This window comes from Hippoglossus stenolepis, chromosome 21 (genome assembly GCF_022539355.2).
Source record: "Hippoglossus stenolepis isolate QCI-W04-F060 chromosome 21, HSTE1.2, whole genome shotgun sequence".
NCBI lineage: Eukaryota > Metazoa > Chordata > Actinopteri > Pleuronectiformes > Pleuronectidae > Hippoglossus > Hippoglossus stenolepis.
The window spans coordinates 11,176,803-11,420,595 of NC_061503.1; the positions used below are offsets into that span (position 1 = coordinate 11,176,803).

At 42.3% G+C, this 243,793-nt stretch overlaps 15 protein-coding genes across 44 annotated transcripts in view; 7 read left to right on the plus strand and 8 right to left on the minus strand.

Annotated features, from left to right (window-relative positions):
* The window catches only part of mta3 (metastasis associated 1 family, member 3), a 26,741-nt gene extending 19,878 nt beyond the window's left edge, over positions 1 to 6,863 (minus strand). For 2 of the 4 annotated variants that reach the window (XM_035146073.1, XM_035146074.2), the window contains exons 1-3: positions 6,540 to 6,863; positions 4,460 to 4,527; positions 2,686 to 2,779 (exon numbers count right to left, since the gene is read on the minus strand). In XM_035146073.1, coding sequence (XP_035001964.1) covers positions 2,686 to 2,779; positions 4,460 to 4,527; positions 6,540 to 6,567 — 190 coding nt within the window. In that variant the 5' untranslated portion in view covers positions 6,568 to 6,863. The remainder of the gene's footprint in view (positions 1 to 2,685; positions 2,780 to 4,459; positions 4,528 to 6,539) is intronic. The other 2 variants (XR_004694465.1, XM_035146075.1) reach the window with 2 other exon arrangements.
* Positions 6,864 to 8,035: 1,172 nt separating this feature from the next.
* Positions 8,036 to 12,567, plus strand: kcng3 (potassium voltage-gated channel, subfamily G, member 3). The gene is made up of 2 exons (XM_035146077.2): positions 8,036 to 8,949; positions 10,388 to 12,567. Exons 1-2 carry the CDS (start codon positions 8,324 to 8,326, stop codon positions 11,031 to 11,033), a joined length of 1,272 nt encoding a protein of 423 aa, XP_035001968.1. The 5' UTR covers positions 8,036 to 8,323; the 3' UTR covers positions 11,034 to 12,567.
* A 1,538-nt stretch (positions 12,568 to 14,105) lies between these two features.
* LOC118101004 (cytochrome c oxidase subunit 7A-related protein, mitochondrial) lies at positions 14,106 to 19,741 on the plus strand. Its single transcript, XM_035146592.1, has 3 exons — positions 14,106 to 14,267; positions 18,427 to 18,561; positions 19,365 to 19,741. The coding sequence occupies exons 1-3, from the start codon at positions 14,196 to 14,198 to the stop codon at positions 19,500 to 19,502; spliced, it is 345 nt and encodes a 114-aa protein (XP_035002483.1). The 5' UTR covers positions 14,106 to 14,195; the 3' UTR covers positions 19,503 to 19,741.
* Positions 19,742 to 24,917: 5,176 nt separating this feature from the next.
* Positions 24,918 to 27,715, minus strand: pigf (phosphatidylinositol glycan anchor biosynthesis, class F). The gene is made up of 5 exons (XM_035145884.2): positions 27,348 to 27,715; positions 26,802 to 26,893; positions 26,435 to 26,551; positions 26,204 to 26,312; positions 24,918 to 25,238 (listed from the first exon to the last, which is right to left on the minus strand). The coding sequence occupies exons 1-5, from the start codon at positions 27,573 to 27,575 to the stop codon at positions 25,125 to 25,127; spliced, it is 660 nt and encodes a 219-aa protein (XP_035001775.2). The 5' UTR covers positions 27,576 to 27,715; the 3' UTR covers positions 24,918 to 25,124.
* A 550-nt stretch (positions 27,716 to 28,265) lies between these two features.
* On the plus strand, positions 28,266 to 31,137 carry cript (cysteine-rich PDZ-binding protein). Its single transcript, XM_035146790.1, has 5 exons — positions 28,266 to 28,427; positions 28,669 to 28,734; positions 29,527 to 29,581; positions 29,709 to 29,812; positions 30,652 to 31,137. Exons 1-5 carry the CDS (start codon positions 28,412 to 28,414, stop codon positions 30,714 to 30,716), a joined length of 306 nt encoding a protein of 101 aa, XP_035002681.1. The 5' UTR covers positions 28,266 to 28,411; the 3' UTR covers positions 30,717 to 31,137.
* Positions 31,138 to 32,436: 1,299 nt separating this feature from the next.
* gch2 (GTP cyclohydrolase 2) lies at positions 32,437 to 35,948 on the minus strand. The gene is made up of 6 exons (XM_035146029.2): positions 35,576 to 35,948; positions 34,498 to 34,607; positions 34,147 to 34,202; positions 33,588 to 33,619; positions 33,389 to 33,473; positions 32,437 to 32,961 (listed from the first exon to the last, which is right to left on the minus strand). Exons 1-6 carry the CDS (start codon positions 35,826 to 35,828, stop codon positions 32,832 to 32,834), a joined length of 666 nt encoding a protein of 221 aa, XP_035001920.1. The 5' UTR covers positions 35,829 to 35,948; the 3' UTR covers positions 32,437 to 32,831.
* A 3,701-nt stretch (positions 35,949 to 39,649) lies between these two features.
* msh2 (mutS homolog 2 (E. coli)) lies at positions 39,650 to 50,182 on the plus strand. Its single transcript, XM_035145333.1, has 16 exons — positions 39,650 to 39,900; positions 40,469 to 40,617; positions 40,726 to 41,010; positions 41,552 to 41,698; positions 41,873 to 42,022; positions 42,994 to 43,127; positions 43,475 to 43,674; positions 44,464 to 44,573; positions 44,705 to 44,828; positions 46,332 to 46,482; positions 46,576 to 46,673; positions 46,963 to 47,208; positions 47,885 to 48,089; positions 48,164 to 48,411; positions 49,260 to 49,435; positions 49,922 to 50,182. Exons 1-16 carry the CDS (start codon positions 39,693 to 39,695, stop codon positions 50,087 to 50,089), a joined length of 2,799 nt encoding a protein of 932 aa, XP_035001224.1. The 5' UTR covers positions 39,650 to 39,692; the 3' UTR covers positions 50,090 to 50,182.
* A 1,048-nt stretch (positions 50,183 to 51,230) lies between these two features.
* Positions 51,231 to 62,162, minus strand: fbxo11b (F-box protein 11b). Of its 4 annotated transcripts, none has more exons than XM_035145337.2 (22): positions 61,818 to 62,162; positions 60,418 to 60,581; positions 60,140 to 60,200; positions 59,776 to 59,917; positions 59,555 to 59,684; positions 58,378 to 58,461; positions 58,112 to 58,244; positions 57,865 to 57,971; positions 57,375 to 57,486; positions 56,068 to 56,174; positions 55,824 to 55,961; positions 55,516 to 55,733; positions 55,117 to 55,297; positions 54,897 to 55,019; positions 54,471 to 54,556; positions 54,290 to 54,366; positions 54,067 to 54,210; positions 53,750 to 53,860; positions 53,541 to 53,648; positions 53,335 to 53,443; positions 52,866 to 52,964; positions 51,231 to 52,668 (listed from the first exon to the last, which is right to left on the minus strand). In XM_035145337.2, the coding sequence occupies exons 1-22, from the start codon at positions 61,903 to 61,905 to the stop codon at positions 52,539 to 52,541; spliced, it is 2,652 nt and encodes an 883-aa protein (XP_035001228.1). In that variant the 5' UTR covers positions 61,906 to 62,162; the 3' UTR covers positions 51,231 to 52,538. The 4 variants fall into 4 exon arrangements, with proteins under 4 accessions (XP_035001228.1, XP_035001226.1, XP_035001227.1 ...); XM_035145335.2 differs by having other exon boundaries at positions 60,119 to 60,200; XM_035145336.2 differs by having other exon boundaries at positions 59,776 to 59,920; positions 61,818 to 62,161.
* Positions 62,163 to 65,976: 3,814 nt separating this feature from the next.
* fshr (follicle stimulating hormone receptor) lies at positions 65,977 to 79,527 on the minus strand. The gene is made up of 14 exons (XM_035146763.2): positions 79,157 to 79,527; positions 76,913 to 76,984; positions 75,638 to 75,712; positions 75,344 to 75,418; positions 75,189 to 75,263; positions 74,236 to 74,310; positions 73,370 to 73,450; positions 72,095 to 72,163; positions 71,915 to 71,989; positions 70,675 to 70,860; positions 69,708 to 69,928; positions 69,211 to 69,392; positions 68,930 to 69,121; positions 65,977 to 68,059 (listed from the first exon to the last, which is right to left on the minus strand). The coding sequence occupies exons 1-14, from the start codon at positions 79,324 to 79,326 to the stop codon at positions 67,610 to 67,612; spliced, it is 1,998 nt and encodes a 665-aa protein (XP_035002654.1). The 5' UTR covers positions 79,327 to 79,527; the 3' UTR covers positions 65,977 to 67,609.
* A 4,585-nt stretch (positions 79,528 to 84,112) lies between these two features.
* Positions 84,113 to 142,500, minus strand: nrxn1a (neurexin 1a). 22 transcript variants are annotated; one of them, XM_035145529.2, is made up of 27 exons: positions 142,172 to 142,500; positions 139,709 to 141,097; positions 134,302 to 134,319; positions 133,468 to 133,497; positions 132,457 to 132,468; positions 121,594 to 121,895; positions 120,467 to 120,490; positions 118,112 to 118,273; positions 115,886 to 115,957; positions 115,385 to 115,609; positions 115,029 to 115,176; positions 113,977 to 114,107; positions 111,718 to 111,970; positions 106,512 to 106,715; positions 105,299 to 105,325; positions 102,215 to 102,337; positions 101,461 to 101,842; positions 100,915 to 101,105; positions 99,775 to 99,948; positions 99,441 to 99,467; positions 98,432 to 98,551; positions 97,442 to 97,623; positions 95,404 to 95,575; positions 94,413 to 94,502; positions 93,015 to 93,331; positions 87,473 to 87,551; positions 84,113 to 86,816 (listed from the first exon to the last, which is right to left on the minus strand). In XM_035145529.2, exons 2-27 carry the CDS (start codon positions 140,439 to 140,441, stop codon positions 86,515 to 86,517), a joined length of 4,500 nt encoding a protein of 1,499 aa, XP_035001420.1. In that variant the 5' UTR covers positions 140,442 to 141,097; positions 142,172 to 142,500; the 3' UTR covers positions 84,113 to 86,514. The 22 variants fall into 22 exon arrangements, with proteins under 22 accessions (XP_035001420.1, XP_035001413.1, XP_035001415.1 ...); XM_035145522.2 differs by having other exon boundaries at positions 115,029 to 115,206; XM_035145524.2 differs by lacking the exon at positions 134,302 to 134,319 and having other exon boundaries at positions 115,029 to 115,206.
* Positions 142,501 to 160,115: 17,615 nt separating this feature from the next.
* On the plus strand, positions 160,116 to 162,092 carry chac2 (ChaC, cation transport regulator homolog 2 (E. coli)). The gene is made up of 3 exons (XM_035144912.2): positions 160,116 to 160,558; positions 160,916 to 160,951; positions 161,311 to 162,092. Exons 1-3 carry the CDS (start codon positions 160,424 to 160,426, stop codon positions 161,680 to 161,682), a joined length of 543 nt encoding a protein of 180 aa, XP_035000803.1. The 5' UTR covers positions 160,116 to 160,423; the 3' UTR covers positions 161,683 to 162,092.
* A 2,755-nt stretch (positions 162,093 to 164,847) lies between these two features.
* On the minus strand, positions 164,848 to 200,658 carry psme4b (proteasome activator subunit 4b). Its single transcript, XM_035146805.2, has 47 exons — positions 200,287 to 200,658; positions 199,069 to 199,209; positions 195,444 to 195,560; positions 194,196 to 194,240; positions 193,859 to 194,008; positions 193,092 to 193,155; positions 192,372 to 192,446; positions 192,126 to 192,248; positions 191,161 to 191,253; positions 190,687 to 190,865; positions 189,430 to 189,516; positions 188,822 to 189,008; positions 188,345 to 188,434; positions 187,456 to 187,520; positions 187,155 to 187,305; positions 186,289 to 186,387; positions 186,069 to 186,138; positions 185,255 to 185,322; positions 184,544 to 184,747; positions 183,447 to 183,604; positions 182,757 to 182,852; positions 182,539 to 182,594; positions 182,375 to 182,431; positions 181,665 to 181,720; positions 181,451 to 181,549; positions 181,291 to 181,353; positions 181,060 to 181,155; positions 180,755 to 180,886; positions 179,241 to 179,450; positions 179,025 to 179,161; positions 178,815 to 178,868; positions 178,445 to 178,574; positions 177,518 to 177,599; positions 177,040 to 177,193; positions 176,538 to 176,604; positions 176,316 to 176,441; positions 175,892 to 176,044; positions 175,626 to 175,730; positions 174,508 to 174,599; positions 174,177 to 174,308; positions 173,771 to 173,973; positions 172,177 to 172,262; positions 171,755 to 171,883; positions 169,298 to 169,453; positions 168,218 to 168,356; positions 167,886 to 168,019; positions 164,848 to 165,750 (listed from the first exon to the last, which is right to left on the minus strand). The coding sequence occupies exons 1-47, from the start codon at positions 200,478 to 200,480 to the stop codon at positions 165,616 to 165,618; spliced, it is 5,439 nt and encodes a 1,812-aa protein (XP_035002696.1). The 5' UTR covers positions 200,481 to 200,658; the 3' UTR covers positions 164,848 to 165,615.
* Positions 200,659 to 202,560: 1,902 nt separating this feature from the next.
* LOC118100262 (thrombospondin-2) lies at positions 202,561 to 213,291 on the plus strand. Its single transcript, XM_035145157.2, has 22 exons — positions 202,561 to 202,642; positions 202,780 to 203,023; positions 203,151 to 203,201; positions 203,348 to 203,484; positions 203,986 to 204,219; positions 205,693 to 205,786; positions 205,885 to 206,049; positions 206,281 to 206,457; positions 206,553 to 206,726; positions 206,918 to 207,048; positions 207,605 to 207,739; positions 207,845 to 208,063; positions 208,161 to 208,268; positions 208,383 to 208,542; positions 209,077 to 209,195; positions 209,591 to 209,825; positions 210,066 to 210,293; positions 210,380 to 210,510; positions 210,642 to 210,782; positions 210,965 to 211,062; positions 212,539 to 212,678; positions 212,940 to 213,291. Exons 2-22 carry the CDS (start codon positions 202,963 to 202,965, stop codon positions 212,945 to 212,947), a joined length of 2,946 nt encoding a protein of 981 aa, XP_035001048.1. The 5' UTR covers positions 202,561 to 202,642; positions 202,780 to 202,962; the 3' UTR covers positions 212,948 to 213,291.
* Positions 213,292 to 214,037: 746 nt separating this feature from the next.
* LOC118100265 (potassium channel subfamily K member 1) lies at positions 214,038 to 220,886 on the plus strand. Its single transcript, XM_035145161.2, has 3 exons — positions 214,038 to 214,718; positions 217,088 to 217,492; positions 219,575 to 220,886. The coding sequence occupies exons 1-3, from the start codon at positions 214,367 to 214,369 to the stop codon at positions 219,871 to 219,873; spliced, it is 1,056 nt and encodes a 351-aa protein (XP_035001052.1). The 5' UTR covers positions 214,038 to 214,366; the 3' UTR covers positions 219,874 to 220,886.
* A 3-nt stretch (positions 220,887 to 220,889) lies between these two features.
* Positions 220,890 to 238,589, minus strand: entpd1 (ectonucleoside triphosphate diphosphohydrolase 1). Of its 3 annotated transcripts, none has more exons than XM_035145160.2 (10): positions 238,310 to 238,589; positions 228,113 to 228,240; positions 227,194 to 227,311; positions 226,192 to 226,342; positions 225,706 to 225,865; positions 225,399 to 225,602; positions 224,184 to 224,441; positions 223,654 to 223,767; positions 223,413 to 223,550; positions 220,890 to 221,515 (listed from the first exon to the last, which is right to left on the minus strand). In XM_035145160.2, the coding sequence occupies exons 1-10, from the start codon at positions 238,323 to 238,325 to the stop codon at positions 221,309 to 221,311; spliced, it is 1,494 nt and encodes a 497-aa protein (XP_035001051.1). In that variant the 5' UTR covers positions 238,326 to 238,589; the 3' UTR covers positions 220,890 to 221,308. The 3 variants fall into 3 exon arrangements, with proteins under 3 accessions (XP_035001051.1, XP_035001050.1, XP_035001049.2); XM_035145159.2 differs by lacking the exon at positions 238,310 to 238,589 and adding an exon at positions 238,198 to 238,302; XM_035145158.2 differs by lacking the exon at positions 238,310 to 238,589 and adding an exon at positions 229,346 to 233,095.
* Positions 238,590 to 243,793: the final 5,204 nt, after the last annotated feature.

Consider the following 243,793-nt stretch of genomic DNA (forward strand, 5'->3'; position numbering starts at 1 on the left):
CCACGTGTCACAGAAGACACAGTGAAGCTAACCCATGACAGATACATTACAGGCAGATGATTAAAGTCACAAATGGTTTCAGCCAAATCCGTTCATTTATCTTTCAGATTTCCTAAAGACAATTAATGATATATCGTGCGCGCAGACTTCAGAAACAAAACAATAGGCTGGTAAGAAGTCTAAAGAGGACACTCTCAATCACTAACTATTGCTGTCATCTATTAAAAGACAATGAAGTCATTATGCTCAGGACTATTACTAGATATCCAACTGTGAAAACAGTGTACACAAGTATTGGATTAGCTGGTTTGTTGCAGCCGAGTCACCACACAATGCAGGCAGCTAATAAACATAGAAACAGTGCAGACATATACTTATATATACATATAATTATAAAAGATCTGCTACATGTATTATTCCACCGGATGTTTTCATTAGCGAGAAGTGGGACTTGTACAGCTTTACATTCCTGTTACAAATTCCTACTGGAACTTCAGCCCTGAATTTTCATGCTTTACTGGTTGATTCCGTCAGAACAGCTTATCGCATGGGCGAGTAGCGTTGGAAACATAACACTGGAATTGGAAGGAGCGCGGGTGTATCGGACCATTTCTGTAATTTTCAGAATCCAACATTTACACCCACGCGGTTCTGTGATTGGCCAGCTGTGCAGAGGTGAGAAATAATCCTCTCTACTCTCTGCTTTACATATTTGACAAATCTATTTCTGAAACTTTCCACAAGAAAAACAGAGGGCAACACTATGATTGTCTTGCAGGAGACACTGTAAAAAAAAATGTGCACTGCTGCCCCCATATTAACCTTTCTTCTAGATCCGCTTCATAGTGTAGCTGTTTGGAAAAACTACCATTTAAACAACCTGAGACTGAGGTACACTTAAATCTGACTAGTATGTATGAAAAGGTAGAGAAACGATGTCGGTCATGATAGCGAAAGGCAAAAGACGTTGCACATTTTTGGATCTTCTTTGCCTGCAGGCATTCATGGAAATAACACAAGTGGGAGTTACAAAGACGTTCAAACACTATGCCCCTTTCTAAAATGGAATAATTCTGAGGGAAGTGGGTTTCGGACACTGGCTGTAGAACCCTCCATCAAGCACTTCAGCTGAAGCACGTTCAACAAATCAGTGTCATTTGTTTCATTCACCGTTTTCAATGTTTCTAAATGTCTGGAGTAAAACAGTTCTTTTTTCCGTATACATTATGTTGGTGTTCTTACTTCAATCCAACAGAAAGCAGCCTGCCTGCTCTACTTTGATACATCAGAGCTGTAATCGCATTGGAAAAAAACAAACAAAGCAAAACTCAGTTATTTTTTTCGCAGGTAAACCACTCGAGGTCAACTCTGTAAGTAACTCTGTAAGTCTCGCTCTTCTCACCAACGTTAGCGACTGGTTGCTAATTCATCTCATATAGCAAGCTAAGATGGAGAAAAGAGGAAGTCGCACAGAAATTTTGAAACACAAACAACTCGATTGTGCTTGAGAGGCAGCGGCTATCACTGCAACTGATGCCTTTGAATCTTGCAAAAATCAAATCAAAACTATCTGCATGCTTTGACACGAGTGAGCGTAGGTGTGAAGATGTGGTTTATTTTCGACATGGGTCCTGTTCACTCTCCTGTAGAGATCATATTTGACTCACAGCGTTTTTTTTGATCCGGAGGTGCAATAATTAATCAACACGAGAGACAAAACACATTTTCGCTAATATAACTCCACTGAGAGCACGGGTGCACTAATCTGAGCCATAGATTGTGTGAACTATTTTTTCAAAGTGTGTTAGGCAGTGTTAAATTTGATTGTTGCTTCGGTCTTTTCTACTGACCAGCTGGTATTTCTCTTCTGCTGGCTATTCTTACAGCCACACTCCGATTCTCTCCCTCTCAGTAGTAAGCAATTCAGATATAACTACCATATATCAATATGAACAGTGCCATATTTTTAAGTTTCAGTTGCACCACCTCCAAAAATGCTGTGGCTAAGTGGCTGCACTCTGAGGCCGTGCTCGACATGATGGGGGGGGGGGGAAACTGAACTTATTGATAGCGCAGGTTACATTGTGCAAAGAAAACGCTAAGTGGAAACACTGCAGGAAATGTCTGCTTGACTGACGTGCGGCAGAAAGCCCGTAATGACGTTTCCCTTCACAGTGGATGGCTAAAAATACAACCATGGCTGAAAACCATTCAGTTTCAGAGAGGTGCCGAGATGTACATTAACCACCTAACAACTGATCACCTTTTTGTATCGAATATGGACAAATTCTCACTTCTAAAAAAGGTAAGGATTTGCAACCTTTTAAATACAAAATATGTTTGAGTAGAGCTGCAATTAACAATAATTTCATGATGTATTAATCAACCGAGTGCTCAATGAATCCATGGTATCAATCGTAAGATGATTATCAGAAGATGCCAAATATTATTTTAATTCATCATTGAATTGTTTTCTCAATAAAATCGCAGAAGATTGTGGAAAAAAAAGAAACCACCATCACCTGTCAGTTCAAATACTGTTCAAACAAATGGTCCCAAACTCAAATATATTCATTTTATAAAGATGTGAAACATTTATCTTAAAGAAACAAGACTGAACCGCCTACATTGGGGGTGTTTTGCACGTGGGAGCCAAACAAAAAGGGTGTTTGACTGATGACTCACTTGCATGTTTGTCTGCAAGCTGGATGAGGCTGTGGGAGATGTCTCTCCTTCTGTAGAAACATACCACCTTGGCTTCCACATTCCCACTGGCCGTCTGAAACAGAGAGAGAGATGACAGAGATGAAGCTGGACTGGGGTGACAGCAGCTCCCTGCACACACTGCTAATTTCCCATGAGACTTGGTTTTTTTGTGTGCCTGTCAAGCTTCTTCGAGCTGCTATGACAGGCTGACCAGGGCATCAACAGCACTTATGATCAAATGATTGATAGATTGTCTCGCTGTATAATTAAGCTGACAGGCATAAAGACACTGGCCGGTATTAAATGTGTGACTGATGGAGAGTGAGGGGAAGTGAAGGTTTGAGAAAAGTGGCTCCAACTTCTACTCTTTTGTGGATTCAAGTACAGTAAGAGCATTTGTACTTTATGATGCTCCAACACTATTTTCCCTTTGTGATTCCTATTCCAATACCTGGACTTTGTACTTTGAAGATGCCAAGTACAGATTACAGGTATTTAAACAGCTGTATAAAACTAACCCTGTACGGAAGTGATGACTGATATCCCTCTTGTACGGCCTGTCTCAGGTTAAACCATTTAAAGAACACAAAACCGAAGTCTTGCATATGGTACGCATCGCTGTTTTACTGGTGGGACTTTCCAGCATGAAATATTGCCAAACTGCTGACATTTGAGCCAGTTCTGGCTAACGCTACACTTTGCCACTCTGCAACCAGTACTTACCAGTGGCGGTACAGCGCAACTGCTGTTTGGAGTGGCAAAGAAGAAGTGATACTAATACACTTTTATACACTTTATAGTCATGGTTTTCAAATCAGTATATAGATCTGGGTACTTTCAAATACCCAATCCAGCCACTTCGGCAGTATTTGAGACATTTCCGATACCAGTATCAGTATCAGACAATCTCCATTTATAACAAGTTTTCACATGAGGGATGTGGGTGGGAAAAAAAATCAAGCATAATGAAAATAATTACAATGCAGCCGCAACATAAGTTACAGCTGCAAAAACCTGCATCACAATTAATCAACCACTCTGTCAGTCTCAACACAAAGTGAGGATTATGAGCTCCATACAGGCAGCAACCGTCACACTGACTCTGCAGGGAGTTCCTGTTATTTCAGTCGCCACTTTTTGTGGTATGTATTCTATCTATACCTAATTATGTTTATCTTTAGTATGTTTTCTTTGATGCTGACACTGATGGGATCTGACATTTTCCCACCAACACAACCTGCTTATGGCATGTATATATCTGTCAACGGGGATTCGAGAAACAGCATTTCAGTCCCATCTATGATCTGTACACAGCAGAATGGACTTTGATCTGTGCAACATGGGAAAAGCTTTTCTGACAAGCCTGATAAGATATGACAGTGTGGTATTTAAACCATGTATGTTTTATTACTGAATGAAATATGGTACTCTACAACTTTTAAAGCAGGTATCACCAGTTACTCAGCCTGGCAATAAATGTTAGTCCAGACTTATATGAGCTAAAATAATCATTACAATAGTTTCTCCCACCTACACACAGCACTCCAAGATAGAAATGGCATTTAGAAGAATGGGGAACATCTGTCTCTCTTTTAATGATAATACAAGCACTTAGTCAAGAAATGACCACACATACCTACAACATTACAAAGCAGGGTGGGTGCGGGAACAGAGAGGAATCCTTGTTATTCACCCTCAGGCATAAAGAGACATAAACACACATACACAAAAACAGACAAGACCACTTCAGTACCTTGTTGAGTTCTTCTATTCGGCGGATCAGATACGGGTTACTGGAGGAGTTCTCAAAGAATACATAATCTGCAACAAAAACCACAACACACATATTACTTTACTGTATAAGAAAACTGTGATGCTGAATAATCCTGTGTGTTGAAATGCAAATAATATAAGGAAGGTCAAAACTAGAAACATGCACGTGTGTTAATGTGCAATTTGAACATGCTAGCACCACTGAGGTCAACACAAGCAACATGCGTGCTGCAAGGTTTCCACAGCCTGTGACATAGTTTCTGTTTCTGTTCTGCCATGACGTTTGTATGGTAAATCATTTGGGGATAAGGACACAGCAAAAGAGTTTCCTCTGCTCTACAACAAACTGAGTCAGCTTGATTTCACCTAACCTAAAGAGACTGAAATCCAGCCTGGTTCAATTGCACCTGGGCAGATTATAGGGTAACTTTGGAAAAGTTCAGTCCATAGAAAATGCTGCTTTTAAGCGATGCCTGAAATTTTATAATTACAATGCTCCGGAGACATAAACAACTCAGCCAAGAGGTTAATATATCACAGCTGTCAAAAGTGAGACCTTCAGTTGTATTCAGTGCACAGACATATCACTGTTGTCTGCCTCTGGATTCAGAATACGTTCGTCCTCATAGTTGTAAAATGATGAATTACAGCTCTGACAGACATATTCCTCTTTTTATTTTCCCAGTGTAGCAGCAGCATTAACTGAGCTCAGAAGACTGGTCACTTAGATTGACATGAAAATGTAAAAAGCTTTTGTTTCAGTCACGAAGGACCAGCAAAATGATGCCCAATGTGCGGACTTCCTGCTTTTGTTTGTCATACATTATTGCAAACAAAATATTTGGGGTATTTGGAGTTTTAGTTGAACATATTAAGCGATTTTAAAGAAGGCACTCGTGGTTCTGTAAAGTTGTGATGGGCAATTTTTGGACGTTCACATACTACACAATTTATCAATAAGGAAAACAATCATTAGCTGCAGCCGTGCATGGTATTACCTATGGAATGAGAAGCAACCTATTATTAAAAAATGATTTGTTGCATCGCACGTGTGTTATTAGTCGTGGCAGAAAACACAAATGGCCAACAGAAGCTAAAGTTGAAGTAGTTTCCAGAGAGCACCTGAAGGCAGCAGCTGTGCACTGGAGGTGAGCAAACCCGATGTAGTGAAACAAACCTGATCCTGCTGTGATTAAAGTGCTGCCAATAACATCACCTGAGCTGGGCTACTTATTGAGAGTGCGACATGTCAAGCACCGAGACCCTTTCAGCCCGATCATAACAATAATACACACGTGAGGTGAGTGGGACTGCGAGGGTTTAATCCTCCAGACGCAACGACGCCACGAACCCAGACAATAATTTGATGTTGAATTCCACCTCGGGTGCTAACGAGCTAGCTAACCACTGGAGCCAATTTGCTAATTACTGGCACTTGCGGTGGGTGTAGGTGAACAGTGGGGGGACACGAAGCGTGTAACGTGGCTGTTGTCGTGAGATGCGAGGCTGAAAACAGGGTAAAAACTAGTGCCCGGGCTGCGATCATGGTAATCAGTGGAGCCATAGCTGGTGCTAACGTTAGCTAAATTAGGTATCGTACTAATGGCTGCATGCCAGAGGAGGCAAATACAAAGGCAGCCTCAGACTCTCCGGGGTAACATTCAAACCGCTGTTTTAAAAACACATGCCCGGTGGAGAAGCCACGCTGCGGCTCGGTTTCCACTCTGCCCGCTGGAAATAGGCTGGAAAACCGAAACGCAGAGGAAGGTGCCGACCAGCGAAAAAATGTTTACATTGTGAGCTAGCCCATTTAGCAGGCTGGCGGCTAGCTGCTGTGGCCACGACAGACGCGAGGCCTGACCCATTTTGGATCCCAAATATTTTGAAATTATCGCCCTCCTGCTCCACGTTAACGCGCCCGTGTTGGCGAAACCACGTCCGCGCGTCGCCATTAAACCCAAACGAGCAGAAATGTCGCCCCAGCGAACCCCCCGCGGGGAGTTAAAACCCTGGGACGGGTCTCTGCCGGGAGGAAAAAAGGTCCACATTGACATACATACCTCCGACCCGGTACATGTTGGCCGCCATTTCTGCCCTCCCGGAGTGTAAACCATAAACCAACGAGGAAAAAACAAAAAAAGAATAAATTAACAGTAATAACAACAATAAAAAAAAAAAACTAAGGATAAAAAATAGACCTCTTAAAAAAAAAAAGGTAGAGGGTGCGATGAGACTCCGGATGTGCACCTCAATTGGGACTCAATTTTTTTTTTGGGCAATTCAGCCCCCCCCTCCCCTCCTGATACGATTCACAGCACCCTTTACACTACAGTGAAGTCAGAGCAGCAGATCAACCAGAAAAACCACTGGCTGCTGCTGATGACGTCAGATGTGTGGGGGAGACACAAACACACACCCCGCACACACACAACCACAATGTTAAGTGCACTCACAAACTCTGCACTGCATTTTTGCAAGTGGCCATGTTAACTCGAGGCAACACTCTACTTTTTGACCCACGCAATTTTAACCTCCCCCCAAAAAATGTAGAATCATCACAACTGTTACACAAGTTTTATGTTTCGGGCTCTTTCTATTTCTTCAGGTCAAACATAACCCCCGTATACATCCAAAATACAATTGCGCGACAATGGTAGAATATGTAATGTCACTTATTGACCCAACATTTATAAGAGAAATGGTTTAGAAGACTGTTGTGCAAGCTTCTATATGTTTGCTCTACCTCTGAACTGACCGTCCCCCTTCTTGCACTACTACTAGTATGGTTAGGTAGATTAGTGCCCTAAAGCAGAGATAAGATGTGTAAAGATAATAAAATTAAATCATCTTATAAAGAACAAAAACAAAGGTGTTTAAGATAATGATGCTTCTTACATGCCTGTGGTCAAATTGGCTGCAAATAACACCAACGCATGCAAAGTGCTTGCAGGACATATAATCATGCAAATCTTGTGTTCACCCAGCAGTTGTCCCCATTAAATTAGGAAAAGTCACCCAATACGAGTGTCTTTAGTTTTTTTATTCTCAGTTATTATGTGTTTGGAGACAGCGTCACTGGGGATTGTGGTTTGGTGAAACACATGTTTTGCATATCTCTGAAACTACTGATTAGTGTCCAATAAAACTCCAGGTGTGAACTGGAGAACTTTTTCATAATACATCACAGATTTACAGTTTGCAATGTTAAAACCAGTCGGTGTCCAATATAACCAACCAGTAGGTGTCCCCTATAACCATAACACTAGTTTACAGCTATATTTCTTTCAGTCAGGCTAAACTTTATTCCAAACTGTCACCAAAGAGTGACAAATGTAAACAAGGAGTCACAAACAATCATATAAAAGAGTGTTGCACATATAATGTAACAACTATTGTGAAAAACCTGTAAACTGTTATCAGTGTTCTGGAGTTGTGGTTCATATTTTTTGGTGAGAATTTGTATATAATTGCACTTTTCAACATCCATTTTGCTCCGGACTTTCCTCGAGTTACTTTATCCTGTGGCGTGCGCCGGTCCGTGCGCGCTCATGTGACATCACTGCTGGGATTGGCTCGCCCTGACTGACTGGGCTGGAGAGGGAGACTCCTCCACAGGCTACACACACAGGGAAGAGGAGACTGAGGGACGGACGGAGTAGTTTCCATCAGCCACGGAGCTGCGCGCATGCAGGGCCACCTCCACTCCGTGCCAACCACGCCCGCCCCGGGGGGAACATGGGAGACTGTGACCCCCTCTCCCCTCCTCCCCAATAGTCCAAACTCCTCTTTGGAAGGGGGGATGGACTGTGAAGAGCACTTTTAGTTAAGGTGACCCATTGACGAGATGAAGTTTGGGAAGAGCATCTGCGTGCTCAACGTAGGGGGAACCCGCTACGCCTTCACCCGTGAGGTGATCAAGGATTTCCCTCTCCGGCGCGTCAGTCGCCTGCATGCATGCGCATCAGAGAAAGAGGTGTTGGAGCTGTGCGACGACTACGACCGGGACCGGAATGAGTTCTTCTTCGACCGCCACGCTCAGGCTTTCGTGTTCATCATGCTGTACGTGCGCTCCGGTACACTCCGTTTCGTCCCCGGAGTGTGTGAGCTCTCCTTCTACACGGAGATGCTCTACTGGGGGCTGGAGAGCGCGCACCTGGACTTCTGCTGCCAGAAGCGCCTGGACGACAGGATGTCCGAGATCGGACTGGACACTCTGTCTGAGGAGGACATCGGAGTGTCCGTGGACGAGTCGCAGAGCCCGGGCGAGTCGGTGCAGGGGCCCGCGCTCACGGGTCGCGCTCTGTGGCTGGAGAGGATGCGCAAGACTTTCGAGGAGCCCAACTCGTCGCTTGTTGCGCAGCTGTTGGCCTCGGTGTCCGTGATCTTTGTATTGGTTTCTATGATCATGCTGTGTGCCAGCACCCTTCCGGACTGGGATACAGCCAAGAGAACCACTGTGGACGAGCACAGGTAGGCGTTAGTCAAGGCTCAGTTAAGTTTAGAGCAGGAGATGGGACCCAGAGCGAAGTGAGACTGGTGCGTAAAGCGGCTAAATCATGTCAAGGATGCGTGCCTATCATGATAAAAGACCTTATAAATAAACGAACACCCTCATAATCACTTGAGAATCTCATGCCAACGCCTGCATGCATTAAGGCAGCGGTCAAACTCGCTCTCTTCATTTATTTTAGAAGGTTGGCACATGCATGGAGGTGTTTGCTTTTTTAATCCGACTGCGATGTGATCGTTTTCATACACAACAAAACCATCAGCTACTTTCATGCAGTGTATTTAGTAAATATGCATTAGTTGGATGCAGAAAATGTGTCCTTGTGCTTTGGGAACGGATGCTTATCAAGTCAATACAGCCTGATGACAAGTGGGAGACTGTATCCTCACATGTCAGACAAGTTCCCAGGGAAGCAAATCAATAACCGATCCATATTATCTACAAAAAGTGCAGTGTTAATTATTAAACAGAAATAAACCCCTCTGCTCTGAACAATCACTTTCCTAATTGGCTTGGTTAGTTTACAATGCACAGTACACAAGGAGGACAAACATGTCAGATAAATGCCAGATTCATAATATTCAAGTGGATAATGAGGGCGATAGCTGAGGTGCAGGGAATATTAAAGTAAGCAAACAAATAAGGAATCAAGCCACTTACAGTAATCACCTTCTATCTGAGTGCAGCGTTTGGATAGTTATTTCTGCTTCATTTTCTTTATGCACCTCTGTTTCCACATGATTTTGGCCTGTTCTCAGCCGGTGTTCTGCCTGAGGCGGCCTCTCTCTATATAAGGCTGGGTTATGTTCACTCAGGGTGGACATAGTTTTGAGTTTTGGAACCATTACAGTGGTTAGGTAATCGACTAAAAGTGCAGTTTGTGCTAAGGGGTCAAAATGATTCCAATGTAGATTCGTGCCAGTAGATGATGCAATTCTCCCGGTCGCTGTATAATCTGGTTTTGTTCTAAATGCTCTGATGGAGTTATCCTCATCCATGGCTCTGTGGTGTTTGCTGGGCCTGGCTGCTTAAATACACACAGCATCTCACTCCAATTCACTCTGATTGCCTTAATCAATGGGGTAATCATGTGCTTGTTTGTGTCACACTCTCTGCAGGAGGGTTTATGATTTCTCCCTCTGTGCAGTCTCCGGGCAATTTTTTCTCCTCCTCCTTCCTTATTGTATGTTTGTCCTCTCTGCTTTTTTTACTTGTGTCGTCACTGAACTGCATCTGATTTCGTCCCTTGTTCCCATAATTAACGTGACCCCTGCCTTCTTCCTTCTTCTTCATATTTACTGTTTGACAAACAGTGTCTCATATCATCCATATATCTCTGTAGCGCCTCTGCCATTTCCTGTTTACACTCATTTTTCTCCTCTGCTCTCTCCCCTGTAGGATAGTGGAGGCCGTGTGCATTGGCTGGTTTACAGCAGAATGCATAGTGCGTTTTCTTGTAGCCAAGGACAAGTGGGAATTTCTCCGCCGGCCACTGAACATCATCGATGTGATTGCCATCACCCCCTACTATGTCACCATGGCAATGGCCCGGGCAGGGATGCCGGCTGCTGGGCTCGGGGTTGCTGGGGTGATACTGCGGGTGCTGAGGATGATGCGGGTGTTCTGGCTCATGAAGCTTGCCAGACACTTCCTGGGCCTGCAGACACTGGGGCTGACGCTCACGCGCTGCTACCGGGAGATGGTCATGCTGATGGTGTTTATCTTCGTCGCCATGGCGATATACAGTGCTCTGGCTCAGCTGCTGGAGCACGGCTTGAACTTGGGCACGCAGAACCCCGACTACGCCAGCATCCCAGCTGCTGCCTGGTGGGTTATCATCTCCATGACGACGGTGGGGTACGGGGACGTGTACCCCATAACAGTTGGAGGACGGGTGCTTGGGGGAATGTGCGTAGTCAGCGGGATCGTACTCCTGGCGCTGCCCATCACGTTCATCTACCACAGTTTTGTACAGTGCTACAGTGAACTCAAACTTCGATCTGCCAGATATGCACGCACCATGTCAATAGAAGTGCTGCGATAAATTTGTACCAAACATCCACAGCTCTGCCTTCATCAGAAAGAATCTCGACAAAGACAATCTGCTGATCCCATCATGAAATATTGATAAAATCTGTTCCCTGCTCCAGTCACATGGGATTTTATTTGGCTTGTCTAGCACCTGCTTGTTTAGTTGATGATCTCCAGTCATCGTCCTCAACCAGCAAGCTCTGCGCCTGTCTCATCAACAACACAGTTTGAACAGGAGAATAGGAATACACAAATAATTATTTATTAAACACACACAGGCAAGGTCAATCCACTTTTGACAGTGGCTGCTGTTTACACTGTATTCCCATGGTTACAGCATTGGCAAAGACGGCTGCTGCTTTGTGCTGCACCGAGGTCCCTGCGTATGCATGTAATGTGTGTGTGTGTTTGCCAGCCTTTCACTTTTGTTTTCGCTTAGAACCCAGATGGTACAAATTACACAGGATTGATATGTGACCTAGATGCATTCTGCTAAACCTGGGAAATATTGTGAAAGAGCGAACAGGTGAGAGCAAAGTGAGGATGGAGAAGGGGTATACAGAGGGCTTAGGGTGTAGGAGTAGCTTAAGCCATGGATAATTTAATATGGAGACAGGTCAGCAAGCACTACAAGGTGGCAGACAAAAACAGCAGCGACAGATATCACAGGGCAGATGGAGCGTGAAATGCACGATAAAGGATCATGGGACAAAAATGACAGAATGTTGAGCTAGACTGAGCACACGCTGAAGAGAACGGGCCGCAGTGTGTTGCTTCTGAATTATGAGCCATTGTAAGGCAGTTTGTATTTCTGTGTCTCCAAGGCAACCCCATCCTCCAGCATGTCAATCATAATGGTGAGTGATTTGTGTGCACACAGATAGGCCACATCCTGCCACCCCGCTGGCTGGCGTGCAGCATGTTTATCCTGCGATTATTGGGAATAACTCATATTTCTAAAAAAAAAAGAATAGAGAAAGAGAGGAGTGCAGTCTATGGTTTTGACGTTCGCGATTCAGACATGTTTGCAATGGCCTTGGTTTGCCAAAATGATTTGATTTGTTGAAGAGACACATGATCCAAACAAACAAGTCAACACCTCTCCCACACAACAGTCCCTCTCTGGAGCTCCTCTCCTCTTCCCCCTGATGCCATCAACCATCCTCCACACGGACATACACATGCATGCACGCACACATGTACACGCGCACACACACTAAGTCAGTCTGAGTCTATTCATTAAATTCAATGTCTGCATTTGTTATTTCCTCATAAACTTTGTATGAGTTTACAATGTATTTTGGACAGTACATATCTCAGTATCCCTGTCGTGTTGTCAATGTGTTTTTAAGTAGTATTGCAGTCACAAAAATGAAGGATGATCAATATTTTGTTACCCAGCTTGTGGCATAGTTTATAGCCCAGTGGATTTTGGCCAAGCTAGATTGAAACAAATGAATCAAAACTTTTTCATCGTTAGGTTATGTAACTTTAATTAACTTGATCAATGTATGAGGTTTTATAATAAAACGACTCTGTGAAATGTCTCTGAATGTGTAATCCCCTATTTCAAATCATATATTGCTATAAATATTGTCAAATGTACGCGCTATCAGACAGTGTTGTAATAATGCTTAAGGGGTTTCACATAATTTATTCCTAACCTAAAATAAACCAAATTAGTTACACAGTATGAGCCAAAGATGTGATGAAGACATTTTGGGCCGAGGATCTTTCACAGGTCCTGATGTGATGATGTACAGTTTACACCTCTGGGCCTCATGTGGGCAGTGGAACATAACATCCAGTGTGAGGAACACCTGAGCCCACTGGCAGTGAACTTGTCAGAATTTTACTGGGCAAGTGTTGTACCAAAATATTCTTCACAAAATACTATTTGAAGACTAAGTTCAATTGGATATTTTTAGAGATAATAACGATATTTCAGTATTATATACGTCTAAAATCAATAATGTGTCAAGACAGTGCAACTAAATCTCCAATTTGTTAATTTGGGTCAAATAATGGAGGCCTCTTCATGTCTTATATTTCTTCACTTGTTTATTTGGGGGCCTCCTTTAGTTTGTTTGGATCTATTATATATATAATATATATAACATTACAATTTAAGATAGCTTAAATTAGGTTTGAACTTGTCAGAGTGGTGTTGTAGGTTTCATAAAGATGAATTACGAATAGCCACATTTAAATTTTAGATATCTGAATCTGGAACTATCATCATAAGTAAGTTGAAGAAGTTGTTACTATAAATAGAAACTGAATTATAAAGGCTAAAAAATTAGCATTTGCATTTATTTCACCTTCATCACTATGACGACTCTCTTACTTGCACAGGAGACACGTCTCGTGATCCAATGAGTTAAACTGTCTTTAGACATGTTCGTCACATATCTAATTGACTATCACATCAGAGATCTATATAAAAGGCTCTGACGCGATCTGATCTCTCACTTATGGTATCAACTCAGCTCAGACCGTTAATATTGTGTATATCTATAGGGGTGAGGGTATATGGGGTGAGTGTATATCTATGGGGTAAGGGTTTATATATAGGGGTGAGGGTTTTTATCAATGGGGTGATTGTGTATTTATGGCGTGAGTGTATATTTATGGTGTGAGTGTTTATCAATGGGTGAGGGTATATATATATATAGGGTGAGGGTATATCTATGGGTGAGGGTTTATCTATTGGGGAGAGTATAACTATAAGGGTGAGGGTTTGTCTATGGGTGAGGGTATATTTATAGGGGTGAGGGTATATCTATGGGTGAGGGTTTATCTATTGGGGAGAGTATAACTATAAGGGTGAGTATAATCTATAAGGGTGAGGGTTTATCTATAAGGGTGAGGGTATATTTATGGGGTGAGGGTATATCTATAGGGGTGAGGGTATATTTATGGGTGAGTGTTTATCTATGGGGTGAGTGTTTATCTATGGGGGTGAGTGTATATCTATGGGTGAGTGTATATCTATGGAATGAGGGTTTATATATGATTCAACAGCCTGCCATTTGAATTTTGAATGGGCGGGTAGGAGGCCACCTCACGCCCTACGTCACTCTCAGTCGACGGCGGCAGCAGGAAGACCCTTTCACGGGAGCTTTAGTAGCATCGAACCCGCGGACGAAACATCCCCACGTCCTACGGCGCTAAAATGTACTACAAGTTCAGCGGCATCACCCAGAAACTGACGGGATCCCCTCCCACGGCCGCCTACAGCCCCCAGGTAAGACCGGGAAGACGAGACCCAACGAGCCGGTAGCCGCAAAGCGATGACCTTCATGTCACCATGTTGGGTTATGTTCCTTCGTGTTCCCACTCGGCTTTAAAACCAACTTAAAGACATTTCAAGGTCCTTCAAAAGTAGTTCAATTGATTATTTAGCGTCTTGATAGCCACACGTGATGAAAAAGTAATCGGTATTTACATTATTTACATTGTTCTGCATCATATTACATGGTACTGTGGGCTAACTTCCTCTCATCTTCATTTGTATTAATTCAGCCGTCTTGTTCCCTGAGTGTCGCATATAAAGTCACTTGTAGTTTCATATGAAGCAATATAGCGTCTTTATAACTTCCAGGAAAAACCCCACAAAGATGGAGGCTGTGGCCTTTGCTTGTCTCTTACTCTCTCCTTGTCAGATTCAATTCCCATTCTCCATCACTGCCTCAACACCAAACCTTTTGTTTAACCTTTATCCTGGAAGATTACCTCCTGCATGTGGACGTGGCCTTCCTGGGACTTAATAGCCAATTTTCTAAATTCAATGGCCTGTCAGAGCTTTGACCAGATGTGACCTTTATTATCTCTCTCCTGTCCTTTTAAGTGCTTGTTATTTTGTTGACAGTGGTTCAGGCGGCCTCCAAGCTCCTCTGTTTTGTATGAAGAAAAATTGAACCTCATCAAATTGGCAAATAAGTTTATCAGCCAGTCCAACCTTGAGGTGCCGTGTATTCATACGGCTGCAACCTACACCCTTTGCATTTATAAGTGTATTACATGTCAGATATTATTGGATATTCGTAAATAATATCAATCCCAGCTTCTCCAAGTCCAAGGTGGTGAAATATATATATATATAGATAAATTGTTGCAACTCGTGTTTTTTTACTTTTACTAGTGCTGGGTGATAAAACAACAATAACAATCATTACAGTGTAATTTTCATTTATAACAATGTGACATTTATCATGATAATTATCCATTTTTAATGATGTTTCATTCGGTTTTGTCTTGATAACCTTATTGGCCTCTTATCCTTTCTTTATACTTTCTGTATACTTACTGTGATGGAAAACTGTCTTTTACTCCCCTACATTTATTTAACACCTTGATTTACTTTTTCAGATGAAGGTTTTACACACAAACAAGAGCAAAGTTGCTTTGAGATGGAACTAAACTACAGTAAATCATTTAGCAGTTTAGTTCAAAATTTGATTTATTTATACTGAAAACTTTCACCAGATCAAGACAGTTAGGTTACACGGTCTTGGTTTGTTCTTTATTAACATGCTGCTTATTGCCAGTAAAGGCGTAATAATCCTCGTCCATACGAACACACCTGAAAACAAATATGCACTTTCTGCTCATCTCCTATAATATAGCCTTAAAGTTTTCATTCTAAAATGGAGTCAGCAGCATTTTCCAACTTCTCCATTTTAGGTGATTGAAAACCTGTATATGCATGGTTGTAACCTTGGATGTATGCCAGGCTAAGTATCTAATTTAATTATTCTTACTTTTACCACAGATCTGATCTCTTGTTAACAATTGGAATAAAACAGTAACTTGGCACATGCAGGTAGAAAACATAAAAATGTGTAATATTTACAAAATACACAGTGTGTGGCAACTCTATATAGAATTGTTGTTACATGCGTTATAGAGGTTACTGAAATTGGGAAAATTACTTTGTCACACTAGTTAAGTAATGCTAGATCAACACCATGCATTGGTTGGTGTTTGTATCACACTGTTAGTCTCACTTTAAGAACTGTTACACCCCTTTGATAACCAGGATTCTGCTGTTCAGAGCTGTAGTAATTTTCATAGTAAGACATCCTGTGATCAGGTGTCGTGATTGTTTACTGACCTCAACTAAAGATGTTAAATAGATTTCACAGCCCATAAAATAACATAAAATCAAAGCTAGGCTGATGCTCTTTAGATGCCAGTGATAAATATCCAAGCATTATGAAACTGAGTGGTGAGTGTGATAGCTGTCTTAAATCTAACTGCACTTTAGTTATGCCCTCCTTGACCAGCCACACATTTATATAGGTGCACTTTTAGTTCAGTCCTTTCTGAAATGGCATATCAAAATATTCTGCTTGCAGTGCCTCCTGTGTTTTCATATGTCAGATTTAATTCCCCTGCTCTCACAGGAGCTCCCTCCCCACACTCTAACAAGCACAATTGGTCTCCTAGCAATTTTCCAAATGATTGGTGGGTGAGAGGCTTCCTCCAAGAGAGAATATGAAGGAGGCACACTTGTACTTAAGTAAGACCACGGTGTACCCCCGGAAAATACTCTCAGTATTTACTGTCTGAAAAGTATTAAGAGCAGTATGTAATTTAATCATGATTTCACGACAGTCGTGCAGATGAATAGCTAATGAACATGTCTATGTCACAATGGCTGAAAAGTTATAAGTCCTGTATGGAATGATCAAAAGACAAAAAAAATTCTTAAACTTTCCTCCACTTTTCTCTCACTAACTCTATTCCACTGCCGGTTTTCTGCTACTCTAGATTGCGTGTAGGAACGCCGCCTTGTCATTAATTGAGGAAGAAAGGCGAAGATAACATGGCATTATGGAGTGCATTACTTCTATTTGGTAGAATTAAGGAACACTTGTTTAGATTTTGCATTTAGATGTGAATTGAGATAACGATTTTGATATGATTAATCATGCAGCCCCAAAAAAACAAACAAGTTGAAAGTCACAAGAAAGACCTTTTTTTCCTTTTCTTAGTGCAAAGTGTTTGTCTTAAAATCTACAAGTTTGAAATGTGTAAAAAGATCTGGCTACGTTCGACATGATGCTGTGTTGAAGTGCTACTTGAGTTCCTCTTTAATAATCTAAACAGGCACTTGAATAGTCTCACAGGGACATCATTTTAAAAACAAGCTCAACCGTGTGCTCGTGTAATTGCTTGTTCTTATGCAGCAGATTTGAGACGGCTCCTACTGAAACTAAATGGGCTTTAAGTTTTACTTAATGTACAGCAGATCAATATAAAGAACCTTTTAAAAAAGAATTTTGATTATAATGAAAACGTTAGCATCTACATTTACGATACCTTCCGTAGATTTATTTCCAAGCTCGACACTTCTACAGATGTGAGGTCTCTTGCATGCTCTGGACCTCCCCAATTATTTGGGTATTAAACAAAATTATTTGAAACACTGAAAAGTGCTCGGTATTCCCGATGGTAATTAACTTGATGTGACTTGTTATTCTGAAATGGAAGCATGGAGGCAGTAAACCCTATCAAACCCTATTAGACTTAAAATAAGTCTAAAGTCCCAATTCAGAGACCGCGTCCTCAAATGGAGTCGACTGCAGAGCCCGAAACAAAATGAGTTGGTCTGGTCAATGGAGGATTTCCGTGATTTGCGTCACCAGGTTTTTCCTGCCTTTGCCACTGTCGCCTAGCAACACAGCTGCAGTTGGACATGAAGAGAGTGTTTGAATTCCCATTGGTTTTTCAACATTTGTACTGTTAGCTGTTGGGTTGAGTAAATAAATCAAAATGCATTTTAAATGAACTATGTACAGTTTGTCATTAAACCACATTTCAAAGCTTTTTAAATCACAGACGAACTTCAATCTGTCAGTCCATCATCAGATGGGTCTAACATGGTTCAGATGCCTGAAATTTGCATTTGAAAGTCTAATAATTGGACGTTTTGGTGTTGTTGCTTGCCGGTGCCTTTATCTCTTTAGAAAAACCGCTGATAATAGAAGCACAATGAATCCCGGGAAGAAATGTTAGAGTCTCTGTTGCTTGGCGATAAAATGACGCAATTGAATTAGCCTCCGAAAATGGGACTGCCTAGTGACGCTGCTGTGATGCAATCAACCTTAAAAATGAAGCCTCCGGAGGATGCGGCCCCTTAATTAGGACGCAGCTTAAATAAAACTGAGACCATTAGTTGTGATAATTAATTCTGATCATTGTTTCTGTCATTTTTCCAGAAACGATAAACAATATTGATGTACTTTTTGTCCAGTGTTAACTTTTACTGCTTTTTATATTTTACACAGCTACTTTGGAAAAACAAGACATTTGAAGACCCTATTTAAGGCTTGTGGACATTTTTATTTTAATGCATAAATATCCATGAATTTGAAAAGAGCTCTGCATTTTTTGTGCAGGGGCTTAAACCAGGCGTGCCGGCGGAGGCCCCGACCATGATATTCGCCACACCCACCAAGGTGGTGTCAGAGACCGGGTCCACGGTGGAGTACCTCGGAGCAAACAAGGTTCATGAGTTCCAGAGGTTATTCCAGGTAATGAAATACACAGACCAGAAAAAACTTGTACAAGTCTCACAGTGAATCAGCTTTTGTTCATTTAAAAAAGTGCCCAGACGTGGTGTGGGGGTGTTTGGGGTTTCAAAATATGATTCAAAGCCATGAAAACTCATCACCATTAGGCAATGACTGGTATTCAATTCACCCTTCTCTTTAATGGCCCGTCTGCTCCCCTCTCCTCACTATTCATCACACAATAGGCAGCGAGAGAAATAAGAGATTCAGAAGTTGGGCAGAGCGATAACTCAGGCAAATTGAAACGACTGTATTGACTGCCGCAGTTTTATAACTTTTTAAAGTATTTATAAGTGAAGGAAAAACTCAGAGCTTCCACATTACACACCAGAGAAAACCTCGTCTTTTTTATAGAATTAATTCCATATTTCAGTTTTTCCAGACAACACTTGGGGACAGTTTTCATTCCAAAAACATTAAATTTGAGAAAAAAAACATGATCTCTGTAGTTGTCACATATAAATTGTTTGTTTGTGGTCCTGTGTTAAGATGTGATAATATTGTGTGTGCAGCAGGTATAAAACCATCAAGTCTTGGTCAGAAACTGAGTGTTTGTTGATAAAGCAGTTAAGCAGTTAAACTTAAGCAGTTGAAAAAATGACAGAAAAACCCAAATGATTTTGAGGCTTATCTGAAAACATGTAGTAGACTCTGTTCTGTACTCTGTCTCTCAACAACTTTATTCTATTCTAATTTATTCTTCTTTTTCTTTTCTCCCTCAACCCTTCCCTGCCTTGCCGCCTGCCCACCTGCTCGTCTCCCAGTCGCAAGAAGGGGTTCCCGTTCATCTGAAGCGCGGACTTCCTGACAGGCTGCTGTACCGCACCACCATGGCTCTCACCGTAGGAGGAGCTCTGTACTGTCTGGTGGCTCTTTACATGGCCGCCCAGCCCAGAAAATAAGTGACCAACGCAAACCCAGGATCTTTGTCCGACATCTCCCAACGCGCCTGTGCTATAATCCATCGACCCGACTTTCCATCTGACCTCGTCATGCCACCTCTTGGGACTTTAAGATGAGAATTTATCACTTTTAAAAAACCACACCAGTGATAACAATGTCTGTCTTCTTTGTAAAAACAAATAAAAAAAGTCTAAGTTAATACATTTTATGGGGAAATAAAAGAGAAAGATGTTCTCAAGCACGTCTTTTTTCCCTTTTTGTTTGTCTTTAACTCTATACCATCTGGATGAAGTACTGAAACAGCACTCACTGTAGGAGAGGTGTCATTATTTCCAATCAAGCGACACATGCACGGGTCATGTATAAGCACGTTTGAAACTAGTGGTTTGCAGCTGCTGCGTCTCCCTCCGCTCCTACGGATGCGAGAATAGAAGCAAACATGTAAAGATAGTTATTTTTTTTCAGTGCTCAGCTTTCGGTCTGAAGCAATAAGCATGATGGAGACTCCCGTCTGGAACATAGCTGCTGCTCACTTGGCGTAAGTATTGTCTCATACAGTGTGGGCCTCGGTGTGATGTCAGATGCTCCTCGCTGAGCTTCAGAGGGAGCGAGGCGGTTTCAGACGGACATGTTGGCAGTCTCGCATCAAGCTGCTGAAACACTCATCATCTCAGTCTGGTTTGGTGTTGTTTTTTTTCTGAGTGGCTTGAGATCATAGGCTCTATATAAAGATGGACCTTTCTTCACTTCATCCCATTGTACAAAAGTCAAGTTAAAATATCATGGATCGAATTTGGAGAAGTGCAATAGTGTTTTGAATCAGCCGCCACGCGCTCGACCAATGGGTCAGTCATCTGTCAATCATGACAACTCAACTAAATACCAAACCTATGGGAATCAAATACTTGGACATACATCAGTGTGGTATGAACTACCTAAAATGACAGAAAACATTATTTGACGTGTACTTTTGACTTTTAGATTTGAAAGGGGAACTCCCTTCGTGGCTTCAGTGGGAGCTTGCCGGTCACGTTGCATTGTGGGCATTGTTTTGACAGGGTTTGACGATAAAAAGGAGAGAATGATTTTAAATGAAAGAAATAGGGAGCGTGATGCTGAATCAGTGGAGAAATCTTTATCCGTCACATAACTTTTGTATCACTTGAGGCTCAGTGAGACTGTATTGAGTTATGGCTTCGAGTTAAATTCATTTAATAAATTGTTAATCTGCTATTTACATAAAAGCACTCAATATTACACAGACCATTAACTGCACTATGGATATAGAAGGGATCATAATTCACGCATGTTTATTTCAAAATACTTAAGAGATTTTAAAGTGAATTTATATTAATGGATATCCATAAAAAAGTATTTATTAAATATGACACCTTCATTTGTTGGTATGACTCACTGGACCTCCCTTTGTCACGGCATCAATACTTCAGACCCAGAGCAAATCCTCATGATGGATAATTAATGGTTGCACTGGAAAATAAATAATTTTGCCTTCTGAAGGAAATAACTAATGCTGTTAATAAAAAGAGAGAGAGAGAGAACGAGAACAGATTTATTTTATTTTTTGTCAATGTGATTGGCTGATTGAGATCATGGCCAAATCTAATTGGATTACCGTAAACACCCAGCAGTCAGAATTGTGAATGGGTGGGACATACAGATAAGAGTCTTCCTGATTGAAGTGAGGCTCATCTTGATCATCAAGCAATAATGTACCTATTATCCCAAACAGCCTCACTCCCATTTTTCCCTCTGATGGCATTGGTTGTTGCCATGGAAACACGGTTAAGGGATCAGGGTGACTTACTTTTACCTAATTATCCACTTTGTACAACTCAATAGCTAGAATTGTAAGTGTACAACTACGATTCTGTTGTTGAGTCTGACACGCATGGTTTACTCGTGGCCCTTGTCTCACAGGTCGTGTAAGTTTTATGAATTTAAAGACTTCAACAGAAGATTGATGTTCGAGTCGAGCCGGGAACCTTTTTGTTACATGTTCTCATTACTTCTGTCCCTCGTTTTCCCGCAGGTAAAAATGTGATCCATCTGTACCTGACAAAGAGCCAATCTAGGCTCCAGACATTCTCTTTCCAATTCAATAAAATGGACATTTAATTAAGTTTTTAAAGGTTTTTCTACAACGTTGCAGAAGATTCCAGACAAATGTTTCCAAATCTGACCAAAATAGGCAGAAATCAGCTAAATTGAATGCAAATTAATGCATGTTTCCACCATCTGAATATTAATTGGTTTGGCTCATTGAGATAAACAGCTGCTATCAACTGCTATCAGTACAGAAGGAGAGTATCAAGTGTCATTGAGAGCTTTTACCAGTGTTGTTATTCCTTTGGATGTTATAGTTCTTGGACTCATCACCTTGACATGAAACATCTAGATGTTTGTTTTTAGGACTCCAGAATGGGAACCAGTGGTTTAACATATCTGATAAACCATCTTCTATGAGCCCAAGTGATCTCCTTGCGAATAAGAGCATGAAACCTGTTTTTGAAGTGTTCACTTAATTCAGGAATGGATGGCCTGCTCAGTCTCAGTCTTTTTCAATTGCTTTTCTCAGTTATTCAGTCAGAGGCCTCCTGCTGTGGCTTTTCTTAGAAGAAAAAACGAATCATGTGCACACATTTAACTGTCGAGACTGGCACCCGATACCTTGTTTTGATAATAAACCCTGCACCAGCTTTTCATCCAGGAAATCCTTCAGCATCACCTTAATTTCACCTCTCTGTCTCGCCCCGTCCCCTCTCGCATCACGACGGCCCACTTGAGCAACAATGGATCCTTTTGTCGTCGCTCTTCTTCCCCCCCGACAGAGGAGACACGAGAACTCAGCAATAACATGTTCACCACTCAATGGCCACTGTTAATGAAGCCCACACCTGGGGGAGCGGGATCACAGGAAACCTGGTCTAGAGGAGACATAAAACACAGGAAGCGAGTCGGGTGTGAGGAGCAGGGGGAGGGTGAGAGTGTGAGATGGTTATTTATGGAGGAGGCGTGAGACTTATGGGAGGAAAAGTGAAAATTGAATCCCCTTTTTTGCAGCAAGGAATCCCTTCCTTGTGATGTCAGTCCTGTCAGTCCTGTCACACCAGTCTATGGTTTTTATTGTACTTCGTGTCCTGGATACAGATAGCGATGACAGTCACAGCATTTCTTTGATAAATGTGACAACAGAAGAACGAGGTGGAGGCACATTGGTGACATTGATTGGAGCTTTTCTTTTGTTCCGTTTCACATTTCACACAATTGCCTCGTTTCTTGTTTCTCTTTCTATTTGATTTCTCACAAAACCACAGATTCTGGCTGCTACAGGCAAAACTAAATCTAAAACTCACATTACTTTTCACTGTGGTTTGTTTTACATGAAGTCCAGAGAAGAAATACACGGCTCTTCATCTTGTTTTGTTTTATTTTCTTCTATTCTTGCTGGGCTTGTCATTCTGCTGCGTGTGCTGACATAGTAGTGTACAGTGTACCATGCTGCCGCTGGAAACATGAATCCTATATTCAATTTGCAGGCTGTCAAACAAAAATAACCTAAAAGAGGCTAGAAAGGCTGCACGCATCTGCAGAGTTTCGGTTTTAATTCACTGTTCTCCGCAGCTCGAGCAATCTTTTCACATGGTACAGATAATGGGTGACGCTATCGACCTATCGAGTGGGCCTCTTAATTCGGTGTACATCTACGTCTGTTTGTCCCTTCTCGTAGGAACAATGCAGAAACATAAGAGCTCTGCAAATAGCAAATACAAATGGCTCTTACAACGGCCTCGCAGGAAAGACTGAGGGGGGGAGAGGGGAGTGACAAATCACCTCGGCTTACAATGGCCCTGCCACAATAGCACAGCCTGAGAACAAATAATGAATAAATAAAGTTCTCTGAGATTGAATGAGGGGAGCAATTCTTGAGGCAGGAGCATTGGTGTGTGTGTGTGTGTGTGTGTGTGTGTGTGTGTGTGTGTGTGTGTGTGTGTGTGTGTGTGTGTGTGTGTGTGTGTAAGTGTGTGTGTGTACAAATGGCCCCTGTGCTCGTCGAGCATATTAAACGTCGACAAGTGGGACTGGGGGCACGAACAAAGCAGCTCCGGTCCACAAAGTGCATTGATTACACATTTAAAAAACCACATGGCGAGGACAAAGGGAGACACTCGAGAATCACCAGGCGTGGCACGTACGTGCACCATATGAATCATCACGCCTCGGATAAAAATACACACTCACATTTCACAAGAGGCCTCAAGTGAAATCAGGGTGTGATTTGAGCTGGGATCAGGGTGAAATCGACTCACAGCCCTTCGCTCTCTGAGGGCCGCTGGTCGCCATTTACTCCCCTCTTGACATGTAATGACCAATCAGAGGCCAGATAGGAAATAAAAAAACGGGCCATGGAGAGCCTAAGGTAATGGAAGAACCAGCAGGGGGTCAGGTTGTGGTGCACATGGTGGAGGAGATTGAGGCCTGAAAAGAGTGTGCTGATTGCTGTTATAAGTGCAGGCTACTTAAAGGGCTTCTCTTTCCCTATGTGTTTCCAAAGAAATGTTTTTTTTTCCTTCAGGCTATTTTTCTCTTTCTGTCTCCTCTCCCTGGCAACAACCTTACGCAAGAGTTCAAACACACACTCTGCCCTTTTGCCGTGTGATGAAACTGTCCAGCAAACCCCACCAATATCCAACTGAAAATTTCACACATTGCAGAAGGGACAATTTCATTTTCCCCTGGACAGAAGTATTTGGACAGGTATACAGTTGTCTTGTCTTACAAGTGTCCACTGCAAAACAACATCCCTCAAAGATGATTTGAAGAGGAAGATGTGGGCGGCGTGAGAGGAGGAAAACGCCCCCAAAATAAGAGTTAGTCAATATGGCTGCCTAAGGATGTGAACAAGGTGGAATGAGAATGAGAGCGGGAGAGGGAGGAGGGGGTTGGAATAGAGTTGGAGCAAGATTAATGGTTGTTTAAAATGGAACAGTATTCATCAGTAGTCAGCTTCAGGGGCAGAACGGTTTGTGTGTGTGTGTGTGATTACACTTTGCAGCAAGTTTAAACTTTGTTGAACTTCCATTCATGCCTAGTTGAATAAGTGGCCACATTACATTGATTACTTTGCAAATGAGAGCGAGGCTCAATTCGTGCAGTCAAATAACACACACACACACACACACACACACACACACACACACACACACACACACACACACACACACACACACACACACACACACACACACACACACACACACACACACACACACACACACACACACACACACACACACAGAGAGAGAGAACAACAGCACAACCTACAGGTTTAAGCACTTTTAGATTCAAATCCCTGCAACTGAGGGACATTTCAACTATGACGCTTCACACTGTGGCAGAGGTAACATTTTATTTCTTGTCAAAAATCTTCAGGAGCAGATTCAACCTTCACGGGTACAAATAATCATGTCACCATGTTGCTAGAGAAAACATCTTTCCCACAGGCTGCAAACAGAGTGAACGTTCCATATAAATAACAAGTAAAAAGTTCAAGGAGTTCAGCTGGAGCACATAAAACATCCTCGTAGTGTGTTTGTTCTATATCACTTGCACTTGTACGTGAGCTGTTTGCGGTGATAGTGGATCCACGCGGGAGCGGCGATGAGCCCGGTCAGGAAGCCGATCGTGGCGCCCAGGCTGCAGGAAACGGGCCAAACCTACAGGAAGCAGAGGGTGAAGTGAGTGTGAGCGTTCACAGCCGTTTATGGTGATCGAACACTGAATCGTCGCTCTAATAGATGAAGAGGAGCTTGAGTATCTTGCCCACCGGCACACGTCTCCGCTCGGGTAAGGTTCGGTTAGTTTAAACAGGAGCATCTGGAGGAGAAATACAGCTCTGTTGTCATTTAGACTTATGCTCCAATTATCTAACTCTAATTTGCAATTTCCTCCAGTCATTTTGCAAGGAACTCCCCTCGCAATTATAATTTCAATATTTTTCCTTTTTGTCATTTAAAAATGTGATTAATTTAATAAAAAGGATATAATTGTTACTGTAGTTAATCATAATTTCATCCTTATAGAGTTTGTATTTTATACAGTTCAATGATGAATGGAAACAACCTGTGGTGGAGCTGAACTGTACTGTGGCCAGAGGCGGATAAAACATAAAACTCTATATTACTGTGAAAGGCAGCGCACAACTTACAAAAACTAATTTTTTGAAAGTTTATAGGTGGAGTGTCAGATTGTTTCATTTGAATCAGCTCAGAGGCTTGAGGACATATAAGAGGGATTGTCCAATAAAAAAAACATGATTCAATACCCGACAACCAGTTTGAAAAGAGTTGAAAATTAAAATAGAGCTGCCTGTCCTTATGTATTTATTTAATGTTTCAATATATCAGTGCTGACACCAGTATATTTGTTATGTTTTTGTCTGATGATTCCTGACAGCACGACTTGAAGCTCTGCAGCATGAAGTAACTTTTTTTACTCTTTGGTAACATTTTCATGAATTTAATTTAAACAAATTCTGCTTATTATAAAACCTAACATACTCACAAGCCTTTTTCACCAAAAAGGCTTAGTATATATGAATATTAAATGTTCTTGCATGATGCCTAACACAAGGACAAAGATCCCACTGTGTCCATTTTGTTTATGAGAGACATGAGCTGACCTGCCACGGCCGGTCCCAGTCCAGAGGTATAGGGAACGCTCCCACCCAGGCTCCTACCACCGTGCAGACGACTGTAATCTGTAGACAGGTGTCCCACACTGACATCGCACTGGAGATGGAGACAGAGCGAAGCGAGGTCAGTTACATTCGATTCAGTTACACGAGATAAACACATGAAACATATGACAGGAGGGAACAGGGAGAAGCGGAAACAAGATTCGGGGAGCTTACCCATGCCGACTGAACACACGTATCCAGGCCTGCACATTGGGCCCGAGGACACAGAGACACCTCAATGTGGTTAGACAGGTCAGCAGCACAGCCAGGGAGAACGTCTCCAAGGCGGATCTGGAGAACATGAATTAGAGGTTCAGAGCACCAATCAAATCCCTCTCTAAACCCTCAGAGTTTTAAGTGTCAATACACCAAACAACAGACAACAGCAATGTTTAGATCATAATGATTGGAATGTATAAAACACAATAAACTCATTCAAATGTACAGACATTTTAAATGTGTGAATATGGAGCTTGCAAAAAGTAACCGAACCAAACATATACAGCTGTAGTGTGGAGCCCGAGCGGCACCATATACTCACTCGATCAGCGGAGCTCCGTAAAGAACCACCACCGTGTGAAAGAACAGGCACGACAGGAAGAAGTACACACAGGAACGAAACAGCCTGGACAGCTGCAGAGAGGAGGAGGAGAAGAAAGTTCAACAAAACAAAAGTTAGTCAAATGAAGAGCCTTTGAAAAATTAATTTCCTATGGAGTAACAGTCTCAGTTGGATAAATGTGTTACGTTCATATTTACAGCCATTGATTGCTACACAAACACAATAAGAATTAAAGACATTTGACGTGAGCTGTAATTCAAATGATGAACATTGATCAGGTTTGTGTAAAGAATCTGCACAGGAGTCAAATATTTTATTGACTTACTTAAGATTTCTAAATTAAACTGAAATCTGAAGAAATAAAATGTGATTTGTATTTGTAAACATCACAGAAGGTTGAAAGGAATCTGCTTTAATCGTGCACTGAACTGTCTCTATAACACACATCTACTTTATCACTGTATGTCAGTACTGATCCCTGCTACCACCTCCACACACCCAGCAGTCAGTCAGTCACCCAGTCACCTTGTAGCCCAGCGTGTGCCTCTTGGTGGGCGGCGAGATACCGAGCAGCCAGAAGACGGCGACATTGACCGCGGTCACCGCAGCGGACACCGAGTACATCCAGAGCAGGTGGGTCCCGTACACCGAGAAGCCCCGCACCAGCACCGCGGGCAGCACGGTGGCCATGAACACCGCGGAGGCGATGATGGCGTGAGCGGACGCCATGGATCTGATTTCATGGTCCCACATGTCGGCGACTTTACCAGTCAGCGACCCAACTACTGCAAATATCTATATACAATGTTTTAAAATGTTAGATTAGCAGCGGTCGTGAGGAGGAAGTTGAGTCCATGGATCAAAGGACGTAACTTCCGTAAACACGGAACTACAGTGACTTCCGCTTAGACTTCACAATAAGAGTCCAATGTTAGGTTGAAATACTCTTAAGAAAAGAATTTGAATTGTTTTAAAATTATTTGCATTATTCAGAGAGCTATTAACAATTTTTTTTTAATAGTGGAAAGTTTGTAACCGATTCTCTAAGGCCATGATGGTGTGATGTCATTAATGTTGTGATTTTTATGATGATGATTATTATTAAATATCTTTTTTAAAAATCAATAATAGTATTGACGACTCCTAAATATGACACACGTGGTTTGTTGTTTTTGTGTCTGTGCAGAAAAGATTTCAGATTTTCAGGTCTCTATTGGAAATATGGCATGAGGTCGATTTGATTTATTAAATAAATAAAACAGTTCAAGGATGAGACACGTACAAGAATATAATCACCATCAGGGAACTTGTATTTTGAAGAAATAAAAACGTAGTCTGCAGGAAACAGGAAGTAGTATTTTTATTTTTTTGTTTATTACAGGGACCCTTTGTGATGGACATCACAGCCAGCCAATGAAATTAGACATCGTCATAGCATTGACCAATGAATCTGCTGCGAATTCCGAGCAAGACGAAAAGCAGACCGGAAGTTTACAACTAGCCAGCAAACGAGCTAACAGTTAGCTAACACTTCACTTCAGTTCCTCGACCGTCGAGAAAACCTCCCTTATAACGACCAAAGGGAAAAGATGGTTTGTGAGAAATGTACGTATGAAAACATCGACATACTTTCTACCTTAAAGTTTAATCTATTTGTTGTGCTGTTTACGAAGACTGGGGGTTGTTCGGAAGCTAACGTTGTGTGACTTTACCTCCTCATAAACACCAACTTTATTCCTGTAATACGTTTGTTATTGTTGCTCATCTGTTTTTGTCGCACATCTGTTTGTGTTGCTCATCTGTTTGTGTTGCTCATCTGTTAGCTGTGTGCTCCCTGTTGTTCCAGGCGAGAAGAAGCTCGGTAAGGTCATCACCCCTGACACCTGGAAGGATGGAGCTCGGAACACAACAGGTGATCTTACATCCTTCATCCACGTGAAGCGACCTGAGACTAACTCTGACAAATGTGGTGCTAGAGAAGCTATGATATCGCTGAATTGTTGAGTAGAAGCAGACTGTTACACAAAGGGGGAAAAACCCCTAAAAGTACAAACACTTATCAACTGTATCTAACTGCAGTACTCGAGTAAATGTACTTAGTTACATGTCACCACTGGTTTAGGGAGCTATTGTGCATAAACCCGGGTTGATTTCTCAATTATAGCTACACAAGGATTAGGTTTGATAGTTATTATAACTATAACAATGGTGGAGCGACAAAGCCAACATTGTACAAGCTCCGGTAGAATATAATTTAGACTGTGGATGACAGAAAACCACATATTCAAGGCCATTTTGATGTGATCAGACTTTAGGCCTGAAGAGAGCTTGTTTTATCCTGGTGTTGTCGTGCATAAGAAAGAAATGTGCCCATATGTTTTTTGAACTACCTTTTCTAAAAAGATTGTGTCTGATATTTGTTGTTCATCTTAACTAAGGTCTTAAAATTGGACAACAGCTCACCTTGTGCTACATCTTTCTGGACTGACAATGACTTTATGTGCACATTCAATATTCAATAAAATCCTTGATCAACCTCCTTCAGAACTTCTACACGATAACAAACCCAAGCTTGACTCTCTCTTTTAAATTTGATACTTAGCTTCCCACTACTCGATATTTCTCTTTTTCTTTTAATTGTGAGCTCCTGTGATGTAATATTACTTAGTTGTTAAATGGGGTTCTTTCTGCTTCCTTCACTCAGAGAGTGGCGGGCGTAAGCTGAATGAAAACAAGATGCTGACTTCTAAGAAGGCCAGGTGAGGCTTGATAAAGACTGACTACAGTCACACAAAAGTAGGATGAGAGCTGTGCTGCTAACAGGCTGAAAAACATACAGCACCAGTACATCTCTAGTTATGGATCTGTGATTTATCTCCCTCTCAGGTTTGATCCTTACAGCAAGACAGGCTTCGCTACCTGCAGGATCTGCAAGAGCTCAGTTCACCAGTCTGGATCACACTACTGCCAGGGCTGTGCATACAAGAAAGGTATAAACTCGCTCACGCTGGACTCCTTACTGAGAAAACGTTTTGTGTTGCACTTGTGTATTTTCCCTTTGAGAGGTTTCTTTTTGTCCTCCTCTAACACAGAATGACTAAAAGACTGATGGAGCTGGAAAAAAACCCAAGATGCTATTGTTGGATATAGTTGTAGAGGCCAGTTTAATGAAGAAATTGGAGAGGAAACTTTTCTATTATGTTTGAGATTTTTACGAGCTGATTGACTGACACTTTAGAATCTGAAAATATTCCTATCGTCCCCTGAGGCAAACAGAGCAGAAAGAGTTGGTTCATTTAAAAATAACATGTCTTCTTAATTACCCTCTGTATGCAGAAATGCAAAAAGTTTGTATTGTTATTCATTTAATTTAATATCATTTATTTGAGTTTTCAATTTGAACTCGATGAACTCAATCATGTTTGTTGAAGTAAAATTTGACCATCATGCATTGCACTTGGACCCAAATACTAACCCTATGTAAATCTTGCCGTTCCTTTGTGTCTGTTAGATATGGAAACATGTTATTGTTCTCACAGCTTGTGTCCACTGCCCCCAAGTGACCAAAACAGATACTGCAGGTTAAACATAATGCTAAAAATGCCTTAATTCAAGCAAGTTTCAAGATCATAATGGTTTTTTATGCTGCGTGTAAAGAAAACACTAGAAAACCGTGGCTCTCTGTAAAGACGAACATCTCTTAATCTACATACATATAGTTTTTATTTCCATGTCATGATGTCAATGCATCTTTCTGGGTTTACAAAACATACATCATCTTCTGGTATTTAATTTACAAAACAATCTTTATTTGCTATTTTGTCTCCAGGAATCTGCGCAATGTGTGGAAAGAAAGTTTTGGACACGAAGAACTACAAACAGACGTCGGTGTGACAGCGTGTCGAGAAGAGAACTGTTTTACAAGTGCAGAACGGATGTGACGATGAGATGGAGGTGTTTTGTCATCTTGACACATTTTCTTTATTTTTCCATAAATCCTTGTTGTAAATTTTTATTGTTATTCTCCCCACCTCAGTGAAAGAGAAACATTTGGAGTTGGTTTTATCTCCTTATTGTAGAATATTATATCAAGCTACTGGAACTAATTCAGTGGCCATACACAGGGTAGCCCTGTCCTCTCCAGTCACACCACCAGTTATCACCTGTTTATTGAGCCACGGCTTCTTGTTTGTATTTTTGTGTATTTTAAATTAAATACCTAGACATTTGCTTTTTTTTAAATAATTGATTTCTTATGTAATTTGTTCTGTGTTGCACTTTTCTTGAGTGAATTAAAGCATTCAGTATGAGGACATCATCTGTCAGGGATATTTTGTACCTTTGCCTGAAGCAATCGAGGGTTTAATTTTAGCCTCTTACGCACAACATACCCATATTTGTCCTGTACGCCTGTAATAATTGGTTTATTCTGACATAATCACATTTAGAAACTGCATGCTGCACTTTCAGGTGTGACCCCCCTCCTCCTCTCCACATGTTGTCAGAGGTTATAGTTCACAGGCTGTCTGATGACAAGCCCCTCGTTTGACATTTAAAGGCCCTGCTCGCCCCCAGGCCTTCAACCACTTGTTTTTATCTTATAGTTATATTGATTCATGCTGTTGTTCCACAGCACAAAACAGCACCAGGCTTCAGCTGGTTTAGTAAATGTACAGTAAGTAATGTTTGGATGTCATAAATGCAATGCATTTAACAAAATAAGCTGCTGTGATCTAATATAAAAAAAAACCAGCTTTGTTCAAAATTGACTACAGCTATAACTGGTTGTTTACGGTAATTCTGGACTTTAGATTTCCTGATATATAACTGCAATTATGCTGCTACTCCGGGTTGGGACATGACCCAAGGAAGAACCCATTAAATCTTGATGCAGATCTGGATCAGGTGTTTTTTAACATTTTCGTTGATTTCTCAGATAATTATGCATGGTTCTTAATTATTGTTTATTAGTTAGCAGGATTCTGCAAAAACTGCAGCACAGCTTTGCATGAATTTGTGTGGAGGGGTGGGACATGACCCAAGGAAAATCCCATTAGATTGAATTTGGATAAATGGGGGGGATCCAGGATTTTTTTTTTTACTTTCTTTAATTTTGTGAGATTGTTTTAACATTTTCACTGATTTCCCAGGGAATAATTCATGGATCTTTGTTTTAAAATAATCAAACAAGTTCAATCGACTTATATTTATGAGTGTGTGGGATTTACTGCTGCTTGATTTAATTTCAGGGGACTGTTGGGCCTTGGGGGAGGTACGTGCTCTACTGAGTGCTATTCTTGTTAGCGATTGTTTATGCTAACATGCCACATAAGGTGGTGAACATGGTTTAACGTTAGCTTGTTAGCATTTAGCTCAAAACACTGCTGTGCCTATGTGCAGCCCCAAATGACCATTAGCTTGTAACTGTAGAGTCTTAATCTTGAAGTTCGCACACTTGATGCTCAAAATCTGTAGAAATTAGTACATAGTATGAAACTGAGACACTTCTTGTGTAATGTCAAACCATTATGCTTCATTTATAAAACAAGCACAACACACTGAAACTCTGACCTGGGCTGTTATCTCTTCAAAAGAAAGTTGACAACTTCCATGATGTTTTTATCATTTTATTTAGGCAAAGAATCCCTGTTACAGTCATCACCAATAACAGCAAAATTTACTCAGTGCATAATTTAATCACTCGTTGGATTACAGATGTCTAAAAAATTACAAATACTTCATAATTTTGTGCAGAATGGACACAGATTGTTAAATATTTAAATATTTGGTTAAATACAATAATAAAGTATGGGAATGTATCTCTTTGCAAAAGCACCAAAGAATTTCCCATCAGGAAATCAAACTATGAAGTATTGTCACATTACAACATTGCACTGATGAGTTATAAAAACAATTGCCATGTAAGACTGTGAAAGATCTAGCAAAGGCACCAAGACTGCGGAACTACATTTACTGTTCACAGTGAGAGTCAGTGGTGGGTGACATCGGTTAGGTCTTCTGCGAAAGAGTCAAGAACTCCTCCCGGGTTTTGTGGTCATCGAGGTAAACTCCCAGCATGGTGCTCGTCACTGTGCGGCTGTTCATCTTCTGGACGCCTCGCATCACCATACACATGTGCCTGTAGAAAACCCACACATACACACATGGCTCTGCTTAGTGGTAAGGGGTACTGGGTATGGGTCAGGGAAGAACTCATTAAATGTTGGTGCTGACCCAGACCAGGCAGCAGATCCAGGAATTGTTTTTCATTGTCTTTAACATTGCGGGATAGGGCGCTTTTTAATCTTTTTACTATTTTCCCAGGAAATTAATAATGGATCTTAATGAAGAATAATCAGGCATATCAATGATTGACATGAGTGTGTAGAATTTGGTGCCGCTTGATTGAATTTAAATGAACTGTTGGGCCTCAGTGAAAGTATGCGTCCACTTTCCACATTTGGCCTGTGAGGGTTAGGGCCGTGTGTGTGTGTGTGTGTGTGTGTGTGTGTGTGTGTGTGTGTGTGTGTGTGTGTGTGTGTGTGTGAGAGAGAGAGAGTACTTACGATGCTTCAATAACCACAGCTACGCCTTTTGGCTGCAGAGCCTCAGATATTCCCACGGCTATCTGCTTGGTCAGACGCTCTTGAACTGAAAGAAACCAAAATAAAAGGACTCATGTACACATGATGATACCAGATTACTAAGTGCTGTTGTCACGTGCTGAGACTATTGACGTATAGCACCATTTCTGTCATTGCTTACCCTGAAGCCTGCGACTGAAAATCTCGACAATCCTGCAGAAATCAAAGCAAAGAGAAGATTGATTGCAGATTAGGTGAAATAAATATGAATTATCTGTTGATTAACTCTGGCATCAGTCCCTGACCCCTAGTTTCAACTCTGACCATCCTGCTGTATAGCCCCTTCATCTATGAAAGATTCATCCGAATGAATTGTCTGAATCTGTCGAGCGAGATTCAACAGTTTATCCAAAACGAACAGTGGCTCTGTTACTGTTATTCTGGCTTTGTGTGTTCAGAGAGGTGCAATATTTTAGGGAAGACAGAGATGGAGACAGGCTGTGATAATAACGGGTGATTCCCACAGGTCCGCAGGGATTTTCTCATGGCTCGAGAGAGGAGAGTTTAGACTTGTGTCTGTGAGTGTGCTCGGTGAGGGGACTAGAATACGGCCAGTGGGCTTAGACCCTAAGCCTCCAGGTCAATGCACTGAGATAACAGAAGAACGCAGCCACTTGGCACTAACACCAGAATCAAATGTGTGTGTGCACGTTAGTGTGCGTGTGTGTGTGCTGCGTTACCTTGCCAGCTTGCTCAGTCCCACCACTTTTTTGTTGGGGATATACCCGATGTGAACCTGCAGGGAAACACAGCAAAAGTTACACACAGACTTACCCAGACACACACTACACAGCACAGATACACAGACAGACACCCACTGTACAAACTTGCAAAGACACACACTACACAGATGTACAGACAGTACACAGACTTACAAATACACTGCACAGATACACAGACCCACACACACTGCATAAATGTGCACATAGACACACACTGCACAGACTTACAGACACACACTGCACAGATGCATAGACACACACTCCACATTCTTACACACAGACACACACTGCACCGATGCACACACTTACCTTTCCAAAGAAGGGCACCAGGTGATGCTCGCACAGTGAAAACACGTCTATGTCCTTCACTATCACCATCTCATCATGGTCTTCATCGAATATGGCGTTATTCAAGATGTCTGGGGAAACAAACACACAAATATTTACTGTTGGAAATGAACACATATTTAAAAAAAAGAGATCTAAAATGAAGGTAACTTTTTGAATGTGCTATAAAGTTTGTAAAATCAATGAAAAGGTCCCTTTTCCTGATATCTGATGTATCTATAATAATTGCTGGCACTTGTCTATAACATCTTTATGAACTCACGTAGGGCTTCAGCTAATAATTACCATCACTTCCCATATTCTAAAGAGATGTCTTCAAACCAAAGGTCCAAAATCTCACAGATACTCAGTTTACAACCTCATAGTCACCAAATATTGTCATTTCCGATATTTAAAATGGATGCTGATTGGTTGCTCATCATTAGTGGCTGACAAACTAATGAATTAATCAACTAATTGTTTCGGCTCTAAACTCAGCAGCAGATTGAATAATCTAATTATAGACAGTAGCTCTGACAAACATGCTGCTTACCCAATAAACATTTACACCTCAGTAAAAAATTGGCCTGATTCTTCCATGTAGATGTTCATTTACAGTAAACTACACATTATGCTATTCAATGCGAGTCAATGCAGCATCATTACTTGAAACTACAGCCTTTGAAAGTTGACTCAATTCCTCTCTATATCAATTAAAACCCTAGCTCACCCATCCATTGCAGTTTTTAAAACCAGATTGAAACGTTTTTTTGATTCTATATTTATTTCTAATCATTTTACGCAGTACCATACATTTCATTTGTACAATTTAATAAACATGTTTATCCTTTTTATTTCTTTTACCTCTTTTATTCAACTCTTTTGAATCTCTTTTGTTTTGCTCTTGTTTAAAACTGCTCTTGACTTGAATTCTCTAGATTTTCTCTCACTGTGCTGTAATTCTAGCCGCGGTGCAACAGTGGGTTTTTATTTCGTCTAGCTATTAGTGATCATTTCACATATAAATGAAAACCTCCAGAGTAGATGGGAATGCTCTTACCGTCGATGGTCTCATGGTAGCCCTTGGTGAGGAACTGCATGGCCTTGGCGGCGCGCAGCGGCGTGCGCAGCAGCCCCTGTCGGTCCGTGTCCTCGCCGAGCTCCTGCAGGATGCTGGTGTAGGCGGCCTCCAGCGCCGGTAACCGGGACTTGTCCTCGGACTCCTTGCGGGACGTCTCGTGCTTGCAGAGCACCATGGAGGACTTCATGCGCTCCATGGTGTCGATGACGTTGCCGTTCAAGTGGCCGTTCATGATGGGAGCGCTTGGATGAGAAGTGGAGGATGGAGGAGTGAGATGAGTGCAGGTTCTCCTGAGGTTGAGTGCTCCTGTCCCCGGTGCTCCCCGCCTTATAAAGCCTCAAACCGGCTGCGACGTGCGCATCCGTTTCCCATTTGCCAGCGTGCCACCTACGTCAAGAGCCCGGGTTTCGTCAGCGGAGTTAAATGTCAACACGGAGCACCTCCAACCAAACCAGGCGCACCGTGCAACCGATTCTCTGCGCGTCCCTCTCAACGCTCATGTCTCATCCATTCGTTCTGACTCCTCCACTGGAAACCAGACAAACCGCTCTCTCTTCATCCCACCATCAGCAGACTCCACGTGGAGCACGAACTGTGTCCGTGCAGTCGGGCCCATTAGACCCATGATCTGTTGATTCACTGAACTATGTAGATTAGATATCATAGATTAGATTAGGTGGATAGATAGATCGATAAAAATGCACATTTGTGTATATATATGTATTTGCTGTTGTGTTTTCTTATTTGCTGTTTTGTTTACTTATTATCTGTTGTGTTTACTTATTTGCTTTTGTCTTTACTTATTTGCTGTTGTGTTTTCTTATTTGCTGTTGTTTTTTGTAAAGGTCAAATGTATCGCTGCGGTTTTCAGTGAACGACTTACTGGCCAGTCTAAAACCCTCCAGGTTCACCCCCTGATGAAGTCTTGTAGTGTGTATTCTCCGTGTGCTTCAGGCTCCATCACATTATCACCTCAATTGTTCTCTCCAGCAGATCCTTCCTTTTTCTGCTCTTTGACCTTTTCACTCTGCTGAAGGTTCATCCTGATGTCCTCAGCCCATAACACTCGCTGTCATCAGCCTATAGGCTACGGTTGGATTCTCTTCCTAACAACTAACTGACCTACAAAAAAATAAAACAGTTTTTTTCCCCCCACTTTACTTTGAAATTAAGTTCATGTCACAACTAGGGAAAAACCTCTCACCCCTTCAGGATTGAAGACACTTAACATTTGTTGAACTTCAAATCGCTGTTATAATAAATAAATTCTGCAATTTGTGCCAGGTTTTAGGTCGACTACAAAAAGACATACCTTAAAAGTAAATCAATATCAAATGAACAGAGCATACAAATGCTCCAAGATGACCTGAGGTCGTGATGTCAAACATACAGGTCGCTGAAACCCCCACACGCGAGGGGGTCTTTGGGGTCCTGTGAGCCAAGGGGGGGGGGTGTTGATACCTGTGTATTGTGTGAGTCACCAGGGTCACTGGAGTTTGGGTATGGTTGGGTAGAACTGAAGGTGGATAAAAACTCCTCTGTTAAGTGATGGTTAGACAAGATAGATGCATGGATGCATGGATAGATAGATACATAGACTCACCCACTGTGTGCCGTCAACGTAAACAAAGATTTGCCTGTAGCAAAGGAAATTAAAACTGCTTCGTACGTCATTCCGCTCGCCGAGCACTAATTGCCCTTTAAATTAAAATATCTAGGGGTGTAATGCATGTGATGTTATCTATGCGCAGCACGTTTATACTATTCACTCTCGAGGAGGAGCACCATTTTCTGGACGGGTCTCTCGACGAATGAGGGTTTGGATAAAAGACCTTGCCTTTTCGTTGCTTTCCGCTCTCCTGTTTGAAATTGGACCCGACGAATGGGGCCGTCGCTGTCTGGAATTGGTCGACCACTCGTGCTAGTAGCCACTGATTCCTTGGGAGGTTGCCACTACAGCTGCTGAGATCTCCAGCCTCGGGATGCTTGTCACCTTTGTTGGTGCGACTCTTGCCTTGGCCATTGCGAGGCTACAATGCACTCTACCTTGGTCATCCTTGTACCTGAGGTATGAGCAGGCCCCGTATACCTTGCTGCTGGCATCAGAGAAGTGATGTAACTCCGTTCTGATTAGGTTGCCAAAGTCTAGTGGGTGGTAACACCTTGAAATGGCTACATCCTTTAGCCTCAGAAGGCCGACCTTCCACTCCTCCCACCGTGATCTCAAGTCTTCAGGCAAGGGGTCATCCCATCCAATGCCTCTGCGAAGTCTTGCCATATACACTTTCCAATTAGGGCAAATGGGGCGATGAACCCAAGTGGATCATAAAGAGCAGCTACAACTGATAAAATACCTCGGCGAGTTGAGGGATGGTCTTTCAATCTGATATTGAAGCTAAAAGTGTATTTTTCTATTTCCCACTGAATACCAAGTGCGATGCTCCGTCAGATTAATGCCCATCTTCAACTCAAAAGGTTCAATGGGTGGTGCTCTTTCTGAGGGGCTCACACAGTCCAGGACCTCCTTTCGATTTGAGTTGAACTTGGGAAGGCATAGTCCTCCATTATTGCACAAGTCCTGCACCTCAACGACCAGTTTCTTAGCTTCCTGGACTGATGCAACACTGGCTAGCCCGTCGTCGACGTAAAAGTTTTATTTTATTAGCCTTTAACCTTTTCTTCAAACACTGAAGGCGAACAGTGGCTAGTTTCTTGTTTGGTAGCAAAGGTTGACTGATACTCTTGAAGGGGGGAGGGGGGGCATATCAAAGTGTCTGTCCTCCTTATGCTTGATGTGTTTGCTGAGGAACTGTATGCACTGAACATCCTCCTGAGATACATACTTGCCCTCATAGACCCTTTCATTGAAGTCTAACTCCGGGGCTTTCAAAACATCATTGACAGGTGGGGCAGGAATTTCTTTTACAACAACTCTGTGAACGAAGCTCTGACTTCGTTGCTGGTCCAGATGAGGGTTGGATGAACCTATGATGCTCCAGCCGAGCTCAGTTCTCTGTGCAAAGGGTTCATTTTCTTTGCCTATGACGGCTTCAAGTGGAGCTAGTGCTGATGGAGAATCATACCCAATTAGCAGTCCTACTTCACAATCTTGAAGTGGTGGCAACATGTCTGCTAGATGTCTGAGGTGAGGCCACGTTTGTGCCGTTTCTCTTGTTGGAATGTAAGACTTATTCACCGACAGACTTATTCACACGTCAACGTAAACAAAGATCGGCTGACGCCGTGACTAAGGAACTCCCATCCCGCGCCTATAGCGAAGGGAATTAACACTGCTTCGTACGTCATTCCGCTCGCCGAGGGGCATTTACGAGAGGTGAGTCGCTACATTAAAAGGACTACAAATTACTAATTTAAATAACAAGATATATACTTGAACATAAATAACAAAATAAAACCAACACAAATAGTAAATCAAACAATCTGCGTAACCTACCAAGTTTGCAGTCAGTTACAGATAGATGGATAGACAGATGGATAGATAGATGGAGAGATAGATAGATAGATAGACGGACGGACAGACGGACAGACAGACAGACAGACAGACAGACAGACAGACAGATAGATAGATAGATAGATAGACAGACAGACAGACAGACAGACAGACAGATAGATAGATAGATAGATAGATAGATAGATAGATAGATAGATAGATAGATAGATAGATAGATAGATAGATGGATAGATAGATGGATGGAGAGATAGATAGATAGATAGATGGATGGAGAGATAGATAGATAGATAGATAGATAGATAGATAGATAGATAGATAGATAGATAGATAGATAGATAGATGAGAGATAGATAGATGGATGAGAGATAGATAGATAGATAGATAGATAGATAGATAGATAGATAGATAGATAGATAGATAGATAGATAGATGGATGGAGAGAGAGATAGAAAGTACATCAGTCACATGTGTAGTTTTCGTGTTTGTGTCTTATTTTGAAAAAAGAAAGAAATGTGTTCCTTCACTACAGCTTGGTTGGGCTTCGTTTCCATGGAAACGCGCTACGGTGACGATGGCATGACGCAACTTCCTGCCTGTTCCCGGGCATTGGCGGGAGATTCCAGCATGGCGGTGCAGCCGAAGCACAACTTGTCCATGGACAGCGCGGCCGAACATGGCTTCCTCAGCTTCATCTTCTCCATGCCGGAGAAACCGGACACCACGTTCAGGATATTCGACCGCAACGACTACTACACCGTGCACGGGAAAGACGCCATATTCGCGGCGAAGGAGGTTTTCAAGACTAACGGGGTCATCAAGCTTCTGGGCTCAGGTACTCCTTAGCTTCAGGAGCTAGCGTGTAGCTAGCTGGAGTCTGCAAACTGAATGTGTTGTGATGCTTAAAGTCAAGCTAAGCTAACTGCTAATGCATCCACTGCACGAGCTGCAGCCCCGAGCTTAGCAGGAAACGTCATTCAGCACATATGAATACATATTATAATAATTGTAATAATGTCGCTCTCCATAAAGATCTTGGTTTAAGCTTTGAAAAATATAGTCTGCCAAAGTCAATTATGTTATTGTGCAAAGACCTTTTACCCTTTACCTGCAGCTTTGTGTATTTAGTCATTATTATTATTATGACTATTATTGTTCAATTCTGTCTCTTTTAGTGGACTAGTATATTCATGGCCTGAGGCGAGTGCATCACACTTCTTTAGAAATCTTCTCTTTAAATCCTTTTGACACTGCTGCCTGTGCACCCTGTATTTGAAATGTTCTGAAGAGAGAGAGATGCATGATCAATATTAATTTTGTTCACCGGTTCCCTCTTAAATAAATGTACAACATGACTCTCTGAAGTTTGTTTCTTCGTCTCACGTGGGTGTGTTGGTCGACAGGGAGCCGTAAGCTGGAGAGCGTTGTCCTGAGCAAGCTGAACTTCGAGGCCTTCGTGAAAGACCTGCTGCTGGTGCGGCAGTACAGAGTGGAGGTGTACAGGAACCACAGCAAGAGCAGCAAGGAGCACGACTGGAAGATTGAGTACAAGGTATTGTTTGTGATGCTTGTGGCTGTTAGATAAACAGAAGCAACCGCTGTTCTCACAACCATGGATTCTCTTTCTGTCCTCCATCTTGTCCTTTTCCTCCGCACTCAGGCCTCTCCGGGAAACCTGACTCAGTTCGAGGAGATTCTGTTCGGTGGTGGAACCGGAGCGGTGGGCTGCGCGGGAGTCGTAGCCGTGCGCATCTCCACAGGAGCTGATGGACAGCGCGTGGTCGGTGTCGGCTATGTGGACGCCGCGCAGAGGACCATGGGAGTGTGCGAGTTTGCAGACAACGAGATCTTCTCCAACCTGGAGTCCATGCTCGTCCAGCTCGGCCCCAAAGAGTGTCTCTTAGCCCAGGGGGACGGCAACGGTGACGGCAGCAAACTACGACAGGTATGGTGAAGTCAGTTGAGCTCAGCACAGCTTTATTTATTCCTGCGAGGGCAATGAAGGCATCATCTCTCTAACAAGTTGGAGGAGAAAGAAATAATCCACGTGTAATTACTTCACTATAGTCACAATAAAACAATATATTAATATAGCACTTTCAACAATGCTCAACAAGATAAATCACTTAGCCTCAGCGGTGTGAGTTGGAGGAAGATGTCACATGGCAGGCGTGTGTGCACAGCAAATACATGTACAAACACACACACACACACACACACACACACACACACACAGTGGACTGTGGTGGTCCAAAAACAATAACTATCGTAGGCAGAAAATACTATTCTATTCACATTATTCTTATTTGTCTTAAAACATGTCTAGAGCAGGTTATTAAACCTTAATAAACCATCATAGTGGGTCTCAAGTCTTTTTCATAATTGTTTGTATGTTTCTGTATGTTCTGTTCTTATTGTGACTTCTTTGTTATAGCACTCAGTTATTGTAATGACGAATTAAGTAAACGTAATTACTGTGTGTGTAGGTGGTGGAGCGTGGTGGCGTGCTGGTCTCTGACAGGAAGAGGGCAGAGTTCAGTAGTAAGGACATGGTCCAGGATCTCAACAGGCTGCTGCGAGCCAAGAGAGGAGAGACGACAGCCAGCAGCACGCTGCCCGAGCTGGAGAAGCAGGTGAACAAATCAAACAGCCTCCTGATGCACACAGTAACAACACAGAGGCAGTATTTCCTCACTGGGGGAGGTTCATAATGTTCAACAGATTGTGAAACCCCTCGAGGCAAATTTTTGATAATTGGCTAAGTATTTAAAAAAAGTGTCTGTGTGTGTGTGTGTTGTCATTCTCAGGTGGCGATGTCCTGCCTGGCTGCAGTAGTGCGTTTCCTCGAACTGCTCTCCGACGAGTCCAACTTCAACTCCTTCAGTCTGACCACTCTGGACCTGGGTCAGTACATGAGGCTGGACAATGCTGCAGTGAACGCTCTCAACCTCTTCCAGGTCAGTGCCAGGAACCAGGACAAAATGCCACAGAGGTAGTTAGTTTGGGGTTTTAAACACAGAGAGTTTAAAACTCTGTGAGAGTTGTGTAACCTGAGTAGCTTGTGATCACACAGCTTGAGGGCCGATTACACGTACAAACCTTCAACTCCCGTTCTCTTCCAATCTGTTCGCTTCCTTTGTCGAGGCAAATTACAGCGTGGATTTGAACTAGTGTGAACTCGGACCTGTGATACTCGCTTCACATTCGCCTACATGTGACCAGGCCATCAAGCTGCGCTCACACTACTGGAATGTCCAGCAGATTTAACCCCTGATTCGTGCCCTTGAGAATCGGAGGAGAAATCTGGTCTGGAGCCACGATCGGTACTGATGTTTGGCCCAGATTACCTGCTAGTGTGAGGGGTAACAGAGCCGTTCTCAATGGACAGCAGCCCTGATGATTATCAAACATGTTTGATATTTAGGATTTTAAACCTGAATGCTACCGTCACTGCCTTCCAAGCGACGAGACAGACAAGTTGAGGTTTTTGAAATGGCGGCCCTGAAACAAGCTACTGTACGACTGCGGCGGACAGCTGGGTTGGAGGATAGGCTTGTTGATTTATTTTGTCATGTTAAACTGACAATTTGAATCTCGCCTCCAGTTCTCGCTGAAGATAATCCGTCATTTTACATCACTGCAAAACATTAATACCAATAGAGCAAGTGATGTGAGGTGGCACCCCTCTGGAGGAATCATCTTCATAGTATGATGTGTCAAACTGTTTGATGTGTTTGAGATTAGAAAGAAGAATATCTGTGAAGTTTCTCCATTTTTTTTTTATCCCAATTTCAAAATTGGTCAGGATTTTAAAAGCGATTCCCTTGTTTTGTTGGTTCTCACCGTTTTTGCCTCTGTGATATAAAAACAAAAAACTTGATGTGGGTGAGTGATATAACACGACATGTAACTGATCTGTGTTATCCAGGCTTCACCTGACGACACCAGCAGAAGTCACTCGCTGGCCGGTCTGCTAAACAAGTGCCGGACACCGCAGGGCCAGCGTCTCGTCAACCAGTGGATCAAACAGCCTCTTATGGACCGAACCAAAATAGAGGAGAGGTAATGACACGTCCGCAGCCAATCAGGGCGCCTTTTAAAGGGGCGCTGGGGGCTAAAATAAAGCAGATTGAAATCAAAGTCTTTCAACTTAATAAATTCAGCTTCGGTTTTTGGATCACATGAAAAAAAAGTAATCACTGTGATCAGCTACCAAAAATGGACGAGCCCAGGGCCAGAAAAAGCTTGTTGGGGACATTTATTGTGTTCTTCTTTTAAATAACAGTGTGAAGTGTTAGGACTTGTGTTTCTGTCACTATTGCTTGTTGTTGTTGATAAATCTGAAGATTATTTTCTCGATGAATCGTTTATTTGTCCGGTCAGAAAAACCTCAGTGTGTGTGTACGCAGGTTGGACTTGGTGGAGAGTTTCGTGTGTGACTCTGAGCTCAGGCACACCTGCCAGGAGGACTTGCTGCGGCGCTTTCCCGATCTCCACCGTCTGGCCAAGAAGTTCCACCGTCACACTGCTACGCTGCAGGACTGTTACCGCGTCTACCAGGCTGTGACCCAGATCCCCGCCCTTGCCGCGGCCATCGAGAGATACTCAGGTACATCACGCAAACCTGCAGCAACTGAGTCAGTGAAAACACAATTTTTGTCTAATTGCTTTTATAAAAGCAGATGAAGGCATGGTGCCATTCATCCAGGGTTTCCACAGGGTCTTACAAAGTCTCAAAAAAGTGTAAAAGAATGAAGTCATCTGAATTTAAGGCCTCAAAAGTCTTAGATATGTTGTACCTACTAGATCTTAGACACATTTAGGTTGGTTTTAAGTATGTTAATGTTCATTTAACGCTACTTATGTTGTGCTTTAAAAATACATTTAAGAGCTTGGGGGCCATGCAAAGACCAACTATCTCTGCCTGTAGGTTGAGAGATAACTTGTTCAATGGGTTTTCACTTCTGGTCTACTTCAACCTCAATTATGGGAAAGTAGATCTTAAATGTAATTGATTATGGTCTCAGAGAGTCTTATAATTCACTTGCAGAAACCCTGTGATCATACCGGGTCCTTTGAAGAACTTGACATGACTCAGATTTGTTATGATCAGTGAAAACCTTTAGAATAATAATTCATCATTTTGTCAAAGATTTGCTGAAAGAGTCAGAGGTACAGATGAATTTTCTCTTCAGTCTGTCTGCTAACGTTGGAGCTGGAGCCCGGATGCCATTAGCTCTCATTGCATAACGACTGGAAACACATTTCCTCTGCGAAGCTCAGTTGAAGCTGCAAATGCTATCATACCTGATTACACCATATCATATCTTTACTCCAGTCCAACGTTCCGAGTCTATACAATATATCATCATTAATTTCCGATGTGCGTGTGTTGCAGGCAGCTACCAGGTTCTGTTGGAGGCCGTGTTCGTCTCCCCTCTCAGAGACCTGCACTCCGACTTTGTCAAATATCAGGAGATGATCGAAACCACTCTGGACATGAACCAGGTCCGATCTTTCACGCTTTCACACACGAGGAGAAAATGAAGGCTGATGTTCTGTGCTTTTGTGTGTGCGTGTCATCGATTGTGCATATTGTTTACACGGCTCCTCTCTCAAACGTTGTGTGCACCGTGCAGATCGACCACCACGAATTCCTGGTGAAGGCGTCGTTCGATCCGGTGTTGAGTGAGCTGAGAGAAAAGATGGACACGCTTGATAAGAGCATGCAGACAGTGCTGAACAGCGCGGCGAGAGAACTAGGTGATTACCCACACACGCACACAGAGACCAAGTTTATCCAGTAATCAAACAGAAATGTATTTGTTCCTTGCAACAAAGTTGGACACTGTATTTTAAGGGTGCGGCTTCACGCGCACATCTGCTGATAAGGTTTCCTTTTTTTTTTTAAGATGTGGTGTGATTACAAAAGCCAGATCAAGCCGATTTCGCCGTGCACTCATGTGATTAACAAATCTTTCTCTTTGTAATGAACTCTTCAGATCCCTCTGACCGATTAAAAATCTGACTGAATGAACGTAAAAAAAAAAGTTTCTCCAAAATCAAAACTAAAACCTTAGACATGAACGTTTCCTGTGCATTCCTCAGGGAGTCAAAGGTTGGCATCATAGGTCATAAAATCCCACCTCCTCCATGTTAGTGGATGGGATAATTAAAAAGTTTTAAAGTACACATCAACTACATAAATAAACAAAGATAGTTTCTGTCATTTTAGGTACTTCTTATCACGTTCAAGTGCTTATTCTTTTCTGATTCATTTTGTTTTAATTTGTTATTTGTTGTTTGATGCCCTAACATCCGCTGGAGTTTGATATCATGGCTCCATCCCCTGATTGCTACTGTGCGAACTCTAGCTCGTTTGCATCCGGGATGTTTTGGTGTCGTCTCTGGATAGTGGGAGGAAGTGGAGACGTGACGTCCATCTTAAAATACATTCTGTGATTGAGCCAGCTCAAGTTAGAGTTTTAGTTAATGAGTGAACTTGTCACCTTGGCTGTGATGTGTAGGGACATCTTTGAGAAGGTACATGTATGCTGCTAAATGGCAGCTGTGTGCATAGCCTTCTTTGCTACACAGAAAACAGTTAACAGAGTATATATCCCATTTCAATTATCATTATAACAATTTCCTCTTTGTTAACTAATGTGTCGTATTTGATTTACATGAAAACAAAGATGGTTACCTCCGCCATGTTTCTATGTTTGCAGGATTACTCAAAAACTACTTAACTGATTTCCATTAGATTTTTTGGAGGGGTGGGACATGACCCCAGGGAGAAGCCATTAAAATATGGTGTGGATTTGCAACATTTTCTTAGATGGTAATCCATGGGTCTTGATGAAATCAGTTATGTGTAGGGGACTGATATTTATGAGTGTGTGCAATTGGGTGCCGATCCAATTGTGGGATGTTTGTGCTCTGAGTGCTATTCTAGTTGGTTTTAGAACCAGGTGACATTTTTACATCAGAAACATCACTCATGGCCGTGGGTGAGTGTTGGAACTCAAACAACTTCTCGCTGCCAATCACAGGACGTCAGTTAAGGTTCACTTTCCAGGATAGACTCAGAGGGGGAGGGAAAATGTGTCCCCTCTGGAACTGGAGAATGTTGTTAAGGAAGGAAACCCAGATCACAAGCAGGAAACTGATGGCTATTTGGCATATCTGTGTGCAAATATACTGTTTTCATATGTGGAAGTGGTTCGACTTTCAGTTTGAGCTCATAACAGTAACCTTGTGTTTCAGGTCTAGACGCCGGTAAGACGGTGAAATTGGAGTCGAACGCGGTGCTGGGCTTTTACCTGAGAGTCACCTGCAAGGTGGAGAAGAATCTGAGGAACAACAAGAAATTCACCACACTGGACGTCCAGAAGAACGGAGTGCGTTTCACCAACAGGTCCGTGTCACACACTCACACACGTTAGCCACGGATAGAGGCGTTCTTGCCGTCAGCTGATGCTCTCGCATGCACACTTTCACATGTCCACAGCAAACTGAGCTCTCTGAATGAGGAGTACACCAAGAGCAGGGAGGAGTACGAGGAGGCGCAGAACGCCATCGTCAAAGAGATCATCAGCATCGCCTCAGGTGAGGGAGCTCGTCCCATGTTGCTCACGCCATCTTGTCAGCACGACATCGATTTGAAAAATGTAAACAAAATGACTTTGTCTGAACTTCGAGGACATTATGAATTACACAGAATTTGTCTTTATGTGAACCTTTCAGTAATTGATTTCATTCACAATCCTCTACAAATGCCAGAAAACAGTACAGCGCTAATGACGAGCCTGGGGTCAGACGTTATTCTTTAATCACATATCGATTGTCATGCTGCAGTTTCCTCTCTGACGATTCCTCGAATGCTTTCATACACCAGGTTACGTGGACCCCCTCCAGACGCTGAGCGACGTGATAGCGCAGCTGGACGCAGTGGCGAGCTTCGCGGTGGCGTCCGTCTCCGCTCCTGTGCCGTACGTGCGGCCTCGCCTCTTGGCTGACGGCTGCAGGCGCATGGAGCTGCTGCAGGCCAGACACCCCTGCATGGAGACAGACCCGGACACGGCCTTCATACCCAACGATATCACCTTCGTCCACGGAGAGAAGAACTTTTATATTATAACAGGTAAAGAAGAGCCAGTGGATGTCTCGTCTCCTATCATATGGTACAGCAGCAGTTATTAGCAGGAGCTTTAATCACAATCAATCTGAGAATAAACTCAACCTCAATATGTCTTGGTATGCAAGGAGGTATTTTTTGAATTTCTCAGTGCATCTTCTCAGTATGATCTCAGGCTTTATATAAAAATGGGGTGGATACCCAGTCTAGAAAGTGACATGCCTGAAACCTGTATTCTCTCGATTGTCCAGTAGGGGGCGAGTCCACTGGTGTCCAAAAGTCCTTTTCTATTGAAGTCTATGAGAAATTGACCTGACGTCTGATGATAAAGCTTGATTGACAGCTAGCAGCATCCAATGAGTGCAGGTTGCCGGTGTAGGTGGACATGCAGTGTCCTCGAGCTCTCCGTCAGTCTCCACCCCCTGCTCCTTCAAATACTCACCTATGGTTTCATATAATCAAGATGGCGCTGGACAAAATACTAAACTTAAGGTTTTAAAATGGCTCCTTCACTTTTAATAGGTTTTACAGGTTCATCCAAACTTTTTTTAGTGGTAACGGACACAGATACAATTTTTCTCCATATGTGAAAGGAAAACTCTGCCTGGACCTAATTTCATGGGTTCATGTTGGATACTCTTCCTCTTCTTCTCTGATCCTCCTCCTCTCTTCCTGTCTGCAGGACCGAACATGGGAGGCAAGTCGACGTTTATCCGTCAGGTGGGTGTGATCGCCCTCATGGCTCAGATCGGCTGCTTTGTGCCGTGCGAGAAGGCGGAGCTGAGCGTGGTCGACAGCGTCCTGGCCAGGGTGGGAGCGGGGGACTGCCAGGTGAAAGGCGTGTCCACCTTCATGTCCGAGATGTTGGAAATCGCCGCCATTCTCCGGTACGAACACTCATCTATAGCTTCATCACAAGTGGCTCTAGCCTGGTCTCACATGTCGGCTCTGTTCCCTCCAGCTCGGCCACTGAGAACTCTCTGATCATAATCGACGAGCTTGGCAGAGGCACGTCCACGTACGACGGCTTCGGGCTCGCCTGGGCCATCAGCGAACACATTGCCTCCAAAATCGGCGGCTTCTGCCTGTTTGCCACGCACTTCCACGAGCTGACGGCGCTCGCAGCACATGAGCCCACCGTTCACAACCTGCACGTCACGGCCCTGACCTCTCATGACACGCTCACCATGCTGTACAGAGTCAAACCAGGTCAGACAACATTTCACACATGCATTTGTGGTTTTATTCCTCATGGGACTTTTCAGCTTTTTCTAACCATGACAGATGGAAAAGTAAATTAAAGGAACAAATCATTTCAGCTACATAACTTGATTTAAGCTTTTTTCACACATGAAATTTGCCTCATCTATCTGTTTAAGTGATGCTTTTAGTTATTCTCACATGGCTTATTTTTGAATGAATCTTTTACAGAGTTATTCGGATGCGCATTTATGCAACAAGTCACAATGCTCTCAAAGTATTTGCCACTTGTTGCCAAATAATTTCATTATTTCACAACAGAAACGAGTTATATCACTTCAGAAAACTAAGATTAGATAAGTTTATTAATTTTTTTTTATTAATCAGGCTAAAATAAAATGCAAGACTTTCAGGGTTTTTGATTATTTCCAAATCGTTCAAACACTAAGCATGAAGGAAAGTTAATATGAGACAGACAACTGCCCTGACTGTGGTTACACACTGATTTTTATTTATTTACTATTTCTGTGACTGAACTCATGACTTTTATATAAAATTGACTGGTGCTTATTCAAGCATGAGATCATCATCTTAAAATGTCATCCTCATCTAATGAGTTATTTATCATTCCTTTGGGGAAATGTCTTATGTAGATTGATAGACGTAGATGTTTGACCTTTACTCCAAAAAAGTATTTGTTACTGAGAAGAAAAAAACGTTTTCTTGGTTGATCAGAAGAATTGTTTTATTCAATAATTATTTCAGTTGGCTGAAGATGCTTATAATCAATCATTTTCCATCGTAGTCGTATTTCTAAAACGTCTCAGAACTTGACGCGACCGTACCTGTGTGTCCAGGTGTGTGCGACCAGAGTTTCGGGATCCACGTCGCCGAGATGGCCTCTTTCCCGCCATCTGTGGTTGCCATGGCGAAGGAGAAGGCCGAGGAGCTGGAGGAGTTCCAGGAACCTGCGGGTGGGACGTCGACGCAGGAGGAAGAGCCCGAGGCCAAGAGACGACTGACGGACAAACAAGTACTGAGTTTGACTTTATCTAAGTGTCCTGCAGAAAAAGAAACTGAAAAACTTTTTATTTAGGATCTGTAAACCTGTATAAACATGTACAAATGGACTATAATATAGGTTTTAGCAGGTTCATTAATATATTTGTCAACTAAATGCTGTTGTTTATGTCAACAAGACTGTTCACTAAGATGTACGAGACATCTCTATCTCCTCCTGTTGTACAAAATTGAAGCCAAAACATCCTGGATATGAACGCTGCAATCTTGCTGCAATAGCGATTCCATTTTGCTAGCATCAAATAACTAATGAAGCCAAACTTCATAATGAACAAACATCAGAACTACTTTTCCTGCTGTAGGCGACAGAGAACCTGGGTGTATTGAATTTGCTTTGTAGTACAGGTCAGACGATGGATCACACGTTTCTCTAATTATCTCTGAAACCATTTGAATGTAAATTCTTTTGTGAAACTGATGCCCTTCCTCTTTCCGCCAGGTGGGGGAAAACCTGATCCTGAACTTCCTGGAGAAGGCGAAGTCACTTCCTGCCACCATGAGCGAGGCGGAGGTGAAGTCGGAGCTGAGGAGAATGAAGCAGGAGCTGGCAGCTAAGAACAACACGTACATCACAGACATCCTTTCCCGATGCGTTAAAACCGTTTGATGATCAACAAAGATTCATTTCATGTGCAAACGACACACAAACACATCGGCACACTAACATTGTATAGTTTTTCAATAAAGAAATATTCATGAATTTGCCGTGAGTTTGTTTTTCTGAGCCAGTTGCTGTGTAATGGTTGATTTTCGAGGACATCTGATCAGAAATGTCATGTTTCATGTAAACAGTTGTACTTGGAATTGTTTTCCTTTAAATGTGCGTCAGACAAATGTTTTATTTATCTTCTGTGGAAATGAAAGTAATTCCCCACACTGAAACTAACTCGGTTTGATGCCGAGCTGTAATATGTCCTCCCTCCATGTCAGCGTTGTCACTGAAACAACTTTAGAGGATGTGGTCAAAATAATAGGAACACTTATCTTATCTGCGTTTGTGTGTCAGCAGGATAACACAAAAACGACTCAGGCAATTTCAATGAAATTTTATGGAGGGATGGGGAATGACTCAAGGAAGAGCCCATTACACTTTGGTGCGGAGCCAGGATTTTTTTTTAACACTTGCAAGCACATTTAGGGGACGGATATTTATGAGTGGGCAATTTGATGCAGATCCAAATAAAATCTTGATCTAGTGAATTTTAAATGTGGTTTCATGAAGTGACTGGGCCCTTGGCGGAGCTACGCTCTCTACCATTTAGTTTTATTTGCATTTAATATCTTCTGTAAATTTCCCTTATTTGCAGCAACCTGACATAATAAATCACAGATCCAACAATCGAACCATAACAATGATGGTCCCCCTCAAAACAGGAATATGCTCTAGACTTTGAAGATGCACAGTTTGGGATCTTGCTCAATTGCTTCCTCTGAGGACGATTCATATTTTAATATCTCTCAGGTTTCACAAAGGTCATGTGAAAATGGATTCTGTGATAAAGGAGCAGCTGAGTAAGATGAAAAATGCAAAACTCTTTTTCTCAGGAACAACTGCAATGAAAAGATTGTTACTTAAGTCTGAGCATTCACATTAATATCAAGTTTCCAAACTCATGAGTGGCAGAAGTTATTCAACATGTGATCACTTTTGTTACCTAAGCAGCTTTAACAGCACCACAGCTTTGAGTGGTGATTCTGCAGAATCTGGATTTCCATCATAGCGAGTGAATTTACGAGACGGACACCTCTGATCTAATAAAGTTTTATTTTCTTAGAAATGGTCAGTTTCCTGTTTTCTTTTTTTGTCTTTCTAAGAAAGTATACCCCTTTTTGAATTCCAACTAGCATCTACATAATGGTTATTGAATACTTCACAATATATTAAGTCTAGATGTTATGGTACATGCATACGATTCAGGCTGCATGAGGAGCCACAGTCACCACGATACACGGGGGAGGGGGGGTGTGATGTAGGGGAATAGGGGTACTGCAGATTGACTCATCAGTTCCAGTTAATAGGAGCTCTGGCACCTCCTATTGGAACCCTCTCCACAAAACACTGACTGCATCAACTTATAAACATATACACACACGCACACACTTTCACTGTACACAACACACATTTACACACACACACGCATACACACCTTTATACAAGTGTGGAGTCCCTCCACCTGCCATTGAAGCTAATATACTGGAGAGGGTCATTAGTGTTAAACGAGATTCTCTTTCACAGAAAGAACTTCACCACTGGGACATCAGAGTTTCTGCAGTTTCTCTGGGTGTCGGGGAGAGGGGACGCTAACCAAAGAAAAATAATAATTATAATAATATATAATAAAATAAAAGACATTCAAATACAGTCAGCTTTTTGCTTGAAAATACAAAACTACATGAGAAAGCATTGAAATAAAATCCATTGATCAGAACCTTTTCTTCTTTTAAAAAAAAAGCCCAAGTGCTCCATCACACACACACACACACAATCTTTCTCTTTATCCACACACAACAGAGCAACATCCTCCCATCCGTTGCCTAGTTACAACTGCATGGGCAGCCAATGGGGATGGCAGCTGCGAGGAAGCAGGAAGTCTCTTTGACAGCAGTTCTTGTGAAGAAGAAGAAGAAGAAGTGGGCTGGGAATCGAGGATTTACATCAGGGGTGGGGGGGGATTTCGTGTGCTGCCAAAACAGCGCAGGCCGCCATCGGCAGCCCCTCTGCATAGCCCTTCTCCTCCCTGCCTACAGACTGCAATAAGAAATACTCGGGTGAGGAATCTCTTGTGGCCATTCTGTCAGTCTACCCTCAGCTCCACTGCTCCCTCTAGTGGAGTCTTGACTCTGCTGCAGCGAGTCGGTCTGCAGTGGGCAGGAAGCTGCTTCCTCTGCAGCCTTTCACCTTGATCCCGTCTGAGAGCGCCATAATCATAGAGTCTCTCTGGGTACTTATGGCTGCATGTGAATGTGTGTTTTAAGTGTGTATGTGTGTGCATGGCTGTGTGCAATGTAATGTGTTTGTATGCTTATGTGAGAGAGTGTAACTCGACCGGATGCTTTCAGTTATGTTGCAGAGTGTTGGACTCGATGGGTGGCGCTGAATCATACAGAGTGTCCGTGTCGTGTGTGGGCTCGCCGGCCAGCGTGCATGGGTTGGACAACGTTCCTGCGCCGCAGTCACAAAAAAACCTGAGAGGAAAAGAACCCATGGATTAACAACCTGAGTATTATTTAAATAAGTGAAAGAAGATGGCAAAACAAGTTCATAAAATAATGAAAATACATTTGCTTTTTCAGATAGAAAAATATTCTTTTTCACCCTTTTGCTCAGATTCTGTTCCCAAAATAATTAGTCAGAAATGCCAATAAGGAAGTAAAAGACTTACCGGTCGTGCCGTATAAACTCTACATCATGCCCTTGGTGGCATTTTTTGATGCAGTTAACACAGATGGCGTTCCTATCTGTTGTGTTACAGGTGTGACATCTGCAGAGAAAATAGATTATAGACATAAATAGATCACAAATCAGGAAAAATAAAACTGGTTACAAAAAGAAATTAAACCATTCCTTAAATCTAGAGCTGCAACCGATGATTATTTTTCAATTACTTAAATTAATACTTGGATTGAAAAATGATGACATCTTAAACTTCTTGTTTTGTCAGAAACTCAACACATTCAAAAATATTTTTTACTGTCATACGATGAGAAAAGGCTAAAAGTCGTCACATCTGAGTGAAAAAGTAATGTTTGGCATTTTTGTTAAAAATAACTATTGCAATAGCTGTAGATTAATCTAATCATTAGTTGCAGCAATAAACGGTTTTATTTAGAATGTTTTCTGTTGTCGTGTACCTGTAGAAGTCGTGCATGGGGTAACTGGTGTAGCTGGAGATCTTGTACAGACACTGTCCTCTGCTCACTGCCTTCTCAATTGCATCCTGGTTATTCAGAATCTTATTATCTGATATAAGAGGGGCAGAAATTAAAGGTTGTGAATAAATGGTTGCAATAAAACGGCAGCGTGAGCTTAACTTCAATTACGCAAAGCTGCATTTTACCTTTCATGGTGACGTTGACTCCAGAGGCTAGAAACAAGCCCCCGAAGCGGTTGTTGAAGATCTGGTTTCCCTCGAGCGTGGCTGTGGCGTGGTTGGTGATTTCAATACCTGCGTAAGGAAGAAGATAAAATCTGCCATCAGTACCAAAAATTTATATTAACAAGAATGTTATTTGTGGCCACATGGAGGTGATTTTGAAAAAAGCTAACCGGCAGCAAAGCCGTCAAAGATGCGGTTCTTGCGGAGGATTGGATGGCTGTTGGTGCTGATCAGCACGCCAGCCTGAGCGTTCCTGAAGATGTCGTTCTCTTCCAGCAGACCTACGGAGAAAAAGGTTACACACACCAAACTATAAATATACAGGAGTAAAATCTCAAGTAACAAAGACCAGGGTAACAGGAAAGAAGATGCCGAAGTTCTAATATGTCCTCGACACATCTTCCAAACAGAGAGAATACTTCAGAAGCTATGTGATGTTTTCTGATCGTTAACATTGACAAAGACTTTACAGATCACACTGCAGTACCTCTGCCTCCATTGAAAATGCAGATGCCTCCATCTCTGCCGTCATGTATCTTGTTTCTTCTCAGCGTGGGGTTGCTGTCTGTCTTGATCCACACTCCTGCCATGGCATTGTCAAAGATCTCATTGTCTTCGATGAAGCCCAGACCTGATACATTAAACAGCTGGATTAGACACAGAAAAACACACACACACACACACGAGGCAGAAGGTGGTAAAATACAGACCTGAGTTGTAGACTAAGATCCCCCCGTTCTGGCCCCCCCATATCTTGTTGCGCCGGATCTTTGGGTTGCTCCCCGTCCTGTCAAGATTCAACAAAACATTTTAAAATCACAAAATTCACAAAACTATGTGCTTAAGCTCCTATTTTGTATCCTCGCTGCTGAAGGGGGGGGTAATCATTACCTTATTTGTACACCAGAGTACATGTGATTGTAGATGTCATTGTCTTCCAACACACCGTGCCCATTGTCATAGAAATATACACCAACCTAAATGGAGGTAAATGGAAATAATCAAAACACAGAATGAAGATATAACATATCTTAAAAAGAAAAAAAGGCACAGCAATGACACTGTAGTTCAAATACATAACTTTATATTAGCAGTAATGTAAAATAAAAAAAGACTTGGTGAAGCCAAGACAAGAGAACACAATTTCTGAGGATTAGACCCCAGCTAAGAGCCCAGTGAGGGCTGCAATCCTATATCAATAATGACCCAATAAACAGAATAAAAGCCAAAACATCTGTCACTTAACTACAAGTCTATTACAAGCCCGAAAAATTTAATTACAACTATAAATGTATTATAATACTCAGAATATTTGACCTGTTTGCCGCTATGGATGCGGTTCTTGCGGAGGACCGGAGTGCTGCCTGTGGTCACCCACACTCCGGCCAGTGTGTTGCTGTAAACCTCATTCTCCTCAATCACCCCCTGGCCTTTCTCATGCTGAAACGCAAACATAGAAACAGCTGTAAAAAAAAAACAGGTCTGATGGGAGTTAAATATCTGACTGAAGTAATTTCACACTGATGAGTGTATTTACCACATAGATGCCTCCGTGCTGTCCATCGTGGATCTTGTTGTGCCTTACAATGGGGCAACTGTTGGTTCGAATCTGGATTCCCGCCAAGGCATTACCATAGATATCGTTGCTCTCTATCAAACCCCGTCCATCTCCAAATATGTACACCCCTCCTTGGTTACCGTTGAATATAGCATTTCCCCTGAATATACAGGAAATAAACAGTCACAATCTTGGAGAGGATATGCATATGAATACAAAATGAAAAGATGCAAACAAGGTGCAATATTTGTTGTTCTGCATTTACATCAATATCATATTTCGCTCTTTGCACTAAAGTTTAATCTTGTACCAAACCAATACCTAGATAGCAAGTGCCTGTCCAGGTTTAATCAAGATGCTGTTCCTGTGTGAACTCACCGTATCGTCGGGTCACTGTTGGACGTGATCCACACACCGGCAAAGTTATTAGCATAGATTTTGTTCTCTATAAACTGTCCCCGCCCCTTCTCGTGGACATAGATGCCTCCTGTTTGGCCATGATGGATCTCACAGCGCACCACTGTGGGGTTGGCGTAGGCCTTCACCTCAAAGCCGGCTATGCGGTTCCTATGGATGTTACAGTTCTCAAAGTAACCCTGAAACATGGAAAAGAAGGCATATATAATAAATGCACAGGTGGTCCTTCAAGTAAATTGTATGGCATGACATAGCTATTGAGTATTTACCATGCCGTGGTCGAAGGTGAACACTCCGACATCTCTCCCATGGTGGATGTGGTTACGTCTAATGATGGGATTACCGTGGTTTTTCACCCAAATTCCTGCTAGCGCATTGTTGCTGATCTCATTGTCTTCATAAATCCCCTGTGAGAAAAAACAAATCTTCAAGTGAGAATCAAAGCTCGTATGTGTGAGAGCATTCATGGCGAACCATGTGCGCTATTAAAAGGGGGGGAAACATTCTCTTTACCTGTGCATGGTCTGTGATGTACAGGCCTACGTTCTCACAGTCGCTGATGTTGCAGTGTTTGATGGTCGGACATGCCCCTTGGCCACTCACACATACAGCTGAACCCACTATACACAGGGGAAAACAGAGGGGTCACAAAAAAGTAGGGCAAAAATAATGATCACTTTCACTTTCAAATGATCCATCAGTTGATTAACAGTCAATAAAAATCCAAATAGGCATTCAATTCACAATGTTACAAACTAATGCTGCTGTGGTTGTCTCCCATCCTGTCCATTTCACTATTTTATATATGAAACCCGTTCGATTTGTTTCATGCATCAGCGGCAGCGGTCACATTCATCTCAGAAAAAGCTAATTTCTAAAATAGTCTACCATCCTTTGACAGAAGCTACAATTATAAACTTTAAGTGTCTGCTCCATGCAGCTGCAGAGCAGAGCAGGAAAGCAGGAAAGACCAACAAATTTACCAACAAAGCAGAGGTTTTGGTTTAAAAGTGATGGCGGTACAGGCAGGAGCACCTGTTTGTCAATAGTTCAAATTTAACCCGAATACCAAAAGGTAACAGCATCGGGAGCTAATCTACACACGCGTGACTCCAAGGTGACGCTTCCTGCAGCAAAAGCCTATTTTTGTGAAATGTCTTGAATAATCAGAAATGGCAATGAAAACATTTCCACACCATGACATCTCTCACAGTGACAATTAAAATTTTGGGAAATTTATAAAAAAAGAATGGTAAATCTGATCATGCACTGTCTCGGAGTATGTCAGACATGTGGACAACTATCAGGGAAAGACTTTTGTGGAATCCACGAATAAATAAAACAACAAATAGCAAAACAAATCGCTCTCAAGACATAAAATGTATTGTTGCCATGTGGTTAATGTTGGTGACATTTTATGTCCCAATGGTTTAATCACTTGATTAAATTAAATGGAGGTGACAAAAAGTAACCATCAATACAGTTACAGTGTGCTTTATTGGCACATATTCTCAATTCCCTTATTTGGCAGCTACTTAATAAAAGTAGGTGCTCCGAGGCTTTTTTATGACCCAAATAACTACTTTACTCTTTCATCTAAGGACCACACTGATCATTTAGTGAGACAACAAAACAAAGCAACATTGTGCTTTTCAAATCATAGAAACCATGGCTCCACACAGTTGAACAGCCAGAAGAAGATATCTGGTAAAAGGTATAAGCTAATGTTGCATCAACATACAAGGTGCCAAATCATATCTACAATCATTTTTGAGGCTGTACAAGTGTTTATGTAAATGTGATCACTGCACGTGTGTTACCTGTGCAGGTGGAACGGATGATGCAGTGGTCGATGTTCGGGCTGCAGTTGACTGTGATCTCCAGACAGTGGTGGGCGTTGTGGTGCTGCGCCGACTTATCATCGGGATTAAACTGCGGAGGGGAAAGCAGCAGAGGTCAGACAGAGGCTGAGTTTACTCACAACACGTCAAGTATCTGTCCACCCACCACATCCACACTGGACTTTGCCTACTGGAGACATCAGTTCGATATTGAAGCCGATTACAGAATATAGACAGAAAATATCTCGCAGCAGACAGAAAATAATATGATTCACAGTAATTGTGTTTTTCTATGCAACTGTAAAAACATCAGTAAAAAATCTTTATCTTTGAATGTGTTACTGGCGTCATATTACATCGAGTTCAACTCTAATTTAGTCTCACTACATCCACATGGTGAACTTCCTCCAGTGTAACCGTGTATAATATCGAGGTATTCTTCAAGTTTGATTGTAAACAGGTTGTTTACCTTTATGGTCATGTATCCCACATAGGCGTCCTCCGAACCCTCCATGAAGACAAACGTCGAGTCTCGCGTATTCTCTATCACCACCTTGTCAGCTACTTTACCGGGAGCTGAGAGGAAAGCAGAAAAACCCCTCAACACTCATACATTTGGACACAAACACCACTCAATGTGAGAGATATTGATTGCAGAAGGCACAAGCATCTAGGTTTATGCCTCGTGTAGTTTTCACTGAAGGCAAGATGCTCACCTGCACCGATCATGGTGATGGGAGACTCTATGTAAATCCACTCGTCTGTGTAGATGCCAGAATGAACAAAGATTAGGCCATCAAAGTGGGCCTCTTGGACCCCACCCAGTGCATCCTCAATGGTGTCATAGTACTGTGGGGGAAAGGCACAATCTCTTTCAGGCAGAATATACATATCATTTATCAGAGGGCAGTCTGGAACAGCAACCAAGTGTATACATTAGCTGTGGTAAAGATTTCTCTTCAACTCTGAGGTTTTAACTTACCAGCATGTTCTCTCTGCCTTTGTATCTGCCAGGGTTACTGTAGAAATGCTCAGCAAAGCCTGGTTTTACATGGGCACCTTTGTACTGCAACACAGAAAACACCAAGGTCGATATGAAGAGCTGCTGATCACTGCAAACACTAGCATGGGCCTCACAGAACCTGATAATTAAATTATCCCTTTGCAATGGCTAGTATAGGTTTGATTAAAAAAATGTAATTTCTTCTGGTGCTAAAGTGTTTTATTTAAATAGAAAACACCAAATAAAGAGATCTTCTTCCTCAAGAAAGTCTCATAAAGGATTTAATCAGAGTGATATTTCTGCATTGTATTTTAACAGACCGGAAGAGGTATTTATCGAATAGTTTACAGGAAAAAGTCTGGTGGGCGCATTTGTAAATATATGCAACCCACAAACCAACCAAAGTAGACGAGACAGCAAAACACTCAGCAGCAGTAACCGACAAGACAAGAGTAACATCTTAAGAATTGAGTGACAATGAAACACCACAATTTCTGTCATAGCCATCAATATTATGAATAATCCAAATAATTATGATACGTCTTTGTCTCACATTAGCCTGAGGATCTTAAAAGATGTGGATTGACACTATTAGATGATGAGATGAACTTAACATTCTTTTTTATATAACCTCAGAAGGACAATGTGAGCACATCAACATCTATTACAATGATTTGTCTGAGGATGAATGGAAATAATTCACTGTGTGAATTCTGGTAAATACTATAGATGTATTCAAAAAAATAAAAGTAGAAGAAACTACTTGTAAAAATTTGGCCAGAATTTCACTTAGACAAAAGAGCTTTGCTAAGGAAATGCTGTTGAGATATTGTGATATCATGGTGTGCAGGTGCTATGAGAAAACAATAAGGTATTAGACACGAAAGTAAAAGCTCTTAAAGATGAAATCAAGCATTTTAACTTTACAGACTCATTTCCCCCTGGTCAGACATTATTCCTCTGGCGTGCGGCATGGATTTTATTGCAAAGCCAAAAATGACTTTGCAGAACCTCACCCTGTATATTTTTAGTATACAGAGAGATAACATAAGGAGGGAATAAAGTAAACCAGGACTATGCAGAGACTGGAAGCTCCTCCGAGAGCTCTTTCTTCATGAAAAGACAACGCATCAAAAAACTTTAAGGACCAACTCACCAGCTGTTGGAAGCTTTCCTTCCAGGGGTTTGGGTGTTCATGCTCCTCAGGGCTGACCTGGTAGAATCTGCCCGGTTCAGGGTGCATCATGGGACGCGTGTACTCAAACACCTCCATATACAGACGCTTCCTGCAAGATTAAAACCACATACACAGAACTTCAGTTGTCTTCTCTTTTCATGACTGACATTTACAACAGGAACAGGATCGTTTCCACTGACCATAGGATGGGGTCATTGGCTAGCTGGCTGAACCTCTTGCAGACACAAGCGGCCTGACAGAGATCCTGTTCCAGTAAGTAGGAGAAGATCTTCAAAACGACCTCATCTGGAAGCTTCTGCTGCAGATATTGCTCTGCTGGGGCTGCTAAAAACACACACATAAACACACACACTCCCAACATAAGCTTTCGGAAAAATCTTTCATCCCATGCACATTAAACTATGGAGTCAGGTTATTTAATGGATTGCAAAATAACAAGATTTACCAGAACACAAAGGGGAAAAAAAATCAATAAAAAAGAAGCTAACTCTATCCTTGCCCAGCTGCAGAGATTTAACACACCTGGCAGGTCGTGGCTCTTACCGGACACTCGTGCCCGCTTGGCTCGATGGCCAAAGGCCTCTGTCGATGAAGTGGACGCTCCCTGTAAAAGAGGGCAAAGAGATATTAACTTCACGCCAAGATTCAAGGACTTAGTAATAAACTGGGAAATGTACTGCTGTGTCAGAAAATCATTGTTCCTCCAGAGAAGGACACGCTCAATCAGCAGGTCTGTTTCTTTCACACACACAAGCCTGGAGACATGCATAAGTGCAGCGAAAAACATGAACATGAAATCCACTCAAATGTTTCAGTCTTACGTCCATGGGGCTCTTGCTGGGGCAGGCGGAGGCGGTGGCAGAGGCAGCAGCGGTTCTCTTGGGGAGCAGGGTCTTGCGTCGAAGCTGGTAGGGACTGTTCTGAGCTCCTTGACCAGATTCCTCAATGGCCATTTCTGCTGCAGCAGCTGCAGGAGCCTCCTCATCTGGACACAAAAGGCAAACACAATTTTCCTATGCATCAACCACTTTGTCAAGTGGCACTTTAGAAATGCACAAAGCTTGCACGACATGTAATTAAAAAACGAATCTGTGTATTTCTTCATGAAGCCAGTTCACCTCTCATTTACTAAATCAAAACACCTAAAACGTCTTCATTTAACTGCAGGCAACGTCTACTGTTACTATTGATACTCTTATTCTCCTGAGCATTACTAAACAATGGTGTGCATTCAACTCACATGCTGTGTGCATACTGCGCAGGCTAACAGGCAGGGTAGTAGTTGGTATGGCAGACAAAGGTTACTGATTGATAATGGCAGATGCACCCCCTGCAGCCACATAACAAGGCTCTTATATGCGGGCATGCCCAGCTGAAATCGGCCAGTGTGCATTTGCCGTGTGGCTCTCACAGGAGCAGAACCGGGCTCGTCTTTAAAAAGGGGGGTGCTGTCAAAATTAAGGGCCGCAGAAGAAGTCGATCGGACGTGCGGCTAACTGCTACAAACTCAACTGCGTAGCTGGCAAATCCGCGGTGTAAACAAATCGAGCTCCGGCTAGCAGGCACCGAGAACAAGGAAGGGGATGTGGGTTCAAATCCGCGGGTTGCGCTAGCTTCTCGCCCCAAGCACACAAAATGGACACAGCGAAATCGTCCCCAAAAAAAGCCCCTCCACCGTATCATCTATCACAGCTGATCCGCCGTAGCCTCTTGTAGCCGGGGCAGCTAGCTAGCATTGCCCCCCGGTCGCCTGCTAATGTTTTTGTTAACGTTACACCCCAAAAATGGCAGTCCACAAGACGCCGCAGATTTACACCCTCGGAATCGTTAGTGACAGCTGGGAATGCAATGGCCGAGCTCACACGGGAGGCTGCGGTTAAAAGCTGTGGAGTCAACCCCTTCGCCTCCAGCTGAAGATGCCTGAATATGAGCCGTGAATGTTATCCGTGCGCCTGCATACGCATTACGTTTGGGCGAAGACAACCCCCAACCTCCACCTAACCGAAGCTAAGCTAGCGGTGTTCGCTAGCCCCAATCACTCAAGCCAAACAAAGCGCGGCCTGGCCTAAACCACAGAGCGAGAAGCCTCGGGTTTTCCTGCTGCAGCCGCCGCCGCAGAAGAGCAGCGACCGCGGCCTGTTGAGTACAGACGTGGGTAACACGCAGGACCGCCAACCCCCTGACACCGCTTCGTCTCGAAGCTCCCCGCGGCCTAGCTTACCTCTATCCCCGTTGTTCCGCTCGGGCTGCACCGGGCGCGGCCTCGACACTCGCCTGGGTCTCCTGTTGGTGGCTCTGACGGAGTTCATCTGGGGAGTTGGTTGTTGAAAAATGGGACAGCTTTCCTCGACCCGCCCGCTGCTGAATGTCGCACTCGGCCCGGTCTACCACCCGGACGGCCCTTTTCCCAGACGCACCCGAACGACTGCGACCGAAAACCCGCTGGTATTTGGGGTGTAATCGCCTGTTTTTTCCTCCGTGGTGCTGCAGCTCCCCCCGTATCGCCGCTCGGTGCCAGCTCCGTCTCAGTCTGTAGCAGGAGGAGCCATTAACCCACACGGGAAAGAATCGCGAGAAAAAAAGAGCAAGCGAGCGAGCTCGGCCAATCACGTGCGGCGGTTTATGAGCTCCTCCCGGAACAGCCAACCAGGAGGCTCCGCTCATAAGGAATTGACAAACCCTTCTGTTGGGGTTCGGAATCGGTCAAGCGGCGATTTGATCAACGATGAGACTCATCGATGAACCGATGATGATGATAATAAAGTGAACAGAAACCAAGATGTCAGCTGTGTTCATGGAGCCCAAACACTGTGTGTACTACTTCCTGTTTGTGTCATTTGTGACCAGGATCACACTTTCACATAAAAAGGTTAAAGTTCATTATTTCTAGATTATTGACAAGAAGCAAACGACTCTGCATTTGTTTAATTATTTCCCCGCATCAAATAAGCATGGGTGTATGAGTAGAAAAATGGGCCCCTGGGCACACAGAAGTCAAAGCCCCCCCCCTCACCCACCCCTCCTCACAGGGATTGTTCACCCAAAAAATGAAAATCCAGTCATTATCTACTCACCACTATGCAGATGGAGGGGTGGGTGAAGGGTTTGAGTCCACAAAATACTTTTGGAGTTTCAGGGGTAAACAGCGTTGCAGCCAAAACCAATACAGTTGAAGTAAATGGCGACCACTTCTTCAAACAAAAAAAACCAACAGAAAAGATACAGAAAATCACTCCACAGTGCTGCTGTGGTGTGATCCAAGTGTCCGTCAGCCCCGACATTCAAATTGGACTGGAAAAGGCATCATTCACACCGTGTTCTTAGCCTCAATGTCCTCTGTGATCCTCCTCCTAGTTACTGCTGCAGTTCTCGTGAGTATCGCAAGTTCTCGCTGGTCTCGCCGCTTCGAGTCAAATTTGAATGTCGGGGCTTACGGACACTTGGATGACACCACAGGAGCAGCATGGAGACATTTTCTGTTTTGTTTTTTTAACGTTAACGATAATTAGTGAATTTTCATTTTTCGGTGAACTATCCCTTTAATGAATAAGAGACTAAATGAGTAGTTTGTAGTTGTTTGTGTATCTTATCTTTGTTTGGTTTATTTTTGTTGATATTCTGTGTATCTTTGTAGTCATCTTGCGTCTATTTGTAGTCTTTTGGGGATTCTATGTCGTCATTTTGTAGCCCTTTGTGGTCATTTTGCATTTCTTTACAGTCGTCTTATGTGTCTTGGTAGTCCTTTTGTATTTCTGTATAGTCATCTTATGTATTTTGTAGACCTTTTGCATCTCTCTGTAGTCATTTTGTGTCTCTTAGCCATCATTTTGTGTCTATTTGTAGTCCCTTTGCATTTCTGTGCATTCATTTTATGTCTCTTTGTGGTCATTTATGTTTCCTTGTGTCTCATTGTGTCTTTGTGGTGGTTCCGACTGTGCTGGAAACTGTAACTGTGCTCTTTGACTTTCTAACCAGAAATATTAAAAATAATTCCATTCTTTGCTGGTTTGGCCAATTCAGTAAACCACCCATGCTAATAAGTGATCAATATTTATTATTTTCCAGTGGAGAAATATACTTGTTTTTATGGATGATCTGACACTTTAACATAGACTATAGACACACCCATCAATAAATAGGAGAACAGAGAGTGACATTTAACTGCATTTGAAAGTTAATGATGCAATTTTATTAGAAAAAAATCAATTTGTGTGTCAGCGTTTAAACTCATAAGGAAAGAGTTATTAACTTTTTTAAGTTTAAGTGGTTTAACCCACATTTTTTATCTTCTTTTAACTAATTAATGATTTGTATTTTTCATAAATGGAGCAGGAATTAGGCATATGATAGTCACACACATTACTAAATGGAATGACAAAACAATTTCTTTTAAAGTCTATTAAATTTAATTATGCAATTCCATTTGAAGAGTCAATTATGAATTTCTAGTTCAAACTTAATAAGAAAATAGAATAAAAAACTGGGAAGTTTTTCATTCACTGTATGAATGTGTGTGTGAATGGGTGAATGTAAAACTGTACTGTAAAGTGCTGTATAAATACAGACCATTTACCATTTACCATATCCAAGTGAAATGAATCAGATTATATCTGCATGCAAAAGGTCAATGAGTTCATTGATTGATGACAAATTAAAAAGACCTTCATTTATTCCAGTGTTACACTCATTCCATATTTGCATCCAAACATAAATTCAAGCTGACTACAGTCTCAATTCGTTGTGGAAAACCAAATCACAATAATTTTTTCCCACCTTTTAAACCCAGATATATGTGTGTGAGAGTGTGTGAGTCTCGATAATTTGAATTTGTGTAGAATTTCATTCGGTCAATTAGTATGATTTTAATCACTAGATGGCATTGTTTAGCTGCAAAAAAATCAAATGATAAGACTAGGATCTCACAGCGCTTGAGGACGCAGCAGAGGTGAACACACAGGATACGAGACTCTCTTCTCTGTGTTCTGTCTGATCTGCGAGCAGCATCTGCACCTTCCAAACCTTCTGATATTCATCAAAAGAAACAACCCGTCATTTGTTTTGTCATTCGTTTTAGAGTCATTACAGTACAGATTAATAGCACGGATCATTTTTAATGCTTGTAAAAATTTTGTTTTTCGGTATATGTTAAAACAAATTCAGTATATGCAGGAAATACTTTGCTTTGGCAATCATCCTAATTCTGAATTCTTCCCAAATGCCATGAAATATTTTTTCTGTGTGGATATTATTACCTTTTTATAGATTTTAAGTCTTTTAACATGTGATAGTTTTCATGTAGGCAGGAAACATGGTGAGGGAACGGAGCAAACTGTGGGTGTTGAGGTAATATTTTGCATGTCTTAAGCAAAAGGTCAACAGGAAGCCCTTAAAGGTATAAGTGAAAGTAGTTCCTGGATAAATATTCACTGAGAGGTAGTGACTATTTTGAAATATGTACATTATAGTTCTTTTTGCGGGACTTTTTGCATTATTAACAGCAGTCATGGAGAATTATAAGATAGTCAAAGGTGTGTGTGTTATATTCTGGGTGTTTTTTCCTTCTTTCTCAGAAAACCATGATTCCCTTGTGCACACACTGATGTAACCTTGTGTGCAACCATTGTCTGTGTTCAATCAGTTTTGTTTACATAATAGTTTTCCTTTTGATGCAACGTTTTGTCACAAAATCATCTTTTATAAAGACTTGCAAGGACAGAGCACCACCAGCTGTGAAGACAGAGAATAGTACATGTTATTGTCATCCCTCTGTTAACTCCACAGTGATGTTGTGCTTTTGTGTTTGTGCTGCTTTTGCATTTGTGCTGTTGACAATATCAGTTATTTGATGGTAACTGTGTGGAGCTTGTAAGATTGACTTATATTCGTATATTGTTACCCACAGTGGACAGAGCAGAGATCCCAGTGCACCCTGAACCAGTAGCATCACCTGGTGGTTAAAGACCACAAATGCACTCACACATTCAGTGTTGGCATGTAGGAGGCAGCGTATCCATATCAATGAGATTGACTCCTTCTCGCAGCTGTAGCCTTGAAACCCTGGCTTGTGTGTGTGTGTGTGTGTGTGTGTGTGTGTGTGTGTGTGTGTGTGTTATCGAGCTGCCATATCCCTGCTCCTGTAATAAGCAGAACGAGCAGCTGCGTAGTCTCCCCTCCCACAACCACCCACCCACCCTGGCACACAGAGCAGAGGTTGGTAGGGTCACTTTGTCCTTGAAAGCTTTGGATGCTCCGAAGGACAGAATTTAGATAAAGACGGCTCAATTCAGTGTGTGTTTGTGTGTGTGTGTGTGTGTGTGTACGTTTTATCTTTTGTTACTGCTCTTCATGCACCGACACCGCACAAAAGCGACTCATGCAGAGAATGTGCAATAGAAAACTTTATAAAATGATGTGCAAAAAAACACATATACATATATAAAAAGGCGAGGTCATTTACAAACAATGAACAAAATGACATCACAACAATGACACGTCTCTGTTTTAAATGTATAGAGGAACTGAAGGGTTGAAGGGGAAGTGTGTGGGCTGCAGGAGATGGAATGTATGAGGAGATTATGAATCAGTACAGGCCCCTGCGGTGCGCCTCCTAATGAATATCAATCAATTATAATGCTTGATGTTAAATGAACATCGATTTCTTGATGAGCCTACACTGACGTCCCGAGCGTCAACACCTTTGTTAAGTGCTCTCGCTTGTTGCATTATCTCAGGACACCAGATGGACGGCACTGGTTACATAAGACCCTGCACGAGAGCAAAGTCAGTTTACGTCTTTCTGCTTTTTACCTGTGATCTAAATTATTCTGATGCAACAGACTCCACCCGTCTGGCACGCCGGTGAAGTTAAAACAAACACAAGGAATTATCTAGGACAGTAACTTGACCTAGATTTTGGTCAAAGTATGCCGTTGTTTTTGTCTGTGCTCGGATTGCCATTGTGCTCAGGGTAGAGGTTACGCACTGATGGAGCCAATATTATGTTTGCGTGTGGAGAGTTGTGTAACTGTGTGTGTGTGTCCATAATCAGCTTTGTGAAGCCTCTGCAAATGTGTGCTGAGATTTGTGAGTGCATACAGGAATCTGTTAATGTGTAATGAGATTTACAAGTGTATTGAGAATTGTACGTGTAGACAAATCCGTAAATGCGTATATAGATATTAATGGACAAAAATGGGTTTTGCCCCTAGAGCTGGAAAATACAGACTAGTTATAAGTTATAACTCAAGCTTGCAATTGGCTGTCATATTAAACGTGATTTTACATTTCAGCCATGGAAGATCTGCAAATGCGAGTGGATACAGACAAAGTTCTACACACAGATTTGCAGGCATTTGCAGTTTTGTCTACATATGTACAAAGATCAATACACATTTACAGCTTTTACACTGGTTGCCAGTGTATCACAGGGCCAACATATATCACCAACATATAGAGACATAACAACTATTCTCACATCTACGGTCAATTTAGAGACTCCAATCAACCTAGTTCCCAATCTGAATGTCTTTGGATTGTGGCAGGAAGCCGGACTACCCGGGGAGAACATGCTCCACACTGAAAGACCCCAACCGAACCACGATTCAAGCCAATAACATTCTTGCTGTAAGGCAACAGTGTGAACTACTGCACCGCTGTGCTTCTGTGTGTATTGCTACAATACTGGCCCCATACCCATTGATCACATTGATTGTTGTGGTTCAGAGTCAATGACCGATTATCTGGCCAAAGATATTGGCAACATACTCCGGATACATAAACATTAAACAACTATAACATGATGTCCACCAAATAATACGAAAGATGAGTCGAGGTCTCATTTTCAGGATTTAGCAATGTGATTGTACAGAAAGAACAAGAGGACCTTTTTTAAACGACGAGATGTTCATGAATTATAATCTGTATCTCTATCATAGCTTAAAAGCATTAGCTTTTTGAAAGACAGTCAGCATCCAGCATTGGCCCAGGAGAGACCTCTGGAGAGGTTCATGGCCATTACTGACACGACGAACTCTCTGTCCGGTAAATCTGCGCCCGGGTCTTAAACAGGCCGAAGTGAGCCGCTAGGAGAAAGAAATCCCGCCTGAAGGTGCGGTTGAAGAAGGCGTACAGGAAGGGGTTGGAGCATGAGTTGATCGGGTAGAAGAGGACCAGCAGGAGCTTGGACTCTGAGACCGTGATGAGCGGGCGCTTCAGCGCGGCTGAGATGGCGAAAAAGGAGATGGGGGCCATGCAGATGAAGTCAGTGAAGATGAGCACGGCCATGCGTTTGGCCACGCGGGTGTCGGCGTGGGCTGGCATGGACGAGGGGTTGCGGACGGTCAGGTAGATGCTCATGTAACAGCCACACACGCAGAAGAAGGCTAGGATGTTGAGGAGGAGGAGGGACACGACGTAGACCTGAGCCTCCGGTGACTCCACGTCCATGGGAAGACAGATACTCACCTGCACCAGAAACACAAACAGTGTTCAGGGAAAAGCCTCACTGAAGGGTTATAAGATGTGTGTGTATGGGTTCATATTCAGATGGAGTAATAAACTAAGACATCAGCTGAATGAATGAATGTAGTATTATGGTGGATCATTTGCATTCATTTGGTGCTTTTCTAGTCTAGTCTGGTGCTTTACAGTACAGTTTTGTCATTCACCCATTCACACACACACACACTCATACAGTGATTCATACAGACCTATGTGCAAAAAACTAACTTTAAATATAAAAGTTGGATACTGGCATGTAGTATTAGACGCAGCAAACAACATACTATGTGCAATTTTGCTAAAAGCAATAGCTCAAGATTTAATTGTGCTAAAAAAGTGTAATTTAATTAAGCTAATTTTAGAAAAGCATTACATTGGGTGGGTTTTTTTTGCAGATTTTTATCATATGTGAGAATCTATTGCTTTTCCTTATCTTTTTCTTTTGATTATTGTTTGGTTTCAGGCTGTTGGTCGGAAAAAATAAGACATTTAACAATGTCACGTTGGGCTCTACAAAGTTGTGAGAGACATTTTCACTTTTTTCTGGTGTTTTATGGTTCATACATTTAATTGATCATTTGAGAAAAGAGTTATTGCTAATGCAGCTAACCAATAATTGCAGCACTACAATATATCTGTTGAACATAATCTCTCAAACACTAAATTTGGGGTTTTGCATTATTTTGTTTTTATGTAAAGCATATTCTAGCTCATTTTGTGGAGTATGAGTTTATGCACCATTTTGCATCCCTAAAAGGAACATAAAGTGAATTGGTGTTACAAACTGGACAGCACAGAGGAGTTGAATGGAGAATGTGGGGTCTGTACACCAACCTTGCTGTAGCTGCTGACCCTGACTGTGGGCAGCAAGGCGGCCAGAGAGGAGAAGATCCAACCTGCTGTCATGACGATGCATGCGTGTCTCAGGCGGATTTTGCGGTCCAGCCGCAGAGCATTTGTGATGGTGTGCCAGCGCTCCAGGGTGATCGCTGTTAACGTGAACACTGACAACTCACTGGCGAACACCTGCGGAGCACACGTGACCTGTTTTTATATTCAAACCTGTACATTGATGAGTGTTGAAGACGCAGAGGACTCCAGGTGAGTTTACTCACCGTGATGAAACCTGCGGCCCTGCAGCCCAGGCCCATCTGCCAGTCTATGGCGTGATTGTAATACTCGCCACGTGTGAGCATGTCGACAGTCGCTATGACAGCCAGGTAGACGCCCATGCAGAGGTCAGCGAAGGCCAAGTGGCACATTAGGAAACGAGGAACTGTCAGTTTGGAGATGCTGCCTGAAAACAGAGATGGAAACAGAAAGCTGAGAAAAGTGGCTTAATTAAGTAAACAGGTATTTAACAGGTTATTAAGGTACAAAGATGAAATAAAGGCGATATGAGGAAGTTCTTAAAAATGGAAATACTCGAGAAAAGTACAACTACCTTAAATTTGAAATGTATTTGTACTTTACACCTCTGGAAGTAGTACCTTAGCATCTGACATGAGCAGGCAGAGGAAGACATACAATCTCAACCGTCTAAAATATAACAAGCAAACTCTTCATGTCATAACATAGATTCTACATTAGAAATCATTTTCCTGTTAAATACCTAAAAGCACAAGGAGGACGACTCCGTTCCCCAGCAGTGCCAGGACAGAAATGATCCAGATGAGGACCCGCAGAGGGACGTAGGACATGATGTCCTCACAGGGGTTGAACTCGTCGGGCATTGGGCTGCAGGTGATGGATGTGGAGTTCAAGCAGTGGTCTCTGAAGAAATTAAAGTTGTCCTGAGCCTTGGGCTGTGAGCACAGCGGGTTCCACCTCGATCTATCGCACAACAACAACAACACACAAAGTGTACACATAAACAAAAGTATTGTCTTTCTTTGAGATTATATGACTTCTCTGACACATGTTCTATGAGTTTATGACAACAAAACCTTAAGATTATGACTCTGTGGTTGATAATACAGCAATATTTGATGGTAATTCAAGACATAATAACACAAAGTAGGGTGCATTCCTCCGCCAAGGCCCAAAAGCCCCTTTCTGAAACCACATTTGAATACACAAGATCTGGATATTTATTTGGATCTGGGACAAATTACAGACACAACGATATCAGTCCCCTTAATATGCCAGATTTATTTCATCAAGAACCATGAATTATTCACCGGGAAATGTTAAAGAAAGTGATAAAAACATTCCTTCCACCAAGTTTAAGTTTAATCAGTTTAGTAGTTTTGCATAATCCTGCAAACAGACCTTGATTTTGAACAAACAAAGTAGCAAACAGCATTGATGTAATGCATCAAATATATTTCTGTTAGCCATTATAGTTTAATCTTATTCTTTTGATTGCAAATAACCTGAATGGTGATATTAATTTTTAGTTTTTTATATGAAATAAAGGCAGAATTCTATTTCCTTTGGATCAAGCAGGGCTATTTCCCATTGTTTAGAGTCTTTAGGCTCAGCTGCTCATGTCTCACAGCTCAGAGAGAAGCAGCTTCACATGTTTCCTAAAATGTTCAGAAACGTGCGGACACGTGTTGTGGTCTGTGTTTGTGCACCTGTTCCTGTGTATGTTCTGGAAGGCGCAGCAGTGTGATGGGTACGTCAGTCTGGCCTGGTGCAGTTTGGTGAAAAGATGCAGAGAAGGAAGTTCCTTCAGTTGCTCGGTGGACTCCGCGATCAGCGTCCGGAGTCCTCCGAGGATGGAGTCTGGCAGGGAGCTGAGGTTAGTGTGACAGATGTCCCTGAAGGAACAAACTAAATATGAGTGTTTATTAGATAAGACAAGATAAGATAAGATACACTTGAGTAAAGTGCAGTGGCACAGGATACTTGACAAGGATGTATACTGGATTTGTGCATTATGTATCAGATATATACATAAACAAGTATATAGGCAGGTATGTTTACAATATGAATATGAGTATAAAAATGCTTTATATATATATAACTGGATTTAATTTCACCATACTATACTAAACAGCAGAATACTATATACAGTGTATCTGTATAAAATGGAATATACACACACACACACACGTATACATAGGTATGAGTTCACAATAGTATACAATAATGTATGAATATTCAAATTCTATGTAATATTTTTAGGATTTCACATATTTGAAATGTTGGTTGTTATGTTACTGTTTTTCACCTTCTTCAGTTTAAAGCTGACAAGAATGCTGATCAATATTTTAGATTATAAAAATAATAATAATTCAGTTTTTAAAAACTTTTATAGACAACAACACATTTGTTTGGGTTTCTCAGCCTGTCTCTACGTGATGTATAAATAAAGTTATGTTACTGCAAATAAAACATGTACTCGCTGAAGAATACACAGACTCCAGAGGCTTTAAGACGTGATGCATGAATATTTATGCCGGCAAAAATCCAGTTTTGCTAAGAATAAAACCACAAAACTCAAATATCCCGAACTTAAAAGTCACAGAGAGAGCTACGATTTGATTGCCAAGTGATTGCTGGGATGGGGGTGTGAAAAAAACACATCCCAGCAGTGACAGTAAATAGGAAATAGGAAATAGGAATTTTTTTTCTGAACACACTTCAATGATAAAAAAAAAAAAGGTGTCATTTTGTTCGGAGGATAAACAGGTCTCTCTCTGGAATTAAAATGAACCTGCTCTGAGTTTATTTTTGCCTTAAACCAGGCATGGTTCTAACCCACACACGTCACGTTGCTTCTCGTTCGTCTTCTACATCCTGACTTTAACAAGTTGATGATAAGTAGGGTGAATCATGCAGGCGTTAGTTACTGTTAGATGTCATGCTTACAGTACCACCAACTCACTGGAACCCACAAAGGCGTTGGGATTGATGTGAGTAAGCTGCTGGTTGCCTCTCAGGGACCTGAGACGCGAAGATCGAGAGAAATTAAACAAGTGCGATGACTATTTGTCTATTTTTTTTTCTCTAAATCCTCTATTTGTAATTGTGTCTCTGCCTGTGACTCACAATCTGTGCATCTTTGTGCCGTTGAAGGCGTCACTTGCCACCTCCTTGATGCCATTTCTGGTGAGCCGTCTGTCATCAGAGAGAGAAGCCAAATTACAGTCATGTGGCTCCAACACAGAACATTTCCAACTGTTAAACTGAACTATGAAAGCTAATTTTAGTGTGGGTGCTTCTTTTGTTCACTGTGACTAAAGCTGTTTGAGATTTCGTTATGTAAGATTTCTCTTTCCTGGTGCCACTCCCTTTCCTGTAGTATTCCATTACAAGTTGAAGTATTGGATCCAAAGTGTCACTTATTTGCTTTTGGGCAGAGAGCTTTGAAAACAAAGACGGGTCTGACTGTGTCTGTGGGAAACAAATCTATCATCACATTTAAAGCTCACTGATTAAAATGTTATATCTTGTTTGGCTAACTGAGAAAAAACAATTAAAAACAACAACTATGGAAGGTTATAGGAGGTTTCTGGTGCCAGCAACATGAAAGTTAAACTCACATAAACAGTAAAATGCACTGACACTAGTAAAGGTAACAGTTGCGACAACAACATTCTACATCAACAAAATGGTGGCAGAGCAGTTTGGCATAAGAAGATTACATAAGGTTATACAATTTATTATATTGCAAAGATCTAATTTAAATACAGAAAATATTACTTAAAATCACCGGTAGCTACAGCTGTCAGAAAAGTTTCATGGAGTAAAAAGTGGAATATTTCCATTTAGAATGTAGTAATGTAGAGTAAGAAAAGACACAGAAAGCACCTTTTAATGGAAATACTCAAGTAAAGCTGTCCGTGTGCAAACTTTCCTCCTTTCCTAACTCCTTACGGCTTCTCCTTCACATCTCTCCTTGACCCTGTGACGTATTCTATCTGGGTCAAGGAATAGTGGTTAGGAAAGGAGATTATTTGGACTTTCCGAATGCAGCCTTGGTGCAATGTCAGCAGCATTAGGGTTTTATTTGTACACAAATATTTCTCTCGGTTTTGTCTTGTTTACAATAGAAAATCAATCAAAGACAAAAGAGCAGGATTAGAATATAGATGGTTGATTTACTGAGCCTGGATCAATAGGCGATTTTCAGCAGCTTGAAATAGAGGATGTTAGAAATAAAGAGTTGATCTCTGCAGTGGTAGAAGAGGAGAGGAGAAGACAGAGCGCGGTAAAGAGGGCACAGAGCATTTCAGGCGACATTCATCACTGTGATGCCGCCTCGGAGCTGTGCGAGGGCGGTGCGTCTCTAAAAAGGAAAAGAAGTAAAGACGAATGCCTCACATCTCCATGATAGTTTGGGTGCAGAGGCCTCTGAAGGCATTGGAGGGGACTCTGGCTATGTGGTTGTTCTCCTGCAGGTCACTTAAGCAGCAAAGACATAAAAACACATGATAAAGAGCAAAACAGCAGATACAGATACAGTGTACTCTTAAGGTGCAAAGTAACAGGAACACTTGCGGCACTCTCCCTCAAAACCACCTCCTATTAGAAGCTGGTAAATGTCACATGGGAGAGAGTTGGAAGATGGATTTTTCTAATAGGAGGGAGAAGGAACAGGCTGTTTAAATCTCTCCCACGTAGCAAATTGTTTTGGCCCATATTTGGTCTGCACTGTCATCTGGCCCACGTACCGTGTGTAATTATGGCTCTTGGGCAGTCTGCTCCTGTTTGCCTGATCTGGGCCACAAGTGAGCCATAGCAAAAACCAAAGGTGCCAAAGGTGGCCCGGAATAGTTTCGTGCTATTTGGGCCAGAATCCCCATTCACCATTTTCTGGTTTACATCCGGCCTTAGAGCATCGTGTGTTTGCCATAAAACACCCACATTTGTTTTGGGATATTTGGGCCACATTTGCTATTTTACAAGTGGGCCACTTTAGGCCCACATTCATTTTGTGCAGGCCACAAGAAGGCTAGAGGTGCAGGTGAAGTCGTCCTCATCTGTATGCTGTCTGGGCTGATACTTAGTGTGTAGACAGGTTTTAACTACAGGCCCTCTGTGTGCATACAATAGCCTGTACTGTCAGGTGCATGTGGGACTCATGGTGTGTGTGTGTGTTCTTGTGTGTGTGTTCTTGTGGGTGTGTGTGGGTGTGTTTGAGCATGCATGCATCTTTTACTTCATTTCTAAATTGCGTTGAGACTTACAACAGAAAGTCGGGGGCGGCCGAGTGGATCTTGGTGAAGTCTGGAAAAAAGAGGAGCCCGGTGTTGGAGATGGTCCTGTGATGTGCAGATTAAAAATGTTACTACATTCGCACCGTGACCTCAGAACAACACAGCGACTGTGACAAAACCACAGGATGTAGCATTCATTGTAATAACTTAGATTAAAAAGAACAAAATTGAACTGGTGAAACAGTTTCCAGGATGATTCCGAGAGAAGTTTTTACAACATTTTTGTTGAGTTCTCAAAGAATAGTTCATGGATCCTGATAAAAAAAAGAATCAGACAAGTTTCATGGTTTGATATTTGTGCAATTTGGTTGGTTCATCATTATACACTCACATGTATGAGATCACATGTATTTTTCTTTGTCATTTTCATCCGGCCCTAAATTGCTTTCTTTCAATTGTTATATTGAAACTCTATGATGGATTCACTTTTAACGTCTTTTAAGCACATTTACAAAAAACAGGTTCAAATAAAGTTATTTGAAGATTTTGCCACATAAACATTTAAGAAGTAAATAAAAATGCTGTGCTTCTGTGCTGAGGTAATTTAAGAAATGCATTTTTTTCACTTTACTGCTCTATTTATGTGGCCCAGTTCTTACAAATCAGGACAAACACAAAAGTAATAGTTGTGCTCATGTCACTGAGAGAGTTTACCTTTGTACATGATAAGTCCCTCATAAACAGCTGCTTTGACATAAAAGATATAAACAATACAATTTAATATATCTTGGAAATAAATACATTAAAATCTTTTAAATGGTTTGACTCATAACATTCCCTGGTGTTTCTTCCAAAGGAACCAAGCTCATTAAAAAACCATGTGTCTGGTCGTGTGGGAGCTCGTCAGAATTAGACCTGTCACCCTCGACCCATTTTGGTCTCATGATCAGTTGGTAAAGTGCACGTCCCTGGTGAGTCCTCACAGATACTGTAGTTTCACGATGTCCCTGAATGCGTCTGGGTGGATGGACGTCAGGTGTTTGGACTTTGTTATGGTTCTGGAAGAAACAGACACGTGTGCTCATCAGTGATATAAATGACAGGACTTACAGTTACAGACAGAGGGGGGGATACTTACATCTCACTGAGTTCTGGGAGGTTGAAAAAAGCATAAGCTCCAATACTCTCCAGAGCGATGTTTTCAGAGATGATGCTGCAGGGAAACACAACAATATGACATATATCTAAAAATATCTCTCTGCACCCCCCTGACGAGCCTCCACTCCTCGACTGTTTGGGTGATCAGCGCTCTCACAGTTCGCGGCTCATCTTGTTCCACAGCAGAGACTAAACACACCAGCATGTTGGATAAAATACGTCACGTCCAATGTTTTGCTTTGTTTTTTTTCTCCCCAAAAAACTGTATGCTCACATATCAGAGAGTCGAGGGAGGTTAGCGAAAGCAAACTCGCCAATGCTCTCCAGCATTTCGTTCTCCAATATGGTGCTGAGGTGGAGAGAAGAGGAGAGAAGAGGAAAAGAAAATGATATAAACTACGCTACAGAGAGAGTTCCTTAATTTAATTTGAGCTTTAATCACAAACACAGGGAGGCATTTGTCATCTCATTGACCCCACAACACAAAGCTGAAGTGCAAAAATCTCTACATATGGAGACAGGACGGCTCTGCAGACTTGACTCAATGCAAGTTTTAAAAAATTAAAGCTTTTGGTCGTCAGGCAAGAGGTAATATTCAAAGTGTTAAAAGAAAAGTGCACATGGGAAATAAAAAATTGCAGCTCCCAAGATCCAAATGTATGGCAGCTTATCACTAAAACTTAGGAGAAATCATTACAGAAAGAAAATTAAAAAATTGGAGATTTACATTTTCTGATTTCAAAAGCTTGGATTAATTCTTAAACACTTGCATTTGATTAAAGAGTGAAGATACATCCTTTATCAAGTGTGAACAGCCAACGGCAAAAAGAGCCTAAACATGAGCTAAAGGTCTGAAGTTGAATCCTCATGGAATTGAACAAATTAAATTACAACATAATTGTAATTAAACAAGTACATTTTGAAAATTTAGGTAATAAGCAAAATGACTAAAAGTGGCAACATTTGTGCCAATTTTGAATAAAAAAAACAACATTTTGTGCACAGAAAAGTGTTTTGCATGCATATACTGCATTTACATTTTGTAGATAAATTATCATTTATAATTCAATTACATAAACTACGCACGTTTTTATATATATGGAATAAAAGATTGCTTTCTTGTTTCCATTTGTCTCAATGATTTCATATATAATACATTTGTTGAACCTGTGTAAAAATACAATGAACATAGGAAGAAAATAGATGACGCTAACTTCATGTGTGCATGAATATATATATAACTAAGCTAAAAGTACAGTTTCTTTTCAGTTTCTTTTTTAAATTTAGTTGAATTTATAAGATCCAATATACATAGAGAGATTTGCTGGTGAGGCCTTATCATAGTCCCAGCCCAACCTCTTTATGTTTCCTCTATTTGGACGATCCGTATCTTGATTGTTTTGACCTCCTCAGTTCATTATGTTCCACATCAAAATATAAACATGAGCGACACACACACACACACACACACACACACACACACACACACACACACACACACACACACACACACACACACACACACACACACACACACACACACTCTTACAGTTTCCTGAGGAGCTGCAGGCTGGTAACGGCGCCGCTGGGAAACACTCTGATCTGCGTCTGCTTAACTTCCCTGTTGAAGCCGAAACAGACGCTCACATCAGCACCGACACAACCACTGCAAGGAAATCCTCAGTGAAAAGTCATAACGTTATTACAGAGGCCAGTGTTGGTGAGTGTCAGGGATGTGGGTCAGATCGTTTTCACATTCTCAACCCTGTATTTTCATTGCTTTATGGAGAAGGTCAACAGGACCATGACTTTCTTTTCATGTGAGAAGCATGAACAGAAAATCTATGCGCAAACTCCAAAGCTTGTTTTGCAACTGGTTGCTGTAGGTCGGATAAAAAAACAACAACCACTCATTGCTGCGTACTTGCAAATATCCCCGCTGTTCCTGAGCCTTGACCTTGGAGCGGAACAGAACAGATGGGAACACACACGTCGCCTCCTGGAAGTTCACAGCACGTCCTCTGGGAATCGTCGCTACTTTTTTGCCACAAAGTGCGTCCTCCTCCTCTTTGTGTGGGTGTGTGTCTGTGTGTATACGTGTGATTATGTGTATCTGCACTCTGTTCTTGTCTATAGGTGCGTGTTTGTGCAGGAGCTTCAGGCAATCCTCATCTTTACCGCCGTCTCGCCCCCTCCCCATCCCGGCCTTGAGATTCCTTCCAAATGTTTCAACGGCCAAAACAACAGAGCCATGTTTACGCCGAGTGGCGGTCACCCTCGCTTGGTTCACTTTGGCTCAGTGTCTCTGTGTCACCGTGTCACGAACACCCTAAATCACTTGCACCACCTCAGGTCAACATCTTTGGAGATTAAAGCTGCACTATGTAGCTGCTCAAAGAAGAAATACAACTCTATTCCTCTGTGTAGACCCAGGGCAGCTGTTTCCCTGTGGGACTAAGTTAGCTAGAGGCTGGTGGTAGCTTCATGTTTACCATACAGACACCAGTCGCATCACTCTTTTTTTACTTTAAGGGCCCTCGAAAGAGCACACACAATCGCAAAGGCCCAAACCACATTTATATTCACTAAATCTGGATGAATATTTGGATCAAGAGCCATGAATCTGAGAAATCAACAGAACGGTTGAAAGATGCCCTCTCTCGCAATGTTAAAGAAAGTAAAAAACACATCCTGGATCCACCCACTAATCTAGATCCACAACTAAATTCAATAAGTCCTTCCACCAAGTTTCGTAGAAATCCATCACGTAGTGTTTGTTTTATCCTGCTAACTAATAATCAAACACAGATACCCTCCTTGTTATAACTTTTAGCATTTTTGTCATAATTGCTGCTTATGGACGGCGGTGCAGGCTTCATTGCTTTTAAAGGACAGAATTAATGTTCAGTTCTTCCAAAAAACCAGGAGCAGCAGGATTTGTGCTTTGTAACTTTCTTGACCTCTAGGAGCGCTGCGGAGCAATGTTTTAAAAAGACAGTCCTGATTGCTCGATGATGCAATCCACAGCCCGGGTGTCAGTTCTGCGATATTCTGCTGATCAACAGTTGGAAGCAGTCACACGCAAAGTAGGAACGTGCCCACAGAGAAGAAGAGTTCAAGCTACAGGATAAACATTTTAAGAACTCATCGCTTTGCATACATCCCCCGAATAAATAAATGTTTCTTAAATCCAGCATTGGCAGGTTCGGTGCAAAACTCAGCTAAAAGACGATGAGCACAAGGATTAGAGAGGAAAGTCCAAACGACTATGCATCGTCACGAGGATGGATTTTAACAAAAGGTGGTATTATGTTGCATTATGGGAAATGTAGGATCCATAGCACCCACTGTTTTTTTTTTACATTAGCTCATACAAGCAACTAAAGGCCTCTGCTGCTTCACTTTCAGCCGTTCTTCATTTGTCTCATAACTTTATGGAAGTATGCTACATAATTGCTGCAGTGGCCTGAAATTCCCCAACAAAAAAAAATACAACAATCAATAGAGGGAAAAAAGACAAAAATATGTGTGTTGATGTTATTGTTACTATTCATGAAAAGCAATAAGAAACACAGAGACACAGGGACAGTTGCCATGGGAAAAGAGAGTAGGCTAGAAGAAGAATGCACCAAACGCTCCATAAAAGCTCATGTAGTCCTTTTTTAGTTGCCAAACAGGGGGAAGGAATCAAGAGCTTATCTTAACCACAACTTGATTTTTACATCTGCAGTGGCCGCAACAACTTTACATTTGCTTCCAAACAGTGCGAGTGCATCAGCTCGCGTGTACTCACAGACATCGGGTGTTGCTGGAGATGTTGGAGGGAATCTCCGTGAGGCGCTCGCAGGGGCGCACGGTTCGTATGGTCAAGCTGGTTTCAGCTGCTGACCTGTTGTTCACCACAATCATCATCAACACTGTCACGCTCCTCCACATCATCATCATCATCATCATCATCATCATTATCTTTCCAGTCCAGGTAGTTGTATCTTAGGTCTTTCGTTTTTTCCTCCTCACTTTGTTTTATTCTCCGTTCTCTTTTCCCACCTGGTGTTTACAGGCATGCAGGCCTTCCATCAAAGCCCACACTCCACACGTGATCTGAGCGTTCGTCCGTCTATCCACTGTGGGTTCACTGTCAGGTCGACGAGAGAAGAAGTGTGAGGTGCTTTCTACCATGCACTGGTGAATGGTGGGGGCGTGTGAAAAGCTTTATGTGTGTATGAGGATGTAGGAGGTCTCTGCTGGGCTCTCTGTGTGTGTGTGTGTGTGTGTGTGTGTGTGTGTGTGTGTGTGTGTGTGTGTGTGATATTACAAATGACACGCTCTAGTCTGTCCAAAAATCTGTTTTCCCTTATTATGTCTCTCATTTTGAATTAAATCACGAATGCAAATACACCCTTAGTCCATGAAAATGGACAACGTTAAGTTAAACACATACAGATGTCCAGTTGGCTTCGTGGAGACTGAGTTTGTATAATTTGACTGTGATTTAGTGGTCGAAAACAAAGATAGTTGGCTAATGCTGCTTGGAAGTAGTTTTTTGTTTTAGCTTATTTTGTTTGACATTATGAGGAAAGTTAGATTTAATGTTGATCACAAAATGACAGTAAGTCCATTGTTATGAGGCTACAGTTGTACAGTAGTACACCTTCAATGGTTAAAGGCTCATAAGTTCAACGTTAGGTACGGAAATGGACGGAGCCTTCTTTCTATACTTTGTGTTCATTTTGTCGATACTTGTGCACATCTTCCTAAAAGCTTACGGATATGGACAAAACAGACGAAAGGAGCAGTACCACTGGAATTCATGGAGGGGCAGTGTAGCCAATAGTTCAAGTGAGACATTAGATAAGAGGAAGAAGTTCCAACAATGGCGGGACTTTTTGTGTCGAGAAATCACTCACTAATCACTATATAGTCCACTGCATAGTGAGTTCGCCATCGTGAGTTTCCTACAATGCATCGGGAAAAGCAGTGCACAACTGATGGTCACTAACCAAGCAATATATACCATCATGCATTGCGCTCGCGGCTGAGACACTAGAGGAGCGAGGGCGGCAGCAACAACCCGCCTGTTGTACAAATGTAAATAGAAGCAGAGCATCACAGCACAAAATGCAGGAAACAAGTTTATTTCTACATTCAAAGATCATCATTCAATATGTTTTTTTTACATTAAAGTATTGAGTGTAAAATATTTATTTATACATCAAATTTACTGCGGGATTTCCCACCGAATCATTTATTAACTACATTTAAAAAAGACATATGGGTGTGAAGACCAAAAACAAAGAACTGATTGGAGCCCAAGAAAGTTTTTAAATTATAATTTAGCTTCAATTCACATATTTATCACATAAATTACAATATATATATATATATATAAATTCAATCGTGTTCAGATTAAGTTAGAAATGATTGATACATAAAACTTTTCAGGTCACATGTCTGTGTTTGTGTTGATAGATGAGCAGAGTTTTATAGTGACGGACAAAATATTAGTCTTTCTATTCCATTCCCCACACCCCAACAGACAGCTAGCTTCCAAGGACACTTATCACTCACTCACTCACTCACTCACACACACACAAACACACACACACACACACACACACACACACACACACACACACACACACACACACACACACACACACACACACACACAAACACACACACACACAAACACACACCTAAGTGAAAAGCAATCTTCTTCCTAATCTTTCTTTGTTACATTTTAATCTTTACGTTTCATCATCTCCTGCTCTTCACACGTTGCTGTCTCTTGTGCTGATAAAAAAGTGTGTGTGTGTGTGTGTGTGTGTTTGTGTGTTGCAGTGGGAACTACATGTGGAGGCTCTGTGTGATTTATTCCAAAGCAGGAAAAACGCAGCCTTGAGCTCCTGACATGACCCCCCCTACACACACACACACACACACGCAGTCATGTATCAGCAGACACACATACAGACAAACACACACACAAACACACACACACACACACGCACGCACGCACACACACATACACACACACACACAAACTCTCCCACAGCTCCCACACGTGAGAGAGTAAGTAAATCAGAAAGATAGTGACAAATACAGGCTCTTGAAGGAGTGGAGATGAAGGACAGAGGAAGATCCATGACATCTGTGTGTGTGTGTGTGTGCGTGTGTCTGTATGTGTCTGCTGATACATGACTGATACAACTGTGACTGATTGTTCGACACCTGTACAGGGGAAAAATGGATGAAAATATGAAGTCCTTTTTGAGCCTGTAGAACATCACCTGTACTGACACTCTCCTTGTTCAACAAGCCTATAAATGCACTCAATTACAGGGTAGTGGTGGTCCAGTGACCTGTTATTGTGCATTTATAAGACTTTCATGAACCACAGCCATCAGTACAATGTTTGGATCCGCTTGTATACGATACAAATGTCTGCTGTGGTTTACGTGCACTCACCTTCATCCATTTCTTCACTTTCACTGCTCGGCTCTCAGAGGCAGCCGCTGGTTCTGTTGAGCCAACACTGAAGTATCTTTCCATGGAGAGCTTTGAAATTTGATATGGAGAACCTGTGCCTTTGGTGATGCTCTGACTTTTCCAGACTTTTTCCAGCCGCAACGACAGGTCACCATTTCCTGTTGACCTAAATTTGGCATCGAACTTCTATTGCTTTGTCCGACGTGCGATGCATATTATCAAAATTCAACCAATCGTGAGTTAAAGGTTCAGTGTGTAAGATTTAGGTGACAAGGATCTATTGGCAGATATTTTATATAAGATAATCCTAGTGATGTTTTCACTAGTGTGTTTCATCTAAAAGAAATTGTTCTTTTCTTTACTTGGTCCCTCTATATTTAAATACTTTATATTTACATCAGGAGTGGGACCTCTCTACGGAGGCCGCCATGTTTTTTACAGTAGCCCAGACTGGACAAACTAAACACCTTTTGAGTTGTTATGACAACTAAAGGCTACCACAGGTTCTCTTTCATGTTTGGAAGGGGAGGGTGAGGTGAGGGGTATTCAGCTGCAACATGAAACTTCCCCACTAGATGTCACTAAATTCTACACACTGAACCTTTAACCATTCATCACCTCTGGGTCGGATGTCGACACTGACGTCATCTAACTTATGTGAAAATGAAGAAGTTACCATGTAACGCAAAGTCACTATTTATATGAGGTGCAAGTTGTGCCAAATACACCAAATATCTCCATATTCAGGAGCGTCACTCTCTCGAAGCGAAACAATAGCTGAGACTTATTCTGCTTGGTGTGTAGCCTCAAACAATGTGGCTTTTGGTTTGGCCTCATCCCCAGAACAAGCTTTCTATTTGACCCTACCAGTGGTTCAAAGTTATTGCTCCGATCTCCATCCATCCAACGGTTTGACTTCTGACGTTTAATGACCATTCCAGCCGTCTCTGACCACTGCAGTGAGCACTGCTCTTATCCATCCCACAAATAGAGCAGGGCTGTGTCTTTATCTCTGCACTAACCAGCTGTGGTCAAGGGCAGGTGGCTCCAGGATTCGGTCTGTTGTCGAGTACAGACTGTTCAGCAGGAGACAAAAAGTAAAAGTAAGCGAGAGAGACGGCGAGAGAACACGATAACGAGACAGGGGAGGTGTTTGTTGAAAGAGCAGGTCCTTGTAGCTGCGCACACCTGAGGACACAAACTCAGCTCTGCAGTCTCAGTGATCTTTCATCCAGCAAACAGCAACTCTGCAGAGACTTATGGCACCGAGTACTTCAAAGCCCCGCTCGGTGTGTGCGCGGGGTATTCATGCGTGTCTGCTGTCCCAGATAGATGGAGCGGGACGGAGTGTGCTGCTTTTCCTTAATTTGAAGATGTGAGGGGTCAAAGGAAATAGGAGGAGTGTGAGGGGACTCTGCAACATGTAGATATGGAATATTGACATTTTGGGGAAATATGCTTAGCCTATATACTTTCTTGTGGAGAGTTAGATAAGAAGATCAGTACAACTCTCATCATGTGTTCGATATAGGGTACAGCTCGGCTCTGTCCAATGTAGGGCTATATGTTTAACAGTTATTTCCCGATCTATTAATCTACCAGTTATTTTAATGTTTGGCCTGTAAAATTTCAACAAGTCTAGAAAAACAAACTCATCACAAGTCCCCCGAACTCAAGGTGACATCTTCAAATGTTATGTTTCACACGGTCAGCGGTCGAAAAACCCAAAGACATTCACTTTACAAAAACAAGAAAAGACAAAGATAAACAGATCATTTTCCTGTTTGAGGAGCTGGAAGACGAAGAGTTTGGCTAATTTTGGTTTGAAAACTACTTGTTAATGGATAATCTAACTGGTTACTTTGAATTTAATTGTAGCAGCTTGAGTCCAAAGTTTAGAAAAATAATCTTATTGACTATTTCAGGAATTTTAGCTTAGAGTTAAAGCATAATAATGAAAAAACACCAAACTGTCATTTTTAAACAAATGTTTGTATGGATGAAAAACACAGACTGTATGTAAAGTGAAGCCAAATCGTCTTGATCACCACCTGGTGGCTAAATGCAGTATAGCTCATAAATCCCGCCTCCGCCTTGTTAGTTGATGGGACATGGATCAAACAAGAAAGTCAAAGTACATGTGGTATAAATTGTTCTCAAAGATGGTTTCTGGCTTTTAAGGTCGTATATTATCTCATGAATTCATTTTTCATGAAAAGAAATTGGCCGACAAAAACCAACGCACAAATGCACTCCAGGCTCACTTGGGTAATATTTTATTTACTCATTAATCTTCAAAACTATTTTTCATAATAAATTTCCACTTTATGTTCATCAAAGAACCGTAACAATAAAAATAAAAGTAAATACTGTAGAAAAATTGTACATATAGAAAATAAACATGGTTAATGAACACCTAGATGTAGAATCCCACCGGTGGAGACTCCTCCTTTGTTTCAGATGGCAACACAACAGAGATAGAGGGAACAGAAAGCGACGGACGTGGAGGGAGTGGCGGGGCGGATGGGGGAAACATACCAAACGAGGGGGAGAGAAGAGAAGGGAGGAAAATTAGGTCAAAAGGCCAGTTAAGGATGGAGAGAATAAGGGAATATGTTGAGTTCATTTGGACTTTATATTTTCGAAATCTCACACACAGTCCTTTTCACTGTTTCTCGCCGTTGTCGTCGTGCATGCATGTGACTGGTTGGTTGCGCTGCTGGGAGGAACCGGAGGGGCTGGTTCATGTCATGGCACTGTTTGTATTGATATATCATGGAGCTACAGTTCTCGAGCTGCAGAGGGCTCAGACACCGCAAGAGTACATGGGACAGAGAGAATTATAGTGTGCAGCCCATCGGAAACCCGTCTGTCTGTCGTGTAGTGATCATGTCTATTGATAAGTCAGTCGACCAATAGCATGAAGACAAAAAGACGTAGAGAGAAAGAGAGGAAAGGAAGAGCCAATGAAATCGAAGCAACTCAAGTTGTCATATAGCCGATGGCATCATGAACTGGATTTTCTATCTATCAGCAACACATGGTAACATTTACTTTGTTCTGTTTTTGATTTTTTTTCTTTTCTTCCTCGGCTGGTTTTTGTTATAAAAGGTGGTTTGTCAGAGCAGGTATAGTGGGCGTGGCCTATAAGATGTCAGGCTAGAAAACAGGACGCGGCCTGTGTCGGACGCACACATCCAGGTGTTGCGTTGGAGTTACATTGCAACCCGCAACGCCACCCTCCTCCTCCTCCCCCTCCCCCTACCACCTCTGGACTTACTGGGACACGCCACCACTCCACGGGCACAGCTCAGAGACTCAGGCATGCAGCACACTCCAGATGGTCACACTTTGTCGATGAGGATGTGAACGGAGAATCGATTTAGAGATGAAATCATTGCTGAATCCCACACACACACGGAAAAAACATTTTGAAGTGCGTATTCAGAAATACTTCAAGCCAAGGTGGTAAGTCTATGATGGTGGTGCGTCACGGTGTAACCTCGTAAGTTTCAACGCGGTATAAATCACACGGAGTAAGATAATTCACGTGCAATAAGACCCCCCCCTCCCTTCCCCAAAGAGTCTATACTGCCCAAATGTTCTTCATATTCATCGTCATCATTGCCATAACAATTATCATAATGTCATTTTCACCATTGTCTTCTTGTATAGTCTTCAGAATCAGTTATGAAGATATGGTGGGTCTGGCATTGCAGGTTTGTCTGCAAGTGTTAATATTTTTGTGCGTGTGCACGTGTGATGTATGCATGTGTGTGTATGTGACACCGCAGTCGCGCACGACTGGTGTCTGTAGGTAGCATCTGAAGTCTCAAGTATCCTGTCCAGGAAAATATCTCTCAGTTTTTCGCTGATTCCACCTTTGAGATTTACAGGCTGCCGTAAAACATCAGCTCTGCAGCGAAACAACCACAGCACGTCCATTATGTTAGCTCTGCCTATTCACTTGTGATTCATTGGCCGTGTGGCTTACACCCTGATTCCCTGTCCTGTTGCGTGGGATAAGACTTGGACCATCGGTGTGCTTGTGTCTTCAGAATCCTCTGTGCTTCATTGAGTCCCGTCTGCAAACAGGGAGGAAGGCCAAGATGCTTGGAAGAGACACTTAGTGCTTGTCTTGGTGCTTTTACATCATCTTTGTTCTTGTACTCATTCAACATACTCAGTCTGCCATTGGCTTCACTTAAAGTCTTCCTTGACCCCTCTGAGTCCAACTGGAGAGGTCCTGCTGTGGCAGGGAAGCGATTGGTCTTTTTTTATCTGGCTGGCCCCCGAAAATGGTTCTTTACTGGGAGTTGCTTCCTAAATCATTTGGAATGGTGTTTATGATCATAAAACGAGACTCTCGCGGAGGCTCTGCTCATTGGTAAATACTGTACAATAAGGGTCCATGCCCTCGGGCCAGTCTGTGTGTGCGTGTGTGTTTGTGCTTCAGTGTTAGTGTTTGTGCTTGAATGCATGTATGTTTGTGCTTGCCAGCATGTGTGCAGTTGTGATTATTGGAGAGTAAACATTAACATCAGCATGTCTATGTCAGTGTGCATGTGTGTTTCTTTTTTTGAGAATATATCTATTTATGTACATATACCGTTATATATAAAGGTGTATGCGTATATGTCTGTGTGCTGGACGTCTTCTGCCTCAGACGTAGTACTCCTTGTCTTTGTTCTTCTTGTTCTTGGAGGTCTTGGGTATGCCCAGTGGCTTGTCCTTGGTGCTGCCGTTGGGCTGTGTGGCCGAGTTGCTGATGTAGTTGCGGCTCTCGTCCACGTGGTAGGAGCCTTCGTCGCGGTTGCGGTACTTGTACATGGCGTAGAGGAGGATGAGGATGCAGAGGGCGGCGGCCGCCACGATGCCCACCACCATGCCCGTGGTGCTGCTGCTCTCCCGCACCACCTCGGATGGACCCGTGAACACCTTCACCTCAGGCAGGGGAGGGCGGGCTGTCAGGGGAGAGCGCAGGCATGTGAAGTTACATTATAGTTTATGGGATACATTATTAATTTGGGTTACATGTCAAGGTGGTGGGTGGAGAGCTGGAGCAAGAAGAAACAATGCATCATCACAATGAATTATTTAACATGTATTTTGCATAATGCCACATGCTGGAAAGGGAGGGCTGCAGCTTAGAGCCAGAGTTGTTTCCATATTATCACATAATGTGTAAACAGATTACATTACAGCGTGTTGAAGAGGAGGGCTAGAGCACGGGTTAACATTATATCAAGTTTTATTACACACTTCTGACACTCACGGGCAATGAGGGCTGCAGTGTGGGGATATTTGACACCAGATTAAATGACTGTGTCAACACAATTTGCATAGAATTATTTGACTTGCATAAAGATGAGGCAGAGGAAAAGGAGAGGAAAAAAAAAACATAAAAATAGAAGATGAAAAAGAAGAGAATAATAAGCAGAGGTGAAGAGAGGAAATATAGACAAAGAAAAGCAAGGAGTCAAAGATTGGGGAGCGTGTGGACAGATGCCTGGAAGCTAAAATCGAAATGGAAATGAAATGATCATTCCAGCGAGCTTCAAAAATTTAGGAAAAAAAGCGACGATAGGTGTAGAGGACGTGTAATATAAAAAAAACTCACCTGAACTGGGGTCACAGGGATCAATGTCTTCATCATCGCTGGGACACTCGGCCGACGCCACCAGAAGGTCGTCTGCTGACTGTGGAGAGAGAGAGGACACCCCCCAAAAGAATTATGAACACATACGCACACATATATAGACACAAACATTTATCAACAAAATCTCCAATAAGTAAGTAGAAAAACAGCCTTTTCTTCACACCGCTTCTGTTTATTCTCTACATGTGTGAGCACACAGCACCAATCCATTGCCCACTCGTTTTCCAGTTTGCCAGAAACACATTTGCCTGTGACTGCCCATAGCAATGGCAGACGACCAAAACTAGAGTACCAAGTAGAGAAAAGGAGAAATGAAGGGGCGGGGGAGAAAAGAAATGAATTCTGTTTAAAACCACAAAGGGACGAGTAGTTATCTGCTGCTACTCTCTTGACCCTCCCCCTCTTGTTCCTCCTTTGGCCATTCTATCTTCTTCATGTCCTTGCTTTGCTCTCTCTTCATCTGATATTGGCAAGTGCTCATGCTGTACGTGTCGGAGGATGTGCAGCGTAAAGCTCAAAGGGAGAATAAAATCAGTTTTCGTTTAACATTCCAGCAAAGTGTTCGGTGGATTCATTTAAATCTCCTTTATTCAACACCTCTTCACAAGCAGCATGTCAATAACCCACTTATATATAACCCCTAACCCACATCAACCAACTAATATCTCAACAACCGCCCTGTCTCTGTGTCTCGCTCCCTCTCCATGGAAAAGCCCCCCCTCATTCCTCTCCATCCCTGCTCCTCTTGTTGCCATGGCAACTCTAAGTTCAGGCTGTTAAAAATGATAGGGAATAAAAAAACGGGGAGTGTGCACCCACTGTGGGGACCGGTGCATTGATTTGCCATTCCAGCCAGTGTGTTGAGATGGGGAGAAAGAGGGAGGGAGAGAGGGAAGAAGTGAGAGATAGCTGGATGGATAAAATGAATTTGTGAAGGAGGCATTTGGGGAGAAATAGAGAGAAAAGAAGATAGGATAGGAGGAGGGGGAGGGCTTCAAAGTGCTGCGGTCTTTACTTAACACCGTGCTAATGTGCTCCGCATATTCATGAAGTACTGTTAAAACATTGCCTGCCTTGATGCTTTGGCATATGAGATATGAGTGTGTGAGCGTGTGTGCGTGTGTGTGTGTGTGTGTACTTTAACCACAATGGGCACTCAGTGCCAGCACTAAATTAAAGTTGGATTGTGATGCATTGCAGTAGATGTTAGTAACCCACAGAATAAAGGCGAGGGGAGAGAGTAGCAGAGCTACAAAAGAGCAGAGCTCAGGAGGCAGATTAGAATCAGACCGTAACATAATCTGAATCTGAATTACCAAATCAAAGTAAAGAATGGTTGATGAAGTCTCAGGTGAAACCCACGGACAGTATTTCAAACTGAAATTTATTTAACTGCTTCTCCATCGTTGCTTCCTTTGTACATTTGCTTTGTTTTCTTTGTGTGATCACATTAGATTAGAGAAGCAACCATTTAGTTTATTCATCTGAAAAACGCCTGTGCTGGCCTTGCGTGGTGTGGTCCTGGGTCCTGACAAACTGAGTGTGGCTTAGTTTGGCCTAAAACATATATTAGATCATTGATGCTTGACTCTGTCTCTTTCCTCCACTGCCTTTCCAATCAGTTCTGCCCACTGGGCTGTCAAATGCTGCTCGGGTGAGCTTAGCCTCTGGAATACAGCCAGTCAATAAACCTCTGTGCCTTTGCCAGGACCCAAATAGCACAAGAACCAATCGGCCGGTGGGAAACACATAACCCCTGACATCTGTCACCGATCAACGTCAAGCCACCGTGCTTGGTTATCGATCCAAAGACACCTATATTTGCCCTCCACAGGCACCTGTTTTGAATCCCGATTTACGCTAAAACAAAAGCAGAGAGCTAATATTTAATGAGACCCCTCCTTCTGATCTGTGACATCACCCCATCAGCTGACCACCCCGTTCAAACGGGAAGGCGTCAATTGGAGTATTGATCCACCTATCACCCGGGAGACAAGGAACACGAGGAAATCTAAAGGCAACTTATATAACATCAATAAGTCACAGAAGTTTATAGAAGATGTGCTAAAAACCATGTCCGAGAAGCCTCCGCCCCTCCAACCACCCTCCCTCTTTGTCCCCATCTTATCAATAGAGACTTCTGACATAATGATGCACAACAATAGGAGGAGGGAAAAGAGATACAGAAGAGAGGAGAAAGGAAGAGACAAAGATTTCTGCATGCCGAAAGAGCAAAATCTCTACCTGAGCAGCCGAACAGTGCCAACGACCGTCCACGCCTCCCTGACTGCCTAGTTCACACATGGTAGCTGCACTATGTCCTCACACACTCGCGCAGAAGATTCAACAGCTTGTCTGCAACTTTCACAACTGGAAATCACTCACACAGGTACACACACACACTCTACAATAACCAAACATGCTCCATTGGTCTATTTCCACTTTCTGCACAGACACACGAGCGCACACCAGATCAGGCTGAAGTTGGCAGGCTGATGAAGAGATCCTGACGAGGGAGGATAGAAGCTAGCTCCACTACTGCAGATGGTGAGATAGACTCATACACTGCCTGCATTAGCAGCCTATCACTGGAGCTCAACCACACAGCGAGGGAGGGAGGGAGGGAGGGAGGGAGAGAGAGAGAGGGGGTGGGTGGGTGATGGGTAAATATGGAAAGATAAGGTGGGAGAGAGAGCAAAGGAGAGGAGAGAAAAAGCGATAAAAGTGAGCAAAGGGAGGAGGGAGGAAGTATCTCCAGAAGATGGATAGAATAAGAGGAGCAAGAGGGAGAAAAAGGATTTGATAGATATATGGATAGAGGAAAAAAGATGCCAAGAAAAAAAAAACAGACAGGGAGGGGGGTGTGGGAGCGAATGTGTTCAGGGCTTGGGTCAGCTGATTCCTGATAGCCAATAGGGGGCCGCTTTGGGCCTCAGGTTTCTTTTATCGGTCTTCCCATCAAACACAGGTACAGTCGCACACATGAGCACAAACACGCACAAAAACAAGGAACCAAACATCAGACCCCAACTTTAAGCTCTGTGAGTCAGAGCAGCCTCTAGCGTAAACACTTGCAGACTCTCACACAATCTCTCCTTCTTGCTGGTGCTCAGCTGTCATGCATTATTAATCCACTTTTCAACACACACACACACACACACACACACACACACACACACACACACACACACACACACACACACACACACACACACACACACACACACACACACACACAACAAATCAATAAACTGTGGACTCCAGGAGGAGGCACATAACACATTCTTACTGAACAAAGCACTGACGGTAGCTGTAAACCCATGAGGCGACTTAGGCAGACCCACTTCAACATGCACACTAACCTGGTGGGGCTGTGTGTGTGGGTGTGTGAGTGTGCGTATGTGTGTGCATGAAATCGATACATTGCTTGGACCCGCAGCACCTTTGGAAGACATCGCTGCCCCTCCTCTGATGCAATATTCTGCAATACAAGCCTATTTTTCACAATACACCTGAGTGCTTTGTGTGTGTGCATTCAGTGTTCGTCTCCACATTGAATGTGTGCACTGGTTAAGGCCAGGTTGGTTGCTAGGCAACACTAGGCAGCCTCAATGGAGAAGCTGTAGATTCTTCTTAAACAAGACAAACAGAGTTTTGGGGCCAGCAGGAGTTATTCTGCTCACACTGACGGACAAACAAACAAACAAAAACACACACACACACACACACACACACACACACACACACACACACACACACACACACACACACACACACACTGCAGTATGTCGAGCATGTAGTGGCTCTGACCTAGTTCTCATACAGCGATATCGACTGCGGTGCTCAACTCCCATCCCATATTTAGCACTGACATCAGCATATCATAGGAGCAGGAATAGTCCCGTTTAAAACCACATAGAGTATACATGCACAGGGGGAGATTGAGAGCTGAGGTGTGAAAACAAGCCCAAGTGACAACGCTGTCACTCTGCAGTGCTATCCATCAAGCCCTCATATCCATTATTGATGCCTGAGGCTTAGCTCACAGCTCTGCGCTCTATTATTTATGTCTGAAACAGCTGGCGGTTTATACCCAGAGGAGTCATTCTCTATGGGAGTCTGGATGGGCGAGAAAAAGCAAGCAGCGGGTAGTGGGGCTCACTATCTCCATGGCAACTTGTATCACTGGGAAAAAAAAAAACTTCAGTGCGGCAGGCAGGCGGTTTTATAACACAGAAGAAGAACTGCAGTACACACAGACGCCCACAGAGAGCCTGACAACATCTCAGTAGTGATCTGAATAATAGAGCAAAAGAGTCTGTGGTGTACCTGCTGGTAATGTATCCTCTGACATTACCATCGACTCTGCAGTTACATCCACTTTAAATATTCCTCAATAACGGTTATTTGTTTCTATTGTAGACTCCCATTTGCATCAGTTTACTAGATGCATATTATGGGAAAAGCTATTACAGCCTCCATTAACACAGACATTTCTCCTCCTGTAATTTAGTGGGTAGGGACCACTTAGCCGAGAATTTGCCATCTACTCCATTCACGTGGATGTGCTGCAGCAGAAAAGTTCTTCTATTGATATAAGTTTTTTTTCTTCCTGTTTGACAGTCAATAGACAGAGATAGGTTAATGTTGACCAGGCAGAACATGATAAGCGCACATATGCTCTGCATGTTGAAGAACGAATTCTGTGAAAAAATGATGTTTCACAGCAAATAAAATAAAGTTCAATTTATCTCTCATCAGAAAGCCCCAAAACACATAATACAATAATGAAAACAAAACATAAGAGAAAGGTTAAATGCATTTTACATCAGATTTTTTGATGATATTTAATTATTTGTATATATATACTGTATGCATTTATTTGTATTTTGTAATATCATAATATACCACTCAAATATGTGGTTTATAGCACACTTCCAGATGATATACGCCTTGCTCGGACTCCCATGTGACAGCATCCTGGTGGCCTAGCAGTCTAACATTATTTCAGTAATTACAACATCTATTATTCCAGTGTGGCTGGTGATCATTGGTGTATATCGTCTCAAATCTTTTTCTACTGAGTCAAATTAAAAAACCCTGAAAAAAAAACTAAAAAAACCCATTTCTGTTGTGCCTTTGACGGAATTTCGAGTGCTTAGCTCCTGAAATACTTTATATTTTAAACTGTTTCCATAATCACAAAGTGTGTAAAATGTGCAACAAAAACAATCTACCCTTGCCTTAAGTTCAAAACAAGCCTGACATGCAGTATCTTGCCGTCCTGTCTGTGATTTGTTGGCTGTGTTCTTGCTAATCCTCTTACCGAGCTTGAAAAGCAACTTGTCAAAGCAAATTAGTGCGTTTCATTTACCCATTGTCTCAACGAAGGATGATGGGAGAGGATGTTTTGATATATATGCGTTCAAGATATCTGAGCAATATCATTTGTGACAAGCAGCCACAGAGAAGTTTTTTTAAATGGTTGTGATAAGGCTCTGACCTGCTGTGTGTCGCCCTGTTTGCGGTTGGTGGCCGTGGTCGTTGTGATGTCGCTTATGGAGGGGGCGGAGTCAGAGCGGTTGCCCCCAGCTGCAGCGCTGGACTGCGGGGTGATAGAGGAGGATGGCATGTCGCCAACCAATCGGGCGCTGCCATCCACTCTGATGTGCGCATGCCCCTCAGCGGCCATGTTGAGGATGCGGAGGCCGTTGTAGTAGAGGCCGGACAACTGGCCCTGGAACATGCCTGCACCTCGCTCACCTCCACCTCCACCAACACGCACCGTCGTCTGGCTGTTGAAGATGGTCAGCTGGCGACCTACATGCATGCACACAAGCACACCAGGAAGAAAGGTGGACAGACACACGCAAATACAGTCACACACACATACATACCAGTGGTCACATACGTGCATACATACACACAAGAGTGTTTGAGTGTTACACAATCCACCAACCCCAAGCCATGGTAAGAGGATGGGATAGATTAAGCATGACAGAGCAAATCGAAGCCGTGGAGAACCGTGAAGAGGTTTGAGACTGAGAGGAAAAAAAAGAAAAAAAAGAGTGAGAACAGAAAACAAGAGAAGAGGGAGAAGACGGAGAGGAGGAGGGGAGCGAGGAGACTGAGAAGTCGAGGAGGAGGAGGAGGATGAAAAGGCAAAGAACAGAAGGAGGAAGAGGCAGCAGATGAGAGGAGTCACAGGGCCCAGAGAAGATGGGGCTGGCAGATGGTTGCTATGGTGATGGCTGTACGGCACGACATTGTATTTGAAGGAGCAACAGACAGGCAGACAGAGATAGAGATCTAGAGAACTGTTGTAACAGCCCTATGAAGCATGCACAGGTTATAAGCTCTAGCACTGCTCATTGTTAAAGGGACTAGAGGCTAATTTAAGATCTGCTGAAGTTTAGGAGGAAAACTTTTACATTTTTTTTCAAAATAAAAGCATTGCTCTATTAGTCTTTTCAAATTTACATAATTCTTACATGTCACAATACTTTGCATTTACTTTACTTTGATTACAAACAATTTTTTTCAACATATAATCTTTAGTAAATGCTTTATCGGTTACAATTTGATAATAAACAGATTTTTTTTTACCAGTCTTAATAAAGCATCTTTTATCAGTATTTCTTTTCTATTTTCTGATTTATTCACATTTAAATCTCTCCATTGTCCCTTTAACCTGATATTATCAGATACACATTAACAAGATACGTTCACAGGCACTACAGTTTACACAATATTACACACTACAGCTGCCCAACTTTTAAATACTTAGTTATGGATTTAGATTTTTAGATGTTAGTTGATGGTGCACAATATAATATAGTCAACTGTCTTCATATTCTATTTTAAGCTCAAAGTTTTAAGGAATTTTAATCAGGGTTTTTACCTTTGTCGAGTAGCCAATCGTCAACTACTCGACCGAGCCGATAGGGGATTCGCTGTCTGGCGATGGCCAGGCGCTCGTTATCAATGTTGCCTTTAATTTAGAGATGAAAACACAGTAGTAATTACGCACATCCAAACGTGGTACAGGAGCTGGATACAAAAAGAACAGCAATGAAAAGAAAGTAATGGTCTGCTCATCATTAGTATGTCACTGCATTAAGTTAAGCTTGGTGTGCTACGAGAAGAGGAGCTGAATTCACTATGGTTCCAGTGAGCGGACTCTTACTCTCTGTTCATTGGGTTTAATTTAAAGAGACATGTCAGGGGTTAACATCTGCAAGAGCACAGGTAAATAAAGTTACAGCTGCCACATACTGCCTATATGACTGACTGAGTTTAGAGTTACATACAGGAATAACCCTCACACACACCTCACAACAACTGGCATTTATCATTTTAACTATCAGCTACCTAAAGCCTGGACCTCGTTGTGTTAAAGACTACCTAAGATTACCACTTTAATATAAAAACCAACAAATATAAAAACAATGTCTATGTTCAACAAAATACACTTTTTTCTTTTTCTTATTTTTTTCTCTCTAGTTAAACATTTAACTCAGAATATGACATGATTTTAAATTATTATTTGTCCAGAATGCACCAACTGTTATTATTTTCTTTTATGGTGAGAAAAACAACTGACACCTTAATTGAATATTTTACCTTTAACACTATTTAACAGGCCTAACATGACATAGCTGGCTAGTGTACAGGCTATCTTAATAAAAATTCATTTTATGGTTTAAAAAGTCATGTTCACACATATTTCATTTCAAACACAATAACATAAAACAAAGCTGCAGTTATATTTCTCATCAATCAGGAGCTGGGTTGATGTGGACTAAGGTGTAGTCAGCTCTGCCCCAGGACAGGCACCTCTGTAGTGGGTCTGTGGATCGGGCTTCTGTGTGTGGGGGGGGGGCAGGGCCTACCTGATGGATAGCGCTCTATCACCGGCAGGTCGTCGAGCTGGAGGGTTGCATTGCCTCCGCTGCGGGTGAAGCGGATTATGTGGTACTTCCCATCGTTGACGAACTTGGAGCTCTCCTCGATGTTGATGTCGTCAGTGCCGACATTGAACACTACTCTAATGTTGCCCTTGTCCTGAGAAGGAGGAAAATTCTTCATGAGGAATGTGATTGTTTTTAATAGGCGACGGCAGCATGTGTTTCCCTGTTGGTGGTTTTGCATTAACAACTTTATGCTTTCAGATCTCTCTCGTAAAAGAGATAATGGATCTGTCCCACACTTGCAAGACGTCAAATGAGCTCAGGGATAACTTAAAAATTAATCAAAGCAGATATGAAGATTTATTTCTTACGGTGGGGGCATTATAAAATGAATTCTTAATAATCTTTTCACATTTTTTCATGTTGCAGCCTGATGATTGAAAAATAGATATTTCTCTCAGCTTCTCTCGCTCACTTCTAAGACCCAGACTTGGACTTAGAAGACACACTTCCTCCATTTACGAATTATGGAGGCCACTGTGCTCTTGGGAGGTTTCAATGCAGCAGAGAGTTTTCTTGTGCCTCGACACAATCCTGTCTCTGAGTTCTGCAGCTCCTTTAACCTCATTGCTCGGGTTTTACCTCAGACAGGTAAAGACGAGTATGTGTTTTTTCAAATCGAGTCCAATCAATTGAATTCACCAAAGGCCGACTCCGATCAAGGTTTAGAAACATTTCAAAGAAGATCAAGAGAAATGGGAGACACTTGAGCCAATTTTTGTGTCTCACAGCAGTGGGAATGAATACTGATGTCAATGTGATACTCGGTTTGTCATTATGGGACAGAGTATAGATTTATCGGAAAGAAAAACATGTTTTTATCTGAGAATAGGGCTATAGCTTAAAAGAATGTGAAAAAAGTGAGGAGGTCTCAATATTTTGTGAATTGGCACTGTTCCACCAGCAGCAGCAAGAGAAACAAAACAGTGGCATAATGTTGCAGAAATGCAGCTGGGGGCGGTAGCAGATGAGAAAGAGCTGGTGCAAAAAGAAGGTTAGCCTCATTAGCTGCAACTTATGGTACTTAACAACTTCACCCTGGAGCAGGAAAGGATGCGGCACTCTGTCACACACAGCGTTTGTTAAAATCATCTCCGTCCGTAACATAAAACACACTGGTAGCATGAAGCAGGGGAAGTCATTTAAGTGTTACACAGATCTCTTTATGATATTGATCATTTTGATTCATTTCCACAATGAAGATGGAAAATCTTGAAAAAAGGTCTATTGAATAAAATACAATAAGATGGCAGTTTGTAGGGGGATGAGAGCAAATACCATCTCCTTTAAACCCAAATAACCCCAAATGTATTCCCCTTAATAACTTGTCATTCCTGCCATCACAGAGACTGTATGTGTGCAGGTGAGCATCCTTTAGTTAGTGCTGCTAAGTAAATCCCAGTAAATGCGCAGTTTCTTTTAAAAAATTTAAAACTGGATGGCATCGAAAAGAGCAGGACAGCGCTCTTTGCCTCCCTCTCTCTCTCCCACACCATGTCAGTGGCCGTTAAAATATCCATAAAGGTGTTTTATGGTCCTCTGCAGGCAGGCAGGATTCAGCATAAACTTGGTAGATACCTCTTTTGCTGTGCACATTCATTCAGGAGATACTCTCCCAAGTAATATTCCTAAATTTGGTGAAAATCTGTCTGTTTATTGTTGAGTGTTTATTTTACAATCCTCCCTGGTGAAAATAAACAAATCTACCTACTGGAAAGATAAATATGACAATAAATCATGAAACAGATTTTAGTTCGTCTGTGGGGAACTGTGGAATATCACTCACCCTGAAGTGGGATCAGGATGTGCATTCAGTGTGAATTCATTGTACTTGCTGTTAGCCTTTTTCAGCAAGCCTTTACCACATGAGTGTTTATGGGGGACAGACCCAGTGTATTTCAAGATACAAGAAAGATCAAAATGTCCAAGGAACTAAAAAGAAGAAATCACTTGCACTTACTATCTGCAGCTGAAGGTAGTCTCCCAGGCCGGACGCGCTGTCCACCCTGAGCAGAATGGCGTGTTTCTGTTGGGTGCTAAAGCCGAGTGCGAGTCGGTCTGCCCTGGTGCTTGGACGTTCATTCGGGGGCCATGTGTAAACCACAACGCCTCCATCGCGCCCAAAGATGTAAGTGGTCCCAGCTGGTCCACACAGATAAAAAATGTTAATAGCAAGCACGACTATATGCCATAAACAGTGCTATCTATCATCAGAGGTTCCATACTGCAGATGGTACCTCTGTCCATTTTTTTCTAAATGCTGAATACACAAGGGGCATATTGAAAAATAATCATAAAAACTCTAAAATGTCAGAGATGACTGGTCCTCCGCATTCTGCTCATTCCTCCTACGGAAAAAAAATCAGTATTTCCCAAAGTGCTTCTCAACATTAACGTAGGCTGCAATAATTGACTCATACAAATAACAACTCATACAATTATTTGACTCATTGGGTGCCTATATTATGTATCTCGCTTGTGTGGCTGCTGAGGAGTATTTAGAGTCTAAAGCAGGAAGATTAAATTATTAAACATTGCAAAAAAAAGAGAGACGAGATGAGAAAACACAAACTAGACATTGAACAGGTACTGTAGTATTTTTTCTTTGCCACTTGAGAATCAACAGTTGACAGTGCCCTCACGTGGTGGCTCTGATAAAATGCACAAGAAAATGCTTCAATTCAAATCATCAAACTGCAGCAGTTTTAGACCTTTACTTCTACACCAGGGTTAAAGTCAGATTATGTGTGTTTTATAAGTTCAAGACGTTAAGGGTTTGACAGAGTGTGTAGGGCAAAACAAATTGTGCACATAACATCTACAAAGATGTGAACCGTTACACATGAAAATGCACATCTTGTACTTTCAGCTGTCTACACCATGAAAAGCTCCTATGAACTGTTATCCACCCTGGTGTGAGACTGAAAACCGAAGAAAATCAAGGACTCACCATCATTGCATAGTGGCCCGGCATACGAAGTCATGCTGCAGTCACAGGAGAAGCCCTCCCACTGCTGCAAACAAACTCCCTGATTTGAGCAAGAGTCTTCCTGACAGGTAGTGCTGGGACCTGCAGTGAGAGACGTGGTGGGGTTGGAGGGTGCACAAGTTAGGAGAAGATGAACACACATACTTTCTTTGGTTTGTCAGGAGCCCAGTGTGTTCACAATAGTTTGACAGTACAGTATGGTTATTTTTGCAGTTCGAAATGGCTGTTGTACTGCAATAGCGTTTTGATTAGTAGCATTAGTAGAAATTAATGTGAGACTAGAGGACAATGTGGATAGGCTCCCATTCTTACATTTACAGGAGGATACTACTGGATTGACTAAAACTAAACTGTGTTACTAGGTGAAAAGAGCTAAATGTTTAAAGCATGCATGTGGTGAGGCTAGATGAGTGGGGCGAGGACAGGAGGAGGAGTTAAACATAAGAGGGCAGTTATGTTTAAAGGCCTTCATCTCAATACTCTTTCTTCCGACGTCTGTCACTGTTCTCTCCCTGCCTCGTGCCAAAAACACAAGGGGCGAGAATGTCAAAGCTCTTAACTTAGATCTCCTTCACTGCACTTCTAACACGAGGCACGGAGGGGAGGGTGTGAAATGATTCACAAATAAGAGTATTGAAGTTTAGGTGCGGAGTCAGTAGGAGAGGGTTAGACAGCATGCTGCTAGGCAACCCGGGTAGTGGAGCTGTGGTCAACTCAAGTCAAGCGGTGGTGATGTTACTACTGTGATGAAATCACTAGGAGAGGACAGGTCACCTCTGACCTTTGACTCTGGATCACTTGGATCCGCACAACACTGGACACCACTGGGTAGTATCAACGCACGCACGCACGCACGCAACCACCCACCCACCCAATCGCACACACACACATACACACGCGCACACACACACACACATTTTCCCACCCGTACACACACACACGTCTCACATGCTCACACAAAGCAATATACCTTGCAAGTCAGCTTTCATCAATGTAACTTTTGTCAGCCAAACAAAAAAGCAAACAAGCAAATTAAGTTAGATGGTTAGTCAATGCACACAGATGTTTGTGAACTGCTGAAAGAGTGGAGCAGAGAGAGAAAGTTCAATGTGCAGGAACAGAGAGGAGGAGATGAAAAGAAAGAGTCAAATTTACATTTAACAGAGCAAGAGCTGGGTTAGTGGGTTATCTTGATAACAGAGAGCAAATGAGTTCAATGAAAAGTGAAAGAAAAAAAAAAGCAATAAAGGAGGTGGGACCTGGACACAACTACTGGTGTGTTGGTTTGTGTGTTTGCACCTCACCTTCACAGCCTCTCTCCACTTGTCCCATGGTTGCTAAGGCATCAGCCAAAAGGTCAGGGAGCCGGCCGTTCAGATCAACTGTTGCCAGGCAACCCTGGAAACCCTCACGGGAGTGGACCAGCTTGGGCAATTCCCGGTACATTTCTTTGGAGACGCCCCCAATGTACAGGTCACCTGTGGAGGAGCAACACAATGAATGGCAGCCTCGTTAACCAATCATAATGCTTTATTTTCAGCCGACAAAATATTTATACAGTTATCTTAGACTGGAAACGGGGGGAAAAAAAACCTTAAGACACCACTAGGGACATTATTTCTGCATCGATAAATGCATCATCGTTGTCGCACAATTAAAAGATGCCGCATCAATATCAGTCGGTACCATTAGTCAATGGTTGGTACATATTATACTGAGCATTTTTTACTAGATGAATAAATGGAAAAAATATTTACTGCCTGCTACAACTTTCAGTTCTTTTTTATTCAAGGCTATTTTTGCTTGCTGCTGCATCTATTCAGTCACATCTAAGGCTTTTAATTGATTCCTTTTATTTCAGATGTTTTTATATCATACGGTTCTCTCTCTGCTCTCATTTTTCGGTTATTTTTCTTTCATTCAGAGAGCAGTGTTGTTTGCTACTCTTCACGATGCATTGTGAGATTTAATGAGTCCACTATATAGGGTATAAAAATGACAGCACTACAAAATAATGACCTCACAGCCAGGAAAATACAGCTTGCTTGGCCCCATATACATGTAACAAAATCCACCTACCAGCATCTCTAAAGCTCACTAACCAAGAAATACCCCCTCCAAACACAGCATTTCTTAAATTTAACTTCATGTTTTTTTACAGATTAAACAAACAAGAAAGAATTCGTTAATTTGTGGGCTGTAGAGGTGTTGGTAGCTTTGCATTCATCGTACAGACATGAGAGCTGTAATAACAGTGTTTTCTTGTTAATACAACAAATATTCAAATATGTCAACCTTTCCTTCCTAATCAGTCCATACAGCTGCCTATAGAGCAGTTTACAGTAAGTGTATACTGAGAGAAGAATGTATTATCAACTATGTGTATCCCAACCTATCACATAAGCTACCTTGATTGAGGTCACTGCTTGTGTTTTTGTGCATACCCTTTAGGTCGAGGTTCTTGGCACCCATGGTGGCCTGCGTGGTGACCTTTGTGTCAATCTTGACCGTGTGGAGATTGTTAGTGTCTCGGGATATGTGCACGTTGTGCCAGTGGTTGTCATTTAGAGGACTGTTGGAGTTGCCCTTAATCAGGTGTGCCCCATTGCCCAGGTCAGAAATGTAATGTAGGTAGCTAGAGAGTAAACAAGGTAAAGAGAAAAGGCAAATTAATCACATTCATGATGAAGAGAAACACAGGGTCATACACTTCAGGGCGTTATCATCCGTTTTTCAAAAGCATAATTGTAAGAATAGAAAAAAAGCTGTGCATGTTTCATATCTGATATTTCAGTCTCATAATTTTGTTAATCAGGGGGAATGTTGACTATAAACTTCAATAAAAAATATTTATTATTATTATAAATATTGTTAAAAATAATTTGGCCTTTTATTCATTAATTGTTCATTTTATTGTTTTTATAGATGAAGTGGAGACATTGCACTGACTCATGTGATGGAAACACTGCACACTGCACTGTTCAGCTCACCCTTTAACCAGCTCTATCACTATGAAGTCAGTGCCATCTCCTCTGTTGAAAAGAACAAGGCCGTCGGGCGACGTGGTCTTGAACTGCATGAAGAGATGCATAGAGTAGTAGGCCTGCAGCGTGGGCAGCGTGACGAAGCTGGAGCGCGAGCGGAAGGTGACGGGGTCGGCCACGATGCTCTTGTAGCCGATAACGGCATTGAGCTCACAGTAGTCGATGTCGCCGTTCTTGCACAGGTCGATGTAGGGCATGCCGTTCAGCGTCAGGCCCTGAAGGTGGCCGATGAAATTGGAGGGCACGGCGGGTATGAAGCGCTTCTCTGTCACAATGCCCGTCTCCACATTGTGGAACTCCAGCTGGGTGTGGTCGCCCGCCATCTGACCTGGTTGCGGGGGTAAACTTCAAAGGTGAGGTACTACGGAAAGTTGGGTTTCAATTGGAACTGTTCAATAGCAAAACTAATACTAATCCTAACTCTTATTTCAACACTATAACTAACAGTGACAGACTAATTCTAACAGATGCAACACACACTAATACAATTACTAATGTAAATACTGGAGCTATCACAATTCCGAATGATTATTTTCACTTACACACGTACAGATGTTCTCTAAAAAAGAAATAAAACTCTTAATTTTTGTGTGACAGTACTTTCTCATATAAAACAACACACAGAATTAAAGCTAAAACCTACAAAGAGTGTAGAGAGTCATTTATGGTGAGAAGCTTTAAATTAAGCTGCTGTGATTACCTTCAACAGGCTGCAGGTCATCTACGGTGAGTTTGAGGCTCTTGCCACGCCGGACTACCCTCACCGTGTGCCACTCATTATCATTGAGGCCCGACCCCGCAAAGATGGTCTCTGGGCCTTTACCTACACATAGCCCAGAGCACCATTAACATATGCACAGAGAGGTGGAGAGAGATAGAGAGAGAGAAGAGATAGAGATGCAGAGAGACAGAGATAGAAAGAGAAGACGAGAAGAAGGAGGAGAAGCAGAGAACCAGGCAAGCGGAATTCAAATTCAAGGACAGGAAGTGAGGAAATGGAGGGAAATAGGATTAAAGGGAAGGAGGAACCATACATATCCGGGGGGAGACAAACACCTACATGTCAACACTCTCTCGATAGATACACAGACAGGTCTGTTTGCAGATAGGCCAGCGATACAAATGATGAGACACAGACAGACAGATTTAAATATGTGGATGCCACGGGTGCCTAACATGGAGTCACAACAGGCCCATGCTGAGCTAATCCATCTGTGGACAGATAACACCGCCATGATGACCACCTCCTACCCACAAGCACACAGATGCCAGATTTGCAACCTCTTGACTGTCAAACTGCCCCACAATCCTCCGGCCCCCAGCCTACGTGCATCACTTTACTTTCTACAAGGGCGCAGTACTGCAAAGAGCCTCATGGTGGCACTAGACACAAAGAGGAACACCAGAGAGCTCTCCAAGGTGCTGATGTGCAGCAGAATGAAAAAAGGCTGAGCTGTCCTCTCATGATGTCTCTCTCTCTCTCTGCCCATCTACCAGCTCATATCTTCACATAGGTGACTGCACACATTTGACAGACTGACTGTTCCCAAAACCACCGTGTCTCCTTTCTCCGACTCTCGACAAGCACCCCACCAACCTCGAGCACAACACCCACTGCTCTCCAACACACACAGTCACCCACAAGCGCACACACACATTCCCCTTCCTCCTCCAAGCCTTGTTGGTTTAAAGAGTGTGAGTGAGTCTGCTTACAGTGACCTATAGGAGGTAATGGCGGGGGAGGTGAAAAGTAAACTGACCCGAAACAGTTTCTGCTGCAGAAAATGTCAAGCATGCCTATATTACTCATGGAGGCACGCAAGCAGCACACACACGCACACTCGCACTCACACTCACACGCACATACACACAGGTAGAGTGGTAGATAAAGAGGGAGACACACGGGCAGACAGACACGCAAACATAATTAGTCATGAAAAATCTATCAAAATGGATATGGCAGCGTGAAATGCATGTGTGCATGTGTGTGTTTTCAAAGCTAAAATAGTGTGTTGTGCGTTCAGAGAGGACACAGGGTTCCCCTGAGGAGACTCAGCTGTGCTCTGGGCATGAGCATCTCATCCTGTTACCATGGATCACTGCCTAGCACTGAGTGAAGGAGAGAATATGTGTACATATGTGTGAGCTTATGAGTGTATGTGTATGTGCATGTGTGTGTGTGTGTGTGTGTATTTTTGCATATGTAGCCGAATATTCAAAGAATGGGCAGCCTGATGTGAGAGTGAGGCAGTGATCTGTTTCAACCTGGGAACAGGGAGAGGCACACACACATGCACACAGCTATTTTAGGTCAATGCTAAAGGTGCCGTCAGCAGCACTAAGGTTTAGTGCTGAGCTGCTTGCGGTCAGCAGACAACACAGCTCGGTGCTGAGACAAAGGGAAAGGCAAGACCGTTTGTTGCAAAGGAAATACAATTCAAATCAAAGGACATAAACTACTGGAGATCATAAAAGCAGGATAATGAAAACAAAACGACAAAAAGCATTTCAAATTTCATTAGCTCCAAATAACAAATGGCTTTTATGCTGGATAAGCCTCAAATCTCTCCCATGCTGAGGCTTTTATTTGACTGCTGAGTGGACTATTTCAGTAAATTTTTTTCCTCTCCCTTGAATATCAGATGTATAATTTATTGTATGCACACGGTGTGCCAGAAAAGTGGCTGCCTACTGAAATGCTCATTGAGACAACTGGTCTAAAATTGGCCAACAAACATGCGGGATAGCAACGGCGCTGTGTGGCTAGTAGGGTTTCTATGGCAACTGCAGTCATCCATTTCACCACCTCTTTGCCGTCACATAGCATATCTCTCTCTCTCCTGCTCGCTCACTCTCTTGCTTTCTCAGTGGTCGTGACAGAGAGAAACTCCACGTGAGGGAATTAAACTTCATCAGGGATTCAGCTCGTCATACAGCAGCATGAACAGAAACACACACACACTCAGGAAAACACACACACAGATTGGCAACGAACAGAACACATAATGCAAATCTTTTAACTCACTCAATCACTTACTCACACACACAGGCACACACTAAACACACCAAATGTACCCCCATGTACAATTTAGAGAAAAACAACAAGCAAACAAAGAAAGCGAACAGCCAGACATTGAAAAGAAGGTGCGGCAGATAAAAACAGAGGGATAACGTGTCTTTTGTCTCCAGCATGAAGGAGAAGTAATTAGCCTGCAGGTCCGTGTTGCATTCATCCACCAGCTACTACCTCTCCACCTCCTCAGCTCAGGCTTCTCAACAAACCTAATTTGCATGAAGACCTCATACTCAGGTTTATCTCATTTCCCTTCTTCTTTTTCTCTGTCTTTTTTTCCGTCCACCCCCACCATCCTCTCTTCCGTCTATCCTTCTTTGCTAAAATGGCCGACGTGGAAAACCCTGGCCCTCAGCAAAAATCACACCGCTCCTGTGGTGCAGCTAAACAAGTAGACTCTAAACACGCACCTCCCCCTGTCGAACACACACTCATACACACACACACACACACACACATATATGCACACAGAAACATGGTACAAAGATATGTTGAATGAGATCAGATGGATTGACAAGACAGAGAGAGTGAAAAATAGTCAGAAACAGGTAAATACAGAAACACACACAGACACACACAGACACACACACACACACACACACACACACACACACACACACACACACACACACACACACACACACACACACACACACACACTGAGGAGGAGGAGGCTAGGGGAAGGGTTAGGTGAGATGGAGGATCACTTACTGGCTGTACAGTTTATCCTGATACAGTCTGGAGGGAGAGCAGAGCAGAGGGTTAATGCTGCACACATACACATATTCTCCACGCCCTGGGGACGCACACAACGACACACCCTGCACTCATATAAACAAACATGCACACGCACACACACTGCTGAGAAAACACACACTCTCCTTTGTCACAGGACCTCAAGTCGGACGGTGTATTTTCTTACATCAGTGTGAATTTCTGTGATTTGGATTTTAAGCCAATAAAGAGCAAAATCGTACAAGGGACGGTTTGGCAGATCTCCACATCGACCAGTGACGTGTGTCAAGGAGAGCGGTGTGTCCCCAGCATGAGCGGTGTGCTCACTGGCTGCTCTGGCCTGAGCGACAGTTTCAGTCCCCAATGAAAAAGCACCAGAAGACTGAGATGGGTCGTGTGTGTCAGTTTGTCTGATGACATCCAACACATCCCATAGTTTTTGTCGCCCATCCAGAGCAGAAATCTCCGCAAATTGTTGGAAGATTCAGCCCCTCTATTGATATCATTATCATCATTAATATTACTATTTGACCCATGATGACTTGGTGTGTCGTGTGGCGTCAACCACAGAAAAGACGTGGCTGCAGACAACCAGAGACCAACACATGCACCCCTCTGTAAGTCTATGTGTGTATTAGCATGTGAGTGTATGTAACTTTACATTAAAGTGTGACTGTGAAAACTGGAAAAAAAAATGTTTTACTGAGAAGAGGAAATGTACAAAACATAGAAGGATAGTGCTTTTTCCTGCAGTTATGTGTGTATACTAATTGCGTGTATTTGTACAGTTTGTGAGTCTTTGTGTTGATTGTTGGAGGTGTTAGGGATGCACAGGTCCACTGGGAGTGAGCAGAGAATGCAGCTTGAGGCTTAAACCCTCTGTTCAACACAAAAACAACAACACTAACCTTCTGAATACATACACTACAAAGTCAATTCAAATACTAAAAGTTGTCAACCAAAGCCTGTGAAAGCCATGTTTTGAATATATTGAGTATGAAACAGTGCAGCAGAATTATCAAGAGGAATTATTAGGAAAAGTTTATTTTCCAGGGACAACACATTATTCATCAACGTTTTATAGCATTCCACTGAAATAAATAGCCGAGAGGCCAGTGTCAGCTGCATTCCCTTGACATATAATTAAAATAGTGTTGGAGAATCTACATGTTTGTGTGCATGTGTGTACCTAGGTTGACAGTGAGTCGGACACGGCCCCCATCCATCTCCAGACGAAGGGTGTCTGCAGAGTTACGGGATGTAGTTGCCATGAGAACGCCATACGCCCGCTGGGAGCGAAAGCGTAGCGAGACGTCCTCCGCCTCAGTATGCATCGCCACGGGCAACTGCACCTTCATAAACTTGCTGCCGTCGTAGGACAGGATAGTTGCATCTGTACAGAGATGAACAGAGATGGACAGGAGTGAGTGATAGAGGGGGAAGGGGAAGAAGTGAAAGACAAGCAGAGAAAGATAGAGATGACGTTTGGGGGCGAGTGAGGTGGGTAGAAAGAGAGAAAAAGAGACAGAAGATGATTGGCAAGGAGAAAACACATGAGGAGGGAGAAGACAAAGGCGATTTGACGTTGAGTGAACCAAATTTATACATGATGGAGTACGTTGCAGCGCGGCTACGCTCCCTTATTCCCCCGCCATGTCATGTTGAAGCTCAAAACCTGCTTCCAACAAATTCATCCCATCACTTTCCACCGTTAATTCATCATCACTCCGTCCGCCTTACAAAAGAGGATGTAAAAATAGCTGCAGCTGGTTGGCTGGCCCTATTATCCGGTTAAATCAGAATGCATGGCGGTGAGTGTGTTAGCCACTGTCGCTGACATCTCAGACCCTGGAGTCATAATGTAACAAGCTCAGGTGATCCCGCTTTAATGTCTTTTGCATACTCATTTACATATTCATAATCTTCTCTCCCTGCTACCTGCTGAGGCCAATCCCCGGCCGCTAAACTGTTTACCTCTGAGGACCCTGTTTTTTATTGGCCAATTACATACACAGCTAAACACTCACTCCATGTCCCCGCGTCTTTATCTCCCCCCTCTCCTTCGTTCCTTGCTCCATCTTATATCTCCCCACTCCATTCCTCCTTTGCTTTCTCTACCTTTCGCTCTCCCTGTTTCCGTGGGAGACGTTTGGAGCCAAGGCAAAAACAAGAGAACAGGAAGAGAGTGAGGCCTCATGAATACTGATGAGCTGAGAAGGAGGGGAGGAGAGAGAGATAGTGTGCATATGTGTGTGTGTGTGTGTGTGTGCATGTCAAAATAAGTGAGTGAATTTAAGTGTGAACAGAGGAGGGTTTAGTAAAGTGAGAGCAAGGGGAGAGAAAATAGGGACAGAGCGAAACAGAGAGAAAGGAGGGGGAAAGGGAGAAAAAGCTCTTGGCTAAAATGCAAATGAACCCTCATTAACTTGAGGAAAAAAGAAGGTGGCTGGCCTGTTATATCACAGATAACATACCTAACAGCCACACACACACACACACCTAAACACACTTCGCACACATTTCGGAAAAGGCAGACAGCTGACTAAATTTTGCTCGCCACGCCACCTGACTCACCACCAGCAACTAGAGGGTAGAGGTTTAGATAGGAGGAAAGTACGGAAGGCCCTTTGTGCCGAGAAAAGACAAAAAATACAAAATCGACTGAAATGTAACACACACTGGAATCATTGGAAGCCTGTAAGTAGTTAAAGGATAAGAGTAGTGATATTCTATATTATTGATCGCATGAAGACAGAGACCAACAATGTGTTAGATCATTTCTCAACACTTCCTAAAGTCTGGCTGTGGCTCTCATACCCAAGCCCATTGTTTTATCCCGAAGACATAAATCTTAAAAAATGGGTCACGCAAATATAGTTACATTTGAAAAAAAATAAAAAAAGGTCCCAGTATTTCCAAAAAACAGCCGAGCTCTGTTACTTTTACCGAACATTACTCAACCTGATAGAGCATTTGTTGGGGACTTTGCGCGCTAATGAGTATTTATGGCAGCAGGACAGTGTATGTGGGATTGACTCAAAATAAACTACGAGCTCATTGTAATGAAGGAACCTGTCAGCCCAGGCAACAGTGTGACTCACTCAATGTGTTTTTTAATAGTTTTCACAACAATGGAGGTCTGTGGCAGAGAGGGGCGGGGGGGGGGAGAAAAAGATATATCAGGTCTTGGCTTCACACTAAAGTTGTTATGTGGGATTTGCTGGAAAGAAAAATATCACCAAACTGTTGCCGTTACCAGGGATTTACCATCCACAGAGTGAACATGATAAAAAACGGCTCTATCTCTAGACGGCAGACAGACACTGATGATGGGAATGATTATAGCATGTTTCCATATGTTGACACCTGACTCTGAGTCACTGTCAGTCTGTGTGCTAACATAGGAAATGATTGATGCGTTACTATTTACTGTTTCATAATTTCTACTTGTTACGTTGCAGTTTTTGATGTATCATCGATATTGTTATGTCATAATCGGAGGAATTTGACTTCATAATTTTGAATAAAACCAATAATTTTGACTTCCTATCTCAGAAAATTTTACTTAACATTTTATTTTGGACATTCCTCAATTAATGAGATTTCTTATACAAACAGTGGGAACTGTAAATTTAAAATCCTTTAAGATTATTAATATTGTTATTAAGTGATGGAAGACATTTGAACATACAAACAATAGTGGGGTTGTAGAGACATGATTATATAGTTGAATTAATTAAATTAAAGTTATCGAAATGTACATTATTCTTAACACAACACAATGCAATATGTTTTAGATAATTAAACCTGGATAAACAATGGGTTGGTATTTGTAATACTCACAAATACAACAAAGGACAAACAGTTTAGATTAATCAAATCTGGTGGCAAAAAAAAAGCAGTTTTTCACAGAGGTTCTACCAGTAGCTGTTCTCACATGTTCTTCATTTCAAATCATGGAATCTGCAGAAGAGGACTTTTTCTCCTCAAGACTTACGAAGAGCATTTTTGGTCAAAGACTAGACTGTTCTGTGAAACCGCGGCTCAGAGTGAACCTGCGTCTCTCATATGAGAAAATGAGAAAATAATCATACTAATGAAAGCACAGAGCAGAGCAGCTGGGCGAGAGGAGAGATCATTACATGGAGCGATGCATCCTCATACTTAAAAATAATTCTCAAGTCTGACGAGAACTGTAACTACAACAAAGTCGCCTGCACAAGTTTAAATGAGTCACCTTCCACCGCTGAACATTACTGTTTTGTTAATTTGACTTTGGGGAAATTGTAAATTCAGACTTTTGCAGACGCTCGGATCGATCAGTGATGTCCTGGACTGAGCTAACTCTCGGGGTGTCAGTTGCTGAAAACAGTAAAATGATCATTCATATAGGATGCTGAAATAAGAAACCTGATTATGATGATGATTTTTTTTCCCAACAGACAATAAAAGTGGGGTAGCAAAACCACAACCGTGCTCCAAATAACTAAATGATGGGGATGCATTTGCTCCACTTGCTCTATTGCTCAGGCACCAGGAGTTTATCCACTCGTTTATTTCCCCGGCCAGCCTATTTGTTCAAGTCCACCACGCTCCCGGCCATTATCAGAGACCCAGCTTTTAATTGACTCCCTGTTTTTTTTATTTGGGGCAATAAAGTAGGCTTTTCCAAGCTTGTACTAGAAAAATAAAAATTACTGTTGAATCTGCTCTTTTGAAATTGGAAATTTAACCTAAAGATGAACCCGTTGTCATCTATTTCCTTTTCCTGACAGCAACGGACTTCCATAGAGAAAGCAGGGACAGCGCGGAAAAACAGAAAATGTCTCAGGACGTGTGCGAATGTGTTGCTATGTGTGTAGCGGCTCATTACAAAACAAAAATTAATCTTGGAGCCAGAGCGTGGCGAGTGGGAACAAAGGAGAGAGTGAGCAAGTGAGGAAGGAAAAAAAGGGAGGGAGAAACCGCAGGTAGAAGGCGTAAACACGGCCAATCACTCTCTCCATCTGCTTCTCCATCTGTGCTTCCTTTAATCCACCGAACCACCAGTTAGTGACCCCTCAATGCACAGAGAGAGGGATGAAGAAAGACAGAGTGATGAAGACGGAGCTAAGAGAAAGCGAGGGAGAGGGCACATTGCTATGATAAACATACACTGCGGATGTTTGTCCTCCGAAATAAAACATCTTCGTATCAACACCTTTCAGAAAGTGTGTGTGTGTATATCTCCTGTTAGATGATAGTACAATCATCACTTGAGACGCATCAGCAGTTGTGGCACAAACAACATTTCTTCTCTTCCCCTTGTCTGACTCCATCTCGCTTCTTTCAACAGGCCTGTATCAGTCTCTCTCAATCTTCCCCCACTTTCAATTTTTCTCTCGGCACGAATTCATACCCCCTCTCTCTCTCTCTCTCTCTCTCTCTCTCTCTCTCTCTCAGGTTGCCACTCCCGTCTCCCATTCCTCCTCATCTCCTCACCTGCTGTCACACGGCGGTTCCAGCCCAGTGGCTCCACCCGCCTCTGTCACAGCTCCTGCTCCCAGCTTTCTTCACACTTCCTCTCCCATCGATTCCCAGTCTTCCAACATCCAGCTCTGCATCCTCCCACCTCTTCTCTTTCTATCTTTGTTGCTCCCTTCTATTCCCTTTCCTCCTTTCCTCCATCTTACTACCCTCACTTACACACAGAGAACGTGTAATTTTGAATAATGAAAAAATCCAACCATGGATAAAACACCTGCAATATTATTGCTTTTTGTTCTTGAGCAAGCAGACTCATTTTTTTCATTGTACCTAATTTATTTCTTCCCACTATCTACCTGTCATTAATTTTCACTTTCCTACGCTCCAACACCAGAGGTGTAGTGGTGGCTACATCCTCCCTAAACTAAATCTGCAAGATTTGATATTTGACTAATAGTTTAGTCACATTTTTTATTTGCCATAAATCTTTATGACTGTACATTTTTAGCAGAGTACTATCAAATGTTAATCTGTAAGGATGGGCCCTTTAAAGCAAAAATAAGGCATATCTTAAAGGTACAATGAATAAAATGTTTATTACCCAATATAACTGATGATCATAATTTATTTTCAGAGTTATTCCTGACTCTAAACTTTAGACTTTCCACTGCACACCATCTGTCTTCTGCCACTCATCCCTTTGGCATTACTCAATCTTCTCAAGCCAAAAAGCAAATGACAAAGCTGTCATTATGACTGTATTTTGCAACTTGGCATATTATGACATTTTCACAAGATGCTCCTGTTCAGTGACCGTAATTAGCCGGCTCACTCTTCTCGTTTGGGAAACCGTGGCCTCAGCCCTCATGTTAAACATTATTCAAGCTTGTCCTCTTTCTTTTCCCAACCTCCCACCACGACATTCTTACCTCTCTCACAGGAGCGTCCCAGGTAGCCCGTCCCGGAGCAGTCGCAGACATAGCGGTTCCAGCCCTCCCTGCAGATGCCGTTGTGCTGGCAGGGGTTGGACAGGCACTGCTTGGGCGGTTCTCTCGAGCATGAGGGCTTCACGCCGACTGCCCTCTGGGCCTCGGCCAGCCGCCGGATGTCTTTGCTCTGCCCGTCCACAAACAGGTCTCTGATGCAGCCCACGTAGCCATAGTTCAACAGAGCTGTCCACACCTGGGAAGAAATTAACCAGCGTTGAAGAGTTTCCCTGAATTTATAGTAATTTATAGATGCTCGAATGTGTGAATGGTTGATTGTGGCTGGTAGTGTAAAGAGATACAGCAAAGAGAAATTGAACAACGTCTCAATGACAACAGAGCACAACATTGTGAGACAAATATCTAATCTCGTTATAATTGAATTTAAACTAATTAGATTCTAATTAATTTGATTTGAAAAGATCTTCTCATTTTCTTTGATTAATGTTTAGGTCTATGAAGACAGTTTTAAAAAATGGTGCCTCATTGTAGTTCAGACAGGCACAGCAGTCATTCATCCTCTTGCTATGACCTCTCTCTAACAAGGCAGCCCATATAAACATGTGGTACATATTCAGTCTGCTTGCAAAAACAACCAAGCTCTGCATGCTCACTGTTACACAGCTGCCTGCTGTCAGAAATCTGACACCCTCCACTCCCAGCCTCCTCCTGCATTAGCAGTTAGTCGTATGTGAATTTTGATTTGTTTGTCAACACGTGTTCACGTTAATCAAATGTGATCTATCTCCGGCTCTGCCAGGACGAGTTTGTGAGCACAGGCCCTGTCTGTGTCAAGCTTTCTCAGATTTGCCCTGAAGCTCTACAAGAGTCGAGGCACACTACCAAACTAAAATGTAGATTGCTGCATGAAAATCGCAAAAACCTTGACGTGGGGCAATCCAGTGACCTGATGGTAAAGGCACATGCCACATAACCACAACATCCACACTTCAATTCTTGGCTATGGGACCACTGCATGTCTTACCCTCTCTCTGCCCTTGTTTCCTGTCTCTAATCAGACTGTCAACTTTCCAATAAAGGCAAAATGCCCAAAAATAATCTTGAGAAAAAAAAACTGACGTGAATGTTTGTGACTGAACTAGACTAGCGAGTCTCGTTTTGTGGGACTAACAATCCAAATCACAAACATACTTAATTTGCTGCATTGTATTTCAACTACGGATGCACCGATATGGAAATTCTTGGCCGATACCGATATTTAAAACAACAATCTAGCCGATAGCCGATACCGATATTTGTTTATTACTTGAATAATATGAAAAACAGAAAAAGTGACAAGTGTAACTTTAGATGCCATGTTGAAATCCTTGGTGGTATTACCCCCTCTTGAAATGTCGGCTGAACATGTCTTGCAAATTGCTAAACGGCGATCTTTCTCTGAGACAGCGAAGAAATCCCACACAGCCGACGCTGCCGACATTGTCTCTGCTGTTTGTATGTAGTACCTGTTGCGCATGTGCACACCGGACCCGCATTTCTCCGCGGCGGTCAGCCCGCGATTCTCCGCTTGTTGTTGTATGTAACCCGTTCAATGTCGGTGTCGGGGGTAAATGACGTATTCTCCAAGCAAGCCTTTAGCCCCCCCTCTCTCTTTTTATCTATATGACTGCTTGTGTGGCTGTAGTGGATGGGCAGAGGGATACATTTAATTATGTGATTGGGAAAATTAAAACTCCAGTACAACAGAAGGGGAATACAAAGTATGGGATGCATATTTGATCATTTATATCATATAAAATATGTCATTTATATCGTTTAAAATCATTTTTCAGTCTGTTTCCTGGCGCGATACGCTCGCTCGCACGCCGAAACCATCGGTGAAGGGCGCTGGCGCGGCGCATCGCAGCCCATGTGAACCGCAGAAAGGTTTAACAGGGGGGTGGATGGGAGGCGCCTGGCTTTCCTTGGCGCCAGCGGTGCTGTGCGGGGTTCAGCGCCCGGTGTAAACCGGGCGTCAGTGTACCATAATCTGGATGCCAGATTGGCATGCTGCAGAAAACATACCAATGAACATCGGCCAATGTTATCGGTGAAAGTCAAGTTTATTACCGATACGCCGATGGCAGTAAACGAGGCGAATATCGGCCGCTACCGATATACAGCCGATACATCGGTGCACCACTAATTTCAACGTATTGTAATGTGAGACAATGGAAATCTGACAGAAACATCAACAGAAACCTCTGTAGGGAAGATGAGTCCGGCTCGGTCCTCAGGTAGCCCTCCGAGGTACAGGGTGTCATCCAGGTCCAGGATCTCACTGTCTCCTGGAGCTGTGTACGCTGTTCTTACACTGTTCACGGAGATTGTTCCTGAGTGGAGAAACCAGAGACATCAAAAGAACTTTAGTAATCATTGTGTCCTTAGATGTGAAAATTCTAACAGTCATTGTCATCACCACCACCACCACCATTATCACCATCATTGTCACCATCATCATCACCCTTCCCCCTCTCTTTGTACTCCTCCTCACCACTACAATCCGAAGCCAAGGAAATCCCAAACCACCCAGGCCTTAGTCATCACTTAGCACTTCAAAGTCCTGAGTTGAACACTTTATCCAATAAATCATTAAAACATGTATTTTTAGACATAAGTACAGTTACAGTAAACAAAAAAGACCCCCCACTTGCGAAACAGGCATCCTCCATTGCGGGTTAGCAAAACAAAACTACATTTTGCTGACAAACATTTGAAACCCTGCCTGTTGTGTATACATGTTTTCAATCATTTGATTCACTTTGCTTAGTTCGTGTTCAAAGAGGACAAAATATAGACAAACTCTAAAAAAAAAAAAAATGTAACAATCATAGAATACCACAAAACAGCCTTGTTTTAAGAGTGTTCAACGAATCTTTTGACAGTATTTGTGGGAGGAAATACGGGTTTATGGCAAATTTGGCCCTATAACTAGCAGACAGATAAGCAACGGGCCATGATTGCTTTAATTATAGCCTCAGAGTTATGATAATTATATCAATATAGAATAAACGAAACACTGCTACTGTATATTGATTATTTTCCCTTGTGTAATGGGGTATGCAGCACCCTTAAAATCAAGTTCAATAACCCCAGTTTAAATTAAATGGAGACATCAGACAGATGGCAGCCAAATGGCTGGTGCTCACTATCAAATGTTGACGTACTATCTTGCCTACTCATTATCCTCCTGCCTCCTTCTTATCAACCTCTGCCGTCAGGGTTAGCGTCAGAGTCGATGGCTGTGAACGTACCTGAGCGTCCGTCCCTCTGAAAGTCCACGTGATACCACTCTCCGTCGTTGACCTTCCTGTCGATAGCCTTGGTCTTGGTGGTTCCCGAGCCCATGTCCAGCAGCAGGTACAGGTGACCATCTAGCATCTCGATGGCAAAGAAGTCCACCTGTACGGCAAACACTTTAGCGTCACTAATCTGTAAAAAGCAGGGACATTCATTGCTGGCAGAGTACTAATTGTAGCAAGTTGTAATTTTGCAATGTCATTTAAGGTTTGTGTGGATTAGTTAACCCTAGTCAACACGTAGGCTGTTGACTCTTAATTGTGTTTCAAGTATCAAGCATTTGAAAAATTATAAAATATTTTATATCCACCTTGATTGTGGGGGGTGTGCGAGGGTCCTTGCGTTGCATATGTCGTGGTTTGCCGTGGCTGAAAAGCATCAACCCGTTGGGCTCTGTGGTTCTGAAGTCGAACGAGATGGAACCCGCCTTCTTCGCTGTCCACTTACTCAGCGCCACGAAAGACTCTGGGGTGTCAAAGGTCACGGGGTCCAGCGTGGCCACACTCTCGCACTTAAAGGACACCACCCCACTCACCTGGAGGAACAAAAAAAACGTTAAGGGTATTTCTAGGGATTTCAAAATGATTCCTTTTGTTGTCTGGGACTGAAATAAAGCCAGCTGCTTCCAGCTGTTAAATGACTAGAAGAAAAAAGCTCATGGCTACCTCTGAAAAATATAATCCCACTTACTTAAAATCCCTACAGTATAAATTTCACAGTGCCTAACGGGAGGTTGAGATACAAAACGATGTCTGTGTTCTACATGGGGATACAAGGGGATAATGTTTTACTGGCTGTTGAAAGAGCATACCTTCATCTTTGGGTCTCCTTGTTTAGCCAGTCTAGACAGCTCCAACCGTACATCATTATTCTTGTACACCACCTACAGGGGAGGGAATTGAGGGGCAAAGAATAAAACATGAATTCACTATTAGATTAAAGACAAAGAAGCCCTTTTCTTTAGATACACTCCCTCTCTTTGGATTAATTTCCAATGCTTCTGCTGAGGCACAGGATTTGACTACTGCCATTATTTATTTAACCATAAGCAAAAAACAAGCAAAAAGAATGAGGTTGTTTAACCTTATCAGAAGAAACAAAAGAAGAGATTATTGATGGGGACAAAACATTTTAAATATGACCCAAAAAATCATTAATCTTGCAACTCAGGAAACCTTTTTTTATTCAGGTGCTCTAGTATTTGTATATAAAAGTGATAACCTCAGCGAGCCACTGCAACCTCATCTTTTGAAAACTCCCATTTGTCCCCGCCACTTGCGTGATCGCTTTTACTCTTTCTCTTCTTCCCTTTTGCTGTTGCTCTTCACTTTTCCTGACACAGTACGCTCTCTGACTGAGCGGTGTGAGTGTAAAGACTGTGCTTGTGCTGAGCATTTTGATGTAGAGAGAGACGAGCACACACAGGCTCGGCTTTATTAATCCTTTCTATGACCTGTGAGCAACTCAGCAACATCCCAAAATATTTCTCCTCTGCATTGGATTTTTCACCGTTTTTTTTCCATATGTCATGTGCTCTAGTGTCTGAGGGTGATTATTGAATATAACAAGAGCTGCAAGTGTGCAAAGTGGTGTAGGCGTGTGTGTGCATGGACGACTGTGCCTGCGCCGCATAAAATGCGCAAAATTGCTACAGCTGTGATCGTCCATGCGCGTGATTCACTGCATACATCTTAATTTGCTCACATGGATTATCATATCATTGTATTAAATATGTAAATGTGGCAGCGGAGGGTTCACTTTGACAGAGGCAGCCTCGTTTAAACACCATCAGTCTTAATGAAGCAACACAGCGCGCATTCACCACTGATACAGATAGCTCTCTGTTTGGCACATCATCTGTCGACTTCTTTGGTTGTTTGTTTATGCCTCTGTGTGAGTCTGTGAGAACGAGAAGGGAGGCTCAGACTGGGTGTGTGCAGAATGGGTTGTATTTAGGAGTTTCGTTGCGTCAAGTGTTGTGTATGCATATGTAAGTTTATATTTGTCAGTGTGTTGCAGCAGGTTTATTTGTGCATTCCTGCGGAGTATCCATACAAAGATTGCGTTTCTGTGTATTTGCATCACTGTGCCATGTGAGTTTTTGTTGTTGCAGCGTGGTGGCCCATTTCAAGCACAGCGGATGGATGGAGCGCCTCTGTGCCGTAGCTAATTAGCATGTTAGTGCTTAGTGCTGTATCTACTCCCTCAACGACACTCATCACTGATTCTCTCTGATGCTGGGGAGGGTGTGTGTGCGTATGTGTGTGTGTGTGTGTGTGTGTATGTGTCTGGGACTATTTATGCGAGACCGCCAAATGGAAGTATTGGTGTGTATGTGTGCGTTTTAGACAATGTGTGTAAAATTTGTGCGTGACAGAGAGGGAGAAAGAAGAAGGGAGAGATTGAGAGAGAAAGTGAGAGATTGGTGTTTCTTAAAGAATTGAGTGGCAGGAGTGTATGAACCGGTCTGAGCAATTATTTTATATTATCATTCTTTCACTCTCAGTCGAATCATGTGGCATAGAAATGATCATGTGAGATTTTCTCAGTGTAATACTTCTGAGCAGACTGTCGTTAAAACTAGCTTAGCTACAGAAATAGGTTTTTGTGTGTGTGTGTGTGCAAAACTTTAATTATTTATGCATTTTCAACCTGTCCGCTCGATCTCAATATCTCTCCATGTGCGCTCCAGTTTACATTGTATATATTATTGCTGTTTTTATATTTCTTTATGTCTGCATTGCATATTTGCTTATTCATAACTTCTCACTGATGTTTCTTATTTTTATCCCTTTGCTGCTGTAACACGGCAAATATCTATGATCTTATCTTATCTTCATTTTGTCTGATGATTTCCTGTGTGACTTTGCATTCATTTCTCATATTACAATATACTGTATATCTATAAAGGAACATTTTTAATATTATGGTATTTTTCTCATAAACATCACATAGCACAAGTATGAATACATTAAATGTGTTTCTATATGCAGGCATATATTCATCTGTGCTGATACAAACCATCCATGCATCTCACCTCTTTGAGACAGCCCATGAAGTTATTGCTGACTGGAGAGCCGGGCAGGTCAGCTGTGCTGGGGCTCCCTCCCACATAGAAGAAGTCGTCAGAGCCCAACATGGTGTAGTCCTCCTGGGTGTAGCCTGTGGTGGTCAGGATGCCGTCCACAGAGATGGTCACCTACACAACAAAGCACAGGGAAAGGACACGCTATATACTCACACCAAAGGTAGCGCTAAGCGCTAGCTAGGCGCTGACAAGCCAAATTAGCCCCCGTTACTCTGGTAACTAATGTGTATGCAATCTGGTGGGAAGAAGGCCTGATTGGTTCAGGGAATTGGTAAATTGTGCTGTTGGGATTTTGATTGGTGTGATTGAATTAGTGATTACTGTGTAGTGTGAGTATTTGTCAGTATCCTTGACATTTGGAATATGTTGCTCTGCTCTGCTAAATGCCACTCACTCACTCGGCCTACAGTTGGATAATAAACGTTGCAGCTACATCTACCATTTGCTGTCAACAGCAATTGTACAGAATAACAACTAGATCTTGTGTGTGATGAATAGAAATTACTGATACCCAAAGCTTTAGGGCCACTACTGCTTGATTCTGACTCTCCACACCCAAACCTCAAATTCAGTCGTCACTGAATTGTACTGACTACAAAATGTCTGCACACCAGTTGATGCTCGGGAGCCCGAAGAATGACATGTGCCCGAAATATTACCTGGGGAGTAATTCAAAAGTTTGTGAGAGCATCAATTGGTGAGCGGAATTTTCTTCTGTCCAGCTCCTACTGCTTATCAAGTGCCTGCTTAAGTATGCTTTCTACAAAACAGACTAAACCAACACAATATGTGCAGAGTTGCATTAAAAGGCTAACACCACCTTCTACGTACCACGGTTCAACCTTTACATTAGAGTTTTCCTCTTTATGTCTCTGCCGCTCTGAGCTGCTTCACATTTAAGGTAGAAGACGCAGTTTGATTTATACTTAACATACTAACAACAACTTTCCTTAATGCCCCTACTATAGTGACACTGATAATTTATCCAGCCCATTCTGCTGCATAATATATTGTACAAATCCTTTTAGCTAGCACACATAGCCAACTCTGTCACACGTAAATCACAGTTAGTGGTATGTGATCACCTTGATATTCTACAGTACATTAATGTCCATGTTTGACTGCCCATAAAGGTTGTGGGCTCTTTATTTTCCCACTACAGTACCTTCCCTCGCACTGACGGTGTTTATCATTGCCAGGCAAACTTGCCCAGCCAGGCAGGTGTTAGTAAGATATCCACAGGCTTCATCGTGCTGCACAATTGGTGTTAGTACTATTTACTTGTTAGTAGTTGTTAGTTGTTGCACTGCTGGCAGCCACAGTTGTGTTACTGATGTCAGGCCAAGCTGTATGGGGTTACTGAGGTTAGGGTTAATTATTCCAATGTTGTTAGTAGTTGTGATGATGTCATGTTATTGTGTTGTTAGGGTGATTGGTGTGATGAAGGTGTTAGTTTGTTAGTATGTTGTCTGGGGGGGTTTGTTAGAGCTGCGAATCTGAATGGTATGACACACAGACGAACGCACACAAATTTATGTTACACACGCACAGGTGTTACATGGGTTATGGCTCATTACACACACACACACACACACACACACACACACACACACACACACACACACACACACACACACACACACACACACACACACACACACACACACACACACACACACACACACACACACACACACACACACACACACACACACAGCCACACGCATACATACACATATAAATATAAAACATGCAGCCTGTTCCTCTCTCTGCATGCAACCATTTGCAAAGAGGACACAGTAGATTAAAAATTGACAACAGAGCACAGAGTGAATCATAGGCACAATGGAGACCATGCGGTGGCAGAATGAAGGACGAAAAAAATCAAAAGAGGAAAAGAAAAGAGGGGAAGAAGGGACCTCTCTATCCATTTTACGGAGCAATCAGAGAGGGGAAGGGTATCTGAATCACGCCATGCAGGAAAGAGGGAAGGGGCTCGCCATTTGCGTGCAGGTGAGGCATGAGCCAATCAGTACACGCCTACATGTCAGTTACATTGTGATGGAGTGAAAAAAAACAGTAGAGAAGGGGGAGGGGGGCGGGGAGGGGTAAAGGATTTAACGAAAAGAAGTGGTTGGCAAGGAGGGGAGACGGGGGCTTTTTAAGCGTAAAAGATTACCAACCGCATTTATCCTTTTATTGGTTTAGTTTTGATGTCTATGGTTCAAAAGGAAATAGACACGGGGCAAACCCAAACTAAGAAACAATTAGAATGATATCTACCGAACAATGGAGTTTGTTTACCATAGCGTGTCCAATGCCTGAGTGCTTTGTAGAAGAGGGGGAGAAAGGAAAGCAAAAAACTGTGAACAGAACAACTTTGGGAACAAAAAAAGGAAAGCTAGAAGGCCTCTGGTGAGGTTAAGAGGTTGGTTGGAGTGGTTTCACTAGGAGAAGGGCACAGGTTAGGTTAGTAGAATGAATCATTCCATGGATGGTGGTTAGTTTCAGTAGCAGGTTAGTAAAGTTAGTTGTCAAGTTAGTAGTACAAACAGGCAAACAGTAGAGGCAGGTTGGGTTACAAGCACCTGAGTGCGTGTGACCCTCAGTGTTCTCCATTTCACACTCTCTCCTTCTCTCACACACTCAAACACACACAATTGAAAAAGCACTCACCTAGAGCTGAAAGCAGTGCTGGTCTGGTGGTTAACCCACTGTAAACTAAGACCAAAACCCCAGGTACTTTCTTCCGACCACAGCATCACTGCAGTCGGACAACAGACCACTGTTCATAGCTTTAGCATTGATTAGTTTCTTGCTGAGGACTATTGTGTTTTCAGCTGTCCACTGCCCCTGAAACATCTGCAGCATGTTTCACCATATGACTCACATACACATTAAGGCGTTTTAACACGTAGTAATTATTTTTAAAATCTGAAGTGTTTGTCAACAATTTCTCAAACTAATCAATTAATCATTAAATCTGTGTCAGAAAACAGACAAAAATGCTAATCAGAATTACCAAGAGCTCAATGTGACATCTTCAAATCTAGCTGTTTGGCTTGATTGACAGTCCAAAACCAAAAGATATTCAATTTACAGTCATATAAAACAGACAAAAAGCAACATGTCCTTATATTTGAGAGGCTGAAACAGGCACATATCTGCCAGTGTTGCTTAAAGAATGACTGCTATGATAATAATGAAATTTTCTTATCAATTTTTGCTTAATCATTTCATCACTAATATTGAAAACCAAACATGCGTACATCCATTCATTGATCTACCTCTTGTCTCTTACTATGACCCCTGAAATCTTACTTCTTTAGTATTTAACGATATTATTTAATCTCTCCTCCTTTCTCCTCTCCTCTCTTCTCCTCTCCTCTCTGCTCAGCCGCTCACTCGCCCGTCTCCCATTGTTTGGTTACCTGTCTCAGGTTGCGGGTGACCTTGACGTCGTGCCAGCTGTTGTCGTTGAACTTGCCGTTGACGGGCTCCACCAAGGCCTCGAAAGCCCCGGAGCCGAGGTTGATGACAAGTGACACGGCACCGTTCTTCAGTGCCAGGTTGACATAGTCCGCGGACTTGCCGGTGTGCAGCATCAGGCCGTTGCGCTGCAGTGTCTTGAAAGAAAGCGTGATTTCGTCGCTGCTCGACTGGATGGGGTTGGGCGACAGGTCATAGCAGAAGTACTCAGAGCCCTTGAAGGTGGCGACATATTCCTCGCGAGCTGAGAAAGGAAGGAAAAAGGTGAAGAGGAAGTGAACAAGGAGGAAGAACAAAGATGTGTGAAACTTTTGTTTAACATTATCATGATTTGTACAATATCCAGGCTATGCTGCTCCTTCCCACACTGCTCTTCACAATATGTTCAAAGATGATAAAATGGTGGGTGTTCATCAGAGCCTGCCGAGTAAAACAAAGCTCAGCTGGGCCTGGTTAAATTTGATTCGGATGTGCAGTACAAAACATAATGTTGAAGATGCTGAAAATGTTGTTATTGTCAAGCAAAGCCTCACTGATGCCAGCACTAGGAAGAAACAGTTTCATTCCATACCTCTAATCGTACCATGGAGTGGTATGTAAACAAGCTTTGATCACTCATGTGGGTTGGAGATTAAACAGAACAGTGTGGAAGCAAGAGAGACAGTCGTGAGTCTGTAGCATTCCAAACTCGTTATGAAACCTGCCATCCTGTCTTTTGAGAGAACAGCTGTGCTGGCAGTCTGAAGTGATGCGGCCTTGTTTGACAACGTGGCTCATTTCGTGATGTTTGTCAAAAGCCAGAGAGTGTGTGTCTGAGTATGTACATGTGGCAGCAGAGGTTAGAAAGGTTTTGAGAAGCATGGCAAAAACTGGTAATGAAGATGGAGAACAGCGGGTCTGTAAGCGTCATGGCAGCCAAGGCAGGCAGGATTGGCCAATTAGAATTCAGAAGATCAGGCAGACAGCCAATAGAAACTTACCTTGCACACCCGTCGTGACCCCCAAGGACACAAGACCAAGGTTTTGCAATCCATCATCCTTAAGCTCACACTCTGTTATCTACTCTTTCGCACGTACTGACATGAAAGTGCACAGCCTTATATGCAAGCCAGCAGAGGAACAAATATGCACACCTACACACACATCTGCGTACAAAATGATCGTACTATTGTGCTGGCATACACAAGCAGGGGCGACATTATCTGTCTCCTTCACACCCATCCCCCCAGAGCTTCAACCTTCCTCCGCATCCGCTCTGGCGTTCTCCTCGCCACCATCCCTGCATCTCTCACACCTCCACCACTCCTCTCCGCACATCTCGTTGGCCTCTTCCCCCCGTGCAGCCTGTGGCATAACCACCATCTTGTAGTTCACGATAATGAGGAGAACGGAGGGGGAATTTAACACACACTAGGTCAGGTTGAAGCAAGACACACACTTGGCAAGGAACCGCCGTATTGGGGGCGGGGATGGGGGAGCTGGATGAGTTGCCACGTAATGAACAGACTGAAGTGTAATAGGTTATTAAGGTAGCGAGAGGCGAAAGAAAAGAGCGCTGAAATGGAATCGGCTGCACTTGAGTAACTATAGCTCAGAGAGAATAATGAGGACGAGAACAAAGTTAGCATATATCACAATTCAAAATGCAATTGTGACAAATTGTCTTTCTTTGCTTCTGTTGCATGAAAAAAAACACAACAAAGTGCGATGGCCAATATATGAGTGAGAAACAACACGTTGTTTGCCAGCATGCGTGAGTTCCCCCTAGTGTGTGATTCCTTCCCTCATGTTAATTAAGAGTGCGAGTGTTTGTGTGTGCGTCCGTGCGTGCGCGTATGCCTCAAATGGAAGAGAATCAAATGTTTGCAAATTTGTGTCCCAGCATATGATTGTGTACGTGTGTTTTTTTTTTTATGTGTGCATGAAATGTAAGGGGGTGTGGGTGGGTGCTGGTCTCTGTAAATATTGGTGTATTGCTGTCAGAAAAGCTATTACCAACTCTGGGCCTCGGGCTAGTCTTTACTGAGAGGAGCGGGAGCAAGGAGGAGGAGGGAGACACACAAAAAAAACACACACACACACACACACACACACACAGAAAGAACATCCACAAATGCTACCACAATCACGCATACACACTGACACACACACACTTGCAGACGTGTAGACAAATGTAGTGAGGTGGCAGAGTGGTGGAGGTTGGGGTTGTGGGAGCCAGTTGTTCACAATGAGAACACACGCAGCCGTCCAGCAGCATTCTAGCTGTAATTTACAGAGGTGCCATTAGATTTCAGCGTGGTGCTCCACCATTCTGTTGCTAATTTACAGACATGTCATTAGAGCAGACAGGCGCACATAAAGCATCTCTGCATCGATGTGGAAGCTCTGGCTCCCCCCTTTTTTTGTATTACATCACACACGCACAGACACACACGCCCAAATGCATATCGAATTGACCGAAAAGCTTTGACGAGCGTGTGCGCAAGCTGCACGGGCCCACGTAAAACACACAAACACGCACGCTCTCGAGTGGGCAGGTTGGAGTGGATCTGTTGTAGCTCAGATAAATGGAGTGAGTCAGTATTAGCTCAGAGTAAACAGTGAGACAGACACTGACATACACACCACATGTCACACTTCATCCTTTGGAGAGCACTGTCGATCAACGCAAGTGAGCGGGCGAGTGAAGGACTGTGGCGAAGGAGGGAGGAAAACAGAAAAAAGGGAATGGAGGGAGAGAGAATGGAAATAGCTCATGCTAGACTATTTAATATCCTCTTTTAGATACTTTTAAGCATCATTATCTCACGTTTTAAATGAATTTGGTTAGCAGTGGTAATTAATTCTTGTGTTTCCAGCCTATCTCAAATAGTTTTGCTTTGCTCTGAGGTATATTTAACTTGATCTTCCCTGATGAAATAAAGGGGAGGCAAAGAAAGGAAAGGAAATCGCTCAAGCTACGTTGTTTTGTGTGCTGTGGAATTTTTAAAGCTTTATTATCTGATGTGTTTTATGACTGTTGTATTTTTTGCTTGTTTAACTCTTGTTGCTGGATTGATGCTTGTCTGACTTGTTATACCAAAACGTCTCGAAGTTCAAAAGCAAATCAGTTTTCTAATACTATTTTTATAATCATTAACATTATATATGCATTACGACAAAAATACCAATAGCCTGTAAATTTAGTATCTTTTAATTCTCCTTGTACAAAACACTTGGGCAAAAGATATCTCTTGGGAAATTGTATTGAACATTATTTCACTGCTTACAGACAGTATGTCTTTTTATAAAACCAAACAATTTATCGACTATACTCAAGAAAGCTATTAACAGTTTAATTGATGCTCAGATAATAATCTTGAGCTGCATAATAATCTGTAGTTTGCAGCTTTATCTGACTGAAAACGTTTTTTAATTTCCTCAGCTCTCCTTTGAAAAACAGATGTTGATCTTGCTAAGGCTGATTAAATTAAGTTACCAAAGGAAAGGAAAGACAAAGGCAGATAAGAAAAGGAAAGGAGAGGAAAGGAGAGGAGGAGGAAGGGTATATGTAAAAAATAAAAACAGGAAAATAGGCAAAGGAAGTAGTGAAGCAGTGATGTAAGGAATTTACCATGGAGGCTATAGGAGGAGTGGGAATAGGCAAAAATGTAAAGATGGAGGGTGATTGCTATTAGACTTTGAAGGCTAGCGTTAAACTACTGCCCTAATGAATAAAGCATTCTGTGGGGAGGAAAGAGGGAGAGAGTGAATAACTGATCTGATGGTTGCTGCTGGGACCAGCTGCAACTGTACCACCCCTCCAATGATCAAACACACATCACTTGGATTCCACTGTGTTTGTTTGTATATGGCGTGCGCGAGTGTGTGTGCGCGCGAGTGCATGTGTGTCTCATATAGCTTTGTCTCTTCTCATGGGTCTCCTCATCGTTTCGTGCATTTCCATGGCAACCTCATGTTGCAGGGGCTACAGCAAATATGAATGTGCTTGTGCATGCTTGTTTCTGGGAGAGGGGGAGACAGGAAGAGGAATGGAGAAGGAGGGCAAGAGAGAGAAAGAGTGATTGAGTGAACAGTACATTATCATGGACAGCTGTACTGAATCAAAATGGCGGATGGAGGCTGGGAGCACATCAGGGGAGCCTACATTATACAGCACCTGATAGAGGGAGCAGGGTGGAAAGGAAGCAGGGTGGAGAAAGAGAGAGAAGATCCATAGGGGGGATTTAAAGGAGGAATAAAAAAAAGAGGGGAAGATGGAGAGTCTCATTGAGATAGGGAACACAAAATGGAAGAGTGGGAAGAGAGAAAGAGGTAGAGGGATAGAAAGAGAGACAAGGGAAGGGAGTGGCAGAGAGCGAGGGATGGCGAGAAAGAACGAAAGAGAGGAAAAATGCTGGTGTATCTAAATCCTAGTGTAGCAAGCCTCAATCATGGCAGCCCTGTCATTCTGGAGATAGCACACTGCAATTCCCCTGCAACTCGTTTTTAGCCCACCATGCAGTTCTGCTATCAGCCTCTCTCAGACTGTGCACACATGCAAATACACACACACACACACACACACACTAATAATAATAAACTCAAACATCTTGCATGAAGGCATCCACCTCCTTAATAACAGACAGGTGGATTAACTATATACTCATACATACAGATAGATGACCAGTGTGGGGAAATGTATGTAAATGCATGCTAATATATGCATAGTCTCCATATTAAGTTAAAGTGTGAAGATCCATACAGTCAAGCACACTAAAGGATACGACTGCCGTTTCCATCTCGATTCAGTGATAGACAGCATCTGGCTTTGAAACTGATTGGGCTATCACATCGCAGCCAAGGGAGCAATACTGTAGAGGAGGATATTAGTGTCAGGATACAAGTGACGGATTGGTTGTGTGCGACGCTAAGCTCTTATTCCTCTTTTTGTTGTTGTTGTTGTTGTTGATCTTAAATTGAAAGCGTTCAATCCCAACGTGAGATGGACGAGGGAGTTAAAGGAAAGAAGGGAACACCTGCTCCGACAAGGGTGGGGCTAGCATAAAATGATTGATTAGTTGATTGACAACAATTAGTGTGCAATTTGGATAACTGATTAATCAATTATAAATGCAATGTTTTAAAATCTTTTCTATCATTGTGAACTGAATATACTTTTTGAAGTCAGTTTTGAGGACATCATTGTGTAAATTGTGATGGGAAACGATTTCATGCCTACAGGGCACAAACAGTCATGTTTAAATACTCAATTATCCCACACAACATTTTTCTATAATTCTATAATTCTATAGTCCTATAATTTCAAATGTCTTGATCTGCTGGACAAAATGTTCAAGAAAAACAAATGATATTACAGTAACCAAAAGCAAAAGTTTTTCACTTGTGAGAAGAACTTTCTGCATTTTTATTTGAAAATTTAAAATGAAATATAAAATGATAATAGAAATGTGTATTACGCAATGATTCATATGTAATGGGACTAGAGTCAATATGTATGTATGTAGTTATATGAAATATTTACGAACATTGTATCTCCAATTGATTAACTGCATAGCATTTTTTTTTTCAGACAGTAAACCCTATTACAATAATTCTTTTGAGTATTTCATAGTATAGTTTGAATTTCCTTGAGGCACAAATAGCATATAATCAAATATCTTAAATTGTTAATCCGTCTGAATTTAATTTAAAGAAAGGAACACAATTCCTGCCATTATGTTTTATCTTTTCTTTCTTGTCCTCTTTTGTTTCTTTTATCTGTGCTCATCTCTCTCTGTCTCCCTCCCTCCCTCCCTCTCTCAGTAGCTTGAATTTGGCCGCTCTGGTACCCAGGGAAACCAGCTTGTTTCCATGACAATGTCTGCAGGCAGAACAGCGTATTTGTCTTAAGCTTGATAAGATCAGAGTCAGTTTCATCCCTCTTAGACACACATACACCTACACTCGTTATGGCACATATGCACATAGGAGAGCGGAGAACACTGAAAAGCATACGGGCTGCAAAAATGTGCATTAGTGCATAGAGGCAGCCAAACATGAAGTTCAATGTACTCACTCAGACAAATGATGGTGCTCAGACTTGCATACATACATCCTGCGGTGTCACATAACCACACACACATTTCTACTTCTATCTTTGCGGAGACATTGAAATAATGCATTTCCCAGCCCCTGATTCCAACCCTAAACTAAACCTAAATCTGGCCGTGACCCTAATCGTATTTGAAGTTATGTCAGAATGTGAGGACCAGCCTGATTGTCCCAAAATGTCCTGATTTTCCCAAAATGTCCCTCCAAACTCAACCTGGTATACAACATACAAGTGCACACACACACCACTAATGAACCCATCTTACAGCAGGAGTTCTTAATAAAATAACAACAGCATAAAGACCTCCTTCATAAAGGTAATGTAATGGGGTTTTAATGAAAGCTGTGGCTATTTCAGTTGTTGTAGTTATGCTAGACAACTACCACAATCAAATGAGTGTTTGTGTGCGTACGTGCGTGTGCATGCCTGAGTGTGTGTATGTGTGTTTGTTCATGTCTTGGCAACGAGCAAAGAAATGAACTTCAAATGCCAGATGGGTTACTGGAGTGAATCGCCAATTGGGCCACTATAGCCTCAGCACCCACTCAGACACAATAGAAATGCTACAACAGGTAACAGACGACTGGAGCCTCGACTTGCCTGGAGCGTGTGTGTTTGTGTGTGTATGTTTGCCGGTGTCTGATGAGGTATGTGCATCACTGATGAATACCATCCTGGCTGATGTGAGACTGTGTCAAGTCTGGGAGCCAGCAAGGAGAGATGCAGCGCTCCTGCTGAGAAACACTGCAGTCTTATCTCCCTTCCTGTCTTCCCTTACGTGTCCGACCTTCTCTTTCAACCTCTCTTTTTTCGCACTTTCTGAATACGCCCCTATCTTTCCTCACCATCACTTTTCTACACTCCCTTACCCTATCCCTTCCCGCCCACCCCTCCTCCCTCCCTCCCCTGTGCACTCGCAGCCGTCCTCCGCTCTATCTTCCCCCTTCATCATCTATAAATGGGAAGTCCGTTTGATGTCTTTATTTTTAGGCGATTACAGGGAGCATTGGCTTTGTGCTTCGCTCCCTATTAGCGTTGCGGTGAATGCGATGTTAATGTGTACACTTGCTAACAGGATGGTAATTGCATACAATTACTCGCAAATGTATACATTTACCAGTGGGATTGCAACACATTTCCCATGGTGTATACGGTAACTGTGTATCTCCTTGATAATGTGGGGGAAGAGCTCTGTATGCGGTGCTGCGTCTTTCATTACGAGAACTGCATGGGTGTTAAGCATTAATGAGTGTTGTAGTACAGTAATGTAATGGGTGTTAGTTGCAGAGAGTAGAGGCAGAATTTGTTCCATTAATGGAGAGGGTATATCTAGAAAAATTGTACACTTTGAAATAAAAACTTGGTTGCAATTGCTTCACCCGCTGCTGAAGGCCGGAGGGGGCGCAGCGGAACTTTTAACAGTTATTTTCTCGCAGCTCAGGAGGGGGCCATCAGGAACCAAATTCCTGCCACTCACTCAGGCAGGGAGCCAATCACAAGACACTTGCCTCTTAACACCAAGAGGCTCTCTCTCACCTCAAGTTGGGTGCTGCTCACTTGCACGTCGTGCTAAATTATGTCAGCAGCGCAAACCACAGTGGTTAATGTGTGTCAAAAATACAGTGTGTTACAGTATTTACTTCAAGCCTGAGGTGATTTTGCTGATTTTACTGGCAGGTGAGAATAACCTCTCTATTATATGCTGGTAAACCTCTCTTGACACGGGCACTATTGAATTACATGTGTTTATTTCAGGGACAGTTTATGCAACACACCTACACACACAAACGTAATTCAACTCCCTGCCTAGTATTCTAATAGGGCCGCAAGTGACAATTATTTTTACTGTTGATTCATCTATTTATAATTTTTCAAGTAAATGATTAAATAAAATGTTTAGTTTTTAAAAGTTACTAGTGTTAATTCTTTTCAAACAACCAACAACAGTCCAATGGGACAAAACCAGGAGCTATTTATTTTAAATGACCTGATCAATCGTTCACCAATAGACGATTAATCTGAAATCATTTAGATTTTTTTCTTTGTCGTGAAGGTAAATTGAATATCTATTTAACCGTTGTTCAAGACGTCTGAACTCAGATTGGACTATATGAATTTATATCAGTAAATCAATTTTTTCACTCTTTTATGACCTTCAACTGATAAAAAAAAAAATCTGCAGATTATTTATCAGTAAAATACTAATTCTACAAATAAATAACTTGATTAATGATGATTTTATTAATCTAGTTTCAGTGCCTGTATTTGATTGAATAATCCTTGTGTGATATATTATTAGGTCTGTAAGATGGTGATGAGTAAGAGGTATGAGACATGCTGTACTTTGCTGATACCGACTGGTTCCTCTTGTCTTGGCATCTGCTACCGCTCCCACATATGGTGGAGTCAGCACGGTGCCCGTCCGCTGCGCGCGTGTGTGTGTGCGTGTGTACATGAGAAAACTGCGTATATGAGTATGTCCAGGACAATATAAGCGAGGTGGAGGGGCAAAAATAAAGAGACAATTTGAAGTAAAATCTAATGAGTGTGACACTGAACGTCTGTGTGTGTGTGTGTGTGTGTGTGTGTGTGTGTGTGTGAGTGGACTGTGCGTCCACCTGCGTGTTTTTGCCATGAGACAATGTGTTAAAATGAGACGCTTTGATTGCCGACGCTTTATGAGTCACAAGTGATGACTCACAATCCACCTCCCCTGAACACACACTCATGCAACGCTCGCATATACACACATAAACACACACAAACACACACACGCAAACATACCTCGTTCTCTCTTCATCCACTGACCGTGAAGAATATATGCAGGCAGTCTTACTCATGCATATTTACACTGAACACACATTCACTCACCTACTCAGCGGGCACTCTCTAAAGGTTACTGTGTGTGAGTGTGTGTGTGTCTGTTTGTCCGCCCGTTCACGTACGTGCGTGTGTAAAGGTCACTTCAAGCGCAGGCTGACCACTTGTCTATGCCGTACACAGATTGCTGGCTTGATATCGAGAACCCTTGGACATGCAGACAGACCGTTATTAACTGGACAATCCTCCTCAAAGCTACAATAAATACATAAACATCATAAACAAGCATTGCCTGCCAATAGAGGGATTCCTCGATCCTATTCTAACCTACAATCACAAATTCAACCAGAACCCTTAACGGTCTATTCTTAGCCAGAGAAGAGAGGAAGCAAAATCTGCTACTTGGCTTTAAGCACATTTTCTATCCAGATTATTGCTGCTCAATACTTTTCATAAAAATCCATTTCCCCCTCTTCCTTTGGCTGCTCAATACTTATGAAAATCCAATTTGGCTGCTTCTTTTCTTCCTCCCCTCCACAATTCCTGCATTTTCACCCACTCAAAGTGATTAGTGATCTGTGGGTATCGTTTCCAGAGAGAATGATAGCTGTGTTTTATGGAGGAGGGGAAAGGTCCTTGGTTCCCCATCAGGGCTGATGTCCCTTGGAGAATCACTGGTCTGGAGTGTGGAGGGGGCAGACAGGAGCACCGCTGTCCCTTTGCAGATACAGGCAGTTGCTCTACATCACAAGAGAGAAGACGACTCACTTTATCTGCCCTCGCTTCCTCTTTCCCTCTCCACTCCCTCTATCATTCATTCCTTCAGCTCTTCTCTCGCAGGCACAGTCTCTTTTTCTCAATTTCTCCAGCGCGAGCACACACACAGAAGCAGACACACATGCTATATATCTTTCTAAGACACCCCTCCCCGCACCCAATCCGCCCCCTCAAAGAAACTCATTTCAGCTTTGTGGGCTCCTCAAAAAGCCTCTTTACGCCGAGCTAACCTAAGCTAGGCTTCGTCTGCACCATTTGACAGCCTTTACATCTCAGTATACTGAGCAAAAACACACACAAATTTTTCATGTGTAGATTTTTTGAAAGAGACTTCGCGGGGGAAAAATAAATAAAGATAATAAAAATAAAGGAGAAAAAAACGCCACAGTTATACTTTCAGCCTATCACAATCCCAACATCCGTAGTAGTAGAGGGCATCCACTGTACACAAATACACTGAATACATTGTGTAATAATGCTGGAAACATATGTTAATACATGTCGGCCCCTTAAGTAGGTGATTTAAAATGCTCAGCGTAAGCCAGATGAAGCAATTAAAATTTCACTGCCACCTGGATGATTCATGGCAGACATTTTGGGACAGAAACTCCAGCACTTTCCACCAGCGTGGCTGAATTTTTCATTACAAAGCAAAGTTCACTGAGTGCACGGCGGCCCTGTCACAATGGAAAACAGCCGTCCGCACGTCCTCTCATCCAGTCCCAGAGCACAATAGATGCAGATCAGCCTGTCACAGTCTGGGCCTGTCTTCATGTGGGCCAATCGGTGTGTTCATCAGCGTTATGCAGAGCCGACCAGTCGAGCGGCACCTACCTTTGGTTGTTGCAAGAGCGCCACAGGCCAGGGCAGCGATTCATTGCCACGCATGCACACATGTTAAATTAAGATTACGCTTACACACATGCATTGGCAGCTTACCTTACCAAAAATGAAACATTGCGATTTAATGGCATCCGCAAATAAGAACTTCAAGCTCTAAAGGTCGTCATTACCATACATACAAGAGCCTGTCAATACCTTAAACTTCAAAACTAACCAGAACAGCCCATTAGCCATACAAATGAAAAAACAAAAATCAGGGGAAGGGGGGTACCTCTGAGTTTTCCTAAATTCACAGAGGGTGGTGTTCCAAACAGTGAGACAGAGTGAAAGGAAAGGAAAGGAAAGAAAGAAAAACAAGGAGAAAAGGGGCAGGAAGACATGGGTGGCATTGTAAGTTTTGTTTATGAGTGAACACTTTTCAAAAGGCAGAGCACGGGCACTTGTTTTTGGGCTGTGTTCAAAAAACGCTGGACAGCTTGAGGGGTTGAGGTGTAACAGCATTGCTTTCATACTATGCAGGAACATCTGCTCAGAATCACGTGCACTCGCCAAAGTGTGAGCAGGAGCCGAGGCGAGGACAGCAGAGCAAGACATGCTGGAAGCCAATGAAAAGCCATAGATGAATGTGGCTGAATGTTCCTTTCAACTGCCACAGTCAATGATGCAAACTCTGATGTAAAAGCACATATGCACACATGTGGATATGTTGTGCACACACATACACACAAACACACACACACACACTCCAATTTCAAACTTTTACATACAGATGAGAGAAAATGAGATGAGGTGGAAGAGTAAAGACCAAATCAAACCATCCATGGAGTCGCTCAGTCGGCCCTCAGCTCCATTTCCATGATGTGGAGCCCTGCCAAGTCTAACCCAGCCAAGCAACGCCAAGCTACAGCCGCCTACTCCCTCCCGTTAACCCCTCCCACATCAGCAGCCATGATTATGGTATCTTTTCCAGCAGAAGTTGCTCTCAGGCTCATCATTCAACAAAAAAAATTAAGTTCTTTAAAGCCACATTTCAAAATAAATTGATCCAATGCAAATGTGCAAGTCGAATTAGAAATTAAATTTCTGATGAGACCCAATGGGACCAAGGAACTCAGAAAAAAAAAACTGACCTTAGTTCATTGCCTAGAGAGACAACTTCCTCCCGCGCCAGGTGGTGATGAAGTGGGGGAGGGATAAAGGGAGTTGTGAGTGTATGGGGGGTGAGGAGGTAGGGGATGATGGTATAGCAGAGGACAACAGGAAGTGAGGTAAGAGGCCATACCTTGGTCGCCAATCATCAGGTGTGCCAGACCTTAAAGGAAAACAAGAGCACAGTCAGCACAGCAAAGGATCATGAGGTGTGAAGTGTGTGTATGTGTGTGTACATAAGTGTTTTTTGTGATACAGGATATTTCATATATGAAGGTTAATGTTCTCTGTGTTTGTTTGTTTCTGTGTATGTGTGTGTGTGTGTGTGTGTGTGTGTGAGTGCTCTAAATTAATGCTTTGAAAAAAAACTCACTCCGTGGACACTTACTCATCCTAGGCAGCAATCCTACGCACACAGGTACGCTCGCACACAGCCGTGAACTAGGTCGTGTGCAGAGCAGTATCTGCGTATGTCTTTGTCTACGTAACCTTGAGAGCCACTTCAGATGACACAGATGGGATGTAGTACTTACCAGATGTCAGCAACCAACCCCTTCATAACCACACTGACCAACCCACATTTATGCTGGCTACCTTGTACTGTATTCATTTGCAATGAGAACATGAAGGCCAGAGAGAAGAACGAAAAGGAAGAGACTGGCATGGAAAGTATATAAATGGCTACTGAAAGGAGGTGGAGAGGAATGTTGAATAAATGTGTACTTAAGAATTAAGGTAAGAACATGGACAAGAGGGAATAGGATAAAAAGAGCAAAGAAAGAGATGTTTGATCTTATCAGGAATATCAGGGGCAGGGAGAGAAACTCAAATACGGACAAAATTTACAGATGGATTGATGGATAAGGATAGAGAGATAGAAAGATAGAAAGATAGATAGATATATAGATAGATAGGTAGATGGATAGATAGATAGACAGATAGACAGACAGATAGATAGCCAACCTACCTGGAGTGTAGCTGTACTCTGGGAAGGTGTCGCAGCCGGGCGAGGAGAGAGAGAGACAGACATTCATTAACATGCATGCTCAGCCCTTGGGTTACCATGGCTACTTACTGTACATGCACACCCGTCCAGGGTTACCGTGGTAATATACATGCAAAGTCCACGCAAACGCCACAATGGATACCATGCTGCACTGGTAGCCAAAACTGAGTGTTTGTCTCTCTCTATATATATAAAGCAGCATAAAAAAAAAAGTCTCTCTATGGCTCCACATGTATACAAATACACAAACATAAAATGAGCGCACACACATACCCACCCACACCTGTAGATATACTGAGGGTGGGTGGGGGGGTGGTGTGGCAGCAAATATACATTTACGTTCCTACCTGTACGTTTGGATTCGAGAGCCGTTTACCCCAAAACTTACCTTGCAGCTCCTTCCTCTCCCCAGAGCCGCCCAACACACAGCATGCAGCGCACACAAACACACACACACACACACACACACACACACGCACACACAGTATCACAATCTCTCTCTCGTGCTCTCTGTCTTTCGCACATACAGACACACACACACACACTAACATTTACTATGGCAGTAATAATGTTGTGAAATAGCAGGATAAACATGTAGGGATGGATTAGCAGTGCAGGAAGACAAGGGGCATGCATGGTTCAATACTGGGACAGAGTGTGTGTATGGTGTGTGTGGTCATGTGCGTGCGTGTGTATTCTGAGCTGCGCGCTCAGTTGAGTGTTTCCTTGCCTCTGCCCTTGTGCTAGTGGCATGGCAGAAACAGGTGGAACCATTAGCATGCTAACAGCGATTTGCCCTCAAGGACAATGCAAGCCAGGCCAGGCCTAACAAGCCAGGTTCACTCTGCCTTCACTGGAGGGCAGAACGGCTGAGACAGTAATTACCGTTCTGCATAGCCCTGCCAAATAACTCTTCATTTACTACCCCTATATTTTGAATAACTGCATTTGTTTGTTTTTTCCGACTCTAAAGGTGAGATATTGATATGCTTTAAAAGAAAACGCTCATAAACTGCAATTTCCTCACAGACAAAATGCTTACAGCGAATAACAATATTGTATAGCTTGTCACAATAAATAATAAAAGTGGATCATTACTGAGAATTGAAGATTTTGTGCAGTTTTAACGATGCAGGGAAACTAGCGCTGCCACAGCCAAATTGCTCATTCCTGGCTTTAAACACAGTCCTAAGGATTCATATTTTCCTCTAGAAGAGCATATTCATTTTGTGTTAAAGACTCATAGCAGATCCGTTCTGTAATCATTTTTCCTCAAAGCTTTATTGTGCAGAATTAGGGAGGTTGCTGGGTTTAAAATACCACAATAGTTTCAAGGTACAATATAAGAGATAAACCTTTCTAACCCACTCCTCCTGACGCAACACAACTACACAGCCTGGACTCATATCCTTGCAAATAATGATCATTTTCAAAAGGCCGACTATGGTTCCAACATTTCATATATCCTCAGATGCTGGTGATATTGTCTATTTTCTATCGTCAAAGAGGGATTTCGACCTGAGCTATTCTTTCCCTATACTATCCTTGCCATCCATTTATTTTTCTTGGATGCAACCTTTAAAATCTTCTTCTCCAGCTGTGCCGCGGTGCACCTGAGGGATTTCTTTTGACATACTAGGAGTTGGTATGAGGTATTCACTAGTAGTGATGTTGATGCATGGATATTAGCTCAGCCCCAGGATTCTGTGGCCAGAGAAATCCCACTGAGCCAGCATCTTGTCAGACCAAAATGAACAACAGAACATTGGGCCAATTTTTAAAATGGCAAAGCATTTTATACCACAACACAGCAATACAAAAAAGCATTTCATCTGCTCAGTTCTGATCTCAGACCTCTCTGTATCTGATCTATTTTCAGAGAATGAGCAACATAAAGTAAAGAGGTGTAAGAGAAAACCAAGCGTCGGAAATACTCTTAAGATGTTGTCTGGGATTTATGCTTTTGTTAACGATCCCCATTTGCTGTTTTATTTTATTTTTTCTGTCTTAAAAGCTGCCAGTCACTGGCTCCATAAGCTCCATTCCTTAAATCTGTTAGCAGTGAGCAACCAAAGAAAAGACACAAAGTAACCTTTAAGTCATTAAGCTGCTCTCAGTTTCCATCTTCATCATAGATCTTACTCTAAATCCTGCAGCAATTTCTACATAAACTTAAATCTGAGAAAATCAAGGAAACACTAGTGGAACACCAGTCAACAACATTTACATGCCAACACTAATAGAGGGAGTCAAAAGGAAGAACACAGTTGTTTTTAATTTCCTGCAGAATATAAGCATTATTTATTCTGGCAATGCTTTAAGATCTCACATGAAAGCAAATCTGCTACGACCAAACACAGGGCTGCCCGCCCCTTGTGCATCCACCCAAGCCGACCTCCTAACTGGAACGATTTTATGAGCCTACCATTACTAACTCTGGCCACCACTGCAAAGAGAGAAAAAAACAACTGTAGCACTTGTTCTCCACATCAACACTTGGCATTACTCACAGCTGAAATGTGAGTCCATCTCTAGGAATATAAAACAGCTCCTCTAAAGGGAGAAGTAGCCTCTTGTTGAGCGACAAAGTGCCGGTCCAAAGCAGGTATTGTTGTCTGATGAGAGCCTTTATGTAAAATGTCTGCACCTTCCATTTACCATGTGGTGCTACACCGCTGCTCAGCAGTGATGTTGATGGTACTAGAGTCTGCACTCTGCATGAGTGTGTTTGCTACATGCGTGCAGGTATGTGTGAGTGTGTGTTATGTGCGCTCCGTCTCAAGCTGTGCTCTAACCATCAACAAAACAGCACAGTGGATTAAACTGGCTTGAATCACACGTAATTCTCTTGAATGTGTAGAAACCCCCACGCAACAGGAGCAAACTCCAGTGTGGCAAATCTAACGGTTATTTTTACTTATCAATTAATCGTTGAGTCTTTAAAATGTCAAAAAAGAGAGACAAATCTATATCACTATTTTACAGAGCACAGGGTAAGATCTTTCAATTACAGTTTTGTCTGACCAACAGTACAAAACCCCCCAAAATTAATTTTATAAGGATACAAATAGCAGGAAATCCTTAAATTTAGTGAGACTGTAAAAAAAACATGTTTGGTATTTTGCTTCGATGTAGCTTGAATATATGGCTAACATTTATTTTCATGATAAATTAGGGTTCTGGTTATTTACTCAATTAATTTTTTTTTTAATAAAAAGTGAAAAATGCCTGTTACACCAACCGACAGATAGCTTTTATTTTTCAGTATAGCTTGCACCTCTATCCGTTTGTCTGTTTGTATTGTAAGCAAGATTACCCAAAAGCTACTTTGTCGGATTCACACAAAAATTGGAGCAAGGATAAGGTTTGAGTCAAGGAAGAACCCATTACACTTTTAGCGCAGATCCAGATCAGGGGGCCAGAGCCTGGATTTTGAGATAGGGTGCTTCTCAACATTTTCATTGATTTCTCAAAGAATAATTCATGGATCTTGATAAAATAATTGTTTAGGGAACCAACATTTTTTCCCTAATTTATGTGTGGAATTTGGTAAAAATCCAAATAAAAATCTGGATCTAAGTTAATTTAAATGTGGTTTCATAATTCATTATTTGAGCTCTATTTAACTACTTCTCTGTGAGTCGACAAATCATTTCAGCGTGAGCGTAATGCACTAACTACCTCCCCCACCATGGAAAGACCAGTGGTCAGCCGTTATTGCCTTAAGGATGCCTGTCATACATAACACAAACACACACACATACACACTCACCACCACAAACATGTAATTGCGGCAGACGCGATGCCTTAAGTCACTTAGAGGTGAGGCAGAGCTGGAGGCAGGAGCGAGTCTAGAGGCTGTAGCTGAAGAATGGGAGCAGGGGGGGAGGCAGGAAGAGGCGAGAACGGAGAAAAACTCCTGGCATGAGGTCTCTCTATTAGTCCTGTCTCCATGGTAACCTAGGTCATCCCACTGTCCACTAATTGCTAAGAGCGTGATATGGTGGGTGGCTAAAGGGAGGTGTGATGCTGACAGCGGTGCTGGGTGGGGTGTGAGCTCAGGTCAGTGACAAACGGTGGCCACGCAGCAAGGCCACTCTGCCATTTTTGGCAGATGTGTTTGTGTCGTTAAAAGCAATCGATTGCTGAGGCGAAGATGAACGGTATCTTTGGCACCCGAAAGAAAAAAAACAACATACGGTAGTTTAGAGAGCTATTGATTAAGGATGCAGATTTGCTCCGTGAATGAACTGAAGTAAATCTGGCGACACACACAGCTAAGCAGGGGGAAATGATAGCATTTGCAATAGTGGCAATAACAAGGTAGCTGAGTTCATTAAGCAGCTGTTTCATTTTTGTAATGGCCATCATTACACTGCCCTGTGTATTGGCACTTGTGTGACCAAAGGCGTGTTCGACAATATTAGGAGTTTAGATATTAAATCATTTGCAATGAAAGGTCATTTCCATTTGCTTCTTCCAATAAGGTAGATACAAGTTTTATTTTTATATTCCTTACGCTCACACTTCTTCATATCTATAAAATACTACCGACAGGACACCATTTGCTCTTTTATAATGCGGAAGAACATGGACACAAAAGCACACACTTTACACACTCACAGATACACAGAGCATCTTAACGGGCTGCAAGCTGTTCAGATTAATGGCAGGCAATTGATTATACACACTTCATTTCAACATCCTATGTATGGTACCTGTGAAGGCCATATAGAATCAATGCAAATCCATTAACACAGGCAGCCAGGTGTCAGCTACGTAACAACCACTGATTTCCAGCCTCTTAGCTTAGTTCCAATTAAAGTCTCTCAACAAGAGCCAACAGCCACATCCATAATGGATCTATATGGTTATTGTGTTTTGCCAAGCACACCAGCCGAGCCTCTCAGAGCTTAAACACTGCCAGCCAGGTACGGATTCTCAGAGAGTTTCACGAATTTGTCTCAAATCTCCAGACTCCCAAGCTTCACGGTCTGAATGCAGCAAGAAACAGCTGTCCTCAAGCTCACAGCTCCGGCTTCACTAAACTGACTGCACTTCCTGGGAGGGGGCTTAGCTCGGAGTTCTGGAGGTACATACCAAATTGGCAGCCATCAAAAATCAATACAGAATCAGTATGCATGTCTTGCACTGTTTGTGAAGGCTGCTGGTCCATACACACCAACTGAAGGCAGCTGTGAAGGTGTGAATGAAAAATAGATCTAGAGCGAGAGAACCTGGTATTTGGAAATTGAGGGTCTGCATCCACAAAAGTAACTGTATGTGCATGTGTGTGTTTGAGTGCACATTGTGTGTTTATGTAAAGGATGAGATGTATATGATGGGTCAGCATGATTCTGGGCCTTACCTTCGCTGCAGTCATTGCCTTGGTAACCGGTGTCGGAGCAGTCGCACACGGCCTGGTCGTTGACCACACTGCACACCCCTCCATTCTGGCACTTGTGGTCTGGTCCGCAGCCAGCCGTGACTGTGACGCCCTCTGAGCCGTCCAGTGTTACCAGCGAACCGTTGATGCCCACAGCCGTGATCCAGCCACGGAAGGCGGGGTGTTCCCGCACAGAAGGGGAAGTGAGGCGTAAGGGCGAGGAGTGAAGCTCTGGCGTCACCCCGCCCATGAAGGTGTGGCTGAATACTGTCATGTCTCTTCTCTTGCTCTTCACTTCCGCCCATCCCTCCAGCCGCCCGTCCACCTCCAACGAGGTGTTCTTCCAGTCCCGCTTGACACGCACTGCGTGCCATCGCCCGTCACTCACCGCCACGCCTGTCTGCAGCTCGGCTGGCTCAGCACAGAAGATAGAGAAACGCAGGTGGAGGTGGCCGTGGAGAAGCAGCAGCTCCAGGAAGTCACAGAAGCCCTCGTCATCCAGGTAGAGCAACAGGCCCTCCTGGCTGTGAGTCCGCAGGCTGAAGCTCAGCACACTCTCACAGCAGGCGTTCCACACCGGGAACCGTCCCCATTGACTGGACACACCTCCGAACTCCAGGACCTCCCCTTGGGCATGGCCCCCCACACTGCACAGGCACAGCCCCAGGAAGAGCAGTGGGGCTGCCGCCCAAACACAAACCGCCATCACACTCATACACACACTCGCTCTCTCACACTCACACACACACTGGAAGAAATAGAGGCTAGAGCTGGGTTGGTTCCTCTAGCCTACAGCTCATGGTGACAACTGTAGGGTGCTTCGTAGAACACTTTCTAGGTGTCACAGGTGCACAATGCTATCTTGGTAGTTTGGCTGGTAGGTGATACAGCTCCAGTGGGTGAGGGGTCAAACAGTGGCTCCCTCTGTCTTTTCAGCACGCTTGGGGCATCTTCTTTGGCCTCAGCCTGGCGTTTGTGTCTTCTCTGAGATGCTCAATGTCTTCTCTCCATTCAAGCTTTCATTTGTAACCTCTGACATATGAGATTCCACGTGTGTGTAGTTGCGCGAACATCTGTGTGAGTGTTAGATACATGTCGGATAGGAGGTGAACTTCATCTTTGTGCCCTAGATAGGGCCTTATCCTCTGTGCAGACAACTCCCTACGGAGTGTGAGTACGGGTGTGTGTGGCTCACACACTGGTAATGGAGAGAAATGACGCCGTCATAGCAGAATTTTCTCCCCCTCCTCCCCGTCTTAGTAGGGCAAGACTTAAAAAGTGTGTGTGGGCAAATATATGTGTGTGTGTGTGAGTGTGTGAGAGTGAGGTATGTGCGTTCCTCACTGCCGCGTCATCACTCTGTCCAGCGACCTACAGAGGGAACAGAGACGGCACCATCAAGAAGGGTCACACACACAAAACACATTCGTAAACATGCACAAACTCACACACAGCATATGCACACACACACAGCACACACACACCCAGGCTGCTATTACTCTCAAATTACTCCCTCTCATGCATTCTGTGCACACACACGGACACACACACACACACACGCTCACACAGAGAGACACACACCATATTTAACAGGCCAAACTATTGTCTGTCTATGAACACAGTGTACAATGAAGCCTCCACACAACAACGACTTAAGCTAAACACATATATATACAGTGCAGGCACGCGCACACACACATACACACGCGCGCGCGCACGATCAGCACCTCCTCGATCTCCCATCATGCCGCAGATTTTTATAAGGTGCCAGTGTCTTAAACCACTTGACGCTCGTCTGAAAGGATCCTCTGAACCAACGAGGTTCATAGAAGTGTTGTAGTTTTATTAATTTATATTTTAAAAAAGGGGGATTAGTGACGGTGGGCACCTCGCGCCGCCGTTAGCTCCACCACAAAGAGCGGGAGCAGCTCCGCGCGCGCTGCGGCGAATGACTCAAACCGCCTCGCGCTTTATCGAATTCACGGCTCCACACACACACACACACACACACACACACACACACACACACACAGACGACAACAATAACACACACACACACTCACACAAACTGAGCGACACAATTTCTCCTCCGCGTCTGGAGCGCGTGAGAGGCGCAAAGCGGCGGCATCACAGTTATCGATGGACGGGGTGAATGAATGCGGTTGAAATATCGATTCTCGATTTGCGGCCACATACCTCCTCTCCATTTCTCTCTCTCTCTCTCTCTCTCTCTCTCTCTCTCTCTCGCTGCTGCTGCTCGGCTACACCGGAGCTTCAGACCTGCCACCCGCGCGTTAGCACTTTTAACTACCGCTTAGCTAGCCCCGGTAATTGGTCGTTTCAATTAACAACCTGTCACGGTAACATCCTCACGGTGAATACAAAAAAACAACACAACCGTGAATACGGACACGCACCGGCTGGAGAAAAAAAAAAACAACCTACCCCGAGCGCATCCTGTGGTCCTGTGGCACCAGCGCCGCCCGCGTCTCATCGATTTCCCTTCCCATCTAGGAGGAGGTGAAAGCCGCCAGGCAGCAGCGGCGCGCCCCGGTGGTACGGAGCCGGTGTACCGGACAGAAACAAAATAATCACAGGTTTCCCCTCCAGGCGCCTATAGGTGCTCTCGCTCTCTCTCTCCTTCCCTCTCTCAGTGGGACTCTATGTCTCTCTCTCTCTCTTTCGCTCTCTGCTCGCTCTCCTGAGGAGGAAAAGGTGCAGTCTGATGCTCTCCGCGAGACTCGGCAGTGGGAGCGTCACGTGGTCCAAGGGAGAGAAAGTGTGCAAGTGTGTGTGTGAGAGAGAGCGAGGGACAGGGAGAGAGAGAGAGAGAGAGAGAGAGAGAGAGAGAGAGAGAGAGAGAGAGAGAGAGAGAGGAGGGGGCGAGTGCGAGAGGATGGGCGGGCCGCGCGCTGCTGCAGCACCTTGGACAGCGCGCACTCTCCTCCCCGTGCACGAAACACAAACGCAATTACCGGACGCGGAAAAAAAAAAAGGAAAAAGAAATAATAACGACAATCGCGTGGAGGAAGATGCGAGTGATTAAATCCGTGAGTGACAGAGACGACGGCCCCCCGTTACCTCCACCGTGCACCGGGAGCAGAGTGCGAGGAAGAGACTCAATGAAGTGAGGACGAGAAGAAGAAAAGAAGAGAGAAATGTTGTGTTTTCTTTCAGTTTTCTCCCACACAGTCACATGTGAGAGGACACACACTTCCTCTGCACACACACACACACACACACACACAAGTAAATCTCTTTATCTCAAACACTGTGTGGCCAGAAATATGTGGACACCATTCCACTCCTATAGGCAATTGTTGAACATCTTATTCCAAAACAGGCATTCAAATGCTGCTATGACAGCCTCCGCTCTTTCTAAAAGGGTTTCCGATGGATGTAGTCCCGTTGAAGTTCAAGAACAGAAGTGAGGTTGGGTGCTGACGTAGGTCGGTAAGTACCAGCTCCCCCCAACCTGTTGGCTGGGGTTGGCGTCAGGTGAAGGCCTTTTTCAAACTGTTGTGTCTAAATTAGAAGCAAAACATTGTCTGAAACATCACTTTACATGATAAAATCAAGATTTTCCTCAATTACAACTAAGGTGCTCATAGCCTGAATTACAAAGGCCCCCCACAAAAATTATTTGGGCACAGATTTGGCCCACACCAAACGCTGTCATCCGGCCCACATACTGCAGTAATGGCACTTGGGTGGTCTGCTCCTTTTTGCCAGATCTGGGCCACAAGTAAGCCATTGTAATACTTTCAATATTTTCCACATGGGCCACTTTAGGTTCACTTCTATATCACACTGTGCCTGGAGCACCGCACATTTGCCAAAAAAGGGCCACATTTTTTTTTAGGATATTTGGGCCACATTTGCTTTTTTACAAGTGGGCTCACATCCATTTTGTGCGGGCCACAAGAAGGCCAGATGTGATGCATCATTGCCTTCAGTGGCCCACATCCATATGCTATTCGGGCCTGAAGCTCAGTGCAACGTAGTTTAAGAAAACTAATGCAAAGAGACAATGCATAATAGATGCGTAATCATGCATTTTATGGACAAAAGTATGTGGACACTATTTGTGTAGACTGCTTCTTTTCATGCTTTACTGTGGCCTTGAACCAGCACAACATGTACACATGCAAACAGGCAAAACACAAGAAAATGGAGAAAAGCATATTCTCTAATATGGCAACACACGCAATGCATTTATGGAAAAAAAACAATGCAATGTGAAAGTAAATACAGAAATACTTTATGTAGAGAACGCAACACAAAACAACAGTAGTTGCACGCCAACCTTAGTTTATTTCCATTGAGTGAAATCAATGTTCAACCCAGGCATGCTGTCTGTATTTGGTTGTGTTTTCATGCTTTTTCTTTAAATGTTGCAGATGAGTTATCAAATTTATGAAGGTGTTTCTCCAGTTGCTTGCAGGTTTTGTCTTTTTGAATTGCTTCTTTTAAGTTAGGTTGCATTGCAGCTTCTGGGCTTCAGACTATGAGCTTCTTCGTTCTAATTGTGGAAAATCTTCTGACATAGAGTTGTGTTTCGTACATTGTTTTGTTTTTAATTTACAGTTGAAAGAAAGCACTCTCCCCTCGAAAAATCCTGACGTCAACCCCATCTAATGTGTTGCATTCATTTTAGAAAAAGCGGGATGTTGTTATTGTAGCATTTGAATGTCTGCGGTTTAGGAATAAGATCATTTAACAATTGCATAACAGTGGAATGGATGTGCGAGCGTATTCGCAATATTTGATTCTCGTGAGGGAGATACCTGCATGAAGCATCTTCACATTCATGCTACGTGTACAATATTCTGAAACATACAGAAAATCCCACGCAAGGGCATTTGCTATCTTTTTTCCCCCTATCCAGTCCCAGGACAGGACTCCAGCTGTGCTGAACCCAGCTCAGAGTTGCTCTCCCTGGGCTCCCCAGGCCAGCTGCTGCTCTTTTTTCTCGCTCCCTCTTCCTCTTTGGATCTGTGTATGTCTGTCTGTGACTCGCCGACACATCTGCTTTACTCTTTTTTACTCTGCTTTGCCACTCACCTTCATCGAGTGCTGGAGCTGAAGGAGGAGGCGTAGTGGAGCTGTAAATTGGCAACCAAAGGCTGGGGCCTCTTGTAAAAAGAACAACCCTGACCTGATCGGTAGATGCCAATTCATGATCCCCACTAAAGAAACGATGAATGGAGCAGCCTTCAGCGCTTGTGCAGCCGTCTACTGCACACACACATGCATTATTCCCATTTGCAGATGTCGTCTTTCTATGTGTGTGTTTGTAGAGTTTTGTACAGTCTGTCCCGGCTATGAGAGATTTACTTGTGCACATATTTGCTCCAACAAGGCAGACGACTGAGAGAGGCAGCTTATGGGCACGGTATATCGTATGACCACACAGCCGGAGCATGAAAGCTCAAATTGATTTGAGCAACAGATATTAAAGCAAAAGGGGATTGACCACAGAGACCACTGCTGGGATAAAGATGGGAGGTATGTACAAGTAGTGGAGCACATGTTTTTGTGTGCATTCTTGTGTGTGAGGGGAGTGTTGGAGAGGGAGGGTGTGATAACGAGACAGGGAGAAGGAGGAAGAGTTACTATGGAAACTATCTCAACATCAGCACCTGGTTTCCCATTGGACTGACCACCATCGCCACCACCACCACTCTTTAAAGTCTACTCCTCCCTTCCTTTCTCCCCCTCCTCCCTGTTTCTCTCTCCCTCTCACTCTCTGTCTCCCCCATCCCTGGGCCAGGCTGACCTTTTGGACAAAATGGCATTATAAAATAATAATGTTCTACCATCTCTCCGCGGCACGGTGAAAAACACGATGGGAAATGCTGGTGCAAACACGTTTTTTTAGTGTAGAGACAAAAGGTGAAATCCACATGTAGAAATTAATGATTGTACTTACAAAATTATATTTGATGTGACAAAAAAATTCCCCTTTAACAAAGAAAGATGCAGAGTTGAAAAAAGTGAACAAATGGCCACTGTAGTCAAATACAAAATGAATCAATGCATGTCAAGAAAACAGAATGATGCACTGCACTATAATCAGTTTACTTTGGAAACAAGTTAAAAAATATTTCAACACACAGGTTTTTCCATTTTTCATGACTTCATGAAAAAACTGCACAGGGTGATTTTGGCACTGAGGATTTGCTAAAAATATATAATTACATTTACTCTAAGAAAGCTACATTCAAACTCAGTGATTATGGACATGGCTTTTGGCTTTTGCGTGACAAAATCGCAAAAGGGGACATAATTATATACAATTATTCTGAAAGGAAATTTCAGGTAACATTTTCTCTACTGCTTATTCCTTTCGTGGGAGAAACCAGAGCCAATTCAAGCTGACATTGGGTGAGAGGCGGCGTACACCCTGCACAGGCTTGCTAATGCATCGAAGGGCCGACACACAGAGACAAACAAGCATTCACACCTACAGACAATTTAGAGTCTCCAATTAACCTCACCCCAATCTGTTTTTGAATTGTTGGAGGAAGCCAGAGTCCCTGCAGAAATCTCACGCAAATACAGGGAGAACATGCAAACTCACACAGAAAGACCCCGGCCATACTGGAAAGCACTAACCACCACACCACCATGCCACACAGTCCAGGAAACTTAAAAAACTGGCCGAGTTGTCGGACATACTCGGGCTCGATGAAGCGTCATCCTGCAGACCAGGTTATCATTTTCTACGAGAGCCATCAAGGCCTGATGTGATGCATCATCAGTCTGTAAGAGGCACAGGGAAATGCATTATACCATGAGCATTTTAAAACTGCTGCAACTCTATCAGCCAACATTAACCGTGACAGATATGGGCCGCCTCTTATTGCATTAGTCCTTATTGAATGATGAGGCGGAGGAGCTCCATCCTGTACATTCCTCCGACCACGTTTGCTCCTCCTCTGCCTCTTCTCACTTCCCCACTCCCTTCCTCTCTCTGACAGGCTGACAGCAGGCACTGACCCCTGACTCTTTGCCTACTCAGCAGAGAGAAGGTCACTGTATATGTGTGTGTGTCTGGGTGTGTATACATATAGCATATTTCTGTATATGTGTGTGTGTGTGTGTTTGTGTGAGTGCGTGTGTGCAGGAGTGTTTGTGCACGGGTAATATGTGTCTGAACTGCCAGCAGAGAGAATATACAGCCAAAAATAAAAACTCATCTGTCAGCATCCAGTGTGTGTGTGCGTGCCCATATTTTGTGCCTGCAGTCAGTTTGTGCTCCAGTCTTGGGAGGCGAGCTTGAGACGGTGAGGTTTACCTAGTTTGTGCTGTGAACGGTGACAAACAGCGCAGAGGGAGGCGAGGAAGGGAGGAGCTGAAGTGTCACGTTGAAATCTCGGCTTTTTAACGAGGATTATATGCATGTAGGAGACTTCCTGTGTCGTTTAAAACACTGTACTTACACAGTGGTGAGAGCGTATGATTATAAGGGTATCATTTCATGAGTCACACTTCCCGTCATTCACACAGAGACGGGGGTCCTTCTGCAAGAACAAATGTGTGTGCCTTTGTGCATGTGCATAAATGAGTTAGTGTGTGTGTGAGAGTGTGTTTGACAGGCAACCACCCTTTTCTAAATGAGATTAAATGGGAGGTTTGTCTCTAATCGTGTTGTAATGAGTTTCTGTGTAGCTCATACATTTACTAATTCTACTTGCCAATAGTGCAAACAGCCACGTGTGCATATGTGTATATGTGTGTGTGTGTGTGTCGCTGTGTGTGTCGCTGTGTGGGAGGTAGGAGAGGTCACCTCCCTGCAATCTTATGCTCATTTATAACAATAGCTCTGACCTGTCCTCATCAAAAGGATTGCAATTTCTAAATACAAACAACATTAGCCCGTGTGCACAAACCTGCACACATGGACGCCCACACACGTGCACAGAAACACACACATGTAACAACAGGACCAAATGCACAGTCCATCTGCGTATGGATCTGTGTGTCACTGGAACTCTCAGCAGGCATTAGCATTGATCATCTGACTAGCAGATGAAGAGTGACCGACAAGGTCCAAACAAAGCCTGTCTGACTGTGTGTGTGTGTGTGTGTGTGTCTGCGGACACTGTTGGGTGAAGAGATTGAATGGAAGGAGGGGAGGTGTGTGTGTACGATGTGTGTGTTTGTGTGTGTGTGAGGTGTCGAATAGAAAAAAAGTCCAAGATCCATAGTTCATTAGCCCTCACAGAACTGCCCGTGTGTGCGCACAGCTTCGTGTGTGGCTGTGTGCATCCGAGTGACCATAAATCTTGACCTATGAGCTGCTATTGGTTGTCATGGCGATGCAGCCCCTCTCAGCCCGCGGCACTCCATGTCCTACAGTTAGGGGTCAAGGGTCGGAGCAGTTTTGTGCAGTGGAACAGACTGTCAGCGCAGACAATGAACGGGGAAATCGGTAATAAGGAACACATTGTCGTCTTTTACCTTCCACCCATGACCTTTTACCTTGTGGCCTCAGAAATGTCATGACGGCTGCGCGGCACACATGGAGAACACTCCAGCGCCACACTGCCTGAAGCTACATGCACCTCACAGAGCAGAGGAAGATGTCAAATAAAGTGGACGCACATGCACAGCTCGCCACACACACACAGTACAATGCGTAATAGTACACACACACACACACACACACACACACACACACACACAAAAGTCATGAGTGAAGCACAATGGGATTTCATGAAAAAATACGAGACTAAATGTAATTGGCAATGTCAAAACTCCTTTTAACTGATTTGGTTCCATCCATCCATCTATTATCTATACTCACACCTTAACAGAAGGAAGATATTGTTGAGGTTATTGATGCAATCTGTTTGCTGTGAAAAAGCCTGCTGTTGAACCTCTAATTGCAGAACCATGGGCCTCAATCTGCTGCTATGATGGCCTCCGCTCTTCTGGGAGGGTTTTCCTTTCCCACATTGTGAAACGTGGCTGAGGGGATTTGCTCCGATTCAGTCACAGCGAGGTTGAAAGCGGATGTTGTGGAGGGTCTGGCTTACAAGGGCCTGGATGGGGTCAGAACTATGAAGTGTGTGCAATGATGTTGAAAGAGGAGCGTAAACTGTTTCCCCAAAGTTGGAAGCACAATCTTTTCTAAATGTTGGACCATTAAGATTTCCCTTAATAGAAAACAGCCCCGGATGAGAAGCCACACCAAATATATAGTTTGCATTCATGATACACATGAAGTGGCCCGTTTGTGTGTGTGTGTGTGTGTGTGCAGGCAGGTGCAAGTAAGCGGAGAGGGGTAGCACGAATTAGGAAGTGTGAACGGGGAGAGGAGGGTTACTATGACAACGGGCGAGAATGTTCCAGGTGACAGTGAAATCGTTGAGATGCTAATTGTCCATTTTCAATCCTCCATAAAGTTTAACAGCCACTCTGCCTCCACATGTTATTCTAACTCAGTAACAGAGTATACCTCTGGGATGTACAGCTATTCCTCCCCCCCCCCTCTTTTTTTTCATTTGTAATGACACCCCATCCTCCCTTCATCTCCTCCTCCTCCTCCCCCCTGCCGTCACTGGCAGGGGAGAGGGGGACTGTGTAAATATCATAGACGATCTGGAGCATATGTGTGCATCTCTCATGAGGCCGACCAACACCTGATCATCAGACTCCTCTTTTCATCCATCCTTCTCTCGTTTCCTTCCCCTCGTCCTTCGCTCCCAACCCCCTCCCACTTCTCCTTCTTTACCCCCGTCTCCCCTCTCCTCATTTCCTCCTGTCCAAATTCATCTCCCTCCAAGTTGCCTCTCCATTTTTTTCCCCTCTCCCCTCCTCCCCCCCGCTCGTTCCCCTGCTGTTTATCTCCACCGCCGCTCCCTCCCGATGCAGTGCGTTTAACCACTTTGTTCCCCTTTAAGATAAAGATAATTAAATCAGCAGCTAAATGAGTGAGAGTGTGCTGCTGGCGTCACCATGCTACTGCTTTGATGTTCTGTTTCAGCGCGATAGTATCAACACCAACTCATCAGTTCCAAACTGCTGTGAGCACACACATACCTGTATGCGTTCATGCATTCACACGCCACGTTCCACCTACCACCTCCTCAGCCAACACACAAAGACAGATTCGACGTGCTAAGCTCTACTGTCTCAGGCTTTATTTCCTGTCATCCAACCACAGCATTCTTTACTGTTGCTCTCACCCACTTCTCTTCCCTCTTCCCTCTCCAGACCTCTCCATCTCTCTCTTTTCTAATCTCAAACCGCTCTCTCTCTCTCTCTCTGTCTTCTCTCTCCCCCGCCTCCTTCCTCCTGATCAGCAGGTTGCTAGGCAACTGTGCTCCATTGATCTAGAGGAGCACGATGACAAGCTCACATAACTGTCATGAGCGTGCACACACGTGCACAAGCGCACACAAGCATGGGCACACATATGAACACACACATTGTTATCGGCGATATCTAGTAGCACCTTTAGAATGAAGGCGTCCTCACTTATCTGATAAGGACGAGGAATGGGAGGAGAGAGGGAGGAGGGACACCGTGATACAAATGACAGAAGAGGAGGTGGTGGAGGAGGAGAGAACGGCTCTTTATGTTGCTTACCTACTTATACCCTCCCTCCACTGTCTCCATTCTCCTTCCCTGTTCCTTCTCTAGCTTTCCCACTAACCCCATGCCTTCCATGGAAAACAATTACCTTCCACGGTGGCCCCGGCTAGATTTCCAATCTGACCCATCCCACAGTCACGGCCACGGGCCACCTCATCATCACGAGCCACAAACTGGTTTCATTCCATTTGTGCCTCCACTTCAGCGCTTATTACAAGCACTGTCAAAACTGAAATGAAACAAGAAGAGGAGATGGTGAAAGAGTCGGAGGCAGAGTCTGTACGTCAGGTCCAAGGCCGTGTTGTGAAACGGACGACTTTTCATTTAACGATAATGCAAACGTCAATATGAGTACTAATACTAAGAGTGGGAAATTACATCTGTGATGCCAGGTTAAGTGATGCGTTTATTCATCCTATGGTCTCGAAGGTTTTATATCAAGGAAACCTGCCAAGGACTTACCACTATTTTCTAGTTTCAAAAGATAAAGATCTTCGCCAAAGAAATACGCTTATTTGCTTTCTTGCCAAGACGGAGGGACAGAAATAACCAAAGACAAAAGTTACAACCTTAGACCAGACCATCTATCTATCTATCTATCTATCTATCTATCTATCTATCTATCTATCTATCTATCTATCTATCTATCTATCTGTCTATATATCTATCTATATATCTGTTTATCTAAAATAAATCATGGAACAGTGACATAGTTACTGAAAACATAGGCAATTTGTTTTAAGATGAGAAAACATGATGACAGGGAACAGATATTTAAATTGAACTAATTCCAATCACAAATAAAAATAGGCTGCCACAGTCAGCAGCTTAGCTTAGCTTAGCTTAGCATAAAGACTGGTAACAGAGGGAAACAGCTAGCCTGGCTCTGTCCAAAAGTACAAAAATCCACACACAAGAACCTCCTAGGCTAATTAATTAACCCATTGTTTTATCTGTACAAACACGTGGGGTGCTGAACAGTTGTAAGGCAGTTGTGGCTCAGGAGGTAGAACTGGTTGCCCACTAATCAGACGGTTGGTGGTTCAATCCCTCGCGTGCCAGAGTGTAGTTGGGCAAGAAACTGAAGCCCAGCTGTGCCGTGAGTGCACGATGGAGCAAGAAGCTATCAATAAATACAGTCCATTTCACGAGGGGCGATTTTACACTACGGTTTTTGTATGGATTAAACAAACTATGCATCAATTAATGAGCTTTATAGATGCTGGTCGGCTGAGCAGCTTTATCTCCCCCCCTCCTCTTCTAGACTTTAATCTAACTAATCAGCTCCTGGCTGAAGCTCAAAATTTGATGTGCAAACATAAAATATTTTTGATCTTCTCATCTTCTAGCAAATAATCAGTCATCTTTTCCTTTGCGCGATGCTGCATCTCATGCAGGAAACATCTTGTTTTCGCAGGAGGGCCCTTTAATCAATCGCTCTGTGTAAGTGATATGATATTCTGTAATCAGCAAAGTGTAGAGCATATAATCAACATTTAAAACCACTGAAATGATATTCAGTCGCTCCATCAGCGAAGAGTGAAATGTGCTCGTTTCATCTGTGCAGTCGCTGATTATTAATCTTAAAAGAATATAAATCAGTTGGAGAAAGACACACAAAGACAAAATTCACATATAAGATACAACATGTATCTTATCCACAAAAAGAAACCCAAACCATTGTATGAAATTTGTGAAGAAAACACCACAAACAGTTGATTTCATTTCCTTTTGGCATTTTATCAATGTTTTCCTATTGTGTTTGGTGTTTGTTCTACTGGAGTCAGCTGCGCTCTACTTTTCCCTTTGCTATCACAAGTCCTGTAAAGCATGCAACTCAATATGTTGTTCATCTGTGGCCTTTAGATCAACTTGTAGAAGTGTTACCTAACTGAGAAAAAAATATTAATGACATAATAATTCCTCTCTGGACTTCCTGTGAGCACTTTATCATAAACATTTGGGGCATTGTGCCGCTTCTATCTCCCAGGTGGGAACTACAGACACGGCTGCGGTTGGGGTGAGGTTGAGGTTTTAACGAAATGACTTGTACCTGTAAAGATCACTGCAACAAAAGAACACTGTAAATATTAATGAATCTGTAAAATTCAGGATTGATTAATTGAATGTTTTCACAAAATTTTATTTTTTCTCCAGTAATGTAAGATTAGTCATCTGTATAAACGTGATCAGACCATATCTAAATGAAATTCTGTCTTCGAAGATTGTAATTTAACTATTTAATTAAATTATTTAATGGCTGTGCAAATGTGAAACAAACCGAGCCCACAGTTTGAACACAAACAGAGAGGAGTGAGAAGGAGGCTCTTCACAAGGCTGAGACAGAGAAAGAAGAATGAATCATTCAGCCGTAGGCCTTGAGGTGCATTAGTAAAAAGACTACAAGCGAGATCTAAGGATAAAAAGACTGTCGCTATGAAATAAACTGAATTCAGAAGCAAATATGGTTAACTGAGTGTCGGTGAAGAGCTTTAAGACGTTCAGCTCGGTGAGATCAAGTTGGAAAATAGATTCTGTAAGATGTAATGAAATGTGAACCTTCAAGGGGCCATCAGGAGGCTCCTATGGGCCCCCTGACCGCCCTAATGACTCATTTGATTTAGATGATCTCAGGTAAACAGTAGAGAATAACTGAGATGAATCACAGATTTGATCTGAAATAGTTGTTACAGCAAGAGAAGTGAATTTTTTTTCAACTCCTCTGTCAAGTGTCCGGAGCAGAATGTTCTGTCTCCATCCACAGAGACACACTCGCTTTCATCATATCAAATCAGTCCTCTTCACCTGACAAGCTCAGCATATTCACTGACAGCACAATTCTTGTTCATCAGCGTCACACTCCTCTCTGCTTCTCAATCCAACACACTGGTAAAGGTCCAGATGAGATTCAGGGCCATCTCTTGAAATGAAATATAATGTCCAGAATTAAGATTTCATCAACAGAAACTAAGAATCGTTGTGTTTTCATCACCTTAGAATTATGTGTACATAGTCCAACATGTTCCTACAGTAGCCCAGAACAATAAAAAGCAAACACTGACTGTATAGAACGGCCTTTTGTGTCTTAATGTTACCTGTTGGCCTCTGTAGATTCCACGTAAACGCTCGGCAGGGGCGGGGGAGGCGATCTTTGTTCAGATACAACAACATCGACCAATCCCACTGAAGCTTTAGGATGAGAAAAGGAATAAAAAGGAAAGAGAAAGAACATTTTAATGAATCCCCACTCTCCAACACCTCCTCATCTCAGTTCTCCTCCCCCTCTCCACTTCTCTGTCTGACTTCAGTACAGACTCCGGCAGCTTTTTGCTGGCTCCTCTCCAGCAATTATCTGGTTGGTTCCACTCTGACGCAACTCAGACTCCACTCATCGTCCTCCTCGTCATCAGCTCCTGCTTCCTAAGTGGAAAGCCAGGCTCCCGCTCTCTCTCCGTTTCTCCGACTTCAACTCCTACTCATCTCCAGAGTAGGCTTCAGCTCCAGCTTTGCTCAAATTTGTCTCTGGCATCCACTCAATCTCTGTTCCATCTCTTCAGCGGCTCTTCAGCCAGATTGGCACCAGCACCAACTTTGTGCTGATATGGCCATGACTCCACTTTGGCCCCGATCCCATTTGGACTCCACGCCAGCTTTCCACCAACTCTGGCTCTGACTCATCTCTGCCCTAAAAGCTAAGACCCAAGCGGATGCCATCTTCAATCCAGAAGCTATGACTGTACAAGACTTTATCATGTTACCAAAGTTCTGCCTGAACAGTCAGCAGTGATGCAGCCTTTTCAGGGTCACTTCTCAGATAGCAGGGATCAGTCCACCACTTGAGTCCAGACTAAATTCTATCTTTTCCATAAAATATGGTAGGAACATTAAAGCTTTCCAGTGGATGAACCCTGCAACTCAGGGGATCGCCAACTTTTCCTTCAGCGCCACCATGAGGGTCACAATCACCGCTTTGAGGTAATGAATGCTAAATGTATAGAGGAAAAACAAGGGGTACTTTTAAGTGTTGTATTTGTTCTATTAAGAATATATCATCTGAACAATTCATACAACATTTTCTAAATTATATATATGTTTTTTTTATATGGAGTTTCAACTCAGATCTGTATCATATCCTCTGCTGTTTCATTTAAAAAGGAGATTTACATTCTTCCATTCCAAGTGTCCCTCAAGTCACTGAGCAATTTGTGCTGCGGAGTCTGTCACATCCTCAGCTGATACCAAGACGTGAACATCTTAAACTGGGCAATCCTGCAGCCAGAAAAACTTAAAGGGAGTTCCTACTGATCAGTCTCCTCTAATACTTCATGGCTCTCACTCAAACATGCTGATAAAGTTATACACTTTGGATAAGCGTGAGGAGGCTTTAGCGTATTAGATTCCATTGCTGTGACTGGACTTAAGCCTTATTTAAGGGGGAAATATCTTAAATCCCTTCAGTGATGTCGGTTACAAGTGCAGGGACACGCATCTGTGTATATTTACCAACTTGTCTTATGAAGGAAGAAAGAAAATACATTTTGGATGATTTGACAGTAAAAAAAACAAATTTAGACATTTAATTAATAAAACTTGAAAATTTAATTGGCAACGGTATTTTTTTACTGTCAGATATCAGCCAATTATTAAAAGCATTACGTGGTTCCTCTTCTTTATTATTAAACTAATTAAAATAATCACAAATGTAATTTGTTTATTAAAATTTTATATTTTATATTTACAGTTAAAAGACCTCTCTCAAAACAAGTGATGGCTTCTTATTTCCAGAAATAATCAAATTGTGAAAACGTGTATGAACAGAAGCTCCTCTCGTCCCGTGGCTAGAAAATGTTTGGCTTCTGTAGCTGATGAGACAAAAGCGAACTCAGCATTTATCATCTATGGAACTTTTATCATAATTTCTATTATTACACCAACAATGTTGGAAGACAGATAAGGAATATCAGTCATGGCAAAGTGAACATGATTCCCCATCCATCCTATTATTCTAATTTGTTTTTTTGTTTCATCCTCCATGTTTAAACTGAGTCAAAACAGATAATACTGACTTGCTAATAATGGTCTTTTTTATCTTACAGCCCTGCATTATTATCATTAGGAGTTTCTTTACACCAGAATACAATCACAGTTCTGGGCCAGAGCAACAGTGGTGATATATTTGGCTGCTTTCACAAAGCCTGTGTGTGAGCCTCCTGGGAGAAATCTCCGGAGTCATATGAGCAGTTCAGGATCAAACAGTCTGAGCCCAAAATGGCCCACTCTACTCTGCTCTCTACACATGGTGGACCTTTATGGCTCAGCTGGACAATTCCTCACCGCGGCTGCCGAGACTGAGTCGGAGGTTCAAGAGCTGTTTTTGTGCGTATGTGTGTGAAACCACTGCTGCAGCAACGAGTCAATACGGAGGAGACCTTTCGATGGGTTTTGCGGACCTCAATTGCTGCAAGAGAACAACTAGATGTTGGAGGTCAGTCAGATGATGCAGGTGAATGGTGGGGAGAAAAAAAACAAGTTCCACCATCTGAAGAAATCTCTTTTCAAAGCTCGACCAGAGTCAAGAGAGCAGGCGAAGGAGGTAGCGAGGATGTCAACATGTTTATAAGGACGGGCTGGGAGAGAAGCAGCAGCAGGATGTCGCTCACTCGGAGCAACAACAAGGACTGAATTGACTGAAGCTGGCTCGAGTTCAACAGAATCTCTCACATTTACAGGCACAGGAAATCCTGGGTGACAAAGGCTCCATTCAGCGATGCACCATGTAACTGGACAAAAGGGAATAAGGTCATGGGACAAAATATTTCCAAAAAACTCCAATATATTTCAATCTTATCAAGAAAATCCACTCAGAGCAGAGACTGGAAGAATGACAATCACCCAACTTAAAGGGACACTGCAGCGATTTGGTATCGTATTCTTACTGTGGAAGAGGACCTGCTAATTCCAAAAAATAAAATACGCTGGACTCTCAATTCCAAATACCCCATTACTTTCTATTTCTATTGAATCACCACTTAATGTTGTTAACTCTGTGATAGGCCGACTGGGTGGATCAGTAAAACGTTCATTGAAAATACATTTAATGATTTATATTCTCAAAAAATATCAAATCTTGCAGTGCAACTACATCACACTCGTGTGATTAGACACTGGCAGCACTTGGTGGGATCAACTTGGAAAAAGTACATAGTGACTTCAAAACATGCAACAGAACACGATCAGTAATTCATAATTAACATTACAAAGTGAAACCACGAAAAACCTGAAACAAGGTTTGATGTGTGGAATCACCAAATGAGATGCTGTTGAGACTTTTAGAAATGAAAGGGAGCTGGTACAAATGGGAAAATGAAACAAACTCGAGCGGAAAGTGGTGGAGTAAAGCTCTATCTTGGTCACCTCCCTAATGAATAAACAGAAGAGCTCTGCAGGAGGAGAGAAAGAAGGTTTAGGAACGGCTCTGGAGCTGGAGAAGGAACATAAAGGGAGGTGGAGCGCAGGGAAAAGAGAGCGAAAATGAAAGGATGTGCTTGTCAGGGAGGAAGAGGGCCTGAGAGAATAAAGTGAATCTAATGGAACACGTATAGAGAAAAACAGATGGAGACAGACACGAGAGCGGGGCCACCTGTGCATAACAGCATTAATGAAGCATTAGTACAGCAACTCTTTTGATTACATCAAGAATATCAAATAAAAGGTGGATTACAGTAGATTTAATATGTGGTTTTGAAGTTTTTTAATGACTTTATGATCAAAACCGACTGACTCCACAAATGAAACATTTAAACACATATCCCATGAACCGTTCATCTTGTCGGCTTCACATTTGGCACGTGTATTGTTAGTAGCCCGAGTAAGTGCGGTTTCCAATTTGGTGCGATTCTGGCAAACAATATGTTCAATATTAATAAACTTTGTATACAGGCGACCAGCACTCTGGCAGTCAGTGGGGGCGGGGCAGTGTGATGTCAGTCTACAGGCCGAGGTTGAACATTTCTTCTTCTACCTCCTTGGATAAACTATAGCAGTGGTCAGCAACTGGCAGCCTGGGGCCAATAGCATCTGATTACTTTGATTTCTTACACAGGCATTCAATGGTGTTGCTGGTGCCGAACTTCGTCATGGCAGCAACATTCCTAGAATCACTTCCGCTTTACCAGTTTGTCTTCAAAGTAAAACGCACAATGTTCGTTATGTTGCTGCAATGCTTTGTATGGATTCAAACAGGAATCACACCGATTTTATTTTGAAAAGTTGTGATTGTATCGATTGCTTGACAGACCTCTGAAATAGCCGACATGCAATGTATGAAAGAAACAACATTAGTTGAGTTAATCTTTCAAACTTATATACAAGCCACACGTGTGATCTTTAATGAAGCAAATTCAGTTTCATTTGGTAGAAACATTGACTTTAATATCTTTACTGCAGATAAACCAGGTAGGATGAACACAAGGTTTTTTAACTTCACTCTCACTGTTGATTAAAAAGCTCTGCACACAACGTCCAGCACACAAACTCTAATTAAGTGACAGTACATTGTAGAACTGTATGAGGAGGACTGACTAGTGACAAGGAATAATTCGGAAGTAGCTTCAGAGCATTAAAACAAGAGAACAGGCAGGTTTAGAACGAGCAGTGCACTCGTTTGTACAAATGCAGATGGGAGAACAGAACGTTTGCCTCTAAATTCTATTCACATTCAACCCCCTCGAGTTTTCTTCATATTTACTGCAACATGTTTGTCTACCAACTTCCAAACAAGAGTTAACAAATTCACATAGCTAGGGCACAAACATCCACGCACGTTTTTTTCCTCGGAGCAGAGCAAATAAAACATATCACTCATCATAAAAACAAACAGACAGTTTATATTGTCCTTACATTTCTATGCTGTTTGTCTCTATAATGAACTACATGTCAGAAAGGAACACAATAAAAGTATTGCCAGGGTAATGTGTACCTGTCGGAGAGAAATACTGCACACAAATATAAGCCTGTGGAACAGCTTGTACAATGTTTTGTGGTGTTAGTTCACATATGAATTAAATAACAATTATATTAATAATAGATGTAGGATATTTGGAGAAAGATTTGTTGTCTACAGCAGTGAGTACTTCTCTGAATCGCTCTAGAGGGTTATTCTTGATATAAATAGCTCATTATTTTCACCATAGGGAACATAAAGTAGTAGAAAACTGCTGCTTTAAATAACCCTAACAACCTGCTTTAAATTACAGGAAGTGTTATAACAGTAATTGAGGCAAAGCACAAGAGGGTAAAAAAGCAAGGTCTCTGAATTCACGAGCAGTGGAAGTGAATGTTTTTCTATTTTTATGTATACTTCTGACCTAAGGCCTAAATTTTCTGCAGATGGCCAGTGACCGACTCCACCGCAGCAGGTGCAGTTTGGATGGGTTTTAATGATGGTACCTTTATGGCAGATGTGTCCCTCAGTCCAGCTGTGGATTTTAACCACGGATCTGCCTCTTCACACTCGAGGTTGGTTAAATGACATGAAAATGTTCCCCCGGCTTCTCTCAGAGGCAGAGGAGCGAGTATGTGGCTGATGCCGTCCACTTGATTTGGATCTGAATCAGTGCTCACGTTGCATTAATGAAGAGCTCCTTATTTGGGAGGGAGAGACACAATGATGAACTGCAGGGGAAACAGAAACTCAGCACCCCCTGGTGTCAAGATGGAAAACCCATATTCCCCGTGTTATCTGTCCCAGTTCATTCCCGACAAACACAAACACACAATTAGACGTTCATTGAAAGTCAATTAATGGCCGCATATCAAAGGTGGCCTTCAGGAAGATATAGGGGCTTAGTTTAATTAAGACATCATTTAGCTCATTAGAATGAGAATTAAACCATTTCTGAGACTGAAACGAGGCTTTTAGTGGATGGAACTTCAAGAGGCTGGAGAGAACAGTTAAAGTGTTTTCTGCTTTCAATAGAAACATCAGAGGTAAAACATATTCTGGCAAAATATTCTTCATACAGGCCTGTGGGTTTATAAGGATTTCAAGGCCGGCTGCCAACCTACAAAGAAAATATTTAAAAACCTAAAAGTATGAAAGACAATAAAACCAACCATGTATGAAACTATTAAGTGCTATTTGAGAAAAAACGTTATTCATGAAGTGAAAGGTTAAAAAGTCATACCTTCATCCACAGACTTTAAATGAGAATTAAAGTTAAATGTTATTTTGAAATGAAATGCATTTTTTTTAATAGAACATTATTTTTGAATATAATTTGCTTTCTTGTGCAGAACCTGCACATTTGTCCTTTTAAGTCATTTAATTTTACTTAGTAAAACCCATTTTCTGTTCTGACATGTATGTCTGCCTTGAGGGGATTTCTAAACTGTTATGTTCTCATTATTATTAGTGTATTCATATTTAGGTAATGTATGTGCTATTATTAGGATATTCTACTGTGGTATTGTCATTATTAATAGAATTATTGTTACTGTCATTATTATTATCATCATCATCATCATCATTATCATTATTTTACTGTGGCTAGAAAAGAAATGTGCAATAAAAATTATGAGTTATGAGTAATTATTAAGTTATTATCAATATTGGCATCATGTTTTACTGTTATTATAAATGCATTCATATTATAATATTACTATTATTAACATAATATCACAATCATCGGTGTTTTCATATTTTATTGTTGCTACAAATACAATGTGCTGTAAAAATGTATTAAATTTTTTCTGCACAGTCTCACTACTTACTTATACGTCCGGAAGTGAAGGTTTATTCTGAAGGTTCGTGGAGCGGAAGTGCACGTGTCTTGACAGTGTTATATGATGTACATATGTGTTAGCTCCGTTAGCATCATGTTAGAGTCATGTTGAAGCGGTCACACCTTCATCCAGTGATCTGCTCTGGTTCCATGTTCAACACGTCTGCGGTGGAGATGCTGTGACCCCGCGGTGTGACGTGAGCTCACCTCCAGACTGAAAACGTCGCCTCCGGCCGTCCTCCCCGCCTCCCGCCGTCCTCCCCGCCTCCGACCGTCCTCTCTCGGTTCGTCTCCAGCTCCGGCTCCCGTCATGTGGGTGTTCGGTTACGGCTCCCTGATCTGGAAGGTGGACTTTCCCTATGAGGAGAAGAAGATCGGCTTCATCAGAGGCTTCAGCCGCCGGTTCTGGCAGGGAAGCACCGACCACCGGGGAGTACCGGGGAAGGTAAGCGAGCCCACCTATTTGCTCTGTGGACATTGTGAGCTTGGGACTCGAACATGTACCAAAGAGCTCAAGTTATTTAACGGTACATCCCACTGATCAGTAACGAATGACATAAGAAATGACTCAAAGGTCGTTGAGCGTGTAAATATTGACATTTACTCTAAAAATGTAAAATATATTGTGATGTTATTACTATTATGAGCATTTATACAGGTTATACATTACAGAACATATCTTGTATTGTTCCCTCATGTCTATTTTATTACATTTATAAAGTTTTCCTCAATTTTGTTACTTTTTAATATTTGTTTCTACATTTATTTTAATTTTAATTATATCTCTGTTTGTCTTTTACAGCCTGGCCGGGTGGTAACATTGGTGGACGACCCTGAGGTAAACTTAAATAGTACCGTTGTAATAGAGCTTCAATTATCAGTTGTTCATTAATCAAGGCAGATGTTTTTATCCGACTTGTTGAAATAAGCCATTAATAAAGACGTCTGTAACAAAAAGAGAAAAAGTGTCTGTGGCCCTGACAGCATTGGACTTCTTGTCGCTTGCTGGCACCATTACCTCTTTTGTGGTTTGTAGCCGAAACGCGGTCAAATTATGAACCGATTATCAGAAATACAAATTCTGTCAATCGACTAAACAATCGTTTCAAGTGTAGTTGTTAGTTGCTAAAGCTAAAAGGACCACTCAGTGTAGAAGTCATCACTTCTTTTTCATGTTTGTCTTTTTCACCCCCTCAGGGATGTGTGTGGGGCGTCGCCTACAAGCTGCCGACGGGCCAAGAGCAAGAAGTGAAGCGCTACCTCGACTACCGAGAAAAAGGTGGTTATCAGGTCATCACGGTGACCTTTCACCCCCGTCCACCCCTCACCCCCCCTCCCAACCAGACGCTGCTCTACATCGGCTCTCAGGACAATCCGAACTACCTCGGCCCCGCCCCTCTGGAGGTTATAGCCAACCAGATCGCCAGCTCCACCGGTCCGAGCGGGCAAAACTCTGAGTACCTTTTTCAGCTTGCCGACGCTGTGAGGACAATTCTGCCTGAGGATTCAGACGAGCAACTGTTTTCTCTTGAAACCTTAGTGAGAGAGAGAATACAAAACGGGAAGTAACACACACACCCGCACAGGTTAATTAGATTAGATTAAAAACATGTCCTGCTCAATTGTATATTTAAGGATAGATTTAGCAAATAATCTCAGGGTTTAAGATGCACATGGGGCACCCCAGGATGTTTGTGGGGTTCAGAAAATACGTGTTGATAAAGTCTTGTTTTTATTCCTTTTAATGTCACACTGCAAAGAAATGTCACATGCTTTAAAAACACTATGCTGGAAATATTTTATTGATGTGTGTTGAAGGTGGTTTCAAAGTTGGACAAATGTCAAAACAAAGCCTTTTATTGTTGATTGATCACAAATATGCTTCGTATAAACGTGTCTGTTTGCTCAATGTTCAATATTCAGCAGCACGAAGCAGGAATGTTTCAATGGAATAAATGAAGAATATTCTGAGATTCAAATTCAGATGCTTTTGGTCTGGTTTTCTGCATTTTAAAGCAAAATCATGTGAAGTGTGAAACGTACACATGATTCCCAATAGGCTCATTTTTGTCCACATTTAAATTATTAGATTATTTGTGTATAACACAAGGGAGAGGCACTGCGAAAAAAACCATACATATAAGCGTGTTAAACACAAATCGGCTTTATCAGGACTGTGGGTGCGACTTCATCAGCTGATTTGTTTACACATGTTTGTCACCGCAGCTTTTTCTCCTGCCCAACTGAGTCATGTAGTCAAACCAGGAAAATCTCAAGAGGAAAACAACAGAGAAAACTGCTGCGTACTTTGATGATGATATGTTGGCACGCTGCCTCGTTTCACTTTGTCTAACAACATAAAAGACTTAATAGTTTATATGCTAATGTATTCAAAGCCATGTTAGCTTTGGCCTGAGGTCATAACTAACACAAATAGGACAATCCAGTTTCTGTTGATCATCTCCATCGCTCTCATTTGAAAAGCAAACTTCAGGGGAGGTGTCATCAACATACACGTGACACTTCAGGACCTAAATGGAAACTTACTCATCCTGTACCTGTGAACATATATTTAAATTGACATGTGGCCGACGAATGGAAAAAAAACTAGTATTTATAATAAGTTTATTGTGATGATGAATGAGGAAGAGGTGAGCAGAAACCCCAAAAGACAGGAAGTAAAACAGCCCCGCACACAAAAGACGGGCCACTTCAAAATAAAACAGGAACCTAAAAAAAGTCAGTCAAAGGGGGCGGCGCTTTAATCACATTGTCAAGTGCCCAAGTGCAACTTGTTTATTCCAGACTGTACTTACCTTGTCTCAGTATCTGTACCTATCGGTGTTGCAGCATCGGCCATTAGCTACTTCTCATTCCGCCAGCGCACGTCTCAGCACAGTGAACACATCGGCGTCTCGGCACAGTGAACATATCAAAGTCAACAGCACGGCATCAGAGAGAGAAATCAACATGCACAATGAAATACGGTGACAGGTATATCTGTGATCCCGTCCTTCACTCTCTCTTACACACACACACACACACACACATATTATCACACACACACACAATCACCAGTGTTTTGTGTCTGTAGCAGCATCTGTCCTTTATGAAAATGTTTGGCACAAAACTAAAAACCAACACTACAGAAAAAAACTAATGTTTCTGAGCTCTCTCTCTCTCTCTGTGTGTGTGTGCATAACGTAATCTACAGTTTGTCATGTGGCCATCGATGATCTGCAGGTATCAGTTAACCACGGCGAACATACAACACGACACACTCGTTCATCCTCTCAAATGAAACACGCGTCACTTAACAAATGAAGCAGTGAATTTAACGGTAAATTCTCAGTGTGGAGCTACTGTATAATACAACACAGTGGGTTGTATTACTTTGGTTCAATGTTATTAATAATAATTTATAATTTAACTTAATATGAAGTATTATAAACAATGCATGTTACAGTTTGCAGTATTAAGCACTATTAATCTAATTGTTCTTATTAAATCGACATTCTTTTCATTATGTGTTTTTCTTCAAATCATCATAGTTATAATTATGTTTTTCTCCTATTATTTCCATTTTCTCTTGTATTATTCTCAGAAACAGTGATATGAAAAGAAGTGGGCCAATCCGTGGCTGAATGTCTATTATTTACAACAACAAAAGTTGTCCTTGTTTTAAATGTTGTGCTGCTGCTGTGATGGTGAAGATTGGCCTCTTGTCATCACTGCAATCACATATTGTGCATTGTGTTCAGGAATTGTGTGCATGACGCGCGGCAAAGGCGTGTGCAGAACAAGGTCACAGAGAGTGTGCGCTGCTCCAGGACGAGAGAAGAAGTTCTTCGCATCGCGTACATCTGAGACAAAGAGGAAGCCGAAACGCTGATAAGCATCACCGTTGCTTATCACCGTTTCCTAAAGTCACAGATGACATCCTTTCATTTTTCCTTTTTTTTTTTGCCCAACCAACAGTAGAAGAATCCAAAGATATTCAGTTCAGACTAACGTTTAACAGAAAAGCCCCAAATTCTCACAATGGTGACTTTTTTGTCAACAGCTCTATTTTACTTTAATACTAAATACACAGTCAGTCAGAATTAATAGTGTAGTGTAGCAGTAACTGTGATGGTAAAAGTCACTTAGCACTAATTACAAGTAGAGCTTTTATTGTCATTATCAGTTACAGGGCTGATCATTTTCTCAATTAATCAATTCATGTTGTGGTGAATAAAAGGCTAGATAATTGCAAAATATGCTCATAATTATCTCAAGGCCACGGTGCTTGTTGTTTTCTTTCCATCTAACAGTTGAAAACATAAAATATATCCAGTTTACTGTCATTGAAGACTAAGAAAATCAGCTAATATTCCCAGTAGAGAAGCTAATTACTATATTGGCAAAATGATCAATTATCAGAATTGTTGGATATTGTGTTAGTCATCAGAGGTCCACAGTAGAACAGTAAAAGGATAAAATGACCTTTACTCAGCACCTCTGTGTAAACATCATCGCTGCCTTCTTACCTCCATCTGTTTAATCCTGAATTTATCACGTCGGAGAAACATTTGATCTCTTCCTCTCTCTGTGTGCAGAACACAACCAGAAACAGTTTGTGACATGAAAGTACGCAGATAAACGGAAAGTGTTTCACATGATCGGTGAACCACGGCCAACACACAACACGCCAAACTCGTTGTTCCTCTCAAAAGAAACACACGTCACTTTACAAATGATGCAGTTCATTTATTCAACTGTAAACAACAGTAAATTCTCAGTGTTGAGCTACTGTATAATACAACACAGCGGGTTGTATTGCTTTGCTATAATGGTATTATAGCACATTACATATTGAAATACTTATTATAGTATGCTTTTATATGGTGCATACATTTATATAATTTACATAGTTTATATTAAAATTAAGTATTATATTATATCATAAATGGGATCACATTGCATGTGTTGGGTTATAAGTGCATTAACACCATTATAGTATTTAGTATTTTAAAAATACTTCTTCATAGATTTACTCTACATACTTATATGATCGTATATATTTTTCCTGTATTTCGTAAAAGAATGGAAACTTTTTAGTGTATGATTTAAAAAATACTTTGTAAGTAGGAACAGTAAAGTGAAATGCTGTTATCATACAATAATACAATACACCTAAACATGTTGGTTATGGCTAAAGTAGAGTGGCCACCTTTGGGGCTGTTGAGCTGCTTGGTGAGACAAGGTAAACACCAAATAAAGTCAATGTTTGGATCCATTTTACCCAGGGCTGCTTTTTCCTGCTGGGTTTACTAAAGGCCAACAGTGACACGTGATGTTCCTTAGGCAGGGGCTCTCAGCCGCTGCTAAATTATCATACATTATCCTAACAGGCTGCACTGAGGACTGCACAGGTTCCCAACAGTGTTGAAAGGTGTAATTACTTTCCTACAGCACTGGTCAGTCAGTCCGTGGAGGAGCTCGCGAGGACAGCTGGCCGCCTCACGCGTAGTAACAAGGTGACACCAGCAGGTCTGTGAGCACCAGCAGCTGATCGTCAGTGAAGCACTGCCGATGCAACTGCCAGTTGTCGTGGTGCGTGCGCCTGAACTCCGACAGCGTCTTCTTCACCGTCATCTGGAGGCAGACAACATAATCATCACTTAGAAGGGAGGTAATGACTGTGGCACCATGAATTCACGGAAAGGCAGATCCAGAATGCAGCACAAAACATGTTTCAACAATACGACCAAAATAACAGTCACTCAAGTACTGTAGCTAAGTGTAATTTGAGATACTTTAGATACTTCATTCATGTCATTTAACATCAAGATTTTACTCAACAGGATAAACTTATTATCCATTCAAACACCTTTTTACATTTGTTGTAAAAAGGCAAAAAATAAGTTTTTCAGGTGCTATTTGCTGCAGGTGTGATACCAAAATAGTAAATAAACCAAGGAATTCCTGATGTGGAAAAATGAGCTTTAAGCTTTTATTAATGTGGTTAATACGTGGCAAAGATTAAAAAATGCACCGGCCTTCATCATTATTTGTTATATTTGGTTTTCAATTAAAGTAGAAAACAGTCTATAAACCAGCTGAAATATTAAAATCTTACTTGTTCATGAATGCATCAGTAGTAACAATCCAATAATCTGATTATATAATTTACTAATTCATAGCTTTACTCACTAGTTTTAAATAACGGATCCAAAAACAAAACAAACCAAATGATTTTCACAAACAGTTTTTCTTTGTGTTGAACAAAACAAATTAATCACTGACAAAAACATCTGTGATTAAAACTGAATAAATCAGAGTAAATACTAATTTAATAATCCATTTTGCCTCTTTTCCAGGTTTCCAGAAAACTTCAATGATTCAAAATGAAAGAGCAATCCACCGGAACACCAAAATGTTTTTATTGAGTCAGAAATCAATCCTTAAAAACAGCATAAATGCTTGAAGTGCTAAATGCTGAAGTAAGTCCTTCAACTTGTATAAAACAACTGCAGATTTTTAAGCAGGATATAACATACGATTCTGTTTAATATGTATATTTATCATTAATGTTGATTTTGTTAAGAAAAGCATTTGTCTTTCGTTCTAACTTGAATGAAAAGTTATTGAACAGAGTTAAAACTACAACACAAATAGAAAACAAGATTCATTCAAGCTCTTTTGCTCATGAAAATAATCTAATATTCCATCTTGGAGAGAAAATGTACATTTACAAGCGACTTGTTTGTTTATCACAATTAGGACATTTCCATTAAACTCTGCAGTAAAACTCCTGCAATGAGGACGAGGTTGATAGTTTTTATCGCTTCATTTGTTTTGAGGAGCAAAGAAAAAAGTTAAGAGCAAATAACAGCTCTTGATAACAGCCACTATCTATTCTTAGAATGACTTGCAAAGTAAATGGTTCCTGTTTTAAAGTGGAAAAACAAACACGCCGCCACTCGCCGCTCTGGAGACCCGTGATGTAAAAAAAACACAGCGAAGAATCCAACAGCAGCACAGACTCCCCAGCAATGGTGTCATTTGTTTGCAATAATTAAAAACGAATGAGCTTATGGTAAGTTATTGATGTTAAAATGCCAGATGTAACAATTTAAAGGAATTATTTAGAGTGGAACAAGTTTGGAGTGTAAAGTTAGCGTGGTTCAACGAGGACACGAGAACAGGGAGTTAAACTGATGATCAGCACGACTGAGGATGTAATCATGACTTAAACATGGAGGACATTCATTTTACATTATGGCCTTCAAACAAAACAATTAAATCAGACTGCGAGAGAGGGGGAACAAGGTGCCTCTAGCTTAACAACGCAGACTGATTCAGAGAAGATTAGTGACTATCATTTGTTATTCTGCCATTTTTATATAACTTCTTTAGTATTTAAAGAAGTATCCTTTGCAGGAGCCTTTGTAATGGAGCATAAGTCATTTACTTGCAAATATATTTATATAACTAAATTCAAGTGTTTTTTTTTTGACTATCATCTCTTTCACTTTGCAGCAGGAGAAGCACTGAATTATCATCATCATTGGCTCCACCACCACAGTAATGTATTATTCAAACTCTGCACTACAGATTACATTGTATGTCTTCTTCATGCCTCAAGTAAAGCCAAAGGCACAATTTTCTCCTCAGTTGGACAATGAAATTATATTCTTCCAGCTCACACTGTGTTGAGCGAGATGGTTGTATATGAGTGTGTGTGTGTGTGTGTGTGTGTGCGTGTGTACTAATGAGTGTGTGTGTACCTCTATAGGCTGCGGGTCGTTGAGATGGTCGCTCAGGTCCATCAGAATCTGAGGCATCCAGTCTGGGACGTCGTAGGGGCTCGAAAGGATGCACGCACTGAAGCCGAGCACTCCAGCATGGCGCCGCACCAAGTCTGCGCACGTACACACACGCACACACACACACACACATTTACGTGCCTGTCACAATCAAACAGTGAAGCAATCACAGTAATACTTGCCCTATTACCCTTTCTTATCCCAGGGGAATTGAGAACCTTGAAATGATTAGGCCAATTTGAACTCTCCATTTGTGCGTGTGTGTGTGTCAGTGTGTGTGTGTGTGTGTGTACCTGTGGAGGCCAGCTCTCCTCTGGCCTTGGGGAGGCGAGTCTGACTCAGCGTCTGGAGCTGTGTCTGCAGACTGAGGTCCAGAGGGAAGAACTGGCACTGCAGTAAACCACTGAGGGTGGTGGCTGCCATGTCCCTCACCTACGGGGAGGAGGAAGAGGAGGAGGAGGGGTGAGGGAGGGACAGCGAGAAGGGAGAAAGAGACTGAATTTTCAGAAAAAAAATTTGATCTGTGAAGTTCAGAGCTGACAAATAAAGGATGTGGTGGAAAGCGCGAGGCAGTTTTAGGGCAAGAAACGCATACACAATTTATTAAAAGAGGTGAGTGCAAGGAGATCGGGGGAGAAGTGAGGTACATGGGACAGAGATGAGCAGACGAGGAGGAGGAGGCGGAGGAGGCGCGGGAGGAGGAGGGGTGGATGGATGCCGGGTTGAGCTGAGGTAAAATTCACTTGCAGAACATCACTGCCTTCCTGCATCACTCTGCATAAATTATGAATAAGCTCTGAGTGACGGCTGACGCATCAAAACAGACAAAGATACACAGATAACGCATTCGCCAGCTGTTCACTTACACAGTTTACTAAATATTACAAAATATTAAGCAAATCTTTGTCATTTAGAGCTTTCTATTCAAACAAAGTACTTATTGATTTTAATGGCTGCATACAGATCAATGGGAAGAGGCCGGATAAAGAGGGCTTTAAAGGCACACATACACATCGCAGTGTAGTGTGACAGTCAAATATACTCTTTGCCAATTTATATTTTGCAGATTATATTTAGTCATGATGTTATTTTTAGATAAATTACAACCAGCCACAAAGCCGTGCCTGAGCACTATCCCTGTAACCACAGAAGAAGAGAGATGCACAAAAAAACAGGAAAATAAATTATGAGCCGAGCAGTGGAGGCAGAGGGTTCATTTTCAGCAATAACACTGAATCGAGGAGAAAGATTAAGATTTAGTGAGGAGAGGCTGGAGGACAATAAGTGGCCATTTATAATCCTGGTGACAATTACACCTCACGGAGGGGAAGGGCGGGGGGGGATGTGTTTGCTGCCTCTTGTGCATGCGCTACCTCGAGCTGCTCGTCGAGCAACAGCTGCATCACCAGCTTTTGGATGCGGAGCACCTCAGCAGGCACGCTGAGCAGGGTAAACAAGTTGTAGAAAACCATGATCTGGAGGTAGGTCAGCACGGAGAAGCGAGCGTGCCACGACCTGCTGCCGGCCATCTACAGAGAGAATAGGGAGCGAGATCAAGAGACAGACAGAGGTGGTTGAGGTCTGCACAGAATCCCCCAAGCCCCTAAAGATGTTTTTATGTATCCTGCACAAACAAAACAATCTATAGTGGACATGTGGTGTTATGTTGTATACACATACAACATAACACCATTGTGTGTACAAGTTATTACCTTGTCTGAAGAAGATAAATCACCTTTGCAAGTATGTTTTTATGTGCGTTTGTTTGTTTGTTTGTTAGCAGCATTACACAAAAACTACTGGACGTGTTATCACTAAACTCGGTGGACGGATTCAATATTGGTCATGAAAGAACCCGTTAAATTTGTGGTGCAGATCTAGATCAAGGGTGCTGATCCAGGAACTTTTGTTTAACTCTTCTTTAACATTGCGAGACAGAGCGTTTCTCTACATTTTCATTTTCACAGGAGAATGATCTTGATGAGTATGTGGAATATGGTGCAGATCCACATAAAAATCTGGATCTAGTGAATTTGAATGTGGTTTCATGAGGGGACTGTTGGGTCTTGGCGGAGGTTTGCGCTCTTCTGAGTGCCATATCTAGTTTTGAATAAATTAATCCTTGTCTGCCAGTATTATCGTCACCCATCATAATGCTGAAATCTTTCAGCTTTAGTGCACAAAGCTAAAAGTGTCTACAGCCACCTGCTGTGTAGCATACAGAGATGTCATGCTAACGTAAAAGATGCTGATATTATATGCTGATAATGACAATGCTAACATTCTGATCTGAGATATGTTTACATTGTTTTCTACCATAGTTAAATTACTATATTCATTTACTAATTGGTGCTAAATGGTTGAGACTAATGGAATTGTCATTTGTTTTGCAGATATTTGGTCTTCAAAACAAAGCATTTGGACAAACTTTGACCTGATGTCGGCTCTAGATGAAACAGCCGGGGATCACCAAAGTCTTTACAATTCATCATGGCCATCTGCGTCACAGCGAATACATCCATCAACTGGTGGCGCTACAGTAAAGTCAGAGATAATCCAAATCATAAGCTTCATCCTTTGCGGACCATGAATGTGGAACCTCTCACTAGCTGTTGTGATATTTCAGTCTGGAACAACTTGACCGACAGTACCATCTACGGAGCCATGCCTCCGGGGGGCATGCTGCTGCATATTTAATAGACAAGAGACTGCAGTGATGGAAGGGGCTATGTAGATTCAGACCTCGTCACCGACTTCATCCCTGATCCGTCACGGTGCACAGTCTGGGGAACATGCACAGGTGTAGACGGATATTAATTAAGTGCGTTGAAAATGGTCTCAAACGTAAAGAAAAAAAAAGAACGAAGCGCCGTATTAGCCGAGCTGCACGGAGATCCCAAGTGCTCCATCACACAGATGGCAGTGACTTCACAGAAAACGGGATTTCTCAGAAGCATCAAATTAATCTGGCAGCTCGGTGCATACATTAATGAGGCGGATTGATGGCTTCTCACGAAAAATCATTTGGCTCAGTGCCGACTAAACGAAGAGTCGTCAGAAAGTTACTGGGGGCGACAGAAGCATTAGAGGAACATGCATTAACTCAATTTGGTAAAAAGGGCTAGCGGTTTCCCTCTGTTTCCAGTCTACATGCTAAGCTATATATTAGTTGTGTCTCAGCAGTAGCTTCACATCCAGCATGCAGATAGGAGTTGTGTTGATATTTTTATTTAACCTCACAGCAAGAAATAGCGCCAGCATCTTTCCCATAATGTCAACCTATTCCTTTATATAGAGCAACACACGGTATCTTCCTCCTACAAGATAAAAAGGGTAAACAACGCATGCTTTATTTCTTGCTGTGAGTTAAATGACAACATAAACGCAACTTTTCATATGCGAACACTCAACTGGAGGAAATGGAGGATTTAGCTCACAGGAAGAAATAAAGCATCTCCTCTAATGTCAACCTATTCTTTTTAATAGTAAACATGGCAATGCTTTCTAATCCCGGCTGCCATCTAATGCAGAGCCGTGGCCGCGATGGGGAGATATTCTGACAGCGTTGGAGAGAATACAAATTTCTCCACAGGGTTCCCGCTCTCATACAGCAGAAATATACTGTAAGCATCGCAAAGTAAGCAAATTAAAATAGCACAGGTTGTTTTTAGTCGAACAACACCTTGGGCACCATTAGGCTCTGAACACTGACAGCAGGCAGGTGGGCCAGAGAGAGTGTGTGTGTGTGTGTGTGTGTGTGTGTGTGTGTGTGTGTGTGTGTGTGTGTGTGTGTGTGTGTGTGTGTGTGTGTGTGTGTGTGTGTGTGTAACCTCTTCCAGAGCTGCCAGAACCAGAGGGATGTGCTCGGGATACAGCAGGCCCTGGGACATGAGAGAGAGACACGTGCGCGCATCCTGCTTCATCTCATCATAGCTCTCATCAATCTCCACCGGGGCAATCTGCAGGGAGAGAGAAACAGTGAGAGAGATGGAGAGAGGTAGGAAAGACACAGCTACGCACTTTGAGTAAATGAAGAGAGAAATTGAGTTTAATGGGCAAGTAAGATTGAGTGGGTATTAATGCTGTGCTGGGACCTGTGTGTGTGTGTGTGTGTGTGTGTGTGTGTGTGTGTGTGTGTGTGTGTGTGTGTGTGTGTGTGTGTGTGTGTGTGTGTGTGTGTGTGTGTGTGTGTGTGTGTGTGTGTGTACTGCGTGTTGGTGTACGTGTTAATACTGTGTGTGTGTGTTGTTACCTTGAAGAGCAGGGGCAGGAGCTGCAGTTGCAGCTGAACAGGGGTGGTAAAAGTTCGCCCTGCGCTCGCCATCAACCATTTCAACACTGCAAATGGCGCACACGCACACACAAACCACACACAAACCATACACACACACACACACACACACACACACACACAAGGAAGATTTGGGATTGCTGCCAAGTAATAAAAACAGACTTGGTGCTGTGACCTTTCTGCGCTGCTCTGAAAATATAACACAATCTATCATGATTTAGCATCTAATGATTTGGATAATTTCATAACCAGATATTTATCTGTATCAAGGAGATTAGGGTAATAACACAAGCTGAAAGAGCAACAATACGCAAATGTTAATATGAGCAGTGAGATCTAAATTCCCTCCTTGGTGAAGAGGTATCACACCACAGGATAGTTTGTGAGTAAAAATAAAACAATGAAGTCTTGATAAATACTTCTCCACCCCTACTGCTCGCTCAGTGTTTTAATTAGAACAAATTTCTTCATGTCATAGGATGTTTTTTTTACATTTTCACAGATTTTCTCCTCTGCAGAGATATGTGCTTTTCTAGTTTTTATACATTTAATTTAAAGCCTGAAGACATTTTCAAAGCTCCCTCCTTTGAGAGTGATATAAATCTGGTGGAAAATATTTAATCCTTTATTTATTTTTGTGAAGCTAAGAACAAATTAAATTTGTTTTAATTTAGTTTTGTTTGCTTGTGTTCCAGCAGGTTACTAACAACTAATTCTCCATATTGTAATTTTAATTCAGAGCTGTGGCTTAACTGCATACCTCTATTATACTATATTTGACTCCAACAGGATTTAATTGAATTGTGTCCAAAAAAAAGTATCAGCCATCTACTCTTTTTCAAATATTTAAATATTAAAGGGTCAGATCATATTGCAAAAACATGTATTTTTCATCAAACAAATCCCGGTGTATTCAGCCATGCAGATACTTTTGGTTCCATACAAATACATGAACAATTTGAGATTTCTTCCACCACTTTTGAAAGAGATGTTGAACTTTGGAAATCAAATTCTTCCAATACTATGAGATCCAACCATGAAATTCCACCCACAAATCACCATGTGCATGTCTACATACCACTGGGGTGGAGTAATTTAGTTAAGTGTAAATAAGAACTGACCCTTTGATTTGAATATTTAAAAAATAAAGGTTGCTGAAAAACTTTAAACTTTAATTTACTTGCAAACAATTTGTCGTGATCAAATCTGCTACAAATCACTGCACGATGTGACCTGTATAAAAACTGTCTAAAACACTTTCCAAACACTGAATTTGACTCCTTGCCATAACTAAGACTGAGAGTCCTGCAAGCACACCCTTGAAATTCCCTGTGATCCACGCCTCGCTTCCTTTAAAGTAGAATTAAAGGCTGGAATCAATAAGGGATCACAGCTTTTAAATTGTTTCATCTGGCTTCAGTGTGTCTGTCGGTTTCATGAGGAGCACAAGCTGTCCTGATATAACTTTCTTTTCCTCGTCTGTCACCATCTGTCCCTGGCCTACACATCATGTTCACCCTCCACACACTTTACATGCCCGCGTCCACATTCTGACCCGTCTTAAGCAGCTTGACAGCCTGGGTGCGCTCGTTCGTCTCCTGGGTGTTCTCCTCGTGGACGTGGTTGCGGATCTCCAGCTCCGACGTGAGGGGCTTGAGCCGCTCCAGGACCCGGGTGACAAACTCCGTCACGTGGGGGGACGAGGTGGAGCGGGTGTGGGGCAGGGCCACGTCGATCATGAAGATATAGGTCAGGACACTGGAGAGGGAAAGAGGGGAAGAAAGGGGGTGAAGAAGGAGAGGAAAGAAACGAAGAAGAAAGATACACAGTGGGCGCAGTTGAGGAAGACACGCAGATAAATAAAGAGGCTTAGCATTGAACAGCCCAAACAATGCACACTAGATAATTAAATCATCATGATTGAGTAATCCAGAGGAGGTAACCCTGAGGTTATTTGGTACCTGCCGATACGTTCCCTCACATTCTTGTACACCTGGGTGAGTTTGGGCTCCAGGTAAGCCAGCAGCCTGTGCAGCAGCTCAGCAACTCTCCACTGCTGCTGGGCCAGACCTCCTTGAAGCACATACAGCAAACTGACAGAGAGAAACAGGGAGAGAGGGGGGGGTCTGTGTTACTGCGGCACTTCAGCTCGCCATACGTCAGCTCGGGTTACTACAGCAGCCAGAAATAAGAAACCTCTGAAATACTGTAGATGACATAAACACAGACTTGTGCATGTGCAGCAGTTATTCATTCTCGCTGACACACACACATAAACACGAACGTGTGTACCTGGCGTCCCGGAACGAGCCGCCCTCTCCACTGAGGGGGCTCTCCATCAGCAGCTCAAACAGCCAGTGGAGTTTCCTGGGGTCCCGGCCCTCCTATTGGACGACGGCCAAAACAAAATAAATGCTTACTTTTGGAAACATTGGCAGCATGCATTTGCACACTGAGGAGCTGTGTGCACATAGTCCCTGTACATTTACTTCCAACTGAAACAGAGACGTAATGCCTGGTTCCAAATGGTGGATGTACTATTGTATGGTAGAATGAATTACCTCACCTTACCACACAAAAACTACTGAACAGATTCCCATAAAACTTGGCTGAAGGATGTGGTACGGGTCAGGGAAGATCCAATTTAATTTTGGTGCAGATCCAGATAAAGGGGCACATCATATAAGTTATATTTTGACTTTCTTTACCATTGTGCAATTGGGTGTTTTCCACCATTTTCTCAGAGAATAATTCATGGATCTTGATGACAATGCCCCCCCTGCTCCTGGATCCGCCCCTGACAGGCACTAACAGTTTACGGCCATGCTTGTTGGCTGCAGTGCTGCTTTCAGCTAGATGCTAATGCCAGCTTGGTAACATAACGACAGTGACAATATTGACATGCTGACATTAAGTAGGCGTATTGTTTATCATTGTTATCATCTTAATTTAGCATGTTAGCATTCTAACGTGCTAATGAGCGCTAAACACAAAGTATGATTGACGCTGGTGGGAAAGCCATTAGGTGTTAGATCATACGCAAATTGAACAAATTGCCAGAGCCATTAGGATAAAGCATGGACCATAATGCTTGAAGATAATTTCATTGGCAATCCCTTAGTGTTTAGCATATTTCAGTGGTGGACAAACTGACAACATTACCATCCCTGGAGCGATGCCACTACATGGCTAAAAAATAATAAAGAAATAGTTAAATCAAAGAGTGTTTGTGCTGCAAATTGTGTTTTTTTAATCTAATCTTCCCTTGAATGTTTGTTTTCATTGATTTTTAATCTTCTTAATCTGGATTTTTACATGAAAAATAAACAGATCAAATCCCAGATTCTTCAATGAGCTCGAAGATATGTTGCATGTGGAAATGTAAAATACGCATGTGAGCATATACTCACACAGGCGGTGGCGATGCAGGTGCCCCAGTCTGTGTAGGTTTCCACTGTGATGTTGTTTAATGCAGTTCTGATCAAAGGACACAAAAGCTGCCATAACCCGTCCACCTGCGCACACACACACACACACACACACACACAACACACACCACCACACACACACACACACACACACAATAATAAAAGTTTTTATTAATATTGACTTTTCTTATCAAAAACCGCAGTTTGTGTTTGCCGTGTGTGTGCATGTGTGTTTGTGTCTCCAGTACCTTGCTGAAACTCCAGAGTTTGCTGCCTCTGATTAGTCCTGCAGTAATCTCACACACACAGCGCTGCGAGCTCTCATGGGGGTCGCTGGCGAGCTGCTCGAGGTGAGGCCATAGTAACGGCAGGAACACGTCACCATAGTTACGAAACAGCCCCTGTCAATCAAGTGTGAGCATGAGAGTTCGTTCTGTGTGGAGAAACCAAGGCCATTTTTTTTTTCCTAACCAAAGAAAGATGAATTACAGCCATTTGTTTGACGCAAGAGAAGTGTCAGCTGACTGACGGAGCACGATGAATCACAGCAGCTGATGACACACATTCCAGATCTGCGGAGTTCAATTCGGCCTTGGCAGATTGCGGGTGTGCTGTGTCACTTCTCTGTAAAAGGTTTGCCAGATCGATTTAGGACGAGAACTTAAATTGCACCTTGAAGAGACAGAAGCGTCGAGGGTTGAAGCTGTCTTTTCCTTTCCGATCCTCCAGAGACAGAAACCCTATAAGCTGGTCAATAAACTCTGGGTCTGAGAAATATTCAAAGATGATCTTTTCCCCCTGAGTGACACACAAAGACACACACAGATGTAGTAGTAGTAACACCGAGGCACCAGTGAGGGGTTTCATGTGTGCGGCAACAGTACGAGCACACACCTCACTCATCTCCTCATACGTCAGGTCATCTTTTGGCTTTTCAGAAGCTGCATAGATCATCATTTCTCTGAAAGGAGCGGGAGACAAAGAACGGGCTGCTGTGATTTATAGATAACAATGCACAGGAAAAAAATATGGATAGACACATACTGTCTCCACATAAGCAGCAAGGATAAATGAATGATTAAAAAGTCAGTTAGTCAGCAAACCATCCGCATACCAAGACAGGCAGCCAGCCCTCCACCTATACATCAATGCCTCTATCTAGGCCAGGCAGTAAGTCGTTCAGTCGACCTTATCTAGGCCGGGCCGTGACAGGAAGTCACTTCAACACCCTGCTAGTTATCCTGCCCGAAGTCCGACGTGAAGTTAGCCACAAAGATAAGTATCAAATCAAGCAGACAGTTAAGTCAATCAGCTGTTTAGCTCCATCCAACTAAGCAGTTAATCAGCCTTCCAGTTTTTTAAATCCACCGGCTCAACCCTCAGTCATTCTCTTTACCTCGGCCACGAGTAGTATCCCCAGTGTGTTTTCTCCACATACAGCTGAGAGTCCCACTGTTCCTGACTCAGAGGTAGGTTGTTGCTATTGTACTGCAGCCAGCGATTGGCCTCGCGGTCCCCTACACACAAACCCTCGGGATCCTCTACACCACCTAGAAACACAATACAAAGACATGAAAAGCCCTGGACATACAGACATATACAGTAACAATGTGTGATGGGTCTTTCTACACAATTAAACAGCAGGAAAGATTTTGTATTTCAAGTTATTCACCTTTTAATAGAAAGCAAAGATATATACATATATTCTGGTCATACTAATAACTCAATGTTTAAATTACCAAAGAATGAGTCTGCACGTGGTGATGTATAATTTAATTAAAGCTATAACTGGTGCTGATATTGCTCTAACTTCCTTTGCGGAGGTAATAAACAGTTGTACATGTGACTGTTTATTGTGTGTGGCGCATACTCACTGATATCTGTCGGCTTCACTGCCTCTTTCTTTCTTGGTCGTTTCAGCTGTTTCAGGATCCCGGCCATTGCTGAGATCGCCACCTGAGAAAGAAAGACCAAACAGAAAGAGAAAGTGAACGAGAAAGAAAAGAAAGAGAGGATATACAGGAGCAAAGCCACATATTCTGAGAGAAGTTTGCCATCGTCTCTCAGAGTTGAGGCCACAAAGTGACCCTGAGCTACAATTTGATCCAGATCTACAGGTAGCACACTTTAATTGGAGCCCCACATAAACACAGTGGCTGCTCGGAGTCCAGTCGAAAAGTGCTTCAGGCATTAAAAGTGCTGTCTGTACCTTTGTCCTAATCACGTTAGTGGGCTTGGATATGCACTGGTAGGTTTGACTTTATTCTCTGGCATTGCAGCTCCTTGTTTTTCTGCTGCGATTCCACGGCTCTTAGTTTTTTAGCTACTACTACTTGGCTTTTACACAGGCTCCTTTGGAACAATTGTTGTAATTACTTTGTCAGTATTAGCATAGCAATGCATTTTATGTTTTAGAAACTATTTAAAACCTTAACTGGGTCCCATACCAGTGCTACACATTGATTTTATGCATGAATGTGTTTGTTATAAAAAAAAATGTCTGCAAGTGCCGTGAAATTGAGACACACCATCTGCCTTGAAACCATGTAACTCCAGTCCAAATGATCAATTATGTCTGTGGTCAAACAGAATTTAAATATTTTTACCATGGTGATTATCCAGTATGACATTTGTGTCTATGAGGTTTGATATGAACTGCTTGTTGCATGCAATGAACCAGATAAAAAGCTTTTAGTGATGCTCGTCTCTGTCCTTGTAACCCAGCGGAATATCAAATACTTAGACTGTTCACCTCTTGTCCACACAAACACAACGTCAGATTGACACACACAGCTGCGGACCTTGCGTATGCTGATGGAGTCATGTATGAGGCCCTGTGTGAAGAAGAGGACAGCGTCAGGGGGCAGCGGGTGATCATCTCTCAGCAGGAGAGACAGGAGGTCTGTGGCCATGTGCTCGAACTTCCAGGGCCTGAAACAACACGCACACACACGCACACACGCACACACACACATTAGGGAACATCAGGACAATAACAGATAAGTGCTTTCATTGTGATAAAAATTACAATGCATGTATGCCACGGGAGGAGAGAAGTGCTTTTGAATCAGCTACTGGATGTGGTTATCTTTGTCATTTAAATCCTGAAATAATAATAACAATACATTTGCATATAGTGTTAATGTATATACAGTTGGAGAGAAAACCTACAGGTCTCTGTCTTCAAGGCAATCCAAGAGCTCATTGACCAGCTTCTCGTACTTCCTATAAAAAAGAGGAAGAAAAAAAAGTCAGTCAATGGTTAAAAGAAATGAATAAATGCAAAAAGAGTTTCCAGCTCTTATGCAACCTTGAGAGAAGCTAAGAGTATTGAAACTGAATGAGTAATAGCAACTACAGCGATGCAGTTAATATTCATACCTAGCAGCCACCACGTTTCTGATTCGCTGACGCTGGAGCCCCTCTTTCAGCTCCTCTACGGACGGTGCCTCTAAGCAAGGCATGGGATTTTCAGACTGTGCGATTTGATTGGCTATGTCTACACATCTCTCGGATACCTAGAAGTGGACGTGGACAAATTTTTAAAAACAGAGAGATGAGGGTAGTGTTTTGACTGCTATCAGACACGTTGCTCACTGTGAAATAAATCCCGATAGTGTCCTGCTGGCGGTTGATCCGGTCAATGATCTCATCCAGCAGTGCACCGATGGAGGGCTTCTCCAGGGTCATGGAGGGCGACAGGCCACAGCGGACCAGGGCGGGCCACACCTCCCCAACACAGGACCAGTCCCTCACACTGGCCAGACACACACCACTATGAAAGCCCAGCAGGCAGTACAGAGCACCCTGAGCAACACACACACACACACACACACACACACACACACACACACACACACACACACACACACACACACACACACACACACACACACACACACACACACACACACACACACACACACACACAGTATGAAGACTTAATTAATATGATGGATGAAAAACAGGAGTTGCATGCTGGTTTTTAAATTTAGGGCAGGATAACTCCCAGCCTGCGTTTCTAGATACGTCCGAAAGGTCAGACACATTCATGTTCAGGTGTCATCTGTGAAATAAAATAATTTTAAGGCAATTTCCTAGTTATAAACTAAAAATGCAGTTTTCATGGATTGGACCTTTTGTCCTCCCCTGACAAACTGTCAATTGTCCAGTTTGGCAAAATCAATGCCACTTGAGGCAACATCTTTTTTAAAGTAAAAATACTTTTTAAAGATAAAACCAGTACATTGTAAATCCAATGTATGTGAGCAACCAAACCGCTAACACTGAAATAGCAGTGTGCTCTCATGTATATTTTAATATAAGACAAGACATTTCTTTGGGACTGGCAACAGTCCACCACACAAGAGTGTTTTGAAGAAAACTTGTCAGTGCTCGTCTAAAGTGGGAATTCTGTGGACTGTACTCCTGGCTAATAGCACCATCAAGGAGCTCAGGAGATTAAATATGAAGGCAAACAGTAAAGCCTGGTCTTATTTTTGTAATACAAATGCTGCCCCTTTTCTTTATGGATGAGGACATTTTTGGTCTGAAACCTGTAAGATTTAGCGTTAGCATTTGTTACCAAATCAATGTGGTATGGTATTAGAATGACATCATGTATAATAACATAAATTGTATTATTATTGTCAAAATAGAGTTTACAATGTGCTTCACAGAACAGGTAATTGAAAGCCAAAAGGTATACATCTTAAATATGTTATTTGTAAAAGAAAAATCTAACAAATAAAACTCAAACATCAAACTAGATAAAAGAACATTTTAAAAGACACTGGTGTTTGTTCTCTGATTTCACCCTGTCTCCAGTCTAACCATAGATAAAGTCAACAGGAAGTAGCCTGCAGCCCTCAGGCAGAAATGTAAGCAGAGAAAAGGGCAGCGATGTAGGATGGGGCCAGGCCTACGTCCACCTCAAAACAAGCAGTAAAACTTTAAAATCAATACCGAGGGCCACAGGTAACCGGTGCAGCGAGGGCACACAGTTATAAGCCAACTCCAAATTTCAGCACCACGGACAGTGACCAGCGTGAACAACTGTATTTGCGCCCACGTGTGTGTGTGTGTGTGTGTGCGTGCGTGCGTGCGTGTACCTTGAACTGCTGTTGCGTGCTTGTGGTGTGTTGTGGTGAGAGCAGTCGCAGGATTCTGGGAATTAGGTCTCTGTAGGAGAAGCTATAGATTCCCAGTGCAGCTGTCAGCACATTCTGGGCCCTGCTACGTACCTGCAAGGACACACACAGATATATATACATGCATCCCCAATTAATTTCCATACCATGTGAGATATTTACATTTATGCCACTAGGAAAATGGAAACCAGCAGATGCTCTGATTGTATTTTTCCCTCATTAAAATAAATGAACAAATTAATGAATGTGTGTTTTGTCGCTCGTACCTGACTGTAAGTGCTGGTAGAAAGCAGCAGCAGATCGCAGAGCAGCTCCTGATGAACCACTTTATATTCACTGCCCTCCACCACCAGCTTCCTCATCTATTTACACAGAAACACACATTTTTTAAATATTCAGAAAACAGCAGGCTCTGACTAAGAATGACAGAATTTACTTTATGTGCATGTGATCACAGCTGCATCTGTGACCCTGCACAGAGTGCGTGTGTTGTTAACCTCATGCTGGAGTAACACCCGGTCAATGAGCAGCGCTCTAATGTGCTGCTTTTTCCCAAGGAGCTGCAAAAGGAAAAAGGCAACATACTTAAATCTCCCTCCCCAGTGATTCATTGAAACTGACAAGAAATCAGTGGCCTTGTGCACTTTTCCAGCTCACCCGGTTTTCCATGGACTTCTTGACGAGGGTGAAGCTTTTCCAGCGCGAGTCAAACTCCTTCTTGTGGGTGCCTCGGAAAAACATGAGGTCATTAATGATCTGCAGTCAGACAGAGAGAAAGGACGCTGTGAGACCTTACTTGGGCCAAACATAGGAAGGAATAATAACATTTTCATAGATGAATAATAATAATCAAAACACAAGGAATAGATACCTTAATGATGACAAACAGGGACTTTGTGTCATCCTCCGATTGCTCCAAGATGTGATCTGGATGAGGACAAGTGGATATAGATTGTAATGAAGTTAGGTTTGGGAGCAGGGCCACACCTCAACCACACCTCTAATCACATGTCAAGCTCACATACACCAGATTAATCCATTAATATCTGTTCTCAGATTCTTCGACCCATCCTTTCTTTTGCTTGGAGAGAGAGAAAAGAAGAGAACAAGGGAAAAGCCCTGCACATATCTATTCACACCTTAACTTATCACTACCCACACCCCTTCGTCTTCTTTTCCTCATTTCTACTCTCATCCCTTCATCCACCTTCACTGATCCCAACCCTCATCCCTTCATTCTCTTACCCTCATGCCAATCCTCATCCGTTCATCCTCCTTCCCTCATCCCTTCATCCACCTTCCTCATCCCTTTATCCTCCTTCCCTCATCCCTTCATCCACCTTCCTCATCCCTTGATCCTCCTTCCCTCATCTCTACCTGCATATCTTCATCATCTTTTCCCTCCCTTCCTCAGTCATCCCTTCATATCAATTTGGTGCATACCTCTTGCATGTCACATATTTCAATCCCCATTGAAACCTTTAAATCACACATTGTTGGGGCGTGGTCCTTGCTAGTGAATGTGAATTACAATTACATTCAGCAGAGAGAGAGGAGGTAAGAGCTAGAGTCTTCACTCACGTAGCAGCAGTCTCATGGTTTGGTAGATGGACTCTCTGTAGTTCTCCCGTGAATCATCTGGAGAGAAGGACATGCACAGACACAGAATGGAGGATGATCCAATATATCACGCACTAAAACTGCTGGTTTGTGTGTTATGTGTCCAATTGATTGTGTTTTCTTACTGTAGTCGACACCTATGTGCAGTTTGATCTCTCCCAGATTCACCATAGAGGGCACTCTGGTAGGAATCAAAAATAAAGGGAGCAAAACGTGACAAGACTGCAGGAAATTTGTTTTACACACACACACACACACACACACACACACACACACACACACACACACACACACACACACACACACACGTTCTTTTGTATGTGTGTGTAGCTGCAGGTCTTACAGGTCAGATACGTGTGGTCCATCCAGAGGGGGCAACATGCTTCCAGCTCCAAGAAGGCAGTGCTGCACAATAGCAAGACTCTGCAACAGCTCCTCCCTGTGAATCATGCCACACATTGCAGTGATTTTCATAGCAGAGTGTGTGTATGTGTGTGTGTGTTCTAGGTATTACTCATGTTGTGGGGCAATAAATCTTGTTGTCCTTATGGGATAAAAATTAAGTTCCCAACATGTAAATCCAGACATTTTAAGGTGAAGACAAGTTTTAAGGTTAGGTTAAGGTTGAAGTTTAGGTAAGGGTAAGTTTAAGGTTAAGGTTGGGTTAAAGTTTAGGGTTAAGTCAGTAGTAACTATGGGTTAAGGTTGGATTAGGTCCCAGAGAAGTCAATGTAATGTCCTCTAAAGTAATGGAGTGAGTAAGTGTGTGTGTGTCTGTGATGCATTAGTTTGAGTCTTTAGAGGTGTTTCAATTCTCCAAATTCAACTTTCCCCTGTTTGTGCTCCTGATTAGACTTTGAAGCGTCAGGATTCAAAACAGATGTTAAACTTCAGGTTTCATTTTATTTTGGACACAGACACGTCATTTTTCATTAATGAAAGGCTATGGGTTGCCTTTGTTCTGTTTGTGTGTGTGCCTAATTACAACTAATAAAGAAATTGGGGAGAAAAAAAGAAAAAAATGAAAGCGCACCTGCTCATTGGCTGATCTCCAGAGACGTGGCCCTTGATTCGCTCCAGCTCCGGGTGCAGGAGGCGGGACAACAGCTGGAAAACAAAGTTCTCCTCCTCTGTGCTCGGGACGTGCCAACACACACCCAAGGCCGCCACATCTCCGGCTCTGCCCCAGTCCTGGAGAAAGAGAGAGAGAGAGAGAGAGAGAGAGAGAGAGAGAGAGAGAGAATTTCTCAGAAAGTAGAAAGAGAAAGAGAGATGCCAGTTTTTCCACTGGAATGACTGGCACATACAAACCAGCACAATCAATCCCTCTCAAACCCACAGGCCCGTTCATCTCCTGGTGTCGGATTATTTGAAACACATGTAAACAGCTACCTAAAATGAACCAATGAACATGTTGTGTCACTTTTTAGTTTGGTTCATGTCCTATCTGCTAACATGGAGGAGGCCGGTATTTATGACCTATTGCCTACTGCCACCTGCCATCAGGGGGCGATCAAGATGAGCTTGCTTCACTTTGGAGAAGCTGTCCGGATGTCCGTCTTTATATACAATCTGTGGTCCTGTCACACATTTAGCTGTGACTGTTGGCATAAAGGCAGACAATCAATTATTTTCTAAATCCATGTTCGTACCTTTTACACAGAGAGACAAAGCAGAATTAAAGGTACAACATTCCCACTTTGACCAGCCTGTGTAAAAGGGGCCTTAGATAGTGACTAGTATTAGCTCATGTGCAGTTCGGTCCAGCAGTGCAGCCATTTGATCTCAGTTTGATAAACGCTTTTTAATTGTCTTCATGGAAGTTGAAATTGCAATGCAATTACCATCCTGTTTAATTTAACTGCTGATGATGATTCTAATTTAACTTTTTACATTTCCTAGAAAACTTAAGTGTTTCCTGTCACTGACTTGATACTGTGATAACTGTAATGATGATCGGGGAGGTTAGAAAATAAGCAGGAGCTGAAACTGTGCAGTTAGAAACACGGAACAAGATTTAACTAAAGTTTGTGGGATAAAACAATGGTGATTGTTGTTTTGTGTCTTAAAGCAACAGCCTTTTTGTGCAGTAAAGCCTTGCAATAGTGTGTGTGTGTGGTGTGTGTGTACCCGTATAGTGAGGTCAGTATCAAAGCCTCCAGAGGTGCTGCGGTACTCGGTGGGATAGATGAGGGACAGCGACCGGAGTGTGTGCTCCAGCAGACTGCAGGCGAGAGTGTAAGCCTGTTTACAGCGCAGACGCACGCATACACCAAGGATCCGCTCCAGGTCCCCCTGGTATTTTAACAGCTGTTCACCATCCACACGGGCAACCTAAACACAACACACACACACACGAGACACAGGCAATTCAGTGGAGAGCTGTGTCTTAAATATTGAAGTTCTCCCGTAAATCACAGCATCTGGCTCACTCCCACTCGCGTGAAGCTCCCAGGAGTAATAAAACAAAACAGAGAGGGTATCAATATGTTCTGGTTAACGACAAAGCTCTTTGATATTTATGACCGTGCAGGGTGCACGCTGCAAAAAGTGTCTTTGAGTCATCTTTTTTTTTTTCTCACACAGCATCACAATTGTAGTCTAATTCTGAAAAAACAAACAGAAGTGTCTGTTGACACCTTCAAGTAAGGGAGGAGGTAAATCTCTACAGTTCTAGTAAAGAAATATTCTTAAAGTTAATTGATCTGTGAAGGAATCAGGTAAATATGTGGACCCCACTATTCTATATTTTTAATAATATTTGAATTATAAAACCAGTTATTAGGAGGAATATTTCTTGGAGTGTTGAAGCTCTTGGGACGTGATAGATCCTCGTCTCACCTCAGAGAGCAACTGGAGATTCCACAACAGCTCCTTATCCAGCTCATCTTCACTCTGCAAGTCCTCATCTACACAAACACACACAGACACACACACAGGTCCTGACTGGAACATGTCAACAAATAATGGATGGACTAGGATGAAATGTAATAACTTTGATGATAACATTTTATTTTTATTAAAAAATGTTACATGACCAAAAACCTGCGAAATTACATTCCCATCAGCCTGAGCTGAGTTGGGTTTATTGACATGTTTGCACTGTTCTGCAAGCATGTTAGCATGATAACGTTAGCACTGTGCTCAAAATACATCAGTCAACAACTACTGGATAGCCTCAAACAGTTGCTAGCATAGCTGTATTTTTAATCATATTGATATTTTTTTTGTTGCTATTTACACACATAGGATTGTTGGATTGATCGTTGGTGTACATGAATACATAAATGATATTTTTTAATGCAGTACCTCCATAATTGTGTGACACTTATTTTCGTTCAATCTTGCCTCACACTTCACCTGCTAAAAAGCTACTTTGGCTTGTTTAATCACCAGAAAATACACACGGACTGGGATTTTTTGCTCCTCTCTTGACTTCACACTGCGACTAATAAGGCTCCTAATTGTTCCGAGATCGCTGTGATCTGATAATGTGTTAAAATCCCAAGAATGAAGATCTATCTTGACTTTAAAACATTTGGTTTCATTTAGCAGGGAATGAACTTTTGAATGAACTCGTTCAAAGCTCATTAAGACTTTGTGCAAACACAATGTCTATTACTACAAACACACACACACACAATGTGGTACTGACTGTCAGTAATCTGGAAAATGACGCTGCAGCAGTGAGGGACGAACAGACTGAGAGACTCGGCGGGATGACACTGCAAGTACAGACACAAACCCATTATTTAGATACACAAGCAAAAACAGCAGAAAAGTACATCATTAGGGACCGATTCCTCTAAAATGACTAAATTACAACTTCCTCCAACAACTGTAAATTAAAATCTCCAATGATCACACATTCATACCTTTGCTGCAGCTCGACACATGTCGGCCACCATCCTGCCAGACACACATGTCTCGAAGATGTTGGAGGTGGCAAAATTATAAACCTTCTGCAGCGCCACCTGACAGGAGGAAAAAGAGACAATCAGATGATGTAAATCTAGCGGCTCATTTGTATGTATTGTACACATTTTGTGTAAGTGTGATTTTCTTCTATACACTGCACATAATAGACATAATTAAAAACATATGCTACTATACATGAGGTTTAGATGAGGGTATTACTGCTAACGTTGGATGGACTTAATGTGAATAGTTTTGGATGAATTTAATGTAATGGTAGTGTCATAGTTGATTTGAGCTTATTCGATTAAGAGGGGTTTGGCAACACCAGCCCAAACTGAGCCCCGTCTACTTCGAATCGTCTGTTGTACAAACATGAAGTCAGAACATCCTGGATACAGGTGCCACAATCTTTGGGCTTTTGACGTCATTCGGATCCAGAGTCAGTCTCTAATTAAAACCTAACTCACCGCAAAACCTGGCACCTGAACAAACATCAGAGTGATAAGAACTATCTAAAACGATCTTTGATAAAAATGTATTTGGCATGACCTATACTGAAGTCAGCTTCAGTATAGGGGGGGTCAAGATGATGGCTTCACTTTTGAGGTGCCGTCACATCATCTGTCTTTATACACTGTCTATGCTTCAAAACAGTTAGAGGTATAAAATGGAAGAGGTGTCTGGTGTAAAGTAACCAAAACTGTTCCCACTTTGGCAGAAACATTTGTGATCATGTTTCAGGTTATTGAATTAATGAACTTAGGTAAAGACAGTGATGTTCCCTTTAAGACAGAGACGTGGTAGAGAGGAGCGCGTTTCCTACCTTGTATACCTCTGTGGAGCACTGTGTTAGGACGGTGCTAACAGTGGAGGACAGGCCCAGCTCCACCAGGCTCTCCAGATGAGTCTGGGTATCCGTCTCTGTCTCATCTCTGGTCTGTTCCAGGGTACTGCTGTCTATCAGAGCGAAACACCTGCACGAGCACAGATACACACACATACTGTACTTAAGCACAGACTTATACATCTGTCAGCAGTGAAAATGTCAACAGCGTTAAGGTGAGAAAAACCCATGACTGTGAAGCTTCACTAAGTGACAGTTTGACTGGTTCATTTGTCTCTACCTGTCCAGGAACTGGAGAACGAAGTCTTCGAACTCGGCTGAAGCAAAACAAAGATCTTTCTCAATCTGAGAATGAGAAGCAGAGGTTATGAGTCATACGTGCGTTCGAATGATACAAGTATGCTTTATCTCATGTCTTTGTACATGTGAACTGCTTTTATTCCAAAAAGTGATTTACCCTCGGGGATTGCCGATCACGCCGGCATAATCAAATCAAATAGGTGTATATTGCTTTATGTTGCAGTTTTATAATTATATCTTCACTTTTACAACCTGCATTTGCATGTTTGTGATCATGTATCAAAAGGGTGCATATGTTGATATACTATGTCAAAATGAAAACAATAATTGTCTGCTTATATAGGCCATTTCGTACTGAAAAAACAAACAAGATGCCATCAATGCCATGGGAAATAGGAGCTAAACCGAAATGTTCAGACAGAGGCTGAAAAGACGGACTGTAGAGATGGAGTGTGAAGACAGTTATTTCTGAACATGAGAGCAGGTACAGTAATAACACAAATTAAAATTATGAATATGAGCATAATATGTCTCCTTTAAATATGAAACAGGAGCCAGGAGATGTTACCTGAGCCAAATTTAGCACAATGACTAGAAACAGCTTTTTGTGCTTTGGCAACCTCACAGCAATAACAAGACTCCAGGAAAACCCACTACAGTGTTTTTATGCTTTTGTTTAGTACAAATGAAACAAACATGTTAAATAGTGAACATTAGAGGTGCCGGTAGACAGACATGAATGTGATGTGGTGATCGAACTCTTCCTTTAAGAAACACATATTGAAATCATTAATACCGGTCGCTTTTTGCTTATTATTGTATAGATGTTTATTTAATCCCCTTTGTGATTAAATAGTTCATGTGTGTACCTCTGTGAGATCACTGTGTCGAGAAGGAGCAGAAGAACAATCCACTAAAGGCACCAGAGTGGTGAAGGTGGCGATGAACTGGAACGTTATCTGGACAGAGCGAAAAAGTGGGAAAAAACAGATCAATTGACATCGTCTGACGAGAACACGGCCAAAGTTAAATAACAGAGCAGATGTCAGCCAAGTAACTTTTCTAAAAAAAGTATTAATTTAGCCTGGTGTGATGGATTAATGTAGTCTGGAGACAATGAGCGCACCAAAAGAGAAAACCAATCAGTTTTACAATCCAAGCAGAAACTGAAGACTGGGCCACATTAATTGTAAGTTCCTCAAACTGAGATATTCATCCCACTTTCAAGGATTATTAATAGGGTAGAGCAGAGTACGCTAGAGAGGAATTTAATCAACAGGAGCTGCATTGTCTACTCACTGTCTAACAATTCTTCTTCATTACTAATCAACACCTCCATTACTCACCATGCACTTGCTGAAGTCGTTGGGGTCCACCCCTGGCAGACAGCCCATGAGCAGTGGGAGAACGTGCGCACGGCCCTCTGGGTAATGGTTGTTGGGGGAAACCAGGCTGCGGGCCATGCCGATCATGCAGCTGAGAGTGGCGGTGAGGGTGTGCGGTTCTGTCAGGGTCTCCATCGCTGCATAGGTTCTGTTATATGCGAGACACAAGGAGGTAAATGAGTAAAGATACCAAATGAGGTGAAAGTTGCAGGTGTCTACTTGTCTTCTGGGAGCGAGGCAAGGTAATTACGGCAATTTGGTTGGTGATTATCAACATCATCAACACTTGCAGCAGTTGTGTGACACAGAGCTCATGGAGGAAACAAAGGTATGCCCCGATATAGCATCAGTGTGCAAATGTGTTTTTTCTCTTATGAAAGTGATCCAGTGATACTTGTCTGCACATCCATGGATACGCTACAAACAGGTCCTGCTAATGGCTAAATCGGTAAGCAACTATTTACTTCCTGTTAACATCCAGAAAACCTCAAATCATGTTTTATATTATCAACTATGTTTGATAGTGCATAAGTTCCTTTTGACATCGTTCATACAAGACAAATACTTACTTCTCAAGTACGGGTGGTATGGCAAGTTCTGGTGTAAGGAGAGCCAGGTTCTGCAGAGCGAAGGCTGCGTCCGTACTGCCGGTTTTACTGCACATCACCAGAGGAGGGCACACACACACACAGACACACACACACACACACAAACACACAGTGAGATAATCACAGATGACCAGTCTTTGTCAAAGACTACATGGTCAAATTATCATTGAATAACTGTAGAAAATGTGTCTTAGATTTCTCGCTTAATTTAACTAACTAACTGGACAGGGCTTTGTTAGCTGAGGAAAAGAACATTAGTGAACAAACAGTGAACAAAAGCTCAGGATGAAAACTCGGACGCCTGGAGGAATTGTGGTCATTAAACGCAGATTACAGGGACAGTGCTGCAGAAATATCACACCTACTCCCACAGTGACACCTATGGTTTCTAATTCTGCCCGAGTAGAAACAGTTTCTATCCGTCTTCCCACGTAGCAGGAGATCGTCTTGCACTGTCTTTGTTTTTAAATGTCATCTTACAACTTATTTTTAGAGAACTGCTCTACTGAACAACCAATATCATCCTTGTTGAGTTTACTTTATCACAAACAATTTATCTGTTGCTCAATTTCGGCAATGCTCCTAATTTAATGTTTTTATGCACTGTTATTAATACTGTGTTGTTATTGTAGTGATCCACCTTCATTTATTCCCACTATTAAGAAATGAAGCCTAAATCTCCTGGATAAGACTCTTGACATTTGGAGCCACCTGCTCGACCAATCATGAGTCAGTCTAAGCTGTCAATCATGACATTTCACCCTGTTTTCTACCATCATATAACTAATTAAACCCACACAAGTTTGATTTATGTCCCAATTGCTTATGTGGAGGCAATGGGATTTATGATTTACACTGCACCTAGCCACTAGGTGGCAATCAAGCCGCTTTGGCTTTACTATTGGGGCGCTGTCATGTCGTCCATCTTTATATACAGTCTATGGTCCATACTATTAACATATAAACTCCCCATGTCGTGTCAATTTTGGTTCAGTAATTATATTATCTTATGCATGTGTATATGATATATAGATATTTGTACTTACATCATATAGGTGTATTTAGAAGTGCCGATGTACTGTATTCATGCACATGTCTTATACTCCAGATCTCTTAATGTTAAAGAACAAGTGTCTCAACTCTTCATGCTCACATAAAGAAGGAGAGGTTGTTTTTCTGTATTGATGTGTCACTATGGCAGTCATCAAAGTGTAGTACCTGAACATAGCCAACAGAGTGGCGCCAATGAGACTGCGGGTGAACTCCTGCAGGTCTGCATCAGTCAGCTGCTGACACTCAGGAACCACTGTGATCCAGTTGGGTTCAGTGTGGCGTTCCCTGTGCACACGGCGCACAACACTTGCCGGGAGCCGCTGAAGCAGCCGCATGAGTCGAGACTGCAAACACACACACACACAAAGGCGTACGTGCTTACATATTCAATATTACCTTTATCGTCTGGAGACACATTTACACAGTCAGTCGTAAACAGATCACTGATATCGTTCTTTTCTCCAGCACTTGTGCATGTCGTTATTGTGATGTTAGTGTGAAGAGAGCCAGACGAGTCCTGAAGGACAGGTTCTAAATCAGAGGCGTGTGACAGCGAGCAGCTGAAAACACATTTGCATCTTTCTCACAGTGAGAAAGTGTGTTTCAGAGAGAGAGAGAGAGAGAAAAAGAGAGACTTACCTGCCAGCGACCATGATTGGAGGGGTGGTAGAACGAGGCAATGCTGTTGAAGAGGCAGGTCAACTCTTTCTGTGCAGGGTTTCCTGGGCCACCCTGCAGCAATATAAATTCGGTAGGCAACTAAGAAGCTACAATGAAAATATTTTTTATCCAATAATGACATTTTTCACACCTGAATGGAAAACTCAAATTATTTTCGGGCTGTGCAAATGTTTTTTTTCAAAGAAAAAATCAGAAGAGAGTCTATGTGTGTATTTAAAGAAGAAACAGTAATCGGGTTCGCTCTGGAGAGGAGTGGCACAGTCTGCAAAACACAGTGGAGGGAATGTTGCTGGTTCCATTCTTCATTACCTCTCAGAAGCAACAGAGCTATCGTTCAAGGCAGAGCCAGCATTGCTAATCAAAATCATATATTTTGGTCCTGCCCTGTCCTCCTCGCTTACTTGAAGAATATCCATCAAACCTCCAAGCTACGTTGACCGAGCACCGGACAGACCTATTTCATCAAATATATATGAAGAAATTGACTTATTTCCTCAGAGTACTGCAAGATAAATTTACCAAAATATGCTTCAGGTAGATTAACTTTATCAGATTCTGAAGACGAGCCATGAAATGTGTGTATAACTGGCAGATTACCATTCCTTACAGGAGTTATCTTGCTGCACATAGTTCTGTTTTCTGGAAACAGAAATGATACGAGCAAAATATGGGCGATTGGGAAGGAATCTAATAAATTACCATCTGGATATTTTATAGTGTTTTCTTATGGCTGTTTCTCACCCCTTACTGTACATAAAAATTTGGAGAAGCGAGATCTTAATGGTGAATGTAATGGAAAGTGATATGAATCTGGATGTTTTGTCTTACCCTTAAGCACTTGATGTGATATATAATAGACAAAACAGGCACATATCTACTGGATATCTATATCATGAATCTTCAGGAGTCGTCCCTGTGCGTACCAGAAGTGCTGTGATCCACAACACCAAGTGTCCAATGTCGTAGGCGTTGGTAAGATAACGCGGCGCCACCATCTGACTGACCCCAACTGGAAGGTTTAGACTGCGCAGGATCCTGGTGAAAATCTATACACATACACACATACACACAAACACACTTATGATGGAGAGTTTCACCCAACACAGATGGCCCAGCTGTTGCCAATACATAGACTCCAATGCATCTCAAAATATCTGTAAATGACTCACTGTGGGAATATAAGGGGTCCAGTCCACGTAGCCGAGGTTATCATTGGCAAGTCGAGCAAATAGGTTCACAAGGTGCTGCAACATCAGACAAACATTCACCGTGAATACGAAGAACATTCCCGCAAGTCAAGGCTGTCATTCCGAGAATTAAATATAGCCACTTTAAAAGAAAGAGAGCGAGACAGGCACGGCGGGCCCGCTCTGGGCCAAGAGGCTTCGAAAAACAGAGCTTAGACACAAGTGGAAAATCTATTTCTGCGAGTCAAGTGGAGACCAATACTCGGATACTTCAATCATCCTCGTCAGGAAATGAAGAGAAGTGCAAATGAATCTTTCCATTCGAGGAAACAGGAAAGCTACATCATGAATCATTGCTCAATAAGTGAAAAATATCTTTATAAATCCTCCATTTGGTGTTGTAGATTTCTGAGGAAATGCGAGAGGAGGAAGTTTCATAAATCTTTAATGCTGGACTTTTATTTTGCATAAAGACGTTAATTTAATGAAAGTGGACAGTTTGTAAATGTAGGTGTCACGATTTAAAACGACAGAGAAAATACCTGAAATACTATGTGTGTATGTTTGTGTCTGCGTGTGTGTGTCTCATTATAGAGAATTGTGTTCCTTGTAGGAGGAAAAAAGCAAGTCCACATAATGCAAATCATCAACACCATTGTGTGTGTGTGTGTGTGTGTGTGTGTGTGTGTGTTTTTGTCTCACCCCTTCCCAGCTTGGCTGATTTTGCATTGCCACCCAAAGGTTCATTAATTCATCAAACCACAACCTGAAAAAACACACACAGAAAACAACCTTTATATTCATATCCGCTGACCCACACGCACAGCCACGGCCACGGACGCACAAACACACACACACACCTGAGGCTGAATTCCCCTCATCTATCTCTAATTCCCCAAAATATGAACTCGCTCCCTCCCTCGTGCATTCTGGGAGAGCGAGCGCGAGAGAGAAAGAGAGAAACACTGGAAAAAGAGTATTAAAGATGATGTATTGTGGAAACTGCAGAAACTGCTGATGAAACCAAGAGTAAATCCAGACAAATAGCTCGCGAAAGAGTGAATATAAAGAATTCACTGAACACTGTGAAGAGGCTCGGTAGCCACAACTATGAAGGGTGTGCAGGTTTTCCAGGAAAGAAAAAAATATCAGCAAAACAAAGAGAGGGAAAACACTGCTAACACAAGAAGAACGCTGTTTACTGAAGCTCCCAGGTGCAAGGGTGTAAACGCTTGCAGAGACGGCAAATGTGGTTATGGACATAAAATGTACTCTTATGTTTATGCATTTTGATGCAACCAAATCCTAAAACTCCAACACATTTGACCTAATTCTGTTGCTCTTCATATAAACAAAAGGGTGGTTTTGCTCAAACTTTAGGAAGCCTTTGTGTTAGCTCTGGCTCCGACAAGCTGCACTTGGCGTCCAAACCTGATGCTAGGCAGAGCCATGCAAGTTGGCCCACTTACTGGAAGCCCTGGTCGTGTTCCGCCAGGGGCATGATGGTGGGCAGGAACAGCTCCATGTTGCTGATGGCCTTCTGCATGACCACGTCGAACACGCACAGCAGGGGGCGCCACTCATCTAGCATCTCCTTGGTGGACGAAGCGGGGAAATACCTGGGAAAGTACACACACACACACACACACACACACATACAGTACATAAGTGAGTACAAACAGATGCAGGCAAGCTAAGGCAGAGTGGAGATGCAAATACACACACTACAGCACGCAGCTCAACTGCAGATCAAAGCTGTACATTATCCGCAGCACAAATTACACGATCACAGAGAGTGAGACTTACAGTCTGCAGCTTTTGATCAAAGCCTTCAGAATGTGATCCACTGAGCTGCAAACAAGCACAGAGAGGAGGTGTGTGAGTGTGTGTTTGTGCAGGAATTCTGCTTTGACTGTCTTTGCAAGATCCACAAGTTCTCACCGGGGATGAAACAGAACTTCAGAATTCAGGCTGCAGCCTAAAATGATCTTCATCATCAGTGAATCTGTTATTTTTATTTAATCTGTGATTCTACAAGCTGTCAGTGAATTGCAGGCTGCAGTACCATAGTAGGCCACTGGGGAAAGTCATCTGGCTGTGTTGATGTGTTGGCCACAGCAGTTGGGGGGTTAATGGCCTAAAGGGAACTTTATTGGCAGTGAATGTGACATTTAGGGCTTTGAACAGGCAACTTCTCAGTGTAAATTCCTCAATAAATCATGATAAAAATCTATTTTTATTAATAAACCATTAATTAACTGACCCTTTTCTGCACTATTTGACATATTTACAATCCAAATTCCTTAGGAAAAGATGATTATTTTCAGGTCTAAGGTTAAGAATAGATTTGTAGTAGAGGTAATGCATGCATTTACCCTCTTGGCAAAGGTTAGATGTGAACACACTGTTGTGTCTATACTCAGTCAGTATTTCTAAGGCTATTTTCGAAGTCAGTTGTGAGGCTTACATCTGTTTCTCCGTTATCCAGGAGACGGTCCAGGAATTACGCGGTTCAGAACAGGAAAAACTGTGCAATCACGTGGTGTCGGCTTAATCGGAAAAATATGTTCTGTAATGGGAAAATTCACTTGAACGCCACGTCAAGTCATAAGAAGAGTCTGTGAAAGTTTTGGTATACAAGTTCCCAAATAGCGCAAATCATCACTTATAAACAAATTAACATAATTTTACAATCAGCTCTAAATAGTAGCTTTTAATGCTTGTAATAACTTCTGTAATGTTACACTTTTGTCATTTGCAAATTGAATATTCCATCTCTTACTTCTTTCCTTCCTAACAACACTTTTTAGCCAATAAAAGAATCTGCATAAGTTTTAAATTATTTATAATCCCGTCACACCTGACCCTTTTTCTTTTTCGCTGTTTGTTGGGTGGATGGTATTTTCATATTAAGAACATATATACGAAAGGGTGAAATTTTAAGAATGCAAATAAGCGTATTTGCAGATAGGTATTTAGGATAATTTTCCACATAAGCAGTAACATAAACAATAAAACATAGCAGCAGGTTAATGTAAAGGTAAAACTACATACTTGGGGAGCCAGATGAGTCCAAGGTGCTCAGTTTTGGAGTAGATGATCCTCTCATACAGATCATAGAGTGGTCGCCATGGCAACTGTAGGTCATCTCTGGACAGTAGTTCCTTCTTTCTGTTTGAAAGACGCAGTCAGTCATTATGATCCGTCCGGCCAAGCTACACAGAGTTTTTGCTGAACAGTGGGCATGTTCTTTGACATTTAAAACTTCAAAGAACATTTGAAAAGAAACATGAAATAACAGTCTTGTCACAGAGCTGAAGTCAAAGTCTCGGTAATAAAGTTATATTGACGTGAGAAACTGCAGGGTGTCTGAAAGAGTCGGTAATTGTGAGAAAGTGAGTCACTGCCTCACCGGCTGCGCTCAACACGACGACTGCCAACATCCAGACATGTCGGCAAACACAACACTGTGACTCTTTGTTTTCAACAAAGCGGAACTGCACTGACAGCTGCAGACATTTGTAATTTGTAGGTGTAGACTCGGCTGGTATAAAAAATAGTCACAACACAACTGGTCACATCAGACGCTCTGTCGAGAAAAATGAAAAAAGGGTTTTTAAGATCTGAAAATAGAAGCAAATGGCTTTTTTTGCAGGCTAACACGAAGTGAAGTAGCCTTTTTCTGGAATTCTTGATTTTTTTCAAAGAACCTTTTAAGATTTAAAATTGCTTGGTAACTGGTGTGCCCCTGAGGAAAACTTTCTAAGCTTTAAAGCTGAATTTTTTAAATCCTCCTGAGGAACTTTCACATTCCTGCCTCTGTGTTTTCTTTGAATCACTTGCTCCTTTGTTAAACTCACAACTCTTATTGCAACTAACTGCACAGAAAAGGTTGAGCATCCTTGCACAGAAGAATATGCGCAGTTTCCACAGCCTCAGTTTCCTCTTGTCTCCTCGTTGTCTCATTCGTCTCCCAGCTATGGAACAGACTCTCATTGGGTAGATTTGACAAATGGAGGGAAGATGAAGCGACGGTGAAAGAAGGGAGGAGGGATGAACAAAAGGAAAATGCCTTTTGAGACACGATGGGTTAAGTAGAGTGTCAAATTCATCTCTCAGCAGCGAGACATTTAATATACAGTTAACCCAGATCTCTCTTTTCATCTGATGGAAAACACTCAGACCAATGACATCTACATCAAGATATTGTTTCGGGATGGATGTGAGAATCGTGGAAACAACTGCAGAGGACCGGGAAGTGATGAATGTGTCTGTCTTGGATAATATCGAGCAGTCACAGGAGACGTGACAGGGATGATTTGAAAAGAAAAAAGCAGTGAGTTAAGAAATAGGCTTTCAAAGTAATAAATGTACACACAGGTGGGGTACGATACCTCAGTGTGTCGGTACAGATGTGTACAGGTGTGTACTTGTATTGTACGATGATGAGGTTATTGTATTTCACTTGAGTGTTCCGACATTTTGCTCCACGTTAAACGTTTACTGCAGCACGTTTCTGAGAGCAAAGCATTCACTGAGCGCTTTTTATTCCTTAACACATATTTGACAGCTATAATTACTAGTTTAACTCAGTTTTTTGTATCAAATACATTTCAAGCTGTTAAAAACATTGGTTCCTTAACCAGCTCTAACGCAAAAATTCTGCTTATGCACTAATGACAATCTAGTAACCCATCAACCAAAATGGCCATAATCTATGTATATAAGAGTTATTTTATTTTTGACTTTGAATATGACTGACGTACTTTTCATAACCACTATATGTAAGCTATGGGCAGCTGTTCAGGGTTAGGGTTAAACTCATGTAAAAAATATGTGTGTAATTGCAAGAGCTATCAAAAGTAATCAAAAAACAACATGTATTTTGCACACCATCATGGAAACAATAGCTCAGGATGGAGCCACAGCCGCTTTAAAAGGAGAATATAAGTTTTGCTAAAAGGTAAAACTGCATTTTGATGTCCACATATGACAATTATGGGAAAATAGTACATGCTACAATATGATGTAGTCAAACAATAACGCATTAAAAGTAATTTAGACGGTGAACTTATATATTAGCCACTATCACTATCACAGCTAATGGTCAGGCCAGAGTAAGGTGATGCTGTATCAACAAAAAACCCTTAGTGCATTGAATTGGGTTATGGTGCATTTTACTACTAATGAGTTTTAGTATGTATTTGTTGAAGGTAGATTGTGTAATGTCCTCTTTTTGATGGTTTGTGAGTTTGTCAGTGTGATGGCCGTATTATATGGATTCAATTTGAGGTTTATGGTTTCACTCACTCACATCAGTATCACAGGTTTTGTTATTTTCTTTGCAGTCACATTAGTGAACAAACACAACCAGTCACTTTTGGTTAGATTCTTGTTAGGTGCTATATTTTTTACACTGCATTGTTTTCTGAATGAGGCGTGCACATTGGACAAGACTAAGTGCATCAGCGTGGGGGGAGGGTATCAAGTTGTATTTGTTTTCTATTTTGTTCCCCCACCCCTATCGTTTGTAAATGGTCTGATCAGCCAGCTTTTATGTCTCCCCTTTATCTCATTTGTGGGGTCAGTTGTTTGAGTTAATGTCCCATTTTGTGAGCAGTATTTTTAAGCAGAGTTGTCTACTTAATTTATTTTCCATTCCTTTGTATTGTCAAATTTTTGGGTGAGATAAATCCCATCTTTTAAAAAGTAATCCTGTGCTTGTTTGGCCTTTGCCTGCTTGGTCCCTGACAGTCAGTCTGTTTATCTTTTAAACTTCTATATAGATTTAAGTGGTCTCTAGAACAAGGACGTTTTGTTATGTATCTGAATTTGTGTGCAGAACCATCCTATTTTTTATTAAATCTTTCTATTTTCTTATAGAAAAGTGCACTTTCTTGGAATAAAAAGCAACCACTATTAATTTTGACACAGACCAAGATCTAGATTCAGGCCTACATTTCCTCAATTTAAAATTAAAGATTTAGCAGATTGCATTGACTTGATTGAGATCACTCTCTAAACACTGCAGATCGTTTTTGTGTTCCAAACAGTGGTAAGGGAGATGCAAGTGAGAAATCCACTTTAACGCACCATGTTACTGCACATCAGTATACTGCTTGTATAGCACAGTGATGTTTACCACCATGCTGCTCTGTGATCTTATAATACTGAAGGAAACCAAAGGGCAAGAGAGGCTGATGCTGGGATATTCAGTTTTCTCAAGTCAAAAGCTCCCTTGGCTATAAACATGTCTGTGTGTCAATGCATGTCGTACTGAATATTAGCTTCTCTGTCATGTTTTATTAGTTGTGTGGTTATTCACTGTGCTGTGTGTATTCCATCCAGCAGCAAACTATCCAGACATCTTTCTCCCCTGCCTCATCCTCCAGCTACTCCTGGGGGATCCAGAGGCATCCCCAGCCCGGATAGGATATATAATCCCTTCAGCATGATCTGGGCCTGCCCTGAGGTCCATGGGGAGGCACATGGGCTGCATCCAGATCAGAAGCCCGAACCACCTCAAATGGCTTCTTTTCTTAATGCGTATAGATGCTAACCCAGATCCATCCAGATGTCTGTGCTCCCTTTACCCTGTCCCTGAGGGCGAGGAGCTCAGATATCACTTATGCTGTGTGCGTGTGTGGGTGGGTGTATGGGGGTTATTGTCAAAACCCACTTGAGTAGGTGGATGAGCAGCCGGGCGTAGCTCTGCATCATGTGGGGCTCCAGGTTGGGCAGCGTGACCAACTCGTAGAGCAGCTTGATGAAGAGGATGTGGTCCTCTTTGCCGAACCTGCAGCCGTACAGCTTCAGAAACCTGGTGGGGAGAGGTGACCGTCAGTAAACAGACAGCGTCAGTGGCCCAAGGTCTCAACACGAAGCCTCGACTAAACTCATTGAATCTGAATGGATGCCAAGTGGACAAAGTGAATTAAAAGTTTAGACTTTATTTAAAGGACATGATGAACCAACGTCATAGCCCGATGCCCTTATGGACTTTTAAGGTAAACACAAAGCACTGGGAAACATCCCGTCTCCTCTTAAACACGAAGTGAAAGCCAAACTGTTTGATGAGATATTGATGAGGATATAGAAAACAGATATTGTAGAGATACAAAGTGAAATAAAATAGCATACTCTTTACTTTAGGATACTCCCCGAGCCAAATCTAATACACTTAAGTATCTAGTTATTCATCACCTATTTTCCCTTTTTTATATCCCTCTTTCTTCTTTTCTTTCTCTCTTCTTTCATTTTGGTTAATTACTGTTATTATCATTATTATTTAAAAGGCTTTATCATGTAACCTGTACGTCTTCCATCAAATGGATAATTTCTTATATATTATAGTTTCATCATTTATTATCAATCGGGGGTGTTGAGACTGTGTGTGGAGTGGAATGAGAGGGGATGTGGGGATATGCAGTTATTATAAAGCTGAGTAATACCTTCTCTTTCTCTCTTTTGGAGAAGTAACTACTGTCAGGGATCAGACTCAAAGACATAAAGTGAGCACTAAGTGATACTGATATTATCTGCTTTTCTTCCCCATTTGCTTCAGTGCAACAGACCTAAAGATCTAGTACTGAGTATAACTTAATATTTATCATAGCTGTTGCCACCTGTAAGGGATACTGGACACGCAGTATAACAATATGATTTCCCTGCAACAGATATTACAGCCTTTAATGTTGTTTTAGATGATACTGCAGCACATAGATATTGATCTAAATACTATGTTTTATATTACAGTCAATCAAAAACACTGTCCAAAAAAGATCATGGAGTAACACAACCTAAATTAACCACTCTGCAAACTACTATTGTCTAATTGTGCGGTTTGACTTGTCATTACACGCGTGTATCCAAAGCACAATCGGTCTTTAGCACTTACAAGAAGAGTTTCCTGCACCAGAAGGCGACCCCAGGCCACAGCTCTCTGAGGAGGACAGCCCGGGACAGGTTGGCTTTAATTTCTGCCAAAAGCTCCGTGGCCTCCCGGTCCAAGCGGCCAGAGTAAGGCAGCAGGCCGTTGTACACAATCTCCTTCTGGGGGATGAACCCAGCCATATCCCCATCCTCGGTCATATCCCAGTCAGGCAGGTCGCTCTTCTGCAGCTGTTGTAATGATAATAATAATTTGAAACCAGGGTAAAAATAAGAGGGTTCTGGCCCTTCGGGCTCGAACCCTGACGAGTGCTTTCCTCTTGATTTAATGGATGTTGTGTCTCCTGGGAAGTGCGCTGCTGAAGTTAGTGGCCATAATCCGCTGTGTGCAAGCGGAAGGAGGGTGATCATAGGGGGAAAGTGTGTCACGCTAATTGAGCTGCAAAGCCCTGAGGGCACAGAGACAGGCCAGTTCCGCTGTGACCTGCAGTGTCAGGGTGCTGCGTCACCTCCTCACTCAACACCTCAGTCATACACACCTGAACCGGGCCACAGGGGTCACGGACCAGTCGTGACGCAAGGTGGGAGGTCGAGGAGGTAAAAAGGAGCAGCTCACAGGTTGCACAGGGGGATTAAGGGGTGTGTTTTATACTTTGATTTCACCTCAAGTGAGTGTAATAAGTGAAGGCTTTGATATATGAAGGCTTTCATGTGTGGTGGAAACCTGGAAGGCATCAATCCTGGACTACAAATCCCAGAGGCGCTGTAAGAGTGCGTGCTGCGAGCTAATCTGCAGAATATTAGAATGATCTGATAACTGGATTAATGCTTCTCTCCTGTTCTACTGACTCAGGAGGCTGTAATTGGAATAAATAAATAGGTCTATCTATCTATCCATCTATCTGTCTATCGAACTACCTACCTATTTATTTTCCTACTTACCTATCTAACTACCTATTTTCCTACCTAACTATCTACCTACCTACCCACCTACTAACCAAAATGTACCAGTAAATAGTCTAATTAAATTACAGTCCCAAATAAATACTCCTGGTCATACTGTCTTGACGCCTTTGTCCTCTAAGTCCAGCTCTCTTGCGTTACTGTGCACCCTTCCATGTAAATCCTTTTACTTTAAGCCCATGTAAGTCTCTGACCACTACATACTTAGAGCGGTGCAGGATAACGTCAGGTCTGCCTATAGCAGCACTGACGCTTCTGCTCACACAGCGAGGGCTTAGACAGCATAAAGCCATTTGACTTTGTTGCTCTGGTTGCCTGAGGAGAAATGGGGGCAATTGTGACTGCGACTCTACCTCAGCCTGTTTCATTAAGTGCCTTCACGGTTGCTTTGGCAGGTTATACTATACAGCCCATGATGGTACCCTGCACCCTTTAGTCAGTCAGTTTCACATTTCTGAGCAGAGTGCCCTCCATAAAATGATTTCCTCTCTATTAACACAGGGAAGGACAGAACAGAACGGAACAAAATGTGCCTTCCACAAGACATATCAGTCGAAAAGTGTCACGTCCGACTTTGCCGAGCAATCTCGCCCAACTCTTAACCTGTTATATCCCCTCAGGCCTTATTACTTTTGCACCTTTTCTGACTCTCAAAGCAAAGACTGCACCTGCTGCCACTGTCTTCAATGGTAAACCACGTACACGGTGTTGTAGGTTCCTGTTTGTTCTTCGTGGTGGTGTTTAGACAGAGAATTGGTTGGAATTTGTGTGTGTGTGTGTGTGTTTGTGTGTTCAAGTGATTGAGGGTGTTTATATGGGCACATGCGCTTGCATGTGTGTGCACGCATGTGTGCACACATCTGTGAGAATCATTATTCCACAAGTAGAGTCCACAGATGGAAAATATGATTCAAGATGATGATGCCTCTTTGACACAGCAGGGAGAAGACCAAACAGAGAGAGAGAGAGAGAGAGAGAGAGAGAGAGAGAGAGAGAGAGAGAGAGAGAGAGAGAGAAATGATGATCCCAATGGAAGTTGATGTTTTTGTATCCCTTCAGCTTGCTCATCTTTAGCCCACAATTTTCAGAGGAAATCAACAGAGTCGGAAAAACACACTCACAAACACACACATCAAGCCTCTCGTTTCACCAGTGATTTACAATGGTGCCAGTTTTCTTTCTCCTAAAATATTGGAAAACTCCTGCCGCCAATAAGTGTGTGCCTGTGTGTGTGATTAAATTTGGAGGGTGAAGAGTGTAAATGATTTGTCTGGGAAACCTGCATTGAGATGTCAGCGCACACACACAGACACACGCATGCACACACACACACGTTTCCTTCCATCCAGCTGGGTTTCTCGCTGGGAGATATGCAATCCAGTTCCTCGCCAGACAGACGGGTAATATATGGCCCCCGCTCCTGCCTCACACACACACACGTATACACATGCAGACACACACTCTCAAACAAATACTTAACCACATTAGACTTTTCTACAGAACTAACAGAGGACGGCTCTGCATGTTCTCCACTCAGATTCCTCTCTCACAAGCCTCTTCCCCGTTTCTTTTGGATGCTTCAACGACAAATTGTTGAGGAGATGCGCTGGTGAATCTCGGTCCTGATGCCAAGGTAAGAAGGAAACAAGGAGACAAGGGAATAAGGAAGAGGAAAAGGAGACAGAGTTTCCATCACAGCCCCTGTGGAGCTGCAGCAGGGATGAGCCGACCAGCTGTGATTTCTAGTCGTGGAGAAAGGCAGAGCTGTGAGAAGAACCCAGGTACGCAAGGTTGATTCCCTGCTTATTTTCTTTTATCTCTTTTAGTCCTGCTTGTATTGCAACTATACTATAGCAGTATGGTTGCTATATTTCATGATGACTACATATATGATTTATGTTTGAACAGGAATGAGTCCGCTGAGAGGTTTCTCCTGGCTTTTGATGTTCTTCTATGCAGGTACCACAAACTGCTTTCACATGTGTACACACACCATCTACCTGCATGTGATTTATGCACAGATGCATTTTTCTATCTGTCTATATCATTAATGCATGCTCAAGTTTGAAACCTACCACAGACACACACTCGTACCTCCTGTGTAGGTGTAGGCGGTGCAAAGGTCAACAATGTGTCGTCGCAAATCTGTCGTCATCCGTGTGAGGAGGTGGTGGGTGTGCTGACTGAGATCCACGGCCTGCGCATTGTGACCGGCAACCTGCTCGAAGACCTGGAGAGAGTAGTGAGCCACGCAAATACATTTATTTTTGATGACGCATGGGCTAGAAACCAGATGTTAAAAGCATAAGAAAAAAAAGTGGAGAATTGGTTTAGATGTATTTAAACTTGCTGTTTGTTAAGATTAATATTTTAAGAAACATTTTCATTATTATTCTAAATAATTTCTACATACAAGCATTTTTTTTATGCTCTTTTCATTATATGTGATGCTGTTGAGTCTTGTGGGAAAAATCTGTGCGACAAGACCAACAGGGAGCAGCTTCCAGTAAAAGTGGAACAAGCAGCAGTTTTTTTCTGGCAGGAATTGCACTGTGGTTTGTGGTAAATTTCATGGTCGTTTTGGATGCAGGAAGAATACATCCAGTGTTAAAATGTTGGCTACTTATCACACCACCTTTCTGGCCTACACCAGCAGGTCCCTGTGTATGGATACAGGATCAATCTAGATACAAACACAGATAAACACGTTGTGGTTGAAAATGCTGTGTTTTTGTGTTCTCAGACTAAAGAAAATGAAGAGATGCGCATAACTTTGGATGAGCTCAGCAACAGCAGCAGCATCAGCAGTAACATCAGCAAGAGTGACATCAGCAGCATCAGAGGTGGCGGCGGCAGCGGTGATGACAGTGATCTTGACAGGGACAGAGACGGCGAGCTCTGGTGTGTGCAGGATGGACGCGTGTACGAGCAGGGAGAGGACTGGGAGGTTGACAGCTGCACCTCCTGTACCTGTCGGGTCTGTGTTGAACAAATCTGATGCAACTATGACATATTAGCAGTGAGGTGTACCTATGAGAGAGCACCGAGCAAGTCTCTGATTGAGTCTAAGATCTGTCATCTGAGAGCAGGCTGTAACATTATTTAACTTTGTTTGTGGCCCAGAGTCAAGTCTCACGTCATTCTACATTTTTGATTTCACGTCTCACAACAGTCAAGTCAAAGTCTTCCTCGTTTTGTGGGCTTGAGTCTGAATCTTGTTTTTTCAGTCAGACAACTTGCAGCAGCAGAACACAACAATTTAAGCATTTAATTACATTAAGTCTCTTATATTTGATTTAAAACATGCCAGAATGTTTAAGTCTCAACTTTTGATCTAAGATCCTTGAACGACAAGAGTCAGAATCCTAAATCTCAAGTCTTCGTCTCTGATGCAACCATAACCCTTAAAGAAATCATTTTAAATTCGGGAAACTTGCCAACCAACTCAGCAGTTCTTCATTGCCCATTTACTTCTTAATACTTCTCAGTTATTCCCACCTACACTCAAGACAGATTGTAGATCGTTTTTTCCCCACCTGTTACGACCTTCTTGCTCGCCGAGTTCATTTGAGTCCTTCCAAGTATTAGCTGTCACACCACAGGTAGGGGACCATTAACTTAACTTAGCATAAAGTCTGCAAAGAGGGGGGAAACAGCTGGCCTGGCTCTGTTCAGGGGTAAAAACAAACTACCACATCCAGGAAATCAGCGCTCCGGCCAAGAAATATTCTGGCTTACAGTCTTTAATGTGCGTGAGCTTTAGAGGTGGTGAGAAGGACATGGTTTGTTTAACTTAGCATTAAGACTAAAAACCAATGGAGAAACAGCTTCTCTGTCTTTGAAGTGAAAAGAAATCCACCTCGTAAAACTCAAATTTATCTGTATCTTGTTTTATCCATACAGAAACCTTGAAAAACAACTTGTGCGTTAATGGCCCATTGTGTGCCAGACTATTTCACAGCTGAGAGCCATGAGCTCAGCTGGACAAAGTCCGTCTAGTTATTTTCCCATGATTCTTAATGCTAAGCTAATGGTTTCTTGGCTCTAGCATATATAATAAAATATATAACATATATGAGAGTGGCATCAATCTTCGGGTCTAATTCTCAACTAGAAAGGGAATAAACTTAATTCCCAACAAGACAAATGAATCCATTGAACACATATTTACCAGTTGGGGAAGTTTCACCTTTATCCAATGTAGTTTAATTTATTTCCAGAACTGCTTGTGTTGGCCTCTATCTATATGTTACGCTTGATTTCTGTTTCTCTTTATAAAATGACTAGTTTTGTTGTAGCTCGATTGGCAGAGTAACCGAATCAATGAGTCATACCTTTCCTCTGCAAGGACTGGCATCTAGGAAAAACATCTGGTTCAAGTATCATGGTATAGCTATATCGACTATATTGTTACAACTAATTGGTCATGACTCTTCTTTCCCTTATTAAGGATGGAAAGGCGGTGTGTCAGCAGGTGTCGTGCCCTCCTGTTTCCTGCATCTACCCGTCCTTTATTGATGGAAGTTGCTGCCCTGTCTGTGTCAGTAAGTGTGATTTGCCAGCAGCTATTATTGAAGCGTGACAAGATCATTAAGTGGGATGCAAGTCTAGCAACAGCGCATGTGTGTCCATGTGTATAAAGATAACGAAGATGGCTGGTCCCCATGGTCTGAGTGGACTCACTGTTCTGCAACCTGTGGACGTGGAGGGCAGCAAAGAGGCCGATCATGCAACGGCATCATGCCGTCCTGTGCCGGCCCATCGGTTCAAACCCGCAGCTGCATGCTGATGAAATGTGACCGCAAGGGTAGGACATGTGTGGACTTAATTTATCATTTTTTGTATTTATTGGGCACAACCAATCCAAGGGTAAGAGCCTGCTCTTTTGGACTATAGACATATTCATAATTGGAAACATGATGTTTTAGTTGAATTGTATACACAGTGTTGGTGGCCTGTAATTCATTTTCCATTTTCCAGGCAGCTATACCGTAAAAATCGACTTGTTACATTCTTTATGTGCATGTTTCATGTCTAGTGCGTGCTGACGGGAACTGGGGCCTTTGGTCTCCTTGGTCTCCTTGTACAACCACATGCGGAGATGGAAGCATTACACGGGTACATCTGTGCAACAACCCTCCGCCACACAAGGGGGGCAGAGGGTGCTCAGGCGGGGCCATGGAGACACGACCTTGCAACAACACACTCTGCCCCAGTGAGTACAGGAGTGCCAATGCACACACGACCTCTGCACAAGAGCACTGTGGCACTTAACTGCCTTGAAATTAAACGATGTGTTTACGTGTGTAGTTGCTGGAGGCTGGACAACCTGGTCTGAATGGTCATTGTGCTCAGAGTCTTGTGGAGGAGGTCTTTCAAGTCGCCAGAGAGCGTGCTTGAACCCTGCCCCTCAGAATGGTGGGAAGACTTGTGCTGGAGATGCTGTGGACTATGACGCTTGTAACAAACAACCATGTCCTATAGGTAAACTTAACCACGTCCACAAATCTCAGGCTATAATTGTGATAGCAGATATTATTCTACAAATTAGCGAACCTAATCCAATCTGCCTTTATTCAATTACTGTGGTTTAGGGCAGAATAAATGAGTGAATTTCCATTGACCCAATCAGACTAATTTCATTAATGTGCATACACTTGTATGTATGTTTTCAGACGTGTGTTTGCTGTCAAGTCCATGTTTTCCTGGTGTGGCGTGCACATCGTATACTGATGGATCATGGGAGTGTGAAGGCTGTCCAGTGGGTTTAAATGGCAATGGTACTCACTGTGAAGATGAAAATGAGGTAATAAACAGATATCTGGTTGTAACTCGGAAGTGAGAATCTATCACTTGGGCAGGGACATGATCAGACTACAGGACAATGGTGAGAGACGCCAAAACCCGGAGAAAAGCCACGCAGACACGGGGAGAATGTGCAAACTCCATTAGAACGACTCATGTGAAACAGAATTCGAACTGAGAACTAAAAGACCAATAATGTTATTAGGAATGTCATTGTCTTTTGAAAGTCCACCATGATCTTTTAATAGACCTTAATAGATCCCAGAGGATGAACCCTAATGGCTTTGAGGATTCCCTCACATTTCCTTGCATGCCACCACGCGGTTGACATTTCTGGTTTTCAGTAAAATGTCTCAAAAGTGATTCGATGAATCGTCACAAGCTTTTATCATTTTGACACTTCATGCAAGTTATAAAAGACCCAAATCCTATATACTATGTTTGGCAAATTAAACATCTAATCTATGACTCTGTAGTCTGATCCTGGCAGGAACTTCCTTCTGTACACAACACCTGTCACACAGTATTATCTGAACATGTTTTATCTATCTCTTCAGTGTGAAGTGGAGGGTGTGTGTGTTACAGAGTGTGTCAACACAGACCCAGGGTTTTACTGCCTGCCCTGTCCTCCTCGTTATAAAGGCACACAGCCATATGGCCTCGGACTGCAGGAAGCCCAGAAAACCAGACAGGCATGTTTTACTCTTTACTTGCCTTATTTTTGATTATTTTATATATAGTTTTGTATGAACTACTTTCTTTACTTGTGTAATCTCAGATGCTTGTTTTTGTTGTAGGTGTGTGAACCATACAATCCTTGCAAAGACAAGACACACACCTGCCACAAGTATGCTGTGTGTAAGTACCTGGGTCTGGCATCTGAGGTCTTGTACAAGTGTGTGTGCGCGACTGGGTTTGCAGGCGACGGCTTTTTGTGTGGCGAAGACTCCGACCTGGATGGATGGCCCAATAACAAATTGACCTGCAAGCAAAACGCGACCTATCACTGTCAAAAGGTTAAAACAGATACACCAAAATGAAAATATCACAGATTCTGAAGCTGTGTTCTGGTTGAATTTGCTTCCACTTAACTTGAGTTGTGATTGGCTGCAGGACAACTGCCCCATGCTACCAAACTCTGGACAGGAAGACCTGGACAAGGACGGACAGGGAGACGCCTGTGATCCTGATGATGACAACGATGGCATCATAGATGAGAGGGTGGGGTTACAGTTGAGACTAACTTTCAGGATACCATGTCTTAAAAAACAGGTGTATATTGACATCTCTGTGTATGAATGCATGGTTGAATGACTGTGGTACTGTTTGACATAGGACAATTGCCCACTGGTGTACAACCCTCGGCAGTACGATTCTGACAGAGACGGGGTCGGGGACAGCTGTGACAACTGTGCGTTTGATAGCAACCCACTGCAGGCAGACACCGATGGCAACGGAGAGGGAGACGCCTGCAGCATTGACATAGATGGAGATGGTAGGAGCTACTCACCGAACCGTGGAACATATTACTTACTTTTAGATACTTAGATATTGTTTTGTTGCACCCTTTCCTCTATTTAACAAAAGAACAACATTACATTACCCAAAACTTAGGCTTATTTCTTCTTTCCACTGAAAAACCTAATCGTTCCCTGCAGTCTTGTTTTTTAATCTAGTGTATCTACCTTTGAATATCAGTTGGAGCAAGTTAACTACTTTAAATAACTAACTCAATAAAAGTGCCTTGAGATTGATGGAGAGGGGAAACAAATGGGGGGGAAAGAAGGAAACAACTGTCTATATGTAAACAATAAATAATGAACGTCCAAAAAATAATAAAGATGTGCATTTTAAAAAGTGGCTTTAGCCTACTGTTAAATCATTATATATCAATTCAGTTACATTTACCCAAACACAGTTTAGATTTATATTGGTTACTGTGTCTTTTTTATGTGTAATAAAATGGTAAAACCCACATGAAATGCATCTCACCTGCAGTATGTGTGTGTGTATGTCACGCTTTCTTCAGAGGTTCTGAATGACCGCGACAACTGTCCGTTAGTCTACAACACTGACCAGAGGGACACAGACCTGGACGGTGTCGGAGACCAGTGTGACAACTGTCCCCTTTTACACAACCCACTGCAGGTCCCTGAAAACACACACAAATAAAAACACACAATTTTCAGAAGCATACGTGTAATGTAGGGTGATATGTGGTTTAACACTGTTTCAACCGAGAAACCCCCCCCCAGAAACTATATTTGTATTTGTAAGTATATATAGTATTTGAAAATGTATTTGATGTGTTCTTTCACTTTTCTGTTTGGTTCATGTCCCATCCGCTAAAATGGAGTGAGCCACTTTTATGACCAATAGAGTGTAGCCAGCCACCAGGTGGCGATCAAGACATTTTTGGGGAGCTCTAATGACATTCACCTTTAAATATATTCTATGGTTTCAACATATACAATATATTGTAAGTGTGTGTGTGTGTGTGTGTGTGTGTGTGTGTGTGTGTGTGTGTGTGTGTGTGTGAGCAGCTTGACTCCGATAGTGACCTAGTGGGGGACATGTGCGACGACAACGAGGACATTGATGAGGACGGCCTCCAAAACTCTCTAGACAACTGTCCCTACATCGCCAATAGCAATCAGGCCGACCATGATAATGACGGGAAGGGAGATGCCTGTGACCACGACGATGACAACGACGGTATCCCTGACGACCGGGACAACTGCCGACTAGTGCCCAACACAGACCAGCTGGACTCGAATGGTCAGTGTAGTTTTAGGTTTTAAAAGGTAGTATGTCTTCAAACTGGAAATCAAACAAATAAAAGGGCATCGCTTGCAGAAACGCAAACCTAATCTACCGAAATTCCATTAACAGGACTGAGACCACCTCTAATTTCATGATGCAAATGCTAATTATTGCATTATCTCATCCATTTATTTTCCGTCAACAACTTGGTTTTTACACTCAAACTCTCTATTCCTCTCTCTCTCTCTCGCTCAGGTGATGGCGGTGGAGAAGCATGTTTTGACGACTTTGACAATGACAGTATTCCAGATGCGCTGGATCCGTGTCCACTGAACCAAGACATTAGCTCTACAGACTTCAGGAGGTTTCAGGTTGTTTTGTTGGACCCGAAAGGCACAACGCAGTCCGACCCCTTCTGGGTGATCCGCAGCCAGGGCACAGAGTTGCTGCAGACAGCAAACTCCGACCCTGGCATCGCTTTAGGTCAGATTGCTCATGATTGCAGAAAAATCGAAACCCATTCCAAGAATAATGATGGAGTCTTAAAAAAAATGTCCCCTTGGTTACAGGATACGACAAGTTCAATGCTGTAGACTTCAGCGCAACGTTTTATGTGAACACCAACCGAGATGACGACTACGCAGGCATCGTGTTCGCCTACCAGTCCAGTCAGCGCTTCTACGTGGTCATGTGGAAACAGGTGAGGCTTGAATACTGACTGGACCTGTCCCTTCAATAATATCTACAATTATAATATCACACTTTGCACTGTCTGCTACTGTATATACATCAACTTAACTGGCACACTTCTTTATCCTCCACGTTCTTCAGGTGTCTCAGGCCTATTGGGAGAAAAAGCCGTCCAAAGCTTTTGGAACAGCGGGAGTCTCCATTAAACTGGTCAATTCCACCACAGGACCAGGGGAGTATCTCCGCAATGCCCTATGGCACACCGGAAATACCAGACACCAGGCAATTCTATCCCTGTCTTTTTACAGTATTCTGCTCATCATGAACCACATAAAAGTTAGCGTTAGAAGAGGCAGGCCCTCCCTTAAATGACCCTGAACACATCATCCTTTGTTAGACTGACACATCAGATACTTAAAGACATGATTCTTGCCCCCTCTGACGTCTGCGTGGGTTTGTTTCAGGTCAGAACACTGTGGCATGACCCCAATAAAACTGGCTGGAAGGACTACACGGCCTATCGCATGCACCTTACCCACAGACCCAAGACTGGGTTCATCAGGTACAAAGACAGTCACACTAACCATATCATATGGTAGAAGGTGTCATTTCTACCACTGGCTGATGAGCGGCATGATTAGCATTAGCAGTATTAAGGTAAATTTACTTAAGAGAGACTAGATAAATTATTATTATTATTAATTAAATATTATTAAATTATTATTATTATTAAATTCATTGTGCCAGAACCACCGGTATTACTGCAAGTGTCTGCAAGGAGATTTTCATCATTTAATGAAGTAAACAAAACTAATTGCTGAATGAAAGCTAAAATGAGATTTGTACAAAATGAGGAAAAGAACATACCAAAAAAGTGGCCTTTTCCTCTAAATAACACATTTGGGGCTCAGTCAATACCAGCTCAGGTTATGTGGATTTTCATGGGGCAACAATCTGCTGAGTAACCTCTTAAATCTGTGAAAATCACATTCAGTATCACCCTTGAAGGAATAATTCATCCTCAGATGTCCTTATGCTCAGGGATATCATCAATCTCCCAGAGTTATTTTATGATAACAGTGTGATTCACTCTCTTTGTTGTACCCAGTTCTCCTCAACCTGTCACATCTACTTCTGCTTAGTTGCACCTCCCACTAATGGACTTTTGAAGAAAAAAAAAAGGCCTCCAAGCAATAAGTTTCCTGTGCTCTATGCTGTTTATGTGTGTGTGGATTTAGAGAACAACAGCATGGCTGAAGCTCTGTTTCCAAGCTGAGAAAAAGTGAGGCGGAATGAGAACAGCACTGTTATGAGCCAAGTGCAGTTGTTCCGGTACCTTTAAAGAAGGCCATCTTTGAAGACGCAAGCATTAGCTATGCTGCATTCTGGGAACTGAGCAGTTGCACTGTAAGACTGCGTGATTCTTGAATGGGAGACTGAAAAGAAGCTCTTTGATTGTGAAGGACACACACACACGTCAATATTTCTGATGAGTGCTACAAAGATCCATTGTAAGTGCTTTAAATGCATCTCCTCACTATTATCCACCTGCAGTGACGGCCCAAACCTTTATGGAGCCCTATGCAGAATTTGATTTGAGGGTCCCAACAGCCTCAGTGCTGTTAAATACTGTCAGCGCTGCATCATTCCTGCATTTACTGTGAATTTAATACATACATTATCAGTTGTATTAGCTGTAGCTGTGCTGTTCTAACAGAGACAGCGGGAGTTAATTAAACCAGCTGTCAGCTTATTCACCTAATATTGTGTTTGTTTGATTACAATTGACAGACATCAGGGGCCACAATCCGGCACTAATGCTTTGATCCACTGAAATAGATGATAAATGGGTAGTTGACGAACTACAATAACAATTTATTTGTAAAAGACCATTTTTAAAGCAAAAATACATGTAAGTACATAGAGTGAAATCTGTGAAATTCTATAGTTTATTGTATTTTATGGGAAAGCAAAGTAAATAAATAAAACTTTCATGGGTCGAAAAAAAAGATTAAAACTGTTGTGTCCTCTAATTCAGGGTGGTGGTGTATGAGGGCAGGGAGATTTTGACCGACTCGGGGGCAGTGTACGACCACACCCTGGCTGGAGGCCGACTGGGACTGTTTGTCTTCTCACAGGAACACGTCCTCTTCTCGGACCTCAGATACGAGTGCAGAGGTGAGACATCAGAACATTTCTCCTGTCGACTGATCAGCGGTGAAGGAGAAGTACTGAGATTAGTACTCTCTTTCACTTTATACATTTATCATTAATATATAAATATAAAGTAGCATACAATTTAAATTCACAGGTAAAATATAGACACCTTTAGTACAGTACTTGAGTAATTAGTCATTATGAGTCATTAGTTACTGTCTCTCATTCCTATCATATAAGATGACTTCTGATGACCTTATGTAATATCTTGTTTTCCCTCAGATAACTGAATTATATTTGCTGGGATATTCAGGAAGCTCTACAACAACCCACATTAATTTCAGAAAATCTTAATTCAACTGAGAACGGGAGGATGCACCAGACCCAGCCAAGCCTATCAGCTAATGACATCATCTATCAGCTTTTTATGCAACAGCCATTATTTCAGACTGTGTCATTCAGCGCCTCATAATGACAGTAGCTTCTTATTGCTTTTAATTTGTGCTTTCCTTAAGGTTGTAAATAATTATTTATTGCCAGATACCCAATATGAAAAGGAGACATGTAAGGATAAACTGATGAAGTAAATAGAGCTGATGTCTGGTAATTTATCAATAAAATATTTTTAATCCAATCGTTTCTTTTCTGATGACGCTGGTACATTGTGATGTGTAACTGTGGTCTCTAGCGGCTTCTAGTGGTGGAAGCAATCATCACAAGTGATGCATGGGAAACAAAGCATTTGAGGTGTCCTCATAAGTGTACTTAAATATTGGAGTTTTTTTTAAGGTGAAGCTAATTGTAACTACTTAATGGCTACTTAGGTACAGTACAGTATTTGAGAAAATGTGCCTAGTTGCGTCACACCTTTGGATAAAGTAACTGTAGGTCACTGTTGTATTTAAGCTTGGTCAGACTGATTGATATAACAACAATAATGCAAAATAATGGTAATACATATAAATGTAATAATATTATTATTAATGATAGCTGAACCAATGAATAAGAGCAGAAATGATCATAATAAAAATGTGGATACCAACAGGCTAATGTATCAACAACAATAAATTAGACAACTCCTTTTCCTAATAATACCAATAATAATACTAATAATTTCCATACTAACAGAAGGGTAAACACTACTTCAAAAGCCATGCTTGTATTTACTTAGTTTTATTGTTGTGTGGTTTTATTTTGTATGTGTTATCATTATTTATTCATAGTTTAGATTCTAAAGTGATAAATCTGTGTCTCCGAAGAAATCTGACCTTGAGCCTACAGAAGAGTGAATAGCCTGCTTTGTTGTGACTCAAAACACCAAACCTGTTGAACCTGTTGGAAAATGCAGCTGACGCACACGCACACACACACGTACACACACAAAAGTTGCCATAGTCACATTTTGGGACTTCATATAGTCTCGCATTCCTTTCCAGAGACTGTAATCAACATCTGAACCATATACTTTATCCCAAACAGCTTCTGTCCCCAACTCAGGGGGTTTTAGCCAAAGGTACACACACACACAACACACGCACTACCTGGCACAGTGAATGACCGACGTCACAACCCGTTTCCAATGGCACATGAGGAATGAGGAAGAGGAGTCATCAATGGGACAGAGAGAATACAGCCCTCACTAGACAGAAAGTTGTGTGAGAGTAAGTCACTGATACACCAGGTGTCAACCATCACCGGAGACAGGAGGGATGCCGCGCTGCTGTGCTGGAGGCTGTTGGGCCAGTTTCGTGGACCGACACCGCTCTGCGCTGAATTTCGCGCTGCTGGTTGCCGGCTACATCTTCTACCTGATCGTCGGCGCCGGCATCTTCTCCACCATCGAGCTGCCCTACGAGCTGGAGCTCCGGGAGCAGCTGCAGGAGGCCCGCCAGGACTTCCTGCGCAACAACACCTGTGTGTCCGACGCGCGCCTGGAGGAGCTGCTGGTCCGAGCGCTGGAAGCCACTAACTATGGCGTCTCGGTGCTGGGGAACGACAGCGACCGCAACTGGGACTTCGTGTCGTCGTTTTTTTTTACCAGCACCGTGCTGACCACAACAGGTGAGGCCGGGACACAGGTGAGGGGCTCCAACTCTTAGACACTGCGGAGTGAGGATTGGCCATGGGCTGGAAGTGAAAACCCAAACCTGTAGTTCTTTTAGTAGCTCCTCATGAAGACAGCCTTTGTAAAGAGTTTTTATTGTTCATTCTAACAAAAGGCTCAATGGATAAGATCCCCTCCCAACACTTTAATTTAACCAGCAATGTTTTCTTTTCTACAAAAAAGTTCAATAAACATCTTTCATAGTCCAACATTAGTTATTCCTTAATTCTCTAGAATCCACATTTTCATTTGAAAAGTTTAACCTTGACAAAAGATTTTTCCTCCATGAAAAGTTGGCTGTATGTGCACTAGAAGTTTCAATCGTCTAACTACTTTGTTTGACTTGTATATATTCAATCACTACTCAAATCATGTTTGTGTCATCTATATATAAAACATCGATATATCTTAATACACATCAATGGGAAAACATTCACCACAGTGAATGTCAAACACTAAAATAAGTCAAATACATTTCTGAGTTGAGGGGGATTTCAATAAATCATTTATACTTCATGGATCATTTACAGCTCATTAGCCATTAATCCCAACTTTCTGTTGGTTGATTTAGGTTCTAAAAAATACCTCTGCCAGGAATTTATCTATTTGCTAACTTCTAAATGGTGATAATACACTAGAATACAGTAAGATATCACTTCTGCATTAATACAAGTTTGAATAACTGTAAATGAATGACCAAACTCTACTTATGTCATTGTTTTTTTAAGTCTACATAAAGGCAATAGACATTTGCCTATGAACATTGAAACAGCTTCTGACTGCTGTAATCATTCCTCCTTTTCATACTGACTATCAAAAGTTCCCTCTAGTGCTTACAATGGAAGTGATAGAGGACAAAACCTTGAAAATTTCCTCAAAAGTGTATTTGAAACTTGATCTAATAAGAGGCTTTTGCCGTCTGAGTTAGGCAAATAAGTATGTTGTTGGAACTCTCTCTTTGTGTTTCCATCAACAGTGTTCTCCTGTTAAGCTGCAGTGAAAGGACAAATGACAACAAGACATTTATGTACCAGAAATCTGTAACTTCGGAAGATACTCTCTTGATCTCAGGCCTCACATTAGCTTATGATAAATTTAGGACATGCTTGAAACAAGGACTGTGGATTTTGTCCCTCATCACAGACACAGCAGTTGCATCAGGAAGGAACATTCAAAAGCCTGGATGTATAGGAGGAGTGACTGCAGCAAGTAAAACCAGTTTCATTGTCTGTATGGGTATCTGCGACTCATTTAAGACAGAATCCTTTGAAGCTCTAAAAAAGGAGACGAAGGACGATAAAAACCTACCAGTAGAATTTCTCCCAATCAATCAAAAATCTATTTATATAGACATTCAACAAATTAAATGCAATTTAAAGTGCTTAGCAGGTAATTGACAAAAAATAGGATGTAAAAATGATTAAGAAATTAGTTAAACATTCAAATTTTGAGACTAATGCATACCAAAGTAATAAATAATAGAAAAGACAACAATAAAATAAAGTTACAATAGTACAATGTATGCAAATAGAAGTTGTAAAAACAAACAGTAAAAGCAACAACAAAAAAACATGAACTAATAAAATAAACTACACTAAGATAGTAAAAGGTCAGTTAAGTTAAATAGAGTAAAAGTAAATAATAATGATCAACACTAAAATTGTATAAAGAATTCCTGAACTATTTGTTTGCCATAAATTAATGATTTAATGTGAGGACCGACTTTGAGGTTACACTATTATGTGGCTGTATTATATTTTATCATGGAAAGCAGTCAGTGAGAAAACAATTATTTGTGGGTCACCAGTCAAGGACAGAAAGTAAACTGTTTACATAGTTATCTTTTAGGGTGTTTAAAAGTTTATATTTACTTTAAGAACATCTTGTGAGGCTTTAGTTGTTGAAGCAGCTCTTATTCAGTAAATAGATGCCGGTTTGGAAATGTTGGTGGGGAATGATTGTGGGTTTAATGAGAATTAAAATCCCTGGAGCTCCATTAACCCATGTGGCTGTTTAACTGTTAGTTCTGCTGAAAGGAACTCATTAAAATCCACATAGACCCCACTCACCCTCCAGCCCCCTGTCGTGTAAACATACATAGGTTAACTTCATAAAAAATGTAAATTAAAACTCCATGAATAATTCACTTATATATTTAGCATGGTTATTAACAGTTATAGTCTTAGACAGAGAAGACATGCTGCTCTTGATTGAGCCTCAGTCTTTTTGTCTTTCTCGTTGTAAAGCTTCACAGAGTCTAAATGGCCCCTGCAAGAATCTCACTGCTATAATTAAGACTGTGCTGCATTTTCGTTTCCGTTTTCAGGTTATGGTCACAACGTTCCTCTCTCAGATGAAGGGAAGGCCTTCTGCATCTTCTACTCCATCTTTGGCATCCCCTTCACCCTCTTCTTCCTCTCTGCCGTGGTGCAGAGGATCATGGTCGTGGTGACGCAACGTCCGGTGGCCTACTTCCACCGCCGATGGGCCATGTCTAAATCGAAGTTTGCCTTGATCCACGCCACCTGCCTCACCATCTTGATGACCCTGCTGTTCCTCATCATCCCGGCGTGGATCTTCATCAGCCTGGAGAAAGACTGGAACTTTCTGGAGTCTCTGTATTTCTGTTTCATCTCTCTGACAACCATTGGCCTCGGAGATTATGTCCCTGGAGAGACTCACAGTAAAGAAGCCAACCCACACCCACAGCTATACAGGCTGACTATAACAGGTGAGTCGATGGCTGAATATACGGCCACCGCTGTCAGGCGGAAGACTTTTATCTCCAAAAGTAAAAATATTGAGCAATTATGGACAACAGGCTTTTGCAGCAGTTTTTATTGTAGCCCAGGTCTAGAACAGGTTTCATGAGGCAGAGCATTGGTGAATTGTCCCATTCTGTAGAACAGTGAATCCCAACTATAGGCTGTAAATCAAATTGAATGGAGCATCTCCCCTTCCTCCTAACATCCAGAAAGCAAGCAAGTAACAATAAAAAAAAACATTGCCATCCTGCAATTTTGAATTAATGGTGGCGCTAGAGGAAAAGTCAGAGGATCCTTTATTAAAATCTTTTTTAAGTATCCCGGTTTTAGTCAGGGAAGGGCCCTGCGTTCTTTAATGTATTTAGCCTAATCTTGAGTAATTAATGTTGAAGGTGTGGTTATCTTGTTTGTCTGGTTTCTGACCGACACACTTTCACTGTCCTGAGATCCTGTTTTCACCTTTAATGAACTTTAACTTCACTATTAGTAGTATGTACGTCTCTTAAATATTTTAGCAAACTGTATTGCAAACACTTACACAACCAAATCTGTCAGGAGAGAAATGTGGCACCATGTCAACAAACACCTACGTTTAACTATTTCCAACAAAACGAGTAATCAGACGTCTCTGAAATCAATATGAACAAAAACGTAATAACACATTTTCTTTGAGACTTCACCCTTTTCCCCTTTTAATAACTTACAGTAATAATTCCCCTTAAATGGAAATAAGACAATAACCTGAATCAGGCTCCCAGTGTGATTGAATTCCATATGATCTCTCACTTGGATACACACAACTCACACACAAGCCAGCCCATAATGTCATGATAGCCCCCAAAACCAGTTTCACTGTCCAGAGCCGTAAAATCAAAGTGAGGTACCTTGGTCCAGTGGCGTGTTCGATCACGTGACAGAAGGGGGGCGAGCAGGTGTCCGGAGATGACGGGTGTTAGCTGTTAGCTTTGTAGCTTCTAAGTCTGTTAAATCCTCACGGTTTTCCTCCTCGAGTTAGCTTTGCAATGGCTAAGAGGGCTAACTAATGCTGACTAATGCTCACAAAATAAACACTGTGTGCGAATGAGCTAACCCGCACCTGAAGCTAAAAGCATTAGCTACAAACACGACTTTACAACAAGTTCGGGTAGAATTTTTGTCCATTTTCTCTCAGACAATTTGCAGGAAAATATTTTACCACTAAAAACACAAACTACACATTTGTTTGTTCAAACTTTACACGGGCTAATTAGTGAGTCAAGCGTTCACTTCGCACTCTCACTCTACTTCCGGTCTCTGCGCGACTCTGAGTTACCTCCAGCCAATGAGAGAGCAGTATTACTCTAAATCTCCTCACACTACTTCCTGTTACTGCGACGAACCCTTCACAATAAAACTAAAATGTTTAGAACTATACATCCGTTTCTTATTACACTTATTTAATACACTGTGCCCCTTTAATTGTTCATGAAATTACTTTTTAACCATATTTATGATATAACATTACACCTCATGTGGGCTTTTAACTAAATAATTGCTAAGTAGTTATATTTTCTAGTCTTGACCACACAAAGTGCTTCACATGACAGTTTTCCGATTCACCGATTCATTCATACAGTGCATCTATATTGTGCAGCACTTTCTCGATCACACATTACTCACACACTCTTGGCACAGCCATCAGGGGCAATTTGGGGTTCAATATCTTGCCCAAGGACACTTCGGCATTCTGGGATCGAACTGACAACCCTGTGGTTAGTGGACAACCTGCTCTGCCTCCTGAGCCCCAGCTGCCCATCTAAGTCACATGCTTTTATTCTTAACAATATTTCTATTACACTGTATGACATTTTTAAAAGGTTACGTACATATTTCCATTTTTTTGTTCTCTACCAGCTCATGCTATTTTACCATTTTGGCTTCCCTGATAGACAAGTTCAAACAAAGCCGTGACTGTTTGCCACCACACCCATTATTAATGGGACAAACCTTAGTAAGATCTTATCAGTCACATGGTGCCATTGTGTGTGTGCGTGTGTGTGCTCCCCCAGTCTACTTGCTGCTGGGCCTGGTGTGTGCCCTGGTGGTGCTGGAGACGTGCTGCGAGCTCCCCCAGATGAGACGCCTCCGACAGAGGTTCTACCAAGAGAGTGTTCGGGAGCTGGACTCCGAGACCACCAACATCATCGAGCGGGAACACAAGATTGACCAGCTACGTGATGTCACGGATCATGTGACAGATACCCTACCGGTCATCTCATCCGTGTCCGAGCAGGCTGCATCTTTACGGCAACTCAGCAAGTCAGCCCCTTATATCCCAGTATCGTCTGATAACAGAAAACTGAGATGACATACTGTTTTTAAGGGACTGGTGTATGAATTATTGCTACATATTTTGCTGCTCGGGACATTCTGGCAATGACGTCAATCTTTATAAGCAGTCTGACCATTGCTTGTGCCATTTAATTGCTTAAAAAGTGATTGCTTTCTGCTGTTGCCAACATCAACACGCATTTTTGTAGCAGCAGGAACTGCCCACAGATTATCAGGATGGCGTTGTTTTCTTGTTCTCCCCTGCTGCTCCCATTCCCTGCAGATAAGAGCTGGATCTGTGACACAGAGGAAGGGCCGGGCCCCCGAACGGAGGGAAACCCCACGAGTTTCCACTTCCTGCCAAAGTCTTGAGGCAATAATTCCAGCACAGGATTTTACACTCCCTTTTTGCACAGTGTATAATCTACAGCGGTATTTGCATAGGAAATTTGCCTTCGCAACAATTGTGAAGTATAACAAGCAGAACGAGGCACACCATCACTTTGGGTATTGTACATTATATGGAAGAATTCCGAGTAAAAGATCAAATAAGGGCAAGGACGAATACATTAATTTTTTCTGATTGCTCACAGGTGATGATTGGCCTTCAGCTCCAGATGGCATGTTTACACTGTGGTGTTTATACTGAAACATGTTCCCTGTGGCCACTAGAGGGCAGCACTTTCATGTTATATACAAAACTGTGTTATTGAAAAATGCAATTAAGGTGCAAGAATATGTCATTTTGACAAATAAGTATGAGAAAACATGAAGTAGAACAAAGCAGTTTTTGATATAGCTTATATTTTGTCAAAGTTGTCTCAAAGCTAAACTGAATGTAAATGATATGGTGGCGGATGTTTTTATGCCTTTAATTTTTATTTATTTATTTGCACACCAGCTTAAAGAAGGATATGACTTGTGCTTCATGATTTTTGCTGCTGTTTTAAGTTGTAATTTTAAGTTTATGGGTTTTAATGAAGAGCAGAACTCTGGATGAGGTATGAAAAGTTAACGCAGCATTAAACATGATATAATTTCACAAACAAACAATTGATATAAACTTGGGTTGTTTTATTTATACAATATCATATTCACATTAAAATTCGAAGCACATACTGTACATGCAGACTCATGTGGGTGAGCACATTCAAACGCACACATTCAAACGCACTCACGCATAAACACAGTCAACGTCCTTCAACCAGGGAACCAGAGCTCAATCCCCCGGTGAGAGAAAACAATTGTCCTCCTGAAATGTCTTTGAGTCCGTGTGAAGCTGCAGGACTGTTTGTCGTGCAGCAGAAGTCGACCTTCGAAATCCTCACAAAGGCTGGAAAGTGTAAAGTTGACAATCTTTATATTCACAAATTGGTAAAATAGCTCATGCCGGCACACTCACAAATCCCCACATATTCCCTTAATCACCTTCACTCAAACATACATTATATATGTTTGTGTGTGTGTGTGTTTTATATAATCTGTGGATGCTTGGAGCACTGGGGCCAGAGGGGACGGAGGCTGAAGATGAAGAGGACGAAGAGCAGTATTGCGATGACGGTGACGATGGAGACGTAGCCGGCGTAGGGCAGAGGCGGGGAGTCGGGGGCCTCGGCTGGAATCATGTTGGTCAGGTTCAACATGTAGCCCAGCGTCCAGCCTGCGTCGCTGCCTTTTATCTGAACGGAACACAAGGAGAGGGATCGTCAAGAACTGATCGCTCTGATAAACAGGAAAATTGTCTTGTAAATCATCTGCTATGGCCTTTACAGCCACTAGATGTCAACCTTACGGAAAACTTATGGGTGGTTTTTGGACCATATATTTAGACAATGACATTTATTCCTCCAGTAGAGTTTGGAGAAGCTGTTGTGAAGGTTTTATATAGTTTTATTTTTTAGATTTTTAAGATGTTTTTACTTATTTCAACCACAAGAGATAGTGTCTTTGATCTGCAGCCATCTATATAGACACACATAATTAAATATATACTGATATTTTACCACATTTGAAACAAGAAGAAATGATTTACTGATGATTAACTGGCATTGAATCCAGGCCTGAATTATATTTAAACAGTTTAATTTTCCATTCTGCAGGGTAGACTTAATCCCCCATCATTACCATGCGTCACTGCTGCCGGGATGAAAATGAAGACTTCACTGAGGGGTGAGATGTAGGTTGAAAATGTCTCATAGGTATATCTAAATGCCATGTCACTCTCACAGCTACATGGCATTGTTCTACTGGCTGAGTCTTACTCAGGACTTCTTCCGTGTATTATCTTTATAGAGGCAATAAAAGAACCTTAGAATGTTCAACCTACGTGTTTAAACGTGACCCATATCCTAACCCCACCCTTATTTAAATCCAATAAATCCTTAACTATGCAATCGGCTCAATCCGGTGATGCTCCTTTTTCATGAAAGAATGAGACATTTTGACACGTTACAGTAGGAAAAGTACTGATGTAAATAATTAAATAGACAAAAGCTGAGTTGCATGTAGCTGCTTAAGTTTAAGGGTCATGATAATGTTCATATTGGCTCATTGTGACAAGTTTACGGGGACTGCAGAATACCATGAGCAATAACAAACGTTAAATGGACTGAATTCATATAGTGTTTTTCCAGTCTTATCAACCACTCAGAGGGTTTTACAGTACAAGTCGCATTTACACATTCATACAATGCCTCTGCAGCCCTTTTTTATTCATGTACACATTCATACAGTGTTTCTATAGCAATGTATTCAGTCACACACCATTCATACACATACATTCATGTCCAAGGACGCATCAGAATGCAGACGGGAGGAGCCAGGGACCAAACATCCTCTAACATTGCAAGAAAGGGCAGGGATTAGTTCTTGGATCTTGATGAAAACGAATCAGGCATAATGACGAGAGGGATATATGAGTGTGTGCAGTTTGGTGCAGCCTGCTTGAAGTTGGCTCTCGGTGGAGGTACTTATAGTTTAGAATATAACTTTGAATCTGTAGCTCCAGCATGTTCATTAGCGATATTGTGCCTATGCTGTTCAATCATGTGTATATGTAAATGTTTTGTAGCAGATGAGGTAATTTCTTGTCATTTGGTTGTAGTTTGACTCGTACATAATGCTTTGTTGCTTTAATGACCAAGTAGCAAAAGTTAGTTCTCTTGTTGTGAGGCTTGTTTTTTGGGGGTCGTTGGTTTTCTAGACTGAGGCCATGCTTGAGTGATATTTTGTTTTCTCCAGTATACAGAATCCAATTAAAAGGTTTTATGCCACCACAATTACTTTTTAAACTAATATTTAAAAAGATATGAGGTTCAGAGTAATATGTAAGGAATGAGGTGTTTGGCCAAAGGGTAACTCTGAGGTTGAGGAACTGGCATCGCAACCTGGCAAGCTTAATCCTAAACCCTGAGAGTCTTGAAATAGCCCTACACAAGGATCGGTTAAAATCACTGACTGTTCCGGACTTTCCTCACACACACGCACACACATACTGGTCAGTAGGATATGACCTCAAGTTACGTCATGCCTCCGTGCTGTGAGGCACAGGAAAGGAGTGGAATGTGATCTACTGACCTTCTTGATGAATTTTATGTTGCGGTAGTTCTCTGAGGTGAAGTTGTATCCCTCGGTCAGTAGGGTGATGATATACGTGCCAGAGAAACAGTACTCGGCCAGGTACTTTACTTTTACTCCTGGATACTGCTCCTTTATCTGTTCAGGCAGGTCAAAAGTTCACAATCAGTCAGGACACAGATAACGTGTGAAAATAGATAAACATGGCTTTTCCTGTATTTGGGCATAAATATTTCCAAACCTGGTTCCAAGGGGTAGCACAGTAGCGTGATAGCTTTTCCGTGACAGTTTCCAGAGGGATGGATGTGTCTGTCAGATTGAGGAAGTTCATCACGAAGTAGTAAGCAGAGAAGGCCTAGAGAGAGACAGGAGGGGAGGGGAACAGAAAAATTAAGCAGAAGGAAATTAAAATCTTTAACAAATAAAATAAATGCTGTAAGAGGATAAATTCTCAGTATCCGACTCATAAGGCCTTTTATGGCCACAGGGACTTGGGTGTAGTTGGCTTTTGAAAGTAGTTCCAATGAAAGTGAACACAGTGAAGCTAATTCTGAGTAAGTAATACAAATACACCCCTGCGGAAAATTTCAGGAGAATATCCACAGTTCACTGCATGTCTGAAAGCAGCTTTGGCCGACTGGGATTTAAAGATCACAAGAGATAGAGGGGTTTCACAACATACAGATCTGTGTCCACAAACAGCACCCGGGCCAGCGCCTCGTCGCTCACTGACACATGAATAAATAAAGACTGACAGCCGTGTTACCCTACCCCAAATGGCCCCTGCAACCGTGGCTGAAAGACCTCATTGAAAGAGCACTGGCTGTATTTGCACTGTGTGAAGTTGAAGATGCGTTTGACGACGTCTTGGCACAGAGAGAAGTCTCCTTTCCCTGTGTGATTGAAGGTGGCAGGAGCTTCCTGGGGTTTCCTGTCGGACACGCAGGGGCTGTCGTAGAGGACGGAGTAGTTCTTTGTATCGGTGTAACCAGGGTGGAAACAGGGATCTAATATTGCTCCTGGACCTGACTAGGAGAGAGAGTGAGATACAGAGAAGATGCTAATTGAATTTAATGTCTGCGTTGGGTCATTCCGTGTCAAATCATCTTTGGGCCACCACGTCACAGATCCTACTGAAGTTTGGCATGCTGATCACATGAGAACCAATGGAACCAAAGTTATATGGGTCTCGAATTCCAATTAAGGGAGACATGGGCTAATGAAATGTGCAACTTTGACAGGTCATATCTCAGAGAAATTGTTATCACATCTTTTTAAAGCTCTTTTTCTGCTCCATATTTATCTAAACAGTTTGCAATCCCCAATATGAAATGAACAGCATTATGAGTGATTATATCAGTTAAAGTTGAATTGCAAAAAAAAAACATATTTTAATACGGCGTGCCAACTTGAGTTGCACTTTTCTAATCATGTGACATGCCTCACACTCCACAATCCTACATCATACACACCCTCCCAATGTGGCGCTCTATTTAAGCTGCAAAGATTTCCCATCTCTCCATTTGCTAGTCAATGCTTCTGCTTCCCTACGTCAGTATTGCTTCCTGTCGATTCAGCCCCTCCACCACCCCAGCAACCACCTGTAGGCTCCGGCAATGTAATGCTCATCACTCCCCATTATCTCTTAGCATCATAGCTGGGAAAGTGAGGAAGTCGGAGCCTATAGACGCCAAACTCTAACTATGTTCTGCCGCTCCTTTGATGCGTCTTTGATGCAGCAAATTTGTTTTTGCTCGAGATTGTTTATGTTGGTCATGAACGTTTTGAGTCCACCCATGAAGTTGAAACTCGGTTAGCCCATATCTCCCTACATTAGGATCCAAGACACATGAATTTTCAATTCCATTGGTTTCTGTGACATGTCGTGATTTCATACAGAATGACCCTATTCTTATATATTAAGTCTTGCATGTGAAACTCGCATAATCTCAGATTGAATTCGAGAAGTGTATGTCTGAAGTATACCTTAGTCTGTTGTGCCAGCGTCATCCGTAATGCTTGGTCTTTCCCGTAACACAGGAAGCTGTGGGTGTACAGGTTGTAGTCATTACCGTAGAGTCGGAAGGCGACGGCGTTGTCGGGGGACTCAGAGCCGTCAAATTTTTTTGATACAAAGCTAATTTGAGTGGAGGCCCCGCCAAGGTCGAGGGCGCCTCTGGTTTGCAAGCTCTGCAGCAGAGACAAAAAAAGCTGTGAAGTCAGTGCACGGCAGGAGAGAGTGGACAAACTTGCATGGGACATACATCCTGTGTGTGTGTGTGTGTATGCAAACCTGTTTGAGGCGATCGTCCAAGTAGTTGACCGTGACCCAGCCGAAGGCGCCCTCTTCCTGGCCGCTGAGGATTCTCGCTCCCTGAAAGGAAAAGGGGAACTTTTGCAGCGCTTCCCCCACAGCCTGAAAGACCTCGTCTGACGCGAAGCTGTTCTCTAAACTGCATGGACCCACAACAAAAATGTATTAGATTGATTCACATCCACATGTCAATCAATACAGCAGCGCATAAATAATAAATTGCGTCGTATGTAATGCACTTGACAGCAACATATTCAGGGCTCAGGCAGTAAAGTTCACGTTTGGATAAATCACAGAACGGGGGTGGAAAACACTCTGGGTAGCAGCACATTACGGAGGTGACGCCTCGGATACTGTCGCACTATAGTGTCACATGATCAGGCCGATTGTGGCTCTTGTTTTTCTTTCTTTCTGTATGCATGTTTTAGGATTGATTATGTGGATGACTGCAGATGTGAACCATACTTAAGTAATCTCATCCCCGCAGTAGCGCCCAGGTAAAGAGGGGTCTCGCTGTGTCTCTTTTCAGGGATTTGCTGCCTGGCCTGCTGCATGCACTTTGTCAGAGACTCCCCGGCTTCCCACGGAGCAGACGCGTAGCTGGAAATACCTGGACCTGCACGAAGAACAAAACAGGAAGGTGAAGTCTTTCATTCATTCTTTATTTAGTGAGCCTAACCCTAACCCTAACCCAACAGAGTGGAAGCTTATCACCCACATGGCTATAAAATCATTTAGGTAGAGGCAATAAAATCATTTCTGCCTCCCCCTGCTTTGTGTATTATTTATCTTTTTGTGAGGATTTTCTGCTTTTGAGAACTGAATGTTCCCGAGTGTTGAACTAAATAAAGACTTTTGAGGATGTCACCTTGAGCTTCATGAAGTTGTGATACAATTATTTCATCGTTAATCCAAAAAAGAATTAGTCGCACTGTCCAGATGACATTTTTCTGTGATAACCGTATACACAGATGGACGACATGACAGCTCCCCCAAAACTGAAGCCAAAGTGTCTTGATCGCCCCCTGGGGGCTAGCTGCAGTACAGGTCATAAACCTTGCCTCCTCCATGTTAGTGGATGGAAGATGGATCAAAATAAAGTAAACTAAGTATCTTTTTTTCCAGTAAGTTTCGTGAAAGTTTGGTGGCAGTGGAATGTTTTGGCTTAATTTCTGTACAGTGGGAGGAAGTGGACACGTGTCATTCGCCTTTATATACAGTTTATGGTAACAAAAGTTTAATGCTCAATTACTGATCTATGAAGCATGAAACAGTGATAATAAAATCCATCATTTACAACTAATTAACCCCTCATAAAGTATGTCGTATTAGAAGGTGCATAGGTGAATATATTCACGATATTATGTAAATTTAAGCTCACTTCGATATTTGCATCAGTGAGCTTTAGCGGCTGTACACCTGCATGTGTGTGTCTGTGTAACACATTGTGTGCAGCAGATTTTTTACCATCGACTTTGCAGGAAAGCGTCTGCTCAACTCTGCCAGTGTTGTTATCTTTCTCTGCCGGCCACTCGTAGATATACAGAGCCGTGTGGGAGGATCCAGCGTCCAGCACGATTCCATACTGTGAGAGAGAGAGACTGTCAGGAATCCAAGCTCACAGCTCGGGGATGCTAACACCTGGCTGACTCCAGTTCAGATATAAAGATCAAACGTTAAGCGTAAAGATATGATGGAGATGATCCTCCACTTTACGGTGTACGTCATGCCAGATGTGAAATAAAGTTTGTGCCTGTGCAACAAGGGAGGATTCATTGGCCTGCAGCCCTGCACAAAGCACAACCTACACCATGAGACGGAGGAAGATCTCATCACAGTAAGGACTAGAGTTGAGTAGCGTTTGGGTTTTTTCGGTGCTAAATCTGTACTTTCAAAAACAGTTCCGGTGCCTAAATGGTGCCCAAACTTACTTTTTTCTTTAAAAGATCACGGTTAAAGATAAGAATTGCTTTTTTATTGACAAGGCTTATTGGAAGATGAAATTTAGCATATTAACTGTTGAGAGTTCGGCATCGAATTTCAGTACCCAACCCAAATTATGACTCTATGGCCCATTGACAAAGTTCTTATAGAACTACTACTATATCAGAGATATATTTCTATCTGTGCAGATAAAAGAAGTGATTAACTTAATCAATAAAACAGCAGCACTACAGAGAATATATAACTGTCAGAGTCAAACTGGGAAAATTGTGATTTAATATCTTTATCATTATTCACTGGCCATATTTGGTGATGGGTTTTTAGAACCAGTGCTACAGTTTGAGGTCACAGTGACAAAGAGACCATATCTGGCTTTTGGACTTTGGAGTCAGATCTCCCTGTAATGCACACACAGAGAGCAGGCTACAGCTCCATACCATACCTTGTACTTTTGGGGGAGAGGCCTGTTCTGCAAAACTGCTACCGTCACCAAGGCAACAATCGCTATGACACCAATCACAGAGAAGATGATGGTCACCGGCGTGTGCCAGGGGTTCTTCTCTTTCATGTCTGAGAGCGGGGGCGTAAAGACAGGCAGACAGGAAGGAGAGGCGAGGGGGTTCGTCGGGGGGGACACATCGGAAAGAGAGACAGAGGAAGGGGTGTGTGTGTTAGGCAAGTCTTGGATCCAGATGTTGAGTGATGTCACAGCATGTGTGTCTGAGAGAGAGGCTGTTGTGGGGGCTGCAGAATGTGTTTAACCGTATTATTTTGTAACCAAGGACTACAGATGGATTTCTGGTTTGGAGTATCTGAAATCACACCAAGCTGCTCATTGATTCTGAAGGTGGGCTGAGGTGATTTCAGCCACAGCACTTTTTGAAAGGGTCTTCCCTTCCGACAACACCAAAGTATTCCTCTAACGCTGAAAGATCAACAGAGATTCCCACTTTTAAAAATGATTAAAAGGAAACCAGCTGGGCTTTTCACCACAAACATGGGAAGTGTGGGCCTCAATCAAAAAGATAACTTTTGTAGTGCGGTGGAAACGCTGAGCTACTGAAATTCAAGGTAGAGAAATGGTCAGTGATTAATCATCTCACCATCCTGTTAAAGGGATTATTCTAATCTCGAATATATTTGACTGTGTCTGGCGCTACTTTGTTTGGTTCCCATTCCTTTCTAAGCACTCATTGACTTTCCACTGTTGATTAATGGGATTTGACACACACACACACACACACACACACACACACACACACAATATATATATATATATATATACTGTATATTTACGTTTCTTAAGGGACAGATAAGGGTGTTGCAATCTATCTGTATTCACATTGCTATTGTGATAGAATAAAGACAGATGAACAAGATACAACCCCTTAACTGCTACACACACACACACACTGTCTCTGTCACACACACACTCACAGACACACAAAGCTGTTTGATCATTACCAAGGTAAGTATTGGCAGACACTGTCCAGGTGAACATGACACCAAAGTAAACACAAATTGTTGAAACTGAGCTGTCTGTAAAAGTACAGTACACACACACAGACACACAGACACACACACACTGACCTTTGTCTACTGTGGGAAAACACAGAAAATCTGAAGCATACAGTACGTCAAAGCACCCACAGTGAGCAGAGAGACAAGCACTTACCTCTGTCGTCTACGTCAATGAACTTACCACTGGCAGGGGAGAGAGAGAGCGAGCGAGAGAGAGAGAGAGAGAGAGAGAGAGAGAGAGAGAGAGAGAGAGTGGAAGTGGAAGGGAGAGGAAAACATGTGAGAGCAGGAAGAAGAGAGAATGAACAGAGGGGAGGTAGCAGGGGTGATAAGAAGTGGAAAGATTTTTTTTTGCTTTTCCATCGTGGCCGGACAGAGGATTAGAATGAAGCTGTGTGTTTGTGTATTTCTGGCGGAGCGGCTCTGAAGCACTGAGTTTGGCATTTCCTCCCCAAGCCGGGGCAATGCAGCCGGTCACTATGGAGACGCAGCTAAAGTGTGTTTCTGCGTGTGTCAGTGCACTCTCGTGTCCTTTTGAATCCCTTAAAAGGGTCTCTCTCTGTCTCTCTCTCTGTCTCTCTCTTTCTGAGAACGAATGAGAGCACTACTCCCTCCCTCTCCCTCTGTTCATTCTGTGGGATGTGTAGGAGGGAGGGGAAGTGGGGGACTCCCTTGTTTAGCAGTTTTTTGTTACTGGCAGGCTGTGATGTCATCTCTGTGACGGATCGGGATCCCCTGCTTTTCTCTGAGGTTCCCTCTGTGTGTGTGTGTGTGTGTGTGCCTATGGGAGTGAGAAGAAAGAGGTTGCTGGAGAGCCAGTGTGTGTGCAGACCCAAAACATGACCAGCCTGCAAATGTGTTGATCCATTCAAAGTTCCATTCTTTTATTTTCCCGTCTCACTTAACACACAAACATACACAAACACTATTAAAGCATGCACTGGAGTACTTATGTTAATTTAACACTTATTACTGCTGTTTGACTTAAGGAAATGGAAACACACACACACAAAGTCAGTGTTTATGCTGGAAACGTTCCCAAAGTGGTAACGAAAACAAGCCCTCACACAAACACAGCAACATGAAAGTATTCTATAATTGTTTGACCGTTTCCAAGTCAACAGCCAAAGTTCATATCTTTTCTTTAACATGGCCCCATTCTCTATGTGAACTTTGTCCCAATTTGAAATCTTTTATCTTTTTCACAGTTGCCAGCATAGTATCCCTGTCCATCTCATATGAAAGTTACAGTTAAAAGAATGTATCTCTTAGCTCTAAATAACTACGACATTAATGTTAAGAATAAACATTTCAAAGCAACATCAGACCTAAATAAACTAAAGAAATAGAAATAGATGTTTGTATACATGTGTGTGTGGTCGCTAACTGCTTTATGAGCCTCCATAAGACTGACCCCCTGAAACCTGAACCCCTTCTGACACGAGCCATTAAAAACAGGTATGTGATGCGGTGTCACTCTCAGGCTTCTAAGTGGATGTTTCCTGATTGGATTTAGGTTCACTCATCGTCTCTAGTGTTGCCACATGATGCAATTAAATCTGTACAAAGCAGATGTCAAACAAGAGGCAATTACCAGAGCTGACTGGTGCCAATCAAACAAATATGCCCATCCACATCCATTTTGGATTGGATGTTCCTCTCCAAATGAACTTAGAAAAGACTTACCAAACATCTCAGAGGCTTTTCTATACTCATCTCCTAATGTACACATATAATTTTAAAACAGCCCACTTCACACACAAATCGAAAACAGAAAAAAAGGTTTAAACTTTCTATTCGCTGAGTTGACATTATTTTGTCAAACATGGAAAAGTCTTTCCAACTCATGATCTTTTGTTCAGATAAGTTGCTTATCTTTTTTTTTGAGTTTTGCAAAATTTCCTTTACTTAATTTTACGTTTATTGCTATTAAGTAAATGCATGTGTTAAAAAAGCAGTAACATCAAACTGTTGATGTAACTGAGGCCTACAAGTACTCTGAACGAAAAGAGGACATTATCAAAACTAAAGATGATTAGTTGGCACAACTGATTTTAGTGAAGTTCAAAATATGAAAAACGCAATTTTTTTATAAATATAAACATGTCGAATTCAGTGGCTTGAAAATGAAAAAGTCTACAAATTCATTGACACAAAAAACAAGAAAGCTATTGGTGTCAAAATCATAGGTCAAACCATCAGCCAAGACGACTTTTGTCGACCGCATGTAAAATTTATGAGAACATCTGCGATATATGTGTTGGTTGAGGTAAACAACACACATATGAACAATAGATGACTCCATTAATGCAGCTTTAAGAAACACATGGTTTTTACGGCCCAAATCAAACTCTACAAGCTGGGATGTGGTTACAGTAGAGCTGTAAAGAATTCCTGAGTTGACCTGAGCCTCATCCGAAGCTCCGCTGGCTATTAAATCTGAGTCAAGCAACAGATGGCACACTTCATTTCCAAAGTCTTTCTTTCATTTGCGTTCAGACAACTCACTTTGTTGTGTAATCCCTTATCCGATTGCAATGTTGTTGGTAGCCGACTAAACAGATACAGACACTCAGCCACAAACACATGTCGAGACAGAAAACAGGGCTTACCTGCACCAAATTAAAAGCATGAAATCATCGGGTGACTCTCTTGGAACAACAACAGAGATTGCAGCACCGGGCTCCCAGGCCACACAAACACACATCTGTACTTGAGGAAATTTAATGACATAATGCATTCCTTAATGATCACAACTTCATGCCTAACCTCAGGCCTTAGTGTTTCCTAAATCTATTCGAATCCCCCAAAACAAGTTGTACCCTTCAAAGAGCCACATGGAGGAGGGAGGACCGAGCTAAATGTCCCAAAGATGTTCTCAGCTGACACATGCAGACACACAAATACAATGTTTTGTTCACAGGCGCGCAGATTTGCATTTATACAAGTCCAAACCAACAACGCATGAGTAAAAGGCAGAGAAGGCTTAACTCCCCCCAAAATGATATTGGGAATTTTATGCTGAAGCTTTTTGTAACATATCTTTCTCAGTATAGGAAGCAAACACTATATTTTAAGTGAGTATGTTTAATCTCTTAAAAACATAAAGTTAAATGTGTTTAAACCAGGGATGGATGATATGTCAGCTATCCAAAAGTGAAGCCAAATCATTTTGATTGCCCCCTGGTGGCTGGCTGCAGTATATTTCATAAACCACCACCTCCATGTTAGTAGACGGGACATGGAGCAAGCTATAAAGTCAAGGTACATGTTCAATACATGGTTTCTGTCATTTTAGATAGTTCTTATCACATTGGTGTTCGTTCAAGTGCTGTTTGCTGTAAATTTGGTTTCAATTAGTTATTTGGTAAAAAATTGGGTGAAACATCTTGATTGACTGAGACTGCACAGAGTCTGACATCAAACGTATGCAGGATATTCTAGCTTCTTCGGAAGGAAGTGGAGACGCGTCGTGCATCTTTTATATGCAGTCTATTGTTTAAACCAGTGAAGTATTTGCATTGTCTTATAAAGTAATGGGATTCTGAATGTATCTGTGATTCACAGCTGCTTTATACTGTCTTTAAGTCATTCAATACCAGCAGGAGACACGTTAATAAATCAGCAGCACTCCTTATTAATCGTGTGCATCATGAAACCTCTTTCCAACTTTGTTTGCAGTTTTTCAGTTGTGTTGTCATTTTATTTATTTATTTGTTGATTAAAATGGCATCCCATTTGTTTGTGGGCAGCTGTGGTCGTTCACTAATCGTAGGGTCGGTGGTTCGATGCTCAGCTCCTCAAAACATCGGACAAGACACTTTAACCTGAAATTGGATTAACGATAGAGTTGAGCTTTGTGAATCGTAGTTTTAAGTGCTTGGAGAGATCGTTAGGATTTGATAAAAAACATGACATCTATTTACCATATCCAACAACCCCCACCCACCCCTTCTCCTGCTGGAGCCGCCTTTGGTCAACACAGACAGACGACATCACTCATGCGCGCCACAGTCTTTCCATCTCGGAGCTTTCTGTAAACAAAAATGTATTGTTAAGGTGAGGACTGGATCGTTCCCAGTGCGAACAAGGGAAGACGGAGCGGTGGGAAAGCACGCACAGAGGAACAGAAGTGGAAAACATAATAACATCTGCAATCAATCACTGTATCTCTCTGACACATTTAGTGTAACGCAAATATCGAAGAACTCTACGGATTAAAAGTATTTTTTTAGTGAGCAATGTAAATCCTAAGTAAGTGCTCCATCAAAGTTTTGGTTAGAAGGAAGCAGGAAGTTTAAAAAAGCGTATAGGTCTCGAGATTCACGTATAGCCTGCACAGGGATGTTTAGATGAAGAGCATTCAGAGCATTTACGTACAAAAACTACAGCCAACAACTCTGACACGCAAAATAACATTCAGAGCACGAAACTATTTTTATTTGACACACACACACGTTTGTGCAGCTCTCCTTATAAGGACTTTGAGTTGACTTTCTTTCATTGTGGACAGGCTAACCAAAAGCTAATCCCTCACCTTAACCATGATCAAGTCATGACTAACTCTCACCTTGAACTAATCACAATTCACATCTCACCACTAATCTTAACCAGGACCTCAGAAATGACATTTTGCGTCATTATCACTGGGCTTTGGTCCCCACGAGGTACACCGGTCCTGAATAGGCCAGTGTGTATCCTGCAGAAGGTCCCTAAGAAGGCAACAAAAACACACACACCGACACACACATATTCTTCCTGCCTCATGTTGACCATTAACAATATTCATCCCCTAATCCTTAGACTTTAATCCTCAGAATGTAATGTTTACCACAACCTAACCCTGTATTTGTATAGTCTGTTTGCAAAATTTAAACATTAAGCAACATTAGGAAACTTCCTCAAAATGAATCTTAAAAATCATTTTGATTGTCCACAGACGTGTTATACGGAGAATGGTTCATCTTTGTTTTCCCCAATGTGCCCTTGGGTTAAGTGCAATCTTGCTTGGGAAGTGTGTAATGTTTTACAGACCAACTTCAAACATTAACAACTAGGAGCCTTCAGCTATAAGAAGCTAGCTGGCTACTCTCAGTACAAAGATCATGGCAGAGGCAAAGAGACTAGCTTCTAGCATATCTGCTCCTCTGTTCACAACTGCTGTGGCTTCAGATGTTTTCAGTCAGTCAGTCAGGAGTCCGGCACAGGTCTATTTCTGCAAACCTGCACCTGAGAAGCTCTGTTCCAGAACTGACCAGTTACCCGCAACTATCTGCAGGTCAAAACTTGACCCGCGTGGACCTGTTGACATATGACCTGCGACCCAACCCGTCACCCGGAATCAAACACGCATACACAGTCTCTAACATCAGCTCAGTTATGGCCTCCTTGTCCCCCCCGTTTTGGTGGTTGAGCTGTTTTTGCAGCACCAGTGCTCCTGCAGATGTCAACGTTTTTCCTCAGCAGCAATGTGCCGAGCCTGCGGTGATCAAAAGCTGATACTTTTTGGCGCTTTTTAACAAAGCCGCTGAGACTCTAAATCAGATTAGCCGTATCAACACTTGCTGGTTTGACCTAAGATTACGAAAAGTGAGGCCAAAGCGCTTGATCTGCAACAGGGGGTTGGCTTCAGTACAAGTTATAAACCTGTGCCTCCTCCATGTTAGTGGATGGGACATGGGCCAAACTTAAAAGTCAGAGCACACATCAAATATATGTATCTCTAGTTTCTGTCTGTAGGTACTTTTTATCACACTAATGTATGTTGAAGTGTGTGATGTTTGGTTTTAATTAGTTATTCATTGCTATAAAACGGGATGAAACGTCATGATTGACCGCTGAGAGTGACTTGCGATTGGTTGAGCTTGCACATAATGGAACCTGGATACTGCGGCTCCATCCCCTAATCTCCCCTGTGCAGACTCTTAACTTCTGGACAGAAGGAGGAAGTGGAGACCTATTGTCCATTCTTATGTACAAACTGTGTTCTAAACTTTACAAAAACCAAGTCTAAAGTTCAAAGTGACGTACAAACACCAGTACAACCAAATACCAACACATACACGTAAAAACGTCAAGTTCATAATTTGGTCCATCCACACACCAACAAAAAGACAACTGTGGAGTTACTTCTTGAAGTATCTTGAGGCCAAGTGTTAATTTTTCAATGTTTTATGATGTATGACCTAAAGTAGTAGCCATGCCGGTTGATCTGAAACTTTGGGCTCATAAATCTGAGATATAGATATAAAGAAAGACCTTATATATGTGTTACAACATAGGAAGAGAAAGAGAGAAGAAGTGAGGGGATGTTTTGAACCAGCACATCCTACGAGGAGTTGTTACTCTGCATTCAGCGATGAGTCAAAGGATGAGACTGTAGGGGATCAACTGTGCGGCCTCATAATGATGGGAGAACAAGACAACTACGTCTCGGTGAGGCAGGTCGTAAATTCGCTGCCATGATCTGGCGGTTGGGCTCTAACAAATCATGAGCCTGTGAGTGGATACATGCACACGATCACACAGGGCGAAATGCATGTGTTACATAGGCGGAGTCACCACATGTCGCCTAACAACACGGTGAAGCAAGCATTGAAATCCTTAACGCAAAATTAGCAAGACCAGTGTGTAAAAATACTCCTGTGACATAATGCGTGACATATATTGTTTTCGTACAAGTTAAACCACTTGTTGTTCCCCATCTGGATTTGCATGCTTTATGTCAGTGAAATAATGAGAAGTGCAAAGGGCCAAATTAGAACAATGGGAGAACGAATCGTAAATCTGAAATGACAAATAACAGCCGTCAAACAATTGCAGTGGAGTGAAGGTAAAAAATACAGATTATTCCTAATGTTACTTTTTATTTCCGACAAGGAGGTTATATTTTCACTGGCATTTGTTTGTATATTAGCAGGATTACTCAAAAACAACACGGCGGATTTCTACGACATTTTGTAGACGAATGCGTTACAGGTCAGGGAAGAATGCTTTAAATTTTGGTGAGGATCAAAGGGTCAGAGGTCGGATCCAGGAATTAAAATCGTTTTCACTTTGCGACATTTTTGAGGCATTTTTCAAAATGATTTCTCAGAGAATAATTCAGAGAAAAAAAACTGCGATTCCTGAGTGTGCACATGAATTTGGCGCAGATCCAAATCTGGATCTAGTAAATATAAATGTGGTTTCATAAGGGGACTGTTGGGCCTTGTCAGAGGTATGTGCTCTACAGAGTAGAATTCTATTTATGTCTAGTTTTGCTAACATGCTCTAACCTGTTGGTACAATCTAATGATCAAGACTTTTTAAATTGTTTTATTTATAGCCGGAAATAAAACAATAATTACAACAGAAAGGACTTTATAGTATTGCTTTACACTAACAAAAGTTGTATGCACTTCCCACCCATTCCAACAAACACACACCGCTGTGCCTCAGAACACACTGTCCTTGAACTGTCAGTGAGCTTCTCCCTTCAACCTTTTCCTATTAATCAGACAAGCTTTTGTTTGTACCATGACTGACCGAGCAACTTTATAAATACCAGGCGGTTGTGAAACCTCACAAAGAAAAGCCGTCCGCCACTTCCTGTAAAAAGGGAACCTCTAGACGGAATCATGGGACACGAAGGGAAGCGTTTCTGCCCTCAGTGGTGTTGAGTGCAGTTTGACCTCGCCCATAGGACAGACTGACCCTAAGCGTCAGCAGAGAGGAAAAATAATGACATTTACTGTGTTCCTCTAAAGTGTGTTGCTGAACATTCCTCTCTGGGATGAAATAATAGCCCCGCATCTGATTTAATTTCCACAATGGTGTTTACTTTCGAAGAGAACCAGTGGGTTAATCTTGACAGTTCAGATAAGGCCATCAATCATGTAATATAAGCAAATTTGACTTTAGAATACACTTTTGAGATTGTCCAAACTTCCTTGAATTCACTGATATCTACGTTATCTAAAACAAACCTTTTTAGGGGGGCTCAGATGGTGTCTAAGGGTCAAGTTGCCCAAATTTGCAGAAGCACAACCAGAAAAGTGGTGTGTAGCCAAGTTTAATTTGTCCAGGTTTTGAGTTTTGCTTCCTCAAATCCCTGAATTTGAATTGGTAACAGCTATAAAGTTCACCTATATTGTTCTGGGGTGGGCACAGAAATATTTCTTAAATAAAATAATATAAAATTAAAAAATGTCACACAAAACAAAACACAAAAATTTGATTTTTTATAAATTTGCTGAACTGATCCCTACATCAGGAGCCAGATGCCTTGTCCTGACAGGTTAGATCAGACATCAGTCACTCACAATGACCAAAAGTGACTTTTACACGTTTACATTTTTGCTGTCGTCCAATTCTTGAATTCACAGATACCAGAACAAACCCTTCAGGTGCAAAGAAAACAAACATTTTTAAAGTTAACTTAATTATAAACATAGTTTTAGTTTAATTTCTCCAAATGTCTCTGAGAGATTTCTGCATCCACACCAGAAACTAGAGGTCACAGACGCCACATGAGCAACTGTTTCTTTCCCTGACAATTTCAAAACCCTATTGGATGAACAAATGTTACTTTACACTGGTCAACAAACGCTGCACAGTCTGGTTCATACTGAGCATGAAATTTGGAACAGTAATTAGCTAATTGCTTTATGGAGCATTTAATGGCTTGTCAGATATATCGTCATATGAACTTTAACCCTCCCCCCAAAGCATTGAATCAATCAGATCATGTTGCACAATTATCCTCAGTCACATGCACTTTACCTGATAAACCACCATAAACCCCCGTGTGAACTGAAAGAGTGGCTCTGTGTTTATCCTGAGTCAAAGAATAACACAGACCCTCAACTCCCCCTGCTAAATCCCACATGTACACACACACACACACACACACACACTAAAACACACAGGCACCTGCTTATGTCACCCGTGCGCACACTCAGGCACATGCAATGGAAAAGTCACACACCTGCCCCACACTGCTGCTACAAGAGAACACACACTCACCTGATACATGACTGCTGGTACATCCTATTGCTGGATACTGGGAGATACGAATTTCCTGTGTGAGTGTGTGCGTGTGTGCGTGTGCATGTGCCAGTCATAGCAGTACACCTACCTCTTTGTGCGGACATGGGCTCTTTCTCAGCAGCAACACAATGCTCTTTCTATTCTTTGCCCCTCTCTCTCGTTCTCTCTCTTTCAGTCTCCCCCTCTTTCTCTCACTCACTCTTTCTCTTCCACTCTCTTTCTCTCTGGTAACACAGCCCTCTCTCTCCCCAGTGTAACGTTTTTCAGCACCTCCTTTCACATACACTGGCTTATTAAGGGCACCAGCTTTCCTCCTCCCTCCTGCTCAGCCCACTCCCCTCCTACTCGAGCGCCTTTCGCTGTGCCTTCTGTCTCACCCCCCCCTCTCTCTTTCCCTCTACACCTTTGTCATTCTGTCACTTTTTTACTCCCTCGCCCCGGCAGTTTCTCTTTTTCCCCCTCCTCACTTTCTGCATCTCTCTCCTCCTCCACGAGTCTTTTTTATCACTCTCCTTCTGCCTCTCTTTCTCACTGTCATTGTCTCTGTCTTGTAAAGTGGGTCAAACATGAAAGCAGTGTTAGATCTGAATGGAAGCTGGAGCCAGAGCTGGAGGGATATTGGAGAAAAAGCAGCGGGCGAACTAAAGTCTCCTTGCTTCAATTCTTGATACCCAGCACCCTAATTTTTTATAGATCTAATCTTAACTTTGCGAGGGGAAAAGGATTGCCTCTTAATGGCTCTCCTGAAGTCTTTAAGATCAAATGCAGAGCCTCTAAAGTTAAGTTTTAAGAGGTGTTGCATAAGGTTTCTGGAGCAGCAGGAAGCTTTCAGTGCAGGATGATAAAAGAATCCCTTGAGTCCAGGTATGCGGCATGGATACTGTCACCTGTAGTGCATGCATGTGCTTGTTACACATATTTATCAAGGCTGAACAATCTGTTTTTTAAGTCCAATTCACACAGCAGGATACAATCTGGTAATAAATCTCCACTCCTCAGCACCGGTTGTATGAGAATAATCTGCCACCATCAGCAGAATATGGTTAATATATGTGTGTGATCAGTATGCATGCTAATGTGCAGAGAGCAATCAGTACAAGTGGTGTTGTGGAATGCTTTGTGGAGCTCTCCCAGTGTTTCGTGCGTTGCTGGAAGAGGAAACACATTATTATGACAACGCTAATCCCCGCTGATTGATATTTTTTGAAGGACATGCGAAGTATCTCCTTCAAGACGGCGGCAATGTCCTATTGCTCTGCTCGAATCTACCAACGCTCCATCAGTCTGTCACTAAATATGAAAATCATCATTAGCCACGGAAAATAACTATCTCTCCAGTGGTGTGCTCAGCGGGCCGGGGATTTTCTGCCTCCGCTACTTTCTCTTTGAGTCTGAACACCCCTGCATACATCCCATCTATTGGTCCTTGTGTCCCGCTACATGGCGATTTACTTAATTCAAATAATGGAAAGAGTTGTTAGGTTTAATTTAGGATCATAGACGTAAATAAAAATGGAAGTAGACTCCAGGTACTGAAAGTGAAGCCAATTTGAAAGTGTCTGAAACCTATATTCTCTCGGATGACCAGCAGGGGGATGACTTCACTGGTGGCAAGAATAAGTCTGTATCTGTAGAAGAAAATGACCCTACCGCTCACTTGATTTTAAAGTCAGTCAAAATGTTCCCAAGGGGTTTATCCTCTCAATTGCAAGTTTCAAATCTTCTTCGTGCAGGTTGCAGGTGTAGGTGGGCGGGCAGTGTCCTCTAACTTCCAGTCAGGCTCCAAATATGTTTATTTCTGGTTTCAAAAAATCTAACTGTCAAACTTGAGGCTTAAAACAAAGAAGTAGGTGTCATCACAGTGGGTTTCCCCTTGATTATGATACTACTGACGATTTGATACTTGGGCTGCCCTCCTTGCAAAACTTCTGCATGTACAAGCACAATACTGTTACACAATGACACGTACACACAACATAACGTAACATTCCAAAGAGTTAGTATAACTTTCAAATTTGAACTAACTGAAAAAGTCAATACTGTCAACTATGAACAGTCCTCAAACAGCCCAGAAGCCTGGGTTAAAATTGTGTTAATGAAAACACGGTGGACCACAGTGATATAACCAGTCAGCACCTGGCAGACACTTTGCCAGAGATGTGTTTGTAGCAAGCAGAGAGACACTGGGACCAGGGATTTTGTCAGCCTTCGGACAACAACACATTTCAAAAGCAAGGCAGGTTAAGTTTTAGCTCAACACGTGATGGAGGAACATTTTAAACTGTTGCCGCTTATTATTTTTGTCCAGACATAAAACCACACCCTCTCGTCCTTATACAAGCAAAAAGATAATCGGACTAATATTTGATCTGTGTGTATGTGAGGGTTTGTAGGTTTTGATGATGAATATGTTATGATGGCAAGCTTAAGCGGAATTAAACGTCATTGGTGTTTACCTCACTGGACTCACCCTCTCTGGTAGAGCACCGAAGGTTTGCTCAGCATTTAAGAGAAAATAGTTCCCAGTCATACCAGCAAAATGAGATGTGATTGTGATTTCCACATCACTAGCATGAAAAGTAGCAGAATCGAAAAATAATGACTTTGCTGAAAAAGCACAGACTTACTGAACTCTTTGTGAGCAAAATGTGGAAGAGGGAGTGATTGTTTTGGCCTTTCACAATGCTCATTGTTTCCTCTTTCTATGAATAGTGAACTAATGCAACATCCTCAGGACATATAGGAAGACAGACGGAGAAACAGGGACGAACAGACAGAGACAAACAGACAGATCAACAGACGAATGGTTGCCAGGGAAGCCTTGCGAGGTTTTATTGGACCACAAGCACAACTCAATCAGCAGTCAGTGAAACATGAGAAACGTATATATCAAACTTTTAATTCTACGGCCATCTCTCCCAGACTGTTTACCCAGATGGCTTTTAGTCAGAGAGTGTTGTTTAATGAAATGCAACCATAACTATATTTCATGTTTAGTGTCATCTGTTACTCTCCGCTTGCTGATCCCCTAAAAACAACCCCCCTACATTACTCAGGTCGTAAATATATGGTCACTCTAATGACAAGATGTCAAAGAGCTGCAGAGTCGCTGAATGTTTCCCGCTTGGTTTTATTTACTGACTGGAGTGTTGTTGATATTTACAACATCAACAACATCTGCAGTGTTGTAAACCTCAACAACACCGCAGATCTGTGTTTTTATGGGCTGATCACCAATCGGGGGAAAGAATATTGGTAACTGTTTTTTGGAAGCTGGTGAAAGGAGAACTCAGGCAGCAGCTGATGTCTTATGCAGAAGAGTTTAATGTAGACTTGATGCATGAAGGAGACCAGAAGGTGGAACAATATACAAACGCTAACAGAGCAACATGAGCTATTGTCACCCCCAAGTCTGACGATGTCTCCCACAGCCTCCCAGTATATCTCCCTCTACTTGCGTCACCCATTCTAACTGCACATCCATGAATGGCTAGAACTGCTGTCACTCTCTACGTTACATGGAGGTGTTTGCATCCTATTGGATAGTTAAGCCTAAATATGCATTCCTAAATCACGTTGTGTCCTTATGTCTTGCCACTGGTGAAATATGCAAAAGAGTTAAAGTTGGTGCGAGTTGAAGTTGGTGTCTCTCTGTCTGGCACATCTGAGTTAGATATGAAAGTCCTTCAACATAGAAACAACAATGCATTGTTGGTTGTCCCTTTATCATTAACCTGACCTTGGGCACTGCTTAGAGAGAGAAGGGAGTATCTGTGGAATTTAGACAGGCACTATCCTCCTGTACAGATATGATGTGTAATATACAATATACAATAATATATAGTGGCATATACAGTAATGTGTGAGGACGTTCGAAGATTCCTCAACAGTAACGATCACCACTTTATCATCAGAAATACTTGATTGAGGAGAAAGCAGGTCCTGTTACACTTGCTCTGGTTTTAAAATACAAATACATGTAAAATAACATCAAAATAATGTAAAAAAATAAAATGGAGAATAAGAAATTTAGCAATTTTGTGTATTGCTAAATAACCACTTAACTTAACTAACTTAACTACTTAACCAATATATTTCTTTCCAGCAATTATACAGGCCAAAGCAAGATATGCATGCACACGTGAATTAAGTTCTCTCACCTCTGACTGACCAGCAACGCGATGGTGCACAGGTGTTCAGACTGACGCTTTATTTTGAAGTTTTTACACCATAACCTCTGGTGTTTTCCCCAGCAGATGATTTAAATTTGCTGGAGAAAATCGCTATCCTCCATAAGGCTGTCGACACGAGTTACATGGCAGCCATAAATCAGTGAAATCTTTACGCCCCGGCAGACTATAGCATGGATGAGTCGTGTAAACCTTCCATATTATCCCACAGCAGACTGGCTGGTGTTCAAGGCATATGATTCCCATCATTTTGGCTGACGTTTCTTTTGTTTTTTTTTGCTCTCCTTGCTGCTCTACTGCTGTCGTCATGTGCAGTGTTAACCGACAGCTGAGTGAGTGATGATTGGGTTGTGAAACTGTTCATATCTCACGGTGCTAGCTTTAAATGGAAATGATGATGAGGTTTGTGATGATGAAATGTTGTGGTTGCAAAATTGTCTTGATGAGCTGCACTCATGGTGAAGCTTTTTTAGCTGCCTATAGAGAAATGGACTTGCAAGTTATGTGTCCTCCATTGGCTCCTGTGATCGGCCTTCACAGAGACCCATGATCCAACTACTTGGAAAGAATAGCGGTGGATAACCTTCGGTGGCTGACTTTGATATTATAAATCTGTCGGGTTGAAATCAAAAATGTAACAAATACGCAATGGCTGTCAGTCTACTCAGGTGGGTTTGGTGAAATGCCACTATCAACAAGCAATTGATGGCAGCTAAATGGTGGTGGATTTTTACAAGACTGAAAAATTATAGAATCTATTGGCTACATCCACTCTACTATGTTTTCGTTTGAAAACACATCAACTCTGATACAGGTACAGCTGGCGTCCATTCTGCTCTGGATTTTTAGAGCCGCTAAAACTGAGAAGTTTAAACCCCTTGCTTCTGGACCCTTTTAGTTTGAAAACTCCAGGGCTGCGTTTTAGTTTGGACGGACAGAAACTGAGATGTTTGAAAAATGATGATGTAAATATTCGCAACTGCTTGCTGATTGGGTCTTTGCTGTTTCCTATCACATGAGCAACTTCCAGAATAAAACAACCGCCATATCAAACCAAAACGTAGCTTTAACTATTTATCAGAGAGCATTTAGTTAATAATGTTGTTTTTGCGGCTCCAGCGATTTTCTCCAGGAAACCTCAACGAAAGTATTTCAAAAGCACATCAACGGTAATTTTCTGCGGTGGTTTAAAAGGCTCATCGTGCATTAGGAAGTATTTATTGATGTAAGAGACATAACTTCTCCTGAAGCGGGGAGAGGGCTAGACAGGGTCATTTGTAAAGCATCTCAGTTGTAGTCATGCTTCTGTTAACTCCCTTTATGACACATGCGTCAAAGAGACGTGCTTCCTCTCTGGTCACAGACCTCTGACTGTGATGTCA

What these genes read in the sequence shown, in the direction of transcription:
- kcng3 (XM_035146077.2), top strand. Translation starts at nt 8,324, where the DNA reads ATGAAGTTTGGGAAGAGCATCTGCGTGCTCAACGTAGGGGGAACCCGC. An exon ending in ACCACTGTGGACGAGCACAG is followed by an intron (nt 8,950 to 10,387) that starts GTAGGCGTTAGT and finishes TCTCCCCTGTAG; the next exon opens with GATAGTGGAGGCCGTGTGCA.
- LOC118101004 (XM_035146592.1), top strand. Translation starts at nt 14,196, where the DNA reads ATGTACTACAAGTTCAGCGGCATCACCCAGAAACTGACGGGATCCCCT. An exon ending in CGGCCGCCTACAGCCCCCAG is followed by an intron (nt 14,268 to 18,426) that starts GTAAGACCGGGA and finishes TTTTTTGTGCAG; the next exon opens with GGGCTTAAACCAGGCGTGCC. An exon ending in AGTTCCAGAGGTTATTCCAG is followed by an intron (nt 18,562 to 19,364) that starts GTAATGAAATAC and finishes CTCGTCTCCCAG; the next exon opens with TCGCAAGAAGGGGTTCCCGT.
- pigf (XM_035145884.2), bottom strand. Translation starts at nt 27,575, where the DNA reads ATGTGGGACCATGAAATCAGATCCATGGCGTCCGCTCACGCCATCATC. An exon ending in TACGGAGCTCCGCTGATCGA is followed by an intron (nt 26,552 to 26,801) that starts GTGAGTATATGG and finishes CATGTTCTCCAG; the next exon opens with ATCCGCCTTGGAGACGTTCT. An exon ending in ACTGGGACCGGCCGTGGCAG is followed by an intron (nt 25,239 to 26,203) that starts GTCAGCTCATGT and finishes TGCTTCCTGTAG; the next exon opens with GTTTGGCCCGTTTCCTGCAG.
- cript (XM_035146790.1), top strand. An exon ending in CTGACTTCTAAGAAGGCCAG is followed by an intron (nt 29,582 to 29,708) that starts GTGAGGCTTGAT and finishes TCTCCCTCTCAG; the next exon opens with GTTTGATCCTTACAGCAAGA. An exon ending in GGGCTGTGCATACAAGAAAG is followed by an intron (nt 29,813 to 30,651) that starts GTATAAACTCGC and finishes TTTTGTCTCCAG; the next exon opens with GAATCTGCGCAATGTGTGGA.
- gch2 (XM_035146029.2), bottom strand. Translation starts at nt 35,828, where the DNA reads ATGAACGGCCACTTGAACGGCAACGTCATCGACACCATGGAGCGCATG. An exon ending in TGGTGCCCTTCTTTGGAAAG is followed by an intron (nt 34,203 to 34,497) that starts GTAAGTGTGTGC and finishes GTTTCCCTGCAG; the next exon opens with GTTCACATCGGGTATATCCC. An exon ending in TTTCAGTCGCAGGCTTCAGG is followed by an intron (nt 33,474 to 33,587) that starts GTAAGCAATGAC and finishes GGTTTCTTTCAG; the next exon opens with TTCAAGAGCGTCTGACCAAG.
- msh2 (XM_035145333.1), top strand. Translation starts at nt 39,693, where the DNA reads ATGGCGGTGCAGCCGAAGCACAACTTGTCCATGGACAGCGCGGCCGAA. An exon ending in ACTGGAAGATTGAGTACAAG is followed by an intron (nt 40,618 to 40,725) that starts GTATTGTTTGTG and finishes CTCCGCACTCAG; the next exon opens with GCCTCTCCGGGAAACCTGAC. An exon ending in TGCCCGAGCTGGAGAAGCAG is followed by an intron (nt 41,699 to 41,872) that starts GTGAACAAATCA and finishes TGTCATTCTCAG; the next exon opens with GTGGCGATGTCCTGCCTGGC.
- fbxo11b (XM_035145334.2), bottom strand. Translation starts at nt 61,905, where the DNA reads ATGAACTCCGTCAGAGCCACCAACAGGAGACCCAGGCGAGTGTCGAGG. An exon ending in GCCAATGACCCCATCCTATG is followed by an intron (nt 59,685 to 59,775) that starts GTCAGTGGAAAC and finishes TTAATCTTGCAG; the next exon opens with GAAGCGTCTGTATATGGAGG. An exon ending in AACAGTGACCCGACGATACG is followed by an intron (nt 55,298 to 55,515) that starts GTGAGTTCACAC and finishes CTGTATATTCAG; the next exon opens with GGGAAATGCTATATTCAACG.
- fshr (XM_035146763.2), bottom strand. Translation starts at nt 79,326, where the DNA reads ATGATGATGATGATGATGATGATGATGATGTGGAGGAGCGTGACAGTG. An exon ending in CTCCCTCGACTCTCTGATAT is followed by an intron (nt 75,419 to 75,637) that starts GTGAGCATACAG and finishes GTTTCCCTGCAG; the next exon opens with CATCATCTCTGAAAACATCG. An exon ending in CTCCCAGAACTCAGTGAGAT is followed by an intron (nt 75,264 to 75,343) that starts GTAAGTATCCCC and finishes TGTTTCTTCCAG; the next exon opens with AACCATAACAAAGTCCAAAC.
- nrxn1a (XM_035145522.2), bottom strand. Translation starts at nt 140,441, where the DNA reads ATGAGTGTGATGGCGGTTTGTGTTTGGGCGGCAGCCCCACTGCTCTTC. An exon ending in ACTACCTTCAGCTGCAGATA is followed by an intron (nt 95,576 to 97,441) that starts GTAAGTGCAAGT and finishes CCTCCTTCTCAG; the next exon opens with GACAAGGGCAACATTAGAGT. An exon ending in TCCCTGTGACCCCAGTTCAG is followed by an intron (nt 86,817 to 87,472) that starts GTGAGTTTTTTT and finishes CTCCCCTGACAG; the next exon opens with CCCGCCCTCCCCTGCCTGAG.
- chac2 (XM_035144912.2), top strand. Translation starts at nt 160,424, where the DNA reads ATGTGGGTGTTCGGTTACGGCTCCCTGATCTGGAAGGTGGACTTTCCC. An exon ending in ACCGGGGAGTACCGGGGAAG is followed by an intron (nt 160,559 to 160,915) that starts GTAAGCGAGCCC and finishes TGTCTTTTACAG; the next exon opens with CCTGGCCGGGTGGTAACATT. An exon ending in CATTGGTGGACGACCCTGAG is followed by an intron (nt 160,952 to 161,310) that starts GTAAACTTAAAT and finishes TCACCCCCTCAG; the next exon opens with GGATGTGTGTGGGGCGTCGC.
- psme4b (XM_035146805.2), bottom strand. Translation starts at nt 200,480, where the DNA reads ATGACCGAGGATGGGGATATGGCTGGGTTCATCCCCCAGAAGGAGATT. An exon ending in AACTCTGGAGTTTCAGCAAG is followed by an intron (nt 175,731 to 175,891) that starts GTACTGGAGACA and finishes GTGTGTGCGCAG; the next exon opens with GTGGACGGGTTATGGCAGCT. An exon ending in AGGAGAGCTGGCCTCCACAG is followed by an intron (nt 168,020 to 168,217) that starts GTACACACACAC and finishes GTACGTGCGCAG; the next exon opens with ACTTGGTGCGGCGCCATGCT.
- LOC118100262 (XM_035145157.2), top strand. Translation starts at nt 202,963, where the DNA reads ATGAGCCGACCAGCTGTGATTTCTAGTCGTGGAGAAAGGCAGAGCTGT. An exon ending in GATGAAATGTGACCGCAAGG is followed by an intron (nt 206,050 to 206,280) that starts GTAGGACATGTG and finishes TTTCATGTCTAG; the next exon opens with TGCGTGCTGACGGGAACTGG. An exon ending in CCGGAAATACCAGACACCAG is followed by an intron (nt 210,783 to 210,964) that starts GCAATTCTATCC and finishes GGTTTGTTTCAG; the next exon opens with GTCAGAACACTGTGGCATGA.
- LOC118100265 (XM_035145161.2), top strand. Translation starts at nt 214,367, where the DNA reads ATGCCGCGCTGCTGTGCTGGAGGCTGTTGGGCCAGTTTCGTGGACCGA. An exon ending in CACCGTGCTGACCACAACAG is followed by an intron (nt 214,719 to 217,087) that starts GTGAGGCCGGGA and finishes TTCCGTTTTCAG; the next exon opens with GTTATGGTCACAACGTTCCT. An exon ending in ATACAGGCTGACTATAACAG is followed by an intron (nt 217,493 to 219,574) that starts GTGAGTCGATGG and finishes GTGCTCCCCCAG; the next exon opens with TCTACTTGCTGCTGGGCCTG.
- entpd1 (XM_035145160.2), bottom strand. An exon ending in CTCTCCCCCAAAAGTACAAG is followed by an intron (nt 227,312 to 228,112) that starts GTATGGTATGGA and finishes TCTCTCTCACAG; the next exon opens with TATGGAATCGTGCTGGACGC. An exon ending in CGCTGGCACAACAGACTAAG is followed by an intron (nt 224,442 to 225,398) that starts GTATACTTCAGA and finishes TCTCTCTCCTAG; the next exon opens with TCAGGTCCAGGAGCAATATT.